Genomic DNA, 288,358 nt, shown 5'->3' on the forward strand with positions numbered 1-288,358 from the left:
GATGTCGGGGATCACAGGTCGTTGTTGCGTACAGGATCCTCAGGTTCAGATTCGTATTTGGAAGAAGATGCGCTTTACTCGTTCTAAATCCACACTATGCATCTCCATCCATTTTCTAGACTAGCAAGAATTGTTTGACATCCTCAAGTTGTCCGTAAAGCGGTGGAATTTTTAGTAATTTCTTTGCGCCTCCGTTATGGGTTGCCTCAGGGGAACTTTGAGCGAGGAGCTCGTCTGACAGTGTCTCAAGATTCAGTGAGGAGCTCGTCTGACAGTGTCTCAGGATTCCGTCACTGATAGATGGTTGCTGGTGCTTGGGCTCTAAATCCTCTGTAAATGTTCTATTTGAAAAGAACCCTGCCCTGTCTAGGTCCGTTCCTCCTACCTTGTCATCTGCGTGATGCTCTTGCTGACGGAGCTCGTCTTTGTTGACTTAACCATCGTGGTTTTCATCAGTGAGGCCAAATCAGTGAGGCCAAACACACGCTCAAGTAGTTGCCCATGAGAATCGTAGGACGTCTGTGGAGAAGTGGAAGAATCACGAAGGGAGTTTGAATGGCGGTTGAAACGGTGATGCGGTGGAAGGGAGTCCAAGGGGAGAGCAAGGGGGCAGGCTACCATTTTGAGCTCAAAACTCATTTTGAACGTCCTCCGCTTTGACAAAAGCCATGCAAGGGAGGGACTCTTGGATTGCCTTGGGCAGCAAAAGTTAACGCGCTGCCTCTTTTGCTACCCCCCTGCCCCAAGAGTTAACGCGCTGCCTCTTTTGCTACCCCCCCATGCCCCAGGCAGTTCAAGACCCTCCCCCCCATCCGAGATATCCAAGGTCCTCCCCCCCATGCCCCAGGCACTCCAAGACCCTCCCCCTATGTGAGACATCCAAGACCCAGCTATGCTCTAGGATTGCATGAGGGACCACAATAGGCAGCGCATTACCACGCTGTCTATTTTGGCCCCTCGGGCAGTCCAATAGCCCCCTCCTTGCAGGAGGATTGAGTAGATCGGTATGTTGTCAATACATAATGTCATTGGGATTGCCCTTTACCAACATGCATGAAAGTTGTATTCTATTGATGTGTTTCACCTTTTCTAATTTGTGCATCTAGTAATGGATTCCGCTATTTTTGACAATGGATTATGTCGATTCTAAGCAAGGATTTCATGCACATAAGGGGGCTTTTTGAGCTTCAGGCAGTCAAAACCTCCCCCTGATGCATAGTCCCTCTCTTGTAAAGTCTTGGACTTGTATACTTATGCTTACATTCCATCTATATACTTGTGCATCTATATACAAGGGCACATATATTCATGCTTGTTTAGTTGATTTTTTCTCGTGCATTGTATGCCGTGCTCAGTCTTGAGTCGTGAGCCCTTCCCATGTTGAAAATATACCCGAGTTGCCAAGAAGGGCAACCCGTTAACATGTCATTTTTTAGAGCTTATAGTGTCTTTTCAAGAGGATAAAGGGGAAACCTTAATAGGCATATAAATGCACAATATATCACATATACTAGAGCAAGCGCATATATATAAGTGTGTTCAAGTTCACTCTAGTGCATTTATACAAAAGCAAAGAATTGCACATATATTAGAACATAATAATAGTGGTGCATGCAAGTATGTATGAATATACAAATGCATACAAGTGCTTACAAATTGTTGCATCTAAGATCAAGTGCATGTACACTACTGCATGGCTTTGTTTTGTGTCTAGAGTCTGAACCCCTCATGAAAAGACACCTTGAGAGGTCAAAAAGGGCATCGCATTAACGCGCTGTCCTTTTTGTCCTCTTCGGTTGTCTTTTCATGAGGGTAAGGGGTAGGCATACAAGTGCATAGAAATGCATATATACCAATGCAATTCCACATATACAAGTGTATAGATAGGACTGCAAGTTGATACACTGTGTGCATTGCTTTGTCTTGTGTCTTCAGTCTTAACCCCTTGTTTCTTCAGTCTTGACAATGCATGTAATCATGTACTTGTAGATATAATTTCAAGTATATCCTTCTTATGAAATTCCTTTTTATAACATGTATTTCTATCAATGTACTTGTCTATAAGTATTTGTGTATTTGTAACATTTTATGTCAAAGACATGTAATATCTTGAAGAAATTTGTATTACAATCTTAATGTCTTGGCATTAACAATTGAATTCCTTATTCTGTTAATTCTATTTCAAGCAATTCAATCTGTGTGCATGAGAGATGAACCTTTTTCTTTTAGCAGATTAGTGGGTATATGTTCTCGAAACTGCAAATCAATTGCATTGGTAGATATATGAATTTGTTTTTTGTCTACTTATGTGTTTGTGTCTAGATATGTAAAATGATATTTATTCATAAGTGTGAGTTTACACACCTTTGCATTCATATATGTCAACAATTTGAGATATTTGTTTGAGGCTTTTCCCTCATGATTTGTACACACTTCATGATTTGTTTGAGGCTTTGCCCTCATGATATGTATGTATATTTTTGAAGATATGGGTATTTTTTAAACATTGCATATATTTTCATAAACAAAGCCTTTAGCATATATATATATGTGAATAAACTCTCATGTTTTTTAGAGCTTATGGATAGATTTGAGAAGACCTTTGAATCTGCCATACATTATATTCTATTTGTTGTTAAATGTTGTTTCTTGTATTTTGTTTTAGTTTTTATTGAAAAGGTTTTGAGAACTATGATTGGAAAATGTCTTATTTTTTTGTCTTTTCAGGATGATAGGAAAAAAAGGAAGAAAAGTTCAAGTGGCACATGCTATAAAGGCAACAAGAGGAACAAAAGAAGATCACAATTTTGAATCATCAATAGGTTGAATGGAAGAACTAGAAAGCATGGTGGGTCTAGAGGTTGAAACATCGTCAACTCAAAGAGATGAAGTTAAAAGAGTGGAGGAGGATGAGTTGGATGACAGTGAAGTTCAGGTGGAAGGAGGAGGTGATGTGATTGGCAAATGTAGGATGCTTGATTCAGATCAGTGTCCTTGCATACCGTTGTGTAGGTTGATACCCTATGCAAGAGTGAGAGGACTTCGTGATGATGTATCTTCACTCAAAAGTACATTCCAAGTGGAGGGCTATCTCCTAGAGAAAGGGTCTTTCATTGTATGTGTTTGCAAGAGTGATGGAGAGGAGATAGTTGTGACAGATGATATGAGGGAGAGTTGGTCTCCCACTTGGAGAGAGGTGAATGAAGAGTTTGAGAAAGATGTGACATCTAACACTGACTTTCATTTTATGTCACAAAAGTTGCTATTTGTTTGGGAGGGCAATCATAGGACCACTGCATGGATGAGTGTTATCAAAGACATCTTTCCTACAAACAAGAAAAGACATGTACGAGTGGTATGCACAATAATTGACCCAAGGAAAATTAGTGAGATTGCTCTCTTGGCAGGGCTACAACGAATGAATTCATAAGTATATGTACTCTTTGAAGCTTCTCGACATTTGTGTTTTGTGCTACTTTGCATTTATTGATTGGGATGTGTACTTTGCTCTTTGTTTTGTAGCATGAATGAATTTGCCATTATCAAACCCAGTTTGAGGGACAGTCATAAATGCACACAACATTTGTGAGTGTGACCCTTTGGTATTTATGAGAACATTGTCTTCGAGTGAGGTCAAATCAATAGAGAATTGGAGGGCTCAAGAGAGTAAAGGGAAGAAGCCATGGTTTCCATTGATAAGAGGTTATCTAGCAAGGCTTGTCTTCTAGGTAGAATGTCGCACTTGTATTGATGCTTATTTCTTTATCACTCCTTTTTTTTCTCTAATTGAAACTTATGGATGTAGGTGGAGTACAATACAGAGCTTAGAAAGGCAATGGACAAAATATCTACAAAGCTACCTTTAGATCAAGAGGAGAGGCAAAAGGAAAGCAGCGTACCATAATTCAAAAGAGAATTGCTAATAGGATGGGAAAAGTGTGAATTGAATTTTCTATACTTTGTTGCATTTATTTTGAAGTTAAGTGACTGACATGTCATCTTTGGATAGGTGTTGAATTATATAGATTCTGGTCTTGGAGAGGCTTGGTTGGAAAAGTTGTTGCCTTGCGCTTTGATGGTACAGACTCTTGTGTGACATTGGAGAAGCTCCAACTCATTGCAAAGTTTGATTTGAGATTAGAAAAGAAAAATGTATTCCTGTCTTTGTTAAAAGCCACTAAACCTATGCGAGACATGTACTTCATGCCCGTGGGCAACCTTAGAGTACAGAGGGTGTGTTTCTACTACCAATACAAACCAGCTTTCATGGTGTTTTTTTGTTTCTTCCCAATGGCATGACTCTTATTTTTTATTATAAAATTACATCAACTTTTACTGTTTAGGTGGATTAGTAGAGAAATATTTTTGGAGAAGGTGGAGACACAATCATTGAAAGTGCTTGAAGATTTGAGGGTGATCACAACAATGGGCACTCCTTTGGATACCCCTAAGGATTACACATTGCAACAATACATGAAGGATATAAAACTAGAGGGAAGAAAACATATGTTAGTGGTGCTAAGATCAAAGGAAACAAAGATGGAGAATAAGGGTGGAGAAAAAGGAGATGGGCTATCTGAGTTGGACATGGTTGCCCATAGGGTGGTTTATAGTTATGTTTTCAATTCTAATCCAATGTTCATTTTTTATTTCTCTATGTTTGTGCTATTGATTCGTGTAATTACACAATCATTGATGGTCGTTCCACCTGATTTCTTGACCTTTTAATGATTTGGGACATCCAATTCTTGGTTGATAGATATCTCTCCCACTTAGCAACAGAGAAAAGGATCTTTGACATTCCAAATTTGTGCAAGAGTTGGGTGGAGATTGGTCATGCTGCATGCATGTATCCACCTGGAATGCACCATCTCTCTCAATGGGAATTAGCACATTGTCCCTAGTGGATAGACTTCCCTAAAGGACAAGTACTAGTGCGGGAAAGAGACTTGTACAACACTTATGCTTCACAGAAAGCTAGTGAAGCAAGTAAGGATAAAGTGGAGGGAAGCTCAAGGAGAGATAAGAAAGAGAGAGAAACAAGAACATGCTACAAAAAAAGGTAAGGAAGATACACTATGATTGTTTGTTGTTATTTTCTTCAATTCGTTTTGACATTGTGTTAATAAGTTTATGATTATTCTCTTTCTAGATGAGGGACCATCTAGTCCTATGCAACATGAAATCGATCACATAGAGAGTGCAGGTAAGGGTGTGGTGGTGTTCTACATATGGAGTTGTTCTTTTACCACTAGTTTTGCTTGTAATTGATTTGCTTTTGCATATAGGTGTAGAATCAATCTCAAGACTTGTGAAGCAATATGTGTTCCATCAATCACAGTCACCTGACATTTCCTTGGCTCGTGGCATCATACCTTTGTTTGCTTGTACGGTTGGTGATTACATTGCCATGGGCAAAGACTTTGCTGACTCTAAAAGAAATGATAAGTATGCTATTTTGCATGAGTTTTTCATTACAGTGCTTACAGGACTACAAGAGGATGGGTAAGAAGGTGAAGTGGGCTTCAGATTTTATATTGCTCAATTTTCCATCTGGCTATCCAATTGATGAGAGAGGACCGACTCCTATTTGGAATGTCTTGCTCGAGGACCATGTGCGGCACGGACTTGCAATTGCATCGGCTTCTTTGTCTGATAGTGGTTGGTTGGCATGCATATGTCCTTTGGCAGGTAAGGTACAATACACAAGTGACATTTCACATTTTGTGTTTCCATTCTGCTAGTTTTAAATAAAAGTAATTGCTTGCAGGACAATGTATTGGTTGGATGGAACGGTTTGTATATGTCCAGGGCTTGGAGGTTGTCAAACGTGTGATCATTCATGACAAGATTCCATATGGATTTTGTAGAGAACATGGTAAAAGTGTTAAGGTAAGCTACCATTCCATGCATTCTATGTATGTCAGTTGTATTGAGTCCTTTTTTGTTTCTCCTTTGGAGTCTTTGACAAATGTCTCCTCGTGAGTCCTGTGCATACTATGTTTGGAAGGATAAGTCACCTTTTCTTTGCAGTTTGTTTATGTGTGATTGGCAAGTGCCTTCTTTCATGCTATAATGCTTGCTAGTTGAAGTCAATGTACTGTACATGTTTTTCTCCATGTGGTTCCCAGATGCAATCTTTAGTATTAGCTCTCATACGTAGAGCAAAGAAGAATCCAACAATTTTTTGGGAGAAGAGCTTTCCACTTTTTCAACAGCTATTGATTGATCCACGTGAAGATATCTGGACACACTACGTACCTCCCTCTGTAAGGACAATCATGCCGATGTCTTCTCAGCTACCACGAGGTGGACTAGAGAGGAGTAGTTTTTTTGTAGGTTGCATTATGTCTCTTCTCTGTGTTCCTGGAGGGCTAGTTCTAGAGATGGGTTGTGGTACAGCCCCTCTTATGCGTGCTTTTCAGGCCACTAGCAGGTCTTGTTTTTCATTTGATTCAGACAATGGTATTGTGGCTAGCATTGTTGAGCCACGTGTGGCAGATCATTCTGGAAAACGAATCAGCAGGTCAGAGCATGATGGAGAGGGGGAAGAAGAGAGAGTGAGCCTGTCACAAATCCATTTGATGAGTAGTATGCTACTGGCCCCTTATTTTTTGCTATATATTTTGAATGCTGAAATTGAGGACTTTGAAAATGTTATTTAGCATCTTTATAATATGGTAGATAGTGAACATTTACGGGTGCCTTTGAATCAAGAAAGTATAAATTTTGATCCTTTGGATATTGTTTGTAAGGCCTTGATCTAGCAATTTTTTTTCCTTTTTGTTGGTAGCGAATTATAAGGATGGCAAGTCCTTCTTATTGGAGATTATTTTTATTGTTCCACTTTGACTTACTTTGCTTTGAAATGTATGTTTTGTTGTAGTTTATTGCCATGCTATGCAGAAAAAATGGCAAGATTTATGTCAACCGACAGAAGATATGATGAGTCCCAATTAGATACTCCACGTGCGCGCAACTACTTTCTTGATGATGAATGTCAGGAGGATTAGAACATGGTTTAAAACATCAATTTGTTCATAGATTGATAATCATTATGGTGAACCCTAGACACATTTGGAAAGTGGTAGTGTTGGTCTGGTACATTTTGCGGGTGAAGTGGCATTTCAACAGTCATTTATGTTATGAGTTCGGTAATTAGTTTTGAATATGGTACCATTGTTCTATGTATGATGCTATCCAATGCTTTATAATGAGACTAGGATTTTCTAGACATATGGATGAAGTGATATTGTTCAATCAAAAGATATTGTTCAATGTTACCAGACTGAGTAATGTTTATGTTCTTCAATTGGAAGATAGGGTGGATTGTAAGTTTGAATATTGGTATAATTATTATGACAACATCTTCCTATAGTAAGTTCGGTTTCAAATTTGTTCTCATCAGAGGAATTGTGGAAAAACTCGCTCGCTTCATTCGGCCCGCTCGCTTTTTCTTACTCGCTCTACTGACTACCTCGTCAAAGGGTGGGTAGAGTGAATAAACAAATTTGACCTCCAATTTCCATTTTTACATTATTGGTGGTGAAAAAGTGGGGTATCAACTTTGTCAGTCAACTGTGACCACCACAAAGAATGATGTTGCACTTGTAGCCAAGTTCTCCATCGAGTGAATTGCATGCAAGTTCAAAGCACCCAAGGAGATAATCACTAACTAAAAGACTTATTTCATAAATAAGTTTTTAAAGGGATGGTAGTTTGACACTTCATTGTACATTATATTGTAAATCCCTATAATCCTAAGGACAATGGATAGGAAAAAAGTACCAAAAAGGGTTTATGATCAATTATGTGTAGAAAAGACATAAATGACCTTCCCAAAGATTGGGATCAAAGAGTACCCCAAGCTATTTGGGCTTATAACTTGATATATAAGAAAGGAAAGTTGTATACCCCTTAGTTTCTTATGTATGGATTTGAGTGCATATTACCACTCAAAACTAAAATTTAATCACTGAAGATATCCCTTGAACATATACTGGTGAGCCCAGAGTGATTGAGTAGTTGATTGTACCAACTTTCTTCTATGGATGGGTATTGTCTAAGAAGAGCAATAGAAAAAGTATCATGAAAAGAAGGCTATAAATTATGAATTTTAAGAGAATGACTTAGTTTTGTTCTTTCATTCTCACCCCATGAGTTGTTTCCCTGGAAGTTCCAATATCTATTACAAGACCTAGCCAATGTAGGTTGAAACAACATGGCCCACAACTAGCAAAACTCTCAAGGAGTACTTTTCCCACAATAGCTAATGCAAACAAGATAAAACCATATGACTCTTGACCTGGCCAATAACCAGGGGCATCGATCGACTAATTCTCTTGGTGCAAATGTTCATGAATTTCCTTTGCTAAGTGTATTTTGACTTTTGTGACTTTGCATCGAAATCAATTGTGCAACATGATGAGATAATTTTTTGTATGGAATTGTTAGGAAATAAGGACTCCTAAGATTTTCATGCCCACACTATTGTATTGATACAAAATGAGTCAATCCTATCTTTTGATGGAGCATCCAAGTGATCTAAAAACAAAGGGTCAATAAGCATAGTGCTTTTTATTAGTCAAGGAAACATCACAATGGGAGCTTGATACTTGTGTGGGACTCACGTTAGCAATCAATGTGGGCATCACTAGAAGATCAATGTTGGGAATTTGCTAGCACAAAGATGAAGTACTAGTTCTCAATTGATTTTATGAGGTAGTATTAGAAATAATCCTTGTAGCTTAGAGTATCAATAGTGCATATGTAAAGAGAGAAAAAATGTAGCAAACTCATTGGGCTCTCCCAGGCCAACTTTGGTCTTGTTGCTTGTGAGATATAGCTTCAAGTGAAGCTGCTTTGTATATCTCCAAGAGTAGACAATCAGTCCTTTGCTCATCACTAGGTGCTCTAATCTAAGATTGAAAATGGAATGAGTTCTTGGATAGCTATGGTATTTTAGAATGTTCAATTGGGTTATCATTCAATGCAACCAGGTTCAATGCAATAAATTCTATGTTTGGGAGGAGTACTCACTACTCTCTAAGTCCTAGTCTCTGTTCACACTCTCTAAGTCATAGTCTAAATTCACACACTGTAAATAAACCACAAGATTAAAGTAGTCAATAATCAAAGCATTTTGCCCACTACTAGGATTCTCTTTAGGGTGCAATTTTTTTCTACTAACTCATGGGATATATGTACAAAGACTATAGCTCTGAATGTTGTTTCAAAGATGTATTCTCATGGACTTATTTTGGCTATGAGTGTGAAAAGGATTAGGTATAATAAGGGTTGATCCTATCAAAGCAAAGGTCTTTATCCAATTAAGAGTCGCCAAATATCGAAAACATACTAGCTGATCAAAATCATTTTTTAAACTTCCTTTCCCATCAAAATATTGAAATTAAACAAATGCCACATGTCAAACCTCTTACACATGAAAGAAACATTTGGTAGGATTTTGGTGATAGCTCAATTGAGAATGCTAGCCAATTATAAAATGATAGTGCACCTTGATCTGAGACCTGTCAATAAGGGAGATCCTCAAGTATTATGGAGACACATTTTTTAACACAAATGCATATATAGGATTCAAATGAGTCGTAACAGTGGAGTGGAATCCTAAAGATATCACCACCTTAGAATCATTGCTCTAATAAGTGAATACTTATTTTTAAAAAGAATGTGTTGAATGAATTTACCATAGTTTATCAACTACTATCGAGACTCTATGATTTTCTCTAGCTCTTTACTCAAGCTTTCCTACTCTCTCTCAACTCCACCTATCACTATTTTACTCAACCTCTACGGATGGTGAAGATCAGAGTAGGCTTCTCATTGAGGAGGAATCTTTATCATTCCTATGCTTGATAGTAGCAGTAAATGGGTGATTGAGTGGCTCTAACCTCAACTACCTCCTCAAGTATGACTACCTAGAATGGGACTCAAGCAAGCTTGCCACACAATTCAGGTGGAAAGAGAAGGCAATTGTATGTTGGCAATTGAAATACAAGGAGGGAACCAATTTGTGGCATCTTCATTGCCTTTTGTTGGCAATTGAAAGGCAAGGAGGGAACCAATCTTTGGTGCCTTCATTGCTTGTATGTTGGCAATCAAAAGCCAAGGAGTCACTATGTCTTACCTTGACAAATCTTTAGGGGAAATGTCCAATGGTGTTTTGGTAGACTAGCTACAACTTGTGGATACATCAACAATTGAGAAGGGGGACAACCATGTCCAGGTAGACAAAAGGAAATAGCAGCACCAAAGAAAATCACAAAAGTAACACTTACTTCAAAAATTCCACACTAGTAATTACCACAAAGTGTTACTCATATGGAAGATGCTTAAAGAAGGTGATTCTCAAAATCAACTCTCAACAAATCTCAACCAGAAGTTTCCTTCTCCATCATATAATATAAAGGCCCAATTGTGAAACCTACTAAAAATCCTATAAATCTAAGGTAAAAACAACAAAAGCACTTTATACTCAAGGATGGGTAACTAAATCAAGTTGAGGGAGTTGTTAACCTTAAGTGCACAAATGGTCCATAAGTCAAAAAGCTGCAGTCATTGAGATTATTATGTTTTTGTTTGAGTAGCAACAAAGATACAATTGTAAAGTTCAATATGAGAGAATGATTAATAAATCTTATAGGACATGCATAGTCAAAACACTCTAAAGACAAGATTTGGACACAAATAGACAAAACACTCTCTAACAAGATTTGGACATATTTGCAATGTCATGGTTTGAACAAATGAAAATTAGTTCTAGTGAGAGAATATTTCTCACTAAGGGCTCAAAAAACAAAGGATGAGAACTCTCTAATTGGACTATATTTTCACTCTTGTCTTATGGAGGACCCATTATACATCAAAACCTTGGATGTTAAGACCAAGTATATTCTCAGGCTCGAGTGAGAAACGTTAAGTTTAGATCTCTTAAACATCCTAATCATGCATGGAGGTGATTAAACATCTTCTTATTCTGACTTCAATTTGAGTTTGTTTTGTTACATGATGACTTTGGGAACAAGAAAAGACATTTAAAATCAATGTCCTAGATCAACATAGTCCTTATGTTATCATGGCTCATGTTTAAATAGGCCATAATGCAAAGCACTCTACACTCTTTAGATAGTCTATTCCACCCTTGTGTTCTTGGGAACTCTCATTCTCAGTTTCCATACTCCCTCAACACTATCAATGTGTGACAACATGCTCTATCCTTGCAATCTCCCATATTCCTACTTTCATCCCTTGCAGTCTCCTACTATCTCTCTCCCCATTAAGTACAAGCCCCATTCTACTTTCACAACCCTTCCCTCCCACTTCTAATTTCTTTTTCAACTGTATCACTTTAATCTACAATATTTTATGAACCTTTAAACCCCAATGGCATGAAAACCTCTATCAACTCCTATGCAAAAACACTTCATATTCAATTGAGCTCATCTAAGAACCAATTTCGATTCTTTAGCTTACTTCTTCCAATGGAGTATGGCTAGAGGTCATATGCTACAATGTGAACACATAAGCTACCATGAGTGGCATAACAAGTAACTAAAGCTTTACAACACATATGAATAGAATAATTGATAAGATATAGGTGTCTAAAAAGAACGTGTTCGGGTATTCCTTGTGAAAAGCTTGGACTTTAATTGGTATCAAGGGACATTGTATTGGGGTAGGGGTATTCATTGACAAGATAGGGGTGTTTGAAAAGAATGTGTTGGGGTATTCATTGTGAAATTCTTTGACTTTAATTGGTATTAAGGGACATTGTATTGGGTGCAAGGTCATTGAGAATGAGGAATTAAAATAAAAGGTGTTGCGAGGGAGAAATGAGCACCAAGGTTGTAAGTGGGAGCTTACACAAAATGGGGCATTGAGATGTGGGGGTGGATGGTTCACCACAATTGACCCAAGGCCTTCAAAGCATAGGGTTTTAAGTAAGGCAACAATTATAGGCATAAAAATTAACTTTCGTTCCCATCTTATTGATAATGGGTGAAAAGATATGAGAGAAGGTGTTAGCTTTATGGTGGAATAAGAAAGCTATGTGTGGGAAAATGTGGAATGAAATGAGACTTAGGTTCAAGTGACTTCTTATATCTTGACATCCGTTAGTTTTTAAGGATATTGAGTATACTTAGGACTCAAGTCTTCCAACCCTATAATATTTTGATGGACATCTCATGAGGAATATGCTTGGAGATTATAGTATTAATGTCTTGCCCTATCGATAAACTTATGATGGAGATTATACAAAAGAATGACCCTATCTAAGCCCTTACAAATCCCCTTATGCTTAAACAATAGAGGGATCCAAAGGACACAACTAGAATAATAGCAAAGTTGGTCACTAAAATGGAGAGGATAAGACTCAAAGTCGAAACAATATTGATTATGGGAGATGAAGAAAAAAGTGGCTTGCACCATTAAACTTCATTGCAATCATGATGAGTTAATAAAAAAGGAGGACATGGCACCAAAGGTAAATGCACAACCCCTTCTCTATGCTTCTCTCTATCTTGATGGACATTGTTTATTAAGAGAAAATCAAGTAGACATGAATAGAGACACAAGCCATCACTAAGGACATACACAACATTTGGGCATTCATTATTCTTGCTTCCCTCTATGTTGACAACCACTAACTGAGAATAGCAAATGAAGAAGACATGAATAGAGCCACAAGTATTCATCAAGCATATACCTAATATGTGGCCATTCCTTCTCCATAAGTCTCTCTATCTTGATGCACACTGTCTGACATCAATGAAGTAGGCATGAATAGAAAGACAATCTTTCACTAAGCACTTGCATACTGTGTGGGCATTTAAAATACAATGTAATGAGTTTGACGGGTCTATGTAACAATTGAGAGAAATGACCACCTTTTTGGTGCCAAGGATTGACGTGGTAGAAGCTAGACAAAGAACTGTTTCCTTTGACCCCTTGTTATCTTTTTGTTTTTTGATATATCTCTCATTATAATTATCTCTTAAAATAAATCTATCTTTGTTGCCACTTTTCATTCCTAGGCTTTGCGCCAAGGGGCTATTGAAGCAATTCACATAAATTTATCTAATTATAATTATATTTTCTAAGTAAATAAATCTATCTAATTATGTTTCCTTTGACCCCTCATTATCTTTTTGTTTTTTGTTACATCTCTCATTATAATTATCTCTTAAAATAAATCTATCTTTGTCTCGCCACTTTTCATTCCTAGGCTTTGCGCCAAGGGGCTATTGAAGAAATTCACATAAATCTATCTTATTATAATTATATTTTCTAAGTAAATTAAAAAAATATATATTTCCACCACTTTGCTTTGTGTTTTATTCCTAGTCTTTGTGCCGAGTGAATACTGAAGATATTCACGCTAATAGATCTTTCTCATTATAATTATATTTTCTATGTAAATTTAAAAAAATCTATCTTCCACAATTTTGCTTTGTGTTTTATTCCTAGGCTTTGTGCCAAGTGACAACTGAAGATATTCACATAAGTTGCTTAACTTTTTAAAGATTTTGATAATGACAAGACATAATTAGAAGTTCTGATAGATTTTACTAAAAGGTCTGTGTATAAAGTAAATAGGAAAGGAGGAAGTTGAACAAACAAGGAATGCACTAGTCGTTTCGACCTAGCTCAATTGCGATAGCCTCCTTTAGCATTTCATTCATTTGGTGGCTGCTCTGCCCAAGTCATCTCTACCTTAGTCCACACGAGCCTTATGCTATTGGCAAAATTGTTCCCATAGTTTGAAGGAGCAGTAGCTTGTTTTGTCGATTTCCTTCACATGCATCCTTGCTCCCCAAAGCTACAGGTGCCTAGTACTATTTTGAGCGTATTTGTTGGAGGGTGGCTCTTTAGTAGCTTGTCCATCCTTTAAAAGCTTTCTACTAGTTCATGATTGTCAAATGGGGTCTTAGAGTGGTTCCTACAAGTTGTGTGCCTCTATGTTGAGCCTTTTGTAGTGTGACTGGTTTGCTCGGTAAGAGCTTTTGACGAGCCACCTTTTGGGTAGTTGGGCCTAAAGGCTTGGCTCATGGGGTTGAATAGTGCAGTTTTGTAGCTCCTTTTCTTGATTTTGGGTAGCTCATTTCTCCAAGAATTTCTCAGGTTCCCTAGTGGCCTTTTGAGAGATCTCTAGGACTATTATCCTTTGATCTATAGCCTCTCTCTTTGTTGAGTTTAGGGTCCCCTCTTAGGCCCCCTTGGTGAAGATCTTGTAGGTTGGGGCGCTTACCAATTGTGGATGACCTTTGGTGGCTTTCCCACTCCTTTCTTTTTTGGTATTTTTCTTCACTCAACCAAAGGGCTTGTGCCAATTGTCCTTAGCTTGAGCTCTTTTCATTTCCTTCCTTCTTCTCCCTCTCCTTTTTGCACAGGGTGCAACGTTTTATTTGTTCTTGAAGAAAGAGAAATTTGGTGGCAACCCCTGGTCTGGCTACAAGGGCTCTATGGTAGCACCCTTGAATCCCCTAGTGGACAATAGGTGAAGCAACCAGTGCAATCACTTTAGGACAAGGTAGTAGTGAGTAGAATAGTCAGCCTCACACCCACAAGGAGACATGTGAGAGATCTGATCCAGGATAGGTTGGCACTAGAAGGGGACCACATCTAGGAGGGGACAATGTAAAAGGGGACCACATCTAGGAAGTCACCATATATGGAAGAGGCGTTTTCCTCCTCAGTGAGCTCCCTTATGGAGTGAAGCCCCAATCTCCTGGGTCCCCACTTGGTGGATGCCATGGGTTCATGGGATATGACTCACCACATGCCTCGCTTCCTAGTGATGCTATAGCTCCTAGGGCTTGCATGAGCGTACAAGGCTATCCTTCCTTCCATTGGACAAGCATTTGCTATAGTACTGGAGTCTCCCACGAAGTCAACAGCTTAAGTAGTGGTAGATGATCGAGTCCCATGGCTCTAACTACTTGTAGAGAGCTCGGAGGCTCTACTAGAGATGATTCTCCTACAGACTCTAGAGGAGAGAATGCTTCAATAGAGATTGGAGATTTTTCAGGCTCAAAAATGGGCCCACCTAGTTTGTTACTATACGACAGGTCCAAAACAAGACCCCTCACCCTATCACAGGATAGACAAAGATAATGTAGGGATTACCAAGAGGATAGGACCCCATAGGTAGCCACATCAATGCAATAGGAGTCCCATACTCCTTGGGTGAATCCGTCTAATGGAAATTGGACCAAGGTGGGTGAAAAAAACCAAGAAAATGGGCTAGGAAGAACTATAGACAGTGCGCTAATCATAGGAGGGGAGCACAAGCATTCACCCAGTCCTAGGAGGACCAATTAGGTGACCCCCTTTTGGTGGCCCATGACTCTAGAGAGAGATCCTCTAAGACCTCTAACAAATCCACCCAGAGCTGAGGTTCCAACCTCATAGGTTACCCTACAAACAATGGTAGGCCACAAAAGATCTTGGCACTTCAATGGCCGCTCCTCCTCCTACCTGCCCCACCACCACAATTGTAAATCAAGCCCTCCTCCCACCCACCCCACCACAATTGTAAAGTAGGAGGCCCAAATGTCCCAAGAACCAGAGCAGTAGTAGCGATCCTCCTCTTTGGCATCGGTGGCATTCCTTCCCCTTGCCCCTTGCCCCCTGCCCCTGGCGGGGCCGCCCCCCCTCCTCTCTCTTCTCCCCCCCTCCTCCATTTGTCCCCCTATTGTTATCACCCTTGTCACCAACCCCCTTCCTCCTCCTCATGTCCCCCTGAGAATTCGGCTCACCTGCTTCTTCCTCCTCACATGCCTTCTTGTGCTTCGCCCATAACCCCAAGATCAATCCCTCTCTGTTGGTATCCTCCTCACTTCAGCAACCTAGTTCCTCTTAATTGTAGGACACCACCACTTTGTAGGTACCAAGGGGAGGTGGATTAGCCTCTGAGTTTCCTACTACATGCTAGGCTCCCTCTACCAAGAGATTTTTGGATACTTGAACAATGGAACTACGTAGATATCACATACTCGTATCCTATGCCTCTAGAGTTGATAGTATTGATCCTGCAATGCCAAAAAGAGGGTATTAGTGTGGTTGGCTCCCATACTCTTCCTTTAGGGTTCTAAGGTTTGCCTTCACTAGTGTGGAGAAGTGGAACCCGTCTCTGTTCTATGCCATGATGGAGCATCAGCTGTATGAGATGATGAACGAGTGGATGGGCCCATAGGGGATGGATCTATGGCTTACCTATGGTGCTTCAACTCATTTCTAGCTAGGTTTTACCTTGGAGAGATGGGCAGGCTCAAGTTGGCAGTAGGAGTGATTCGCATGCCACTCGAGATGGTGCTCACTTAGCCACATTATTGGATGCTTCATTAGTGCACCGAGTTGTTTGGATAGATGTTTCCTTCATGTTGTATTGGGCATGGAATGTATGCATTGCATTTGTTATGACCCTTGTACATCAATGCACGGATACGGATTACTCTCCCTCCAAACCCCCCTTCAAAGTTATAGAAGTCTCGCTTTCTAAAGAAGGCTCCTGTACATAGGCAAGCCTTGTCCTCTATGACCCCATCCTCTCATGAGTTGGACCTTGGTGAGCTGGAACGTGTATGGGCTCCATGACCGTGCACATAGTCAACCACAGTATCCAATACTTCGACATGAGTTACCGTGTGTACTGATAGGATGGGCAATCGACCTTCTGTTGATTCAAGAGCACATGTTCCCAGGAGTGGACATTGCACATCATCACCATCTCTCCTTGGAAGGGGCCGAGAGTTTTGATGCCGAGCCATTGGTAGGAGTGGAGGGGTTTGCATTTTGGCTTCTTAGGCAGTGGCCCCTTTGGTTTTTTATTAAGGTGAGCTCATCATAGGTCATGTAGTTTGGATGGGCTCTGTGTTGGTGCATCCAAGGTTGGGATCCTAAATGTGTATGCACCAGCTTGCAAACAACACTATTGGAGGTGGTGGCCTTCACCTCTCGGCATGGTTAATTGATGAATTGTAGAGGGGGTCTTGCGTGTTGTCAACACGTGGATATAATGGGAAATAATCCCATATGTATATGTGCCCTCTTGGGGGCCTTGAATATAAAAGGCTTATTTGAAGACTCTCTCTTATCCCTTCCATGACTGTTTTGGTGGAGAGAGAGGCATGCATGGCTAGGAGGCAGGGGATGGGGACCCCCCACACTCGGCGCTCCATCTGACATGTGGCACATGCATAGCGTGCCAACATGGTATCAGAATAGGACTGAACCTGCAGATTGTTTGACGAACTGCGTGCGGTGACAGAGACTGAATGTTCGTGGTGGTGCATTGTTCGTGACTTTATTACGGCGGCGGTCGGCACGACGACGGCTCTTGAGGGCACTGACTGTGATTCGAGTCCTATGGGCTTTGGCTATAGGCTACCCGTGTAGGCTAATCTTTGTTGGCTACGTGGACTTTGATTTGTCGCATGTGCCTTGTTTGGTTGGCCCCTCCTTGCTTTGGTTGGGGGTCCGCCTTTGGTTTGATCAGTTGTTCCTTAGGTTTGTCCACAGGGGGGTGTTGGCCTTCACCCCTTGGCATGCTTGATTGATGAATTGTAGAGGGGGTTTTGCATGTTGTCAGCATGTGGATGTAATGGGAAATAATCCCATATGCATATGTGCCCTCTTGGGGGCCTTGAATATAAAAGGATTATTTAAAGACTCTCTCTTATCTGTCCCGAGACTTTTTGGGGGGAGAGAGAGGCTTGCATGGCTAGGAGGTGGACCCCCTACACTCGGCGCTCCATCTAACACATGGCACGCATAGAGCGTGCCAACAAACAACGCCCTTCTTTTTGGAGGCAATTGACAAAGTGCCTTCTAGATGTGGACTCTTGGATCATTGGAGGTGACTTCAACAATATAGAGCCATGGAGGACAAGCAAAGCAGAGCCTCCTTCGTTGAGATGCCGGTACCAGAAAGAAGCACCTGGGAGAACTTTATTTTTGCGGTTGGTGGCAGAGATCCCTAGAGGGAGGCAGAGTTTACTAGGCTCCCTGACAACCTTCATTTTTCTTTTAGATATAGGAGGCATGATGGCTAACTGGAGAGCCTTGAAAATTTTATGTTGGGGACTGGGCACAGCATAGAGGACTATTGTAGCAGGCACCATGATGTCAAATCACTCTTTGATTGTACTCTATCTTAAGTAGACCCACCTTGGAGTATACCCTAGAAGGGGATCCACATCCTAGATGATCTCCTTTTAGGAGGCGAAGGTGCAACAAGAAGTAGTTGAGATCTAGAGGTAGCTAGAGGGGGGGACTCAGAGAGGGATGGGCTTCTTGGGTAGCAGATGCAATCCGACGGAGCATCCAAGAGCTATAGTCCCAGGCCCTAAGATGAAGACATGCTCTTTAGCACTGAGAGAGAGCACTATGTCAAGATCTAGCATCCATAGAGAAACTCAAAGAGCAAGATTTAGGTTTCTAGTAGCTCAATGACCAGTATGAGAGTGTGCGACTTGACCTACAAGTCATGAAGTCTCGTTGGGCTGACTTCTCATATCATTCATCCTAAACTAGATGGGTGCAGTAGGGCAACAAGATGACCAAACAAGTCTTTTAAACCACTGGGCCACAATTAGTTGGGTCTCAGCTTCAGAGGTTGCGAGATGCGCTGGGGCAAATATTTGGACCCGAAGGATATCCTTGAGCTGACCACAAACTTCTATTGAGAGCTGTTTCAATTGAAGGAGGAGTTGATGACAACTTTGATAGCTCAAAAAAGAGTTTGGGAGTTGGTTCTGTCTGTTGTCCCATAAAGCTTGAGCAGGTGACCAGAGGCTTTGTTGACGGGACGAGGAGCTCTCGCAGGCCCTCAAGGCTCTCCCTCCCCAAAAGTATCCAGGGGAGGATGGCTTGACCTCGAGTTTTTCCCGTTTCTTTTGGGAGAATATTTTCACTCCACTTTAGTTGGCTTACCAGGAGATTTAGACTCAGGCTCCCTTCCGACATTGGAGACAGGTTGCTTTATAGGATATGGCCTTAAAGTTCTTGGCCAAAGGTCTTGAGCTTGCAGTTGAGGTGCCACGTGCCTGATATCATTCATGACACGTAGACTAGTTTTGTTCAGAAATGCAGTATCTTGGACAACATCTTCATCGTTTGGAAGGTAGTGGATTGGGTCAGTGAGAGGAGTCGCAACCTCTTGCCATCCTTCTCTTGGATTTTAAGAAGGCATATGATAGAGTGGAGTTGTCCTTCTTGGAGGGCATCATGTAGAGATTGGGCTTCTCAACGAGGTCTCAACTGTTTACGCAGGCATGTTTATGCAGGCAGCTTCAGTCAGGTGATCATTGGGGGGCACAAGATCAAGGCTTTTTCTTTCTCGCTCGGTTCGACAGGGTTGCCCCCTTCGCTCCCTTCCTTCTCCTTTTTGTAGCGGAGGCATTGTGCTATTTTTGGCATTTTGAGGCGATCAACCTCACAGGGATGAGGCTGCCAATCTGATAAGAGGAGGAGCTGCTAGACTCAAAGTTTGTAGATGATACAACTTTGTATGTGGAGGGATCAACAACAAGCCTTGAGACAGTCAAGGGAGACTTGGCTATCTATTGTGAGGCCTCTAGGGCCCAGTCAACCAGATCAAATCTATTGGCTTCTTCATGGGTATAGAGGAGGTTTAGAAGGTCATAGATTGGGGGGCTACCTTTGGCTTTTGCTGGATTATGCAGGGGCAGACTATGTGATACCTTGGCTAGCATTGATATCTTAGTAGAGTAGCATATTGCCTCAATTCTAGAGAGCGTTCGGTGCAAGCTTCTATATTGGACCTCAACCAAACTCTCCCTAGCATGTAGTGTAGTGGTAGTCAACTAGGTTCTTCTGGCCACGGCCTGGTACATAGCCCCCTACTAGTGTTTTCACTAGGGGTGCATGGAGCAATGGAGCACTTGGTGTGCAACTTCCTTTGGGCAGGATCATATGGCACACAGAATACTAGAGATTGAGTGGCATGACAGACAGTGATCATGCCACAGGAATGATGAGGTTTGGGTATCATTGATCCAAAGATGCATAGCAAAGCCCTCTTGGGTAGGCTAGTGGTACATGGTCTCACCCCAGGTGCAAGGATCTAGAAGCTCCTCCTCCAATGGCAAAGGGGCATATGCTAGGCCAACGGACCCACCTTGGTGGGCATAGTGGCCGAGCTAGATCTTTCAAGGCCTAGAGGCAGCTCCCTAGGTATGCAGAGACCAAGGTGTAGGCACTCTCGCATTTCAAGGGGACAGGCACATGGATGGCAGAGATTGATGTAGCGATCCTTGCTTCTTGGTGGGAGGGATTACACAATCCTTGGTCCCCTCACAACAGCTGGTCTAGGCAATTCTCGGGGATACTTATGTTTCATCATTTCCTAAATTTTATAAAAAGTATGAATCTATAGCTCTTGTTTATCCTTCTTGTCATGTGGTGCAACCCCCTGCCTTAGGTGGTGTGTGTGTGTGTGTGTGTGATTGTAGTAGTAGTAGTCGTCTAATGGAGTAGCACTTTTTACCACATTGCAAATTCACTAGGTTCTTGCATTAGAAACCTCTTAGATATCTAATAACGTCGTGAAGGGACCATACCACTAGGTCAGGAGACACCCATCCTGTGTGTCAGCATCCTTGAAGGCAATTGCAACAAGGGCACTTGTAATGTCAACATGGTCAAAGCCCTAGAAGCCTGGTAGAGCAATCCACATCCCTACCTCTCCAATTGTCCACTTTTTAAAGGTTACCTCTTGTGAGGAGACATCGATATGGAGAAGTATGCTATGATGGGCTTAGTGTAAGAGTGGTCACATACCTCCTTGTGGAAGGGTTATGGTTATGCCTCTCGTACATGCGCAAGTGTACACACACATATAGAGTGGCAAAGACCTCTTTGGGAAAAGGTTATGGTCATGCCTCCCTATGCCTCTTGCAGATGCGCAAGGGCACACACACATATAGAGTGGCAAAGACCTCCTTGGGAAAAGGTTATGGTTATGCCTGATAAGAATGCACATACACACATACATGCATATAGACATAGATAAAGATTTGTGTGTGTGCACAAATATTTCCCCCCCCCCCCCCCCCCCCCCAAAAAAAAAAAAAAAAGTGTACATACTTTTTTATGTTGTTGTTGTTGAAATCCATCAAGACTTAATATTAGAGTGAACAGAAGATAAAAAATCTTATTATAAGATAAGAAAAGAGTATGATCTATCTCATGAGCACGGAGGCAATCAAAGATCATATTCTTTGATATACACACTTTTTTTGGGGGTGAGAATTCTTTGATATACGCACACACACACATATACACTAGACTCTAACAAGAGTTTGTAATAGAGAAGACAATAGCGGCGGCATTGTGCGTAGTCAATGTGAAGCTAAACAGAATTTCACTAAGAGAAAATCATTTTTGCCCTACAAGAGCTAGTATATGACAAATGCAAGACGGTGATCCGAGTTGAAGGAACGAATTCAAACCACCCAAGCTGATTGAGGAGCGTTAACATCAACGGTGAGAACTCTAATGCTTCTAATTCTGTGCACGAGTCGAATTTTGAATTCTTGAGCACCATTCGAGATGGAGTGAGCGTTTTTGGTTTTGCTAGATAGGAAGCCTGATATATTGTGGTGGTCAGCTAGTTTTGATTGAGGCTGGAAGATACGTGACAAGCCAATCATGTCAAAGCTCAAGCTGTAAACTAGGGAGAGGTTCATGGTGAGCAGTTATGCCACTATCAATCCACAGATGTTATGTGCAAGCCGGAGATAAAATTGGGTTTGCAGCTATATGCCTAGTATGAGGACAAATTAAAATACGCAGAGTAAAGTATGCATGAAACTCTTCTTGTGATAGCAGTGGACAACAACTCTTTTCTTGGGTTGAGATAATGTGTAGAAGACACCATGCATAGAGTGTCTAAAAGCAACACGAAACACAAGTTTAGACTATGTGGACACAAATTAGCTTGGCTGAGCTGCGATGAGTTTTAGAAAACGACCATTGGTTGGTCTAGAAATGATAGCAGAAGTACGTAAAACCAAGCATTCAATTCTAGCACTCTCTGTGAATGCTTAATTTCATATCTTGTAGCCTTAGTATGTATCTGCACCATTCAGATTTCCTATCACCTAGTGGCTTTGTGAAAATATCAGCAACTTGCTGTGCCAAAAATGAGATCCACATTCGGTGCTGCAAGAACTTTTTAAATGAAATGGAACTGCACTTCAATGTGCTTTGTCCCTGCATGAAAGATAGGATTTCTGGCCAAACAAATATACATACTGGCATCTCAGTAGGGGCATTTGTTGGGATAAGAGGGTCAATGCAGGCCAAGACCTGCAAGGTTATAGGGAAAAAGTGGACCGCGATGTGGACAGTGGGCAGCCCTGAGGATCTATGGGCTACCACGTGGGCTGCATGTGGGCTTCATGAAGGCAGCACCTAAGGGCTGCATGTGGGCATTAGAATAGCAGATGGAGGTTGCTTGCTGTAGCCAACAGTCCCACGGGAAGAATATGCCCAGGAATCACACAATGCGTGGATCACATCTCAATCTTAAGTGCACACATGTATTGCTGAAGTATATTTAAAGTGCCATAGAGATATACACCCAAAAGAAGATAATAGATGTTCCAAAATGGACAGAACCAAATACAAAATATGCCCTCACTCAAGTACAACGTGGACAGCACAATGCTGCCCTGCTTGTGACCTTGGAGTAGACAATCTTCTGGATCCTTCTGCTGCACTAGCTCCTCCTGCTGCTTGGCCTTCTGATAAGCTTCATTGGCTCTTGGAGTCTTGATACTGATTGCAGATCCTAGAGACCTCCCTGCTGCTCTTCTTTCTGTGTGAAGATCTGCAGCATAATGGGGGCCTATTTATAGGGCTAATGCCCCTCAGATCTTGGCGACCAGATCTCACAGACTGGCCTACCAGTTTGTCTAATACCTGGCCAGCCAGCCCTTTTGCCGACCCTGCTGTGCAGTTGAGCAGACGTTCTGTACAGCCGACCTGTACTGTTGTACCCGATTGGCCTTTTGTAAGCCCAACCTGTACCTGCAGTCTGCCGACTGGCAGATGACTCCTGCCTGCTCCTGGCCTCTGCTGACCTGCTTCAGTCCTACAAATGAGCCCTTGCAGGTACTGCTGCTGTCACCAGCTCATCCGTCATCTAGGCCTTATGCTTGTTAGAAACATGGTGAAGAGAGAGAGAGAGAAGGTTAGGGTGTGAGGAAATAATGCTCAAATGAAGATATGAAGAAGGCTTTCATTCATTCATCAAATATATCAAGATAAGTGAAGTACAAGCCTTATATAGGCTACTCACTCACATACTAGCACCTAGTGCATATGGGATAAGTCCCATGATGACACGTGGCACTCACACAAGACTCAACACACATAGACTAGTACTAGATCACCTAGTACAACACACCAACACTTCACACCAATACACTCTTTGGCTATGATATCTCCAACACCCCCCTTCAGAGCAAAGAGTGTGAGACCCAATACACAAAGAGTAGACCGATCCCCCCTCCACCGCAATATTGCAAAGAGCAAGTCCAACTATCCAATACCTCCCGTGTGATAGTGACTTCTCAGTCAGCTTGCGACCGGCAAGGGCAAACCATCACTCGTCATCCCCCCTTACTCTGAACTGGGTGGTCAATACCATCAACCAAAGTAAAAGACAATACATTCATTTTTGGGGGACAACCCAGGGCAAAGTACCTTTTATTAACTCCAAATACATTCAATTTAGAGGGACAACTCAAGGCTGAGAACCTACACAAACACACATAGCATAGGGGCCCAGAAAGACCAACCGTGGTCAAATGGATCCTCATCGTCAAGAGAGAGACCGTGAACCTCTGCTGTAGCGGCATGTATCTGCTGTGGGGGCTCTTCAGGTTCAGCTTGGCCTTCAGCCAGAAGATTGGCATGATGGTTCTCTTGTTCCTGTGCTTTCTTCTTGAAGCAATGGGCTTCAATGTGTCCTTTCCTCTTGCATAACCTGCAAATAATGTTCTTGTTGTTCTTCCATTTGCTTGTGGAAGCAATTGCGCGATTAATAGGAGAGGCAAGAGCGGCTTCCTTATTGCGATGGTCCTTCTCAATGAGGAGTGCCACCATATCATCAAACATGGTAGTGGCAAGACGAAGGATCTCAAGAGTGTGCTCAAAGCGAGAAATTCCATGCATACTTTTCATAAGGACAGCCATCTTATCTTCATCATTAGGAACACTTTTCAAACTTGAGAGTTGTTGAATAAGAGATTGAAACCGGGCTAGATGATCACTCAACTCATCACTCTCTTCTATTTTCAGATCATAAAATTTGAGCTTCAAAAAGACTTTAGAGTTGGTGATTAAGGTCTCGAGGCGATTCCAAATCTGCTTAGCTGTACTTGAAATTCACATGATGGATGAGAGAGTCAGCTAAGCAAAGACCAATGAGGGCAATGGCCTTAGCATTATGCTGCTTCCAAATCCTTTGGTGTTGTTGATCAAGTAACTCAACCTGGTCATCCTCAATATCCCAAACTCCTTCACGCATAAGGAGAAGCTGCATTTTGGTTTGCCATGTGGGAAAACTTTCCCCCTTGAACTTCTCCACGAGGAGGGAACTTGAAGACAAGGAAGTCATTATTGAAGAGGACTTCGTGAAGGTGGGCAGCAGCCTGAGAAATGCTTAAATATATGTGACTAGCAACTTGTGAATGACCTCGGAGGCTTCAAAATGCAATAGCAGCCTCCATGTGTGCAAGACAGCTGAAGAGGTGCTCTTGTAGATATTTGCAGGAGCTGGTGGAAGGCCTGAAGGACTCCAAAATACACACGTAGGTCCGAAATGTGCAGGGTGGTTGATGTAGATGGCTAGGCGATAGGTGTAGGTGCTCTAGATGCAAAGGTGGGTCTCGAAATCTGCAAAGCGGCTCAACAAGGCACTCCAAAGTGCTGCACCAGGTCACCACAGTAAAAGTCGGCTGGTATATGTATGCTGGAGTGCTGGAAATAGCTCGGCAATGCTGTGAATGCTCCGATCCTGTATCCGGTAAGTTGGCGAGACCGTGTCTATGGAGAAGGTGTGGCCCCCCTCTGTAAGCCAAGCTGCCCTACCCCACATGAAATCTCTCTGCGTGCTCTGAAGCCGTGCCACAATCCGAAGCGCTCCGAGCTAGATCCTCTGAGCTGCCGGGCAGCTCCATAAGGAGTGAGGAATAGTCTCCATAGCTCTGACTGTACATCTGTGGCAGCTGCCATCCACCCGTAGCTGCTCAAGCCACGGGCCCACTGGGAGACCACCGTGTGCGACCATCCAGAAGAAATATGATATCTTCCATGGGCGCAAGCTAGACCACAAGCGGTCCCAAAATCTGGATCTAACCTCCTCGGGCACCTCCTGCGCACTCCAGTGTCTCTCTCGCGAACGGGTCCAGGCCATTGCGCCCATCTAGATGCGATGTCCTATCCGCGTGGTGTACGAGAAGAAAGGCACCTCCTCCACTCTCTTTGAGAGACCTGCTTTGGCCGACCATAACCACTCTCCGGGGTCCCACTATATCTCGTTGAGAGGGCATCCCTTCCATAACCATAGTCTCCTGCGGGGGGCATCTAAGAAGGGTCAATCGACCACTCCTTGCCTAAATGTCCCACTACTTTGACCCTCTGCCAACCCATCTGGCCTAACACCCCGTTCATCTCCTGATCCCCTGTGATCCAAGGCTGTAGTAGTTCGCCTGGTCCCACATCATAGAACCGCGTGCTCGTGGGGGCTGGCGGCTATGGGCACAACTCAATCCTCAGAGGTAAATCCGTCCTAGAGAACTGTCCTAGCCAGTGGTCAGATGAGAAAGGACCTCCAACCATGCCTCTGCCTCTGTTGGGAGTCTAGACCATGTCCGCAGGGAGCGAGCCGGGCCGTTGTCCCACTGTGCCCAACCAATGTGTAGCCGCTGCCCTAGCATCAAACGATCCTGGTCTCTGATCACCGGGTGCCAGATAAGCGGCTGGCGTGCAAACTCCTCTGCGTACCGGGGGTTGACTCGAATCCGCTGCTAGACCCTCAAGAGACTCCTCATCAGGAGTGAGCCCTTCCCCGTGAGAGGGGCCTCCGAAAAGATCCACCTGTGGGACGGCTGCCACTGGCCACTTGTGCGGGGGGTGTTCCTCAAGAGACCGCGCTGCAGGAGAAGTTTCCAGGGCTCCATGCCTGGAGTGAGACCCCTAACTATCAACTTGCCCAATAGGGCTCTGCTCTGCATCTCTGGATCTATAATACCCAGGCCTCCCTGTGCCTGTGGTAGTATCACTGTCTACCACGCAACTCTAGCTCTGGTGTTGCGAGTGCCATCTGATCCTGCCCAAAGGAAGTTATGCTCCAAGCATCTCAACTGTCCCATGCAACCCCTGTGAAAACACTAGCAAGAGGCTATATACCAGGCTGTGGCCAACAGAACTTGGTTAGCCACCAAGGCCCTGCCTGCCAGAGAGAGTTTGGCTGAGCTCTAGTAAGAAGCTTGCGCCTCACGCTCTCAAGGACCGGGGCTCAACTTGGAAACATTATTTATTGGGAGCTAATTTTACAGTACAGATGGATCATCAGTCTTTGCGCTACTTTTTGATGCAATCTAAGCTGTCCGAGGAGCACATGAGGTGGCAAACTTCTTGTCAATGTTTCATTTTCAGATTGTACATGTGGAAGGCAAGAAGAATGTGGCTGCGGATGCTTTGTCCAAGAAGCCACATGTTTCAGCTATGACAATTGCTTATCACAATGAGTTGGATGTAATGAAGGATTACTATGCGGAGGATGAGCAATTTGCTGAAATGTTGGAGATATCATAGTCAAAGAGTGTGTTGGTGTGTAGTACTAGGTGATCTAGTACTAGTCTATGTGTGTGAGTGATGTGTGAGTGCCACGTGTCATCATGGGACTCATCCCATATGCACTAGGTGCTAGTGTGTGAGTGAGTAGCCTATATAAGGCTTGTAATTCACTTGTCTTGACACACTTGATGAATGAATGAAAGCCTTCTTCATGTCTTCAATTGAGCATTATTTCTAACTCTCTCTCCCTTCACTATGTTTCTAACATGGTGTCAGAGCCACCTTCCATAGCTGCCACGTCACCCTTGCCCTAACCCTAATTCGTCACTTTTGCCCTAACCCTAATTCTGCTTCAGCCCTTCTTCTTGCAGCCACCTCAGCCTTGCTCCATTTTGCCCCATTCTACCTCCTTTGTTACAGTCATTTGCATCCGTAACTGCCAGCCCACAGCCTGCCTCGATCGCCGCCTTATTCAAGAGCTTTTGGAGCTTTGGGTACTGCTTCATGGCCTTTATTGCTTTGCTGGTCGGCAGTTTCTGCAAGGCGCGTCTGCACGTAAGGTTCCCTAAGGCTGTTTTGCAGTTCTCCATCGTCGAATCTAGGGTTCCTAGGCCGTTGCAGCATAGCCGACCACCTATTTGAGGTTTTGTGTAGAAAAAGGGGTAGGGGCAGATTTGGAGAAAGAAGGATAGACTAGCAGAAGGGGAAGAGAGATAGGGAAAGAAGGGAGAAGAAGGGGTAGGAGAGAGAGAATGAGGTAGGAAATTGAGAGGGAGAGAATGAGAGGGAGTAGGGAAGAGAGAGAGTGAGTGAGCGTAGGCAGGAAGGAGGAAGGGAGAGTAGATAGGATTAGATGTCACATCAAAAGGTACATAGTAGGGGGTGGATGGGGACTTACATAGTGTTGGAAAGGTCACCTCCCCATCTGTAAGCCCCCAAATGAGGAGAGCGTGGGGGAGGGAGACCTAGGGCAGAAGATGCCTAGAGAAGAGAGAGAGAGGGGGCTGCCACATGGGCAGCACTTCACTAGGAAGAAGGCTGCAACGGATGGCGCGAACTACAGTGCAGATGGCAGGGTATCCAAGTGATGGAGCGGGCCTGCAAGTGGGCCGATCAGAGTGGCGCAGCAGAGGCGGGACAGACCAGCACATGGGTCGGCCAGGAGAGAGGCTGGTTGGGCTGCTTTGAGGCAGCCAACCAGGCCTTATATAGGGCTTACCTAGGGGCTGGGCCCCTGCCTAGATTGGAGGGCCAAAAGACCCTAGAAGTGTGAGGCAAAAGGCCCCGGTTTTGGAACCCTTAAAGGGCTGGTTGGGCTGAGCCAACCAGGTCGGTTGGGCCAGCCAAGCTGGTCTGTCCAGTCGGCCCTGATTGGGACAGACTGGTCGGTTATTTCAAGGGGCCCTTGGGGCCTATAAAAGCAGAGGCTCTTGGCCTCATTTTAGCATCCAGCAAGTCAGCAAACAGAGGAGCAGCAGGAGCAGCAGAAGCCTGATCTTAGGGCCTACATCTAGGAGGCAAAGCAGGGCCAGAGTTGCTGCAGACTGAGCTCACTTGGGGCTGAGCCTAGGCTGTCTACTAGGGCAGCAAGGTGCTGAGATCTTTGGACGGAAAGTTTACTTACGCTCGAGGTGGAGCACGCGGGCTCGAGTCTAGACATAGCCAGCTGATAGGAGAAGGACCTTGTGGTAAGATCAGAGGACCACACCATTGGTGGGACTCTGGATCTATCTCTCTTGTATTGTGTCCATAGTTTTGGACGGAAATATATATTTTGGTGGTTTCTCTATCTGGTTGGTTCATTGTCTATTGATGAGTCTGCACATCTATTGAATGCACATAAGTAAAGAAGTTTGGATTCCACACCCACACCGCACACTGCGTGAGCTCCTGGGCATTACTATAAGTCTTCCGCTGCGTGTACCCTCTATTGGGTATTTTCTAACACATAGTCCCTCCACATTTGCCACCTAAAGGACCTCTAACTTGGCCCCTTTTCCCCCCTTTTCCCCCTTCATTACAGCCATCTCTTCCCATAGAATTTGCCCTCAAAATTTCACAGCATGGCTGTCCAAAAGTGCAGCAAACCGAATCAATCCGGCAGGAGATAGGAGTCGTCTTGGACAATGTTTTTTGGCTGCCATGAATTTTCATCTTCAGGGAGTCCCCGCCACTTGATAAGATACTCTACGTAGACCTTGTTCCAGAGTACATGGTGTCTGAAACCCACGATGCGCTCTGGGACATAGAGGATGTGACCCTCTTCATCCATAGGTGGTAACTCTGGAAGAACATGGACATGCTGTCCAACATGTGGTTTCAGCACAGACACATGGGAAACATCATGGATCTTGGAGGTACTGGGTAGCTCCAATTGATATGCTACCTCTCCAATCTTGCGGATGATCCTGTAAGGACCGTAATACCTATGAGCAAGCTTAGTGTTGGTATTACCTTTCAGCGAGGCATAACGGTGTGGAGACACAAATGCACATAATCTCCCTCTTTGAAAGACAAATATCTCCTGTGTTCATCCACATATTGCTTCTTCTTGGCTTGGGCATCATGCATATTCCTTTTTGCCAACTACAGAAGGGCATCCATTCTCTCCAAGTCATTCCGTGCTTGCTGATTTTTCACTGCCATGTCACCAATTGAAGAAGGCATCCCGACCTTGCATCCGTACATTGCTTCAAACGGGTTCATGCCAATGGAGAGATGCTTGGTACTGTTGTAGCAAAATTCAACAAGTAACAACAATTTATCCCAATACTTCTGAGTATCATGACAAAAATGCCTCAAATATTTCTCCACCCATTTGTTCACCCTTTTTGACTGTCCATTAGTCTCAGGATGGTAAGCAGTGCTTAGGTGTGAGTAAAGTACCCACTACTGTAAATATCTCCTGCCAAAAGTGACCCATAAACTTAGCATGTCTGTCACTGACAATTTCGTGAGGGAAACCATGATGCTTAAAGACATGTTCAATGAATTGCCAAGCAACCTATGATGCTGAATACCGGGTCTTAGTGGGTATGAAATGGATCTGTTTTGTCATTCTATGCACCACAAAAAAAATGCTGTCCCATCCCTTCTCAGTAGAAGGCAATCCTGTGATGAAATCCATTGCTATGTGCGTCCATTTTCCCTCTGGAATGGGTAATGGCTGCAAGGATTTTTAGGCCTTGCTTCCTTCTACATGCGCTTTATTCGCAAATTTGCCAAGAGGGCAGCTCCTCTTACTGACCTCTTGAAGAAGGATGCTTTTGGGTGGTCAAAGGAAGTACAACGCAGCGTTGAAGACCTGAAATTTTCTCTCACTCATGCGCGTGTCTTGGTATGCCCTGATTTTTCACGACCTTTCATTGTGGAGGCAGATGCCAGTGGCAAAGGTTTGGGGGCTGTTCTGAGGCAAGAACACGGGGTAATAGCCTTTGAAAGCAGGAAGTTTGATGCCAGAGAGCTAAATTTCCATGTTTATGATCAAGAGATGTTGGCTATCTTGCATGCTTTCAAGAAATGGCACCATTATATGTACGAAAGTAAAATTAAGGTGAAAACAGATCATAGGACACTCAGATTCTTCCTCACCCAACCAAATTTGTCATATAAGCAGAAGAGGTGGTTGGTCCACTCCTATGATTTTGACATTGAGTACAGAAAAGGGAAGGAAAATGTGGTTGCAGATGCCTTGTCCAGGATGTGGGCTTGCAATTTTTCTGCTATCTCTACCATATATCAGGAGTGGATTCATGGCATTCAGGAAGAGTATATGCAGAATTCTAAGGCAGCTCCCATATTTTCAGATTTGCACACACCTTCTAGTCAGGGCATCCGGATTTCAAATTGCATAATGGGCTGTTGTGGTGCCAAGACAGGATTTATTTAGTGCCAGACTCAAAGTACGCCAGTTGGTTTTGCAAGAAATGCACTCCTCTCCCATGGCTGGACATGTGGGTATCACTAAAACATATGAAAGAATCAAGCAGAGCTTTACCTGGGAAGGCATGTGGAGAGATGTGGTTAAATATGTGGCTGAATGCTTGCCTTGCCAACAAAATAAAGTGGACAGCAAATTACCCGCTGGGATTTTGAGGCTGTGGCCAATCTTTGATGCATTTCACCTTTGTAGGATCCACCCGAATGCCACGTCTACTCACAATATGCCCCAGGTACTCAACCTCCCTTGCCATAAAAGTGCATTTGCTGGCTTTCGCATAAAGTTGATGATTCCTCAAAATTTCCAGCACTTGCTTTACATGCTTAATGTGCTCTTGTCTAACCTTGCTATAAATGAGGATATCATCAAAGAAAACCAGCGTGCATCTTAAAAGAAGTGGCCGCAATATCTTGTTCATCAGTGCTTGGAAGGTGGCCGGTGCATTAGTCAATCCAAAAGGCATCACCTTGAATTCATACAAGCCCTGTTCTGTGCGGAAGACGGTCTTGTGCTCATCTCCTTCTTTCACCCTAATTTGATGGTAACCCGACCTCAAACCTGTTCTTGATAGTGGCCTTATTTAGATCCCTGTAATCAATGCACATGCGGTGTGATCCATCCTTCTTCTTCACCAGAAGCACCGGAGAGACAAAAGGAGAAGTGCTATGGGAGATGAAGTTCTCCTCAAGCAATTCCCACACTTGTACTGCCACTTCCTCCTGCTCAACCTTAGAGAGATGGTATGGAGCTTTGTTTATGGGCTTACTGCGAGGCTCTAGAACAATGGCATGATCCACATCCCTCTTGGGAGGCAATTGGGATGGCATATCATCAATAAATCAGCAAACTCTGATAGCAACTGCTGCATATCACAATCCTCAACACAGGGAATGCTACCCCCTTGAGATACTGACACATTCAATGCATAGAGGGCATGCTCCTTCCTGAGCTCTCTGGCTAACTTCCTTGCTGAAATGACCTGCAATTCAAGAGTGGTTTCACCTATCAAGATGAGCCAGTGGAGATAGTGCAGTCCTACACATATCTGGGAGCAATCTTCATAGGACCCCGTTTCACTATGACACATGCAGCCCAGGCACGACTCACACGGGGGCAGGGTGCTTTGGCATGGTTGGAGAGACTGTGCTTCCAGGCACACTTTCAAGACCCATCAATGAAGTGCTGGCTCTTCGATACACCAGTGCGACTGACTGCCATGTATGCAACACCCTTTTGGGGTTGTGATCTATTGATAGCAGAGTGGAGGAGATATGAGCAGCTATAGGTGACCATGGGATCTAGGATAATTCGGAGCAAGCCGTTAGTCCCTCACGCCATGACACCATTGCAGATTGATGCCATCTTCCAGACAGTGACATTCATTCATAGAGTTTGGTACCTATCCCACTGGAGACTACCGAGGTTGGCCCTTGAGTCATCCAGAAGATTAGCTGAGAGCAAGGCGGACACATGGTACGCACGTGTATCCACATGGTTTGCCAGACACGGGATTTAGATGGACATGCTCCCTCCCTTTTAGTACAGTATTGATGCACCCCTTGAGTCGGATCCCACAAGATGAGATTAACTGTTTCATACAGTTAGATCTCCTCTAGCGCCACACATCTCGGACTTGGGGGGGGGATCATGATCTCCCCACCAAGACCCAGTTTTACCGCGATTATATCCTGAGCGTCTCAGAGGAGGGGTTCATCATCAGACCCCAGTATCTCGAGGATAGAGGAGTCTCACATGCACTGAGGATCGCTATTGGGCAGATGCGCGCTTCATCCCATCAGTTGAGGATTGAGACAGGGAGAGCAGTACGTTTACCCAGAGAGCAGCGGATCTGCATGCTATATGCACACTGGCAGTGATTGAGACAGAGGAGCACTTTCTCTGTGCCTTCCCCGCCTACTACGAGATCCGAGGGTGATACCACTGTCTCTACCAAGAGGCAGTCAACAAGCAGGAAAAAGCGAGCGAGCCCAAAAAAGCAAGCGAGCACGAGGTGGTGGCTCCATGCAGATGGAGACTACCACTTCTACTAGTTTATAGTCGAGATGGTCCACCAAGCTTATGGGCTCCCCCATGTCACCAAGCCTTATGCAACGCTCAGAGGAATGGATAAAAGGCTTGCGGGTATTGTTATATAATACAAATGGATTTATAAATATTTTATTATTTTGTCTCTCTCGCTTTTTTTGGCTGGCTCGCTTTTTGGCAATCCTTCTCTACCAGGATGGGAGTGGCTTCGGTCCACTATCACGATTGATCCAGTTCCATGACCAGGTCTGTGTTGGGCTCTATCTGCTTGAGATGCACCGACACAGGGAGACCCTTCTATGACAAATCAGAGAGCAGCAGGGAGTGACTAGATCACATGATATAGAGGCTGATCATACTCTCCCTCCCCCTTCTCCTCGACTCTGTTTTGGGCGTTTCTACCGTTTCTGTTTCCCCCATTTCCGTTTCGGGATACAACTATGGAGGAGACCACGTCCTTCGCCACAGCGAGTGGCAGCTCGACACAGGATATTTTTGCAGCCCACCGGAGAGCCACCACGGCACCGGGTTTGGATTCTAAGTCTCAGTCCTAAGGTTTTGAGTTTTGAGTTTGAGCTTTTCAGCTCTTTAGTTTAGTATAGCACTCACTTCCTTCCATTCTTCCTCACTGTTATGCTCAGCCTGCCTCCCACCCACCATAATTTCTCTCACTCAGCTCTCACCCCTTCCCACCATTGTTCAGCCCCAACTCTCTTCTCCCACATTGCCTTGGCTGCTGACGGACAGCCCAAAACATCTCTTCCAATCACCTGAATGATGTGGGCAACCCACAACCTAGGCTAGGGCTCACAGGCCGACCTAGGTCGCACATTCTACAACAAACACAAAAGAAGAGAGAAATATGGGGAAAGACGGAACGGGGAAAGACCAGGGCAGAACCAAGGAGGAGGCAGAAGCCATGAAGCAAACAAGGATCGAGGACTGGAACTAGCGTTCGAACTGTAGTGGGCCCTAGGTAGATAGCACTGCGGTTCACAAGGGGACCACATCCACTTTTATATCGAAATCGGCTTCACTTTTGACCATGACCTCTCCTAGTTCATCTAGTACCACAATATTGACACCAACCTCACACTGACCTTGGTAGCCTCGACTATATGGATATCTATGGGATCACCCTCAGCATCATTAGCAGCCTCGACATCGACTCAGATCTTGTCTCTCAGGGTCCCTGATCCCTTACTATCACCAGGGGGTTCTTACTCAGGGTCACAGCAGTATTCCTTGTCCTTCCCCTCACCTATTTTTCTCAGTAAGCCAACCTTTCAGCATGCATCTGGGACAACCTTCCATTCATCTCCACATCTCACTTAGCTCCAGGTGCCCACTATTCAGCCCCATCCATCCACATTTGTACCAGACCCCTTTCAGATTCAGATTCCACGAGAACCAGGTTATACCAGGGTTGACATACCCGATGCTTGGGAGTCCCTTTTGGTGGAGGTCCATAACATACGTGCTCGAGAGGTGGAGCTGAAACGCTTCGCACAGGAGCAGGCCTGCTTCGCTCAGGAGCAGGCCCATGTCATACAGGAGCAGGCCGCTCTTATCCGGGAGCTCAGACAGGATATCACACACCTGAGGGGGGAGATGACCAGCCTGAAGGGGGCCACAGGGGGTGCGCCATCAGCAACAATAAAGGCTCAGATTGCCACCATGCAGACAGCGATTGCGGAGACCTCGCGATGGGTCAATGTAGCGAAACGGGAATCTTTAAAGGCCACCATTTCAGCCACTCTCCTAGAGCAGCAGCAGAGGGCCAGTAAGGCCCTCAACATTAGAGTACGTGGGATCACTCGCACAGAGGCCGTACCAATAGAGGAGGCGATCACCTTCGTGACCTCTACTCTAGGGTCTCGGAGCATGGAGTTGAGGTGCATGGCGTGTGGGGAGAGACCCCGACTGGGAGCAGCCCCTTGTCATAAGCTTTCGGGACTCTCATGCGAGACTGACGGCACTCCAACGCAGATCGGTGCTACGTGACCACCCCACGAGCTCCATGGACGAGGACTTGACACCATTACAGATTGAGGAGAGGCGTGCCCTCTTACTGCAGTGGGATGTGGCCTGCAAGGAGGGGAAGTGGGCTGCATACTGCAATGCCTCACTAGCTCTTGACACCAATATTTTAGTTGTATGATTGTAAGCTTCAAAATATATTCTAGCTAGTAGAGAAGGCTATGAGGCATGGATTTTTGGTTTTTATGTTCTTAATATATAAAACTTTACCCTGCACCATTCTAATTATCTGCACTGTACTGTATGGGTGTGTAAGACTGCAGGGTGTTTTAGGCTCTTTGTGTGAAATGGATACGCTACGAGAGCAGATGACGTTCCTTTTGGAGCAAAACCTGTACGACTCAGCTGAAATACTGGTAGGTCTTCTTTTGCTTTTATTGGAATGGTTTGGCAATTGATGCAGATATTCTCCCATAATGCGTATGCTTATTGTGATTGTGCCCGGTGCATGCCGGATTTGACCTACTTCTATTGGAAGCAGAAGACTTGCATACATGCATGCATAACTGAAGAAAATGAGAATACATGATTAGGTTGCAACCACCGCCCCTCCCTGGAGAATCGTTAATCATTATTGCTAACATGCCTTAGGGCATGAACTAAGTGTATGGAATTGACACATCTTATGGGTCCCACACTGGCTGCTTCATGTGGCACTGCTTGAATCCTTGATTGAGAGTGTGCACTATGCTGTCCCTGTACAAACTGGGCTGTGAGCCTAATATGGCTCAGCATCACTGGCTGCTGCTCAGGGGCCTATTGCTGCTTGCTACCTGCTTAGGGATGCTCTGTGCTGCTAGAACGCTAACTGATGCTTGAGTGAGGAGGAAATGACACCCTCTTTTATACCTTGTCACCCTTCAGTCTGTAGGCTGACTTGAAGTGCAGACTGGACCAGCCTGGCTCCTGTCAGGCTGGCTGGTGCTTAGCTGCTGGGCTGCCCGACATACTGCTCTGCTGGCCCTCCTGCTGCTCTATTTAGCCGTTTCTCCTCTGCTGACACAGGCCACATACCTGCTGATTTCTTATGGCTGCCCCATGGCATTGCATAGGTTGCTGCTGCTGCTGCTGCTTGTGCTGATGCAGTCATGACGCCTGCCTATCCTGATGTTTTTTTGGGCAGGCCTAGGCCCGTTCCTGTTGAGCCTTAGCTGCTCTACTGAAGTGGCATCAGCTTGTCATGACATCATCCAGCAGATGTATGCGACAATGTTTACACTGTAAAGTGCCAAGTTCTGTGTCTAGAAAGGTAGCACTGCACCCTGCATTTAAGCTTTATTTCAGCATTTCCATGTACTACATTTGTATGTGATTACCCAGGTCATTCTCATAAACCATGAGAGACGGACATGCCAAAAAACACATTTCAACCAGAGTTAGACTTTTGATACAGGTTCTATGAAGGAGAGTAACCTTGTGCGCATATTGTTTGTGAATGATGGAAATGTATGCACACAAACGTTTCTGCTTAAGTTCAATGTGTGTGACTGAAGAATGCCAGAGATAGTAGCAAGCCCTTGTAAACTCTGTAATGCAGTTTAAGCACACCCTTTGCTACAAAGCAATGCAACACAGTTTATCTAGGCAAGATTGCAGATATCTCATTCCTAACATTTATTTACTAAGTTAGTGTACCAGCATTTAGGCACTGCTGGCAGATGTGATGTATTTCAATTTATCCAAATTCTGGTATTTCATAATATAGTGTATGTACCCTGTATCTTTGTGTCTGTGACTTGATATAGATAATGGAAGGCCTTGAGTAATATGCAAGTCCTTCAAAATCATTGATCACAATTGCCTTATCAGGATGAGCAATATTTTTTGCTTTAACTGGGTTGTTTCTGAGCTTATGTGCATTATGGATTCATTCTGGACGTAGTGATGTCACATGTGAAGTGACAGTTAATTTCCATGTCCTGGAATTCAGAGAGCTTATGTTATTCCTTGTGCTGCATGGTGTGCATGTCATGCAAGTAACGAGTTTGTTCTTGCCATCTGAAGCTCTTTCTAATCATGAAAGAGGAGGTAAATTGGATGGGACTGTTGAAATAGGGCAGCGCTGGCCTGAGCCCCATCAAAGGAGCATTAGGATGGCCTGGGGATACTTTGTAAGGGTGTTATTATGCCCTGCTTTTTGGGGCAGGCACGTGGTGCAGCATGAGTTGTAAGAGGCTGTACTACAGCATCCCCCACTGTTGTGGAAATGACCCTGCAGTCACCAGTGGGTCCTTTATATGGCCTGCAGGCCAGTCAGCCAGCCAACGAGGCTGCTCAGTTGACTGACCAGTTCCAGCCCAAATAAAAGCCTCTCCACCCTAGTCTCTCTGGTACAGTTCTTCCTTACTTGTGCCTCTTGACACTTGTTCCTGTCTCCCCTAGCCTACCTAAACCTCTCCCTGCGTGGAGCGGGAGTTCTGGTGCAGCAGAGGTTTCTTCACCTTGTTGGAACCCTACATTGACTGTTTGTTCAAGATTTCACTATTTTGGTTGCTGCAATGTATTCACAGTTCAATTTATTGTGTGTTCTTTGAGTTGTTTACAGAAGTTGAATGTGTGTAGTGCATGTTGTGTGAACTTTCTATCTTGGACAAGCCTCTCTTTGTTTTTCTACATGGTATGAGAGCCCAACTAGCACTCAATTGAGCTAGGAACAAAGAAAGCATCACCAAGTTCATGTGTAGTCTTCTCTGTCTCTTCTCGCTTTCCAGTTCTCAGTTTGTGTGTGTGCTCTCTTTTGGTCGTTGAGATCCGCTGAGCTTCTCACATGGTATCAGAGCCAAAGGTTGGCTAAAGATTTGTGCTGTGAAGTGGGCCTGGAGCCAGCGAGCTATGAAGTATTTTGGGCTGCTGTTTGGAGCTCTTCAAAGAGGAGGACAAGGAGGTGATTTTCTTCATTGTCTTTTGCCAAAAGCCCCTTGCCTCTCTTCTTCCTTCATACCGCTTTCTCTTATCCTCCCACCCAATTTTCTCCTTCTATCTACTTCCTCTGCCGTTCGACATGGCTATCCTGTCAGAGACGGCAGAGAATAAGGTGAAGATTCTGGTATTACCCACCTTCCCAGTAGATCGTCAACTGGATGGGAATAACTACAGTGTTTGGCGTGTTATGATAGAGTCCATCTTGCAGTCATATGACTTAGCATACTTCATCTTGGTGGGTGTAAAAAGGCCAGACCCCCGTGCACAATGGACTTAGGGATCCTAGACCAAAAGGAGGCCGAGAATTCGGCTCAGCTCTGGGACAAAATCAATGCAAGGGTACATTCTTTCATTTTCTGAACTGTACTCAAATTATAAATCATGTGAAGCATGTGATGGTAGCCAAAAGCATATGGGAGCACTTGGCATTCTTGTATAAAAGGACCTCTCCCATGAAGAGAGTTTCTCTAGAAGTTTAGATGAGGGTGTTAATTCCTCATCGATGCAGGAGCATATCAACAAGCTCCCAGAGCTTCAATAGGAGATTCTTTAGGTGGAGAAGGAGATATCCTCTAAAGTTGTCTTCTCAGTATTCTGCATTCTATTCGTCCTTGATTACTAGTGGTAGGATGAATACATTGACTTGGGAAGAATTGGTACCAATGGTGCTCAACCAGGAGGAGAGATTCAGAGCCCTTCCCATGATGGGAGCTCAGAGGCCTTGACAGCTCCACAAAAGGGAAAGAATCAAGGCATACAGATCTCTGACAGAGGGCAGATACAATGAATGAAACATTCAAGTCGGAGCATTCGTGCAATCATTGTGGCCAAAAGGTCACAATTGGAGGAAATGTCCTCTACGGACAGCTAGCAAGGGTACCGGTTCCTCCTTTGCAGCCGTTACTCCGTCCTTCATCCACATTGAGATTCTCGATTCTCTGCACCTCTTTTGGAGAGGGGGTTGCCAAAGATTCCAGGACCTGGATTGTCGATAGTGGTGCATCTCGCAATATGAGCCCATCTCCAGCCGGACTCAAAAGATTTTGTGGTTTTGGGGTGAGATATTTGCATCAACGACAATTCTATCATCCAAGTTCGTGGTGAAGGCAGTCTCGACATCATTCACGACGACAAAGGGGGGATGCACTTCTTGAAGGTACTGTTTGTTCTAGCCCTTGGTTTCAATTTGCTGTCAGTGTATGAGACCTGCAGGCTTGCCACGATTTTGTTCATGAAGATTTTGTGGAGGTCAGGGATAAGGCTACCGGCCAGGTAGCTCACACTAGTATGGTGGATCATGGTATATATACTTTGTCAGGTCTCTCTTTGATATGGCTACCCCTTTCGATGATTTGTGGCATTTCCACTTTGGTCACGTGAATGTTGGACTTCGCAGAGCTGTCTGAGAACAAATAGTTCTTGGTCTCCCTGATGTGGGCAGCAAGCATGGACAGTGTCGATCTTGTATGTGAGGGAAGCAACATAGAGAGGTATTTCCAAAGCAGGCATCGCGACGGGCTTCTACATCTCTGGAGATGGTTCACGTGGATTCTGTGGACCTATTACAGTTACTAGACTTGGAGGTGCGCTTTATTTCATGCTGCTAGTTGATGATTTCAGCCAGTTTATGTGGATTTATTTCCTGGCTCAAAAGGCTTTGGACTTTTCCCGACTTAAGAAATGGTGTGCTCTTGTGGAAAATGAATCAAGATTCACAGTCAAAACCCTTAGGTCTGATAAAGTAGGAGAGTTTTATTCCCACTATCTTTGAGGAATTTTGTGTGACAAAGGGCATTAAATGGTAATTTGCCAATACATGGACTGCCTCGGAAGCAGGGGTAGTTGAGTGGAGAACATAACCGTGGTGGAAATGTCTAGGCACATGTTGGCATACCGAGGCGTTTCTCGGTTCCTTTGGGTAGAGGCTATAGCTATGGCATAACATATCCTCAACCGTTCTCCGACCTCTGCTGGTGCGAAGGTAACTCCCTTTGAGTCCTACTTTGGGAGGAAACCTGATTTTTATTATTCTGTGTATTCGGATGTGACGCCTTTGTCCATATTCCCAAGAAATAGAGGGGGAAGATGGGTGTTAAATCCACGCAGATGATCTTTGTGGGCTACAACTCCCAGTCGATAGGATACCAGTTGTATGACTCTTTGAGGTGAGAGATTGTCCTTAGCAGGGATGTTTTTTATGAACAGATTCCAGCCACTATCACTATGATTGAGGCGCCACCTGTTATTATAGAGCCGGTTGATGATGATGATGATAGTATTGATGTTCTTGTGCCTGAGCCACCACAGGTACTAGCAGCTATTCGAGATGATCTACCTGAGAGTGATCCGGATAGTGACCTAGATGATGATACACCTCCTCAAGCCGCAAGGAAGAGTTCAGGGTCAGGTCATCAGAAAGTACCCCGGTGGTTGATTGAAAACCCCCGTGACTCTGGGGTAACAGATATTCCTTCTTCATGGCTCAGGGAAGAGGGCGGACCACGTAGATCCTGACATACCGAGGAGAAGGTTCTGGAGGCAACCCCACTTCATAAATATTACTCCTTGATGTCTTGTATACAAAAGACAAAGAACCCTCATCAGTATTGGAAGTGCTTCTCAGGAGCATTGAAGAAAGCAATGGACCTGGAGTTAGAATCTATAAGACCACCCGATGGGATTGTGGATAAACATAAAGCCCGTCTTGTGGCCAAAGGATACTCACAGCGGCCTAGGATCGATTATGAGGACATCTTCGCTCCAGCTGCCAAGATGGCCACTCTCAGGACAATATGCTACTTTGTGTCACAGAAGCAGTATGTTCAGGAGCTTCTAAATGCTTTTCACATGTCACAGTGGAGATCTATCTCTTATCTCCCATGGACCCCAACACCAAACTGTCTAAGTATGATCCTAGTGAGCCAGTGGATGCAGGACAATACCGTGAGCTGATCAGATCTTTGATCTGGTTTCTTAATACCAGGTTGGATCTGTGCTACTCCATTGGGCTATTGAGTTCATTTATGCAGACACCGAAGAAGACTCATTGGGATGTTGGCATTAGGGTCCTCAAGTGCATCCAGGGTACTCGTTTGAGGGCTATTATATCAATCAAGGCAGCAGTCCAGGATCCATCTACTATGTTAGAGTGATTCAAACTGGGGTGGAGAGTCATACACTCATTGTTCGACAACTGGCTATTGCTTCATGTCGGCACAACATCAATCACATGGAGCAGTAAAAGGCAACCCACTGTAGCCCTGTCTTCGACCGAGGCTGAGTACCGGGCCTCTTGTTCTGCACACTGTAAGGAAGTTTGGCTTCACTAGTTACTTCGGGAGATTGGTGTGAGAAAGAAAGGAAGCAAGAGCAAGAGTGAGCAAAATGGAGAGAGTGAACTGAACGTAGTTCACTTCCCAAAGTGTACTGAACTGAAGTGAAGTACAATGAAAGAGATGAGGGTTTTGTCTAAGTAGCAAAACCCTATCTAATCACTAACTGTAGTTAGAGATTAGACCGTGGTTAGGGGAAAAAACCTCTAAGAGGGAAAAGTGCCTTTAACCCACTTATTACATACCATGGCCACTGCCTAGAATATAATAATAATTCTAACACCCCCCTGCAGTGCCAATGTGGTGTACAAGGTAGTGATCAATCCCCAAAAGGAGATAAGTTTAGGGCAACTCCGAAATGCCTCAAACTTCTCACGTGGAAGTGCTTTGGTGAAGATGTTTGCAACATTGTCATGTGTTGACACATAGATCATATTGATCTCCCCTGCATGCAGCTTCTCTCTGACATAATGATAATGAACGTCAATGTGCTTCGTGCGAGCATGGAACATAGGACTCTTTGCCACTGCTATAGCACTTTGACTATCAATGAGAATTGGAGAAGGACCCTCCAATATGAGATGAAGATCAGCGAACAAACGTCGCAGCCAAACACACTCAACTGTTGCTGTGAAAGCTGCCCTGTACTCAGCTCCTTATGAGGAAGTAGCCACTGTAGATTGCTTCTTGCTCAGCCAAGAAATGCAAGTATTGCCTAAAAAGAAACAATTACTACTAGTGGACTGCCTGGTATCATAGTCTCCAGCCCAATTTGAATCATTGTAAGCATGCATCTGTAAGTCACCCCCCCTGGGAAACATCAAGCCAAAAGACTTTGTGCCTTGCAAATATCTGAAGATGCGTTTTACAGCCTGCCAATGTGTTGTCTTTGGGATGTGCATATATCTGCTTACCTGAGATACTTCATACTAAGTATCGGGCAATGTATTGCACAAGTAGATGAGGCATCCAACAGCTTGGCTGTAAAGTTTGACATCCACTGATTCACCTGCATCATACATAGTAAGCTTCAGCCCCGGCTCCATGGGAGTGGCAATAGGCTTACAATCATGCATGTTGAACCTATCCAAGAGTTTCAGCACATACTTGGATTGAGACATAACGATGCCACGTTTGTCTTGTATAAATTGGATCCCCGAATAAAAATTTAACATGCCCAAATCTTTAATGTCAAATTCAGCTTTCAACTCAGCTTTGAAATCTGCAATTATATCCTCATTTGACCCTGTGAGCAGAATGTCATCTACATAAAGAATGATGACCAAAATATCCTCCCCATCCTTCTTGATGTAGAGGGCGCTTTTCGTGGGACTATTGTGTAATCCCTTACTTGCTAGGAATGCATCTATCTTGGCATACCATGCACGTGGGGCTTGTGTGCCCGAAAGTTCAAATCGAGGAGGTTGCTTGACATAAATTTCTTCCTGCAAGTCCCCATCAAGGAAAGCTGTTTTTATGTCCAACGGATGGACATTCCAAACAAAATTTGCAGCCATTGCAATAACTGACCTTATGGTGGTCATCCAAGATGTATGAGCAAAAGTCTTCTCATAATCTATGCCCTTCTTTTGTGCATGGCCTTTGGCAACCAGCTTGGCCTTGTACCTATCAATAGACCCATCTGGCTTCCTTTTGACCTTGAAAACCCACTTGGTATCAATGGCATCCTTACCTGGTGGCAAATCCACATCCCAAGTCTGATTTTTTTCTATGGACTGCAACTCATTGTGCATGGCATGCATCCAATGCACATTATCCTTTGCTTCTTCAAAAGAGTCAAGCTCCTCTTCATCAAGAAGAGTCCTTGCATAAGCTGTCTCAACTAAAAGAGCTCCCCCTGCGTGCCTTGCTGCACTACGAGTCCTGCCAGGCAATGGGGCCTCAAGCCTACTCTGCCTGAGAGTCTGTAGCAACCAATTCGGGACTGTTTTGGCTGCGTGTATCTCTTGAATCTCTTGCCTAACAACTTCATCCACACCTTGTGGAGGTACAAAATCAGCCGGTGGCTGAATCGGGGCATGTGGATTAGGAGGGGGTTGTTGTAAATTCTGGTTTTCAGGGGGGGAACCAAATGCTATAGGAAGCATCCCCTTAAACACATCATTGAAGAAACTGGAATCTGAAATTCAGCATGTGTATGCGCTGAATTTTCAGAGAATATAACATCTCTCCCCACAAAAATCTTGCATGTAGTAGGATTGTAGAGACGATAGCCTTTGCTTTGTGAACTATACCCCACAAAAATGCATTTAAGTGCCTTATCTGACAACTTGTGTCGAAACTCCACAGGCACGCGGGCATATGCAACACAACCAAAAACTCTGAAATGGTCCAATGAAGGCTTTCTCCTATGCCATGCTTCATAGGGAGTGATTGTCTTTAAAGCCTTTGTGGGAGCCCGATTCAAAATATAGTTTGCTCACATGAGGCCTTCAAGCCAAAACCTGTGAGGCAACTTCTTACTTGTAAGCATGCATCTATCCATCTCCATAGTTCCTTAAAAAATGCCTCAAATTCATGAGACATATACTCTCCCCCTCGATCTGTGCGGAAGTGTCTGCACCTTGAGTCCTGTCTCATTCTCAACCATAGCCACAAAGTATTTGAAATGCATAAATACTTTTGATTTTTCCTTGAGACCATAGACCTAAGTGTAGTTGGTGAAGTCACCTATGAATGTAACAAAATAAATATAACCCCCAAAAGCATGTGTCCTCATGGGACCGCAGACATCTTTGTGAATAAGCTGTAATTTCCGTGTAGCTTTCATTGCACCATCCTTTTTGAAAGGAAGTCTATGCATCTTGCCAAGGATGCAACCTTCACATGCATGAGGAGGAGGTGACTCTAAAGGAGGCAATGCATCAACCATATCATGCCTCTGAAGTGCCATTAAGCTGCCATAGCTCATGTGCCCATACCTGGCATGCCATAACTCCACATTCTGCATCGCAGCAGTGGGAGTGCTCAATGATAATGCAAGATCGGATCTTTTTTCATATAGATCAAGCTCAAAAAGACCCCGATACAAAGTGCTAGACAACATGAAAGCATAGTCATTGTCTTTGTCTCTGACACCGCACTTATCATCATAAAAAACAACCTGAAATCTTCCTCTATTAAGAGAGGACACTGAAAGCAAATTCTTCTTTATGCCTGGCACATAGAGTACATCTGAAATTCTGAAATCTGTGCCATCAGTGGATGTGAGAATAATGTCTCCCACTCCACACACTGAATAAGAAGAATTATTTGTACAAGTCGCCTTCTTTGTGGTAGGTGGAGGATGCAGAGATACAAAAAGACTCTTCTTGGAAGTGATGTGCTTTGAAGCACCACTGTCAAAATACCAAGTATACAGTGTCTTATTGACACCGAGAGAGCATGCATCCTTTGAAGGATCATAACTACAAGTCAAAAAGGCATAAGGGTCATCATCATTAGTGGCTGTAGCATCCGAACTACCCACTGAAAAATCTGAAGTCCATCATGAGAATGTGGAGCTGATGCATTTGACACAGCCATACCTGAATCCCCTTTCTTTTCTTTAGCTATGCGCTTCTTGCATTCTCCAATATAATGACCTGGCTTCTTGCAATAGTGACAAATGCCCTTCTTTTTCAGCTTATCTGCATCACCCTTTGCCTTATAAGAGGGCTGTCCTGAATCAGCTTTATGCTGATGTGCGGGCTGATTGGCATGTTGCTTTGGTTGACCTTTCCCCTTGGGCTTGAACTTGGAAAGCATGGCATGCTCGCCAGCTCGGGTTGCCATATTTCTTCTTGTCTGCTCCTCCTGCAACAGAAGTCCTACCAACTCGTGAAAAGAGAGAGGATTGCTGCCCCCCCTCAATGACAAATTCAGCGAGGTGTGGAAACCAAGATAGGACTCGGGAAGAGAATTCAAAGTGGCGGTTATCATGTTTGAATCCGGAATGACTTCATCAATATTCAGCAATTGTTCCCTCAAGTCCTGAAGCTTTGTGAGGTGAGAATTCATGGAATCTCCCTCATCCATATGCATATGGGAAAGCTCTCGCTTCAGAAAGGAAACTCTGGCATCATTTCTTGTTGCAAACATACTCTCTAGTATCTCCCAAGTTGCCATTGATGTCTTGCTTAACCGAATGTGAGGTATAATGAACCTCTTGAGAGAGAGAGAAATCACTAAAAGAGCTTGTGCATCTCTAATCTTTTCTGCTCTGCTGTGGGAGCTCCTGGAGCGGCAGCTCCAACTACTTATGCTGCATTTGCACCTCTACCCCTTCCTCCAACTGTAGGAGTGACAGGTGTGGCCACTGTATCTGGTCTTGCTTCATCTCTATTGACATAATCCCAAAGATGTTTGCCAACTAAGATATTGCAAACCATGAAACTCCACAAGGAGTAGTTGGTGCTATCCAACTTATCCTCCTGTGTGAGAATTCCGAACACCTCATTGGGGTTGTTCTGACCCATTTTTGCCAGATAAACTCAAAAAACACAGCAAACTGACTAAGTAAAATCCGTTTCTGGGATGTCAAATGCACAAGTAGAATCTGCAAAGAAAATCTACCCACAGTGACAAATACTGTCAGAGCCTATCAAAGGCTCAAAATGCACCAAACTGCTCTACTGAATGCCCAAAAATCTGCAAAAAGTGGCAAAAGTTTGCAAATTGACTCGTACTGAGTCTAGAATTGCTTGCAAACTTCCAAAATGCTCTTTTACCTGCAAAATTGCAACCCAAATGCAAAAGCCCTAATTCTTGCGGAAATTGCATACAGAAGAGGGCAAATGATCGAAAAGCCCCAATTGTTACATAAATTGCACTCTGCTTGCAAAAGCCCCAAATTTCACTGCAAAATTGTAGTGTAATTGCAAAAGCCCCAAATTTCTCCAAAACTTGCAAATCAACTGCAATGTCTGCTAAAGCTCCAAATGTGCTCCCAAAAGCTAAGCCAAACAATGGCTGAATGCACAATTAAACCTGCAAATGAACTCTGCCAAAAAATGACAAACACCTTCAGCCTGCAACGAGCTATCAGTATGAAACTGTATGGAATCCGTACAGTGTACGGGCGACTGTACGACCGAATGTATGGAAGTAGCAGGTACGGAATGTAGGACAATACAGAATGTCAGTCTGTACCGTTGTACGAATGGCGCATGTGTACGGACGAAATCATACGTCTGTATGGTGAAACCTGTACGAGCTGTACAACTGTGTACGGACGAGAGCATGTAGTTGGTACGGAATCTGTACAGTCGTACGGACTGTACGGAATGGAGGCTGCAGGTGGCGATGAAGCTGTATGGACTTGAGGCAGGAAGCTTGGCGATGGAGCTGAAATGCGGGAGCTGGATGAGGAGAGCAAGGATTAGGGAGCAGGTCCGGGAAGGAGAGCTGCTCTGATACCAAATGTGAGAAAGAAAGGAAGCGAGAGCAAGAGTGAGCAAAATAGAGAGAGTGAGCTGAACGTAGTTCCCCCCAAAGTGTACTGAACTGAAGTGAAGTACAATGAAAGAGATGAGGGTTTTATCTAAGTGACCAAAACCCTATCTAATCACTAACCGTAGTTAGAGATCAGACCGTGGTTAGGGGGAAAAACCTCTAAGAGGGAAAAGTGCCCCTAACCCACTTATTACATTACATTGGCCACTGCCTAGAATATAATAATAATCCTAACAATTGGGTTCTCACACCCCGTTTGGGCAGGAGCGGGGGTCCTATATACAAGGGCTGCCCCCTCATTTTTTCTCACTAGTCGCAATGGGTTTTCTGCCAGCAGTAGAGGCACTTTCCCCAAGTTTGTGTGCAGTCTTCTCTCTCTCTTTCTCGCTTTCCAGTTCGCAGTTTGTGTGCTCTCCGCTGCACTTCTCACAATAGCTTGCTTTGGGTAGATTCTATGCTTTGTGTTTCTCAGGTGTTAAGAAATTGGAAGGTGTATGCCTTCCTGGAGTCAGAGGAGGAAGTTATGGTGCTTCTTTGAAGCTCGGAAGCAAGGTGCTGAAAGGTGAACATGGTGGACTTGTTGAAGCCTCAGTGGTGAAGATAGGGACATCTACAGGAGGATAGAGTGTGGGGAAGCCAGAAGAGAGTTTGCTTGAGAGCTCATTGGGAGCTCGGGTAGTATGGAGCTATGTTTTGGTTGGACCTGTGTACTAGGATGGTTCTAGTGTGTGGACTTGGAGGAGGAGCCACTGGTTGAAAGACCAAAGGACGACCAACGCCTCCAAGTCGTTCTAGAGGGATTTCTCCAAGGGGGCTGATGGAGCATCTGCATCAATGTGTTGGGATGGCCCACAATGTCTCGGTGAGACGGGGTGTTGGAGTATAGATGGTGACCTCCCATTTGTGAGCGCAAAATGAGGAGTGCAAGGGGAAGGTGGACCAGGGTTTGTTAGATGCGATGTGGGTAGCGTTTCAGCCTGCCATATGGGCTGATTTGATAGGGAAAGCTAGGCTGACTCCTGGGTAGCACATGGGCTGCCATGTGGGCAGCAAGCGCACACAGAAAACAAGATGGAAATGTACTTGGCTGCTTGGAGAGATCTGGGACAGATTCGAAGGACAGCAGGACATGAGGTCTGCCTGAAACTGCCGTGATGCCAAGTAGCATGATCTCAGCATCAGTACAACCTGATAAGTTGGCTGGAACAGACCCGCAGTGCATTTGACAGAACATAGGAGCAGGTGGAGCATGAAAAGGCTGCACGGGGGGGACCAGGAAGAGGCCGGGACAGGAGGCGCCAATGTGCAGATCTATTTGGATGCTTGGAGAGCTCTGTATAGAACTGAAACAGGTATAGCAGGGCTGGGGCAGGTCCAGCATGAAAGCGAGATGCCTAGAGTATATAGGCGACTGTTGGGCATGTAGTTCTGGACAGGCAAAGACCTGGAAAACACTCGGGGCAGGGCAGAAGTAGCCTGTGCCAGTTGCAGGCTCCCACCTGGCCAGGCGGGTCAGCAACAGGCTGACTGGGTCAGAGTTTATAGACCAGCAGGTTGGCTGGTTGGTTGGCTGACCTGGTCAGCTGGTAGGGCTGATCCAGTCGGTTATTTTGGGGCCCCTTAGGGGCCTGTAAAAGGGATTCCATTCAGGTCTCAAACCATCCGATTGATGAGTGATTTCGGAGAACAGTTCAGCCTGCTTCCAGGAGGACATTGGGGCATTAAGGGAAGTGGTTGACTGCAGGAGACAAAGAGCTCAAGGGTCTTCATCAAGGGCTGCCCTCACAGCTGCAGCCGGGATCATAGCTGCTGCCATCAATGTGGGATCCTCCTTAGCGGGTAGATCTCTTTGCTATACAGCCACGTTGGCCACCATGGGACCGAATAACCACCACCCAACAAGAGGTCAGCTCAAAGTAGCCACATGGGTTTGCAGCAGTGTTTTATTGGCTCAGATATAGTCAGTTGTCCATAGACAATTTGTTAATGCATAGTCTAGGTTGGGTCTGTGGACAGAGTGATTCAGTTTCTGGAAACGGCTGTTACATACTAGATCTAGCTTGTAAATTTCTCAGATCTGGTTGGCCAGTTCAGGATCCTTTAGGGCTCTAAAAGGAGGCCAAAGCCTTCCAGCATCGTCTAGTGCAGCATTTCAGCCACTAGCCTTGGCAGCAAGCAGCCCTTGTAGGCTCTATAGCCTTTACATACCTAGTGCTTATGTGGGAGCAGTTCTCGGCATCATCTGTAGCCAAGATCAGTCATATTCAGCCAATACTAGCCTCTTTAGTTCGTAGATCCAGCATTTCCATTGAGGATCCAGAGGTCGAATTCAGCCCCCTATATCAAGGGAAACTCAGTTGTATTTAGTGGCTCATTGGTGATCCAAGAGCAGAATAAAGATTGCCCCCTTAGTTAAGGGAAACCTTCAGTTGTATTTACATTGGCTCATTGGTGATTGCTAAGAGCAGAACAAAGATAGTACTTAGCATGCTTTCAGTCTTCCGGTGTGCAATGCTAATGTGCATGATGTGATGAAACTCTTCTATGCCATCAGTATATCTCTCTGTCTTCACTTGTAGTGTTCACACTTCCACACCCAATAGCTAGTACGGACAAAAGGATTATGTACTTGACATGGCTGCTGCTCTATCACTATTTGCTGTTGGCTAGGGTTTTCGTAGAGGAGTAATGTTGATGGTGTCAATATGAAGCCTTATCATTGGATCAAATGCGTGCCAATATTGGTTACATGGGTTATTTGTAACATATGGATATGGGAAACAGATGCACCACTTTTCATTTACAGTCTATTAACATATTTATCAAGGATTTGGAATCATGAACTTTTTGTGTTAGATTGGCATTGTTTGTGTCTAGAACTTGGTCTTATGTGGATGATTTTATGAGCATTCAAGCCATCCTTAACCTTGTTATTGTTGGAACCAGGGAGAAAGGAGAAAGAAAGAAAGAAAGAAATTTTATTAGAGTCTTCGGAAGACCGATGCGTCTATGAGACTGAAAGAAAACCTGATACAAATCACAGTAAGGGTGGAGCTACTGAAACAAGCATCATCACCCATGCTGAATCCTAAGTCTGATCATACATAATCAAATACATCTGGATGTAACAATGAAAAGAAAAGGACAATAATCACATGATGGACACAAGATTGAGGCAGAATGAACTCGATGTTGATTGATTCTTTAGCAAGTACATAGGGCCTCATTTATAGGCTGGGCAGCCTTCTCTTTTGACATCATAGGTGAGGTCACTAGGCCTCCACCTCACACACCTAGCTCACCTAACTCTAGGACTCTAGACACATTCACACCCACACAACTGTAGGACACCCTAGGACTCTAGGACACCCTACTCTCACACACTCCTACCATAGGACTCCTAGCCCTTAGGCACACACCCATGCATCAGTTTGACTCTACATACCCCCCCACAAATTGATGACCTCATCCCTCGGCAATAGTACATGGGATGCTCCTTGATGGTCCCTACCAATATCTCACTCCTCTCTCGGCAGTAGTATCTGGGATGCTCCAAGTCATGGCCCCAACCAGTACTCACTCCTAGGACTCTTGGTTTCTTATGTATCTTGGGGTTTTCTTGGTAAATTGACTAAGGGTATAGACCTAGGACCTAGACATCTTTAAAACACTCAAAACCCAATACAATCATTTTAGGAGTACTATCCATGGCAGAGTACCATTATTTGACTCAATAACACTCAACAACCCTTCATTACATTCATTTTGGGGGACAACCCGGGCAAAAGACCCAAATATCCAAAGGAAATAAAGGAATAAAAGATCTCTCGAAATGAGAGATGTCCTCTGCACAGCTGCTGCATACAGGTGTATGCACATCCAGAATCCGAGTGTCGATGAAGATCCCGGCATGAATGCCCTCAAAGAACGAGTTGATGAAGCCCATAGGAGCAGCTGCGTGAGGTAATTACAGCATGACTCTCAAAATGTCGGGCTGAGAGTGACCAGTGTTGAGTAGATGACCTCAATCTGAATTAATTTCGATAAATGGAGCAAAAATCCCCAAATAATTGGGCTAATCACATATGTTTGTACTCAAATTTTGCAAAAGCCCCAAATTTTACATCCCTAAGGCTTCAATTCTGAGTAAGGAAGTAAAATCAATGTATGTTTGTGAACAATAGATAGTGCAAACAGAAAAGCTTCATGGAAAATCAGCCAAGGTGAAATGTGACGATGCCTTTTCAGCTGAGCCTTTTGGGATAACCACACGATCACGTAGAGCCACCTCACTGGACGAAAAGAGATTAGAAATAAGAAACCCGTGTTGCAGAGGCAAGGCACCTTAATAGAAAGAGTCCCCTGCTCCAACCCGTAGTGAGAAATTCTTGAAGATCGTCACTTATGGCCTTGTTGGATACACAAATTCCAGCTCCCGTAGCTCAATCTCCCCGTGTGGCTTCTGCACTGTCTTTGCCTTCGGATTGTCCGGCGCTATCTTGGTCTTTCGATCAATAATGCTGAACACGGAAACCAGCGCATTGTTGCCCTTGATAAATTTGATGGAGGAGTAGACATCAGCGCATGAAATCGCGACCAGATAGCTGGGTATCTTTTTGCTCGTTTGCACACTCAGCAACCAGTGCCACATCTCTTTCCTGGTGTTTTTGCAGCATCAGCACAACCCTCCAGAGCAACTCGACAAGCCCCTTCATATTGAAGTCTGAGTTTTAGAAACAACGCCGTTTCTTGTAGCATGACCAAGAAGCCATTGCATAGGTTGTATAAACAACGCCATTTCTTGTAGCATGACTAGGAAGCCAGGTGCTTATGGTCGTCCTTTCCAGCATAGAAACAACATCAAGCTTTAGGCAAGAGACAGTGAACAAAATCGGGCAGATTTAGGAGGTACAGGTAGAGATTCTTGCTCATGGACACCAAGTAGAGAGAAGCTATCTCCATGCTAGCTCTGATACCACATGTTGGAACTTGGGAGAAAGGAGAGAGGTGGACAACAATCACATGATGGACACAAGATTGAGGCAAAATGATGTTGATTGATTCTTTAGCAAGTACATAGGGCCTCATTTATAGGCTGGGCAGCCTTCTCTTTTGACATCATAGGTGAGGTCACTAGACCTCCACCTCACACACCTAGCTCACCTAACTCTAGGACTCTAGACACATTCACACCCACACAACTGTAGGACACCCTAGGACTCTAGGACACCCTACTCTCACACACTCCTAGCATAGGATTCCTAGCCCTTAGGCACACACCCATAGTTATATCTTTCAAATTGTTGTAAGATTAAAGTAAATGTTTACTTGGGTTATTTTTTATTTCTAGTTTTAAAATTTTTGGGTTTAAAGTAGATGTTTACTTGGTTTGGTCTTACTTTGGGCTCTCTTGCAGGGCTGTTTCTTAATGTCTGCAACTACTTCGAATAATGATTTGGCTCCAGCTGCACGAGCAGAGAATTTGGTATGTAAAAGCTACAAGATCTCCTTGGTTTACAATGAATCGGTCAAATGATCATACTTCATAAATACATTGATTATGGAAATCAGGTTTGTGTGATTGACTAGTGATTGGGACAATTTGGTCAGATTGACTTTATTAAGACAACTTTAAAAGCAACCATGGCAAGATCTTCAGATATGCGTGATAGTAAGAGTGGGAGTGGCTTCCATTTATTCCTGCTGCTGAAACAGCCGCGACAGGTTCCTACGCCATTTCCTACTGCACCTAAACTGGCTGCTCCAACTATCCGTATAGTGCCGTGTAGTGCACGGACGCTTGGCACTTCACGGGTCACCGTTTGCATTACGTACACCTCCGCGTTGCGTAAGAATATTGTATTTTATGTACATTATATATACTTCATAAATAATACTGCATCTAGGCTTTAGCAAGGAAGGCTAGAGTAGAGGGTTTAGGAAGGGAGTAGAGTAGAGGGTTTAGCAAGGGGGTAGAGGGTTTAGGCAGCAGGCTGGAGTAGAGGCTGGAGTAGTTTGCTTAGGCTGGGTAGAGTAGAGGGCTTGGCAAGAAAATAGAGTAGAGGGCTTAGGCTGGGTAGAGTAGAGTGTTTTGCAGGTAGCAGAGCAAGCAAGGGAGGCGCGATTGAATCGCCGCAGAAAAACAGTATAAATAGTATATTTTGTACCCAGGACGTTTCACCCTAAATGCCATGTTTTGCACGTTTCTATGAAACGTTTCGGCCAAAAACGTTTCTACACATTTCGGGTGCCCGAAATGCGTTTTCTGGTCACAGGTAGATTTGGGCCATTCACTTTTGCAAGATAGATTACTTGCGAGATAGCTTTGGGTGGACAGACATTTGCACTTCTTGCAGCCTAGTACTATTGCATTTCGCTCAGTGTTTGAGAACTTCATTGGGCATTCACATTTGCAGAGCTTTTGCCATCATTTTTGGGCTGACATTTGCAGATTTTGTGTCCATCTTTGAGCTGTGTCAGCCTTTGAGCAGCTTCCACATTGTAGTGATAGCCTTGAGGCTTTGACATTTGCAAATCACTTTCTTTTTTGGGGATTCTCATTTGCAACAGCCAACATTGACTTATTGGAATGATTTTAGATGAAGACAAGCTTGATGGGAACAGCTATCCCATGTGGTTGTACTTGGTGCACCATTTCTTGGTATCTGTGGTAATGTATCTGGATTAGAGACTAGACTTGTCTTTGAGGCACATGCACCCGCTGCCACCGCATCCACTACAGGTGGTGCTACTGCAAGGGATGCCTAGGTCCATGCCTTATTGCATTTGCATGCAAGAGATTCATTATCCCTCACACCAGATTTTGTAAGACAACCAAAGATGCATGGGATACTTTTGCCCCTTTGTATCTGAGGCCAGAGGTGACTTTTTGAGGAAACGGCTTCACGGCTTACACCTGCAGGAAGGGGACACTATAGATGATTATCACCCTCATCACCGGCCCCCTGCCCTCCCCCTCCCTTGCTCCTCCCTCTATAGCAAAGCGCTCCTCCTCAAGTGCCCCTCCCGGTCCTCAGCCCTAGGGCAAGGGCAAGGGTCCGACCCCTAACCCAGACCCTCCCCCAGAGCAGTAGGTGAGAGCCCCCCTGCAGCAGAGGACCTCGGCCTCATGTCAGGAATCAAGGGGTAGCATGACCCACTCGCAGGGCTCGGACCCGAAACTGAGACGAAGACTTCGCTTGCCGCGAGAGTTCTAGCGCTAGGGGCCTTGGAACAATCTAGCTATTCTAGATTCCTATCCTTTGTCTCTTGAGTTGACAGTTTTGATTCTGCAACCTCGAAAGGGGGGTTCATTAAGTGTGATCGGATCCCACACTGGGGTATGGAGTCCGCCTCCACAGGAGAGGAGAGGTGGGCGTTGGAGATGTTTTGCTGGACCTGTGGCTTGGCTATGGCTCGTTGGCTTTCCCAGAGAGCCCAAGCTCAGGACTGGTAGTAGGAGTGATCCGGCTACCACCGGAAGCAAGGATTCATCCGACACAGCAGCACTAGATGCTACAGCAATGTGCAGAGGTGTTTGGGGCAGATTTCTCTTTCATGATGCAATAGGCTCTCAGGTGGGAGTAGAGCCGGTGGCTACTTTGGTCCGTAGGCGCACGGACATAGACTACTTTCCTTCCAAGCCCAGAAGTCCCGATTCAATAGGTGAGCTTTGTTCTCTTCGACATCTTCCTCATGAGCTTGACAGTGGTGAGTTGGAACTTGCTCTTACTCCACGATCGTGCACGTAGTTAGCCTTAGTACTTGATTCTTCGCCAGGAGTTGTAGTGAGCATTGGTAGGTCGGTTAGTTGACCTCCTGCTAATCTAGGAACATATGTTCACAACGGTTGATATTGTGCGCACCGACACTACCCTCCTGCCTGGTAGGGGGCCTGAGGTCCGGTTCCAGTAGTCGGTATGAGTATTGGGGCTTGTATCTCAGCCTCGCTTAGTGGCTTTTGAGGTTTTTGACCACGGGGAGCTGATCGAAGCCAGGGCAGTGTGGATGGGCCTTCATGCGGGAGGCCTCAGGACACCATGGATCTTGAACGTCTATGTAGACAGCATCAGCCGACTTTTTGGAAATGCCTGACAGAGTGCCTCTCAAATGTCGACTTGTGGATGGTAGGAGGCAACTTCAACAATCTAGAGTTTGTGGAGGACAAACAAGGTGGGGCCTTGTTCTCAGAGATGCCAATAGCAGCAGAGAGTAGTACCTGGGAGCAGTTTGTTTTTGCGATTAGTGGTCGAGACCCTTGGCGAGAGGCTGAGTTCACTAGGACTCTAGGCAGTGTACACTTTTCTTTTGGGATGAGGAGACATGATGGGCTGCTGGAGCACTTGGACCATTTTTATGCGGGGGACTGGGCTCTACAAAGAGGGGGATCTACTGGCATCTTAGCAGGTCCCACGATGTCGGACACTCTCCGATCATACTTCACCTAGAGCAGCCCCGTCCGGATCTACCCCAAAAGGGGATTTGCATCCCATATAGCCTGCTTCAGGAGGCAGAGGTCCAGCACTCTATTGCAGCGATCTAGCAACAGCCAGAGGGAGGACCCCCAGCGGGTTGGGCAGCTTGGATAGCAGAGGCGGTCCAGAGGAGTAGCACAGAGCTTCAGTGCCAGGCGCTTAGGAGGAGGCTTGCCATGCACTAGAGGGAGAGAGCCCTGAGGAGGGATTTGGCTTCCATATAGCGCCTCAAAGAGCAAGAGCTTGGCTCTCAGTGGCTCAGCAATAGATATGAGGCCGCACGACTAATTTTGCAAGATATGGAGGCGCGGAGGGCTGAGTTCTCATACCTCTCTTCCCGTGCCAGATGGGTGCAACAGGGGGACAGGATGACTTGGCAGCTCTTCCAGGTCACTGGGCCACGCTTAGCAGGTACGCCGCAATTGTAACGGCTGAGAGATGCACGTGGCTAGTTGCATACGGATCCACAGGAGATTCTAGAGATGACTACAAACTTCTATAGATAGTTGTTTCAGACAGAGGAGGAGACCCCTGCTTCCCTTGTGGCTAGAGAGGTAGTGTGGGACTAGGTCCAGCAATGGTCTCTCCAAGCCAGAGCAGGTGTTTAGAGGCCCCTTTCACGGGGAACGGCTTTGGGAGGCCCTCAAGGCCCTTCCCCCTCAGAGGTGCCCAAGGGAGGATGGTTTGACTCCGATGTTCTTTCGTTTCTTTTGGGACCATATCCACACTCCGCTCCTACGGACCTGCGAAGAGATTTTTGACACAGGCTCTCTCCTACAGCCCCTGAGTTCCGGCTGGATCTATTTGCTCCTGAAAGGAAGGGACAAGACGGACATTCGGCAATGGAGGCTGATTACTATACTAGACACTGCATACCAGATCTTAGCCAAGGTCTTGAGTTTGCGGTTGAGACCCCACCTTCCAGATATCATTCACAACACATAGACTTGTTTTGTCTAGGAACATAGCATGCTGGATAACATTTTTACCTTCTGGGAGGCAGTGGATTGGGCTAGAGAGGAGGCTCAGCCTCTCGCAATCCTTCTCTTGGATTTCGAGAAGGCGTATGATAGGGTGGAGTGGTTCTTCCTTGAGGGCACGATGAGGAGTTTGAGCTTTTCAGAGCATTGTATCCGAGGGATCTCAGCACTTTATGTAGGGAGTTCTAGTCAGGTGACCATCAATGGCCACACAAGAGAGGCATTCCCTTTATCCCGTTTTGTCCGACATGGTTGCCCTCTTGCCCCCTTCCTTTTCCTCTTTTTGGCAGAGGCCATGGGTTATTTTCTGCGCTCTCCGGTCGCCAACCTTTCAGGCATGCGACTCCCAATTCGACGGGAAGATGAGCTGCTGGACTCAGAGTTCGCGGATGACACAACTTTGTTTGTGGAGGGGTCTGTGGTGAGCCTTGAGACGGTCAGGGGGGACTTTGGCCATTTATTGCGAGGCCTCCAGGGCACGGATCAACTGGACCAAATCCGTAGGTTTCTTCACGGGCATGAAGGAGGTCCAGGACATCCAAAGGTCTCGGCTTCAGGTGGAGCCCACGAGGACATACAACGAGATATTCAAGGTGGTAGGTGGTGTTGGATATCACGGGAGAGCAGCAGGTTGCCTCGGTTCTAGAGAGCGTTTGGTGCAAGCTTCTATATTGGAGCTCGACCAAACTCTTCCTTGCAAGCATTGATCTTGTTGTCAACTAGGTCTTACTCTCTACATCCTGGTACATCGCATCCTGTTGGTGCTTCCACAGGGGTTGCATGGGACAGCTCATAAGACTGCTGCGCAGCTTTCTCTGATCAAGTTCTGACGGCACACGGAACATTAGTGCTAGAGTGGATTGACAGACAGTGATCCTTGCATAGTCTCGGGGTGGATTGGGTATTATAGACCTCGAGATGTAGAGCCAGGCCCTCCTAAGCAAGCTAGTGGCTCGGAGTCTCACACCTGGCACATAGCCCCGGAAGCTCCTCCTATAGAGGGGACTTCTCAGGAACACCCCCCGGGCAGGTGGGCAGTGGTAGTAGTCTTATAGGTGGATTTCCTTGGAGGCACCGCTCACAGTGAGAGGATCCCCCTTTGTGAGGAGCTTGATCAGGGTGTGGCATAGGGCTTCAGGAGGACTCATCCAGGCCAGCCCTTACTACAGGGAATAGTTCGAGAGACAGCCTATTCTCTGGCACTCGTAGGTCAGAGACGCAGATGGTTGGATGTTAGGACAGAGGATGCAAATCGGATGGGCACAGTGGGACAATGGCCCAGCGAGATCCTTTGGGTCCTGGAGATGGCTCTCCAGGGATATAGAGGCCAGAGCACAATCACTCTCTCACCTGCAAGGAGTAGGCATACGAATCGCCGAGATCGACTTAGCGATCCTTGAGTCGTGGTTGGAGGGGTTGCACAGCCCTCGGACCCCTCACTGTTGGGACGGTCGGTTTTTACGGACGGGAGTACCTCTCAGGGTCCGCTTCTTCAAAGAGCACGTGCTTTTCATCCGGGTGGGACTAGGTGGCCCAGGTTCGAGGGAGTCAAAGAGAGAGGCGGAGGAGTTGGCAGCCCTAGAGGATATAGAGTGGCAGAGGATCAGGGTTGTTGGACGCTTGGGCAAAGTGTGGCCTATTTATATAGCCACGATCCTAGCTAGGTTTGGCGACTTTGGCTGTGGGAGCGTAGGTCTTAGGGACATCCAGTGGGCCCCAGGTTAGTGGTTCTAGCTAGTGTGGTTGGGACACTCAGTCAGGATAGAGGAGGTGCCCTTCTTTTCTTATACGACCCGCATCGGTAGACACATTCAATTGGAGGCAGTGGCATGGACCCCATCGAGGGAGCGACATTGGTTGGAGCAGGAGCTTCCCAAGGAGGTGGTTAGCCGCTTTTGGCCACGAATATGGTCTAGCCTGTGACCACGAAAGATCTCTTACTTCTTCTGGATGGTGGCTCATTGGGGTCTGCCTATTGGTCCCTACCTGGAGCAGATGAGGGTTGATGGTAGATGTGTCCGCTGGATGGAGGGGGTCCCTTCCAAGTTACAGGCCAGGGACTGGATGCTCGCTGTTCTATCTGGAGACCTCGCAGGGCACTTCTCAGATGTTCGTCTGCTTAAGTGAGGTTTCTTCCAGATTGTTTTTGACTCCTCGGAGGTAGCACGTACAGTGCTTCAAGCTAGTCCGTTAGCACTGGGCTCCAGGAGGATTTTTCTGACCCCTTTTTCATTTGGGTTTGATCCTGTCGAGGAAGACAGCCGGACGACCTTACTCTTCATCAAATTTCCAGGCCTTCCTCAGGTGTACCATCGACTACTACATTCCATTGGAGCCGCCTTTGGAGTGGTTACTGAGATCCCCCCTCTCCTAGAGATGCCTACTTCAGCAGCAGAGGCAGTCAGGTCCGATGGGGTACCGCGTGTTAGGGTCATTGTCTCTGACCCTAACATCTTGGGTGACCACATTATGCTTCAGCGTCCAGATGGCTCCTTCTTCAGACAGAGAGTCAAGATTGCAGGGAGACAGGATCAGAGTAGGATTTGCAGGACCCTTGGGCACTTTGCCAGAGAGTGCCCAAGGAAAAAGAAAAGACCAAAAAGATCAACAGGTGCACCTCATAGCTTCACTCGACCTGGACCTTCTTCACGACCAATTCCTACTGCCTCATGCGCTACTAGACCTTCGACTTCACAGCCAGGACCATCAGCTTGTCGTCTTGGTACTTCTACAGCGCGGACAGGACAGCACGTCCTGCTTCGGTCGTCCCCTGTTGGGTGCCTGTCAGAGTTGGTGAGCCAGTACCTCAGGCTACCATTGACGGGGCCGCGGACCCGTCTTTTCAAGCAAGAGACATCCCTGTCTGGTTCCATGTGCAGATGAGACTGCTGCTCCTGACCCTGTTCAGATACAGGAGCGCTCATCTAGGGAGAACCTTTTTGCAGAGACCCGTGCTTTACTTGAAAACAATGACAAAATTGTGGCTGAGGTCATGCAGTTGTGGCCACATCTGTCTACACCTGCTGACAGAGGTAAGGGGGTTATTGGTTCCACTCCTCCTTCCGCAAGGCTCCTTCGCACTCCTCGCCAGAGGTACTTCGCAGGAATTCATTTTCAGTTTTGGCAGACTTGGGCTGAGTTTGAGGTAGAGAAGTTTGTACCCTCCACGCTTGGGGAGCACATCTTCCAAGACAGAGTTTCCCCCTCAGCAGGGGGGTGTGCTTTCCCTAGTTGACTTCCCTCCTCTTGATAGGAGGAATTTTTTGCAGGAGAGGGCTTTCGCTGCCACCGGGTCGAGTAGGATCTTCCATCCGTCCTCTTCCTCTCACAGATGAGGATTGTCAGTTGGAATGTTTAGGGCCTCGGGGGTGTACCTCACTGCCACCGCAAGCAGCTGATTCATAACCAACTTCATCCAAGTCTTACCGGGGGTCCCATGGACATTTTGATGATTCAGGAACACAAATTGGATGCAGGGATTGTTCCAAGTCGGGTAAGCTTCTTTGAGGCCACACTTTTTGGTCACCCGCCTTGGGCACCAGGGGAGGTACTTGCATTTCTGTTTCTTCTTCTGTACTCCCCTTGGTGATTGGACACGGGATCATAGTCCCTTCCAGAGCTCAGTGGATTATACTTTTGATTGATGGGCAAAAGGTTGGTCTCTTAAACCTTTATGCACCCAATTCTAGAGGGGATCGTGTTCTTTTTTGGAAGGAACTGCTCTCTTGGTCACATATTGCAGATGTTTGGATTATAGGGGGCGATTTCAACATGGCTGAAATGCCCTCAGACAAAAGGGGTGATAGGGAAGGTGGCATTCACTCCCTAGAGAGAGCAGCGTGGGATGCCTTCCTTTTTCAGTATAGTGGCAGGGATGCTTGGCATGATGATGCTTTTCACACTCAACCACATTCTCTTCTATTTTCTTGGTCGAACAGGAGATTGTAGATGCCTAATTGACAGGATGATTAGGCTCTTGACAATGGTGGTACTGTTTGCATTGCAGCTGGAGTGTTCACTTCGGATCATTTTCCAGTGGTTTTGATGGGTCTCAGATCCCCATGTGAGGCGCCGCTCTGCCAGTGTTAGCATTCCAGATTCTTTCTATACAGAGCAGGGCCTTACAGAGAAAGTGTTAAGGCCCTGGGTATCTCATTTGCAGGATGGGCAGCTTTCTCCTTCAGACTTAGCTGCAGCCCTCTTTGATATCGGTGACTTTTATCTTTCAGTTGCTCGTATCAAAAGGGATGAGATCCTCATGCATGAGATAGGTATCTGCCAGCAATTGGCTGCCCTCTAGAGGGAGGAGCAGAAGATTCCTACAGATGCTTGGATTCAAGAGCACCTTGGCTACAGCAAGGGCTCAGTAGCAGTCACTTTTAGATCGGAGAGCAGAGTATGCCTTTCACGCCAGAGAGTCATTTTGCACACAGAAGGGAGGTAGGGTCAACAAGCAGTTCTTCTCTACTCTTGGCCCGAGACAGGGAGAGCGTCTCATAGTTTGTTGACTCAGGCGGAGTTCTTCAGACACATCCAGATGCCATCGTGTAGGTTGCCACCGATTTCTATGCCTCCCTTCTTACATCAAATCCAGACACTCAGGCCACAGATGATGCTAGAGTGGTTATTTGGCGACACTTACCTAGGTTGGTGACAACGGATATGACTGTTTTACTTGATGCACCCTTCACCAACGTAGAGTTTAGGACTGCTCTCTCTGTCCTTCACAAGGGCAAGTGTCTTGGTTCAGATGGACTTACCCCCTTATTTTTTATTACTTTTTGGGATCAGATTGGGGATCACATTACCTCAGCCCTGCAGGGTGTATGGGACTCCGGTGAGATGCTAGACTCACTTACGGAGGGCCTCATCCATTTGATTCTGAAAGGGGGTTGCAGGAATTTAGTGTCTCAGTGGAGACCGATTACCTTGCTGGGTACCTTGTACAAAATTCTAGCGAAAGCTATCAGCCTTCGTCTGCAGCCCTTTCTACTAGATCTTATCCATGATACGTAGACGGGTTTTGTGCATGGCAGGAGCATCTTTGATAACATCTTCTCATTTTGGGAGGCTTTGGATTGGGCCATGCATAATGGCCACAGGCTGGCCATTCTACTCTTGGACTCTGAGAAAGCTTATGACATGGTAGATTGGGGCTTTCTGGAGGGCGCACTTACTCGTTTTGGCTTCTCAAATGCATGGATCAGAGGGGTGTCAGCCCTCTACAGATCAGCCCACAGCCCAGGTTCTTATTGGTGGAGTCAAGGGAGACAGGTTTGAGATTACCAGATCAGTCCGTCAGGGATGCCCCCTAGCCCCCTTTTTATTCCTTTTTGTGGCTGAGGCTATGAGCTATTACATTAGAGCTCAAGCTGGAATTGTAGGACTTAGGCTTCCTATGAGGCAGGAGGATGAGCTCTTATACAGTGAGTTGGCAGATGACACGGCTGTATTTTTGGATGCCACTCCACAGACACTGAATTCATTCAGGACCGCATTGGATTTGTTTTGCATTGCGGCAGGTGCACACATTAATTGGAACAAATCCAATGGCTTTTGGATCAGTGATGAGGACACTCCAGTCTGGGGGATTGACATATGGCTCACTTGAATTCAGATGGCACCTCAGATGTTGTAGCCAGGGTGGCTTGGGAGACCCTCATTCTCCCCACAGGAGAAGGGACTTGCAGTGTATGGCCTTGCTCTGCAAGTTTGTAGTGAGAGGATTGATGCCTGGACTGGAGCCCTGGAAGAATTTTTTCACGCAGCATTCAGTCTTGCACCCCTTCTCATGGGGGAGATTGGTTGGACAGCAGCAGATGCATATTTACTTCAGACCATTTGAAATCCCCCCCTTTCCCTCTCATGGCTGCTATTCTGAAAGCTTGGGGCTGCTTCATAGACACAGTTCGCAGAGTTCCACCCACCTCTCGTGAAGAGATTCAAAGGCAGCCAGTGATGTGGAATGACTCGATATTGGATCATCATGGCAGGCCACTTGGAGTGTCACATTATATGCAGTGGTCTAGATGGAAGAGGGGACCTGCCTCTACTGTAGGCGCTTGGCAGGCCTTTATGAGACTTCCAGAGGATCAAAGACTTTTAGCAGTTGGCCACCTCAGAGGGAGTGCACTCAAGATACTGTAGATACAGGCAGCCATTCCGCCAGAGTGGATTGACATAGATGACATGCTGCTTGCAGAGTCCACTTGGTGGGGAGCGTTCTCAGAGATGGGCATTCTGTTACAGATCATTGCATTGCAAGATGCACATGAGGATACCCTTGTCTTTGATGTTCAGTTACGGGAGGTAGACTTATCAGATCTTCTGATGATATTCTTTTGGAGGCTGCATTTCAGCCTGTTAGGATTGCAGGATTCATGGAGTGGGGCAGGGATTCACAGTGGTATCTTTACCCTGATCCTATTCTCCTTGCGCTGGGGTCTTGGAGACTCTGGCTGTATGGTGGTTTCCCTATCAGGTTCTTGCAGTGGGACCCAATGGATTGATGAGGGGCACTGAGAGAAGAGCTTTCCCTTCTGTCGCTACACAATTAGAAATGCCTGGAGGTTTCAGCTCAGCAGTAGAGGTTGGAGGCCCTCTAGAGCGCCACATTGGGTTAGTTTTCAGATTTCCGCAACTGTGCGGAAGAAATTTTGGCGTAGGCTCTGGAAATCCCTCAGGAATAGAAAGATCACTCTTTTCTTTTGGCTTTCTATTCATGGAGGGATTGCAGTGAACTTGTGGAGATTCAGGTTCGGGGCTGACCCTACTTGTCCTCGTTGTCACATGGCAGTTGAGTCAGTACAACATTGCCTTTGGGAGTGCAGACAGGTGAGGACGATCTGGAAAGGTGTTGCTAGGATTTTCAGCATCTTTCATACAACACCTTTCTATATGACCTAGGATTCAGTGGCTTGGTTATCTCTTACTGGTCCACAGGTGTTTTTCGAGGACATGATCTAGATCCAGATTTCATTGTACGGCGACACTCAGTGGAGTCTTGTTCCCTCCAGGATGTTCCCCTCACTCCTTTCAGAGCTGCTCATGCCTTAGTAGACACGTCTTGGGAGATTTTGGCTAGCATTGCATCTTAGCATATTTGGAGAGCCAGGTGTACAAAGGCGATGGAGGGTATCCAGGTTCACCCTTCCTAGACTATGGCCAGTATTTGGACTGACACAGTTTACACTCTGATGGCCATTTGGGCGAGCATGTAGGGATCCTCCAAAGCAGCCATTGCCAGGAGAGTTACTTTTTCAGAGTTTGGAGGGGATCTCCTTTCTTCTATGAGTTTCCTTCAGGGTTGAGATGGCATTTTCAGCCTCCATCTTGGTTCTTTATTAGCTCACTTTGAGCTGTTTTTTACTCATGCATTGCATGATGTACTCCCCCATTTGAGCTTGCTCTCACGGTTTTCATTCATATTTAATTAAGTAATTTTCTTGAAAAAAATAAATGTGCGCCCTTGCTAGCAACGCAGTGTCCCAGGCTCACGAGGTACTGCCAACCTTGGCTTGCAGGCATATTTTACACATATTTGCGGGAGATATCCGCTCGATGTATAGGCCTCCGTCCTAGCTGTTAGCTCTTGTTCCGGATAGTCCCTAGGCATTGAGCTGGGATTGCCGGCAGGCTGGTCTGGGACAGCCTGACTTTTTCTCCTTGTATTTACCATCATCACCCCTATTTTGGCAGCTGATTTGGTTTTTTTCAAGCATTAATAGAAGTTTCCTTTCTTTCGAAAATAAATATAAAAGGAAGAGTCCACAAAGATTGGGTCGGTTGACCTTGAGTCCATCCTCTATAGAAACCTAATCAATAGGGCAGTGGACACTTGGCTTAGTGAGCTCCCAACGGATCCAATGCACCCTTATTGCTGCATCATGGTACTAGGCTTGCTTCATGATGTCCACGAGTGCATCCCATAGAGAGATGCCAAAGGCAACAACAATAGATCTGGATTCTGTTCCAGAGGACTCAGTTAGAGAATATGCCAGAAATGCAGTTATTTTATTTTTCCGAGGTCGGATGCCACCTGCTGCAGAGGTAGGCAATTGGTTGACCCACACACTGGCTGGCTCGTTTGTTCGGAAGGTACACTATGCAGCTAGAGGTTTTTTGGAGGTCCTTCTGGTAGATGAGATTCACAGACAAATGCTTTTGGAACATTCGCCATTCTTTTTTGGGCAGCAAATGGTGCACGTTTTGCCATGGTCTCCCACAAGGGACTTTTAGGCTTTGATCCGACACAGATGTCCGGTCTTTGTTAAAGTTGTAGACTTCCCGCAATGCACGGCTTCACTCTTGCCTAAAATTGCAGCGAGTTTAGGCAAAGTGGTTTGCCCACCGCGGCCTAACGGCAACTCTAATGGATTTTGCATTCTTTGGGATACTGATAATCCCACACCAGAGTCTTATTCAGTCACAGTGAACAATGTTAGCATGGGAAGTGCATTTTACAAATTGAAATGGGGATTATTTGCAGGGGCTTGCTTTGAATGTAAAAAATTTGGGCACATGGCTTCGCAATGTCCAATGAGTCAGCATAAAATGCCTCCTGCCACTTTGCCTGTACAGATGCCCAATAAGGATGCTCCTGCCTCTATTGGGAATAAAAATAACGGTAATAGACAATTTTTTTGTGAATCAGGATAAAGGCAAAGCTCCAGTGGTTTCAAATGGGACTGCTTCTTCCCCTTCACTTCCTGCTATTCAACCCTCAACAAAAGGACCAAAAACTCCAATTAATGGATGGCAAAGTCCAAGAAAAGTTATTTCTGTTCCACGACCTCCACCCCCTCGCACTTGGAATGGTGCATCTTCTAGTGGAAACTCTCCAGAGGTCAATTCAGGAATTGGGATCACATGGGCTGCAGTGACAGCTAGCAGAACCCTCTTTCCTGAAGAAGAGGTTGCTGCTTTGCTGTCTACTCCTCAGGCGGATGTTTCTTCTCAGGGAAGAGGCCTTGACCCTGAGGTAGAAAAGCAGGGTTGACATCCTGAAGGTTGCTGCTGTACATAGCTGTTTTCTTTCCTATAAATATCTGTAAATATGACTGCTCATATCAAATGTTTTACACTTAATGTTCAGGGGACGTGTGACAGTAGGAAATGGAAATATGTATGGCTGTATATCAATAGATTTCAGCCTGATATAGTGGCATTAAAAGAACACAATTAACATGTCTATGCAGGAAAGACAGGTCATTACTGTGGCTATGATATCTTCTATGCTGGGGAGCACTCTTTCTCAGGTGTAGTCTTTCTGATTAAGCATGAGCTTCAGCCAGTTATTGCTTTAAATGACAATCAAGGCAGATGGATTATTCTTCAATGCATCATTCAAGGCGAGGTGTTTGAGTTTGCTTCTGTCTATGCACCTCAATCTTCTCGGGATAGAAGTGCAATTTGGGATGCCATGCAACGATATCCATGGAGATATCATGCCTTTATATGTGGGGATTTCAATAATGCTCTGCAACATGGTGACAATACATCAGGAAATACTCATATGTTAACCCTTGAAAGGCATGCATGGTCTCAATTACTGATGCGCATCTTGATTTGGTTGATCTTTGGAAGGAATTGCAGCCTTTGTCACCAGGATACACTTTCCAACATAATGCCCTTTCTTCTTATCAGGCACGTCTGGATCATTGGTATAGTGTAGCTCCGCAACAAAATGATGATTTTACATGCAAAATGTGGATTGACTATGCCTTTGTGCATTCAGATCATGCACCGTTATGGTTGAGGTTATCTTTTTATGATATGCCAGATGATAGACTGCCTCAAAGGCGACATCTGATTGTCAACAATAGCTATTTGCAGCATGTTGTTTTCAAGGCAATGGTTACTGAAGCATATTAATCTTTGTCTTCTCAGAGCCACTTTGATATTGATAATGCATGGGATTCTTTTCTTTCCAAAATGCAAGTTATAATTAGAGGCTATGGCAAGTCTTACATGAAGACTCTGAGGGAAACTGTTGCTCTTGCCAAATTGACTTGTCAAGACCTCACTGAACTCAATCATCTTCGTCCCTTGTTCTTGCATGAGCAAACAACACTATGCCAAGCTAAACATTGTCTTCAAATCAATGATCACATGAAACTGGCTAAATGGGAGACTAGAGCAAGACAAAGAGCTTTTACAGATAAAGGTTGCCCTTCCAAACAATTTTTTAAAAGCTTGCATCAGAAGAGATTAAAAGCAAACATTTGCAGGGTGCTTCTACCTGATGGTTCATGGACTACATCACGGTCACAGCTTGCTTCTGTTTGTGTACATCATTTCTCTCAGCAGTTTGGTTCTGCAGATCCTCTCTCACAGCAAGTTTTGTCTGCAAGAAATTTACTTTTGCAGCATGTTTCTCCTATTATTTCCACTACTCAAGCTCTAGAATTGGAGAAACCTTTTACCGAGAGGGAATTGTTAGATGCAATCCAATCCTGTGGTAGATGGAAATCTCCAGGATGGGATGGTCTTACAGTTGAGTTTTTTCTAGAATATTGGCCTCTTTCGAAGCATACATTGCTGCATATGGTGAACTCTGCTTGGCAAAATCAGAAAATGCCAGACACATGGAAGAGAGGTCTTGTTGAACTCCTTTCAAAAAAGCAAATTTGTGAATCTTTGGCTGATTGGAGACCTATCACACTTATGCTAGTCATTTACAAATTTACTACCAAAATGATTGTTGATCGGCTAAAAGACTATCTACATGATGGGTTGCATCCAGCGCAATATGGTTTTGTTTCTTGTAGGCATATCACAGATAACATTGCTAATGCTTATGTTGGAATCGAATATGCCAAATATATGCAGCAGGATGTTTTGCTATTGCAAGTTGATATTGCCAAAGCTTTTGATAGTGTTAAGTGGGACTTTATTTCATCCACTATGCAGGCTTGGGATTTGGCACAAAAATGCAGCAAGTTATCAATTGGCTATATTAAGATAGTAAAGTTGCATGCATACTTTCAGGGGATATTTCTACAACCTGGACTCTTGGTTGTTCTGTTCAGCAAGGATGTCCCCTCAGTGCTTTACTGTTTGCCATATCCACTCATCCAATGCTTCAATATATGGACCACCTTTTGGACACTGGCATGTTGCACGGATTGGAAATTCCTGGCAGCCGTAGCATGATCGCTCAAGCATATGCTGATGATTCTTTCTTTACCCCGAAAAATACTCACAGCAACCTTCTACATATGGTTTGGCTGCTGGCCTTCATGTCGATTCTCAGAAATCAAAGCTACTGCCGTTGCATGCTAAAGACTGGCATAGTCTTTTGTGGCCTGGAAAAATTGTTCCAACTTCTCAATTGGTTCAACATCTTGGCTATCCACTAGGTTGGGGGCTCACTCGTTCTCAACAAACTGATTGGGTGCTCACAAAGTTGAGGGTAATACTTGAATACTAGAAGCTTGCAACTTGGCCATTACATATTCGATTGCGAATAACACAATCCATTTTGATAGCATACATACAATTCTATCTGCCTCTCATCATGTTCACTAAGGCAGATCTGGTTTCCTTTATGTCTGCTATCGTGGAGATTTTCTGGTGTTCAAAAAATGGCAAGAAAAGTCTCAGATTACTCTCTATGCATCGTCTCTGCTCTCCAAAGATGCACGGGGGTCTGAACATACTCAATATTCAAATGCACATACTTGCTCACAGGGGGGAAATGATGTTGCAGTTTATGCAAGGGGATCAGCCTTGGGCTTTCATGATCCGCTCTTATTTGTTGCATATTGATGCTTCTGCTTTTGGGCATTGGCAGCCTACACAGTGGGATTTTCTATTTGGCTCTATTCAAGGCAAGATCAGAGGCTGCCCTTTTGTCTCTCGTTTGCTTCTTGATTGGAAGCATATTTTATCCCACTTGGAATGGCATGGCAGGGATTCTTTGTCGGGAAATTCCTTGAGGGCTGAGAATATTTATTGGTTCAAAGTATTCCACCTTCCTTTGGCTATACAAGAACCCAGGCGTTCTTATTTTATATCTTTCAAAGGCATTTCTTCTGTGGCGGATGTACCTCAGGATGACGGCACTCTTTTATCTTTTTCTATGGCTGCTAGCAAATATGGTTTGGGAGCTCATTATCGTCCTTTATTGCATAAAATTTCCGAAATGCTCCAACCTTTCTTGCCGGTACCTCGTTTGGAACTTCAGGATAGGCTTGAAGATTGGACTCTGCATTCTTTTTCCTCTTCAGCCCGTCCTTTGAAGCTCTCACATATCACAGTGCCTTCTCTATATAAAGTGTTGTTACTTCCGCCTTAGATTTCTAACAGAGCAAATTTTGTTTGGCATATGGATCGCCCACTGAAGTGGTGGAGAAAGCGGCTGTGTCTCCTTTGGCATTATAAAGTCCCTCTTTGGCAATAGCTTTTCCTTTGGCGAGTCCTACTTGGCATTTTTCCATCTGGGCAGTTACTCGCGCATAGACATATTGCTCCGGCTGTTTGCCATAGATGTCTACATTTTGCTGAATCTGTGCTTCACATCTTTTGGCACTGTCCACACACTTTTGATTTCCTCGCTCTCATTCGACAGGTGCTTCGAGCGAGATTTCCTACTGTTACTTTTGGCAGGTTCTTCTGGTTATTTGGTTTTCATCCAGCTAGACAGGGTTTTCATTTATTTTTTGTTTGGCTGCGCTTCTGGGCATTGTGGACTCTATGGATGGACAGAAATCATAGAGTGTTTGGTGATCCTACTTTTCCATCTTTTGTTTTTTTCAAACGATCTCTGCGGCAATCGTTTTATGATTGTTTTCAGATTCATTTGATTGATCATGATGTATATATAGCTTATACTGAGGTTTTCAGTTGAGTAGTAGTTACTCCGCTTTTGAAGTAACTATGAATGTAATTATTTTACAGAAATAAAATATTTCTTGTCACAAAAAAAGTGTGTGTGTGTGTGTGGAGGATATCCTGCTGGATTCCCCCCCTAGTGACTTGTAATCATTTTCACTTTTCTAGTTTTCAGTTAGCTTCCTGGCTTTTCCTAGGAGCCTATTTGTAATCTTTTTTCTTTTATACTTCATGGTGGGTTTTCACCTCTTTTGAGGTTTCCCACAGAGAAATATCAGATTTCATTAAAAAAAAAAGTGTGTGTGTGACACGCCATTCTGATTGATGACAGGGCTTCGAGCTCATTTTCCATCGACTTCCTTTGGGAAGCAGTTTTGGTTGTTTGGAAGATATACTTCTATCCCAGAGTATGATCATTTCTTCTCCTAGTGTCGATATTGGGCTCTTTGGTCATTGTATCGTGCTCGTACCATTCAACTGTATGAGCACTCTTCAGTGAATGTCTTCCCATACTTTCGAGCTTCTTTGCTTCAGTCTCTACACGATGCTCATTCCTTTGGAGAGGCACAGTTGAAGTATTTAATTAGTTTTCAGTGTTGATAGTAGCTGTCCCCCTCCGGGACAGCTACAAATGTAGATGCTTTTAAATGCAAAATTTCTTTTACAAAAAAAAAGTGTGTGTTTGTGACACGTGCATTACATGGAAGATCTTCCTGCATCCCTGCTCGAAGTGTTCTTTCACTGATTTTAGCTTTGTTGTACTAGCTCTTCTTTGCTAGAGTAGCTATCACGTGTTTTCTTTTCAGCTTCTTCTAGCTTATGAGTAGTAGCTATCACACTTTGGGACAGCTATGAATGTACATTCTTCTTAATGAAGGTTCTTTTACCCAACAAAAAAAGCGTGTGTGTGCGACACCTCTACAATTATAGGCCATCTTGGCCTTTTGCAGACATTAATAAATCTTTCTTTCTTTCTTTATTCATTTGTCTCCGTTAACGTCGTAGTTTTGAGGATGCTCAAGGCAATGAGAATTGGATGAGGGCCATGAAGTCAAAATTAGATTCTATCTTGAAAAACAATATATGGGAACTGGTGGATTTGCCCATAGGGGAGAAAGTGATTGGGACAATGTGGGTTTATAAGATCAAGGGAAAGGTGATGATATCATTGACAGGCATAAGGCTAGGTTGGTTAACGAAGGCTATTCTCAGCAAAAGGGATAGATTATGATGGAACCTTTGCCCCCACTTCTAGGATGACAACAATCAGATGAGTTCTTTCATTGATTACTCATTTTGGGTGGAAAGTACATCAGTTTGATATCAAAACAGCCTTCCTCGATGGAGACTTTCATGAAGAAGTGTTTGTGAGTCATCTTGCTGGTTTTCAGATGCTTGGTCAGTAAGACAAGGTATGCAAGATACATAAGGCATTTCACGGGCTGAAACAAGCTCCATGGGCTTGGTATGAGAAAATTTATACGTATTTTTCCAGTTAGGGTCTACAGAATAGTCCAATTGAGAGGCACAAGTGAAGATAAAATTGCAAATTTCAAGAATAATCTTGAAGGTTGATTTGAGATTTCAGATTTGAGTCTGCTACACTTGATGAAGGCATTGCGCTCAAACAGTCAAATATATTCAAGGACTGTTACACATGTTCAATTTTTAGGACTGCAAGCGTGTTGAACTCCCTGCTAGGCTTGTTGCTGTCCATGCATGATGCAAGTGAACCTTTTCGTGATCGAGTTGAGGTTTGTGTGAGTATTAACCCTAGTTTGGGTCAACCTAGGGGTTTAGAATTTTGTCATGGTGACAGCCTTTGTATTCTTACTCTTGCAACTTCATTTCAAGAGAGCTCCATGTTTTTGCTTGCTCCACCATATCTGTCACAGCTGGAGACCCTGAACATGGGAAGAAAGTAAGGCTGTGTCATCTGCATATAGGAGAATCAGGACCGAGATGTTACTTAGCGAGGTTGTCAAGGTACCAAGATGGGAGACACTCAGTGTGAGTTTTACTACAATTGATTTCATCTTTTATAGTCCAGAGTCTGTGGACAGGGTACTGTGAACCTCTATAAAATACAGATGCTATAGGGAGCTCATGTTTTAGATAGGAAGCTTCTTCATTTTGGTCAAAAGTACATTTGCATGGATCATGAATTCTGTACCATCTCTTCTATATGCTTTTATTGGTACGTGATACTAGTAACCATGTTAAAATATGCTTGGGTTCTGTAAGGTGGGAGCTAGTTATATTGGTTGTCTGTTAGTCTTGATTATGGTAACAAGGCGTGCCGATTTTATTCATTTTTCTGTTGATTATATCTTTGTCAAATGTTTAGAACCTGTAGCCCCTTTGCAGACTTATCTCATCGTTGAAGATGATAAAAACTAGCTGGGATCAGTAGTCTGTCATGGTTTTTGGTGACGTCAATCCTGATAAATGGTGGTTATGGTTTTGCAGATTTTATTTGCTGACGCATTGTATGGGAAAAAGGAATACAGAAGAGCAATGGTAAGAAATTCAGTGCCTAGTATATATCATGCTCGAATCTGTTCTATTTTAACCCCCACAAATTTTGAAAGTTTGTTGATTTGTGCATATCATGTAACCTCAATTAGTCACAGCTTCTATGTGGCTTCTTGGAGCAGAATATCTACAGGCAGGCTCTTCAACAATTTAGAGTGAGTCCCAAACAAAGTGTAAATAGTGGAGGTAGAAATGCATTACCTGTTGGAACCAGAACATCAACTTCCAGTCCAACACATGCATCTGTGGTCAACGAGCACGATGTGAGTTTCTGTTCCCCTTGTGGTGGTGTATTGGGGGTGCACGGATATGTTGATAACCTCGAGCAATGTTAATGAGATGTTTAGTATTTTTTGTTGTCTTTCTCCCTAAATTTTTTTCCAGGTCATCACTAAAGCTTTAGCCTTTGAGAGTGTTTTCCATTTTTGACAATTATTTCCCATTCAATCCCCCTCTCTCCCCCCCCCCCCCGCCCCCCAAATCCCCTTGAAAGAGACCTCTATTAAGTATTGAAAAAGCCCCAAGGGCAGAGTGCTTAAGGCAAAAGTACACCATGCACCGGGAAAGGGTCAATGTCTGCTCAACAAAAAAGCCTGGTTAAAGTCCAAGACTGAGGGGGAAAGTGCCACCTCAAATCTGTAGTGACCTCTGAGTTACAGCCTCTCCATTCCCTGAGGAAAAAATTTTCTCCTGGCAAACCCAGCCCTGGAAGACCCCTGCATACTTGACCAAATGACCATCAAAGTCTGTCCAAATACTGGCCATGGTGTGAGAAGGGTGGACCTGGGAACTATCAAGTGTTGTGTGTTACGCTCTAGCCGAGGTAACATGACCTCGGAAGAATCAGTCGACATTTCCCTTAAAGGATCTATCTTTGTAATATATTTGTTTGCGCTTCATGTAATTGATCGGGAGGGATTTAATGTCAAGGTCCTAGGTGAGGGCTGATAGCACGAGACTAGGTAGATCTAAGGCCAAGGGCCTAGTGCAAAGATTGTGCCTAGGGGCAAAGGATTTAATGCATCCCAAGAGAGGGGTGAAATGTTGCATTAGGAAGGCCCTATATGGATGACATGTGGCATCTAGATCTATCTAGGGGATTGGGGCTTGCTGAGGCTAGAGAGAGAAGAGAAGGGAATTATTCACGTTGATTTTGAGAACGAAGATCCGTGTCTGCTCGTTAGCCTCAGCCAGATATGGCTGGGAGGTGATTCATGGTGCTGCTCCCATGATCTGTAGTAGAAACTAGGAAACAGTGCTTTACAAATTGGTATCAGAGCCCAAGGCTACGATTAGGATGGAATTGACGACCAGCGTGGTGATCAACGGGCGCCGGCTTACGGACTGGCTGAAGCTTCGATCGACAATGGCCTACGCAAGCTAGATAGGGGATAAGAAGGCCTTCACGTATAGAGTGGAGTATAGGTGGCGAGGCGACAGGCTGACCGCGATGGAGCTGCCGACGATGTCCTGATCGATGGCGCTCCCGTAACTACAACGGAAAGGAGGGTGTAGCTGGAACTCGGGAATTAGGCAGGCCTTTTGACGTTGACCGTCTATGATTGATCTTAGATTAACGGAGAGCCCATGCGGGGCAATCGACGAATAGTGAAGCGGTCTACGTTGACGGAGGCTTTTGAGTTGGTATCAGATTGCGACGGGCAGTGGGGCATCGGTGTAGCTAGTCCTAACTATTGGTCAAAAACCCCACACGACGGGCAGACTGCAACAACGCAGCGGACGATAGCGTGGAGCACATGATAGGCAAGGAATTGGGTCCTTTACGTGATCGACGACAGGCCTGGAGTGGTGCTGGAACGGATAGCAGTAGTTCGTGAGCGAGGAGATCATTTGGCACGTACGCTGTGATTTGGGACGCAGAGGCTGGCTAGCCCGTGGTTTGCTGATTTGGCACACGTGTGCTTTGAGTTCTCCAGCTCCGAGCACCCTGCTCGTAACCAGTGACTGGGGCTACGGCCGAGCGACAGTCTGGGACACAGATTGGGCGCAGAAGCGCAGGACTTGACCAGGGAGTTTTCTTTGATCTCCATTAGTTTCGTGTTGTTTTTTTTTCCTTCTCGATTTAGTAGGGTGATGCGCTACTTCCATAGACAGGATAATGTGAATGATCAGCATGCATGAGGCTTCAATGTTGTAGCAGGGACAGATTATGCCTGTGTGTATGCATGTGTGCTTCGATCAGAGTCAGTTTGTAGGAAATTCCCTAGTATAGGGAAAAGCGCCATCTGAGATATATGCCTGTATTAAATGCTTGATCAGTGTGAATGTGGGATTGTAGGAATTCCCTAGTATAGGGAATTGTGTCAGACTGTCAGTACGCTGAATTGTGTCAGCTTGTAAATACAGTTTTCTAGTGGTGGTTTAAAAAAAAAAAAACCCCCAAATCAAAACAAAATAAAAACAAACCAAAACACCCATTGAACGGAATGGAAGCAGAAGAAGGGGCTTCCAGGAGGGACCCTGGTGACAAGAGTCCGGCCGACCCAGCAGGGGTCGCGCCCAGTAGCTCACACTTTATCTGGCAGGATTGCATTGTTGGAGGATGCCTTGCAACAGCTGTTAGCGCAGCAATTACAGGCCAATGCAGGGCAGTCCGAACCTAGGAGAGCGATACAGAGTATGTCTGCCAGACCTTCTCGAGAGGAGAAGGGAAAGGCTCCAATGGAACCGGAGTCTAGCGTTCATACGGTCGAGCCTAGGAAGGCTAAAGTGCCAAATATTGCCAATTACAGACCGGAAAAGTATTCTGGTCGGATGAACGACCGTAGTTCCGATGTCATTGAGACCTGGTTGCACAAATGGGACGAGGCGTTCGCCATTTGTGAAATTAGAAATGACATCAAGAAGATCCGTGAGGCCACCCACATGTTTAGTGAGGTAGCGGATCGGTGGTGGATTAAATAACAAAAAGATGGTATAGCATCCACTACCTGGGAGGGGTTTAAAAGAGAGTTCAGGAAACACTTCTTACCTCCTGACGAAGCATCCCGAGCTTGGGATCAATATAGGAACCTTCGTCAGAGAAATTTATCAGTGGCAGAATTACACTGATAAGCTTCGAGAGAGTGTAATGAAGGTTGACGAACCCCTGCCTCAATCAATCCAAGTGAAAGATTTCATATTTGGATTGAATGATTGAATAAAAATGGAAGTTCGGGCTAAGTACGCGAACACGTTAGATGATGCAATAGCTATAGCCCTGAACTATGAGGATGCCAAGGGCAGCAAGTTAAGTAGGTTTGCACAGGTCGGAACCCAGTATGGGTATCCAAAGAAATCTGGGTTTAAGAAGAAGTGGGCTAGTAGAGGGAGTGGTTCGCAGCCGAGTGGTCAAGCCAAGCAGGCGAGACCGGCTGAAACTCCTAAATCGAGTACCACCATTGGAGTGAAAAGGAAAGTAACCCCAATGGCAGCCCGGGCTTGGTCTAAGTCTCCCTTGAACCCAGAACAAAGGGAAAAAGCGAGGAGAGAAGGCTTATGTTTTGGTTGCCTTCAGCCTCACCAGTGGAAGGATTGTCCACGTAACAAAGATCGTCGGATGGCTGAGATGGTGATCTCAGAGTGCGACGTGGAGATGCAGGGAAGTCCCAGAGCGGAAAAGATGCAGATTTAGCTAGCGGGATCTTCCCAGAGGTTAGTACCTTGTTTGTTATGTGTGTCTGTTGCTAAGCTAGTGACGAGTGCACCTGATAACATCCTATCTAAGCCCGCAGCAACGGGACATACAGCCTTTAATGATACGGAGTTAATTAAAATGAAAGGGCAAGTGGCCAATCATGATGTCATTGTGTTGTTTGACTCGGCGTCAACTCACAATGTGATTAACTCCAAGCTCGTGAAGAGGCTGAAATTAAAGACAAGTCCATCTGACTATGCGTATACAATCAGGATGGCAGATGGAAGTTCAACTGAAGTATGGGACCAAAGGGTTACCCAGTTGGAGCTTCGGATTCAGGACTATACTGAGAAGCTTGATTTTGAAATGACCAAGCTTGCTCATGCAGATATAGCCCTGGGTATGGCGTGGCATTCTAAGAAGAATCCAGCCATTGATTGGAAAAAGCACGTATATCAATTCAAGATGAATGATGTGCTTTATGTCTTGCGAGGTGAAAAAGATATACCTCAGGGACCGTTGGTTTCCGTGATGGAAATCCGAAAAGCTCAGGAAGAGTTTTTATTCCTTTGCACAACATCGGTAGAGCCGGTTGATGATTCTTCGGCTAGCACTGATGTTACGCAAAGTGGTGAGATGGCCAAGCTGGCTAATCTTATAACAGAGGAGTTCTCTGACTGTTTTAGGGATGAACTACCTTATGGGTTACCTCCAGAGCGGAAAGTTCAACATAAGATTGAACTGATCCCGGGGGCAGAGCTTGTAAATAGACCTCCCTATAGAATGAGTTTTATTGAAGAGGCGGAGGTGCGTAGACAACTGGAAGAATACCTCAAGTTGGGGCAGATTCAACCAAGTTTCTCACCTTTTGCTTCACCAGTGATATTAAAGAAGAAAAAGGATGATACGTTTCGCCTCTGTATAGATTACAGAGCATTGAATAATATTACTGTTAAGCACAGGTATCCGATGGCTCGGATTGATGATTTGCTAGATGCATTACATGGAGCCGTGATTTTCAGCAAGATAGATCTTAAGTGTGGCTACCATCAGATCCGGATTAGAGCCGAGGATGTGCATAAAACCGCTTTCAGAAGCAGGTTTGGTCATTATGAGTTTTTGGTAATGCCCTTCGGACTTACCAATGCTCCAGCGACCTTCGTCATGCTGATGAACGATTTACTACATCCGTATATCGAAAAGTTCGTAGTACATTTTATTGACGATATCCTGATATTCAATAAAAGTATTACTGAGCATCGTGAACACTTAAGAGTAGTGTTCAGTACTTTGAGGAAAGCTAGTCTTTATGTAAATAAAAATAAAACTATACTGTGTATGGTTAGGCTTGAATATTTAGGATTCATAATTACTCCACAGGGGGTAGAAATGGATCTGAAGAAAGTGGCTGCGATACTAACTTGGCCAATCCCTCAGAGTCTGACCGCATTGCGATCATTCTTGGGATTTGTCCAGTTTTATAGAAGGCATATCAAAGGATATTCCGGAATAGTATCACCATTGACTGATCTGACCTCAGATAAAGTACCTTTTATTGGGGGACAGAATCAACAAGAAAGTTTTAACACCATAAAACAAGCTGTGGTCACAGGACCGGTGTTAAAAATAGTTGATCCCCAGAAATCGTTGTTCCTAGAAACCGATGCAAGTGGCATTGCGGTAGGAGCAGTTCTCCTTCAAGAGGGAAGGCCAGTGGCCTTTGAAAGCAAGAAGCTTTCTCCCTCTCAAAGGAATTGGCCAACTCATGAATTAGAGTTGTACGTTGCTATCCATGCTTTGAAAACATGGAGGCATTATTTGTATGGTTCAGAGTTTTATGTGGATGTGGATCATGATACTCTGAAACATTTTTGTAAACAGCCTGACTTGAGGGGCCGCCAAGCTAGGTGGGCAGAGCTCATGCAGGAGTTTAATCTAACGATTCGGTACCGAAGAGGAAAGGACAATAAGGTTGCTGATGCGTTGTCTGGCATTATGCACAACCTGACTTTCACGGTATTAGAGAGTGCTCTAATGACCGAGATCAGAGAAACTCAAAAGGTGGACGAGTTTGTCCAGAGCTTATGGCCTAAGGCTCATGTGTTAAAACCCGGGGAAAATGGAAAGGATGACCTGGCATCCAGAAAAGGCCAAACTTATGCAAGATATACCATTAGGGATGGTATGCTAGTTAGAAATGGCAAGGTTGTAGTACCTAGTCAGAATGATCTCAGGCAGAGAGTCATTCGACAATGCCATGATAGCCCGTGTGCGGGACATCCAGGAGTCGAGAAGACATATGATCTCGTGAAGCGAGATTTCTTTTCGCCAAAGATGAAAAAGCATATTCATGAATATGTGACACGGTGTTTCTCGTGTCAGGTAAGTAAGGCCGAGCGGGTGAAGCCACCCGGACTTTTACAACCCTTGGAAATACCACTAAGTAAGTGGGAGAGCATTTCCATGGACTTTATTGTGCCTACGACACAAGGAGGGTATGATTCTATCCTTGTGGTGGTTGATCGTCTAATCAAGATGGTTCACTTCATTCCGACTAGAGAGTCTGTTAGTGCCCCGCAAGTGGCGGATTTGTTCATTAAACATATATTTCGTCTGCATGGATTGCCTAGATCCATAGTGTTAGACCGAGATGTCATATTTACCGGTCATTTTTGGACAGCGGTATTTGAGACACTAAGGACTGAGTTGGGAATGAGTAGTGGGGATCATTCTGAGACGGATGGTCAGACGGAGAGAGTCAACCAAACTTTAGAGGATATGCTGAGAGCATATGTGTCGTTGAGGCAACATACGTGGGACAAGTGGTTGCCATTGTTGGAGTTTGCCTACAATGATAGAAAACATTCCTCTATTGGGTTCAGTCCGTTTGAGCTGAACTATGGTTATAGACCAGCCAATCCAACTATAGTTGGAGTACCTCAGAAACTAGTGCCGCGAACTTTGTAGTTCAGATGCGGGAGATGCTAGCATTTGTGAGAGCTAATATCCGCCAGGGGATGGATAGAGCCAAGGTGTATGCGGATGAAAACCGGTCTATAACAGTATTTAAGGAAGGAGAAAAAGTTTTTCTCAGAGTTCCTTCGCACTCGAAGTCGTTGACTTCAGGAGAGTGTGCTAAGTTATCACCTCGATACTGTGGGCCGTGGTTAATTCTAAAGAGAATAGGCAGTGTAGCCTATAAATTAGAATTGCCACAGGGGTGTAAGGTGCACCCGGTTTTTCATGTTTCGCGCTTAAAGAAATTTTTACATACAGATGACTCACTAATCGAAGGTGTGGTTTTGTTTCAGGAGATAGAGGATATTGCAAGGCGCAAATCAACAAGAATCCTGGACCGAGGAACAATGCAAATACAAAATCGGAAGATACCCACGGTGTTGGTTGCATGGCATGGTCAACCTCTATCCGAAGCTACCTGGGAATCCGTATATCAGTTGCGGAGAGTGTTCCCAGACTTTATCATCGAGGACGCTGATGTCTGAAGAAGGAAGGATTGTTACACTCTAGCCGAGGTAACATGACCTCGGAAGAATCAGTCGACATTTCCCTTAAAGGATCTATCTTTGTAATATATTTGTTTGCGCTTCATGTAATTGATCGGGAGGGATTTAATGTCAAGGTCCTAGGTGAGGGCTGATAGCACGAGACTAGGTAGATCTAAGGCCAAGGGCCTAGTGCAAAGATTGTGCCTAGGGGCAAAGGATTTAATGCATCCCAAGAGAGGGGTGAAATGTTGCATTAGGAAGGCCCTATATGGATGACATGTGGCATCTAGATCTATCTAGGGAATTGGGGCTTGCTGAGGCTAGAGAGAGAAGAGAAGGGAATTATTCACGTTGATTTTGAGAACGAAGATCTCTGTCTGCTCGTTAGCCTTAGCGAGATATGGCTGTGTTGTGCATCTAGATCTCTAGATGTGCTAGGTTGAAAGGCTCGCTATGATCTCCTAGCACGTCTCCACAGGCTTGTGCAAGTCTATAAGGAGAGGAGAGAACAACATCCAGAGAGCAAAACCCAACCAAATGATGCTGAAACGAAAAGCCCAAGAGAAGCTATGCATCTGATAGATCACCTGAGGTCCCAATAGAGAGTGCTAAGTCACTAAGCCCTAGGTGATGAAGAAATCAAATGTACTCACCCTTTTAGACAACCCTGGCTGTTTGCAGCAGATAGGCAACATGGGCAAGAAGAAGGCTCGAACCCTGACCTCCACTGATTCAATCGCTTCATGAATAGAAAGCCAAAAGAAAAGAGTGATTTTTCTATTCCTGAGAGCTTCGAGAGCCTTCCAAAATTCTGAAACTCCTTCCAGTGAGATGCTCTGGAGGGCTTCCATCACCTAACACTGAAACCTCTTGGCATTGCTAACAGTTTAGTGGAAGATGGGAGGCTCTTTTCATGGTTTCCTCCATCAATCCACTCCAACTTCACAAGATCCCAGTGCAAGTACTTTATGTGGACATCCCAAAATCCAAATCCTTTATGAGCCCAAAGGAATGTCCTCGGGACATGGATCTAAATACCAGCCAGAAGCCAAAAGCATCGCTACACATGGCCCACAATCTTGACTGGCTAAAAGCCCTCTGTATCTCACTGTAGATTATGAAATGAAGTGGGATGACTGTCCTCGAACCATCCATCTAAGCCAACAAATATACCTTGAACTGATTTATTATCCAGTTTTCTTTTGCTGGTATCATGAATACAAGCATAAGCGTAATGATGAAGTTGTCCCACAAGTCTGGAAGAGTGGTGAGAAGAAGATCAACTCGCTATGGATCAGGCATCTTCTCACCAAGCATTGCTAGTTGATCTATCAGGTCTTTGAGCTGATTCAAATGGTCATTTACGTTGTGACTCTCTCGCATTATTGTAAGTCTACTCAATTATCTTTCAATGATTAATGACTAAGGCTTTTTGCGTATAGCATATTCATAGGTGGTTTGTAATGTCTTCCAGGCTTCAGCTGGAGTTTGCAGGTTTCTAACTATAGGGACTATGTTATCCTTGATGCTCAGATTTGTGACTCTTCTCATCATCACTCCCGAAGTTATCTCTTGGACGTTTTTTAGTCCCATTAATTGTAACCCATAACTTTCGAGCTTTGAGAATATGCTTGAGTTTCCAGATGCGATAGTTGGTTTCATCCAACCTAGCACCTTCTGGAAGGGAACATTCAATGGCTTGACTCATTGTGCCTTAACATGCATATCACATAGGCTATGTGAGTGTGGTGTGTGCTGTAATAGGGCAGATCAAGCAAATGAAAGTAATGACACCTAAGCAAATGATTGATACTTTCTAATTGAAGCACAATCGAATGAGATACCCATGGCTTAAGCCTTTATTTCTATTGAAGGTGACTAGGAATTATGACGTTGCTCGCCCTCGAACCCGAAACCACCTCCAAGCAACTGGTGCTCTTCTCTTAGTGCGACAGGATCTCTTGGCTATTGTAAGCTCCTTGTGAGAGGATAACAAGGTATGTGATGATTACATGTGAGTAGCTTTTGATGACAAGGATCAAGTGGGTAAAAGAGGGCCCAAGTTATGCAACTGGCTGCCTTGCTCTCTGAAAATAGAGGATCTACAAATGTAAGTGGCTGGTTCTCTAAGAAAAAGCAAATACACAATGAATGCGTCTTCATAAGCCCTCAATGTGAGGCACTTGTGGATCTCAAGAAGCACAGAAAACACTTGCAAGTGGCGAGGATAGGGGGAAATATTTGATGGTGAGGCTAATGTGGCCTTATAACCACTCAAAATAGGCGGCACACTTCAACTAGGGTTTGTGGTGACCTCAGTTTTTGTTTTCCGCCAAAAAAACAGACTGCAATGGCTCAAAACAAACTTTCGTCGAGTCCGTCAGGTTTCATTGACAAAAAAAATGGGATTCTCTCGATGGAGATTTAAATGTCCGTTTTCCTTCCTTTTCCCCTTGTTTCTTTGGAGCTAGGGCAGCTTTGTCCTTTAGTGTTGTTGATGCAAGATCCCCCCCCCCAAAAAAAAAAGACTTCTATTAAGTATGGAAAAAACCTACAGAGCAAGCTCGAAGCAGAAGTACATCATGCATGGCATGAACAAAAAGACCAACCAAAATGGGTCAACAGAGAACCTTAGTACAAGCTTTAAAGAAACCAAGGTGGAGCCTGAAAGTGCCACATCAATCTTGCTATAGACGTAGAGAAGAAGGGAGAGCCCCTCCATGCCCTAAGGAAAATATCCCTCCTGGTAGAGGCCTCTCCAGAACCCTGCTTGGTTGCCCAACTGGCCATCAAAGTGTCTCTGGTATCAGTCCAAATACTGGCCAAAGTATGGGAGGGATAGACCCGATGCAGGATTTTCCTCATGGGTTTGTGCCCTCTTTTGCGTGTTTGCCTCTTTTTTTATTTGCAGGTTCAAGCATCAAGAATTTCCGCTTCTTCTTAGTATGAATCTTTGTTGCTTCTGCTTGAGACTTCGATTGTCTGATTGTTGATTCTGCTTGCAAAGCAAGTATGGACTGCAAAGCCTATGCAGGTATCACATGTTGTCTTTCAAAAATTTGGCCTGTTTCTCTTAGCTCTGGAAGCACCGCTTTCAAATCTTTGATTTGTCTCACTCAGAAAAGGACACGCTGCCTAAGTTTCTTTTCAATGTCTTTTCTGGAAAAAGTTTCTTTTTAGTATGGTTGTAAAGTGCCACCGCGATGATCAACGTATACAACAGTTTACCCCTTTGGATTGCACACTTTCACGCTCATCACTACTAGCTTGATGTGAGGCCTTGTTGTCGTTGCTTAATTTCATAGGGCTGATTGCCATTTGCAATGAGCTTATATTTGTCGAAAGACTTTGAACTTGGGACGAGGAAGTGCCTTTGTAAACATATCTGCTATGTTGTCCTCTGTGGGAAGATAGGACAACTCTATGTTTCTTGCTGACAACCGCTCCCGAACATAATGATAGTGAACTTCAATATGCTTCGTACGCGCATGAAACACTGGGTTACGCGCAATGGCCAAAGCACTCTGGCTATCAATGTAGACAATAGTGGAGGATGTCTGGCGAATACCAAGATCTGTAAGTAACTGTCGAAGCCAAACACACTCTACTGTAGCGGTGAAAGCTACCCTGTGCTCAGCCTCACAGCTAGACGTGGCAACTGTTGGTTGCTTCTTGCTGAGCCAAGAGATACATGAATTGCCAAGCAAAAAACAATTGCCAGTATGTGACACTGCGGTGTCGGAACATCCTGCCCAGTCACTATCCGTGTAAGCATGCATGGTAAGTGAACCCTGATCACCATAGAAGAGGGCTAAATCCTGAGTGCCTCTGAGATATCTGAAGACTCTCTTCACTGTCTGCCAATGCTGTGAACTGGGCATGTGCATGAATCTGCTGAGCTGAGATACTGCATACTGCAAGTCAGGTCTGGTGTGACATAAATAAATAAGGCATCCAACAGCCTGCTGATAAAGAGTGAGATCGCATGGTGGGCTCCCGATGGTGCTCATGATCTCGTCTGTCCACCCAGATCCTGCCCGAACTCTGCTAGAAACTCTCCTGTAAAGTGCCATGATAGCCCAAATGATCTCCTGGTCATAGCCCAAGTCCTGTAGGCACCGTATGAGGCAGGCTCTCGGAACCGTGTCAAATGCCTTGCAGAAATCCACAAAGCAAGAGTGAGCAAGAGTGAGAGCTGAACGTAGGTCTATTGAATAGTGGCCTGAAATGAAGTGTAGTACAAAAGAGAAGTGGGGGGTTTTGTCTAAGTGACAAAACCCTATCTTATCCACTAACCATAGTTAGGGATTAGACTGTGGTTAGGGGGCAAAACCTCTATGAGGGAAAAGTGAAGATGCAAGACATGGAAATGGAATGGAAAGGAAAAGCAAGACTAGGAAAGCATAATGGAAATTAAATAATGCGAGAAAGAAATATACAACTAAGCAAAGTACTTACATGATCAAGAAAGGCATGAGGCTTGATGAAAATGACAATGAAAGTACAATGCCTTCATAGGATAGGCACACACACTCTAAGTGTCAAATGTGTATGGGATAAGTCCCATAGTGACACATGGCACTCTAGGATATAAAGTAGTATAGTACTACTCTGGAACACACTAAAAGTCACTCAAATTGACTCCATTTCCTAACACCCCCCATGGAGGAAAGGTGAGGGACTACTGGAATGGAACCAAGAACAGAATATGACAATGATGGTCATCAAAATTGTGCATGTCGGTCTAGAACTAGACATGGCTCCCACACAATCTCAGAGGCAAGTGAGCACGGCTCAGAGTTTAGTGAGCATAACATAGAAATCTCATCTAGCATGGCTCAGAGGCTCATCATGCATGGATGCATGATCAACTCAGAGGTCTAGGAGACCAATGCACCAACAAATAGACCTATCAAAGCCAAAAATACATGGCTCCCACAGTACATCCCCACCTGGCTCCAAAGACTAATGAGGAACATGGAGCCACACACCAAAAATATAAAAGAAATATATCATTTTTGGAGGACTATCCAAGGCAGAGGACCTTTATTGACTCAACACACATGATTTATTGCATTGATTTTTGGGAAACACCCCCAGGGCAGAGTACCCAAATATATTATGCTTTAGAAAGCAAAATCATGATCTCCATCAACCTCTAGATGCGGGAGACAGACTGTAAGAGCATGATCCTGTGTCGGTGGGTCATCTTCATCTGCATCATCACCAGTGGCGGATGCCACCCAATTGGCATGATCGTTGGATTGTTGTTGAGCAAGCTTCTGGTAACACCTATCCTCCATATGATCGAGCTTGTTGCAGTAAGTGCACTTGAATGACTTGAATGTCTTTCCTCGTGCTGGTGGAGTCGATGGCCTAAGTCTCCATTTGCTGGTGGAGGCAAGTGCCTGTGTAGTATCCGCTAAATAGGATGGAGATTCTTTGTTGAGGCGATCCTTTTCAAGCAAAAGAGACCCCATATCTTCGAATGTAGTCGATGCAATGCGAAGTACTTCAAGGGCATTGTCAAAGGGAGAAATCCCTTCCATACTTGTCATCAGGACAGCCATATTGTCCTTGTCATCCGGGCAACACTTCAAATTGGAGAGTTGTTGAACTAAAGATTGAATTTTTGCTATGTGCGCACTCAAAGTATCAGACTCTTCCATTTTCAGCTTATAAAATTGCATTTTCAGAAATACCTTGGAGTTGGTGATCTTGTTACCAAATATATTCTCGAGGCGTGCCCAAATCTCCTTTGCCTTGGACTTGAAGTCGATGTGATGAATCAATGAATCATGTAGGCAAAGCCCGATGATTGCAATGGCCCTCGAATTGTGTTGCTTCCAAATCTTTCATGTTTGAAGCTCCGTTGATGCCTCAAGTGCTTCATCATCTTCAATGGCATCCCAAACATTCTCCTTCATGAGAAGGAGTTGTACTTTTGTTTGCCATGTGGGAAATCCGTCTCCCTTGAATTTGTCCACAAGGAGAGAGTTGGTGGAAAGCGAACCTATAAAGCTGGCAGCTAGGAGAGAGAAGAGTGATGGATAGAATGAAGGGCACAAGCGAGCTGAGGGAGAAGTGGAGGACTAAGGAAGAAATGGAAGAAATGGCGGGTAAAAGGAAAAAAAAAAGGCAGGCACAATGGAGATGTAGGAGAGGAAGAAATGGCGGGCATAATATAGGCACCAACTTGCGGGCAGCAGCTCCAAGAGAATATCATGCAAAAGGAGGAAATGGCGGGCTAGAACAGAGGTCAACGATGAAGAGGATGGACAGCTCCACGTTGAGCTGGCTGCATCATGCTTGGGCTGTCAAATCATTGAGCTCCAGAACAAAACTCACGTGCAGAAACAAATTTCGTCACTTCTTGCAAGGGTTGTAACTTTTCACAGAAAACTCAGATTGCAATGATGTAAAAACAAAATTTGTAGTACTCAAGGTCCTCTACAACTTTGCTGAAGACACAAAGCCGTGATTCTGCTTCTAGATCCGGATAGAAGCGTCACATCGTCCGCAGGTCACCGAAAGATGTAGTTGAAGGAAGGAGAAGAGAGGTGGCAGATCATGGCGTGGAGAAGAGAGCTCTAGATGGAATTGGAGAAGCCATTCCTCCAAGGGGAATGAGAGAGAGAGGCTTCAATGTCCTCAATCTCTTACCTCAACCTCTTGGAAGATAGTCTAGCTCTGATACCATATGAAGATGGAAAACATGGAATGGAATGGAAAGGAAAAGCAAGACTAGGAAAGCATAATGGAAATGAAATAATGCGAGAAAGAAATATACAACTAAGTAAAGTACTTACATGATCAAGAAAGGCATGAGGCTTGATGAAAATGACAATGAAAGTACAATGCCTTTATAGGATAGGCACACACACTTTAAGTGTCAAATGTGTATGGGATAAGTCCCATAGTGACACATGGCACTCTAGGATAGAAAGTAGTATAGTACTACTCTAGAACACACTAAAAGTCACTCAAATTGACTCCATTTCCTAACAAAAATTGCCCCTAACCCACTCATTACATTACATTGGCCACTGTCTAGAATATGATAATAATTCTAACATGAGTCCCATCCTTGGAAAGGAAAACGTGTGCATCTTCTTCGACAAGCATTCGTACAAATGTGCTTTGAGAGTACATGTATTTTTTGGAGGGTCTATCACCTTGTCTTGTATCTTAACCAAAATATAATAAAAACTGTTGTTCTCCAAAAATCATTTTTCATAGAAAACAATGCTGGTGGTCATGTGGTAGGAAGTCATTTGGAGTCTAGCAAACAAGCAAGGATCATTTGGAAGGGGATCACTAGACTACTCAGCACCTTTAATCATTCTCCTTTCTTCACGACCTGGGCTCGGTAGCATGGCTCTCTCCTTTCGAGGCTCCTAAAGAGGCCTTTTTGTTCATGTTAAGCCTAGAGGCGTCTGAAAGTGACTTGCAACAAAAAGGCACAAGCATTTTCCATATATGTGGTATCTTCGAGTAGTTTCACATCAATTTATATGTGTCTCACACATTTCGTGCTAACAATTTTATAGTTTTGAGCATCTAAACAGTCAGAATTGCCCTTGCAAGGTGTCCTTTCTTCTATGCGTCTCTTATTGGCATGGTGTGGCACTTGTCAGCCACAGCCTTGGTTTCTTCCAACATTTGCATATCCTCAGATATGAATCAACTGCTACCTTTTCCTCAATAACAGCCCTTCTCTCATGAGGGTCAAGATTATATAGTGTTTGGGTAAGTATTCTAGTAAGTACAATGCTGTTGTCATGCTGGAAGTCGTATATGAAACAACGATAACCATCAAATATCACTTTGTAGCCATTTACTACATCACCTGTGACTGAAATGACTTCCACTTGACCAATGCCTCTCACCAGATAAGATGCATTATTGACACATGTAACTATGGCCCTCTTACGTGTGGATGTTTTTGTCGAAGCTATACTTATAGATTAATATAAAATCCTGATGAAAGTTTATCAAGCTAGCTTTTTTAGTTTGACAAATATGATAGAACATAGTATGCTTGTATAATTTTCTTTTGAATTTTGAAGTAAGAGATGTAAATCCTGGCAAAACTTTAAAAATTTTCACATAAAAGCTTCAAATTCTAGCAAATGTTTCAAACCTTTATGCACACAAACTTTCAACACCAATATAAAGTTTTCAACACCACTATAAAGTTTCCTTAGCAAAACTAACATGAAAAATTAATCCATGATCCAAAGACAAAGAGTTTCTTGCAAGAGGTGAAGTGCTTGGAAGCACTATCAAAATACCAATCTGACATAGACTCAGCCACAAATAAAGCTGCATCATGCTTGGAAGGATTGCAATGGCATGTGAGAACAAATGCCATCATCACTAGCAATATTTTTCTGTGTCATGGCTGTGATCACCTGCAGTAGGAGCATCTAAAATTGCAAATACTTGCTACTTCTTCTCTTCTGAAGCAATGCACTTTTGGCATTTTGAAATGTCATGTCCAGGCTTTGTGCAATAATTGCATCTCTTTTTCTTCTTGCCATAACCCTTGCTAGAAGGAGATGAGGTACTAGCATTATCCTTAGGCTTGCTGAAATTGTTGCACTCCTTGCCTTTGCCTTACTAATTGTACTAACTGTCCTGATCTAGCCTATAAGGATCATACCAGGAAAAATGTTGGTTGGGAGGTGAACGCTACGCCAAGAATCTTACTCAAGGTGGTTAGTTTAAGGTTGATGGCCTTAACAGACATTTAACTAGTAGCAGAAGTGCAGTTCGAATGTGCATAGTGAGCTTTATCACGTATCATCCATCAGTGATATGAGCTTTATGCAAGCCTGGGTGGAATACCATTGGGAATCTTGGTGTTAGTGAAACCCTTTGGACTAGGCTACTATCGCCCTTGCTTTGCTCCATGGGATGGTGTGTCATGAGGTAGTTTGATGCTATGATGCTGCAACGCGTGATGTTTTTGGAGGATAGGATCATGCTTCCATGTCTTGTGGATCCAATTAGTGTGGGCATCTCTTATGTGAAGAAGAACTTTGTAACCACCTGTTGTGTCGAGGTCCGTATTACTGCATGTCTCATGATTTTGGATAGGTAATTGGTGGCCCCGAATGCCGAGAGAGTATCAGTGTGTTGGCCAAGCTGGTTAGTGATTGAATTCATATCGTTCTAATACTAATTGGGTTGGGTTGGGTTGGGTTGTGTCGTGTCGTGTCTGCGTGTGTGTGCGCGCACGCGTGGAAGTTTTTTATTACTGTTTTTTGGAAGTTTCTTGTTACTGTTTTTAGATATGAGTAGTAGCTGTCCCCTCTGGGAAGGCTATGAATGTAAACGCTTTCTTAATGCAAAATTTCTTTTACTAAAAAAAAAAACTGCGTGCGCACGTGCCCGCACACTTGCTGCTAAATGAATGAAGAAAATAGAAGAGAGTATGTATGTGTATCCTCGTACATGTGTAAGTTGTCCTATTTTATTATGTTAGCCACTTGCTAAGCAAAATCCCCTATGTGAAGTTAAACATCCTATGTTCTGTAATGGTAACTCATCTAAATTGTCCGCCATTAATTCTTAATCTTCTACGGGGTACATGTATTCTTATATCTTGCAATATTGTACTGACCACAGTCTTATAACAGGTGAAATACAAAATTGGGCTTTGCCATCTAGCAGTCAACGATGCACGCTCTGCCCTCTCAGAGGTTTGCATGATCCCTCAATAGTGTTGGCTTGTGTCAGCAGGGAATTCCCAAGGTCATTGGTCTCTATTATTCAGATTGATGTACAAGCCTGACTCAATATGCTTGAGAGTTGTTTTCCATTGGTTATTGCTGTTTTTTATGCAGATGGAAGGGATTCCATCCAAAGCAAGGACCTTACGTATAAATCTGACCCTAGCTCAGCTATATCGGATCACTGGATATGAGAGAGCTGCAATCGCACTTTATAAAGAATGCTTGAGGTTTTAGTTCGTACCATTGGTTTGTTCCTTAAAGAGGTTACTTCTTTAAAATTATTCCTCCTTGCTGAAAATTCATGAAATTAAAATGGATTCTTTTGCCATCCCCTTGTATAACCAGAGAGAGAGAGAGAGAGAGAGAGAGAGAGAGAGAGAGAGAGAGAGAGGTAGGTACCTTTGGGAGGCCTCGTGGGCCTACTATTTAAAGGCAACCATATGAGCCACTATGGGCTGAAGAAAAGGACTCGCTAAGGCCCTTGCTGAGTGCTATGCTATCAGAACTCAAAACTCAGAAACTAGTAAACTTGTACTCAAAGCTAGTACCCAAAAACTAGTACTCAAAATATAAGGTGCCATGGTGGCCCTCTTGTGGCTGCGAAGATGTCTCATATCTGTGTCTTTTGGGTTGTCTCTCGTTTTGGAGGGGTGCATGGTCTCCGTTATCTCTGTATCCGGTGGGCCAATCAGACTCCTAGGCCAGTGTCATCTCCTATTGACTAATCTGCTGCACTTAAGTCTCTTTGTGTCGCCACATCTCCATCAAATGTGGCCAACGCAAAGCTGGTCATGAAAGTGGATCAATTGGGAGAGTTGCCCAAAACCATGTCCCTCCTGAAAGAGAAAGTGGTACAATTGGTATACTGGGCAAGTGCATAGGAAGGGATCCTCTTTCTCTACTTGTGCCAGTGTGTATAGCCTACATGTCCTCTGCTCCCTAGGGGTTCTTGTGGCTCTCCCTGCCTTGATCCTCAGCTAGTAGGATGAGACCCACGTTTGTCCGATGGCAATCCTCAAGGCGTGTGAGACTTTCTATCCTCTAGATATTGAGGTCTGATAAAATACTCTCAAGAAATAGTCGTGGTAGAATTGGACCTTGGTGGGAAACTCTTGCTTGCCCCCCCCCCCCCCCCCCCCCCTCCCCGAAGTCCACGATGTGTAGAGCTAGAGTAGATCCAACTGAAACATATCGTGAGAGTACAAACCCGGCTTTGGCTAGTCGTCTAGAGTCTCTAGTGTCACCCTCGGTAGTCTCCAGCTAAGTAGGGTCCAAACCTTGTGAAGATATGTCACCTTTTGGAAGATCGTATCAATGTGGAGTGGTGTCATAGCGAACTCTGCTTGTAAGATTCGGTGAGGAACCAAGGGATGTGATTGTCAGCATAGGGACTGCTCTGGTAGTCGAAAATCAGCAAGGCGATTTGTTAGAACAGCCCTGGGGCACTTTCCTAGTCTATGAGTTGCCTGTCTCTATCTTTCTCCCCTCCAATTGAATTTCGACTTTTCTGCTTGCTTCCCAAGCCAGCTTGCCAAACATGGCCCAAGTGGAGCTATTTTTAGTAGTGGGATTTTTACCCCTTTCTTGCCCTTCCGCTCCTTGCCTTGGCCCATGGAATTAATACCCTAGATTAGCCCTTTTTACAATTCTAATCAATGAGAGGCCAAAGGTATTCACAGGTCTGGAAAATTCATGTCCCCGTGACATTGACCATGATAAATAGCACTTGATAGATTAGTATGTGGCATTATGTCGTTTTAAATCTTGAACTGGATTTGTATGAGTTTGTGAATCAGTCTGTAGCGCAATGTAAAAGAATAAGTAAAAATCCATCAAGTGGTAGGTAGCTTTCTCAAGCAAGGCTCCTTCACACTCCAGCGCCAGAGGTACTTCATAGGAATTCATTTTCAGTTCTTGTAGACTTGGCTGAGTTTGAGGCAGAGGAGCCCTCCACGCTTGGGGAGCATGTCTTCCAGGACAGAGTTTCCCCCTCAGCAGGGGGGCCAACTTCATCCAGGTGTTATTGGGGGTCCCATGGACATTCTGATGATTCAGGAACACAAATTGGATGCCAGGGATTGTTCCAAGGCGGGTAGCCTTCTTTCAGGCCATACTTTTTGGTCACTCACCTTGGGCATTAGGGGAGGTACTTGCATTTCTGTTTCTTCTTCTATACTCCCCTTGGTAATTGGACACGGGATCATAGTCTCTTCCAGAGCTCAGTGGATTATACTTTTGATTGATGGGCATAAGGTTGGTCTCTTAAACCTTTATGCACCCAATTCTAGAGGGGACTGTGTTCTTTTTTGGAAGGAACTGCTTTCTTGGTCACATATTGCAGATGCTTGGATTATAGGGGGAGACAGATTCTTTCTATGCAGAGGAGGGCCTTACAGAGACAATGTTGAGGACCTGGGTATCTCATTTGCAGGATGGACAGCTTTCTCCTTCAGATTTAGCCACAGCCCTCTCTCATATCAGTGACTTTTATCTTTCAGTTGCTCGTATCAGAAGGGGTGAGATCCTCAGGCGTGAGATAGGTATCCACCAGCAGTTGGCTGCCCTCCAGAGGGAGGAGCAAAAGATGCGTATAGATGCTTGGATTCAGGAGCGCCGCCTTGTTGCAGCAAGGGCTAGCAGCAGTCACTTTTAGATCAGAGAGCAGAGTATACCTTTCATGCCAGAGAGTCGTTTTGGACACAGAAGAGAGGTAGGGTCAACAAGCAGTTCTTCTCTACTCTTGGCCCTAGACATAGTAGGGAGAGCGTCTCACAGCTTGTTGACTCAGGCGGAGTTCTTCAGACATATCCAGAGGCCGTCTTGTTGGTTGCCACCGATTTCTATGCCTCCCTTCTTACAACAGATCCAGACACTTGGGCCACAGATGATGCTAGAGTGGTTATTTAGCGACACTTACCTGAGTTGGTGACTTGATGCACCCTTTACCAACGTAGAGTTCAGGATTGCTCTCTCTCTACCCTTCACAAGGGCAAGTGTCCTGGTTCAGATGCACTTACCCCTTATTTTTTATTACTTTTTGGGATCAGATTGGCGATCATATTATCTCAGCCCTGCAAGGTGTATGGGACTTGGGTGAGATGGCAGACTCACTTACAGAGGGCCTCATTCATTTGATTGCGAAAGGGGTTTGCAGGAGTTTAGTGTCTTAGTGGAGACCGATTACCTTGCTGGGTACCTTGTACAAAATCCTAGCTAAACCTATCAACCTTTGTCTACAGCCCTTTCTACCAGATCTTATCCATGATATGCAGTCGGGTTTTGTGCATGGCAGGAGCATCTTTGATAACATCCTCTCATTTGGGGAGGCTTCGGAGTGGGCCATGCATAATGGCCACAGGCTGGCCACTCTACTCTTGGAGTTTGAGAAAGCTTATGACAGGGTAGACTGGGGCTTTCTGGAGGGCACACTTACTCGCTTTGGCTTCTCAGATGCATGGATCAAAGGGGTGTCAGCCCTCTACTGATCAGCCCATAGCCTGGTTCTTATTGGTGGAGTCAGGGGAGACAGGCTTAAGATTACCAGATCAGTCCGTCAAGGTTGCCCCCTAGCCCCCTTTTTATTCCTCTTTGTGGCTGAGGCTATGAGCTATTACATTAGAGATCAAGCTGGAATCGTAGGGCTCAGGCTTCCTTTGAGGCAGGAGGATGAGCTCTTAGACAGTGAGTTGGCAGATGACACGGTTGTTTTTCTGGATGCCACTCCACTGACACTAAATTGATTCAGGACAGCATTGGATTTGTTTTGCATTGCAGCAGCTGCACACATTAATTGGAACAAATCCAATGGCTTTTGGATCAGTGATAAGGACACTCCAGTCCGGGGGATTGACATAGGGATCACTTGGATTTAGAGGGAAGTCTTCGTCAGATATCTGGGATGGAGGTGTCAATATTATTGACCCGAGCTTGCAGAGTATGGCCTTGTTTTGCAAGTTGGTAGTACGTGGATTGATGCCTGGGCAGGAGCCCTAGAAGGATTTTTTCTCACGCAGCATTCAATCTTGCACATTTTCTCATGGGGGAGATTGGTTGGACAGCAGTAGATGGATCTTTACTTCAGCCCACCTCAAATCCCCACCTTCCTCTCTCATGGTTGCTATATTGAAAGCTTGGGGCTGCTTCTGAAACACACTTTGGAGAGTTCTATCCACTTCTCGTGAAGAGATTCAAAGGCAGCCAGTCATGTGGAATGACTTGATTTTGGATCATCATGAAAAGCCACTAGGAGTGTCACATTATATGCAGTGGTCTAGATGGGAGAGGGGACCTGCCTCTACTGTAGGTGCTTGGCAGGCCTTTATGAGACTTCTAGAGGATCAAAGAGTTTAATCAGTTGGCCACCTCAGAGGGAGTACACTAAGGATACAGCAGATACAGGCAGCCATTCGGCCAGAATGGCTTGACACAGATGACATGCCGCTTACAGAGTCTACTTGTGGGGAGCGTTCTCAGGGACGGGCATTCCGTTATAGGTCATTGCATTGCAGGATGCACATGAGGATACCCTTGTCTTTGATATTCAGTCGGGAGGTAGGCTTATCAGATCTTCTGATGATATTCTTTTGGAGGTTGCTTTTCAGCCTGTCAGGATTGCAGGATTCATGGAGTGGGGCAGGGACTCACAGTGGTATCTTGACCCTGATCCTATTCTCCTTGCGCTGGGGTCTTGGAGACTCTGGCTGTATGGTGGTTCCCCTATTAGGTTCTTGCAGTGGGACCCAGGGAAGTGGGAATGGATTGATGAGGGGCACCGAGAGAAGAGCTTTCCCTTCTTTTGATATACAGTTAGAAATGCCCGGAGATTTCAGCTCAGTAGTAGAGGTTGGAGGCCCTCCAGAGCGCTACACTGGGATAGTTTTCAGATTTTCGCAACTGTGGGGAAGAACTTTTGGCGTAGGCTCTGGAAATCCCTCTGGAATAGAAAGATCACTCTTTTCTTTTGGCTTTCTATGCATGGAGGGATTGCAGTGAAATTGTGGAGATCTAGGTTCGGGGCTGACCCTACTTGTCCTCGTTGTCACATGGCAGTTGAGTTAGTACAACATTGCCTTTGGGAGTGCAGACATGCGAGGACGATCTGGAAAGGTGTTGCTAGGATTTTCAGCATCTTTCGTACAGCACCTTTCTATGACTTGGGGTTCAGTGGCTTGGTTTTCTCTTACTGGCCCACAGGTGTTCTTCGAGGGACATGATCCAGATCCAACTTTCATTGTACGACAACATTCAGTGCAGTCTTGTTTCCTCCAGGATGTTCCCCACACTCCTTTCAGAGCTGCTCATGCCTCAGTAGACACGTCTTGGGAGATTTGGGCTAGCATTGCAGCTTGGCATATTTGGAGAGCTAGGTGTACAGAGGCAATGGAGGTTGTCCAAGTTCACCCTTCCCAGACTATGGCCAGTATTTGGACTGACGCAGTACACACTCTGATGGCCATTTGGGCGAGCATGCAGGGATCCTCCAGAGCAGCCACTGCCAGGAGAGTTACTTTTTTCAAAGTTTGGAGGGGATCTCCTTTCTTCTCTGAGTTGCCTTCAAGGTTGAGATGGCATTTTCAGCCTCCGCCTTGGTTCTTTATTGAGCTGTTTTTTTCATGCATTGCATGTTGTACTCCTGCAGTTGAGCTTGGTCTCGCAGTTTTCATTCATACTTAATGAAGTAATTTTCTTGGGGGAAAAAAAAAGAAATATTTTTCACTACAGTTCCTTTTGGAAGAGACATTGGTGGATGTTTTAACTAATGGAAGAGAAATCTTTTTTGGGGCATTTATGTGCGCGCTCAAAATTAGTTAGGAAAGCACTATGCAGGGTTGCGGGCTCTATCTGCCATTATAGTAGTGTTAAAATTTCTCAAAACAAGGCCCATGTGCACAAGATTCGCCAAGTTGTTCAGTCACCATTTTTACTATCTGCTGATTGATGCAAACATAGAATGTAGGCAATTTTGTTTGGAGATTAAGTCGCTACACTAAGATCAACCATGATAAATAGCTTTTGATGGATTAGTATGTGGCATTATATCTTTGAACTGGATTTGTATGAGTTGTGAACCAATACCTATCCTAGTTGACAAGTGTAGTGATTTATCTCTGAAAAACTATTGATTCTGATCTTCATCTTTTACTGTAGTGGCGGGAGATGACTATAAGAAGGCTCAACAAGCCAAAAGGTCGTACCGACCATTTGAAAGCAAAGAGCACGCTCATCAAAAGAAAGGCTAGGCTCTTAACCATGATCGAAGGGATTCAAGGCTAGTATGGCCAAGTGATGAAGATACAATAAAGTTGCCAATTTTATCAATTACCAACATGAAATTGTGCTGACAGGCATTATTGGAACTATGGCTAGAAGCTTTAATATCATAGTGGTATAATTCACAATGTCCAGCTGGCACCCCAAAAGAGGTCATTTCCTCCAACAGTTCCAGATCTTGATTTGTCTTTTTGAATGCCACAAATGCTTGTCAAGCCGAGGGCTGATATTAAACTACATACTATGATCAAAAGAAAGGCTAGGCTAGGCTCTCAACCACGATCAAAGTGAACTCTGATCCAAAGAAAGGCTAGTCTCTTAACATGATCGAAGGGATTCAAGGCTAGTGCAGCCAAGTGATGAAGATACAGTAAAGTTGCCAATTTTATGGATTACCAGCATGAAATTGTACTGACAGGCATCATTGGAACCGTGGCTAGAAGCTTGACGCCATATATGCTCGTCAAGCTGAGGGCTGATATCACACTATATACTATAGGTGCAATTATCTATTTGCATTCTAAGTCCAAGGAGAATTACGATTCTGACCTAGCACTTGGTGAGCTGATGATATAGTATGCATTTATTTATATATTTACTTACATACTTACACATGTAAACACGCGCACACGCACACACATGCACGCACGCGCGCATGTATATCACAGCTTCCCACTTGCTTGGAGTACCATCAGCATTGTGCCGATACCCAAAGCAAGGGATCACATGGACATTGGAAATCACCGCCAACTTATGATTGGCTACACATTGGCCAAGGTCTATGGATCGGTGCTAGAGAGAGAGATCAGCTCTTGCACAGAGGCACATGGGCCGCCCTTTGGGACTGGCTAGTTTTCGAAGACAACATTCCACTCTTGATCACATCATCATTCTACGGATTGTCATCGAGGAGGTGAGATCGAGATCCCAGAAAGCCTGTGCTTGCTTTGTAGACTTTCGAAAGGTCTTTGATACAATCCCAAGAGCACGTATGATTAAGAGACTCCAGAAGATGCAAAGCCCAAGAGACATGATGTGAGGCAAGTATATGATTTAGTCAGAGGGAGAGCATGCGCCCATGGAGATCTGTCATATTGGATTGAGAGCACGATTGGAGTGAAGCAAGGATGCCACCTCTTACCTGACACTCTTTGAGCTCTATATTGATAAGATCACGACTTTCATTAACAGCCTAGGAGGGAGGGACCTTGCTTCGTGATCTAATGATACGCGGATGACATAGTCCTTGTCTCCTCTTCAGCAGTAGGCCTACAGAGACACCTAGAGGCCCCTAGAGGTGTTTTGCACGGAGAGAGAGCTGATAGTCAACCTTGGCATGACCAAAGGTTATGATCTTCAACGCCTCACGGGCGATAACTCATCGACACAGCTTCACCTACCAAGGAGAGCCAATTGCCAGGAGCAGCTAGGTGTGGTTGTTTTGATGGCCTTTGTCTTGCTAGGACTCCCTTGACGGGTATTCAGAGCTACCAAGATAGATTGTGTTGTTTTGCTGGCCTCTAGACTCCCTTGATGGGTATTCAGAGCTACCAAGACAGATTGGGCTGATTTCTCTTCTGCCAAGACTCCCCTAGTGGGTATCAGAGCTACCAGGTTAGAACCCTGAGCCAGATTCAAAAGAAGGGCGGCCATGGAATGTTGCACTGGACTGGGATGCCTTTTCTATGATTGCGTAGTAGGACGGAAGTGCCTGTGATAGGATTATTCAGTTGCCTGTCTGTGGGCTGATGCACCGGGTGCTATTCTTGTATTGCAAGCCTTTTGAATAAAAGATAAAGAAATACTAAAAGGGGCGCTAAGTTTAGGGCCAATCTGGTGTCCGGCGATCTAGCTATCAGGTGTTGTGGTCTAAGTTGATTTGGTTTACTGTGGAAAGTTCTAAGTGGCTGAAATTATGGTATTCGCTAGCTATATTATCTATTCACTGCCCTTTGGGGAAGGACGGTTACAGGTTGGATGGTCTAACTTGGAGTCTTTGGTGCAATTTTGGGATGCCATTTCACATGCATTATTTTATATATCCATCATGCTTGTGAATCCCAACAATTGCCATCTAGCAAGAAAAAAGGGTTATTAAATTATTCCCCAAGAAGCTTCTCCCCCCCCCTCAAAGAGAATTCCTCCCTAAGAAGCTTCTATGTGAGTCCTTTGCAGATTGGGGGCCCATCACTCCCTTTTGTGCCATCTATAAGATGATAGCTAAGATGATAGTGAGCCGCATCAAAGGTAGGGATTTCCAGAGCCTCCTCCAAGAGTTTTTTTGTACCTCTGTAGAAATCGGAAAACTATCCCAATATAGCTCTGGAGGGCGTCCAACCTCTACTGCTATGCTGAAATCTCCTAGCATTTGTGACTGTGTAACAAAAGAAGGGGATGCTCTTCTCTCGGTGCCCTTCATCAATCCATTCTCATTCCCGTGGGTCCCACTGCAAGAACTTGATGGGGGAACCACCATATAACTAGAGTCTCCAAGATGGAGGTGCCAAGAGAACAGGGTTATGATCGAGAGACCACTATGAATCCGTGCCCCACTCCATGCTACCTGCAATCCTAACAGGCTGGAAGGCAACCTCCAAAAGAATATCATCTGAAGATCTAACAAGTTTGCCTCCCGACTGAACATCAAAGACAAGGGTCTCCTCGTGCATTCGCAAGGCAATAACCTATAAAGCAATACCTGTCCCGGTGAAAGCTCCCAACCAAGTTGACTCTTTGTGATTGTCCTAAGCCATATGTGTATAAGGGCAATAGTCTTGGGGCAGCTTCAAAGGCACTCATTGGAGAGATCCAAACAAGCATCGAGTCATGTGGAATGACTCTATATTGGATGACCATGGCAGATCACTAGGAGTGTCACATTATATGCAGTGGTCTAGATGGGAGAGGGGACCTGCTTCCACAGTAGGTGCCTGGAGGGCTTTTAGGAAGCTTCGAGAGGATCAAAGACTCTTATCAGTTCGCCACTTTAGAGGGAGGGCAGTTAGGATGCAGCCATACCAGCAGAGTGGATAGATACAGATGTGGCTAAGCGAGGGAGCGTGAGCGTGAGCGAGGAGCGAGGGAGCGGGAGCGAGGGGCTGAGCATGAGCGTGGGAGTGGGGAGCGGGAGCGAGGAGCAACAGGGGACTGAGCGAGGGAGCGCTGAGCGTGAGCAACGGGAGGCTGAGCGAGGGAGCGGAGAGCGAGGGGGAGCGGGGGGTAGCAGGGGGGCTGAGCGAGGGAGCGCTGAGCGTGAGCAACGGGGGGGCTGAGCGAGGTAGCAGCGAGGGTGAGGGCTGAGACGAGGTAGCGGCGAGCGCGAGTAGCGGGGAGGCTGAGCGAGGTAGCGGCGAGGGTGAGCACTGAGCGTGAGCAGCGGGGGGGCTGGCGGGGGGGGAGGGAGCAAGGGGCTGGCGGGAGAGCAGAGGAACCTGAGGAGACAGTCACAGACAAAGATACAGAGAGTGAGACAGAGGAAGAGAGCATCTCATCAGAGGAAGAGAGTCAGTTGTCTTCACTGCTGAAGGAACCGGATGCATATAGTGTTGATGATGTAGGGGAGCTGGAAATCATTACACTTATTATGAATGGAGGCTTGTCAGTTGCTATGGAGGAGGGTGTTGCTCAACCAGATCTGTGTGAGGTGGCAGAGGAGAGCCCGAATGAAGGGGTTGATGCCATAGATGGCAAAAAGGTTGATAGCCCATTAAAGGTAGCTAAGGATAATAAGTCTGTATGTGTAGTGGTAGATGATGATCATGCTCCACTGTTGTGTGATGATGTGCATATGATGGCTGTTCATGTTGCAGCAATTATGCAGCCACTTGAAGACAAGGCTTGGAAGGAGTACATGGCTGAATGCAATCAATTCGTCGTTCACACTGTGATTGTGCATACCGAAGAGGCTGAGATTTCAGATTCAACAAGTGAGGAAGTGAGAAGTGAAACTAGCAGTGAAGATGAGAGCTCAATCATGTGTGACAATGATGAAATTGATGTGACTATTACTGATAAAGTAAAAGACCTGCAATTAAAAATCTTAGTTTGGGTGGGACCAGCAAGTGTTGATTGTGTGCATGTGGACTTTGATGTGTATGATGAGGTTAAGATTCAGTGTTTACAGGATGATGGTGATTCAGATGATGACCTGGATTGCATTCTTGATGATGCACTAGATGATATGTTAGCATTGATCTCTTCAAAAAAGAATGTAAACACCAGTATGCATGTTGAGCAAGATGGTAGTGATAGTGTGGTTGATGATGAGCTAGATGCTTTACTTGATGATACCCTCCTGGATTTTGCATGTGTGGTTAGTAATGACAAGAAAATATGTACTTCTCATGATTGTTCAGAGAGTGAAGATGTCAGTGAAGACGTGATGCATGGCAAAGAGTGTGCTGATATGTTTGAGCATTCTTCAGGTGGGAAGGATGTTTGTTTGCTCCTCGGTGATCTTGATAATTCATGTGATGGGCTAAGTTTTGCAGCTTACAAGGTTGAGGCAATAGAGTCTGTTGAGAAGTCCCTAATCACAGATTATGGGCTGGTTGTGCCCGTGAGATCTATGTGTGAGATAGTGACCTCAAAAGATGTGGCTCATGTGAAGATGAGCAAGACTCATGATACAAGTGTGATAGCTAATAGCCAATGGAGTTGTATGATATCTTGGCAGGATAAGCTATGGGATCCTGGAGGCTTAGTGAGGATGTGGGTATATGGAAGGAGCTGGTGGCTATATCGATTTGGTGTGTTGTTGATTCCTTTTGATCCAGGGGGATGATGGATTATGCATATTTGGCAGTGGAGGGTTCAAAGTTATCCTTTTGATCTGGGAAAAGAAAAGCAGATGCATAGAATACAAACTCCGCCCTCGCTCACACTCAGCCCCCTCGCTCACGCTCCGCCCCCTCGCTCCCGCTCACGCTCCCTTGCTGCCTCTACGCTCACGCTCTCCCGCTCAGCTCTCCCTCGCAGCTCTCAGCCCCTCGCTCCCCGCTAACCCCTCAACCACCCCTCGCTCCCCGCTACCCCCTGCTCAGCCCCTCGCTCCCCTCAGCCACCTCTCGCTCCCCACTACCCCCTCACTCAGCCACCTCTCTCCCTTCTTTTCCGCTCATCCACCGTCCCCGCCCCCCCCCCCCCTTCTCTGCTCTCCTCGTCACCTTTCACAAAAAGGGGGGCGGGGGGGGGGGAAGGGAAACCACAACCACCTTTATAATTATTATTTAAAAAAAAAATCCTCGCCATCCTCGCCATCTTAGCCTCTCCTCCTTCTCCACCTCTTGGCTGCCTCTCCACTTCAGGCTTCCGCCCTACCTCTCCACCACCTCGCACTGGACGTGCCTCCCATTATGGGGGGGGAACCGGTGCTCCCGCTCCCGGCTGAACACTAACACTAAGATCTGCACCCGCACCCCAAGAGAAATGGGGGACAAAGCCAAGAAAGATGAAAATAACAACAACAACAAAAAAAAGCAAACGACACAACTGAATTTGGAGGATGTGAACACACGTTACAACCGAATTGGACTCAGGGTAGACAACAAGGCAAAGGTGGGACCCGCCTCAGCTTCTTCAGCCTCTATCTCTACTTCAACCTCAACCTCAACTCACGCTACAGTGTCAGTTTCGTTTTCAGCTCCACCAACCTCAGCTCCCTCTATCTCTGTCTCTACTTCGACTTCAGTCCCCGCTTCAGGCCCAGCTCTAGTTCCAGTCTCAGCTCCATCTACATCTACGATCAATTATATATTCATGCCCATCGTGCCGGTTGTTGTCCCCTTTGCCTCTTCTCCTGTTACAGCTCTCGCATAGCTTATGACCCCTACTTCGGAGGTGTCATACACTGTGTTGTATTACGCTTCACTCTCCCCTCTCCCTCTCAGTCAGCCCACCCTCCCACACCCCGTTGCGATTGCCTCATCCATTCCACTGTCATCTCCGTTCCTCACTCAGCCACCGTCCAGTTTCTGGACTCAGTCCCACTCTTTCATGCCACAGACACCACAATTTCAGCATGGACATGGGTGGACTGATACACCAGAGGCTCGTGAGACCCTACTCACGGAGATACATAGTTTCTGTGAGCGTGAGATGGAGCTGGCTCGCTTCGCACGGGAGCAGGTCCGCTTCAACCAAGAGCAGAGCCGCATCATACAGGAGCAGGCTAGGGCCATTTGGGAGCAGGCGGGTCTTATTCAGGGACTCAGATAGGATATCATGCAACTGCGACAGGAGGTCACAGCCATACACACTGCCCTAGGGAGTACCCCGGTGGTCGAGGCACAGATTGCGAGCATGCAATCTGCTATTGAGGAGACTTCCAGATGGGTTGACGTGGCCAAACGGGAACCCGCAAGGGTCACCGTTTTGGCTACCCTCATGGAGTAGCAGCAGAGAGCCAGTAAGGCTCTCAACATCAGAGTACGCGGGATCCCACGCACTGACGCTACATCGATGGTAGATGCAACTGCGTTCGTGACCGCTACCCTGGGTGTGGCTGAGCACATGATAGAGAGGGCATGGCGGGTGGGGAGAGATCCCAACCGAGAGCAACCCCTGATCATACGATTTCATGACACTCACACTTATACAGGTTGAGGAGAGGCACTCTTTGCTGCACCAGCGGGATTAGGCTCGGAAGGAGGGAAAGTGGGCAATGGTATGAGAGGGACGACTTCTTACAGGCCCCCGTAGGACACCTGCCCCCTCCCCTACATAGGGAAGCGGGGTCTATGAGACTCAGATATTCGAGACCCTGTCCTACACCATTTGGAATTGTAATGGTACCTTATGGTCAGAACCAGGGAACTTCTCAGAATCCTATACAGGCCACGACATAGTCTTCTATACAGAGACACATCAGAGTCCAGAGCGCCCTCTTCCAATAGTCAGCGGATATACATGGGAGTGTGCCTACAGAGATGAGACGAGGGGTACAGGAGGAGTTCGAGGTTCAGGTGGAGTTGCAGTCCTTTTTAGATCCACACTTCGGGGGATCATTTCAATAGAGCAGAGAGATACACATTCCAGATTTCTTTGGATCGTGATACGACACATGGACAGCCAGGATGTGTTTGTCGCAGTTTGCTACTTCCCCTCGAAGACCTCCGACTTTGCCAGAGATATTCGAGGTGATGATGAGACATCCCCATTTGCTGCCCTTTATCAGTCCATCGTTGACTTTTCTAGCCGCGGAGAAGTCCTTCTAGTGGGGGACTTCAACGCGAGGACAAGGGCCCGTCAGGTACCACTTCTTGATTTCAGAGATGATTCCACTCTACTGGCAGATGTTGACCTTGAGGAGGCAAGTATGCTATGGGTTTCGGCTGACAGGCGAGGTCCATTCTCATCCTATGGGCAGGCCCTATTAGACCTAGGTAGGATACATGATCTCATTATCTATAATGGTCTTGACAGATTGCTCGCTTCAGGTGGTTTCACATGCTTTCCACATGGGGGGGGAATCCAGTGTTGTTGATTACATCATGGGATCCCCTGTCTTCACATCTCGCATTACTAACTTCACTGTAGCACCTCTCCCCCCAGGGGCTGATCATACATACCTTTTCTTTCACATCTCCATCTCCCTTCGCACAGCGCCTTCCATCCCACTCAGTGCTTACTCCACCTACCACGATGTACGCTTTGATCGGGATCACTCACCTTCTTACTCTAGCCATCTGTACATACTTCTCGCTTATATTGACTTCATACCCCTTTTAGAGGATCGTGCTGCCCTTGTCACCCGCTCACTACACGAGGCTGCCATTCACGCTTTTTCCCACACCACCTGCTCCACCCGCCCACCACCCCCTGGAACCGTACCTTGTAATAGTTGGTACGATGATGAGTGTAAGGCCTTATGCCGTCAACTCAGATTCGAAACCAAAAACAGTCTTCCGAGCGCACCAGATACGCTACATGAATACCGTAGACTGGTACGGAGGAAGAAACTAAACTTCGTTCGTCGAAACGAGGAGGAGCTATTGAACATTTTGTTTAGTAACAACTCTAAGGACTTCTGGCGGAGATTTCTAAAAGGACGGTCCCCTCCGCCACTCACTGACACCCAAATCTGGTTTGATTATGCATGCACACTTTATGACATCCCAAATCAGCCAGTCCCTAGCCTCTCACACATGCCTCGTCCCACATCCTGCACCCTCTTCACTAGAGGAGGGGTAAAGGATGTTGTAATGAAACTTCATAATGGCCGAGCGAAGGATCATGAGGGACTATGCACTGAGTTCATTGCATATGGGATTAACCTCCTAGCCCCGATCTTAGCAAAGCTTTTTAATGAATCGGTTTGTTTGGGATTTGCACACACTTGGACCATTAACACTATCTCACCCATCCACAAGGCAGGGGATCCCATGAGCCTGGAGAACTACAGGACCATTATGATTGGACATGTCATGTCCAAGATTTATGCATCAGTACTTGACTCCGAGGTTAGCAAACTTGCAGAGTGTCGAGGACTCAGAGCAGCAGGATAGGCCGGATTCCGGCGTGATCATGGAACCATGGACCACATTCTGACGCTCAGATGTATCATCGAGGAGGCGAGGTCACAGAAGCATAGGGTTTATTGTTGCTTTGTGGATTTTCGCAAGGCATTTGACACGGTCCCGAGAGCCCGCCTCATACAGCGCCTACAGGACTTGGGTTATGACCAGGAGATCATTTGGGCTGTCATGGCACTTTACGAGAGAGTTTCTGGCAGAGTTCGGGCAGAATCCGAGTGGACAGACGAGATCATGAGTACCATCGGGGTCAAACAAGGGTGTCCTTTGTCGCCTACCTTGTTTGGCCTCTACATTGACGAGCTTGAGACAGTGATGCAGACACAGGGGGGTGTAGGTTGCTCTCTTGCGGGCAGGCTGATCCAGATTTTGCTCTATGCAGATGACGTGGCTCTCTGGGCTTCAGAGACACCTAGACGCACTACAGTCCTTTTGTGAGTCTCATGATTTGAAGGTCAACGTGGGTAAAACCAAGGTCATGATCTTCAATACATCTCGAGCCATCATGCATAAGAAGCAGTTCACATTTGCGAGGTCATCTGTTGAGATAGTTTCATCATACACTTATCTTGGGGTTATCTTCTCCGGACCGAGCTTCACTATGAGACCCGCGATGCAGGCACGCTTGAGTAGAGGGTATGCCTCATTGGCCAGGCTAGAGAGGCAATGCTTCCGCTCACACTTTTAGGATCCACGCACCAAGGGGTTGCTTTTTGACTCCTTGGCTCGCCCAGCGGGGATGTACGGCAGCCCTTGTTGGGGGCCAGACTCGTCGGATACAAAGTGGGCCCGTGTGGAGCGGCTACAGGTTCTCATGCTATCACAGATGATTCGTGGTAAGTCATCCGTTCCTTACCAGATCATTCAGGCTGAGTTTTGGTCACCCCCTTTAGAGCTAGATGCTACATTTCAGGTCATCACATATCTGTATCAAGTTAGGGAATATGGGGATTATACCTCGGGGCGTAGCAGGCTACCATGGATAGCTCTATCCTCTTCTATGGCACTTGCAGCAGGAGGAGATCAGAGGTGCTGGTATGCACGTACAGAGAGATGGTTTGAGCGACTAGGGCTCCACATGGATAGACTACTTCCCTTCTAGTATAGCATGGATGCTCCGTTCTCTCCCCTCTTATCACACGAGGTCAACCAGGTTATCGGTGAGGATCTACTACAGCTACACACTTTTCGGACCTGGTTGGAACCGAGTGAACTCCCAGTGAAGCTTAGCTTCTACAGAGATCACTTCTTACATATCACAGCGGAGGGTTTCATTGACCCACCAGGATACACACAGATTCACCTACCCCACTCGATGAGGATCTCTCTTGGGCAGTTCCGGGTCTCTTTTCACAGACTTTGCATCGAGAGCGGCAGAGCAGAGCGACTACCTAGGGAGCAGTATGCACACTATGTGACATATAGGAGGTTGAGACAGAGGAGTATTTCATCTTCAGGTGTCCTGTGTACTATGAGATCGGAGGACGTTTCCACTGTCTCTTCAGAGATAGTTATGGGATTTTAGCCCATTTCCTCTCCTACCTAGACCAGCGGTGTTTGGCAGGTTTCATTCATGAGAGGCACTTAGACACCGCAAGAGGATACTCCAAGCACGGAGACAGGAGCAGACTTCTTCCTCAGTTGATCCCTCTCAAAGCTCTATCACGGAGTTCTTTCAGCTAGATCACATGGACCCCAACGAGACGAGGCCTTGACATGACCGTGACCCGAAGCCCGTGACCCGACAGCTCAGACAGAGGGTCAACACACAGATCACACTTGGAGACATCCCCTCCTTGTTTAGAGTCGGAGCCCGACCGACGGGGGTCACAGTAGCCCTGGTTAGACGCAGAGCTACGACCAGGAGACGTGCCAAGAGACCGCACCTCTGAGTAGTCGACAGCACTCTATTGCCGACTTCATGCCTCCACTACCTCATCCATCCTGATATCTTGCTGTTGCTGGGGATGATGATGATATTGATGATGATGCTGAGATTGATATATAGTCGACCATCGACATGACTATGTTGTACTTAGGACTTAGTACTGCCATTCTGCATTTTTGCATTTTTTGCATTTTGCATTTTGCATTGGTATGGACGCTCATTTAGTAGCTCCACTACCATAGCTCATTGTATCAGGATTTTCACAGTCTCATAGACCCATCGGTCTTCCGAAGACTTTAATAACTTTTCTTTCTTTCTTTCTTTCTTTCTTGCAATTCCAGCCTACAGCTCATATTACACTACATGGGTACAAACATAATCTCTGGCATGGTCTCCATTCTAATCAGGCTAATTGCCTTTCCTTTCCCCTTATCCTCCCATTTCACACCACTGGTAGAGAGCTGATTCAGATCTTTCACCTCCATACTATAGTGAGTTGATCTATCATTTGTTCTTTGCTGCTCAGGATAGACATCTCCCCCTGCCCTGGCTAGCTTATCACAGTGAGGGCTGATATGTCCCCACTCCCCACAATTCCAGCATTGGACATTGCTCATGTATCCCCGTCCTCTCGCTGCACCAGCTGAACTTCCTTCTCCTCCAACCATAGTTTCTCTCCTGTTATTCTGACCTTTACCTCTTCCTGTAGTCTCCATCCAATTTAGGCTGAGTGTTTTCATCAGCTCCACAGCTTCATGCAAATCCTTTTTCAGGGAATCATCCTGCACAGGAACAGACACCAGCTTTCTCTCTGCATATGCCTTCATCATTTCTGGGCTGCTGACCAGGGTTTTGGGCTCTTCATGCATGCCCAATTGCCTCAATCTCTTGACTTTCCACTCCTCTCTGGCCACTCTGACAGCATCCTCAAAACTATTGATATTCCTCAGCTCCACCTTCAAATGGAGTGAAGGCTTCAGGCCTAAAATGAAGCGGTCTCTCTTAATCATCTGAGGAGGCACCTCTGGCACAAGAGCTTCACACCAAAGACTCCATAATCTCCCAAATTGAATCAGGTACTGGTCAACCTCCTGCTCCTCCTCCTATCTCACCTTGCACAGCTCTTTCCAAACTTCATTAGGGCTCTTGGATTGTGCAAACCGTGTAAGAAAGGCTGCTCTCATCACTTAATACTCCGGATTTTGCTGCTGAGGATGAGTAGTCTTGAAGGTAGAAACTTGAGTCTGCAGCCATGCTTTTGCATCTCCCTGCAAGCAATAACTCATGATTTGAAACAAAATCTCAGGGTTTTCCCTATCTTTCATAAGTGCTGTAAATTCCATCTTTTCCAAGAACCTCACTGCATTCTCATATGGCATCCCCCAAAACTCTGGAAAGTCCAGTGCCATCTCTCTCAGCTCTTCAACACTACAACTGACTGCACAGCTTCACACTTGTAAACTGAAGTGCATAGTCCTCCTTGGAGGCACCAAAACGTGGATGGACAAAAGCAGTAGAGCCTAAACCGCCTTCACAGCCACCCTCATCCACATTTAAAGCAAGTGAACAACACTATCAGAAGGTAAAAGGCATTCATTCAACATCCTTAACACTACACCCCTTTACATTCAATTCATTCACTAGCCACATTTCCTCCCAAGCCAAACAACCTAAAAAAACCCAGTGGATTACACAGCTCAACACAAACTCTCCTACTGATTGACATTAAGCTCAGAAAATACATAGAAGACCCATGAAACATAAAACTCCAGAAAATGACAACTTCAGAACTGCATAACTGCCATGAACACTTCCTGACAACTCAAGGTACAAACAACCATGCTCGTATCTCCCCTGACAAAATCCATGAAGAACAATCCCGGATCTCTTTGACTTCAAGTCAATCATCTGCCTCGTATGCTCAAAGCCATCACCCCTCTTCTATGCCATCAAACACTTACAAAGAGTTCTTCAATTCACACATAGCCAACAAACACTACTTCCCCATAGCCTATGAGCAAAGAAATTGAACAACACGCTATGTCAGAACCCACCACAATTCTGTGAGAGAACCCACACCGAGAGCAACATAAGCAGTCAAGTACTTCACATAAGCACTCTTCTTTTATGAGATCCATGATCAAGTATGGTGACAATCACAAGAGCTCCTTCTTCGACCAACAGTATGCCATCTTCATTTTGGAATTGCACCTTTGGACTGCATGAAGCCCACTGTCTAAAACCATCTGTTGCCCATAGTTCCGTCGCCATAAACAAGGCCTTTTCCCATGATCAACAACAAGCACTGGTTCGCTATAGCCAGCCACCAAGACGTCGATCTCCTAGTTCAGTTTGCCCTTCATCATCAGCAAGTATCCTCCGTCTCCAAATCCACACGACATGTTCCTTAATCTTGTTGGCAGTCTCCCACAGCTTCTCATCATCATCATCCACGCAGCTCCGAACTTGCTTCTTCAGGTCGGCACCTCTACCACAGCCTCGTGACAGCTACTGCTCATCAAACTCTACTGCCTGGTGCTCCGCTTTTCTACATGTGTTCCCTTCTTCCACCTGTGACTCCTCTCGATTCCTCTCTATCTACCATTACTCTCTGGAACGAACTCTCCAGCAACTGCCATCAGTCCACCAGTGAGCAGCGCGCCCTGTCACCAAGCTGCTCACAGAGCTCTCGTCTCCCGCCACCTCAGGTCCTCCTCGCCTACCCAAAAAGAGATGCTTCCACAATCGATTACTTGGACTCCTCGTTCACGCGCTTATCTGCAACCCTCTCCTCACAAGAGCCACATGCCTCCCTTTCACAACGATCACAGCTTTGCATCAGAAAACTCCAGTGTTGCGGCTTCTCTCTTGGAACTAGCGCACACACTCTCCAACCAAGCTCCTACAACTTGTTGCTACAAGATCACCTGCTCCATCGCTCACTAACTCCAGCACTCCATCCCTCTCTCCAAAAGCCTCAGCCCACGCCCATATGGTGGAATACGACCTGCAGCAGCTCATGATTGCGCCATCAAAGTCTTCCACCTTCCATAATAGAGATGCCCTCCACAGTCCAGAAGCTCTCAACCTCATCATCTTCCAAAACAAGATCCCAAAGCCATCCTTCTTGTTGTCAACTCACGTACCTACCATCTCGTCCTCTAGAAGTATCCTTTCTTCATCACGTAGCCAGGTTTGCATGCATACTCCTCTTCTCCAAAAATCAGCCACGTCATCCCATGCTTTTTACCACTCTCAAAGGTTTTTCCCCAAAACTTAGACAAAGGCTTTAATGCACCACACTTAGACTTTGTGCACACTAATGCACACCACATTTGCACATAACCTTCAAGCAAGCATTTGATGTTTATTTCGACAGACTATCACATATGATGAACCCTATCTCGACCCATGGAAAATTTACAAGATGCCCTTGACAAAAAAAACTATTGCCCTTATACACATATGGCTTGGGACAATCACAATGAGCACATGTCATCCTGTAACAAAACATTGTCGTACACTGGATATCGTGCTCTGGGATGTCTGGTGCACCCACATTGAGTACATGAGTGCTCCCATGACTTCACCACAATACGGAACTCCAGTCATGACACTATGAACACTTGGTAAAGGACTACTATGACGGGCATATGTCATCCATGATCAACACCGTCACTCTGGATACCATGCAGTACTCGAAAGCTACGTATACAAAATTTGATTGAACGCCAGCAAGCACACACAAAAGTTGAACATCACACATGTACACATGTACAAGATGAGTTTGGGGTTTTCAAAAATCTTCACACACTGTACCATCTGTACGGCCATCTGTATAGTCTGTATGGTCATTCATACAAGCTCCCGAAACCTCTTTTGTGTTTTCCGCTTCCTCTGTTCCTCCTACTCGAGTTTTCATTCGACGGAAGCACGGTGCTTTGCCGCCTTCATTCTCTTTCAAATCGGCAAAGCTTGATCTCGTAGATGGCCCTTCTTCTTCCCTTCAGCTGGATCTTATGCGCCAGTTATGTTCAGCCTCTATCACAGATGTTCCTTCATCGGGTTCCCCGTTTGTTTGTTCATTGGATTCTGCCCTTCTGGTTTTAGGTCTTCGACAGGCTCAGCAGTTTGGAGTCTGTCCCTACTTTATGGGCAGGGTTCTTTTTGCCGCTCATCTTCGTCGTTGGGGTGAAGCCGCAGTGGGTCCGGATTGTATTTCCTCCTTTGTCTTTCTGGGCAAAGGGTTTTATTATGCCCAGTGTTCTTCGACTGATGTGGTGGAGCAGCTTGTCAATCGTGCTGGTGTTCCTGGGGCTAGTTTCTTTGCTTATGTGATGCCCTGGGATCCACTTTTCGATCCTTCTGCTACGCTTCTGACACATAGTCCGGTTTGGATTACTCTCAAAGCGCTGCCTGTGACTCTTCTTCAGCATCTTCCTACTCTTGCAACGCTTTTGGGGAGGCCTCTTCATGTTTCGTGATAGGAGTTCTTGCAAGCTTCCCGTGATGTTCGCCTTTGCATTTTGTGGGATATGATGCAACCTGTGCCATCTACTTTGGATCTTGATTTGGGATTTGCCCATCCAATGTGCATCAGGCTGCATTTTGCATCTTTTCCCATTGCATGTTATTTTTCATGTGATTGCCCTTCTGCATCCAGGCCCACTCCTCTTGCTCCTTCTGCAGCTGTCAAGGTTACTCTCCCTTCTCCTCTGGTTTCTGCTATGGCTTCTTTGGAGAAGCCTTCTTCTACTGCTTTGAAGCACTACTGAAGGAAGGTAGATAAATCACAGGGCAATCTTTCTCTTGCTGAAGAAGCTCAGGATCGCACCCCTGTTGAGCAGCTATCCCGATTGAAGCTGACATGATGAGTCCTGATTTATCTGATGCAGCTCTTTCATCAAATGCTCCTTGAGAGAGTACATATATTGATCTAGTTCCTATGTCTGTGAAGACTGTGCCAGAGTCTCTTTCTATTCAGGATGCAGATGTTTCTTTTTCTTTGGAGTCTTTTCATCCTATGTTGCAACCGATTTTTGACCCTGTGATTCAAAAATGCCGGCTTCCAGTTTATATTAAGAAGAATCACAAGGGCAAAAAACAGGTGGTTTTTATTGATGGTGTTGTTTCTTCACTGCATCAATTTTAACAAAGCAACAATCTGAAAGTGGAGGATGTTGTGTTTGATCCTCCTCCAATTTGATCTTGTAACTTTTTACTTGGCTGCCTCATGACTTTTGCTCTGAGGCTTTACTTGTAAATTTTTCTTTGTACTTATTGGTAGGTTTTTACCTCTTTTTGGGGTTTCCCACATAGAAATAAAAGATTTCACTTAAAAAAAAAAAAAAGTGTGTGTGTGTGTGCATGCTTGCATGTATGATGTATGCATATCTGTGTGTGTGTCCACCTACCCCCACACACCCACACCCATGGAAATCCCCCCCCCCCCCCCCCAAAGTGCGCATGTGCGTGCAAACACACATTGATGTTTGTGTAGACATATAGATGATATAACAATTGTGGGTCATGTTGCAGGCAGTGCCCTTACACATTGGAAGCTATCATAGCACTAGCGGAACTTGGTGTAGCTCAAAAAGAGATCCAGCCTCAGGTAAGAAAGTTGGAACCAGCTCTTAGTAAGGCAAGTGTAGGATTATTGATTAGACGAAGTTAGCTGATCGCTACTGAGAAATCTTTATATTCTTAATCTGCATGATAGAGAGGGAGGTGTTTCTCTTTTGCTCTTGGTTTTTAGTTTGTTAGGTGGGTCGGTGTTGCATCTGAGAGTCCAAAGTATTTTGTGGTTTTGTTGTTCTTTGAGAAGAACGAAAATGTTGTGGAAATTTTTGTCAGATATAATTACATGTGGGCATTGTGATTCCTTGTTTCCATGTAATATTAATATAGTAGAGTAAGCTGCTTATTACATGATTGTGTAGAGAAGCTATTCAATTGAGACCCCAAGGATGTCGTGAAAGCCAATAGCTGATGTTCAGGTGTGTTAAACAATATAAGGCATTTACGAGTGTTTGATGATTGAGATACCAATAGCAAGCAAGTCTCAAAAACCATGGGAATGAAAAAGCACAAGTTGGGAGGCTTGAAGAGCGCTGGAACTTTATTTGAGTAAAGATCTATAGAAGACATTGAAGCATTGGAATGATGTCAAGCAAGGGTGTGCATTTATTGCAGTTAGATTGAAGCGGTAAGGGCAATGCAATATTAAGAACAAAAGCTGAATCTTTTGGCCAACGAAGACACGTGCCATTGACCAATCAGCTATATCAGGCCGTTGCCAAACATGTTATTAAGAAACTACTTTTGATTGAAGCTCATGAAGATGTGTACATTGACCAATCAGCTATATCAGGTTTGTGTGATCTGGCTGAAAGAACTCTGTGATCATGCTTCGAGATGAGTCCGCCTGTGAGCCTTATCCCTCTCTCTAATCTAAGTTAGCACTCTCGATGCCTAACTGCCTCAATGGATGAAGGCGGCTAAGCATCTCTGCTGTGGATAAGAAAGGAAGTGGGAGAGCAGTATGAAGCTACCTCTAAAGAGACAATAGTAGCGACCTTGGATCTCATAGTACACCTACAGATGACTCGATCTCTTGTAGAGGTACAAATCCGCCTCTTCTTGTGTACTCCCTCAGCTTGCCCACTCTCAATGTGGAGTCGATGTGATGACACCGGAACTGCCCAATAGAGATCCTCAATGAATGGGGGGGATGAATCGGAGTATATCCTAGGGGTGTCACCGAGGAGGCTATGCAACGAAGACAGAGAGTCTACGTGAATTTCCACAAAGCCTTTGATAGAGTACCGAGGGCCCGGCTTTTTTAGACGGTAACAGAAGTTGGGTTAGAACCAAGAGATCATGTGGTTGTTATGGCACTCTATTAGAGGGTTTCGAGCAAACTTCAGACAAAAGCTGGATGGACAGAGGATTTCATGAGCACCATCGGGGTCCCTTTCTCACCTACCCTGTTTGGCCTCTATATCGATGAGCTCGAAACATTTATGAAGACATTAGGTAGGGCTGGATGTTCTCTCGCAGGTTCCTTGATTAAGATCTTGTTGTATGCGGATGAAGTTTGTGCTGTTGTCCTTCTCTACAGAGGGCCTCCAAAGACATTTAGATGCATTACAATCATTCTATGAGTCACATGATTTGAAGGTCCAACCTTAGTAAAACCAAGGTCATGATCTCCAACACATCAGAAGCAGCTATGCATAGAATCAGTTCACTTTCACTGGAGTGTGAGTATGTGATCCATGGTCCTATCTTCATGTCGGAAGCTAACCTTCCCCTCTACTCTGACTCCCTGCATCTCCACCAATCGATTGATCTTAGTATCGAGTACTAATGCAAATATCTTAGACATGACATGCCCGATCATGATGGTCCTATAGTTTTCCGTCGGAGCTCCAGGGGTCCCATGCCTTCTGAGTGGCTGTAATAGTGTTAAGAGTCCAGGTGTGGGGAAAGCCAAGACAAACTATTGCATTGAAGAGACTTGCTAGGATCGGGGCTAGAATGTCATTCCCAGGCAACTATGCTAGAGCCTCCCCCGTGTGGAAAACAGGTGAAACCACCTGAGGAAGACCACCGATTGAGACCTTTGTAAGTAATGAAATTATGCATCCTACCCATATCCAACAGTGTATGTCCATATGATGTGACCAGGGCGAACCTATCATCAGAGACTCGCATCATACATGCCTCATCTAGATCCATATCTGGTAGTAAAATACCATCATCTCGGAAGTCAAGGACGGATACTTGGCTTCCTCTTGTCCTTGCGTTGAAGTCCCCAACGAGAATGACTTCTCGGTGGCTTGAGAAATCTACAATGTCTAGATGAAGAGTTGCATATGGTGATGTGTCAGCCTCCTCACGAACATCTCGAGCAAAGTGAGATGTCTCAGGTGAAAAAGTAACATAGTGCAATAAACAGGTCTTGATTGTCCGTACGCCTGATTTGAATCTTGGAAGTCTAGCATATATGTCCCTCTTCTCTACCAAGAGTTCGCCTCGAAAAGATATGATATGTAAAGCACTGCTACTCCTGTTGACCCTCGTACTCTGCCTGCATCTTTGGTCTCATTTTTGTAAGCCATCTCCAAGTGTATTCGCTAACTACCGGTAGTGGGAGCTCTGGACTCTGGTGTAGAAGACTATGTCTCATCTAAATAAGACTCTGAGAAGTTCCCTGGCTTTGAGCATAAGGTGCCATTTGAGTTCCAAATGGTGCATGACCGGGTCTTGGTGTCCTGAGTCTTGGTGCCATTTGAGTTCCAAATGGTGCATGACAGGGCCTTCGTGTCCTGAGTCTCATAGACCCCTCCCTCCTATGTGGGAGGGTGGGTGGGTGCCCCACGAGGGCCGGCAAGAAGTTGTCCATTCCGTACTGCCACCCACTTTCCCTCCTTACGGGCTAGATCCTGCTGCTATATATTAGGATGCATCTCTCCTCAACCTCTAAGGCTATCAAGTCCTCATCCATGGAAATCGATGGGTGGTCTCACAAGACCGATTTGTGGCGTAATGGTGCTACTCGGGCATGAGTATCACGGAAGCATATGATAAGGGGCTGCTCCCCGTTGGGGTCTCTCCCCACCCGCCAAGCCCCCTCGATCCTGTGCTCTGCAATCAAAGTGGTCGCATCATCCATTGGTGTAGCCACTATACAAGGGATCCCACGAACCCTGATATTGAGAGCCTTACTGGCCCTCTACTCCAATAGTGGGGCTGAGATGGTTGCATTTATAGTTTCCTATTTTGCCACATCCATGTTGGAGATATCATAGCCAAAGAGTGTGTTGATGTGATGTGTTGGTGTGAAGTACTAGGTGATCTAGTAGTAGTTTGTGTATGAGTCTGGTGTGAGTGCCACGTGTCATCATGGGACTTATCCCATATGCACTAGGTGCTAGTGTGTGAATGAGTAGCCCATATAAGGCTTGTACTTCACTTATCTTGTCATACTTGATGAATGAATGAAAGCCTTCATTATGTCTTCATTTGAGTATCCCTTCTTCAATCCCTAGCCTATGTCTCTCTCTCACTCACACCATGTTTCTAACATGGTATCAGAGCAGGTTCACCCTGCCATAGCTGCCACGTCATCTCTGACCTAACCCTAACCCTAAACCCTAATTTTGCTCAAGCCCTTCTTCCTGCAGCCGCCTCAGCCCTGCTCATTTCCGCGATAGTTCAGCTTCATTTTCATCTCCTTCCAGCTGCCTTCTACCCGTTTAGCGTTTTTGCACAGGCGCCGCCTTTGCTGCCCTCATTTCACCTCTGTTTTACAGCTTCTTGTGTTCATTTCTGCCCATGTAGCCTCTCCACAGCCTGCTAGTTGACACATTTTCCAAGAGACGCCTTGCACACGAGTAGATTCGGAGCTGTTCCATTTCCGTTTTTAGGGTTTGGAGGCTGTTAAAGCAGAATTCGACCATTTGTGGGCATTTAATGCAGTTTTTTGTCACTTCTAGAGGCATTTTCGACCAGTTTTGGAGCTGCTCTTGCATTTTCGAAGTGATTTGGGATTGCTGCTGCAGAGCCACCTTCAACAGAGCCGTTTTTAGGGATGCTCCTAGCCTCTAACTCCTCTAGAATAGCCGACTTTTGGCCTGGTGACCTGCTGGTACATTTTGGTCCACCTATAGTATACCTCTACTACACTTGGTATAGCTTGGAGCTGGTTTGCTGAAGCACTTCACAAATTTCGAGCTATATCATTGCATTTGGCGCCCCTCCAACTACCTTTTAGAGGATTTTGGACCTGCTACAGCACCTAGAGTAGTCCTCACGCCCAGAAGTGCTCTTCTCTTGGTTTATTCTTGCACTCCAGGGTATCTACTTGCTATTATTAGACTTGGGTTCACTCAGTTCTCTATTTCAAAGAGTATTCTTGCTGCTTTTACATTAGGGTTTGTATTTTGGAGCCTCTGAGATCATCCACCACTAGCTGATTCACGCCTTTCTCAAGCTGCTGATTCATTTCAGAGCCCTAGATAAGCTCCTTTATTGGCTTGTTATCTATTTCAGCTTGTTGCCTTTGCTACCTCAGTTTAACACTATGGAGCCTTGTCCTTGTGGTGAAGACTCATCCACACCACTTTCAACTAGGGATGAGCAGCATGACACAACATTGGCGCTTATTGGTGTGATATTGGTCAACAAATGCTTCATCAACTTGACCTCACTACTTCAGCCAAGGAGAACCTCGACAAGCACAAGAATATTTATGCTACATCTACTGGACCTGAGCAGGACGCTTCATCTGCTATGTTACATGATCTATTCCTCTTTGAGGTGGTAGATGATGCTTAGCTCTATTTGTTTTTGTGTTGAGTCAAACAAAGGTTCTCAGCCTTGAGTTGTCGCTCTAAATTGAATGTATTTGGAGTCAATAAGAGGTACTTTGCCCTGGGTTGTCCCAAAAAATGAATGTATTGTCTTTTACTTTGGTTTGATGGTATTGATCACCCAGTTTAGAGTAAGGGGGAGTGATGAACGATGGTTTGCCCTTGCCGATCGCAAGCTTCTTGAGAAGTCATTATCACACGAGAGGTGTTGGATAGTTGGACTTGATCTTTGCAGTATTGCGGTGGAGGGGGGATCGGTCTACTCTTTGCGTGTTGGGTCTCACACTCTTTGCTCTGAAGGGGGGTGTTGGAGATATCATAGCCAAAGAGTGTGTTGATGTGATGTGCTAGTGTGAAGTACTAGGTGATCTACTACTAGTTTATGTGTGTGAGTTTGGTGTGAGTGCTACGGGACTTATCCCATATGCACTAGGTGCTAGTGTGTGAGGGAGTAGCCTATATAAGGCTTGTACTTTACTTATCTTGTCATACTTGATGAATGAATGAAAGCCTTCATTATGTCTTCATTTGAGTATCACTTCTTCACTCCCTAGCCTATCTCTCTCTCTCTCTCACTCACACCGCTTCTCGGGATGTCTCCTCCATCACCGACTGCATGGTGGCTATTTGAGCCTCTACCGCCGGTGTACTCCTGGGGGCTGTCCACAAAGCGGTTAACTCCTGCAGGAGTTGTGAGACATCCTGCCTGCGCTTCTGTATGATTCCAGCCTAGTTCTATAGAATAAGTGCCTGCTGCTTGGTGAAGCGAGTCAGCTCCACCTCACATGCTCGTATGCCATGCACATCCATCAAGAGAGACTCCCACGCATCTGAAAGATCAGCTCGTGGGATCTGAAACAAAAGACCTGGTATGAATGTAGGGAGATGGGGCTGAATAGTAGGCGGTGACCGAGTAAATGGACCGGGCTGTGGAGATGCTTGAAGCAGTGGTGAGGTAATTCCAGCTAGGGGCTTGTGTATGTTGTTGATGGCTTTGGGTATCCATGAGGCAATTAGTCTATAAGCTAGCGCTTTTATATTAGGAATGCTTAGCCCTCCTCTCTCTTTGTTTAATGTTACTGCCTCCCACTTGGCTTTGGGAATCCCCCCCCCCTCCTTGAAGATGGCTCTCACTCTGTTCATTGCTCCCTATCAGGCAGCTAGCATGAATAATAATAAACATCAAGCTTATAATATAATGTTTGAGAACCATCCTTGTGCTTGCTCGACTAAGTTGCGTACCTTGCTTTGTTGTGAGTTTCTTATTGACCCTTTCAATAACCCAAAATCAGGGTTTTATGTGCTGCTGCTGCATAGCCGCCTACATCAAAGCCAACTCTAAGCTATGTCAAGGCCTCTAGCACACCTGTACTAGCCGACTTTCACAAGAAAGTCAAGAGTTGAGTGATCATCTAGCAAGATTTCAGTCTCTTGTTCAACAACTTTATAGCTTAAAAAGCCTGCCTGATGATGAGGATAAAATGGCTGTCCTTATGAAGAGTATGCAAGGGATACCTCGTTTTGAGCAGACCCTTGAAGTTCTATGCCTTGTCACTACCATGTTTGATGATATGGTGGCTCTACTTATTGAAAAGGATTGCTGTAACAAAGATGCCATTCTTGCCTCTATTGGTGATCATGCATTTGCTTCTACAAGCAAATGGAAGACCAATAAAAATATTATTTGCAGATTTTGTAAAAGAAAAGAACATGTTGAGGCTAATTGCTTCAAGAAGAAGGAATAAGAACAAGAGAAGCACCATGCCGATCTTATTGCTGAAGACCAGGCCGAACCAGAGCCCCCTGAGGAGATACATGCAGCCACAGCTGAGGTTCACGGCCTCTCTGTTGAGGAACATCATGACTGGGATTCGGATTCTTGGGCTTTCTAGGCCCTATTGGATGTGTGTTTTTAGGTTGAGTCAATAAAGGTTCTCAGCCTTGAGTAGTCCCTCTAAAATGATTGTATTTGGAGTCAACAAGGGTATTCTGCCCTAGGTTGTCCCCCAAAAATAATTATATTGTGTTTTACTTTGATCTGATTGTATTGACCACCCAGTTCAGAGTAAAGGGGGTGACGTGCGATGGTCTACCCTTGCCAATTGCAAGCTGACTGAGAAGTCACTATCACACGGGATAGTTGGACTTGCTCTTTGCAGTATTGCGGGTGGAGGGGCGATCAGTCTACTCCTTACGTGTTCAGTCTCACACTCTTTGCTTTGAAGGGGGTGTATGAGAAATCATAGCCAAAGAGTGTGTGTTGGTGTGATTACTAGGAGTTCTAGTAGTGATTTTATTTGTGAGTGCCACGTGCCACTTTGGGATTTATCCCATATGCATTGGTACTTGTGTGTGTGTGTGTGTGTGCGCGCTTGTTCTTTAAAGGCTTGTACTTCACTTGTCACATCATTGGATGAATGAATGAAAGTCTTTTCATTATGTTTTCATTTGAGTATCATTTCCTCTCACCCTAACCTACACTCTTTCTCTCTCTCCCCCCCCCTCAACACCATGTTTCCTTCATTTTTGTAGTCCAATCTCAGCCTGGGTGTGCAGTATTTTACAGAATTTTTTGTCCCTATGATGTCTAGAGACAATGTTTATGGTCGGATTCAAGTGTTTTCCCCTTAATCTTGAGATGTTCAAGTAAGTGTCTTGTAGACTGGCTTATAATCACATAGTCAATTACACTTGATCGTTGAGGAATTTTGCATGTGCAACCTTTTGTGTCTTTGAAATCTGTGAAGTGCCATTACAGATTTGCAGCCCAAAGCATCCACACAAGGTGAGGAGTTGCCCCCCCATTACCCTGAGACAAGTGGCTGTTGTGTTTTAGGTTGGTGATTGTGGGGGTGCAAAGTAGCATGCTGCCATCCCGATGTTTCCCCCTTTTGCTTCTATCTCCAACTACTTGTATTGTTTGTGTGGGTCTTCTTTTATGATCTTGGCTGTTATTTCCAATGCCGTCCCAATGTCCCACCAAAGCCTCTTCCCCCTATGTGTGTTTTTGTGTTCTATATTGATGTTTTTAAGAATCCCTCCATTTCTGGAAATTCCCCTCATGCTCCCATTTCTCCAATACTATAAGTATATTTGCCTCTGATATTTTATCTTCAAATGTGATGGCCTTGTCTACAATCCGTCCTCCTACATTCCATATTTTGATCGTGAGGGTCTCGGGTCCCTATTTGTGCTTTTCTCCCCCTTTGCTCTTTCTATTAATCACAGTTTTCCCATCCTTTTTGTAGGTATTCTCTCATATTGCCTTCTTTTTAGATCTTTGTTTATCCATATAAAGTACCCTTTGAGATTATTCAGTACCTTGAGGCAGGATTGTGCGTCCTTGAATATTTGTGTTGGTTTTCCTCTGAATGCATTTTCCTATGTTATTGCGGATATGTGCATGAAGACATGTGTGAGTACCTTTTCATGTCTTCATTTTCACTCTCTCCTACCTACACAATTTTAATGTTGAGCGCTTTTTCTCACAGTTCTTTTTCTTCTCTCATTTTATAGTTGACTATATCATCATTGGTATTGATGATGTCTTTTGCTTTAGCGATTGAGAGAGAGAGAGAGATTTTTTCTCATTAATATTTAATGGGCTTTCTCAACGCTCGTGGATTGGATTGTCTTTTTTACAGGGACAAAGTAAAAGTAGTAGGCCTATGGGAGAGCATGCTGATCAAGTTCGATGGCTGCAAGTAATGTATTTGCAATTCTTTTTCATGAGAACGATGCTTCAAATGATTGTCCCTTCCCCTAGTATTTTCAGGAAATATTTGGAGCTTTCTCATGTTCTTGCCAAAAGAATTGTCTGAGTTTTGTGGGTGTTAGACTTTAGTCAAAGCAATTTGAAGGCATCCTTCGTTTGTAGTAAATTAAAGGGGTAAGTTATAGTCATGGTGAAATTGTGTAAACAGAGAATCTTCAAAACCAAGAGGAGTGCACAGATTCATTTAGAAATACACAAAACCTCTTAAAGGATGAGGGATAGAAGTAAGCATGTCGTGGCTCGGCTTCAGAAAGTGTGGTTATAATATTCAGCTTTTCCTTGAATCATTTAGGATTGCACAAGCTCATAGACATGGTTCATGCACATTGTTATCTATGTGAGTCTTAGCATTGTTATCTAGGCGAGCCTAGCATTGTGATTGCTGATTGGGTCTATTGCAACATATGGGCATATCCATTTCATTTGAGTGAGATTCCTTAAGGAGGGCATAATGGCATCACGATGATTGTTGTTTTAGACTAACTTTTCTTGTGTATGATTTATTATGGCTTTGTTGCCACCACACACGCTACGTTGGAAACTGTTTTCTGATCCAACCTACTTTGATTTAGTGGATGTCATGACAGCATATCTTGGACTCCTAGGCATTATCTCACATTCATAGGATAAGTCTACATGAAAAGTAAGTTGGCAGTTTTAAACAGTCTATCGAGCATGTTAGACACAAGAGTGCATCCTTCTGATGGGCACACCTTGGTGGATGACCAATGTAAGGAGGGGCCTTGAGATAGATAGTACACCCTTGACACATTAATGCTCAAAATTATGAAATAAATGTATGCATAGGGTTATGGGAGGGGATGCACATCTTGTTTTTATTGCTTCCTAGTGGCATTGTGTTACTTGTTTAGTTTTCCCTTTGCTTTTGATTTCTTCTTGCTTTCTCTTGTTGGCTGAGTTTTTTTTCGTAACTCCATCTGAGTATGTGGAAAGAGGAAACCTTCATGGAGTGCATTTAAGGTTACCCAATGAAAGGGATATTAGTCAATGAAGAATCAGTTGGGGCTCATTAGTCTATTTGAAAAGGATGTCTAACTTGAAGGCGAGTATCTAGCTGAATCTACAAGACTTTTTCAGCTCATGCCCACATGCTTGCAAGATCTGGTATGGAGGCTTGAAACTTGAATACATTGATCACAAAAGCACATGGAATCTTTGAATTCTAGATGAACAATGGCAACATTGGTCTGCGTATGAGCTCCTTTTAATACCTATAGGAAAGTGATTGTACTATTTGTGACGTTTCAATCCTAAATAAGCCATGTTTTTGAGCTGAGATTTATATCAGAATTGAAATGCTTCAGGCACAATTAAGGTCTTCTTGTAATGATCTAAAGGTTGTATAGGGAGTATGTGATTGGCCTCCAATATTTTAGCAAGTTTTTTTTCCCCTTTAAACATGAGGTTGTCAAAACTAGAGAATAAGTATTGTCCTTACCATGAAGCCCGTCTTCAAATGTGGGAACCTATAAGATTTCGAAAGTCATATATGCGAGGGGAGGACCATCACTCCCAAGGCATTTGTTTGTGGGCAACAAGAAGGGGGCTTGAGTCCACGTTGACATTTGATCCCTAATTAGCCTAGAGTCTTGTTGCTTGCGTCTCTCCCAAGGTTGCAATGCTTCCTCAATGTGAAGCATTGCTAGTTGCAAGAGTGTGTATCAAAAGGTTGGATCCTTGCAAACTTAAAGACTAAGATTGATTTGGAAACACTTTGGGTGCACATTCTAATCTCCATTTCATTGTAAATGCCTACAATATTATCGTCAATACTCATGCAATGGTGTGTTAAAAAGTGAAATATTCTGAAGCACTCTATTACCTCCTTCTCTGTAGTGGTTTCCTAGCCACCATAGGAGTGTAATTGTAGGCTTTAAGTGCAAGTAGCCTCCATTCATCATGGGGCATATCCTTGGGGGACATTGCTTCCAACAAGTATTGAATTAGAACTTCATGCTTGACATCTACAACCTCAACCTCAAATGGAGATGCATCTGGCAATTATTGCTCTCAAGATTTGGTGATGTTGTCAAGTACAAATATGTGTATAATTGAATTGTTGAGTCCATACCTTGTTGATTAACAATAGAGTTGATTTTCCAACTAAGTGGACACTAGAGCCCATGGTAGAAATGAGTGAGTGAAATTTGAAGTCCAATACTCCCATGCTAGCTAGCTAGGTAAATAGCTGTGCTTTCATGAGAGCAGGCATTCTTCTACATGTTATTGCTTTTCCTAGTGCATATGAGGATGCCTGGGTCTTTGATGTCTTTGCGAGAGGTAGGCTGTCTCGATCGACGGATGACGTTTTATTAGAGGTTGCATTTCAGCTTGTCAAGATTGTTTAGTCTTGTGGAGCATGGTTCAGACTCAGAGTGGTACATAGACCCGCACCCATGTCTTATTACCCTGGTTGCTTGGAGACTGTGGCTTTATGGGGGTATTCTCATGAAGTTCTTGCAGTGGGATCTTGGGGAGTGGGAGTGGATCGATGAAGGGCATGGAGAGAAGAGCCTCCTCTTCTTTCGTTACACCGTCAGTAATACCATGATAAGTTGTAGAGGTTGGAGGCTCTCCAAAGGTCCCCATTGGGAGGGGTTTGAGATTTCTATTGACCTGCAGAAGAACTCTTGGAAGAGACTCTAGAAATCCCTCAAGAATAGAAAAATCGATCTTTTCTTTTGGCTTTCTATTTATGGTGGGACTGCATTGAACCTGTGGAGATGAACCCTAATTGTCCTCATTGCCTTTTTGCTATGGAGGCAGTTCAACATTGCTTATGGTATTGCAGACAGGTGAGGATTATTTGAGGGGGGGAGCCATGATTTTTAGTACTTTTGTTCATTTCCCCTTCTTCATGACTTGGGGCTTAGTTGCTTGGCTCTCTCTTTTGGGGCCTCATGTCTTTTATGAGAGACATGGCTCGTCTTGGGTCTTATAATTTATTGATTCGACGCCACATAGTTGAGCCATGCTCTCTGGATGATGTTCCTGTCTCACCTTTTAGAGCTGTGCATGCCTCTCTGGACTCTTCTTGAGAGATGCTAGCGAGTATTACAGCGTGGCATATTTGAAGAGCCAGATGCATAGAGGCATTGGATGTATCCCAGGTTCACCCTTCTCATACCTTGGCCAATATATGGACAAACTTTGTAAAGATGCAAAGGAGGAAGAGATACCAACACATGAGAGGCTCATGGAAACCACTTCTGTATTACGGGGATGCCCAAAATCCACACATCAACTCTCCTCTTCAAGAGAGTTCTATAAAGAAGTCCAGTCATCCACTTATCCACACCTTGACACTACTTCTATAAAGAAGTCCAGTCATCCACTTATCCACATCTATCTATTCATATGCATAGACATAGCTATGCATCTACAATCTCCTCCTCCCCCTCCCCCTCAAGCTCAGTATGACTTGTACATCACATAGATCCAAAGTATCTCCAAAAAGACAAAACTTATCTTTACTCAAAGACTTGGTAAAGACATCCGTAACTTGGGCATCTATCCTCACATATCTCAAGTCAATTTCGCCACTTATCACTTTCTCCCTAATATAGTGATAGTGGAATTCTGTGTGTTTTGTTCTTGCATGGTAAATGGGATTTTGGGCCAGCATAATAGAACTTATGTTGTCACAGTAGATCACTACTAGACCATCAATGTATACTCCCAACTCATGAAGAAGCAATCTCAGCCAAGTTTCTTCACATGCTACTATGGCAGCCACTCTATATTCAGCTTCCGTGCTAGACAAAGCAACCGTGGTGGTTTCTTGTTGCTCCAACTAATCACACTACTCCCAAGAGAGAATGCATACCCACTAGTTGACCTTCTATCATCAATGCTGCCAACCCAATCTGCATTAGTATAACCATGCAAGCATATCCCTCCTTCCTTGGCATAACAATAAGACAACATTTATTGTGGCTTTCACATATCTCAGTATCCTTCTCACCGCATCAAGGTGACTCTTGCAAGGCTTTTGCATAAATTGACTCACCACACCCAAAACATAACTCGAATCCGGTCTAGTGATGGTAAGATAAATGAGACTCCCAACCATCTTCCGGAACATGGTCACATCCTGCAAGTAATACCCATCATCAACTAACTTAACATTTTGCTAAAGTGGTGTTTCAAGTGGTATGCAAGCTGTCATACCATATTTTTCCAGTATGTCCAAAGCATATTGCCTTTGTAGCATCCAAATACCTTATGGTAAATCAATTACTTCAATCCCAAGGAAGTATCTTAGTTGTCAAAGGTCCTTCATGTCAAATTCACATGACAATCTCTCCTTAGTTGCTGTAATTTCTACATCAAGACTCCTTGTGATGATTAAATCATCCACATAAGTGATCACAAGTACATTTTTTCTCCCTCTTTCTTCACATATAGTGAGCTATCAGCCTTAGATTGTTTGAAGCACATATTCAACAAGGTTTTGCTCATTCTCTCACACTAAGCTCTTGGGGCTTGCTTCAGCCCATACAAGGCTTTCCTTAACTTCCACACATGCATAGGATACTTGGCATGTATATACCCTTTAGACTAATGCATATAAACCTCCTCATGAATTGTACCATTCAAGAGATATAACTTCTCTTTTTTTTTTTGGGCAAAAAGAGACTTCTATTAAGTATTAAAGAAAACCGTTAGAGCAAGCTCCATACGGGAATACGGGATACGCCATGCAATGCATGAAAAGCTCAAGAGCCAAAAAGAAAGGATTGGGGCTGATAGTGCCATCTCAATCCAGTAGTAACCTCCGAGAAAAAGGGAGAACCCCTCCAAACTCGAAGAAATACAGTCCTCCTAGAAGAGGCTGCCCGTGAAGGGCCCTGCATGCTAGCCCATACGGCTATCAAAGTGTGAACCATGTCACTCCAAATACTCGTGAACACCTGTGATGAGTGTATCTGGGTGCCATCCAAGGCCTCTGTGCATCTGGCTCTCCAAATGTGCCAAGAGGAAATGCTAGCCAAAATCTCCCAACAGGTGTCCACTGAAACATGTGAAGCTTTGAATGGAGTATGTGGTACATCCTGAAGAGAGCAGGGCTCTATCATTTGTCAGAGGATCGAGAGTTCCCAAGAAGAAGGCTCACCCTCATAAAACACATGGGGCCCAGTAAGGGATAACCATGCGACCAAGCCCCAAGTCATGAAGAAAGGGGAATATGAAAAATGCTGAGTATCCGAGTCATGAGAAGTCCCCCATTGAAAAATGCCCCAAGTCATGAGGATAGTCCTCGCCTGACTGCAGTCCCAAAGGTAATGTTGCATTGACTCCTCTGCAAAATGACAGCGAGGGCAAGTGGGATCAGCCCCAAATTGTAATCTCCACAGGTTCACTGCAATCCCTCCATGAATAGAAAGCCAAAAGAAAAGAGCGATCTTTCTATTTTTGAGGGATTTCCAGAGCCGCCTCCAGAAATTCCTACGCAAATCTGTGGTGATGAAGAAGCTGTCCCAATGGGGGGCTTTGGAGGGAATCCAACCCCTACTGCTCAGCTGAAATCTCTTGGCATTACCAACTGTGAAACGAAAGAAGGGAATCCCCCTCTCTCGATGCCCATGATCTATCCACTCCCACTCTCTTGGGTCCCACTGCAAGCACCTGATAGGTCAAGAGATACAACTTCCATCTACGCATGCTTGCCAAAGCAACCACGGTCCGTATGGTGGTCATCTTTGCCACTGGGCTGAATTTTTCATCATAGTCCAACCCATATGTTTGGGCATACCCTTTTGCAACTAACCTTGCCTTATATCTCTCCACACTTCCATCCGATTTGCACTTCACTTCATCCAATAGCTTTCTTTCCTTTTGGAAGTTGACAAGTGTCCAAGTGTTGTTCTTATCCAAGGCATCCATTTCTTGATCCATGGCATCCCTCCAATCTGAGTTTTTTTTAGCCTTCTCAAAACTTGAGGGCTCAATATGTTGCACTTTGCTAACCACGTATGCATAGTGCATCCTCATAAATCCATTGTAAGTCAATCTATCAACGGAATGTCTCACCCTTTCTGCTCTTCTCAAGGGCTGTGTATTTGCCATTGAATTTCTAGCATGTGGCGGAACATACTTTGAAGCATGCTTGGTCTCTTGAGCCTTCATAAGCTGTAAATCACTCTTCGTCACTATTTGCATCCTCAACACTCTCTTCCACTTCAACTTTTGGCTTGTCTTTATCCACATGCTTGCTCCCCCTCAATCTACCACTCCATGGGCTCGCACTATCAACACTCTCCTCATGTTGTGATGGCCCTGACATCACTTTACTTGAGGGTCCAGCTTGCTGTAATTTCATCTTTTCAACCTTTGGCATGTGCTCATCCTCTGCAACAATTAGGTTGGGCTGATAATATGCTTCAAGCTCACTGAACTTCACATCCCGGCTTTCATATACTTGTCTAGTAATGGAATCGTAGCATTTATATCCCTTTCTTTCAACCGGGTATCCCAAAAATATACATTTGATAGCCCTTGGCTCCAATTTTTTCCTTATCTCACTTGGCATGTGCACATAATAAAAGCAGCCAAACACTTTCAAATAAGCCAAGTTTGGCTTGTACCTATAAAGCTTTTCAAGAGTTGTCAACCCATGTATGGCATCTGTGGATGTTCTACTCATGATATACACAGCCGTATGCACCGCTTCAGCCCAAAAACTCAATGGCATATTCATCTCATCCATCATAGCTCTAGCCATGTCACCAATCACCCTATTCTTCCTTTGAGGAGTGTATCTACAAGTGACCCATCTCTTAATGCCTTGAGCATATAGAAACTCATCAAATTTATAGGACGTATATTCTCCACCATTGTCTATATGACAGCACTGATATAACACCCAAGCTCCTTCTCTATCATTCTTTTGAATTGGCAAAACACTTGAAAGGCATCACTTTTGGCTTTCAAAAAATAGACCCATGTCATCCGGCTGTAATCATCTATAAAAGTGATGTAATATCTTGCTCCCCCGGGTGTTGTATGATCCGTTGGTCCCCAAATATCTGAGTGAACTATTTCGAAAGGGTGCTTGCTCTTTCTCCCCCTCTTTGGGAATGGCAATCTTGTTTGTTTGGCAAATTGGCACGCAGGGCATACATGACTGAAATCTAAATGACCAAATATGGGCAGCCCTCTCACCAATTCTTTTGTTTGCATTTCATTCAAACGTTTATAGTTAATATGCCCAAGTCCTTTTTGCCAAAGTTGAGCCTCTTGATCTTGTTTGGGACCATTATTGGCATACATACCTTGCTGTAAACAGGGCTTTCCTGCATCAAATGTGAACAATTTCCTCTCTTTTGTAGTTTAGCAACAATCTTGCCCACAATGCCATTATGAAACTACTTTACAAAGCATCCAAACTTGTTAAGCGCACTTGATAATCTTCATCAGCCATTTGACCAACGGAAGCAAGATTTTGGGTGATTATGGGCACATGTAAGAGATTTCCCAATGTGTTTTCCACACCATATTTATCCCTCAAGGGAATATCACCAATATGAGTCATCTTGTGCATAGTATCATCTCCCGTAGAAACAAAATCCTCACCAGTATCTCATCTTTGCGAATAAACCACTCACCATGATGCGTCATATGATTCGTGGCTCCTGAATCTATGAACCAACCATCATTAAAAGAGGGCTCTTGCATGCTGCTCATAACACGATCCATACTAAAGAGGTGAGTGCCATATCCATGCTCATATGCATGCTCTCTTCCACCAACATAATGATTGTATTGTGGTCTTCCATCACACCCTCTATATGTGGCATTACGCTTGGCATAACAATCTCTTTCAAAGTGCCCATATTTTCCACAAAAGTGACAATTTCTAGCTTGTGGAGTATGAGTGGCTCTTCCTCTACCACGGGGCATGGCTCTCCCCCTTCCTTTTGGCATGAAACCACGTCCTCTTTGAGTGAACCCATTTCTTTCCATAGTGTGCTGAGGGGCATATGAGGCTCTTCCACGGCCTCTTGGGGGTCTACTTCTTCCTTTAAAATCACCTCTTCTACCTCGGTGATAGAACAAATTGTCTCTTCCACTACTTGTGGAGGCTTTGAGCCCAAGCTTCACCTCTTCCGTCATGCATAATGCAACTAACTCCACAAAATCGGGCATATGGCCTTACACGGAAATAGAAGTATCCAACGATTTATATTGAGGCCCTAAACCATTCAAGGTGATAGACACCAAATCGTCATCTTCCATATTGCAATTTATGGAGGCTGTGTCTTTTGTAATTTGCCTTATCTCAGCCACATAGTCCGTGATGCTTCTATTTCCTCTCCACATTCCATGGGCGCTGCTTGAGCTGAATTTTCCTTGCCTCCGTGCTTGTGCCATACGATTTGTGAATAATATCCCAAGCTTCTTTAGGCATGCTAGCCATCTTGATGTGAGGAATGAGTGTATCGGAAATGCATAAGGAAACCCAATGCAACACCTTTCTTGATTTCTCAACCCATGTTTGTATTCCAATTTCAGCTCATTTGAGGGTTCATCCCAAGGCAACTCCGGGCATTCATCTTCACCCGTGATCAATCCCCTAACACCTTTTCCCATGAGGAAGTTTTCCATTTTATAAGGCCAAGTGCTATAATTATCCTTTGTCAACTTTTCACCCACAATTTGGGTTACTTGAGTGGTCTCAACCATGCTTGATTAACAATATTCACTTCCAAATGCAACTTAGCAAACCTCAAGGCAATGGCACTTTTCTGATTTTTCTGAGCACACTCACTTTAGTGAGGTAAATGGCATCAAAAACAGAGAATTCACCTTCTTTTCAAGTGTTCACACTTGCTCAAATTTTAGGCATCCAAGGACATCAAAATTGAGCACTAACAGTCCACTTTTGAGCACAAATTCAAGCATGTACCAATGCACTTGTGGCTTTTCCCACTTTCTGTAAATGAGTGTATTTTGGCATCAAACGGCCACAAATTACCTTCCAAATGTGCTCTTGCAATGGCTTATCAAACTGAAAATTTATCCCACACTTTGGGCATCATATGCATCCAATTTCGGGCATACACACCCTTATATGCATCCTCCAACTCAAATTTACTGGTGAAAGTTTACTTCATGTGCACAAAGGCATTTATGCTTCACTAACCAGGCATATAACCTCCGGTATCAACACTTTTCTGCCCAAATATGCAATTTCCTGCAAACAAGTTCTACCCCAAATGGCAATTGCTTCCACTGTGATACTCACTGGTACTATGCCAATTTTGCACACCGGAATTGAAGTAGATGCAAGAGAGTGAGCAATAAGCGCTTTCTTGGTCTCCAACAAAGGTGATAGATCTTCTCCATTTGAACAAATTTCCACACTTTCTTAGCTATGCCTCCATGGTATCCATCCTCTTAATTCTCTCAACAAGTGAAGCTTAGGAACTCTTTTAAACCAGTGCCTAATAGATGCTTCTCTTAACACCCCTCCAAATGACTTTGTGTTTAACTATTTTAGCAAAGCTTCATATCTCTCTGTTTTCGTTTAGGCCACCTGGTGCAGTTTCAACTTGTGTATCTGCAACCTGAAGGCTTCCACCCATCTCCCATCACCCTTTTTAATTGCATTGGGCACTTCTGGGTTTCATGCTGCTAACTGTGCGTCCTGAGCGTAATATGATGATAAGATCATCACACCGCCTCCGCATAGAGAGCTGCAGAGCAGAGGGGATCCCTAGGGAGCAACGCATATGCATATTGTGCGACTGTTAGGAGGTTGAGTCGGAGGAGCAATTTATTTTCAGGTGCCCAGTGTACTACGAGATCCGAGGTCGCTACCACTGTCTCTTCAGAGACGGCTCTGGGCTCCTTTCTAGATTCCTCGCCTACCTAGATTAGAGATGCCTCGCGGCCTTCATTCACGAGGGGGTCCGACACAGAGAGTACTTACTCGGGCGACGAGGCTTGGCCACATCATCAGACACCTCTCAGAGTAGGATCACATAGTTCTTCCCATCGAGTGACATTGATAGTCCAGTCTCTAGCCGCAGGCGTGACAGAGACCTCGACCCGACAACCGCAGCACGACACACGAGACATCGAGGGGACACACAGATCACTCTGGGGGACCTCCCGTCATTGTTTAGACCCGAGATATGTCCCACGGGAGTCACGGTGGCTCTGGTCTTGCGTCGAGCCTCGTCCAGGAGACCGAGACACACGGCATCCCATTTTGCAGAGAATGGAGGGGCTCCCCCTTCTTCTCTGAGTCCACTGTAGGGTTGAGATGACATTTTCAGCCTCAACCTTGGTTGTTTTCCACCTCTTCTTAAGGAACATTTTTTCTCATGCATTGAATGGCGTATTTTTGCTTTGAGCTTGCTCTCACTGGTTTTATTCATACTTAATGGAAGTCTTTTTTTGGGGGGGGTAAAAAAAGATTAGATGTTAAGGCCAAGTGGGATCAATTGTGTGAACATGAACTCAAATGTGGCCCATGCAATATTGGTTGCACATGCAAAGCTTGGCAATTTCAAATGAAGCTATTTTGGCAATATAGCTTCGTGTATATACAATATTTGAAAGAATCATGTCATGTCTACTGGTGGTTGTAAGTGGAAATGGAGGGGGTAAGGTGATCATTCCTAGCGGTGGTATCTTTAGAGCATGGATGGGGATGGGGTGGGAGTGGGCAATGTAAGACATGGTTTCTATCATTGTGTTCTTGTTCCGCCTATTTTTTGAGCAAGCCATTAAGATGAGTTTTACGATCTTTAATGCAGAGGTTCGCTGAAGCACATTGTGCAATTGCTTGTCATGACTATAAAGGTATTCTAGCTAGTGGCTCTTTCGCATATATTTAAATAATTGTTGGATGTTAAGTTTTTTGAAGTTCATGCCCCCATCTTTTGGAACTTTTTGACACCCTATTTGCTTACTTCGATATGATTGCTTTGATCTTGAGGCCTTGGTCTAGACATTGGTGGTATTACCTTACTTGTACCCTCTACCAATAGTACATTAATGGATGGCACCACAATGATCATGATTTTTGGTTCAATGTATTAGGAAGAGATCCGCCATATAACTTTTTTTGGTTCAATATGTATGTGACGGGTTGCTAGTAGTGACATGTAGGGGATGCAACAAGTTATGCTTACAAGATACTTTTTGTTATGCTATGTGACAGTTTAGAGGATTGCTAGTAGTGACATGTAGGGGAGATTTTGAGGGGTTGCTATTAATGACATGTAGGGGATGCAATAAGTTATTCCTACAAGATACTTTTGTTATGCTATGTGACAGTTTAAAGGATTGCATGCTGCATTGGGAAGATAAAATTGCTCAATTAACACACACACTCGAGCTTGCACAGTATGCCCATTCTGGTGTATATACATATATCTATACCTACAACCAATCCTTTCATCCATATACTCTCTCTCAGATCATTTGACTATCTCATGGGATCCCTTGCCTTTGCCTCCCACATCATAGACTTCTCCCCCACCCCCACTTGGAACTGACCGTACATACCTATTTTTCAGCCTTCTATCCCACTCACACCACTAAGCATGGCCCACTCCACCTACACTCTGATCACATACTAACCCTTGCTTATACCGCCCGTCTTCTCACTTTGCTTGATAACCTTGATGATATCCCCTTACTAGAGGATAGAGCTACCCTTATCACCCTTTCCCTACACTTTCCCTCACACCACCAGATCTAACCACTTACCTCCCATTGGACTGGTCGCCTACAATAGCTAGTACGATGATGGTGTGAGTGTAAGGCCTTGCACCATGAACTTAGACTCGAAACCAAGCAACATATTCTGACAGAGACAGAGACCAAACAAGAGTATCACCATCTGGTCAGTTGGAAGGAAAGAGACTTTATCCATCAAAATGAGGAAGAATTACTAAGCATTCTATTTATTAATAACTCCAAGGATTTTGGTGGAAGTTTCTCGAGTGGAGGTTTACATCCCCTCTCAAAGGCCTATTCATCTAGCACACTTATGCATGCACCCTTTATGTCATCCCCCACCATCCTACATCAAACCTCCCACATCAACCTCGTCCCATCTCATGTTCACTCTTCACCACCGTTGATATCAAACACTCAACTATCGAGCTACACAATGAAGATCATGAGGGGCTATGTACTGAGTACAATGCACATGGGATTAATGCCCTAGCCCGAATCCTAACAGAGCTATTCAATGACAGTTTGCATCGGCGTTCCTCACACTTAGACCCTTAATACTATTATCTTGATCCGTAAGGCAAGGGATCCCATGAGCTCGAAAACTAAAGGACCATCATGATTAAGCATGTTATGTCCAAGATTCATGCATCGGCACTTGACATTCAAGTCAATCGCTTTGCAGATTGTGAGGGATTTAGAGCCATGGGGTAGGCAAGTTTTTGGATATAGATCATTCTACATTGGATCACATTTTCACACTAAGAGATATCATTGAGGAGGCCCATGCACCGAAGCAATGCGTGTACTATTGCTGTATGGGTTTCCGCAAAGCCACAAGTGGGACTATTTAGATGACCATCCTTGCTAGGATACAGTTATGCCATCATTTGGGCAGTCCGGACGCTATATGAGTGGGTATTAGGCAAAGTCAAGTCTTTGACTTGGTGGTTAGAGGGGATCATGAGCACGATAGTGGTTGTCCTTTGACACCTACCCTGTATGGCCTATACATCGACGAGCTTGAGTCCTTCATCATGTCGTTGGGTGTAGGAGGTTCTTTGATTCTGATTCTACTATATGCATATGATGTGGTTCTACTCTCCCCATGTCTGCAATGGCACTCCAATTTTTCTGCGAGACATATGATTTGGAGGTCAACTTGGGTAATACCAAGCTTATGATCTTCAACACATCCCATGCTGTAGGCAGCCGCACAACAAAAGTCGTTTACCTTTGATGGAGCACTAGCGGACATTGTTGCATCCTATACATATTAGGGGTTCTCTGCTAGGGCCCAATTGTAGAGAAAGGGAAGGGGCAGATTTGGAGATGGGGAGAGAATAGCAGAAGGAAGGGAGGAGAAGAGAGGAGAAGGGGAAGGAGAGAGGAAGAGAGGGAAGGATGAGGGGATAGAGAGATAGAGAGAAGGCGGAGAGAGAGAGTGTGAGCGTAGGCAGCAGGTAGCAAGAAGGAGGAGGGAGATTAGATAGGATTAGATGTCACATCAAAAGGTACATTGTAGGGGGTGGATGGAGACTTATATAGTCCCTCCACATTTTCCACCTAAAGGGCCTCTAACTTGGCCTCTTTTGCCCCTTCATTACAGCCATCCCTTCCCATAGAATTTTGCCCTCAAAATTTCATATGCGGGCTGTTAAATAGATGCAGCAAACAGCAAATAATAGTCAGCCCGGTAGGAGATAGGGGTTGTCCTAGACAATGCTCTCTGGCTGCCATGAGTTCTCATCCTCAAGGAGTCCGTGCCACTTGATAAGATACTCGGTGTAGACTTTGTTTCGGAGAACATGATCCCTGAAACCCATGATGTGCTCCAGAACATAGAGTATGTGGCCCTCCTCATCCATAGGTGGTAGCTCAGGAAGGACTTGGACATGCTGTCCGACATGTGGATTCAGCAAGGACACATGGAAAACATTATGAATCCTGGAGGTCCTGGGTAGCTCCAACTCATACATCACCTCGCCAACTTTGCAGATGATCCTGTTGGGACCGTAATACCTATGAGCAAGCTTCGTGTTGGTGTTACCTTTCAGCGAGGCATAACGGTTCTTATGTAAGCGTAAGTGCACATAATCCCCTTCTTCAAAAGACAGATACCTCCTGTGTTCATCCACATACTTCTTCTGCTTGGCTTGGGCATCCTACATATTATTTTTAGCCAATTGCAGAAGGGCATCCATACTCTCCAAGTCATTTCTTGCTTGCTGATTTTTCACAGCCATGTCTGCAACTAAAGATGGCATACCCAATGTGCATCCATACATAGCCTCGAACGGGCTCATGCCAATAGAGATGTGCTTGGTACTGTTGTAACAAAATTCAGCAAGTGCCAACCACTTATCCCAAGACTTCTGTGTGTCATGACAGAAATTCCTCAAATACTCCTCCAGCCATTTGTTCACCCTTTCTGACTGTCCATCCGTCTCAGGGTGGTAAGCAGTTCTAGGTGTAAGAGAAGTACCCACTGCTGTAAATAACTCCTGCCAAAAGTGACCCATAAATTTTGCATCTCTGTCGCTGACAATCTCCCGAGGGAAGCCATGATGCTTAAGAGCATGCTCGATGAACTACCAAGCAACTTGTGATGCTGAATAACTGGTTTTAGTGGGTATGAAATGGGCCTGCTTTGTCATTCTGTCAACCACCACAAATCCCATCCTTGCTCTGTGGAAGGCAACCCTGTGATGAAATCCATAGCAATGTGAGTCCATTTGCCTTCTGGAATGGGTAATGGCTGCAAGAGACCCGCGGGTAACCGGCTGTCCACTTTATTATGCTGGCAGGGCAAACATTCACTGACAAATTTAACTACATCCCGCCACAAGCCATCCCAGATAAAGCTATGTTTGACTTTTTCATATGTCTTAGTAATACCCGCATGTCCTGCCATAGTGCATTTCTTGTAAGACCAGCAGTCGGTACTTTGAATTTCTAAATAAATTCTGTCCTTGCACCACAACAGCCCATTATGCAGCTTAAATTCAGCATGCCCCTGGGTCGATGGCCTCTGTAACTCCACAAATATTTGAGCTGCCTTAGAATCCTGCATGTATTCTTCTTGAATACCATGAATCCACTCTTGGTAGATGGTAGAAATGGAAGACAAACTGCAAGCCCACATACGAGATAAGGCATCTGCAACCACGTTTTCTTTCCATTTACTATACTCAATGCCGAAATCATAAGACTGAACCTTAGCCAGCCACCTCTTTTGCTTCATTGACAAGTTGGGCTGCGTAAGGAAATACCTGAGTGTCCTATGATCTATCTTAACCTTGATTTTGCTACCGTACAGGTAGTGGTGCCATTTTTCGAAAGCATGGAGGATAGCCAACAGCTCCTAATCATACACATGATAATCTAGTTCCTTGGCATCCAATTTCCTGCTTTCAAAAGCAATTACCCCGTGTTCGTGCCTTAGACAGCCCCTAAGCCTTTGCCACTGGCATCTGCCTCCACAATGAAAGTATGTGAAAAGACAGGGCATACCAACACAGGAGCATGAGTGAGGGCGAATTTCAGGTCTTCAAAGCTGCACTATGCGTCTGTAGACCACATAAAAGCATCCTTCTTCAAAAGGCTTGTTAGAGGGGCTGCCCTCTTGGCAAACTTGCGAATAAAGCGCCTGTGTAGAAGGAAGCAAGACCTAGAAATCCCCTCAACTAAGTAGGGTTGCGTGGCTGCGGCCAATCCTCAATGCATTTCACCTTTGCAAGATTGACTCGAATGCCATCCTTGCTCACAATGTGACCAAGATACTCAACTTCTTGTGCCATAAAAGTGCATTTGCTGGCTTTAGCATAAAGCTGATGCAACCTCAAAATTTTCAGCACTTGCTTGACATGTCTGATGTGCCTCTGCTTATCCTTGCTGTAAATGAGGATGTCAAGGTAGCTGGTGCATTGGTCAATCCAAAAGGCATCACCTTGAACTCATACAGTCCCCTCTCTGTGCGAAAGGTTGTCTTGTGCTCATTCCCAGCTCTATTCTAATCTGATGATAGCCGGACCTCAAATCAATCTTAGTGAAAAACTGAGCACCCTTGAGTTCATCCAACAGGTCATCTATCCTGGGGATTGGAAACCTATTCTTGATGGTGACCTTATTATTCAAGTCTCTGTAGTCAATGCACATACGGTAAGAACTATCCTTCTTCACCAGGAGCAAAGGGGATGCAAAAGGAGAAGTACTATGAGTGATCAAACTCTTCTGAAGTAAGTCCCTCGTTTGAGTTCCCACTTCCTCCCGTTCTACCTTAGAGAGTCGGTATGGGGCCTTATTGCTTGGCTTATTGCCAGGTTCCAGGTCTTATGATTTACCTCATACAATTGGTTGATAGGGCTCCATTTGGGACTAGTGGGGGCAAACCTCACTATGAATGCTTCTCTAAGCGTTTCTCAATTGATGTTCTCTTTAACACTTGGAACCCTATACCATTGGCTTGCTTTACCATCAAGGCTCAGCTCGAATGCATTGACCTTGTCCAAGCCACCTATATTCCCAAGGTCTCACAAATTTGCTCGAATCTCTCTGCATGGGACACCAGATCTCCCTCTCCTAGAAATTTAGTAATGATCTTGGAGATGGTGACTAGTCTACTCCTTGAAGCACTGGTATCCCTTCCACCAAAGGTAGCATAGAATCCTCATAGCCTCATCTATAAGTACAGTCTGCAATACTTAGCTGCACTCAATCGAGCTCCTGCGAGCTTCCCCCTCCCCCTCCGTACCTCTACCTCCCCTAGCCCCTCCTCCTTGCCTCGACCTCTCCCGCCCCTACCTCTCCACCCTCACCTCCCCTCACCCGTCGCTGCCGCCGCGCCCTCCCTCGCCACCCCCGCCTCACCTCCGCCTCACCCCTGCCCTCCGACCTCACCCCCCCCTCGCACCTCCGCTCACCTCCTCGCACCTCCGTCTCACCCCCCCCCTCACCGCAGCCTCTCCGCCCTCACCCCTCACACCCTGCCTCACCCCCGCCTCGCTCCGCCCCCCCTCGCTACGCTCACCACCCCCTCGCCGCTCCGTCCCCTCTCCCCTTGCCCTTCCGCTCCACCCCGCCCCGCTACCACTCCGCTCACCCCCCGCCTCCCGTTTCGCCCCCTCACCCCTCGCCTTCCGCCCCCGCCCCCTCTCGCCTCTCCGCCCTTCCGCTCCACCCCCGCCTTCCCCTCCCGCCCTCCGCCCCCGCCCCCCCAGCCCCTTCGCTCCACCCCGCCCATCCGTCCCACCCCTTCCCCCCGCCCCCCGTCCGTCCTCTCGCCCCACTCCGCCTCTCCCCCGCCCCCGCTTCCGTTCCCGCCTCCCCACCTCACCCACTCTCCGCCCCCACTCCTCCACCCCACGCCACCTCCGCTTCCTGTCCTCCCATCCTGCTTCCTCCGCCCTCCGCCCTCCATCCTTCCCGCCACACCCAGGCTTCACCCTCCCGCATCTACCCCCCCCCTTTTTGGGTGGCAGCCTCTTCCTCATCAGAAGCCTCGCAGTTTGTCTTGGCGGTATGGCGGCTCCCTGCCCGGAACCGGAGGCCCAGACGGACCCTCCCTCTCCAGATGCCTACCGCGTCATCCTGACAGAGCAACAATCATCTCGGGTTCAGGAGGTTGCCAATGACTTTGCCCTTACCTCTGTTTATGGCAGAGTCATTGGACATTCCCCCTCCAGATCAGCCATCAGGGACTGGCTCCAGTCCACTCTCATGCTAGAGGACGGCCATATTGAGGAGGTGGCCCTTATTAGAAGGGGCATCTTCTGGCTCAAACTCTCCAATGCGAAAGCTGCGAGCAACCTGATTGCTGGCTCCCCCACGTCAGTGGATGGAAAGATTATCATGATAGTCCCGTGGTACCGTGGATTCAACGCAGCGGATTTTGATGCTCGGTTCCGTATACCTCGCCATCCAGTGACGCTAGTTTTTCCAGGTCTTGCTGCTGAGCTGCGGCCGATTGTCAGGGACCTGGGCTCCCACTTTGGCTGGGTTATGCACGATACTTTCGCCAATGCGGTGACTACGGCAGGAGCCCCCCGAGTCCGTGTGGCTGTGGCGGATCCTGCGACTCTCCCGGCAGTGATCGAGATCGTGACAGATGCCGGTAGCATCACCCAGAGCATGGTAGTCACCGGACAGCCAGGACAGTGTCTGAGGTGTCACGGCTTTGGGCACCTAGCGGCTGTTTGTCCACACTTCGCCAGCTCTTCTCAGCCTCCCCCACCCCCTCCCTCTCCGCCCCCTCCGGGCAGCCACGCCAGGAGGAGCAGAGGCAGCCGGGACCAGAGTTAGCTGGCGGCTGGACTGAGGTTAGAAGGAAAAGAGGAAAGAACAAGAAGATTTCTGATAAAGGCAAGGAGGCAGAGGTTACCCAACCTGCAGCTGCACCTCAGAGACCCGACAGGCAGCCGTCCCAGGGACTTGGGAGAGCATCTTCTTCGACGGTAGCCCGCCCTCCACAGCCTCAGGTCCCCCTCTCTTCCTCTCCCCAGCCTCTTCCCATTCAGCCCCAGCCCATCCCCCAACTGCACCCCATATCTCCCGACCCGCAGCTTCAGCCCCCTCCTCGTCCTCCTTAGTCTTCTCCCCCTCCTTCTCAGCCCCAGTTCCAGATGCATCCCCATCCCTCCCCCCCCCCCGCCTCTTTCAGCTCTCCCGCAGAGCTAGCTGCACCGACGGTTCCTCAGCCGAGGGCTGCCCCCGCTCCCCCTCCTCCTCCTCCTCCGCTAGTCGCCCCTGAGGAGTCTGAGTTGCCTATTTCCCAGCCTCCTCCCCCTCCCCCTCCGCTGGCAGGACACCCTGAGTCTACACCACCACCGGAGCAGTCGTCTCTATCCGCTAGCCCCTCAGTGGCAGACTCTGACGGGCCTCAGCTTCAGGAGAGAGAGCTCCCCCGCGACTTTTACAGATCTGGCCCCTGGGACTACTTGGATGTGGCCGACCTCGGGACCTTCCCTGCTTGCCTCGACATCAGTATCTTCCTGCTCCGCAAAGGGGCGGATGGGAAGATAGCCGCCTTGGCCCCTAGGGATGGCCCTAGCTTTGCTTTCACGTTCCTTAGCGACGGCACCGAGACCTGGACAGACGACTCGGTCTGGGAGGCTCTCAGGGAGCAGACGCATGCTCAGGTTTGCTCCTGGATAGGCCCGTCCGGTGGGCAGCTTCTCGAGACTCAGTGGTCCGAGGGTGACGTGCGCCTGCGGTGGCGTTGCGCCGCCAAACGCTTCAGACTGATTGTGATCCTCAGGCCCCCCCTGTCTCGGCCCCTCCCCCAAGATGTCAGGAGCTTGGACTCCTCAGAAACTCCGTGCCTTCTACGGGATGTCCACCTCAGAGATCTCGAGCTGGCTCGAGAAAGCTTTCGTTCATGGTACCAAAGGCCTCTCGCCTTTGCTGAAGGTGTTGAAGGACGGGCAGGACGACCCCGCTTCCCCCTCCAAACCTTCCCATAAGCGTCAGCGCCTCCACTCCGAAATGTCAGCTTCTTCTTCGACTTCGACCGCGAGCAGACAGTTGTTCGTAGCCTCCCAGTCCTCACCATGAGCCTACACCTCGTATCCTGGAATGTGAACGGGTTTCACTCTTCTGGCACCCGTGGTCCTAGGAAGCTCATTTTGAGACAGGAACTTCAGCCAGCAGTGATTGGTCGTTTGGATGTACTTCTGCTGCAGGAGCACAAGCTTTCTGCGGCTCACTCCCGTAGATGCGGGAAGATTCTCCCTGGACGCTCTCACACTTATTGGGAGCCCTCGATCGGCGCACTGGGGAGGAGTGGTGGTGTCTGTACTTCCGTGGGCGAGCAGCTAGCCCAGGGAGTTTTCGGTCATGGCACGTTGATACCAGGCCGTGCCCTTTGGGTAGGCCTAGAACTGGAGGGCTCCAGAGTTGGAATCCTCAACATTTATGCTCCCACAGATCTCCGTTGTAGAGCCACCTTCTGGAGGACACTTACAGGGATTCTCCCAGACATGGATTCCTGGATTGTTGGAGGTGACTTCAACAATCTGGAGACCTTGGAGGACCAGCAGGGCAGAGGACCGGAGTTTACAGGTATGTCTCAGGCAGAGTAGTCCGCTTGGGACTCTTTTATCTTTGCGACAGGAGGAAGGGACAGTTGGCGAGACCCGTCCTTCCGGCGTTGGCACGGGAGCTTGGACTTCTCGTGGGGCTTCCGCAGGGAAGGAGGCAGACTCCTAGAGAGGCTGGATAGATTTTATGTTAGTGATTGGGCCATCAGCAGAGGCGGTCAGGCGGGTATAGTTCCAGGGACGACACTTTCCGACCATGCGCCTGTGCTCTTATCATTAGACTCGGCAGCTCAGGCCCTTCACCCCCGCTCATGCCGGATTCCCGACTCCATTTTCTCGAGGAAGGACGTGCGTAGCAGTATATGCAGTCTTTGGGACAGAGACTGGGGCGAGTGCGTGGATCTGGTTGATTCGGTGGCGCAGGCTTTGCAGGAGTCCAGCCAGATCTGCCAGCTCGCAGCCCTACAGGTTCGACAGGATTGGTGGGGTAGAGAGAGAGCTCTTCGGAGGGACCTCACCTCCATTCAGCGACTCCAGCAGGCATCCCCGGGCTCGGAGGAGCTTCGGATCCAGGCCCTTCGAGCCAGAGCCCTTCTTGAGGAGACACTCCAGCGTCGCTCAGAGTTTTCCTATCACGCCTCTCTCTCCTTCTGGGCTCGGAAGGGTGACCGGATGTGCAGGGAGTTCTTCAAGACGCATGGCCAGAGAGCTGCAGGTGATCAGCTTCGGAGTCTCAGGACAGCGGAGGGACACATCGTTACGGATCCGGGAGAGGTCTTGGGGTTGGCCACCGACTTCTACAGGACCCTTTTCCAGCAGGAGCCGCTTGCTCCTCGTTCTCGACGTGCCCGTGAGGAGGTGTGGAGGCACATTCCATCCCTGGTCCAGCCTAGCATGCAGGCAACGTTGTTGGCACCGTTCACCACGGATGAGATGCTGGAGGCCTTGATGGCCATCGATGGACAGAAATGCCCAGGTGAGGATGGGCTATCCCGGGCATTCTTCACCTCCTTCTGGGACCAGATCCATCAGCCCCTCCTAGCAGCTCTTCAGAGGATTTTCAGCAGCGGTTATATGCCAGAGAGCCTCTCCTCGGGACTGATTTGCCTCATCCCGAAGGGAGGAGATAGACAGGAGATCCGTCAGTGGCGCCCAATCACTCTCCTTACCACTGCCTACAAAATCCTCGCCAAGATGATCAGCGCCAGAGTTCGGCCTCTACTCCCAGACCTCATTCATGACACTCAGACAGGCTTTGTCTAGGATCGCAGTATCCTGGATAATGTCTTCACCTTTTCAGAGGCGGCGGAGTGGGCTCAGCACAGCGGATCACACCTTGCCATCCTACTTCTCGACTTTGAGAAGGCCTACGATCGAGTGGACTGGTCCTTTCTGGAGGGGACTCTGGAGCGGCTAGGTTTCCCAGCAGGTTGAATTCAGGGTATTTCAGCTTTGTACGGGACAGCTTCTAGCAGAGTCATCATTGGAGGCAGGATGGGTGAGCGTTTTAGCTTGGAGAGATCAATGCGTCAGGGCTGCCCCCTTGCTCCTTACCTGTTTCTCTTCTTCGCCGAGGCTATGACTTACTACCTTCAGGCGAGGTCTACAGGGATCAGGGGTGTTCGCCTTCCACTCCGGGAGGACACGGAGCTCTTGGACTCGGAGTACGCGGATGACACAGCCCTGTATGTCCAGGACGATGAGATGATGCTGGAGAGGGTGAGGATGGCCCTGGAGGTCTTTTGTTCGGCTGCTGGTGCGAAAATCAACTGGAACAAATCAGTTGGTTTTCTCACAGACCCCGGGGCATGTTCTCAGTGGGGGAGGTTTTTGGGTTTCAGGTGGATCCCACGGGGACAGACAGCTAGATACCTTGGTTTTCAGGTCGGCCTGGACATCACGCCAGCTCAGCAGTTTCTCCCGGTGCTAGATTCCATCCGACGGAAGCTAGCTTTTTGGAGCACTGCTAAGCTTTCCCTTGCAGGTCGTGCCCTGGTAGTCAACCAGGTCCTCCTAGCCACGGCTTGGTATGTGGTTTCCTGTTGGTGTTTCTCGAGATCTAGCGTGGCACAGCTTAGGAGGCTGGTTTGGAACTTCCTTTGGTCCGGGGAGGATGGCCTCAGAGATACCAGAGCCAGGGTTGCTTGGCAGACAGTCATTCTTCCACAGGCTGAGGGTGGCCTGGGGGTCATCGATCCAGAGCTTCAGAGTCAGGCCTTGTTAGGCAAGCTAGTCATCCGCGGTTTGACCCCGGGGGAGCAGACGTGGAAGATGCTACTTCAGCAGGGGGTCGGTTCTTGTGTCCCGCGCCGAGGTGGAGAGTGGCTCCCGTCCCTCAAGTGGATCTTCACTTCCGCCCCGCTCACTCAGCCCCGTTCCCCACTCGTTCGTAGCCTCCTCATGGTTTGGAGGCGGCTCCGCCTCAGTCTCATTCAGTCCCCTCCTAGCTGTCAGGAGGAGATCGATCGCCAGTCGCTTATCTGGAATGATCAGGTCAGAGATGCCGAGGGCCTTCAGTTGGGGGAGAGATCACATATCAGGTGGGATGGCTGGATGAGGGGGCCAGCCCGGTCCCTTCGAGTTTGGAGGGACACGTACAGACATTTGGAGACGGCTGATCTTGCAGACGCAGTTGGAGGTGCACGTGGAGCCTAGGCGAGACGCAGGGAGATCGACGGCGCGATCCCAGCTGATTGGTTGGTTCCACCTGAGCCTCAGATGCTCATGCCTAGTGACGACCGTTGGCTGGGACAATTCACCCCCCGTGGCATCCCACTGGTGGTCGCAGGACGTATGGACGACTCCTCTATTTCCTTCTTCGCGGTTATGGGGGATGGACGACTGAGGAGAGAGGATGCGCTCATCGACCCCCTACTCCCATGGCAGAGGGTTTGGGTCGTAGGCCTTTTGGGGAAGGTCTGGCATACCGATCCTAGCATTGAGCAGGATCAGATGCAACTTTGGCGACTCTGGCTCTGGGAGGGGTGGGCCTTGTCAGAGCTTGATTGTGACCCAGGAGAGTGGAGTTGGCCAGAGATTGTGACAGGACAGGGGCCGACCTCCTTCTTTGCCTACAGCACGACTTTGGGCAGGCGAGTTCTTGGGAGGATGCAGAGCCGCCCCCCCACCCAGCGGCCCAGCTGGTATGCACAGGGTATTTCCAGGTTCTTTTTGCAGGCCTTCTGGAAGGCCTTGTGGGAGAGCTGGCGGCCGCGGAAGATCTCCTACTTCCTGTGGCTTCTTGCCCACAAAGGTCTTCCAGTGGGGAGCTGGTTGCGGCAGATAGGCCAGGACGGACGCTGTCAGATCTGCCATGAGGATGAGGAGTCACCAAAACACTGCCTGTGGAGCTGCACTCGCGCCCAGGAAGTGTGGAGGTGGACTTTCGGGATTCTTACTCGCGCAGCACCGGAGCTAGGTTTGATCACTTGGGGCGCGTTCTGTTGGTGCAGCACCGCACCTGATCTTCATCACTTATTCGAGGCATGCCAACAGGACCCCACTTTCCTTATCACACAGGGGACGTGGGGGCCGCTCGAGGATATCCCGCAGCACCTAGCAGAGGCTGATACAGGAGTTCAGGAGAGGCAGCCAGTCTGGGAGATTATTAGCAGCATCGCAGGGTGGCACATTTGGACCTCGCGTTGCGCGCAGATCCTCGGTGGCACCTCCTTATCGACTGCCCAGATCATGACTGATATTTGGAGCGAGATTATTCATACCCTCAGAGGCCAGTGGGACCAGATTCTGGGAGATTCCCGGGCCGGTCGGGAGAAGCGGAGACGCTTCCTCCGGGCTTGGGACACACAGGGCCTCTTCTTCGAGCAGACTTCGTAGGGCCTTCGGTGGCGCTACTCACCACCCCGATGGCTGTTCATTCACACTCGCCTTATCCCTCTGTGAGAGAGTGATTTATTTTTTGTTACCTTTTAGGGCTGTGTCCGATTTGTGAACGCAGCCCGTCAGCTACAAGCTGACCTTTTGTATCTTGCTCCCGAAGTAATATAATTAGCACTGTTTTTTCGGCAAATAAGTACAGTCTGCAGTGTGCAGGAGGAGTTGCTAGTGGGATTGGGGCGGTGCCATAGTTGGGTGGTCCTGGGGGTGGGTTGTAAAAGGCCGTGGGTCGTGTAGGAATTGTATTATCTAGCCCTAGCCCAATAGGACTTGGAGCCGGCATTTGTGATGGGCTTAGTTGTACTGGCTACACCGGTGAGAGCCTAGGAATATGCATATTCACGTTAGTCACTAGCTTATAGGGTGCAGCCCTAGGGTAAGGAGTGCCCTCTCGGGTTCCCACCCAAGTTGTTAGGTACTGGGGTCGAAAAGCCATCATGCACACTTTGCAGAGTTCCACCCACCTCTAGTGAAGAAATTCACGGGCAGCCAGTCATGTGGAATGACCCGATTTTGGATGATCATGGGAGGCCACTTGGAGTGTCACATTATATGCAGTGGTCTAGATGGGAGAGGGGATCTGCCTCTACTGTAGGCGCTTGGTAGGCCTTTATGAGACTTCCAGAGGATCAGAGACTTTTAGCAATTGGCCACCTCAAAGGGAGTGCACCCAGGATACAACAGATACAGGCAGCCATTCCGCCAGAGTGGATTGACACATATGACATGCCACCTACAGAATCCACTTGGTGGGGAGCTTTTTCAGGACAGGGCATTCCATTACAGATTATTGCATTGCAGGATGCACATGAGGATACCCTTGTCTTTGATGTTCAGTCCGGAGGCAGACTTATCAGATCTTCTGATGAGATTCTCTTGGAGGTTGCATTTCAGCCTATCAGGATTGTAGGATTCATGGAGTGGGGTAGGGAGGGAGATTTTGGCTAGCATTGCAGCGTGGCATATTTGGAGAGCTTGGTGTACAGAGGCGATGGAGGGTATCCAGGTTCACCCTTCCCAGACTATGGCCAGTATTTGGACTGACACAGTACACACTCTGATGGCCATTTGGGCGAGCATGCAGGAATCCTCTAGAGCAGCCACTGCCAAGAGAGTTACTTTTCTTAGAGTTTGGAGAGGATCTCCTTTCTTCTTTGAGTCTCCTTCAGGGTTGAGATGGCATTTTCAGCCTCCGTCTTGGTTCTTTATTAGCTCATTTTGAGTTGTTTTGTTCCTCATGCATTGCATGATGTACTCCCGCATTTGAGCTTGCTCTCGCAGTTTTCATTCATACTTAATGAAGTAATTTTCTTGAAAAAAAAAAAAAAGCCATCGTGCATGGAAGCATGTTTCCCCCAAACTCTGTTTCTTCATTTCCTAGAGAGAGAGAGAGAGAGAGAGAGAGAGATGTATTAACGTCTGCGGAAGGCCTCACGGGCTATGGGACGAGGTACAAAGTACACCAAAAAGGATGATATCACAAAGGGCGCACTAATGCCTTTGTTGAGTGCCAAGACTGCTAAACTGAAACTGAAAAACTGAAAACCTGATAAACTGATAGACTGATAACTCTACAAAGCTCAATAGCTCGAGCAAAATCAGATATAACCCAGAGACTAGCAACTTTATATATTCATAACTATATGTATAGTATTTTACATACTTTATATACTACGTATACATAGAGCATGTTTGTAGGTGCACAACATTTCTGTTTTTAATCTGCAAAACACGTTTCTGCCAATACTGACAATGTTGCTTCTTCTTAGTTAGGAGTAGACAATGTTCTGCATTCTCTATTTGCAGCAATTCACTTGAGTGTGTGCATTAATTCTATCTGTGCATTTGCGGGAGAGCATTACAGTCTAGTGAGCCTACCAAAGTTCAAAGTATGTCTAATAAAGGTAATGATGGCATTTTTAAGTCTGAGGTCTAAGAAGTCAGGTGCTGTTTTGACATCACAAGCTCAATATGTCAAGTTCTACCATGAGATGAAATCTTGTCCTGGGAGTGGTGTATTCCACAAATTTCAATATTTACTGGTGCATGCAAAAAAGTGTCCGTTTAGCAGATTCTGGTCATAGGATTGGGAGTATATTCTGTTTGTCAGTTTGAAATTTGCCATGTTTGACTATCTTGTTCACTTTAAACATACGATATGGTTTGCATTTGGAGAAACCATAGTATGGTTTTTGCTAAGCAAAAAAAGGGGTTTATAAGTGGTTTTCATGAATGTAATACATTGTAGTAGAGCTGTAATATTATGTTTGATGTCATTGTTCGATCTGAATTTCTTTACAAAAATAGGGACTTTGCTTTGATAATAAAGTTCTAAGATGCATGGGACGAGTGTTTCTCTGGCTACCAATAATTTTGTAATGCAGTTTATTCTGGAGATTTTGAGCTTGGGATGATGTTCTTTCAAATAAGAGATTCATGAGACATGCTAAGAATAGTTCAAGACTTTCTCTTATGCTGAAACATATCGTTACAAGGATACATTGTGTAATAGGCATAGCTTGGTTAATATCACATGGAATTCTTTGGAGGCAGGTGGGCTTGAACATTTGAACCATCTTGGGCAGCGTTTCCCAAACAACTTACACATACTATTAGAGAGTGCAAAGGTATGAAAAACATTGAAAGTGTTAGGTGGATTGAGACTGATATTTCTTGCATCTCTTTGATTCTACACTTGGATGGGGTAGATTTCATTTTGGATGCCCAACATTCCTTTGCCTTTATCACGGAACTGAGTTTCTTCTTTGATTGAAAAAATGAACTTATATATTATGTATGACTGAAATGTGGAAATGCCAGAAGGGCTGGTCAGAAAGAATACAAATAACTCAAATATCCTCAAGATTTTTTTTTTGGGTAACATTGCTATGCTGCATGCTTAAGGGCCCATCACTCTTGCTCTGTTTGTTCCATAACATATATAAGCTGTAAATACATGTAACTTGCCTCATTTGTGCTCACAGGTGGAGGCAGCCTTATGCAAAACTGATGAGGCAATTCACAACTATGAAAAGGTTAGTGATAAGAAATGTCTCTGATTAATAGTTGACAGTTCTAATCTAGGTTTTTACTCTTTTCATCGAATGATCACTATATATTATTTTGAGTGGAGTTATCTATTAACATTTGAAGTATTGACAGGCCCGACAGGTTGACCAGTTTAATATTACAAGCATGGATGAATATGCTATGCTGCTGCGTGCAAAATCTGAACGCAACGAACTCAATAAACTTGTGCAAGAGTTGCTTAGTATTGACCCAGGGCGCCCTGAAGTCTGGGTTTCATCAGCCATATACTGGGAAATGCGTGAAGATAAGAACCGTGCTGCAACTTACGCAGATAAGGTTCTCTCTCTCTCTCTCTCTCTCTCTCTCTCTCTCTCTCTCTCTCTCTCTTTCTCTCTCTCTCAGCTCAGGCTACCCATGGCCGACTCATGATATTGCAGGAACAACTCCTAACATACGTAGTCTATTCAACTTTTTATAACTCCGCTTGACATCTTTATTTTGATGTGTTAATGGTGTCTTTTTGTTTGTTTTCCTCTTTGAGAACTGACATCAGAGCATTCGGGTTGATGAGAGGCACAGCCCTGCTTACATTGTAAAGGTACATCTAGGGCAGCCTTGCTAGATGAACACTCCGATTTCCGAATTGGCATTTTTTTTTAATTAGCTAATTTTCTGTTTTAAAAATGCTAAGCGGTTTGTATTATAGGGTAATCTGTCCTTGGCAATGAATAAACCAGAAGTGGCTCTAGCAGCATTTCGAAAAGCTCAAGCACTAAGACCAGACTTGCGTTCATATCAAGGTCAATACTGTTAGCACCTGTTGCATTATGCCGTCCTGATGTGGGGTGTAGGATGTTATGATATCTGCCATCTTTTGACTAAGCGTTCTAGAGATTTTCTTGAAATCACACCAGGGTTGACTTTTATATAAAAGCACTAGATGCATTCGTACATTCTTCGCAAAGGAATTACCAGTTGAATCATGAGAGGATAATAAGTTTTGATGAAGCATTTTTGGGTTTAGGTCTTGTACAAGCTTTGCTGAAGATTCCAAAGCATAAAGAGGCACTTTATGCCGCTCGGGATGCAATGAAAACAATGTCTCATTCAGCAAAAGCATTGACTCTAGTTGGTGATGTGTATGCCCATATTGCTGATGGAAGGGAAAAGGTACGTCTGCTTGTTGACTTGCACAATACTTTTGAATTTGAATTTTGGCTGCACTTTATGGTCAGTAACAGTGTACTTGTTGCCTTCTTACCTTATCCCTTGTGAGAGCTTGCTATGGTAATGGTTGGACCTGGTAAATTTCGCATAGCTATTATTGTTTTAATTTGCGTAAAAGTTTGAACATTAAGGGGAGCCATGCTGCACAAGTTCAGGGAGATGCAGGTAAAGGGTGAAAGTCAGACTTGCACACAAACTATACGGCTGCCACTTCAGCATGAATTTCAACAACTCCGTGGTTTTCGTTTTTCTCTTTGTTTGTTTTTTTTCATGAAAGAGACTTCTATTAAGTATGAAAAAAGGCCCGAGAGTAGAGTGTTCAAGTAAAAAGTACACCATGTGTAGCATTGGAAAAACCGCGTGAGGGTCAATCCCTACTCAACAAAAAAACCTGGTAAAGTTCTAGGGCTGAGGCTCTAACTGTCACCCTCCAAGAAGAGGGAGCAGCCTAGGGAATGGAGAGGCTTTCCCATGTTCTTCTGCAAAACTGCCTCTGTGAGATCCTCCTCTACAGAGAAGGCATATGGAATCTTGATACTCGCAGAGCCTTCTCTAAAATGAGGTGCAAAAATCATCCATACCACATGAAAGTGGTTTGGAGTGAAAGCCGCAGTGGCAATGCATATTGACCCACCTCTGTTCAAAGCCCAATCATCAACATAAAATCTATCAATCCGTGCACGTATAGGCATCTGCGGTCTCCTGATCGACCACGAAAATAGGAGAGACTGAGGCTGAGTGTGAAAGGCATCATCAAACCAAGCATCTCTGCCATTGAAACACGAAACAAGAAGGCATCCCAAGCTGCTCTCTCCAAGGAGTGAATGCCTCCCTCTCTACCCCCTTTTTTATCTAAAGGCAACTCAGCCATGTTGAAGCCATCTCCAACAACCCAAGAATCTGCAATTGGGGCCCAAGAGAGCAGCTCGTTCCACATAAGGACACGGTCCCCTCTATTGTTGGGGGCCTAAAGGTTGAGAAAGTGAACTTTATGTCCCCCAATCATGAGAATAATCCATTGAGATTTAGAAGTAACGATCACCCTATGTCCAATAACCAAGGGTAAAAAAGACTACAAAACTAAAATACATGTACCTCCCCTAGTGCCCAAGGTAGGTAACCAAAAGGTGTGACCTGAAAGAAGCTTTCCTGACTTGGCATAATCTCTGACATGCAATTTGTTCTCTTGAATGAAAAGAATATCAATGGGGCTCCTAGTAACACATGGATGAAGCTGATAACGAATTAGCTGTCTACGATAGCGATGTGGCACACTGCCAAGGCCCTGTATGTTCCAACTGACAATCCTCATCGGCGCAAGGAGGTCGGATGGAATACCTTACTTGACCTGGTAGCAAACCCCAGACTACTAATTGAATCCCACAATCAAAAGAAACTCCCACCCTTCATCGCATATCGATCTTTACCGAGTTTTGCAGTTGATTGTCTAAGGCTCAGCCAAGTTGGATTCAATGGGTTTGATTTTCATCTCCCTCATCATGGTTTCAGAACAAGGTAGTACTTCAAGACGGCCTAGTATGAGACGTCCTATTACACCTGATAAAGATCTCGATGAAAGAATTCATAAAGGGAAGAATCCAAAAGTTCCAATCCCTGAGAAAGATACCTCGATTTCGGCACTTGTTCGAGGAGATGATGCCTCAACACGTTCCTCCTTCCCTCAGAGAAGGAATTGGTTGTAAATCTCCTTCAGTTTCTAAAGAATCTCCAAGGCATCATCGTGTCTTAGGAACAGTGGGTTCCCGAAGTTCTCCTTCAATTCAAAGATATTCACATTCAAAAAAACGAGGAAGGAGTCCAAAGCCTCATGAAAAACGAAGTAGAAAGCAATGACGGAGATCTTCCAGCTCCAGTCCATCTTCTTCCAGTAGAAAGACCAGAACATGATTAAAGGACTTCGACGAAGGAGGCAAGTGTGTCAAATTTACTACTTTTGTCCACATCTGATAGTTCGACATAGCTTTCCGGAGAGGACACTATCAAGAGAGATCAAAATTGAAGATTGTAAGCCTCCATCTTACAAGCAATGCCAGAGCATGGTGGGAAAGTGGAAAAGTTTCAAGAATCAGTTTTTTGAGCAATTCTTGCCAAAGAATTTTTATGATGGTGTTCATACAACTTGGGAGAGTGTATTCATGATAGCCACGGATATAGTCGAGACTTACAATAAGAGGCTCTTTTCAGCGTGTCTCCAAATTAATCCCTTCAAGGAAATTTCAAAAAAATCAAAGATGCGGATGTAAACTACACTGTGCTTTTCTCACTTTAGACAATGGAGTCCTACAGCTTTATTTTATAGAAACTGTTGCAAATTGCCCCCACACATAAAATGCTGTAATTTAGAGATTGCAAAGGAGGCTGAATTCATATTTACACAGCTAAACAATTGGTGACAACAAATTTGAGATTGCAATATGGTTGAGGGGCCAAGACGCCCCTCCCCCCCCTTATCCAGGCTCACTTTATTTCTTGAAATAGGAGATACAAGACCAAGGTGCAAGAACCTTCCAAATTGAGAACTCAGTTATTGACTAGGACTCAGATAGATGATTTGGGGACAACTGTAGAGAGATATAGACAAAAGAGAGAGAAAGACTCCACGGTTGGGGCTGACAGAGAATCAACTTTTGGCCATCCCAATCCACAAGGAAGAAGCCTGCGACAATCATCACTTCCATTCCACATTAGTTGCAGGCACTAGTTATCTAGAAAGAGAAAGAAATATCAACTTGAAACTGTGCTACAAATAAGACAAACTTGAAATTACAGACTCCCCTCATGACTTGACTCCTTTGGAGATGGGGTCCTTGATGCATCTGCACCCCCTTGGGTGGGAAGAGTGAAAAATGGGGCTGGAGTAAGAAAAACTCAGAAAAATGCCCTGTAGGCTAGAGAGAGAAAGATTGAAAGGGGTTATACTTTTAGAGAGAGTGTGTTATGGCTGCCCCCAAGCTGAGAGATGAAAAGGGGATGCTGCTTCAGTTCCAAAGGTGCAGAGAGAGGCTGTTTTCTGCATGGGATAAGGCTGCAAGTGGTTGGACCTGTCACCCAAATCAAACTCTAGCCAAGTGTTCAGCCAGCCCACCAAACTGCAGCCAAGTGTCAAGATACTCCCTGTGCCCCTGCCACTTGCCCCACTGGCTGCCACATGTGTGGGACAGCTGTTCTGGCTGCCAGCTCAGCTGCCACGTGTCATCCTACCATGTGTCGCCCTCGAAAACCCTAAAACTAGTAAGTGGTCAGAATTCAATTCTGATTTCACCACTAGGTTCCTAACAGCTTGTACTATCCAATGACATACTCTAGGGTCACAATGGACCATAACTGAGCTCATTACTGTATCGTCTTATCTTGTATCTCCATGTCTCTTGGCATGCTTCCAAGCCCACACCCAAAGCTCAAGGAACATTCTCTTGAATGAGTCTTAGGTCGATATGCAATCTGTGCATTTGATTGGTCCAGTAATTGGGTACTCAGGTGGGGTGTGGTTTCCTGATGTCCCTCTTAAAGAGAGGTCATGACTAATGCCCATAACCCCAAGCCAGGGGGTCCACCCTCAAATCCTAGACCTAGTTCTTGTTAACCTAACTGACACAGTAGGAAAAACATTTCTTTTCATTCTTTTAAAAGCATGCTTATTGATATACAAAAAGAAGAATTACCAAGCAAGTGGATACATGTTGTTGAAGCAGAGTGACAATGCGGAAGTACTGGGCTGGTCTACATCGAAGTATTCGTACCCAAGTGAGCATTGAATGCAAGACAACACTTCGAGATCTTATGCACATAGCACTAGCGGTTGAAGAAACGAAGAAAGATTTGCTACGGACAATGGCTATCTCAAAAGGAAAAGATGGAGACACCTCCAGAAGAAACACGACCCCAACAGTTTAGAGACAAAGGCAGTTCCAGTTTCAGAAACTGTGGGGTCCTTTGAAATTCCCTACAAAGGAAAGTCAGTGTTTTCACCAAAGCAACTAGAAGCCTTCCGGAAGGAGGGAAAGTGTTTCCATTGTGAAAAGGAGGACATAAAAGCCTACAGGTTTGAGGGAGCACAAAACACCAAAAGAACCCTCAAAGCCTTTGGTGGGAGGAGTCCCTCATATGTTGGGAAGAGCCACTTATCCAGAAGCTCGAGAACTTTGCCTCTCATGGGGTGAAGTAAGAGACCAGAATGCTTTCATCTTATTTGATTTCGGAACTACAAACAGGTTCATCTCAGAAGACCTAGCTTTGAGGCCAGGAATCAAGATTGAAGAGTTGGGACCAGCTCTAGATGCGAGACATGTTTTTGAAGGAAACCAATTAAAGTCACTCCATTGATTGCAAAACTTAGAATTCATATCGCAAACTACGTGGACCATGAGGAGTTCTATGTTACACCCTCAAACATCATGATGTCATTTTGGGTATGCCATGGTTCCACTAAAAGGAAGTAAATCTTTATATCGAGGCAAGAACTCTTAGTTTCATACACAGAAGCAAGGAGCACAAATTTTGGCCAAAGAAAGGGGCGAGACAATCCCAGCTATATCTAATCTTTCCATTGCTAATTCAATAAAATCAGCTATTTCTATGTACCTTACTTTCATGTGAGAGAGAGAGAGAGGGAGAGAGAGAGAGAGAGAGAAAGAAAAGAAAGATATATTAACGTCCACGGGAGGCCTCACGGGCCTATGGAACAAAGTCCACAGAAAAGCGAACTCATAAGCGTCAGTGGGCTGAAGCAAAGGGTACGCTAGGACCCTTGCTGAGTATTAATCTATGCTAATAGAATCATAATGCAATCTCCATCTTTAAACGTAGGCTATCTCGATCATCGAACGTCCTTTCCTTATAGACCCTTCCGACTTGCTGAAATCACAGGAAACAAACTGCAGCAAACACTCTCTTGCTCTCTCTTCTCTCCCTCTCTCTACAAATACACTAGGGCCCAGGACAATCATCGGCCTTGACCCCCCCCAAGGTTTTTATTTATTGAGAGAAGGAGTACATAGTTCAGCGTAGAGCAGTCACACCTATTTTTCAAACGTAAATCAATCTTTACAAGAGCGGCAACATGCCACTTGTCTAAAAACTAGACTAAGTCCTATTACATACCTCTAAGGGAAATTTCTGGGGTCTTCGTAGCACTTGGTCACGTGGGTGGCTTCTGAAATACTTGCTATGCTCCAAATTGCTTGGGTCTTTAGCCCCTCATAGTACCTGCAACAATTAATTAAAGCGCACCACCATGGCACCCATTAATTGTTAGCGCTTTGCATGCAAATAATAAAATGTGGACTAATCCTAGTCACAGGTGGGCGTCCCCACTGAACAAACATGTGAACAAAACATAGAACACAATTCTTGGTCGATCGAAGTCAACCCTCTTGGTCGTAATTAAGGGGCTTTGACCAATGGTCGTGGCGTCTTAATTATAGCCAAGTCTCTCCAACCAAAGTTGGCACATCTCTCCAACCGAAGCTGGCACAACTTGGTTAAGTGTAGTTAACCCTCTTGGCGTATGCCAAGTCTCGTTGACCGAAGTCAACACTCTCTGACTGTAGTCAGCTCTGTGATTCTTTGGTTAACCGCAGTTAACCCTCTTGGTAATAAACCAAGTCTCCCCGACCAAAGTCAGGCTTACTTGACCAGAGCCAAGTATCTTTGACCGTAGTCAATTCTTTGACCATTAAAAGAACTCTTTGATCATAATTAACACATATGAAAACTCTTTAATTATGATCACATAAATAGTCAACTGTACTTTGACTTAGGATATTTGCATTGTGGTGGCATCCCCTCGGCTTCTATTCAGTTGACCTCAACTGAAAAGCTTCCTTGTAAACATCCAAAAGCTGTGGATGATCGGACAACATGTCTTCATCCATCCACTTCGCATCCAATGCCGTATATTTCTTGAATTTTACAAGATACCTATAAAACTCCTTGCCCTGAGGGCCTTTGCGTACAGTATGGTACACAATCTGCTCTGGCTGAAGGACCTCCTCCAGCTCATCCACTTCTGGTGGATCCTCTGATATTGGCTCTATAGGCTCTGGCCCCTGGAAGACTCACATGGAATGCATTGTGAATCCTCCAATGCTCTGGCAATGCCAATCTGTATGCAACCTCATTTATTCTTTCTGTAACCCTGAAAGGGCCATAGTACCTGGAAGATAACTTTGCATACACTTTCTATTTGCCTTTAAATTTGCGGAGCCTAGCTTTCTCGAACTTCAAAAGTATCCAATCCCTTTCCTTGAGATCCAACTGTCTCCTATGCTTATCTGCAGCTCTTTTATGCTTCTCTTGAGACCTTTCAATTGCTGTCCGGACTTGGCTGTAAGCTGTCTGGAGGTCTCTCACAAACTGATCAGCTGCAAATATTTCATCCTTGGTCCTCAGGATAGGTGGCAGAATCACCTTCCCATAGATAGGGGCTTTCCCTGTAGAGCTGTTTACTGTATTATTGTAAGCAAACTCTACCAATGGTAGGTACTTTTCCTAGTCTGAACCTTGGTCACCCACGTAGCATTTCAGCATATCCAATGCTTTAGAATTTGCTACTTCACTTTGACCATCTATTTGGGGTTGGATAGAAGAAGAAAATTTCAGATTCATCCCCATATTATCAAATAAAGCTCTCCAGAATAGACTGGTCATTCTAGGATCTCGATCACTAACAATGGACTTAGGCATATCATGGTGCTTAAAGATCTGTGCCATGAAAAGCTTAGCCATATGATCTGCCTTTATGGTTTTGTGAACCGGAATGAAATGAGCTTGCTTGTTGAATCTATCAATGATAGTCCAAATCCCATGATTCCCTGACTTTGATCTTGGCAAATAAAAAATGAAGTCCAATGTTCGAGGCACGGGAAGAGGCATAAGTAGGCCAGTTGCCTTTCATCTATCATACTTCACTTTCTGACATGTAAAGCATTCCAGTAACAAACTGATGTATACCTTTCCGCATCCCTGGCCAAAAGAAATACCTCTCTAGTGCTTGAGTTGTTGCTTTAATTCCTCTATGTCCAGCATAGGGAGGTGCATGGCATTCCTCGAGAATCTTTTTCCTCATCTCTTGTGTGATGCATAGGCAGTCATCTTTCATTAAATATCCATCTTTCAGGGAATAGTGACTAATGGACTGCCCCTCTTGCATTTGCTGTAAAATCTCACCAAAATCTACATCATTAGCATATTGCTCTTCATGTCTTCCAGGTCCTGATGATAAGCAATAGTCACATTGTTAACTTGGGGTCTTCAGGACAAGGCATCTGCCACTCTGTTCTGAACTCTTGGAGTATGGACAATCTGAAAATGGTACATTGACAGCATGTTTGCCCATTTCATATGCTTCTCGGAAAGCTTTGTTTGAGTCAAAAAGTATCTCATACTTTGGTGATATGTTTTAACTGTAAAATCTACAACCAAAAGATAATGCTTCCATGTATGGATGGCATGAATTACAGCCAATAACTCTTTCTCATAGATTCCCAGATATCTCTCTGCATCCCGGAGTCTCTTGCTCTCATAGGCCACTACATGACCATTTTGTAGCCCCAACACATTTCCCACAAGCATCACAATCCACATCAAATGGCTGATACAAATCTGGAACTATTAAGATTGGCTCTATGGTCAACCTCTCTTTGAGTGTGGTGAAGGCTGTCTTTTGAGGAATTTTCCATCTGAAAGCTGCATTTTTCTTAGTAAGATCGTGGAGTGGAGCAGCTATATCCGCAAAATGCCTGATAAATCTTATGTAGTAAGAACACATGCCTAGGAAACTTCGAACTTCATGCACTGTTTTCAGCTCTGGCCATTCCTGAATGGCACGGATCTTTGCTGGATCCATCCGTATCCCATCTTTGGATATTATATGCCTCAAGTAATGGATCTCTTCCTGAAAGAATTCACTTTTCTTGCTGTTTGCATAGAGCTGATAATTTCTCAGCTCTTGAAACACTATAGCAAGATGTTCCTTGTGCTCTTCTTCGGACTTAGAATAGACAATTATGTCATCGAAGAAGGTACCAGTGAATTGTCTATAGGGTCGGAAGATACGATGCATCATCCTATTGAAAGTAGTTGGGGCATTTGTCAATCCAAAAGGCATCACCAGATACTCATATAACCCAAAAGTAGCGCGGAATGCTGTCTTATGCACATCCTGAGGTTGTATCCTCACTTGGTGATATCCACTCTTTAAGTCTATCCTGTTGAAAACTGAAGCTTCATTTAACTGATCCAGCACATCATCAATGCGCGGAATAGGGAATCTATTCTGGATGGTCATTTTGTTCAGTGCACGGTAATTGATGCACATACGGAATGAGCCATCTTTCTTCTATACTAACAATACAGGGGAACAAAAAGGAGAAGAACTGGGCTAAATCAACCCCTTAGATAACAAGTCCTGTACCTGAGTCCTGCACCTGAGTCATAATCTCTTCTCGCTGAGTTGCACTACCTCTGTATGGGGGCCTATTGGGTGGCTCGCTGCCAGGAATAAGTTCTATGCCATGATCCTCAAGTCTCTCAGGGGGTAGTTCCCCTGGCAAAGCATCAAAAAAACAATCTTTAAAATTTTCAAGAAACTGAAATTTATTCTGATCTGCCTCACTTATTTCAGCATGCATTTCCACATCTCTCTCTTTTACAAAAATCATGTAAGCTGAAACTGCAGACTTTATTTCTTTTCCAACAAAACTATTTGATACTATGGGAATAGTTTCCCCTCTATTCCTAGCAACCACACGATGTACTTTGCCCCTATGTACAAACTCTAGCACTCTTTCAAGAAGAGTCAACTTCATTGCCTTGCGATGAAATCAAGGCATACCCAAGACTACATCATGATGTTTCAGTGGAGAAATGAAGAAGTCTTCCTGATCCACATAACTCTGTACATGAAGACGGAGCTGCCCTATCAAGGGAGTGAGTAGCACAGGGTTCCCACAGAAATCTGGTCGGCATCCAGAGCCCTGCCCAAGTCCTCCGTCTTTATTCCCAGCCTCAGGGCTAGATCCTCTAATATAAAGTTATCAGTAGCCCTTGGATCAAATAAAATCAGTGCTTGCTGCTCTCTAACTTTGCCCCATGATAGCAGCAATTCTCGTTCTTCTGGGTTTGAAACATGACCCAGTATGTCAAGAATTCCTCGTGCCATTGGCTTTTGCGGTCCCCATGGCTTCTCTGCCTCTTTTCCCTTCGAAGTTGAAGGCTTTTTTGGGCACTCGGCAGCCACATGCCCCTCTTTGCCGCACCTGAAGCATTTACCCTCTTTTCTGAAAGTTTCAATCTGTTTAGGGGTAAACTGTGGTCTTCCCTTATAGGGCTTTTGCACTTGGTTTCCCCTCGGCTTCTAAGGCTGAAATCCTCTCTTCTGAGCCTCGGGAAACTCTCTTGTTTCAAACTTGGGGGTCGCTGGCTTTTTATCCCCCGCCTGTAATGAAGGCACACTAGTAGGATCCTACATGTACATGAGACTAGCCACATTGGCTGAATGCATGAGATCTGATATTTCTTTAATATCTTTAGTCTTCACTTGGGCGTGTATCTTTGGAGTGAGTCCGGCCCTGTACTTCCTGAGTTGAGTCTTATCAAAAATATTCTTGAAAGGCGAAACCTGCAAGTATGCATCCCAAAATTTCTGGTTGTAAGACTCAACTGTATCTTGTGCTTCCATATGAATGCTCTCCCAACCCAGAAGGACATGATCCCGAAACTGTTTGGGAATAAACTGTTTATAGAAAGCTTTCTTGAAGTCCTTCCATTTCCTAGGGGCTACATAGTTGGTTGTTTTAGCTATCCACCATGCACTGGCTATACCAGTCAAGTGTAAACCAACCATACGAAGCTTTGAGGACTCACTGAAATTTTCCAGGCTGAAGGCAGCATCAAATTGCCTTACGAACTGCATAGCCTTTTCAGCTTCACCATACTAGCCATTGTAAGTGGCAAATCTTATTGACTTCCCACCGTCCTTGAATTCTTTAGTCTCTGCCTTCCTGCTGGACTTCTTCTTCTTCTTCTTCTTTTTCTTCTTTGACTCTGAAGATCCCGAAGAAGGAGGTGATGTCGAGGATGGGATGAACTGTGATGATGCTTCGCCTTCTTCTTGGGAAGAGGACCTGCTCTTTTTCTCTTTTTGCCCACCACTCCTTCCTGATCTGCTCCAGAGGGAGGCTTCTCTGGCTTTCCCTCAAAAAGAGGTTGTACCATCCTGCGAAACAAGGGATCGCTTGTTGCCTCTCCCAACTGAGTAATTAACTCTCTGTTGCCTCAGCCTGCTATACCTGGCTAGACTCTGCCATTCCCTCATGGGATGATTGGGCATGCTGCTGTGAAGCCATCTCTGCAACTTGTTTGAGATCTGCAACTCTCTCACACACACAGTGTATGCAACTAATGCACTCAGCCTATGCTTTTCAAAGAGAAAGTACCTCAACAAGAGGTGTCTTGCATTCACAACTTGTGCCAGTAATGGGCTGTCAACTCAAAGCATAAACCCACAAAGTTGCCAAAGCATCAACAATTTTCTGGCTGCTGCAAAAAGCACTCAGTATGCATCTGATTCCCTTTTCTGAGCACAAAGGCATGCATTCCTTTACTTGTGCAAATCTCTGATTTTACTGTGTTTCTGTTGCTTTTCTGACAGGTAGGTGAAATTTGCTGGCAGAAACAGTCTCTGCAACTGTCCTTTTTTTTTTGGACAGTAACTGGATGGGTAACCGGCTGGTTACTCTAACCAGACTAACTGGCTCTGGTCTGGTTGGCTCTCAACTGGACCTCAACCATTATCGAGCTATGGTCTGGTTAACTAAAACTAAGGTTAGTTGGTCAGACCTGGTTTGAATAACCAGTCTAGTTTGGTTAGACCAACTAACTGAACCTCTAACCAGGGTTAACTAACCAGAGTTAGTCTAGCCACTGGTTTGGCACCTTAGCCGTCCAGCTGGCTGCCACAAGTCAATGCCATGTCAGCTGTCTCTCAGGCCTGCCACATTAGCACTTGCCACGTGTCCTTCCTACGTGGACTGCCACGTGTCACGCAAGCATACACTACCACGTCAACTGCTAAGTCAGCATCCACGTATCTACCACGTGTACTCCTAGGTAACTCCTTGGCCACGTGGCGTAACACTCTGTAGCGTCAAGAGTACGTCGCTCGAAACCTTCACCCGTGAGAAAATTTACAAGGCGGAATTTTCCCAGCCAATTCCAATGTTCAGGCATCATCACCAACTTGCATTGCCTTTCCTATGTGGACTACCACGTAAACCCTTGGCTGGCACCCTAGCCCTGTCAGCGCCCACAGAAGATAAAGCAGAATCACCCCGAACAGAGAGTTGGGATTTGGTTCACGCAGATCCCGTCGCTGATTAGCTATCGCTGGCGCGTTCTCCTAATCGCAGAATTCGTGTATAAGCTACATCGAATTCCTCCTGGCGCTGTTGTACATCGGTCGTCGGCACCTAGCCATCGCCCCATCAGCCAACGCTCGACGTATGTCCTAATCAACAGGACCCGACGTCACCCATAGCCATATCTAGTCGAAATCTAGAGCCAGGTAGCAAACTTCCTTCGCTAAGTTTCATCAGACGCCTCTCCTGTTCGCCACCAGCATCCACTTCATTAAACGCTAGTTTGCTCTCCCGAGCACGTCGCCCCCATATTTGTTGCTCACAATGCCTTGTAGATGGCCCAGCTTCCCAAGACTTCTTGGATCTTCAATTCCTAGGGAGGAAATGAGACCTTACGTTCTGATACCAATGCAATCTCCATCTTCAAACATAGGCTATCTCCATCATTGAACGTCCTTTCCTTATAGACCCTTCCGACTTGCTGAATCACAGGAAACAAACTGCAGCAAACACTCTCTTGCTCTCTCTTCTCTCCCTCTCTCTACAGATACACTAGGGCCCAAGACAATCATCAGCCTGGACCCCCTTGAAGGTTTTTATTACTTGAGAGGAGTACATAGTTCAGCGTAGAGCTGTCATACCTATTTTTCAAACGTAAATCAATCTTTACAAGAGCTTCAAGCTCATTCCAAAATGGCAACATGCCACTTGTCTAAAAACTAGACTAAGTCCTATTACATGCCTCTAAGGGCAATTTTTGGGGTCTTCGTAGCACTTGGTCACGCGGGTGGCCTCCAAAATACTTGCTACGCTCCAAATTGCTTGGGTCTTTAGCCCCTCATAGTACCTGCAACAATTAATTAAAGCGCACCACCATGGCACCCATTAATTGTTAGCGCTTTGCATGCAAATAATAAATTGTGAACTAATCCTAGTCACAGGTGGGCATCCCCACTGAACAAACATGTGAACAAAACATAAAACACAATTCTTGGTTGACCGAAGTCAACCCTTTTGGTCGTAATTAAGGAGCTTTGACCAATGGTCGTGTGCCTTAATTATAGCCAAGTCTCTTCAACCAAAGCTGGCACATCTCTCCAACCGAAGCTGGCACAACTTGGTTAAGTGTAGTTAACCCTCTTGGCGTATGCCAAGTCTCGTTGACCAAAGTCAACACTCTCTGACCGTAGTCAGCTCTGTGGTTCTCTGGTTAACCGCAGTTAACCCTCTTGGTAATAAACCAAGTCTCCCCGACCGAAGTCAAGCTTACTTGACCAAAGTCAAGTATCTTTGATCATAGTCAATTCTTTGACCATTAAAAGAACTCTTTGACCATAATTAACACATATGAAAACTCTTTAATTATGATCACATAAATGGTCAACTGTACTTTGACTTGGGATATTTAAATTGTGGTGATACATAATCATAGAAAAGAAAAGAAAAAAAGTCAACTACAACTGCAGAGAGTGGGCCATATCAATCAATCTATCTATCCAGGTGCTGGAATGAAACCGAAGCCTGGTACAGTGATGGCTCTCTAGTGGGCTGCGAAGATGTCTCGTATCTACGTCTATCGAGCTGTCTCGTGTTGCGGTGGGGAACGCGGTCTCCTCGCTCTCTGGACTCTCTGGGCTATGTCTAGGGTGACCCCTCGTCTCTGTCGGTCTCCCCTGAGGAAAGTTGTGATAGGGCGGATCTCAATAGAGTGTATCTTGGGGGCTCTCTGTCGCACATGTGGCCTTTGCGCCCCTCTCTCGGTGGTACTGTGCCATCTCTCATGTCGGCTAGCTCCTCCTCCTCCACTCCGCTGTGTTTGGGGGCTGACTCAAATGTATAGAAGTATGTGACATGTCATTGTGCCCGGTCACCCTCTGTCTTGTAGTGGTCCGACCATCCCCTGCTGCTCTCTGATCTGTCGTAGAAGCGTCTCTTTGTGTCGCCGCATCCCATCAAATAAAGCCCGATACAGACCTGGGCATGGAAATGGATGAGTCGTGACAAAAGACCAAAGCCACTCCCCTCTAGGTAGAGACAGTGGTAGCGTCCCCGAATCTCATTGTAGGCTAGGCAAACACAAAGAAAATGCTCCTCTGTCTCAACGGCCCCCAACGTACATAGTGTGCAGACTCGCTGCTCTCCCTGCCTCGATCCTCAGCTGGTGGGACGAAACCCGCATCTGACCAATGGCAATCCTCAGTGCATGGGAGACTCCTCTATCCTCGAGATACTGGGGTTTGATAATGAATCCCTCCTCTGATACTCTCAGGAAGTGGTCGCGATAGAACTGGGTCTTGGTGGGGAGCTCTTGGTCCTCCCCCCAAGTTCGGGATGTGTGAAGCTGGAGGAGGTCTAACCGTATGATACGGTTGATCTCATCTCAAGGGATCGACTTAGGAGGTGCATCCATGCTGTACTGAAAGGGGGAGAGCCTGTCCATCTAGATACCATACCTAGCAAGCCATGTAGATATGCATGCATACCATGTGTCTGCCTGCTCTCTGCGAGTCGTCTGGATGACTCCAAGGCCAACCTCGGAAGTCTCCAATGGTGAGCCTCAGACTCTGTGAATGAAAGTCACTGTCTGAAAGATGGCATCAACCTGGAGAGGTGTCATGGCGAACTTTGCCTGTGCTATCTCATGTGGAACTGAGGGCTTACATCGGATCATCTTGGATCCCATCGTCACCTGTAGCCGCTCGAAGCTCCTCCTATATGTCCTCGGAAGATTGCACCCCCAGAAAGGTGTTGCATACATGACAGTCGGCCGCACTAGTGTGTCGAAAAGCCAGCCCTTCGTCAGTGGATCCTGGAAGTGCGCCTGGAAACATTGCCGCTCTAGTCTAGCCAAAGCACTACGCCCTCGTGTGAGCCGTACTTGGGCTGCATGTTTCATCGTCATGAAGATAGGTCCTGTGAAGATTGCTCCCAAATATGTGTATGACTGTACTATCTCCACTGGTTCACCACGATAGGTGAAACTAAGTCGGTGAGTCACTGCTCGTGAGGTGTTGAAGATCATAACCTTAGTTTTCCCAAGGTTGACTGTCAGATCTCTCTCTCTGCAAAACATCTCTAATGCCTCTAGATCTCTCTGTAGCCTCTCCGCTAAAGAGGATATAAGGACTATATCATCAGCATATAACAATATTTGTATGAGGAGATCCCCTAGTAATGAGTCCTCGCCACCTAGATGATCTATGAAAGATGTGATCTCATCAATGTAGAGTCCAAAGAGAGTCGGTGAGAGACCCCAATGGTGCTCTCGACCGAATCCGATAGACCGCCTGGGGCACAGACCCTGCCTCTGACTGACTCATATAAGCTCATCACACCCCAAATCAGCATCTCTGGGATCTGCATCTCCTATAGTCTCTTGATCATGCGGGATCATGGAACAGTGTCAAAGGCCTTTCGAGAGTCTACGAAGCATGTGTAGACTCTTTGATGTCTGGACCTCGCCTCCTCAATGATAGCCCTAGAGTAAAAATGTGGTCTAGAGTAGAGTGTTGCCTCCTGAATCCTGCCTGCCCTAGTGCTCGTTGCCCCCATGCCTCTGTATGACTGCTGATCTCTCTCTCTAGTACCGATCCATAGATCTTGGCCAGTGTGTGGCCAATCATGAGGGTGCAATAGTTCTCGGTGTCCATGAGGTCTCGTGCTTTATGTATCAGTAAGATAGTAATGGTATTCCACGCTGGTGGGAAGCCGTGACAAACTGCAAGGTTAAACATATGTACAAGGATGGGTGCTAGGACCTTCTGCCCATGTGCAAAGTGCTCTGTCCGAAGGCCTTTGTGATCCTGTGCTTTCCGGTTGTGGAGATGGCGAAGTGCAGCCCGCACATTCTGCGTAGTGAATAGATGAGAGGTAGTGGGCCTGGGCACAGAGGACATGTCTGGCGGTGTCTGCCTTGGGACATCATATAAGGAGCATGCATAAGTGTGCCACACACCCGGATCAATGATGGGGATGGGTGGCTTCCCCTCTGCGAGGAATCCCCACCGAGTGGTTGGGTCTCCTCCGCGAAATGATCTGATGATCTCATCCATCCTATGTGTGAGGAAGGCTCGTCTCTTGCGGCGTGTCAACCGCTGAAAGATCGTGTGTGCCTAACGTGACGTCAACTGACCCAAGGCTCCCTCCCGTGTGAGGTGGGCTCGCATCTCTCTGCACTCATCATCAAACCAGGGGTTTTGAGGCATCTTCCCATCTTGTACCCATGAAGATCAGGTCGTAGGAAAGGATCTGGTGGCAACATCCTATATCACTGTGACAAGGGTGGCTGAGGCGTGGGTGAGGTCTAAATCAGCCTCTAATAAGGCCGGAAGCTCTCTGGCTAAGTGACACGCATACACTGGATCAAGGGCATGGTCAAAGTGGATCTGGGTACGGGTAGCGGTAGGAACTCTCCCTGTGCCTGGTGTAGTAGCAAGAACATCGAAGGCCCCACTATGCTAGTCCCGCCTCCATGTGGGAAGCATGTGAATCCCTCCGATGATGGCCATCTCTGAAAGCCATTGTAGATGATGAGCTCGTGGACAGCTCCCAACTCAAGCAGGTGTCGCCCATATGCTGTCACATGTGAAGTATCTGCAGAAAGTCTCCGAATCCTGAGTTCTACTGCATCTAACTCTGGCATCATGTGGGGATCTCTCTCATATGTGAAGTCAAGTAAGCCCACTTGCCTATCCCTCGCCCTGGCATTGAAGTCCCCTAGAAGGAGGGTGTCTCCTTGTCTAGAGAACTCTATGATATCATCATGTATCGTCTCATAAGGCCTGTGCCCCTCTGTAGTGACATCATGGGCATATGATGACGTGTGTGGAGGGAAATACCATACTGCAATGAAGATCGGTCGGGCATCTAGTAGCTGCACTCGTATCCACATGTGATGTTGATAAAAGAAAAGGGGGAAAACCAGACAGCCCCTAAGCAATCTAGAATAGCTCGATGACCTTACCCACTCCCCCCAAACCAAAGGAAATGCTCCCTCACTAACAAGACTTCAGATATTTATCCAAGAGTGAATCATTTAACGGGAAAAAAACTGACAGGTTTCCAGATAAAAGACACTTGATTTATTCAAGAGAGGTTCTCTTCATTACAAGATTGAAACACTCCAAAGAACACTGCATGTACTTTAGGATGTAACTTGAGGAATAAATGTATCACACCACTTCCGAAGTACACCTTGGAATGAATGAACTGAGCCGGGAACCAAGTAGATCAGAACACCAAGTGAGGCTCTCAAGACTAGAGCGCTTACACCACTTCAGAGCAAGGTATCCGGGTACCACTACCACAAGACTCCCTCACAACAAATAATCACAAGACAACACAGATCTTGCTGTTAATTCAGGAAAACAATCCCCAGAACAGAGAGCACTCAATCCACCGATGAATCCCACTCCTACGATCAAAATTCCCAAGACGTCACTTCAGAACAAAACAGTGAATCCTTTGCAGATTTGAAGGTACTCCAGCCTGTCAACACCAAATGAGAACTCCAGCCAGAGATAGGCTGAATCAAACTATTCGATTCTGGAAACTCAGCAGCTTCACACCAACAAACAATCCTTCTCCTAACTGCCAGGAGTCACAGAACAGCAACAAGTAGATACACGATTCCAAGGCCCAAACGTCTTTTTCAACGCAACATCAACTAGAAGCGATCAGCCTAGAAGAATCGAAACGCTTTCTCTGAGCAGCATCAATCACAACTGACTCTCATACAACTTGCTCGATCAGCAGAAAGAAATGGGAATCAGCTCCTTTAGATTCTTGTTCCTTCTTTCCCGACGAACTCTTCACGCCCTCTTTGCAGCAGCAAATTGATGCAGACCAGCAAGCTACTTCATTCGTCAAAAACCCACGTACATATCAAGAGATGAATACCTTCAGGACCCAAATGATGAGCGATGTCTTTGCTTTCTTGCTGGTGTCTAGAGAATGAAGAAAAAAAGCCGCCTCCTTGGTAAGAGATGTCGATCCAGCCCACAATTCCTCCTTGCAATCTTCCACAATTAGTAACATCATTGCATGGCTTCCAGCAACCACATCAGGTGTCAATTCTTCCCCCAAGTGGAGCACTGAAATCAGCATGTCGATCATCCTTCTCCACATCGCACAAGTTTCCGGAATTCTTTTACGCACGTATCATTTTCGATTTCTTCCTTGCCTGGAGTAACCTTGGCATACATTCTCATTTTTCTCCAAAGGTTTTTTACCACTCTCCTTTGCTTACATAGAATCACCCCTTGGCCCCCTAGGCACACTTTCTACACACACTTTTCACATGCAATTTTGCCCTGTATGCAAACCCACAAGAACCAGCTAAAAGTCCCTTGACCTGGCAACAAAAAAACCCCAAAATCCCATCCCATCATGAACATGGTGACCCGGAAAAAAACCCCACAATTACACATAATTTTGGACACATGACCCTTGGATACCCTTGCTCTGATGTGATTGGTGTACCACTTGGAGATTCATGATCTCCCATTGGGGCCCTTGCAGAGTTTTATTCAACTTTAAAAAAATATTTACATCACATCATATATATATTTTTTAAAAATGTCCTTGGAACAAAAAAGCCCCATCATCTGCGAGCTAAGTGTACCTATGTGCCTACCTCTTATTATGTACAGTGCACAAGAGCTTACTACATTTTTTGACCTATCATATTTGCCCACACCCAAGACTGCAGACATTCATGTCTTGCAGCTCGGAGTCGAACATGTGCTTCAACTCAAATGAAATATTTTCATCCATAAGACTTTTTTCTTTATCTGCTACTGTCACCATTGGTCCACACGAGCTTACTTACGTGATCCTGACAACATATTTCTTCAATCTTAAACCATTAACCTAATTCTTATGCATCTTGCCATCCAAGTCTTCAAGCTGATACGAGCTATTGGAGTACCTCTGCAACACATGGTACGGTCGTTCCCACTTGGTCACAAACCTTGTCTTGAATGTGAAGTCCAGCTTACTATCATAACGCAGAACTAAATCCCCTTCCTTGATCTTTTTATCCTTGTATTTCAGATTTACCTTTTGCTGATTTTTCTCCTAAGCCATTGCATAGTGTTCTACAGCTTTCTGCCTATCCAACTGAGCTTCCTGCATGTCAACCAATCGTTTCTGATAAGCTGTACTTGGCTTTTCCCATCTTCATCAGCATCTAGACAGCTGGAATCTCTACCTCCAGTGGCAATAGTGCTTCCTTCCCATAAATTAAATGAAAAGGTGAAAACTGAGTTCCCTCTTTTACTGCAATCCTGTATGCCCACAAAGCTGAAGGTAAAGCCTGATCCCAACTCTTCTCATTAGTCCTCATCATCTTAGCCAAGATATTTGAAACTTCCCCATTAAAACGCTCATTCATAGCATTGCATTGGGGTTAATAAGGAGTAGCATATTTGTGCTTGATTTTCAGTTTTTCACAAAGTAAATCCATTAATTCACTCCTAAAGCCTTGTCCTCTGTCAGAAACCAATTCTAAGGGCATGCCGTAACGACAACAGATATCCTCATACACAAACTTGCAAACTGATTTTGCATTTACTGCTCGTACCGCTTTTGCTTCAGCCCATCGAGACAAATAATCAACAGCTGTGAGTAGGTAACAGTTCCCTCTCGCTGTCATTGGTAGTGGACCAGCAGCATCGATTCCCCACTTCTCAAAAATATAAAAAGCAATCACTACATTTCTTAATTCTGGATGCAAGATCCTCTTTCCCATTTGTTGACATTGAAAACAAGACATACACCAATGTCTTATATCTCTCTGTAAGGAAGGCCAAACATAGCCTTCTGTCAAAATCTTCCTTAACATGATCTTAAATGCAAAATGGCCACCATAGATGCCTTCATGATTTGCTTCCAGTATATGCTGGATCTCATCACACCAAGGTACTCGAGTTTCTGAATATCAGGTCAGCTCCTTTCATGTATGAAACATCACCAATCAAACAATAAGGCTGACTTGTCTTCAAGAACCTATATCTCTTTTGTTTGGGAACTTCTTCAGAAACTTTTCCAGACAACAAAAACTTTTCCACCAAAGCCAAGAATTCTCTACCCCAATAAAGAGGTTCATGTACTCTCACTGCTTGTATATGTGGCTCAGCCAACTCTTGGGCAGTATTATGAGCCTCCAAGTTTAGACTCCTCTCTACATGATGCAAGCTCCAGGCCTCAAGCTGTTTCAACTGCTTCCTAATGACATTCAGCCAACTCCTTAAATGCAAATGCTTTGTCTTCCAGACTCTCAAGATTTGCTTGACAACTATTAATGCATCACCCTTGATCATTAATCTCTTGATTCCCAAACTGATACATACCTTCAAGCCTTCATATAATGCTGCATATTCAGCTTCATTATTACTGCATGCTTTAAGCTGAATACCCAATTTATGAATCTGCCTCCCATCTGGATCATGTACAACACCACCTCCTGAAGCTTTATTCAAGCTCTTCTTAAAAGACCCATCAAAAAACAGGGTATATGCATTATCTAATGGCTGCTCTTCCTCCTTTGCAGTATGCTCCTCAACTTCCTTCACCAGAATCGGACGACTTTCTTTGTAAGTAACTCAGCCAGCGTAGCCCTGGTAGAGTCTTCAACAAGAAAAGTAAATGAAAACTCCTGCAGTTCAGTAATCCACTAAATCATGCTTCTTGAGAGGTGGGTGCTATTCAACAAATGAGGAAGTAAAGAGGAATTAGTGAGAACCACAAAAGTTTGAGACAACAGATAAGAACGAAACCTTCTACAAGCATAAACCAAGCTGGCCAGAATCAATTGAGCTGCTGTGAATTCTCTTTCAGCCTCACTTTTTACCCGGCTTGCATAATAAACTGGCCTCATATACCTTGAGCCCTCTCCTTGCTGTAAAAGTATAGCCCCAATAGCATCAGGACCCACTGAAGGATTCACATAGAAAGTTTTTTGGAAGTCTGGCACCTTCACACTTGAAATATGACCAAGCATCTCCTTCACTGCTTCAAATACTTCTTCACATTCACTTGTCCATTTCAGTGGCTCATGCTTCACCACCTGTTGAAGAGGATACAGCACCTGAGATAACATATGAACAAAATGAGACAAGTATTTCACCTTTTGCAAAAATGTGTGTAACTGTTTAGTGTTTGCGGGAGCGTCAAGCATAATCAACGCCTTGATTTTACTTGGGTCAGGTTCAATCCCCTGCTCAAAAACAATATGACCCAACACTTTCATTCTTGTCCTTGCCAGATAACCACCTTTTCTTGCATTGATTCTTGAGAATTGTTGGGCTGCATAAACTTCTCCATTACTTCACCTCTGTCCTCCCCCTCTTCACTGCTTTCAGGTATCTCATTATGTTCTTTTTGCAGATTTTCTACTCCACCAATAAAAGCCACATCAACATCATCACTTCATGATGTAAAGCTGCTTTCTTCTTCACTGCTGGAATCACTTTCACTGCCCTGTTCCTCCCCTTTTTCTGGATCAGAAATTTCTGCCCTACTAACCATATCAAATCTCATTCTCTTTTGTGAAAGAGCATGAACAGTAATCACCCCATTTTTCCAATCTTGAATTGCCCCCACCCTGCGTAACCAAGGTCTCCCAAGAATCAGAGGATAAGCCCCTAAACCAGCTGGCATCACATGGAAATCCATCTTGCAATGCACCTTAAAAGCTTCCACATCCAATTCAGCCACAATCCCCAAAGTCTTGAATTTTGCATGGTTAGCCATCCGAATCCGAAACCTTGAAGGAGAAGAGATCTTCAATCCTAATTTCTCAGCACATGCCTGAGTCATCACACATATTTGGGCTCCCCCATCAATATATGCCTCACCAAGCTCCTTCCCTTTATGCCAGGCCTCCACTGAGGGCAAAAGATATGAAAGCTCATACATAGACATCAACTTCACTGTCTTCTTTCGAGCAGCCCTATTGCCAGGATTCACTGCTCGCCTCCATTCCTTCTTCAATTTGGGACACAAGCTGATCATTTGCCCAAAAGTAATATCAGGCTTTCTCCTGGAGAGATCTCCGACAAGATCATTCTCCTTGTTCTCTTCCAATAGGATAATCAAACACCTTGTATTTTCTTTTGGGATTGTTAGCTCTTTTGCTCTTCTTCCTTTGATAAGTGACCACCTCTTCAGCATGCTCTTCCTGCCTTGCACTCGCACTAGCTTCTTCTTGACGGACTCTTTTCCCTACAGGCATAACCTCTGCATCATCATCCTCTATTCCGAGTAACCTCACAAGCTCTCCTTTGCCCTTTTCTTCAGCAGTGAATTTACCATTACCACTCGATTGACCTGCTTCCTCTACCTGCACATTATGATCATCACTCCTGTTATTCAGCGCTGGTGGCAGTGGATAAATATCTTCCCCCTCTCGAGGTGGGTTATCACCTTATGAACTAAAATGACCAATAACTCCACACTTAAAACATTGCACATTGGGAGCATAAACCCCTCGTCCTCTTCCCGCTTGCCACGGAGTTGAACCACCAGATAAAGGCAATCCACCTATACCCCTCCCTGCTGGAGCCCTACCACTCATCAAATTCAGAGAAAGATTCTTCATAAGTTTTGACATATCATGAATCTCTTCCTTCATGGATTCTTCCTTTTTGGGTTTTGACTTAAATGGCTCATCCGGCAAAGGAAATGTAGCAGTAGGATTAGCCTGCACCATAGGAAGCTCACTACTAAGGTGTATCAATCTCTTTTGTTTCCTTTCCTTTCCTTTTCCGTGGCTACTCTCAGAGCATCCTCAAAAGTGGGCATTTTCTTACATTCCACCTTAATTCGAATTTCAGACTTTAGTCCAGTTATGAACCTGTCCTTCTTTATCACCCGAGGAGGCACCTCTGGCAGCAAAGCAGTCTGCCATCTATTCCACAAGATAGTAAACCTTCCCGAGCATTCATCCATTGACTAGTGTGAGTTCTGCTGCAAAGCACACAGCTCTCTCCACAACCCATCAGCATCATGCACACATGCGAACCGTGCCAAAAAGGCAGCCCTCACCTCAGCATAACTCGGATTTCTATGAACCCTTTGCTCATAAAGGCAACCAGCTTGGAACTCTTGCAACCAATTTCGAGCCTCTCCCATTAAGCAAAAGGAAAGAAACTACAAAAGCACTTCAGGAGCATTTCTGTCTTTGATTAAAGCAATGAACTCCATACTCTCAATGAACCTCTCAGGATCTTCATTGAGCAACCCATAAAATCTGGGAAATTCATGAGCCATCTTGTACATAGGAAAACAAATCACCCCAAAACAAATAAATCTATTCCAGTAGTGCTCTGACTTGTAGCTAACTCAAATCTCTGTTTCTTCAGGGCAATCTTCTTGCGAACTTTCTTAATTATTGCTTGGAAACGAATCACTCGAAGCTTGTGATCAATGCAATTCTGCCTTCTATGCCCACACCCACTACATAACTCACAATGTATCACCGCATGCGAGGCGTTGTCTTCATAGCTCATCAAATTACACCCAAGATTAAGAAGAGAATCTTCAACCAACCCACAAAAAATAGATTAAATCTCACCCAACCCTTCCAAGCTGTCTTGTTTCAAGTGCACACTATCTCAATCCAAGACCCACAGTGTTTTTGTGAGTCTCCAGCAAGATCGCCAAAAAGGATGACAAAAGAAAAGGGGGAAAACCGGACAGCCCCTAAGCAATCTAGAATAGCTCAATGACCTTACCCACTCCTCCCAAAACAAAGGAAATGCTCCCTCACTAACAAGACTTCAGATATTTTATCCAAGAGTGAATCATTTAACGGGAAAAAAGTGACAAAAAGACACTTGATTTATTCAAGAGAGGTTCTCTTCATTACAAGATTGAAACACTCCAAAGAACACTTCATGTACTTTAGGATGTAACTCAAGGAATAAATATATCACACCACTTCCGAAGTACACCTTGGAATGAATGAACTGAGCCGGGAACCAAGTAGATTAGAACACCAAGTGAGGCTCTCAAGACTAGAGCGCTTACACCACTTCAGAGTAAGGTATCCGGGCACCACTACCACAACAAATAATCACAAGACAACATAGATCTTGCTGTTAATTTAAAAAAACAATCCCCAGAACAGAGAGCACTCAATCCACCAATGAATCTCACTCCTACAATCAAAATTCCCAAGACGTCACTTCAGAAAAAAACAGTGAATCCTTTGCAGATTTGAAGGTACACCAGCCTGTCAACACCAAATGAGAACTCCAACCAGAGGTAGGCTGAATCAAACTATTCGATTCTGGAAACTCAGCAGCTTCACACCCACAAACGATCCTTCTCCTGATTGCCAGGAGTCATAGAATAGCAACAAGTAGATACACGATCCCAAGGCCCAAACATCTTTTTCAACCCAACATCAACTAGAAGCGATCAGCCTAGAAGAATCGAAACGCTTTCTCTGAGCAGCATCAATCACAACTGACTCTCGTACAACTTGCTCGATCAACAGAAAGAAATGGGAATCAGCTCCTTTAGATTCTTGTTCCTTCTTTCCTGACGAACTCTTCACGCCCTCTTTGCAGCAGCAAATTGATGCAGACCAGCACGCTACTTCATTCGTCAAAAACCCACGTACATATCAAGAGATGAATACCTTCAGGACCGAAATGATGAGCGATGGCTTCACTTTCTTGCTGGTGTCCAGAGAATGAAGAAAAAAAGCCGCCTCCTTTGGTAAGAGATGTCGATCCAGCCCACAAATCCTCTTTGCAATCTTCCACAATCAGTAACATCATTGCATGGCCTCTAGCAACTACATTAGGTGTCGATTCTTCCCCCAGGTGGAGCACTGAAATCAGCACGTCGATCATCCTTCTCCACATCGCATAGGTTTCCGGAATTCTTTTACCCACGTATCATTTTCGATTTCTTCCTTGCCTGGAGTAACCTTGGCATACATTCTCATTTTTCTCCAAAGGTTTTTTACCACTCTCCTTTGCTTACATAGAATCACCCCATGGCCCCCTAGGCACACTTTCTACACACACTTTTCACATGCAATTTTGCCCTGTATGCAAACCCACAAGAACCAGCTAAAAGCCCCTTGACCTGGCAACAAAAAAACCTCAAAATCCCATCCCATCATGAACACGGTGACCCAGAGAAAAACCCCACAATTACACATAATTTTGGACACATGACCCTTGGATACCCTTGCTCTGATGTGATTGGTGAACCACTTGGAGATTCATCATCTCCCATTGGGGCCCTTGCAGAGTTTTATTCAACTTTAAAAAAATATTTACATCACATCATATATATTTTTTTGAAAAATGTCCTTGGAACAAAAAAGCCCCATCATCTGCTAGCTAAGTGTACCTATGTGCCTACCCCTTATTATGTATAGTGCACAAGAGCTTACTACATTTTTTGACCTATCAACATGCATGTTCCTCTCTCCGTACGACAGATATGAGTGGTCTCAAGTGTGTTTTGAACAAGATAGCTACACGTCCAGAGCCTCGTACTCCACTATCTCTCCTCATTTCTCTCCTATGAGCAGACTCCCAGATGTACCCTCACTATGGGCAGGCCTCTCTTTGGGCTCTCATGTGTCTCAGTGTAGAAGATGATGTCTCTGCCTGTGTATGTCTCCGAGAAGCCACCTGGGTCGGACCAAAGTGTACTATTACAGCTCCATACAGCCATACTCAACTTGTTTTGTGCACTCTTCTCCCGGCTCTTATACCATCATAGTTCACCCTCTTCCTTCTCCCCTTCTCCCTTGTCCCCTCTATCAACTCTTTCTCGAATAATCACTTTGCCATCGCTATAGGCAGCCCATTTCCCTGCATCTCTTGCTGCCATAACCCGCACCATCCCCTCTCTCCGATGCTCCTGCTGTAATAGCGTGAGATCGTCATCCAAATATATTCTGGTCCCTTTCAAGGTTGCCCTCATGCCCATGAGGGTGGACCTATCCATAGCTATTCGTAGTTTCATTACTAGTGGTCTTGTTGGAGCTTCAACTTTACCAACCCTCCATGCTGTCTCGCACGTAAGGTTGACTCCCATTTTAGTGAACAAGGTCTTGGCATCGGACATAGGGGTGTCTCCAACTGTTAGGCCTCTGACCAGGACATTCAAGGCCTTGTTGCTCCTCCTTTTCTCTTCCTTCAGGGCTTCAGAGATGATCTCTTTCTTGGGGGCTGCTGCACCCTTCTTAACCACATTCTTCCATTCTAGTATATTTGCATTACCTTTAGTGATGTGCTGTGTGAACTCAGCATGCTTCCCTTGTATGGTCGTCTGTAGCACTGCCATCTTCTTCTTAAGCTTCTCATTCTCGGCTCTCTCTTCCATTGCCTTGCACGTACCTTCTGGTATCCTCTACATATCCCTCAATTGCTGTAATTCTGTCCCCATGGCCTGCATTTTGTCATTGAGGTTGACCTTCTCACCTTCCCATGTCTCCTTCTCCTTTTCCCATTCGTCCTTCTTCCCTTTCTCCTTCCGCCATTCTTCTTGCATACGCCGCTCTTGCTTCTTGATTTCATTTAGGGTCTTGTCAATATGTTTCTTTAAAACGGAAACGGGGAAAAGGGTGTGGAGAGATCGATCTTGGAGGAGCTCCCGTCTCCTATTGCCCACCACCGCCTGTCGCCATCACCCAGCCCTTGGCAGCGCCCTGCCCCCTTGGCCGCGCCCTGCTGCCTTGACCGTGCAGGCTCCCTTGGCAGCGCCCTGCTCATGTCGCCCCCCTTCAGCCCTCTCGCGTCGCGCCCCCCCTTCTTCCTTACTCCAAGTGTAACAATAGAAGGAATACCTAACTTATCATCAAGGCTCTGTTTTGAGCCACTGGATTCACCATCCACATAAGAGTGACCTGCATTCACATCAACCATGGGCTGATCTACTTTCTCTTTTCCCCTTCATGATACTTGCATAGATACTTGCATACCACTATCTGCATTGCTTTGAGAAGATTCTCTTGATTTCAATCTGCATGTCCATGGCAAAGTATGTGAACCATTGCTAGAGGACACTACATGTCCACTAATATTTTGTGATTGCTGCTGTGAATTTTGGGCAGCATTACCATTTTGTGCATCTACATCATCAATCACATTTACTAGTTTATACTAGCTGCTCATCTCATCAAAAACAACATCTCTGCTCACTATAAACTTACGAGTAGAAGGGTTATAGCATCTATACCCTTTCTGCTATAGAGAATAACCAATAAAGATGCACTTCTCAGCTTTTGGATCCAACTTGGATCTCAACTCATCTGGCACTTGAACATAGGCAATGCAACCAAAAACTTTCAAATGAGAAGTATCCGGTTTCCTACCAGTATACCTCTCCTCTGGTATCTGCCTATCCGGCAGGAGCAGGAGCTTCTGGACACTGAGTTTGCTGACGACACGGCACTGACAGTCAGAGGAGATGCATATAGTCTTGCTACTGCTGCAGATTCAATTGACAAGTTCTGCCTAGCCTCAGGGGGACTTGTCAATTCCCAGAGGCACCTCCACGAGATATCTAGGCTTCTAGGTTGGCATTGAGGTGTCCCCGACGCAGCAGTTTGCCCCAGTTCTTGAGAGCATCCGGAGAAAGCTAGCCTACTGGAGTACAGCTAGACTTTCTTTGGCCGGAAGAGTGCTGGTACTCAACAGGTTCTACTAGCGACTATGTGGTACGTTGCGTCATGTTGGTGCTTTCATGCCGACTCGATCCGTCATGTGAGGAGATTGCTCCGGAACTTTCTGTGGAGTGCTGGCGACGGTTCTGAGGACACTAGGGCCAGGGTTTCATGGGATGCTATCACTTTACCCTCCTCGCAGGGAGGACTTGGGGTCGGTATCAGGGATCTTCCCCTGGTACAGAACTTAGGACTCCCTTGGCCAGATGGCATGCTCAGGGGGTTGTGACAGTCGGAGATTGGTTCAGGGGAGGTGTGGAGATGTCAGAGGAGGAGATAAGAGATAGACACGGGCCACTTGGACAAATTACTGCCACCAGATTACTGATCATGAGAGCTATTCCTCAAGAGTGGAGGGATATGCTTACAGATCCAGCCTATGTTCATCCCATCTCTAGTTGGTTAGGTTGTTTTAGTGAGACAGGGCTATGCATTGGAGTTCGTTTAGGACCGGCACCGTTTACTTATTTTGAGACGGACTCCTCTCACAGATTGTATCCCACTCAGCCCCTGGATCGACAGGAGCTCCTTTGGCAGAGAGTCAGGGTCATTGGTTGCTTGGGTAAGGAATGGGCCACAAATCCTTCCAGGTTGACCATTGCAGAGGATCCTAGATGGAGACTTTGGATTTTTCAGGGTTGACCTCTTGCGGAGCTCGACTGGGACCCAGGTGAGTGGGCGTGGCCTGCTCTGGTGGCAGGTGTTCGTCCTCTTTCCTTTTTCCAGTACTCGACGAGGGCAGGTTACAGGCTTCAGCAGAGAGATTCTCATCACCTACCATCTGCCTCACAGCATTGGCACGCATAGGGACTTACTGCAGAGCTCTTGCTGCGCTACTGGACTCACTTTTGGGGCATCAGTAGAGCCAGGAAAGTCTCCTACTTTCTTTGGCTCACTATACATAGGGGTATACCTATGGGTACTTGGCTTCAGCAGATGGGTAGACCCTCCTTGTGTATGCGTTGTCAGCTTGCAGAGGAATCTAGTAAGCATTGTTTATGGAGCTGCCCCAGCTCTAGAGTGGTATGGACAGGTATCTTCAGGTTGTTCTCATATGTTACATCCGAGTCCTTTCTAATGACATGGGGCGCTGCCCTTTGGGGGAGAGGATCTGGAGCCTTTGCTCTCTTTGAGTCAGAGCCAGGAGATCACGGTTTCTTCATGCAGCGTCGCCAAAGACGGGGTCCCACAGAGGTCAGCATCATGGAGCCGCAGGATTTACTTTTGGTACCTGTACCAGCTTAGGATTCCATGCCTACTTCACGTGCAGGGTCAGCCTGGGAGGTGATTTCCAGCATTACCCTATGGCGGATATGGTGTTCGCGATGTTCTTTTGTCCTTGGGGAGATTATCTTCACTCTTAGGAGTCAGTGGGAGCGGTGTACAGGCACCTCTTTGGCAGCTCGTGGGAAACTGTTATCCTTCATGAGGACATGGGACTGCTCATTATTTTTTCATTTGACCCCTTTTGGGATGTCGTGGCATTTTAGACCACCACCATGGTTTTTTTGCTACATTGTTGAGGCTAGGGATAGAGTACTTTCTCTCCCACCTGTTGTATGATTCGTTTTGAATGGAATATATCACTTTTTCTTTTTAAAAAAATATGTGTCTTTTCTGCCATCAATGCCACATTAGTGGTCTCAAGGCTATCGACCTTTTCGATCAAGGCCAAGAAAATTTTGCTGAGGTGGGTCAATACCTTAGAGGTATTCTTGGGGGGTGATCCTGCCATGTACACTTGCATTGCACTTTTGCCTTAACATAGCTCTGTGTCGTCATGTTCCGACAGTTGATTTGCTTATTTTTTTTGCCCTGATCTCTAAGTTTCTTTTTGCAGTTTGTTGATGGAGTGGAGGCAACAGCTCACGGGGGACCTGGGGCACCTTCTTGGTCTTCGGGTTCAGTTCGGGGGGCTTCTATGCTCTGTCATAGGCCGGGGGGCCTACGTGCCCCTGGTACAAAAATTCAAGGGCCTTATTGGCCCTGGTGCCAGCCACGACAGGCCATAGGGCCTTTGCTGAGCTGTATTGCGCAGGTAAAGCAGCCGCTAAGCTGCTGTGGTAGGCGGGAGGTAGGCTAGTGGCGGAGTAGGTAGGCGCGGGCTATAGGAGGTGGCGCAACAAGCTAGGCTAGGGAGGCGGGGCTAGGGGCTGGGTATGGTTTTATCCTTCTGGAACAAATCGCAGCAGACATGGGTCACTCTGCAGGGCTGAAAACCCAATTTGCAACAGATTCTTGGCCTCTTGGATCACTTCGCAGCAAGCCAGGAACACTTGGGTGGCCTGCGAATCCAAATCGCAGCAAGAGATGGCTCATGGTGGCTGGAAAACAGATAGCAGCAAGATTTCTCTTTCTCAAGATCTCACATGTGCAAAGGGGACAGAGTTTTAGGTGCTAGAATAATTTGCCATTCAGCCTGGAGAAGTGGGGGAGTAGTAGGAGGAATTCGCAGAACAAGGGGGAAGACTTGAAGGGAGAGAGAGGCAATACACCACACTAGGGGCCAGAAATAAGGGTGAAAGTCTTTATTGCAATAGAAAATAACTTTGTACAATTGGCTCTGAGAAAAGCATGAAGCTGAGTACAACCTTGAATGAATCTAGGGGCTCTGAGGCCCCTTCTTTTATAGACTTGGCCTAGCTAAAAGCTAGACTTGCTTTTCTAAAGGTAAACTGAGCTTTCCTGTTTTGCCGCTTTGGGGCAGCTTTTGGATCCTTTTAAGAACCCCATGGGGCCTTCTTTAATGGTACCATCTTGCCTGGTGCTTTTTGCCACTTTACTCCATCATTTTTAAACCTTTTAGCACTCTTCCAAGTCCTACACGAATACCAACACTTTAATCCATTAAAGGTTAGCGAAATGCATCCATTCCTAGTTCTTGGACTAATCCTAGTCCCTTGTGGGCATGCCCACAGTTCTCTTTTACCATTTCAAAGCAAAAGTAAAATAATAACTTATTCTTAATTAACCAAAGTCAACATTCTTTGACCAGAGTCAATTCTAATAAAGATTATACTTCATTTTTTGAGAGAAGTACGAGATGGTGACATGCACATACCATATTTATATTAGAAAAGTATTTAAAAAAACCCCCTCCCTTCTGTAAATGGCCCATCCTTTCCGTACTTTTGTTGCTCCCTTCCTTAGCATGCGCTCAATTTGAATTTGGTGCAGCCACACGGGGTGCCTCAATTGTTATTAGATGGGCTGTCATTTTCCCATGTTTTTACATCATATTTTATGATCTATTCGTATGTTACTACAAGTTGTTTTACAAGACTTCACATGCCATTAGAGATCTCTGAGCTCATTATGGCACCATATGCAATGGTTAACCACATCTAACACCCTCATGTTTTGGTGTTCAGATGAGTCACCTTTCATAGTGACAAAATCTTGGGAGCTAGTGCATGGGGTGGGCATAATGGGCATAAATGTTTCTACTCACTATCACCCTCTCATATGTCATCTCATTGCTGTCTGAACCTTTCTTGACATAGCTCCATTTTTAATTAATATGTCCCTTATGCGAACCGCATCCTAATCTGTCGGAAACTGTGTGATCCACGTGACAAGCTGTACCCTTGTATATTACAGTTGAAAATTCTCACCTTCTTCCTTGAAATTGTGGAATTTATTGGCAATGGCATCTATGATCAGTAACTGCACTGTAATCAAGTCTCTATTATGCACTATCCCTTATATGCACTGAAGTATATTTTTTCGAGTTCTTCCCTTATGGGGCAATGACTGCACTTGGAGCTGGATTGTAATATCTTTCATATCAAAGTAGATTTCAGTGTACAGGAAATGAGTGTACCTGGAGGAGTATAAATTAGTGATAAGACAGGTCCCAAAAGTAACATCCCAAAACAAATTAAGGGTCAATAGAAACTACAGGAATTAGTACGATGTGTAGTGTGAGGGAAAATATGGACATGTATTTCTACAGTGCACAAAGTGTGGGGATAACCTGTCAACAACCTGGTGCCAAATGCTCTTCATAACCTTTTTCAGCAGTATGGGGAATATCTGTTCCTTCTATATGGTAGGGTTAGATCCATCCATCCAATATTTGTCTTGCAGTGAAAGTTGAAACACAGCTTTAATATGACTGCATGTGACCTGTCATGGTGCTCTAGCCTGATAATGAACGTAAGTAGATCATTTTGTTTCATTTTTTCTTTGTAGGGTACCTAGCAGCAGGATGGTAATGATTGTCAGAGTAATTTTTATGGTGGAAACTGGTTTTTACATGCCTTCCACGACTGAATGCTACTTTGATGGCCAATTTGTTGGGCAAACAGGCTCGGAAGTTTTATGAATCCGCATTGCGTCTTGAACCTGGATATCTTGAAGCTGTGCTGGCTCTTGTAGATCTACATGTTGTAGAAGGGAGAAATGGTGATGCCATTGCACTTATACAGAGGTATCTTAAGAAATGGGCCAATGACACACTTCACACCAAGCTTGCACAAATTCTTGCTGTCACTGGCAAGATTGGGGATTCTCTTTCACATTACCAGGTTGCCTTGAGGTACATCAATGGTCCCTTTTGCTATGCAAGTTACTGCTCTCTTATTTAATTCAGAAATCAAATGAAACAGCTTCCTTAGTTGATTAATGGATCTCTTGTTGCAGCATCAATCCACAGAATGAAGCAGCAAAGAAGGGTCTAGATCGCCTTGAAAAGCAAATGAAGGTTATCTTATATCATTTTTGTATTATTTTCAATCATGTTTCTGGTACACATTTTGGAGCAGAATTCCACAAGACATTATTGTGCACCTATGGTAGCTTTTAGAACTAACGTCAGATCCTGCTACTTCCTTAGGGTGTGGATCCTGATGCCTTGGAGGAAGAAGAGCATGAAGGAGAGGATGTGGATGCTGATCAGCAAGAAGAGTTCTTGTAGGATTCAAATACAGTGCAAGATCTAAGCTTTGTATTGCATATAAAATATGAAATAGAGGAGTTCAATTCACATTGGATTCCTGAACATTGTAACATAGATGTGCCTTGGGGGCTGGTTTATATCATGGGTTTAAACGGTCATGCTTGGTAGGAATTGAGGTTGAGAGTATACATTGAATTATCCAAGTGAATTTTACTTAATTGAGGCAACAAGCAGTTTGAAAGAAGGCGGTACTTGTTCCCATTTTCCTGTTCTTTCATCTAAGGATTTTTTTTTTTTTGCAAAAAGAGACTTCTATTAAGTATTAAAGAAAAACCGTTAGAGCAAGCTCCATACGGGATACATCATGCAATGCACGAAAAGCTCCATACTGTTCTTTCATCTAAGGATTCCGTTACAACCCATAATTTGTATGTACTGAAGGAATTCATAGCTTATAATGCCGGCAAGTCTTTTCAATGAATTTCTAGAATTCAGTGTTTAGCAAGAATGTATGCCATCCACTTTAAGGCATGATCTGTCTTACATTTCTGTATAGGTAAGGCCAGTTGTGATTAAAGCAAGCTTTTGGGCAAGTGTACAGATTAGTTTCAACTTCAAGAGAGAATTGCATTCTCCAATTCTTTGTTTAGCAAGGTTTGCACCATCAACTTTTTCTATTTCCAATGTGTACATTCTTTTTCCCACTGTGTGATCTATCTTACGATTTTGTGGTGTGGAAGGGTTAGTTTTGTTTAAAGCAATTTTTTATATAGGTGCAAAAGATTGATGTGGTTAGTTTCGACTTACTGAGATGAGACAACCAAGTATAAATAAACCTACAAGAAAGGGAGAGCAAACACAGGTTGTGAGTAGGATGATGGGGTTTGTTGCTCGTTGTCTCCGCTTCTTAGCACAAAACATGCAAAGTAATTGGAAATCTTACCTAGAGGACAAAAGTCCACAAGGAGCAGAAGGTGTTGTAAATGAAGAGCAAAGTGGAAAGGCAGCGAGAATTGCAAAACTAGGCCATGTTGATACAAAGAGAGACTTGGGAGCTTGAATTGTTTGAGAGGAAACTCTCAAAGTAGTCCGCTCCTCCTTGCCCTGCTCCCCCGCTCCCTCTACTGCGCTTCCTGCTCCCTCTACCCCTCTACCCGCTCCCTCTACCCCTCTCAGCCCGCTCCTCTACCCCCCTCAGCCCGCTCCTCCTCTACCCTGCTCCCCCGCTCCCTCTTCCCTACTCCCCCGCTCCCTCTACCTCGCTCCCCTCACCCCCGCCTCTACCCTTGCCCCCGCCTCTACCTCTCCCCCGCTCCCTCTACTCCGCTTCCCTCTCCCCCGCCTCTACCCTTCCCTCCTCCTAGCGCTCCCTACCCCCGCCTCTACCCCCCGTCTCTACGTCCCTCTCCTCTACCTCCTTTCTCTCCCGCTCAGCTGCCCCCTCCCCTCTCAGCCCGCTTCCCCTTCCTCACTCCCCTGCTGACTCTACCCTGCTCCCTCCCCCTGCTTCTGCCTCAGTCCTCCTCCTACCCCGCTCCCTACCCCCACCTTTTTTCCTTCTTCCTGTCTCCCCCCTCTTCCTTCTCCTGCAGCGTTTTTTGGAGCGCTCCCTACCCCCGCCTTTTTCCTTCTTCCCGTCTCCCGCAGCATTTTCTGGAGCGGAAGGAGCCCCAAAAATGTCAGAGTCGGCCTCCTCACCTGGATGGGCGATGGATATTCCGTCAGCCTTTTTCCCTCTTCCTTCTCCCGCAGTGTTTTTTGGAGCGGAAGGAGCCCCAAAAATGTCAGAGTCGGCCTCCTCACCTCGATTGGCGATGGATATTCCGTCAGCCAATCCTACCCCACCTCCACCAGTCGTGAAAACTATTACTTTTTCTAAAGACGAGTTGCAAGAGCTCAAGAAGGACGTAGAGATTGAGTGCTTTGCCAGGTTGCTAGCACGCATCTTCGGTTCTCACCCTTCTAGATCCCAAGCCAGAGATTGGATGCTTGCGGCTCTCCCCCCAAACCTCACTCCACCATTGTTAGATGTTCGTCTTCTGGGACGAGGTTTTTTCCAGGTTGTTTTTGACACTCTAGAGTCTGCGAGCACCGTGCTCAAAGCTGAGTTTTTACACCTGGGACACAGGAAGATCTTCTTTGACGCCTTTGATATTGGTTTCGACCCAGTGGAGGCAGATAAGGAAATCTTTTCGCTCTTCATCAGATTTCCCGGGCTTCCCCAGGTTTACCATCGACTTCTTTCTGTTATTGGGGAGCATTTTGGCATGGTTGCTGAGATCCCACCGCTCCCTGGGTTTCCATTGACTATAGCAGAGGCAACCAAGGCTGATGGGGTACCTAGAGTTAGGGTCCTCTGTAAGGATCCTAACCTCACGATGGACCATGTTATGATCCAGCGTTCGGATGGTTCCTTTTTTCGCCAGAGAGTAGATATTACAGCAGGCAGGACCAGTGCAAGATATGCAAAACCATTGGGCACTTTGCCAGGGATTGCCCCAGGAAGAAGAAAAGGCCCAAGAAGCCCTCTAGTATAGCTACTGTCCCACAGCCTCGACAGGGGGGTGGTACAAGTCCAGCACCTGCTCCTCGGCCTCGATAGGGAGGTGGTACAGGTCCAGCACCTACTCCTCAACCTCCGCATGGCGGTCCTCCTCAGGATGGTGGTGGTACAGGTCCAGCACCTGCTCCTCGGCCTCGACAGGGCGATGGTACAGGTCCAACGCCTGCTCCTCGACCTTCACATGGTGGTTCTCCTCAGGATGGTGGTTTAGCTCTTACTCGCCAGAGTGCTCCTCCACTAAGCACTCCTTTGATACCGTCACCTTCTATCTCAATTGCCTCACGACCTTCTACCTCAGGGACACCCGACGCATTCCAGTGGGTTTCGGTTCGTGTGCAGATCCCTCCTGCTTCACCTCGGGTTGTCCCTCCAGTCTCACCTCGCACAGTCCGAGACGCTGAAGCTTCGACCTCCTCCCTGGTTGCAGCTTCTTCCCTAGAACCAGCGGTGCCAGACACTCTCCTTGAGGCAGTAGAGGTCTCCGCGGCTGGGCAGACACAGGATCGGGAGCAGCAGTCCTCACTTCCTCCCTTGGATAGGGGGAAGGGGATGGTTTACACTATTGATCCTCTTCCCTCAGAAGGGATCCTTTGCACTCCGGTGTCTGGCTTTATTCACAGGAACTCATTTTCAACCCTGGCAGATGCTTTAGATTTCCCAGAGGAGGAGTTTGTGCCCTCTACTTTTGGTGAGCCAGTGATTGGGTTTCTTGTTGACAGGGCTTCTTCAGGTGGCAGGGTTCTTTCCCATGTTGATTTTTCGCCACTTGGTTCCATTCCTCGCTCCTAGAGCAGGAGGTCTTCCCTTGTTGAGGAATTTGTTTCCGCCACTAGGTCGGGTAAGGTGTTCCACTCTACATCCTCTCATCGATGAGGATTATTAGTTGGAACACAGAGGATCTAGGTGGCATCCCACATCGCCGCCGTAGACAGCTGATCCAGGATCAGCTTCATTCAGGTGTTACTGGGGGTTCCATTGATATCTTATTTATTTAGGAGGACAAACAGGATTCTAGAGATTGTGCCAAGTTAGGCAAGTTGCTTTCTGGCCATACTTTTTGGTCGCTTGCCTTGGGCACCAAGGGGGACACTTCTATTTTAGTTTCGCAGTCGGTTCTCCCCTTAGTTGTTGGACATGGAGTCATTATTTCCTCTAAAGCTCAGTGGATTATTCTCTTGATTGGAGGGCGTAAGGTTGGTTTCCTTAACCTGTATGCCTCCAACATTAGATGGGAACGTGTCATTATGTGGAAGGATTTGGCCCCCATTGCGGATTCATGGGTGATTGGAGGTGACTTTAACATGGTTGAGTTACCGTCATACAAAAAAGGGGTAGAGAGGGAGGACTTTGGACATGGAATCCACACGTCGCGCTACTCTTTGGCCGTATATCAGACCACCGGTTGGTCTACTAGCTATTTGGGGAGCTCGCAATAAGATAGTCTTTGAGGGTTCCGTTCAATGTTCGGAGCCTCTCTGTGATTTTGGGTCTGCTAGAACTCTTCTTTTGGATATGAGCTCGGTCGTTAAGGCCTCAAATAATTGGTTTAGCCTACATCTTCTTGATGTAGGGAAGTCAATATCATGCATGGTAGCGTAGGCCACAAGAATTGTGCCCCTTAAGAGTGGCCAATTTTAATAATAAGGGCCTCTTTTTATTAGGTCTGACCAACCCTTAAGATAAGCCATCAGTTTTTGAAAAAAGCATTGCCTCACTTCTCGGCCACGTCTCCTAAGCTACAAGAAAAACACTTTGTGAAAAGGGGTATATTCAGGTGGAGTGTTTTGTGCATGGCTTTAAGATTTTCACAAACATGTGGATCGATTCCTTATAGCCTCAATAGCATTCAAGTTGTAATATCCATTATACATGCAATTCACAATGTATGTGCAACAAAAAGTCATGTACCAACCAATTTTGAGAACACAAATAAGTGTCCATAAAGAAACTATAGAATACTCTTAGCGTATGATTGGAAGAGTTTTATTTGACCTTCCTACAAAAGAATGGGGATGCTCTAAAAGGTCATAGCGATCCTTATTACTTTTGCTTTTTTTCTTAAATGAGTAAGTACTATTGTTTTGATATAAAATGAAAACTTGAAGCTCTTTAGATCTTTTAACTTCAATTCCAAGTAAGAAAATGCATCCAAAAGGGACTCATAGAAGAATCCACTAATATATCTTAAGTGAAATAGAACATTTGCAATCTTTTACTACATACAAAGAGGAAATGATGTTGAAATAGCTATCTTGGCAGGAAGGAAGGCAATGCAATGAAAAGACACGAATCAATATAATAAATTGACAAAATACTAAAAGATAATGATGAGGCCAAATACACTTTCTTTACACCAAATTTTTGCTAATAACTATGCCAGTATAGCAGACAGACTTTGAAATGGAATTTGAATTGTGCTACACGTCCATTTTGTAGGCTAGCATGTAGAGAAAAGAGAGAATTCATGCTCGAGCAAGTGCTTCTGATACCAATCTTCTCTCCTCGCAGTTAGATTATTGTGGGACCATGCGTGATGTCTATGAAGTTGATTTTAGAAGATTTAGTGTTTTCATTCTTAATGTCAAATGGTTTAGAACTATCTACAATGGTCCCAATGCTACAGTCAGGAGAGACAGATGTGGTGTCTTTGCCATTGACTCTACCAGACCCTGGATCGATGAAAGTGATATCTTTGTTCTTCCAGAGCATTGAGAATAGGTACACACTAGTGAATTAATTAAAAGCTAATATCTTTGTTTTCAAACAAATATTAGTAGATTGTCATATATATTTTTTTAAATACTTGAGCATAAATGAATATAATTGGCTAGCACCTATTTTGGATCTTCAACGTAGGTGGACTTTCATCCGGATCGTTTGGATCCAAGATGGTGGTGCGTGTTCCAAGTTGCTCCTCAAAGAAAACATATTTTTGAATATAGGAATGTGGATACGAAGATGCCGGCAGAAGATCCAAATAATGATGCCGATGGATCTAGGGAAGAGGATGAAGATGACGATATGGGCCACGGAGAAGGTGACAATAATGACACTGTAATGGAGGAAGGTGGAGATCATGACTTTGGGAAAGAAGAGGGAAAATAGAGGCCAGAACTAGAGGATCAAGTCTTAGGTAGACATACAATTAAGGATGATAATGTAGGTGATCAATTGTATGTAAACCTTGAGATAGACATATTTGGCACGCAAGACTTGGCTCAAAATGAAGCCGTCGATGTAAATGCTACTAATTCATAGTTTTGACATCGACAAGACTTCTTATGTATAATTTGGCCCTCACATTTTTATAGTGACATTTTGTACATTCATTTGTATGTTAATTAAGTTCACTAAATATCAATATATGAGTGTTTTGATCTCAATTTTGGTGTACATACTCTTATATTTTTTATCTTTCAAATGACCAAACTTGTGGTCCAAAATTATTTTGGGACCCTTGGAAAACGTTTTGTAAAAACATCGGTATGGAAAAATGTACCCAGGCATTGATGCAAGGGTTGGTGTTAGGTGGTATGGTAGTCAATATATATGTCGGTATAGGGGTCGGTTTATACCGATCCCTATACCAACAGACATATGGGCGACCATACCGATGGCTATTTTGATATCTACATCGACACCTTCCCCACCTGCCAACCATACTGATGATCTTTGTGCCCGCACCCATGAAGCATCAAAAGATAGCATCAAAAAGAGGCCTGTTTCTTGTAGTGTTCCACTCACCAGTGAAGGAAAATATCAAGTCATCACAGGTAACCACACTTCCATAAATCTTATGTTTTAAAATGCCTTCATGCACCTCAAATTACTTTTCTCTATTGTACTTTATAGCTCTTGAAAGCACTCCATTGTGTTGGAAAAGCACTTTTAAGTCCTCACATAACTTGGAAGTGCTTCCAACAAAATGTGTGGTATTTGATACACTTGAAAATTCTTTCCAACACATACAAAATATTTTAAGTGTCATTAGGAAAAGACAAAGCTCATTTTGGGGCCTTTTAAATTAGACAAAAAATAGAGATCTTCCAATGAGAGAGAGGCCGACGTTACGTTAAAAGTGCTTTTTTTTTCAAACAAATAGACTTTATCTCTCTAGATTTTGAAGTTCCCGCACTTGTTTTCTAGTGTGTCATAAATGCTATACCAAATCCCAAAACAGATAAACTAACATTTTGAAGTTCCCACTCAAGAAGATTTTAGTGTGTCAGAAATGTCTTCTAGGAGAGGTCAAAATGACCAAAACAGGCCCCTGACAGAAATGTGCTTAAGAAAGAGATTTGGGCACTTGGCCCAAGGCCAACTGCCCCAAATCGCTCTCTTAAGCACATTCCTGTTAGGTGACCAAAACAGGCCCCTGACAGAAATGTGCTTAAGAAAGAGATTTGGGCACTTGGCCCAAGGCCAACTGCCCCAAATCGCTCTCTTAAGCACATTCCTGTTAGGTGCCTGTTTTGATCATTCTGGCCCTTTGAGAGGCCAAATTTAGTGATTTAAATGTCATTTTGGGGGTTTTCTCTTGCTCTAGACACAATGATGATGCCAAAACCACCAAATTCCACACCAAAATAGTAAAAAACCATTTGGGTCCTTGGACATAACATTTATGATATAGTAAAAAATGCTCGAGCGAGAACTTCAAAATGTCAGTTTATCTGTTTTGCAATTCATATCTCCAATTTAATGCTCAACCGTATAAATTTGTGATTCTCACTCTAGAAATTTTTAATTTTGAGCCAAGAAAATTAAAAGATCATGAATTTCTTACAGGTCCCCAAAATGAGCTCTGATTTGTCCTAATGTGGAAATCACACTCAAGAAGGAGAAAGGGGTGGCACGCACTTGAAAGTTCTTTTAGCCACTTAAAAGTGCTTTCATGCACCTCAAAGTGCTTGGAAGGGATTCTAGTCACCTTAAAGTCCTTTCAAACATCTGAAAGTACTTTATCTTTGTTGATTTTTATAGAACTTGAAAGCACTTAAATGTGATGGTAAGCATGTTTTAAAGCTTAAAATCATTCAAATTTCTTTTGATCCACTTTTGGGCACTTGATTAATTTCCAATCACTTGAAAGTGCCTTTTCAATGTGCTAGAAGACACATTAATGCACTTAAAAGTACTTGAAAGTGCTTCAAAGTATTAGAAAGTCTTGGAATTTACTTTAATAACGTGCTTAAAAGTACTTGACTGTGCTTCAAAATACTTGAACGTGCTTCAAATTACTTGAAAGTCTTAGAAAGTACTTTAACATCCTTATAAGTTACTAAAAGTGCTTTAAAATACTTGAAAGTGCTTCAAAGTCCTAGAAAGAACTAAGTACTTGAAAGTTCTTCAATCCACTTTGAAAGAACTTCAAAGACTAGATCAAGTTTCATTAGCACTTTGCTTGATTTTCTTAGCAGCTCGTTCTCTTTGATCATTTCTTCTATCTAATATGCCCATGCAAAAAAAATATGAAGCTGCTATGACTACAGTTGTATATCTGGAGAGACAATGCCTATTTATAGAGGCATTACTACAACAACTCAAGCTTGGTGACATGTTCCATATAGAGCCCATGCCCCATACTCTGTATGGACTCAACAAAATTAGTTTTTTGTGGGGAATGTGTTGCTTGTGGCTTCAGCATTTGAGGGTGAGGATGTGGTTAGTGTCGACATGCTTGCATGAAGACACCAATACTAGTGCAAGTAAATCCACATTAACATCTGTGAAGCCTAGCTACAATCAAAGAGTCCTAGAGCTTGCTTGTAGCCCAACCATCAATTTTTTGTCACTATATTTTGGGAGACAATCCTATAGAGGAGTTTTCATTTAATGTACAAGAAGACAATGGAGTTGATGGGTAGCCGGCATAACCAAGAAGGTAGCGGAGAAGACTACTAAGGAGGAGACTAGTCATTTGGATGATGCAATAGAAGTTAGTGGGGGAGGGGAAGAGAATACAATAGAGAGTGCTACCAAGGAGGTAGAGGAGAAGATTACTAGGGAGTAGCCCCCCATTTGGATAACACAGTAGAAGCCATTGTGGAGCTGATTTGAAAATGGTTAGTGGTCAGCTCCAGCTCCTCTGAAGTAGAAGTGAAGACCCTTTAGCAATTGGCAGCCAAGTTTTCAAAGAAGAGAGCAAGAAGGAAAAAAAAACAATGGTGAAGCTAGTATGTCGTGTTATCTTGTCTTGAAACTTTGTGGACATATATGCATAAGACAAGGATTTATGAATTTTTTTTAATGCAAGTGGGCAACATAAGAAAGAAAAAGTAGATGTTACGGATCAAGGATGTCACCCACAATAGGTAGGAGCATGGAGTTCAATACATGTCAAGAAGGGAGGAAAATGTTGCCCCTTCCTTCCTAAAATTACTACTCCCATACCATTTACCAAGCCTAGAGCTTGCAAAAAGCTTTAGAAATGTAACATCCCCCAATGCACCTTCCATATTTTGAAGGGAGGATGTGAAAAGCATTCACACCACATACATCACTTTGACCATGTAAAAAATTTTAGAAATGTAGTAGATCCTCCAATGCACTTGTATCCGGCAAAGTCGCAATGTTGTAATCTTGACTTTGGAATGGCAAATTTTTGTCAACTTTGTGCATCTTCCTATGCTCTGTAATAAAATTATATTTTTTATAATAATGAAGTACATTACAAAGCATGTTTATTTGCTAATATGGTTCACTTATATATACATATGCGGATGTGTTTGTTTGGAGCACTATAAAGATTACCAATGTCGAACATAAGATGAAGGAATTATTTGCAAGTCTTAGAGAAAAAGGTTCATTTGGCTAGGTGGATGGCACAAGAAAGTGTTCTGGTTGCTAATTTCAAATTTCCATCAAGGAAACCCGTATTTTTTCAAAGTTGTACCTACATTTCAATGGCACCAACACCTTGTCGGTGGATAATTCTATGTACAAGTGTAGTGAGAATCCCCCTGGCACTGTATGTAATAGTCCCAAGGATGAAGGAACATACTCCTATAGAGCTAATGGGTTTCATGATGAATGACTTCAAGCCATGGTTGCATAAGTGGCTACTATCAAATCGATCGAGGGTAATGGGCACTAATAGGGTAATAAGCCCATTCAATGTGCCCACATGAGCTATCAGTTGGTACAGGAGTCTCTACTCCAAGGAGGAAGAATTTTACCTTTTAATCAATTGTTAAACATGAAAAAGAACATGGAAAGGTTAGTCATAGGAAAACAGGAGGTGAGAGGGAATTTATGTACCCCTCCTTATACCTTTTTGTACATGTTGCCTTGACAATGTAAAAATGGGGAAATTTATGCACCCATCCTTATACATTTTTGTATATGTTTCCTTAACAATGCAAACATGGGGAAGTTTATGCACACCTCCTTATAATGTAAATTACAAATTTTTGCTAAAATAAATGCAAGAAGTTGCTGACATTAATGTCCTTTAAGGTGTAAACTACTTGGTCACCATGTTTTCTCATGCACAGTTTGCCCCTAAGAAGTGCTTATAGATGACCCAATTGTACGTCTAAACCACTTTGAAGTACATCCAGACCATTTTGAAGTACCTATGGACTTATAAGAAGTAGTTATAAAAATAGTTTAGAATTATTTAAAGTACTTATACATGCTTCTTGAGTAATTTACCTTGGCCCGAAATCCTTCTTAAAAGATCTAACGCACATTTAGGTGGCCTTCAAAACTAAAAATTGGACAAAAGTACTTTCAAGTATTTTTAAGTGAATTTGAAGTGGTTCCAAGTATACTTTAAAGTATTTTCAAGTGACACTAAATTTTTTCCGAGTGGTACTAAAGTACTTGGAAGTACTAGAGTAGGGGGTGCACTTTTAAGAAACCCTAGATACAACATGCATTCAAGGGATATTTTAAAAACTCATATTTATAAGTTTTGCATGGATAAAAATACCCCTTTCTTTTATACAAAATTATGGACTTTTTTCAAAGTTCAATTTAAAACCCATATGTAAACTTACATTGAAAATTTGAATTACAAAACCCCTCCATTTGGACCCACGTGGTATACTTAATATTTCTAGGTGAACCCCCCGGGGAAGTACTTTAGTACCACTTTGAAATTATTGGAAGGCCTTTGTGCCATTGAAATTCCTCCTAAAAGTGCTATAAAGATATTAAGAGTACCACCTAAAAGTGCTTTAGAGCGTGCGAAGGTGCTCTAGGACTGCTGTTATTTTTCTTGAATACAAGTAAAGTACAAACCTAGGCCGGCTCATCAACCAAATGTATGGGATGCTTTACAAAAACATGTCTCCCCATCCTCTTTCAACAAAGATTGGGAGACTCAACTCTCCAATGTCCAAAATTCAAAAAAAAGATCTTTAACCTTGTGCGTGATGATGGTACTTATAGGTTGCTATCTATGGCATCTTTTTAGGGGAAACACTCCATGCCCTTCTAATTGTATATGGGCATTGGTTGCACAAAGGTTTCTCTTGTAGATACAAAGAACCTTTGCCAAGATGATAGGTCCATTGTTGCCACCTTGTCCATTGAAACCATTACCGATAACTACCACCAGCATTAGAGATTACCTCTTGAAGAAATGTTCATCTTCTGATCAAAGCAATGGGGGGGCACTTTGACTTGTGTTAAAGTGTTGCGAATGTTGGCCACCAGAGCTTGTTTGTAACCCATTTCTTCACATCAAACATCCTCGAAATTGGGATGGAGGAGTTCTAGAAATATTCAATTGCGAGTAGCTTTCTTAAGGTGCTTTGTCTTCTTGTACTAGGAGTTAGTTACAGTTTTGCAAACCTTATTTCTTTCCTTCTCATCAATAGACCTATTCTCTTTAGCATTTTGCTTCTCCTTAGCTTTTTTTTCGGTGTTCCTTTTTCTTTGCAGCCCAATACTTTTTTATAAACTCCATTCCTTCATAACCAAGAAGAATCATACCTCCATTTGCTTGCAATTTTGCACAATGCAAAAATTGATCTTCTCCCATTGCATGCCCATCTACAGTGTCTAGAAGCTGATCTTCTCCAATTGCATGACCATTCATACTCTCTCATACTCTGCAAGTTATTTAAACCTAAAAACATGCAAGGAGATAAGTGGAGGGAAACACACTTTCTGTATAGAGCTAATGAATGTGCCACAACTCTTGTTAGCCACAATAGACAAAGATGAAGAAGGAAAGCAAAGGTGTGGAAAAACAAGGGTGTCAAATGGGTAGGGTAGAAGAATAAGAATGACAACCTTAGGAAGGAACTAGAGAAGAAAAGAAAGTGCAAGATGTAGGGAAGCTAAAGGAGGCATGGAACTTGATGGAAACAAAGAGATTGATGACAGGGCAAAGGGAGGTTGACGACTAAGTTGAAAGAGGTAGGGAATCTAGAAAATAAATCTCAGGTCCTACACATGTGCAGTATGAACACAAAGAGAGAGAGAGAGAGAGAGAGAGAGAGAGAGAGAGAGAGAGACCCATGTGGCACAATATTTTGGAAAAAATGGTTTCATTTGTACATGAAATAACAATTTCCCACTCTTTTCACCATAAGCCATATTCCCTTTAACCACCATTTGTAAAAAACCACTACCCTTTCTTTCCATTAACAAACCACTACCCATTCTTTTTACTTGCACATAACTACCTTTAATGAGTACCCATTATTTCTTACTAGCACTTTCTTACCTTTACCCACTACTTGTTAACACTTGATACAGGAATGTCGATGATACTACTTTTTGAACCACCTATATATGCTTTCACCCAAGTGAAGTGGGTCATGAAGTATGCACCTTATGCACAATAAATTTAAAGCAGCTTCAGAGTCACTAGAATACATTCAACAGACTCGACAAGCCTCCATGTAGAGCTATAGTAAAAGACATCCATCACAAAAGGTATTGGATGTAGGTATTTCCTTGGTCCCACTTTTTTGGATTTTGCTTTGTTCATATTTGCAAACATACTATGTTATTTTATTGCATACTTTTCTTTATAAGATGCTCGGTTTTAAAACTGACCTTGGAAACTCCTCAGGAATTCATGTCTCATAATATGTTAATTTTGTGCAAGAGTTCCTTGACACAGTGCAAATATATTCTGGAGCAAAGTACAATAAAAAGGATGTCCATATGATTGTCACTTTAGATTAGCTCTTTGAAAGATGGATGGATATTATGCACAGATACATTAAAAATAATTTTCCTAGTTTAAAGGGCGAGGCAATTTGCTAATTTAAAGGATGAAGTAGTTTGCCTAATTTAAAGGTAATTTTCCTAATTTAAAGGGTGAAGGAATTGACACAATAGAGGGTTCCACATATGGAAAAGTGTGAGAACTTTCTCAATTGAAGGGTACAAAAAGGTTAGGGTCAACAATGTTTCGATGTTTTTTGGGTGTGGAAGGGTCCATGATCTTTGATTTGAGCATGAGATCTTGGAGAGAAAAGACTTCCTTTTGGTAGCACCCAAGTCAACGAAGCTCATGGAAATGGTTGTAAACGTGTTGGTGCATCAAATATGACAGTCGTTTAGCCAAAAGTTGTCAATTTGCTCAACTTAATGTCAAATGCCAAAGTGGTTAAGAGTTGAAAAAGATGAGGCAATAATTAAAAGAGTTTTATAATAGCACAAATGACATGTATGAAAATATCTTTGGGTATTACAATGACTGGTTAAAAGCACACTTGAATACAAGCAAGCTTGCACAACCAATATTGCCTCAGATTGCTTTGGTCAATTTAATTTGGATACATGATCCAAAGTTAGGAGCCTCCAACCAAGGTCAAAAAAAGATGCCATGGAAGACAATTGACATTGATGAGGACAACTTGGAGGGCTTCATGTGAGTGTGAATAGATCTATAGAACAACAAAGGATCAGAGTAGTTCTTCTTCAAATGGCCATTTGTCGAACATCACATCAACTCCATTTCTTGAAAAAAGTGCAAAAAATGTGCATTTTTCAAAATTATAGAGACAAAATATGCACTTCATGTCAAACATTTTTAAAATCTAGTACCTTTATGAAAAAAGAATGCATAAAATATTACTTACGTTTTATTCCAGAACCCAAAAATGTCTAGTATTATCAATTCAAAAAAAAAAAATCTCTTCTTTAATTTTAAAAACATGAGAAATTACAAAGGAGAAGAAAATGCTTTATTCAAGTACGAGAATCGTTAGAGCTTTTGCTTCAAAATACCAATGGTTTTCCGTACAAGTGCCCATATAGTTTTAACTCGAATCCATATACAAGAATTTCTACATCCTACAAAGCACATCTATGAATTCCATTTGTTTTCCTTTTGTCATGTTGTTTAATCACCTCTAGATGATATGTTCCCTTAAGTCCATTGTTTGAAAGATTTTTTATTGAATTGACTTCCACATAAGTAATAACATTGCCCTCATGGATAAGTTGTGTACCAATATACATTTATAGAATACTTGATGTACATAGCATGCTATCCACAACTTGATAGTTGGTAAAATGATATTACTTTAAGATCTAATATTATTTGGTTAAACACTTTTACATTGGGCTAGTGCATTGTCTACCAAAACAACTTTTCTTTTTAATACACAATTGATTAAATGGTTGAATTTTAATATATTGTGACATTAAGATGGGTAGGTATATATGGAGCCCACGACCATAGAAGAGCTTTATTCAAAGCAAGCATGCCTCTAGATTTAGATAGAAGCCCAATGACACAAACGGTCTAATTGTAAATAGTCGTGATTAGTACAATTTATCATTTACACTATTTCAGTCTATTGGTTCGATTGAGAGGTCTAGCCTTTGTAAAAATATAGTTTTTAGTTTAAAAAGGCTAGATTTGGAAGTGTGAATATGTTAGCAATTGTATTTTTTAGGAATTGATGAAAATTTGGATTCTGGAATCCACTATGTTGACAAGCATGAACATAACAAAAAATTTCTCTGGAAAAAGGAAAATTTTTGTCATAGAACAAAATTTTCATCCAAAAAGAGATGAATTTCGATTCATGAATGAACAAAAATATCGGGCAAAGAACTTTGTTATGTTAAAATTCCATCGATGAAAATTTCTTATCAATGAAAATTTTGAATAACGGAATTTTTTCCCATCGATGATATTTGGGATCCACTGGATTTTGGAATCCCAAATTTCATCGGCGAAAAAAAATTTTGTCGATGGATTGCAATTTCCACCAATGAAAATTTTGCATTAATGATAGTTTTACAGAATGAAACTTTTTGCCTTCTAAAGTATTGAAATTTGCATTCATTCTTGTTCAAAATTTTCCTTTTTCTGATGAAAAGTTTGTTTCATCCACTGAAATTTCTATCCGGTCCATGTTATCAACAAAGTGGATTCAAGAATCTGTATTTACATCATTTTTAAGAAGGAAAAGTGTTTTCATCTTCATGATTCATCTTTAGATCAAAATAAAGTAAACCACTAATTGTACTACTCACAATCGTCTAAAATTCGACCATTTTGATATTTGATTTTCTTTGTACATCTATTAAAATATTTTGTTTCAACGAGCCTCTTCTTTGGCCATGGACATGGCTATGGACAACACATACCTACTTATCTTGACACCAAATATATTCTCTAATTCAATGAGTAGGATGAACTTCAATGATTGGGATAATTTTTTGTAGAAGAAACACATTTTTGTAATTCTAAGTAAATAATGTATTATACTTTACTTAGACACATGAATTATTAGTAGTTTTAAAGAGGAGAAACTTTTTTGTCTTTCAATTAGCAATATGTACATTTTTTAAAAGAAGTTTGAAACTATGCTTACTTTGTAAAAGTTATTAGTTCTCATTAATGTCTCCAAAAGATTGTAAAATTGATCAATATTTAAGACTAGTTAAAAATCATAATAGCCGATTGCAAATGACAACTCGTGACTCATTGTCATTTTTCATAACTTGCTGTTAACACTCAAATATCCAAGATATGGACTAGTTGCCTTGTTTACATCGAAAAATGTTTCTTTCTTATTATAGGAAATCAAATGGTTTGACTATGAATCTAGCTACTAGGTGGGTTCATATGGCAATGAATCCTCAAAAGATGCTTTATTTGAGGATGCTCTCATTGATTTGGTTGTTTCTAGTATGGTTTATAAAATGACAAATGATGAAACATCATAACTATTGAAGTAATTGGTTGTCCACTAAAGCAGCAAGAAGGCAGAGGTAGATGGCAAGTGATCAAAGCTAATCTATGACTCCAAAGATCTTAGAATATGGGAAAACTTGGAGGAAGATACTGGAGAAAATCAAGAGGAGTTGCATAGTGTACTAATTAGGGGAGAAATGGGGTCTCAAAAGGGGCTCGAATTAGTGTTTCCTAGTTTTAAGTGATTAGAGAGAGATTTGAGTTGTACCAATGAGAGTGCTCTGAAGTGTGGGGCAATGGTATGTTGAGGTGGCCTGTCGCATTTACTCAAAGGTGGTTTTGATTTGAAAAAGATGGTTTCAATTCAAAAAAGAGGGAGGAATACCATGGATTTTGGAAGGAAAACCACCATGTTTGGGGAGGGAGCACCTTGTGTTACCATGTGTCCAAATTTGAAAAAGGGAGGGGGAGGGGTGCATTTAAGGTATCTTCAAAAGTGAAAAAAGGTGGGCACGGTGCCCATGGACTGTGTAGGCTCTGCAGACATAGTGCAAGCTGCATCGCGTGCACGCTTGCCATGTGTACATGAGAGATGTAGGCACCATGAGGGAAAGGGGGCGTGCCTACCAAAACTTAAATGCCATCTTTGTCACGTGGCAAGACTTAAACCCATGACCACTTGCCAAGGGCCCCCCCACTCTTACCACTAGGCTATTAAGCCAATAGTGACATATCCCTTTGCCACGTTTTATTTAATCTAATGTGACTTTTTGCCATTCCATCATAATTGCTTCCAAAACCATGTACAGGCTACCAAAACCACCTTAGACTCCATTATGACCCCTCCACATAGGATTGGATTATGAGAACTAATCTTTCACTATTCCATTCCATATGAGGCCCTTTTGAGACCCCAATTCTCCCCTAATTCGGATGAATCTCCTTCAAATGAGCACAAGTGAAACACACTAGTATATGAAAACATCCTTAAGGATATTGAAAGTTTTGCTAAGTTCAAGCATGCATCCTAAAGATCAAGTTAGAAGCCATAAAGTCTCAATGGTTTCTAAAGTAATTTTGTGAATATCTATTGAATTATAATGAAAAAGTGTACAAATTTCTATAGTGCATCTTCAAAATTCTTTGAGCCTTGAAGTTGCCCTATTAATGTACATTTTGGAAGTTTTAGTATTCTTAGGTAGCTAAGAAGATATTGAGGGTAAATCTCATGTTTATAAATGAGATAATCTTTCATCTTTAGTTGGCTTTTGTTTTACACTAAGATTGGTTTTTAAATTGATTTTATCCTCTCATTCTTCGAGACTAGCCACCAAGATCAGTTTTAAAACTGAGCTTGGCTTTTTAAGATTTTAAAATTGAGATTGGTAGAGGATAATGAAAGCCTTTTGGAGTCATGGAGATGCATGTAGACATGCATTTACATGTTGTATTTGGACACATAATCTAGAATTTGCACTTTAGTTATAACTGTTTTCTTTTCATATTGAAAATTATACTATGTGATCATTAAACATCTAAGAAGCTTCGAGATAGTGTCAGTTTTAACAACAAATCTTAGATGAGCATGGACAATGTGATTGAGAAAGTATATAGTAGAATTAATCTCATAGATGTAAATGTAAGCCTAGCCCACATTTGTTGAATACTAACTTCACACCTTGATGGAACTTTCATGTGACATGCCACAGATTGAAATCCATTGCATCTAGAAACACTACATAAAAACCTGATGAGTGAAAGCAACACTTGAATTATTCTCCATCTATGACAACAAAGAGATTACTTATAATTGATGTGAATTAATTTTTCTCCTTAAGTCTGATAAACTTCAAGTAGGTCACAAAACTTTACAAGGTAGAAGGACACGATGGGTTGTGTTTTGGAATGCCATGTGTTCAATTATTGGATAGATCATTTGAGCACTTTCATGTGGGCATATGGTCAACAACATTAAGTAATAATGTTTGTTATTTGATAACAATAATTGAGGATATTGCACACACAAAATTTCCATTCTACAAATATATGGGTCAAGAGAAATGCTACATACCATTCTCAAAGATGTTATATAGATCACACAAGCCACATGTTGAATGCATGTTTACAACTTGCTTGCAATTTGGGAAAATGATAAAGAGGTAATTCCTAGTAACACCTTGCCTATTAATCATTGTACATTTAAGGAGTGTGTAAATCCTAGAGAGAATTGTATATATTTAGATACTTCTGAAATAGATGAGTGTGATGACGTATTGAATATTGAGCTTCTCCTATATCTCCTTTTATTGACAAAGTGTCAGATATAAGAAATGTTATCAAGCTTGATTGTTATGGCAATGAACCAATACATAGCAAGCATCATCAATATATGTATTTCAAAGAAGTGATTTTCTACAAGTAGGAGTTTACTACTAATTACATAAAATAGTTCTTGGAGGAATCTACTAATTTGTTTACTACTAATTACATAAAAGAGTTCTTGGATGAATCTACTACAAACCTAATACTTACATTGACCAGCTAAAAGTTCACATGAATTTTCTGTCACCCAACAAAGAAATAAAAGTCGAGATGCTCATGAGTCAGACAAGGAGCAATCGAAAAAAATCAAGAATAGGAGCTTCAAACAAGACAAACTACTTTGTATTTTTATAAATGGGACCTCTTAGAGAGAATAAAGTAGCCAAATTCTTTGAGTGATGTGCAAGCTTGCTTGTATGCCCTAATGTTCATCCATATATCATTGGAACATTTGCAACAGCATACATAACAAGTCTATGAGCTTCACTAGGATTAAACATATGATAAATCTTTGAGACTGGTAATTGCTCATATTGATGTGTCATTTTCATGAATTTTGTTATTTTTCAATTTTGTCCAACTCTTGATCCTTTTTTGTTATGTGTAGGGTTTGATGAGTTGTTCGAAGAATTGAAGAATGGAGTAATTCATGAATTTTACCCTAAGGTGAATGTCTTGTGGGAGCACAATCTCCAGATATCAATTGATTCTATATTTGAGCTCATAGGTAACCAATTTGAAGTGAAGAAATCATCAGTTTCAGGAGTAGGTTATGACTTGTTTGTACATACACCTGCAGAAGCAAACAAATACTTTTTGGTATACAATGTCCCAAAGTATGATTATGATACTTGGTTTTCTCTTTCACTCAATTTCCAAGGTTTAGGAGCTATGGTCTGCTTAAAGATCCAGAGTTAAACCAAAAGAGGATAGGCAATACATCATGGGAGATGTGTTGTACAGGAATTTAGTTGGATACATCAATATCTCTATCAATTGTAATGATAGGATGAATAAGATATATGTATAGGACCCTAATGTACCAACTTGGATTGAAGACATAAGAGAACTTGATGTTTTCGACTCAGTACCAAGTACTAATATGTTTGGATACTTTGTTGTGCAATCCCTTAGGGATATCCATGCAAGAGAGGAGTTATTTTGTGAGTACAAGTTTTAAGATGTTTTATTGGCCAATAATATTGGAATTTATAATTTAACATTAAATATCAAGGGTGTTTCTAAACAACACCTAAGTTGTCTTGAGAGAATTCACAAAGTTTGGATCCACTTTGCTTGATTCACAATCATGCATGAAAATTATATGAACATATTTGGATTCATAATGCATGAAAATTATTAATTCAACCCCATTAGCCACACATCTATACCGAAAAATGGTTGGTGCCAAGAAGAAAAAGTTCTATACAAACAAGTGAGTACAAGTACTCGTGAGCACTACCTTCAAGTTGGTTCTGTCAAAGGAAAACAATTGTCAAGATGAATAAATGATTAATTTGCAACACATGTGATGGAAGCCATGTATAAGAAAGTTCGAATTTGCAAACTCCGTGTGTGTGTGTGTGTGTGTGTGTGTGTGTGTGTGTGAGAGAGAGAGAGAGAGAGAGTTCTTAAAAAAAGAAAGTGTGTGTGAGTGAGTGAGTGTGTGTGGGAGAGAGAAAGAACCAAAATAGAAAAGGGCCACCTGGCAACAAAGTGTGTGGAACACTTTTTTAACAAAAGTGTTCCTAGAGCACTGCCTTAAGGCAGTGCTAACAAAGAAAGGCGACCACTTCAACTAAGGGCCTTAGCACGTGGATGGGGCTAGCATGGGTTTAGGATGGGAATATTTTTGTCATCATTACTCCCATCCTACACCAAGTGGTCTAGGATGGATTTAGAATGGGAGTAGCCACTTTTTCTCCCATCCTGGACCATGGCCTCTAGACCCTGGCAGCCAAAATGGGTTCCCCTTTTTACTTGGCCAGCACTAGAACGTTTTTTCAAATTCTGAAATCCTGTGCTTCCACATGGCACAATATACACCCTTAGATTTAAATTCTAAAAGCCCAAAAGCTTTGCTTTGAAAGCTTTTGAAAAGCCATCTGCGTAAAAAGCCAAGCTTTGAAAGCCAAGTAAAAAGCCAAGTGCACCTTTAAATATAGGTGAAACATACCGCTTGTCCCTATTTCAAACTAAACAAAGTCTTCTTTTCCATGAGAGAAGTGAAGTAGTAGGACTTGAAACTGGTGCCAAGTAACCAAGACTTTAGCTTAAGGTTTCTCGAACGCGACAATACGCAGCGATCTGTGATCTCTTTCAAGAAACTTTGGTGAGTTGATCTTCTGCTATCACGAACTTCTTTCAATTCCATGCAGCAGGTAGGATATGCAGTTGTACATCGAACCCGTTCCTGGGGATCGTTGCGGGACTTAACCCAACACCTTACGGCACGAGCCATCTACCTTGTTGGAGCTTGACTTTCCAAATTCTTGCTTAGACTTCAAGCGATTCAGCAATTTATTCGTTCACCAAGTCATGACGTTCTCTGCACGAATTTATCGTCCTCTCTATGCTTCTCGGGTCAGCATATGGATTCTGAAATCCCAACGCACCAAGGATCACGCAACGGAATCTCTTACTGAGGATGCGGAAACTTTACAGCTTGCGTAGAAGCCTAACACGGTTTCGGCTGCACTTTGCAAATGAAGACAAAGGATCTCCAACAGACGTAAGGGGCAAAGAGGGATTGTAAAGCGACTCACTATGAAATCTGGTACTGTTGCTCCCGAATGTTTTGGTGCTGTTCGTTCGTCTCCTTTCGTTTATATAATTCTATTGGGTAGGATACATTGGGTGAGTAGCACATGCCGCCGCCTCTGTCTGTCTTATATAAATATGCTATTTATTTTCACGGAAATAACGCCAAATACTGGCATAAGAACATAGTCAAGAACTCTACATATATCTGAGGGATTAAGCTCTTTAGATAATTGCAGTTGGACTCTGCAACAACACTAGAAGCTCTTTGCAGGGACAGTGTCGTATGGTTGTTTGTTTTGCCGAATGAAAAACACAGCGGGAACCATATCGCTTTAACCATTTATGTCATAGTGTTTACAAGCGGAGCCCAAATATCATGTTTGTGAGATTATTTGCAGTACAGATAAACCAAATGGCAACAGTGACATTTTGACCATGCTTGTAAAAGCTGTGGAATTGAGTCTGAAGAAGAAGCATCATTAAAATAGCTCCAGGTAGACATTGAGGCGTTTTGCATATATAAGCTGCAATGTAGGCATTAGCCTTCTCCCGATCGACATGAACAAGAGCTATATTTGCAAATGTTGTGTGAGAGCTTAAATACTACTTAAAACCAACAGCGAAGTTGAGAAAAAAATCGAAACAGACCTGTGCTCATTCCTGGCCTGTTGAACTCTCCATCGTAGGTGGTTCTGTGGGCAGGCGACGTAGTGCTAACAACCATGGTTTCGGAGGAAGGCTAATGTTCAGCAAGTGGTGGACTGATTGCTTAGTGTAACTCTGAAGTTTGTATCGAAGATTGGTGGCCTGATTGCTTAGTGTGACTCTGCAGTTTGTATCGAAGATTTGGAAGGCAAGCTATATAATGATGCACACGGAAGTGGAAGACATGATTATGAGGACTTCCGTCAAGGGGGTAGTAGTAGGATGCCGCGGATGTTGAAGGGAGACGAAGGGCGAGCGGGAAGAAGGGGGGAAGACGGGAGTGCTAATGGGAAGGGGGGAAGGCACGCTGTAGAAGACATGTGACGCAGATTGATCATCGAGGAGTACTACTGAAGGCAATACCATCGAAACGTCTCATTCCTTTTTCTGGAGACCGTTAGCCCGCCTTTGCTTGCGGGGATCCTTAGCTAGATTGTCAAAGCAGTGCTACGTCATTAACTTATCTATAAGTCAAAGTAGTGCTATGTCGTTAGCTTTGTGGTATTGAAGGACCTGGCTCTCTCTCCTCTGTATTAGCCAGGGGAAGCCATGCAGGACATAATCTATTATGAAATCACATTGTCTTTAAAATGCGTTCGTTAAGATATTCTTCAGAATATTTTTGTCACTTGCGTCTGCCTTTGGGCTTCCTGTTCATGTTGTCTATTATATATACAAAATAGAAGGCTTATTTCGATGGGATCAGCAAGTGCCAACGCTGATTTTATTTTTCGTGGATTTTTGACCTTACTTGTCTAGTGCCCAGGTTTGAGACAGTGCTTAGTATCATATTTGTATTGCTTTAGCATTGCACTGTAGTTATATTGGAAGTTCTTGTGGCATGTATCCCACGAGGATTTCATTGTGCGGAATACACGTCTATTCTATTTCTTGATGTTGGCCATGTATAGCCGCCAAATAGGACTGTTTGCTTCTCGAGACAGACAGACGGGTAAAATAGCAGTAGTTTCCATTGTAGGTTGCGCTGGCTTGCCACAACCTTGTTTCGTTGTAGGTTGGGATGTGAACCCCCTTTTACAACTCACAATTTCCAATCAATAGTGCATATAGGTCGATAGACAAAAGTACCAAAACGCTGATGAGAAATTTTGACATTCTCTAGGTCGCTACAAGCTCGCAGCATTGACAAATAATTACTAAAGGAACTAAGCCTCTGAGAGATAGATATCAGCACACGGACGATGTCTAACGTTGGATTGTGTATAGCTTTTCTGCTTGAATTTATCATCTTTAGGAAATTGCACATATGCTAACAAACATATCCAAACATGCTGAACACGAGGAATGCATATTGACTAGTCATGATTGTTTTTCAGATTCCAACACTCCAGCAAAGAAATAGGCCACTTGTCGTCGAGCTGTGGACATCAGAAAGGATACTCCACGTAAGTACAATGTACGGTCATTTCAATTCTAAAATGTTTCTGCACCGTCTGTTGCTCTGGTCCGCATTAATGCGCTACACCTCCAACACTGGAGGTGACTATTCGAAACGGGGGGATGGCACGTTCCCCTATGATATATAATTTTTGGAGAGACATGTGCCGGCTCTCCACCATACATTATGTATGGTTTTTTTTTTTTTAACTCCTCATCTTGAGCACGCACACTTCTTCGCACATTCTGTTTCCGCAAGGGAACATTACATTTGCTTGGTTCGACCAACATACTAATCATGTCTGCAACACTTCTATTTTCGAGATGTTTGCAGCCTCCAAACGAGTGTCTTCTCCTAAAGGTACGCACAACAAAATGTATTTGCTTGATTCAAGTTATTTTATCAATTCTTTCAAGTTCTAAAGATAGAGGTTCAGTCCATTTTGTTTTCCTGTTGCGTTTAGACAAAACCACGTGAGTGAAATTGTAGCAAAGTTTCGGATGGTTTTTATTATTAATCCCTGTAGGTGTTTAAACCCGAACATAAGACATCGATTCATGTCACGATGTAGAAATGACCACCGGAAACTCCTTCGAACATGACCATTCGTCAACGCTCAGAGCAGCCAGAGGTCGAGCTATTCAACTTGATATAACATCAAGAAAGATGTCCTTGAGGCCAGCTACGTCATCGTGGTTGACCATCGCAGATAGATACAAGCAATGGGTTAGTAATTGCGCGGCTATTTTCTCTAGCCTTCAAATCTGCGGTGTCTGTGGCATAACCACGCTAGTGTCTGCAAACCAAAGGATCGTTTCTTCGCAAGGCATAGGGATCTCAAGCCACAGTGCCGCACTCGGAAACATGATACTTTTGGATGCCTGCGAGAATATGGGCATGCAAGTGACTTACTGGAAATGCCAAAGCTGCACACGAGATGCCCAGCGGAGCAAATACATTGTGCGGTTGATGCCACAGTACTCTCAGCAGTTGCTTAAAACAAACCACCTCCGCACGCAACTGCTAAGCATCATAGATGTATCCATTTCAGTTACCACGATTGCAAATGCGATTGCTCGTGGCACACTCGATCGAAGGTCACTTCTAGACAATCCTCTGATATCTTGGCGAAACATCCCACTAAGCTCGGCTCAAGAAATCGTGACGAACGAGCTATCAGGTGTGCTCGCATACAACATCGAGAACAATCCAATATTGCGCAAGTACAATTCTTTAGCAGAGCGTGTGGACATCAAGATGGGTATGTGCATCTTGAGTCCTCAAACCATTGCAGGTATCTTGGAACTACACGATGAGACAGCTCCCTTCGAGTTAATGTCAATAGCGGAATCTCAGCCTGAGCTCCTGCTTTTGCAAAACATGGTGGACCCCGCGAACCGTCGCGCCTTTGATGCAAGGGACAAGCATGAGTTTGCCTCCATACAGCTACGGGGTACAGAAATGCTTTCAGAGAGGGTCGCTTCATTCCACGTCGACGGAGTAGCAGTAGCTGGCAGTGCGTGCGTTGACATAACCATGGAGTCAGCAGTGTTCCCATTCCTGTTCCCTTTCGGACGGGGCTACTATGATGGCTGCATACAGTTCAGCAACTATGTGAAAATGAGAATATGCACCTTATTCTCTATCTACACGCTCTACAAGCCGTACCTGTTGATCATGTTCCAGTTAAAACAGGCAGTGATGATTGCCAATTCAAGCAACTCTACATGCTTGCAACGAGACATCGACCAATATAGGAAAGCCAACCCTGCCATGACCGATGAAGACGCAATGAGACACGTGCTTCGCTATAGCATGCCATCAACAATGCCGGGGTCCCCATCGTGGCATCGACGGCAACTGAAGGACCTCATAACGATGGTCGATGCTTGGGGCCTCCCAGATTTCTTTCTGACATTCACTGCAGACGAGGTCACCGATACACGGTGGCAAGAAATTAATGTGATCGAGAGCATCGCAACGCATTATAATGCGCAATTCACTTGGAAGGACTGTCCTGTTGAATGCGTGGCACTTTTCCACGCACGCTTCCACATGTTCATGCGCAAGCATTTGCTTTCATCCGACGGTCTGCTTGGCCGAATACAACACCATGTCGTTCGTTATGAGATACAAAACAGGGGCTCCCTACACGCCCATGTCATATTGTGGGTCCACCATGATGACCGTCGGCAAATTGCAAATGAGATTGCAGCTTACGTCCCCAGGGACGAGGCCCTGGATCCTCGAAACACAAGGCTGCGAGAACTAGTTCTCAGGAAGCAATTGCACATATGCAGGAAAGCGTGCTACGTCGGACCGTCACACCACAGTTGCAAGCACGGCTTCCCTTTCGCAACATAGCCAGAATATGAACCCATCCTCGACCCTCTGACGCAACGTTGGTTGTATTACCGGCCGGGACATGAGCACCGAAACGTCGTCCCCTACCACCCTTCCGTGTTACTGTTGTGGGGTGCACACATGAACATACAACGGGTGACAAACTCTTCAATCTCTCACTACCTCCTCAAGTACGTGATGAAATCTGAACCAATGGGCAAACTGAACATCCGTTCAGAAGACGCCTCACGTTTGGGGTTGCAACATCTCGATGAAGTAAAGCTGAAACTCATCGCCGCGAGCCTCCTATCAAAACCAACCTCTCCAACAGAGGCCACGCTAAACTGCATGCAGATACCAATAATCACAAGGAGCGAGACCGTTCACTATGTCGACTCCTCGCCACCATCTCTAAGACAACGCATCATCTCGCGAAACAACAACGTCACCCTGCACCCGGTCGACATATACTGCGGGAGACCGAGCGTCATCGAGGAGAGCACGTTCTACGATTACCATAGGCAATATGTGATACGAAAGCCCAAGGAAACGCAACGTGGAACGGTTGGTCTTGACCTCTTCGGCAACAGGATCGCAAAATGTGAGCGAGTAGTCAGATTCACTGACTACCACCCTGGACATCAACCAGAGGGGTACTTCTACAACGTGCTCTTGCGAAAACTCAGCTTCAGGAATGAAACGGAGCTCATATCACCTGCCAACACAGCTGGATCCTACTTTGTTGAATGCCAAATGCGCGGCCTCATATTGAGCAACGAGGACCTCGAGATGTATGTGACCGAATACACGTAAAGGAACTTGCTAGCGACTGACCACACGGACCAGTTGATCAATATGATATTGCAAAAGGTTGCGATCATCCGAGACTGCCTGATGGAAGCGCCTAACATCGACCAGCAAACCGTCGAAGGGCCAACACGCGCGAGGATGTTGCAAAAAATGGCCGAGTTTCACACCGTCGCCAATGCCGCATTGACAGTAGAACAACAAAGAGTCTTCGAAAGCCTGGCTTCAACAAGCTCGGGGCTACACGTTGTCTGTGGAACACCAGGTAGCGGCAAAAGCTTCTTGATACGATACTATGTTTCGCATCTGGTAGCGCAAAACAAAACGGCAATACTCTGTGCATCAACAGGGGCGGCTGCGACGCGACTGAGCGGGATTGCAACCACTGTACACTACCAATTCAAGATCCCTGTGCGCAGCAGTCAATACCCACTGAACATCCATGAGACGGATGAGCGACACCTCGCAATCAAGGAAGCCAACGCGATCATCATTGACGAGATGTCCATGCTAACAAGGATGACTTTTGATCTCGTGGTAAGACAAATCGTCAATGTCACGAATGGCACATTGCATGAGCCATTCAGACACAAAATGCTGATAATTTTTGGTGACCTGGCACAATTACCGCCAGTCTGCAAACACCGCGAGGATCTCTGCGAGCCGTGCCACATCACGTCCTCCGCGCACTGGCCTGCAGCGAAAATGTACCACATGCAATTCTCGGTGCGACATGCACGAGACATGCCGTTCCTGGCATTCTTGCATACCATAAGACTCAGGACGCCCACAACTGACGAGATTTCCGACTGTTTGGGGCAATGCATTGTCGACAAGGAAGGTGCATGCCACTTCATCGATGCCGAAACAACCATCATTTGCACACACAGAGTTGATGTCGCTACCTTCAACGATGAGCTTGTGGAGAAATTCAACACTGCCGAGACGATTGTGCATGTTCAAATACACAGTAACGCCGCGAGCGAACCAGCTCTCAAAGAATGGTTGGAGGACAAAAGCTTCAACAAGATAGGAAAAATTTGCGTGGGGGCGAAGGCAATGATAACGGAAAACATCGACCTCGCAATAGGTGCCGCAAATGGAGCAATGTGCAAAATCAAGAGCATCAATGCAACTAGCAGGGGGGAAATCAACGGTATCACTGTCGTCGTGGACACAACAGCGGCCGTGCTCACATTACGACGCTCGAAGCATCAGCGAAAGGCAATAAATGGAAAATGGTTCCACAAGTCCACATTTCCACTGACCCTAGCATACGCTATCACGGGACACAAATCCCAAGGCGCAACCATATCCAACAAAGCGCTGCTCATATTCCGAGGAGTGTTTGCCCCTGGCCTGGCATACGTGATGTTGTCCAGAGTGACTGAGAGAACGAGGCTGTGCATACTCCATTGCCCACATCCAGACATATTCAGACCAATTCCACGAGAGTTCTCACAGCCGACAACACAACCACGCGCATAAAGGTATTCACTACCAGAGATTGAAAAAGGCAGAGGCAAGTCATGAATATGTTGCGTCAAACATGCGTGCAAGGAAAATGGTTTAAATATCTTTTCTGTTGTCGAGAATAGGTGCAGAGAATCATAAAGCTCGGGACATTGCAGCATAAGACATGGATGCAGACAAGGTAAATTCCACCAGCGTGAAAGAATCTTTTTTTCTTGAAGATTTAAAAAGACGGCTCATTTGAAAAGACAGTGTAATAAGTCGTGCCTGCAAGCAGCTATTTGCGCTATACAAAAGCAACGCGAAGGCAACAAAACCTCCACCAGCAAAGAGGAGGTTCTTCCTAACCACAAAGCAATTCCGGCTAGCAAACAATGCAGGAGAACGTCCGGGAGCTTACATCAACGGCTTCAACACGTATGCGGAACTACGCGACTTCATTGACAACTGCAATAGGCGTTTGCCAGCTAAAAGAGAGCCGGGAGGCTTGAGATTCGCAAATGGTGCGTAATGCTTCCGAAAATTTTTTTAAAAAAAACAATTGAGAAAAAGAATTAACGAGTTGCAAGAACAACAAACTCATCATCGATTGCACTTCTCCTGCAGGACTCCTCAAAGAGATCCTTGTCGAGCTTGACATTGAGTTCGATGAGACCGATAGGATGATGGAAAGTTTGGAGGGGCAGAAGCTACTAGACACGAAGACGAAAGGGATCACAGCGTATGCGTGCGAGCTGCTGCATTACGGGTACAACGTATCCTTGGAGTTGCTGAGGGACACGACGCGCGATCAAGCAACGGCTATACTCGAACAATTCATGGAACAATTTGGAGGGACGCACGACGCGACGCACCCGGTGACGACAATGGAGAAGCTAACGTATATTTTCGACAGGGACTTATACGAGGAGCGCTTCGGTATTGGAAACGATCCTTTCACGGCAACAGAGAAAAACCAGGGCAAGTAAATAAATGCATTCTATTATGGACGTCAAACGAAAAAAAAAGACCGAAAACCTCGATGACTAACGTAATTGTCAATGTTTATGCAGGTACGACATTGAAAGACGCGAGCCTCGAGATGAAGGAGGAGCCTCCACTGAAGCGCCCGCGCAAGGGAATCGCGCGAGCCTCGTCGTCTACTGCATCACGTGCAAGCCCAACAACAGAAAGTACATAGGGAGCACGACGGACCTGTCGCCGGACCTGGAGGATCAAACAGCACAATAAAAAACCACCGGCGAAAATGAAAGAGGACTTGCAACGTTACAAGCCCTTCGAAGAAAATTTCGAAATCAAAGTTTTGGAAACAACAGACACCGTAGACAAAGCACGAACTTTAGAGCAGTACTACATAAGGAGCCACAACACAGTAGGTCCATTAGGTTACAACACGCTCGAGGGCCATCCGGCCAGAGCGCGGAAGTACTATTTCCTAAAGCGTAGGAACATAATTTGACCCAAAAAATAAACATTTGTGCCTTCGAAAAAAGGGATCCAATGAAGTTGCAAATGGTGCTGGAACTTTTGTCGTACATGCAATGCAGCTTTGGGTTTGGATTTTTCCTGTCACAGTCGCATGCTTCTGGCTCAATTTCGTTTTGATTTATTATTTAAACATTTCTGAAATACATCTCCTCGTCGTTTGCTCGAAGTGGAATGACAATAGATTTGCTTACAATGCAATTGAACATGAGGAATGAAACGGAGCTCATATCACCTGCCAACACAGCTGGATCCTACTTTGTCGAATGCCAAATGCGCGGCCTCATATTGAGCAACGAGGACCTCGAGATGTATGTGACCGAATACACGCAAAGGAACTTGCTAGCGACTGACCACACGGACCAGTTGATCAATATGATATTGCAAAAGGTTGCGATCATCCGAGACTGCCCGATGGAAGCGCCTAACATCGACCAGCAAACCGTCGAAGGGCCAACACGCGCGAGGATGTTGCAAAAAATGGCCGAGTTTTGCACCGTCGCCAATGCCGCATTGACAGTAGAACAACAAAGAGTCTTCAAAAGCCTGGCTTCAACAAGCTCTGGGCTACACGTTGTCTGTGGAACACCAGGTAGCGGCAAAAGCTTCTTGATATGGTACTATGTTTCGCATCTGGTAGCGCAAAACAAAACGGCAATACTCTGTGCATCAACAGGGGCGGCTGCGACGCGGCTGAGCGGGATTGCAACCACTGTACACTACCAATTCAAGATCCCTGTGCGCAGTAGTCAATACCCACTGAACATCCATGAGACGGATGAGCGACACCTCGCAATCAAGGAAGCCAACGCGATCATCATTGACGAGATGTCCATGCTTACAAGGATGACTTTCGATCTCGTGGTAAGACAAATCGTCAATGTCACTAATGGCACATTGCATGAGCCATTCAGACACAAAATGCTGATAATTTTTGGTGACCTGGCACAATTACCGCCAGTCTGCAAACACCGCGAGGATCTCTGCGAGCCGTGCCACATCACGTCCTCTGCGCACTGGCCTGCAGCGAAAATGTACCACATGCAATTCTCGGTGCGACATGCACGAGACATGTCGTTCCTCACATTCTTGCATACCATAAGACTCAGGACGCCCACAACTGACGAGATTTCCGACTGTTTGGGGCAGTGCATTGTCGACAAGGAAGGTGCATGCCACTTCATCGATGCCGAAACAACCATCATTTGCACACACAGAGTCGATGTCGCTACCTTCAACGATGAGCTTGTGGAGAAATTCAACACTCCCGAGACGATTGTGCATGTTCAAATACACAGTAACGCCGCGAGCGAACCAGCTCTCAAAGAATGGTTGGAGGATAAAAGCTTCAACGAGATAGGAAAAATTTGCGTGGGGGCGAAGGCAATGATAACGGAAAACATCGATCTCGCAATAGGTGCCGCAAATGGAGCAATGTGCAAAATCAAGAGCATCAATGCAACTAGCAGGGGGGAAATCAACGGTATCACTGTCGTCGTGGACACAACAGCGACCGTGCTCACATTACGACGCTCGAAGCATCAGCGAAAGGCAATAAATGGAAAATGGTTCCACAAGTCCACATTTCCACTGACCCTAGCATACGCTATCATGGGACACAAATCCCAAGGCGCAACCATATCCAACAAAGCGCTGCTCATATTCCGAGGAGTGTTTGCCCCTGGCCTGGCATACGTGATGTTGTCCAGAGTGACTGAGAGAACGAGGCTGCGCATACTACATTACCCACATCCAGACATATTCAGACCAATTCCACGAGAGTTCTCACAGCCGACAACACAACCACGCGCATAAAGGTATTCACTACCAGAGATTGAAAAAGGCAGAGGCAAGTCATGAATATGTTGCATCAAACATGCATGCAAGGAAAATGGTTTTAATATCTTGTCTGTTGTCGAGAACAGGTGCAGAGAATCATAAAGCTCGGGACATTGCAGCATAAGACATGGACGCTGATAAGGTAAATTCCACCAGCATGAAAGAATATTTTTTTCTTGAAGATTTAAAAAGACGGCTCATTTGAAAAGACAGTGTAATAAGTCGTGCCTGCAAGCAGCTATTTGCGCTATACAAAAGCAACGCGAAGGCAACAAAACCTCCACCAGCAAAGAGGAGGTTCTTCCTAACCACAAAGCAATTCCGGCTAGCAAACAATGCAGGAGAACGTCTGGGAGCTTACATCAACGGCTTCAACACGTATGCGGAACTACGCGACTTCATTGACAACTGCAATAGGCGTTTGCCAGCTAAAAGAGAGCCGAGAGGCTTGAGATTCGCAAATGGTATGTAATGCTTCCGAAAATTAAAAAAAACCGCAACAGTTGAGAAACAGAATTAACGAGTTGCAAGAACAACATACTCATCCTGGATTGCACTTCTCCTGCAGGACTCCTCAAAGAGATCCTTGTCGAGCTTGACATTGAGTTCGATGAGACCGATAGGATGATGGAAAGTTTGGAGGGGCAAAAGCTACTAGACATGAAGACGAAAGGGATCACAGCGTATGCGTGCGAGCTGCTGCATTACGGGTATAACGTATCCTTGGAGTTGCTGAGGGACACGACGCGCGATCAAGCAACGGCTATACTCGAATAATTCATGGAACAATTTGGAGAGACGCACGACGCGACGCACCCGGTGACGACAATGGAGAAGCTTACGTATATTTTCGACAGGGACTTATACGAGGAGCGCTTCGGTATTGGAAACGATCCTTTCACGGCAACAGAGAAAAACCAGGGCAAGTAAATAAATGCATTCTATTATGGACGTCAAACGAAAAAAAAAAGACCGAAAACCTCGATGACTAACGTAATTGTCAATGTTTACGCAGGTACGACATTGAAAGACGCGAGCCTCGAGATGAAGGAGGAGCCTCCACTGAAGCGCCCGCGCAAGGGAATCGCACGAGCCTCGTCGTCTACTGCATCACGTGCAAGCCCAACAACAGAAAGTACATAGGGAGCACGACGGACCTGCCGCGGAGGATCAAACAGCACAATAAAAAACCACCGGCGAAAATGAAAGAGGACTTGCAACATTACAAGCCCTTCGAAGAAAATTTCGAAATCAAAGTTTTGGAAACAACAGACACCGTAGACAAAGCACGAACTTTAGAGCGGTACTACATAAGGAGCCACAACACAGTAGGTCCATTAGGTTACAACACGCTCGAGGGCCATCCGGCCAGAGCGCGGAAGTACTATTTCCTAAAGCGTAGGAACATAATTTGACCCAAAAAATAAACATTTGTGCCTTCGAAAAAAGGGATCCAATGAAGTTGCAAATGGTGCTAGAACTTTTGTCGTACATGCAATGCAGCTTTCGGTTTGGATTTTTCCTATCACAGTTGCATGCTTCTGGCTCAATTTCGTTTTGATTTATTATTTATACATTTCTGAAATACATCTCCTCGTCGTTCGCTCGAAGTGGAATGACAATAGATTTGCTTACAATGCAAAGAATAGGAATTTGTCTTTCTCCGAAAAAAAGAAAAACTACGTTTTGCTGTCGACATGAACAACATCTCTAAAAAAGGTTGCATGCAATTGAACATCAATCTTCTGCATCATTTCTGACAACGTGACTCATGTGAACCTCAACAAGATAGCAAAAGAGAGAAGTATTCATCAAGAGTCTAGCTGGACAAGCACTCTAGTTTAGGGATTCAAAAACATGGAAGGATAACATATCCCCACAAGGTCCCCACGTCTTAAACACATGAAATGATGCCATGTGTCCTCTTCCTCCTAAACCCATACCTAGTTCTTTTTTTGTTAGCACATGGTGGGATGGGAATAGGATAGAAATATGCATGGGAACACTTGGGACCACCTTTTCCCATTCCCATTCTATTTCTTCCCATTTGCTAAGCCCCTAAGCCTAAACAAGATTCAAGAAATCATTTCATTGTATGTACCTGAACACTACCAAACGAGACGTTGCTCTAGAAGCTGTGGTCGAAACGCATTGAAAGTGAGTCGGCAGGTTGAGGAGAAGCGCTCGAGGAGCATGATGGGACCAAGAAGAGGATGAAGCAAGGTGGAGCAAGGCTCTGGATCTCTCTTATCGAGGGTGTTTATGAAGAAATATATTCGTTCAAGAGCGTCAAGATGAGGACAGATTGCGTTGACGGAGAATCAACTTCATCTTGTCAAGACAAGGTCAATCTCAGGATAAATTAGTAAAGAGACGCCTTCTCAGAGTGATTTGATCGGCTGTGTGTCGCAATACTCCGCCCAAGATCTGAACTGAGAACAAAACATACAAAAATTGGAATCGGCCTGCATGATGTAGTATCAGATCCACAAAAAATTCCTTTCTTGAACAACTGCAAATCTCGGCAGACACCATTCGCCGGCTCACCACCAGGAAGACGTGGCAATTGACTCCCCAGACATCGTAATTGGGCGAGCGAAATTACCCAAGCGTTGTCTGTTTGCAGTTTAGTATCCGTTCCTAGGTTGATCTCGCCGCTATAAATCCTCATAGTCGGAGGTCCTATACGATCAATACCACTAGCACGGACTCTCAGTATACCGCGAACCGAAGTTCTCAGCATCGTGCGCAAGATTGCCTACGTTCATTACTGCATATTGGCATTGCTCTCATACGCTCCGTCAGACGTTTCCCGCTTTCTTTGCTTTCTGTTTCTTCTCGAAGGAGCTTTAGCTGCAAACCCGGCCATCTCTGACGTCGACAATATTGATCCTATATCAAAGCGGGCCGAAATGAAGAGCTATCCCAAGCTGTTTCTGGCCGTGATGCTGATGGTAGCGACGATGGCATGTCATGCCCAATTTCGGTGCACGGACGATGGGAACGGTCCGAGCGAGGCGAGCTGCGAGGCCGCCATAAACGAGTTCCCGAGCTCGCCTAGCTACACCATAGCTCCAGCGGGTCAAGCTGAATTCATTGCAGGGACTGTTCTGCAAAAGTGCGAAACGTTGGGCCATTGACTGTAATTTGGCCGTCTGAAATCATTGTAGAAGCTCTCACCGACGTGCTTGAAGTATGCGTTGCACGCGGGGAGGAAGGACAGTTTACCGATGCTAACAACTCTATAGTCTATGAGTTGGAGAAGTCCACCTAATTAGTGCTAGGTCCGTCGGGTCTTGCTTATATCTTCTCCGCTCTGTCGTTAGTTATGGAGAAGGGGGTCTGTCGTTAGTTATGGAGAAGGGAGTCCACACCATCAAGAGTTGTCTGGTGAGTCACAGAGATTAAAGACTCACAGAGAAAAACCTGCACTCAAAACAAAACAAATCCAGCTAACTGCAAGGCATTGATTTGAAGCAAATAAACGTCGCTCAAGTCCAATAAAAGACAAGGGCAATGCAATTCTCATCTGAAGCGTTACTTGCCTTGAACTTCTACTATACCTCTTTGATGCTAGCACCTGGGATCTAGGCATATGCTCCTCATAAGCTAGGCAGTTAGCTGCAATAGCAAGCTATATTACTTGATTCCATCATTGTAGGAGTCTGTTACCTGCATTAGGCTGAGGCAGGTGCTACTTGACTGACTACTTTGTATACGCTTGTACCCATTAGAGAATATTTGCTCGATCTTGATGACTTGAGTTGTGTTTCAATCTCTTTTTTAATGTGTCATGTTTGCGCAAGAGATCTGAAGGAGCGATCTCTCTTACGGCTAACGGGTCTGCTAACCTTCCGATCCCATAGCTCCCCCAAGCTCCCTGCCACCGAGGGGCAGCCCTGCACCAACACCCATGAAAGCAAGGTCTCCGACTGGCTCTCCAGCTGCGAAGCGGGCGAAAGATGATCAAGGCTCGAGAGCTTCCGACATGCAGGAGGAGGACTCAGAAGACGACATGAGGACAATGGACACACCCTTCAAGGTTTGTCAGAGGAAAAAAAAATTTAGTTTACGAAAGGAAACACCCTTGTATGTAACAAAGGCTTCAAGAAAAGGAACAACTATGCACACAAACTAGTAGGCTTGATTACTATTATTTTATGTATAAGCCCCCCATATATCTTGTACTGCTTCAAAGCCTTACAAGGGATTGCTTGAAAGAATCACTAGTGGTATTATTTCTTTAATCAGGATCACAAAAAGTACAAGTTATTAAAACTAACATGACCATGTCCAACAGTTACTATTATTATTTATACTTATAGCTTCAAAGCCTTACAAGGGATTTCTTGAAAGCATATGTAATATTATTAAATCCTCCTATCAAATTTGTCATCTATACTTAATATTGAACACAAAAAACAAATCTGCTCACAAAACACGGTAATTGAAACAGAGAAAAAACTTTGAAGCATGCTTCTTATTCCAAAGTTTAACAAAAGCTTGTAAATATGTCTATAAGAAAATACACATCCAGCTTCTTTAATGCAAATTACTTCTCAAGAAGTTATATAACTAAAGAGGAAATTGTACATTGCCTTTCCTCGAAACATCGTGTTGTTACATAATGGATTTGAACACAAAGTTATTATAGTGATCCTTCATCCCTTCTTCATCTAGACTATCTCTTCCTATTTTCTCGTTGGTGAGGATCCTTAACAATACCTATGTATGCCCTACACAATCCTCTAGTATTTTTATGTTCTCTTCAAAAACATAACCTCATTTCTTTAAATGTCATGGCTCTTTCACATTCATCCTTACATATATCCGCTACTTTTACAACCCAAAACCTTACATTGTCACATTCATCATTTGATGGTTGAAAATTGGCAAAATCATTGACTTGTATATCTACTTCTGCTATCTTGTACAAAGTTAGCCATGACTCCATAATCATATGTGAATCTCCTTGAATTGATGCGTTTCACACAAAAATGTCGTCCATGTAACCACAATGAACTGTACTTTTTGTACTACAAAAAAGGAACATGATTAAAACAATGAGGATGCATTTTGTAGCAATTGTGATCATAAATACCCACATTAAGTAGAAAGGTTAAAAACTTACATGTGGCATACATTCGACTGCAAGCTCCCGCTCTCAATCGGTTACGTCCTCTCCAGCATGTTCGGTTTCATGAAGAGCTTCTTGTAGCCAATCACGAGACATGTGTCTAGGGAGAAAAGCAAGGTCTGATGGATATGGCACCCTCCACCTATGCATGACTCCTCTAAATCTCACCCTCTCATTTATTCCTTTTTCTTTGGACTCTTCATATCTCTCCACCCATCTTTGCATCTCGGGACTATTGTGGACACAAAACTTATTAAATTTCTCTCTCTTTCTCTTCGCTCATCTTTACTTCAACCCCTTTACCTTGGGGAACCTATGCAATGACACGATCATCATCATTGATGTTCCAAGCATGTGGCATATCGAGATCCATGGATGGAAGAAACTCTATGATGTATACTAATGAATCTTGCACAAGCCATCTCTTTGCCATGCTTGCTTCGGGTCTAGTTGTTTGCCTTACAAATCCCTTCAAGGTTTTCATAAACTGTTCAAGGAAAAACATCCAACGACTATATATGGTTCCTGTAATGGCAACCTCATCAACTACATGTACAAGCAATTGCACCTCAGTCATCATAATGCTTGAGGGTTCAAAGTGCTTCTCAAGCAGGCACACAGCTTCAATGGAGTCCACCTTATCCCTCTCAATGCTCGATATATAGAGATCTCTTTTTGTGAGATCCACCTATTCCACATGCACTTGTAAGATTCAATATTTTATATCCATGATTTAAAATTGTATGAAATATAATGAAGATGATATGATAGTAGGCATACCTGCCAATGCCACTGATCCACACTGATCTTGTAGATAGCGGTTCTAACATCTTCTAATAAGCATCCTCTCACTGTAATTGGGAGGATAAACTGCCCAAGCAATAAAGGAGGGCCAACAATGTGTCACAATCATATAAATTAATTACATGAAAGCATCAAAATCTTAGTTCTATGTACTCTTCTTTCAATCTAACATGTAGAATACATGTAAGACCTTGTGCCAATCATGGGACTTGAGGCCACTAAGCTTATTGTCCCTTGTAAATGCTCCCCTCAGGCAACGCATGTGTCCCATGGGTGTTCAAAAAGATGCAATATCTGCCTTGACCCTTGCCTCCTCTACCTTGGAAAGGATCCATGATGCCTTTGGGAGAACAATTCGTGTTGGAGGATGAACTTGGGTTCTTGAACCACCCTCTTAAGTTGTAGAGATATGCTAGTTCTATGCACATGCTCTTAGTGCCACAAATGAGGCATCCTACCCATATCGTGCAAGTCTTCTCACACTCCCCTTATGTCTTTGTCACCAACCAAGTGTCCCCAAATAGAAGCCCCCACATTCTTGAAAATATGCATGGGATCCAAGAGGTGATTGATTGTAACTCGTCCCAATATGGAAGCTCACGAAAGATAGATAGCTGGTCCATACCTAGAGGAGGATCCTCACTATTAGCTTCAATCTCCAATCCCGAATCCACTCACTTACCTTCCTATGGACCAGTGGTGGATCAAGTTGACCTTCACATGTAGGATGATCAAGCGGAAGATATTGAGCATGACCTTCATAGACCATCTTCCTCATATGTTTGGAGTGTCGCACATTCAAACTAGGGCCACAAATAGGATAAGCATGGTACCCTTGTGTTTTAAGTCCTTCATGTATGCATGGACACATAGGTCATTAGACATGCATAGATCATACCATAATAGAAACATAAAGGTATTAATAGCCATGAAAAAGCACGTACGTGTGCACTTCCCAAATCCTAGATAGTCATGCATGGTCCACATCAAAATTGCCCTGATGCACATGTTTGTGGCTCCCTCGGGGCTCTAGAAATATCAAAGACCCCCTCCATAGGGTCTGCATCTCCTCGATCAAGGGTTCCATGTACACGTTCGTATTTTTGGCCTTGTACTTCACCAGCACAAGTAGGGCAAGCATGAGGTGTCTCTTCTTTGTTAGCCATGGCGGGATATTGTAGTTCACCAAGACTATGGACCATGTTGACCAAGATGTGGAGCATAACCCGAAAGGGTTCACTCCATCCATTGTGAGCCTGAGATGTAAATTGTGTGTCTCCCTCCCAAAGTCCGGCCACATGTTGTCTATGTGCTTCCAAGTAACACAATATGCTGGGATCCTCAAAGTGTCATTCGTGGACCGGTGTGTAGCATGCCACATCATCAATTGCACAATGGAGTTGCATTTGAACATGTGTTATATTCTGGGGATGATGGGAAAATGTCTAAGGACCTTCACTAGGATTATCTCCCCCAGCAAGTCTTGTCGGTAGCACTGTGCTCCACACTTTGAGCAATTAACCAAATTGCCATACTCGCGACAAAACAAAATACAATCATTGGGGCAAGCGTGGATGGTGTCATAATCCATCCCAACCATCGTCAACATGTTCTTTCCTTCATGTCTAGAATTGGGCATGGTATTTGGGATAGGCAACATCTTTTGGAGCAATCTATTACAATTTGCATATCCAAGAAACTTGTGAATGAGATACTAACTCATTAAAACAATTAGGAATGAGATACTAAAATCAAGGCTCCAAACATCATCAAGGCTGAGACACTTGTGTCTGACCATCCATACTTTTCTTGCAAATTCAAGATCGAGAGGCGAGATCATAGTTTTGACATCCTCGCACCATCATACAATAGTGTTGATGCCAAATCTCGCATCACGGTCTCATGCTCAGACATCTCACCCCCATCTCCCGTGGTGGCTCCAAAAAAATAATCCATCATGTTCTCCATACCCTCATCCTCCTAGACTAGAGGATCATCCTCAAGATCATCTTGATCGAACTGCGGTGGTGGTGCACAAGATCCCTCCTTGCTCTCCTCATCCTGTATAATATAATGACATAAGGCTAGTGTGTGCAACAAGGACAAGCAATATAAATATTCATGAATCATTCAAATATCATTGGTTTACCGATGATGCACTAGCATATCAATGAATATTCTTCTCTGGTGGCACCTCTCCATACATCCGCAAGTGGCGCATGACAATATGGCAGTGATGACGAACCCCTCACCTACAATGCATGCAAGGACAAGGCAATCTCTCATGAAGCCACTCAAAACTCCCGAGAGGTGCCCCCCTATCCGATGAGCTATCACTACTCATCCTCTCCACCTACACCCATCCACAACCATCCCCCAAGTCAAGTCAAGCACCTAAACACCCAAATGCCCCAAATCCCCCAAATTCCCTCAAACCCCCTAATCCCCACTCTTTCACCAAACACCCCGAGGAATAAATCCCTTCAAACACCCACTCACCCCCCAAAATCTTCCAAGCCCCCCCAAAAACCCTAAACCCTAAACCTCGAGAAAACCCCTATTTTGTCAATATGGGCATTGATACATACTGACAACCATACTGATGCTCTACTTTTATATACCCACAATAATATTTATACCTGTACCGACATTCTTTGGGAACCAAAACCACACGCTGTTCATCTCGCGATGCCATTTGTTTTTTCATGCGTTCTCGTCCCTTGCTTTCTCTTTCAGCTCATGATAGCCCACAACCCTTTCCTCCTCACTCTTGCCTCCTCCTTCCCCCTCCGAACTCTCCATCCTCTCCTACATTGTCCCTTTGCACCTAGAAGACTTGCTGCAGCTCCCTCTCCATCTTAAGGTAAGAATTCCTCTCTTCCCCTTCTATTTCAAGTTTGTTTGGTTTCTTTTTCTTTCTTTCTACCTCTCCTCTTATTTCCCTTCCCCTACTTTCACTTTCCCTTCCTTTCTCTAAAGTTTCTCTCCTCCTTTCCTTTCCTTTTCTTTCTCTAAAGGAAGAAACACTACACGAAAAACAATCATGAAAGAGAAGAGTATGAAAGTACTACCTATTGTTTTCTCCTTGTTTGTAGGCTTCTCTTTGTCTCCTCATGGAATGTTGCTTCTTCAAACTCCTCCTTTCACTAATTAGTTTTCATAAAATGGTATGTTTCCTCTCTTTTATAGGGCAAGGGGCAAGGACACAAAACAACTCCTCTTCCGACACGCCATTTACAGGTAAGGACATGCTTCCTCTCTTTTCTTATTTTTCTTTTCGTGATTGCATTGACCTACAGCTAGCGCCTTAACCACTAGCGGCAATGATGGACATATGAACTCTTCTCCTCTCTTCTCCCCACTCTTTTCCACTCTCCTCCTCTCTTCTCCCAACTCTTTTCCTCTCTTATCCTCTCTTCTCCTCTCTTCTCCCCACTCTTTTCCCCTCTTCTACCCTCTCTTATGTCCTCTCTTCTCCCCTCTCTTCTCCTCTCTTCTCTTATTTCCTCTCTTCACTTCTCTCTTCTCTTTTTTCCCCTCTTTCTCCCCTCTCTTTTTCTCTTCCATCCTCTCTTTTCCTTCACTCCTCTATTCTCTTTTTTCTCCCTCTCTTCTCCCTCTCTTCTCTTTCTCTTTTCTTCTCTTCTCCCCTCTCTTATTTCCTCTCTTCTCCCCTCTCTTCTCTTTTTTCCCGTCTTTCTCCCATCTCTTTTCCTCTTCCATCCTCTCCTTTTCTTCACTCCTCTATTCTCTTTTTTCTCCATCTCTTCTCTTTCTCTTCTCCCTGTATTTCATCTCTTATATCCTCTCTTCTCCTCTCTTTCCTTCTCTCTTTTCCTCTCTTTTCCTTCTCTCTTTTCCTCTCTTTTCCTCTCCTTTCTCTCTTTTCTCCTCTCTTTTTCCTCCCTCTTTTCCCCTCTTTCCCTCCCTCTTCCTCCCCTCTCTCTCCCTCTCTTGCCCTTTGTTCTCTTATTTCCTCTCTTCCCTTTTCTCCTATCTTTTCTCTTATTTCATCTCTTCTCGTATTTCATCTCTTATTTCCTCTCTTCTCTTTCTCTTCTCCCCTCTCTTTTCTTCTCTCTTTTCCTCTCTTCTCCCCTCTCTTTTCTTCTCTCTTTTCTCTCTCTCTTTTCCTTCTCTCTTTAGCTCTCTTTTCCATCCTCTCTTTTCCTTCACTCCTCTATCTTTTTTCTACCTCTATTCTCTTTTCCTTTTCCCCTCTCTTCTCTTCTCTCTTTTCCTCTCTTCTCCTCTCTCTTATTTCATCTCTTATATCCTCTCTTTTCTTCTCTCTTTTCCTCTCTTTTCCTCTCCTTTCTCTCTTTTCTTCTCTCTTTTCCTCTCTTCTCCCCTCTCTTTTCTTCTGTTTTTTCCTTCTCTCTTTTCCTCTCTTTTCCATCCTCTCTTTTCCTTCACTCCTCTATTCTCTTTTTCTTTTCCCCTCTCTTCTCTTCTCTCTTTTCCTCTCTTCTCCCCTCTCTTATTTGATCTCTTAGATGCTCTCTTTTCTTCTCTCTTTCCCTCTCTCTTTTCCTCTCTTTTCCTCTCCTTTCTCTCTTTTATCCTCTCATTTTTCTCCCTCTTTTTCTCTCTTTCCCTCCCTCTTCCTTCCCTCTCTTTTCCTCTTTTTCGCTCTCCTCCCCCGTCTTCTCTTTTTTCATTTCTTCTCTTTTCTCCTCTTTCTCCTTTCTCTCTTTTCTCCTCTCTTTCTTTTCTCCTCTTTCTCTCCTCTCTCTTTCACTTCTCTGCTGCTCCCATCTCTTATTTCATCTCTTATATCCTCTCTGGTCTTTTCTCCTTGATGTCCCACCTAGGTGAAGCTTCAATAGCATGACATTGAGCAAGCATATGTAGACTTGTGTGATTTCACCCCTCTCTGAATCATTCTTTGAATTCCTGAGAGTCTCGGTTGTCTCAAATGCATTTCGAAATTTTGTTTTCTATGTCAAGGCAACTAGAGGCTAAGATTCGAAACCCAAGAATTCAAAGAATGATCAGAGTCTGTAAACTCTTGCTAAATCCTAGGTTGCACAAGTGCGAGGAGCCTATATTTTTTGCTATTTTGAAAAACATATAGCATAACGAATAACAAAGAGAGGGATACAACATAATCTCATCATAGATCATAACAAATATCCAAGAGGGGTTACAACAAATATCCAAGAGAGGGATCCCTCTCATACACTAGAAAGTGTAACTAACATTATCCAAATTGGAGTACTTTATAAACTATAAAGACATTCTTCATCATTTCTTCTTATCTTTCAACTCTTTTTTCTTTTCCTCCTTAGCCCAAAGAACTTCCTTGGGCATGTGGCCTTCCTCCTGGATCAAGTTTTGCATCTTTTCAATAGAATCCTTTAGGATCTCCCGATCGGCGGTCTTGTCCTAGTTAGAATGATCCTTGCCCTCGATGTGTGCATTTGGACATAGATCCGCACTAAGGAGTGATGGTACATCTACCTCCCCATCCTTTATATCATAATATTTTGTGTACAGCTCCTCCAAGTATGCTACCATAGCTTTTTCACTAGGGGCCATGGGGAGTAGCAGAGAGAGAGAGAGCGAAGAGAAGCGAGTAACTAGAAGTGAGTGACAAGAGAGTGACGAGGAGTAGCAGAGTGGAAGGAGTGGAAGGAGGGGAACGACAAGACGAGAGTGGTGTGAGAGGGATATAGCAAGTGAGTGGTGTGAGACAAAGAAGAGCAGAGGGGAGACTTTAAAGATTGAAGGAGATGAAGCGAAGAAGGGAAAGGCAAAGAATCAAATGCACAAAAGCTGAGGAGGATAAAGCAGATAGGGTGATAGGGGACATGATTGATGCAGATTGTGGAATAAAGGAGAGTGGATGCAATAAAGTTTCCTAGAATTATGTTTTAGGAATATATTGGCTTGTGCAATATATATAATTTGTTATATAGAAGTGAATGTAAATGTAGCTTGTTTGTAACCTAAATTCTTTTACATATCTTGAATGAGTGCCCTGATATGATTTGTAATGTGTTTTATATGCCCGTATTTGGTTATTTTTTTCAAACAGATTATAAATGGAACGCCCTCCTCCATGATAGTCTTCCAAAAAACCCAATGTGGTTCCCCCTGTCATTCTGGACATCCAAACTTTTCTATCATATTTAGCAAAAAAAGATTGCGCATGATGCAGATTGGGTAAAGTATAACATCGAATTCCATGCGCATGGGTGGGGTCCAGACCGATCACGCATGGAGTGGCATCATCTGAGGGAGGCACAAAACAACCTACAAGATCTCCATAAGCTTTGGAAAGACCACTTCAACTGACTACTTAGCAAGGAGGACACTATAAAAGACATAATGTCTTGTGTAGATGTCTTCTTGGACCAGGAGTACATAGTCCAAGAAGAGTATAATTATATATTAAAAGAAGTGGAAGATGAGGTCTCGAGTGACTCATCATGGTGAGGAGGAGGAAAGTACCTCGGATAGTAATGTAGAGTAGTAGACCTCCTCCTCTCTTTTGGAATTTTCAGAGAATGTCTCTTTTGGAGACAAATTGTTTAACAATACTATTTTTGCGAGAACTTTTGTATTTTGGATATAAATTTTATACTTGAACACTCTTTTGGATCCACTTTTGGTATATAAATACTCTTTTGGATACATATGGTAATGTAAATTATGGAGATATATGATAATATATGATGAAATCTTAAGTAAATTGTCTTTTCATAGTTTTAGTAAATTGAGCTTGAGTTTTAAGTAATAAATTGTCTTTTAAGTGTAAGTGTTGTCTTTTAAGTAAATTGTTTTTTTGCTTCTTACCCACTCTTATGTTTGTGTTTGTTTTTGTGTTTGTGTCTATGTTTGTCCAATCCCCCTAAAGACTTGTCAGCATGTTGCACGTCTGGAGAGTATGGAGCTTGTGATCATGGGGCCCCTCGTAGGAGGAGACGTTATGAGTTGTATTCTCCTGAGGATTTTCTTTCCAGTGAGCTGACTCCTGAGGAGCCTACCCCTAGGTGGACTCCCCATAGGCCCAGTAGCCCATGGTGGCTTCCCCAAGAGTCCCGACAAGTTTGTCGCATCAATGAGAAATGCGGAGGTAGCAAGAGTCTTCTCTCTCCTGTCCGAGAGGACCTCAGCTATTCCCTCTCGTACACCACTCAGGGGTAGATTAGGGACATCGAGGCTTTACCTACTCAACAATCGTCCCTTGTAGCCCCTTCTGAGGGGTCATCACCTAGGCGTACCCATCGTAGGTCCAGAAAGAGTAGTAAGGGTTGAGGCTACCATGGTGGCTCGAGGGATGTAGATGAGTCTGCACACTCACATCCCTACAGATCTCCACTTTCTCATGAGACATACTACTAGTAGGTCCCTTGCCCTCTTCACTCAGAGGCCCCAAGACCTTAGAGACCACTCGCTCCCTTACTCCTTGCGCCACCCCTCACTCTAGCTCTGCTACTCCATACACTGCAAATCCTTCAAACTTTGTAAGGACCTTTCCTACAGAGTGAATAGCATTGGGGAGGTTATACAAGATGAGGATGGAAAGGCAGTCACAAGATACACGAGGAGGTTGGTGAGCACCCACTTCCCCCCAATGATATATTCAGACCTTGGAACCAACAAGACAATAAAGCCAAGGAAGCTTGCATAGGATCCCTCAAGAGACAATTTCCAATTCCTAAAGGGTTTGATTTTGAAACAAATGCCATGCTTACTCGCATGGGGGAGCTCCTTAGGTCTCGTAGATACAAACTAAGGAATGCTTTAAAGGGTTTAGCACAAGCCAGGGTGGGCGGACCTAAAGGATTGGAAGAAAGCAAAGAAGTTTTATAGGGAGAATCCAGATGTGTTTGAGCCTCAACGGACGGCAGCGAGGGTACGCCTAGACCATAGATCCTTTGCACCTCGAGAGTGATGGCAGACTCGGCAACGAGGCATGGGTGGTAAGTATATATTTATCTTCTACTAAATTTTTAATATGTTCAATCATTCAAATGTCTTGTCATTCATATGTAACTAATTGAATTTGGATCGATAGGAATCTATGATTGGAAGGCTTCCAGACAACGAGGAGTACAAAAGGGCTTTCAGAATTAGAGCTAAGGCATGGTTCAAGGAGAAGGAGGGAGAAGAAGTCCACATTGATTGGGAAAGGGTGGCGGTGTGTCATGTGAGTATACCCTATTCCTCTTCCTTATCATTTGACTATCACCATTGTTTTACAATCAACGCTCTTAGTTTTTATAACTTGTTTCATTCTTAGGGAGGCACGTTCGACCCATCTAGAAATCCGGATGGAGAGATGGGATCTAAGGAAGAAGCAGTTAGGTATGCACAAGAGGAGGGCGAGCAATCGAGCACACATAGAGATACCGAGGGTGAGGAGGGCACACACAGACTAGAGATCGAGGGCGAGGAGGACAAGGAGGAGCAATAGTAGGATATGACATTTAGTGGTTCAATATTTCGGCACTTCTACCATTTTGTAGTAGATTGCTGGATGGATTTTCCATTTTGGAGCTCGGCATTATTGCCATTTTGTAGTGCATTAGTGCATTACTTCGGTGGATTTGCCATTTTTTAGCATATTTCCATTACTTTGTAGACTTTCTTTGCAGAATTATAATGTACACCTCCGCACTTTAACATTTAATCGTGATTTTAATGGGAAAAAAATTATGTGGGGCAGGATGGGACTGAAACAAGCCCCATCCTGCCCCACATAATTTTTTTTAACTTTTGTAAAAACATCAGTATATACCGACGCGTGTATCGACATTGCAGTGTTGAGATATACCAATGCCTACACCGATGCCCATACCGACACTGTCAGGCATATTTTATCGACGGTGACACTGACTCCTACACCGATGGTTTCTTTGTGATGTCCACACCGATGGAGTTTTCGACACTTTCCACTTGTTTTTATAAAAAAAATCTTTGCATTTAGCATTGGTATCGGTGTCAAAAAGTGGCCCATGTCTTGTAGTGGTAGCTCAGCCCCAAATTGAATTTGTGCCTCTAGCTTTCTAGCCACCATAAGGTTAGGCTACAGATAATGCTAATATTGCAAGCATCTATTTTTTCAAGGTTTCCAGCTCTGACAAGAACATTTTAGCTATACTAGAAGCACCTTTCAATTGAAGCAAGGTATCTCTTTTTTTTGTAGCATCATTTGCTATCTTTGAGGCTTCTTCCTTTCTATCAAAGCTGAGTTTCACACTAGAAAGCATTGCTTTTGCAAGCTCTACATGGTTTAATAAAGGTGCTTTGACCTTCTTGTGTTTGACATCCAAAGGTTTCCATTATGCATTCTATCATGAGGACATTGACCTCCTTGCACTAGAGTAAGCTTTATAGTCCCATTAGCCTTTCTCCAATTGTCTAGCTTCTTATTCAGGCCTTGGGCCATAAACATCTCCAAAATAATGGTGTTGGCTGCATTTAAGTGCCTGTCTCGATCCCATATTGTATGTCCTTGAAGAAAATTGGATTGTTGCTTGATGCAAACTCTGCTTGATGACACTATTCCTGAGCCAATATTTTAATTTCCTTGTGGCATGCAAAACCAACATGGAGAATTCTATCAACTTTAATTCTTCAGGTAGTGCTCCAAACAAAAACTTCAAACCAAGTAAGACAAAAACTTAAAAATTTGGCTATGCATTCAAGGCATATTTGTAAAATCCCTTATTTGTAAAATTTTCCTTGATAAAATTTACCCTTATTCTATACAAATCTGTAAATGTTTCCTTGAATTATTTTAAATACACCCTTATGTAATTTAATTTTTGTTAATTTTACAATTTAAAAATATCCTTTTGTTGAACTCACATGATAGGGTTAAATATGATGAGTGAGCCCCCCGAGAAATTTGGGAGCAACTTTCCTAATATATATAGCATCCCTTGGACTCTTGACAATAATGATTCATGAGGAATGCATATGGTGGGGGTGATCCTCCATGAAAGGACTCTAGATCTTCAGATCCAACACAATTGCTCTTCAATCTTCATGGAGAGGTGTTGGGACAATGCTACCAGCCCAGATGGATGTGTCTAAAGTCTCAATAAAATGCTTATTACCCGTCTATGAATTCGGTCCCATCAATTGTAGTCATCCCTCAATTGACTTGCTTGATTGGTCTCAAACCCTGTTGGTTGGGCATGAGAGGTAGTGACATCAAGTAGACCTGGTGTTTAAAATAAATCTTCATGTACATTATCAGGAGCCATACAGACATATAAAATCAGGATGAGCCACATAGATTCAAAATGAGCCATATAAAATCAAAATGAGCCGTATAAAGTCATAATGAGGCATATAAAATCAATCATATAACATCAAACAAATAAAATCTAAATGTGACATATAAACTCAAACAATAAACAATCATATTGAGCCCTAAAAAATGGAGTGTGTCATATAAAATTAGAGTGAGTCCAAGTATCTAGCATTTCTTTGAGCCTCTGTCTCAAACCATTTATCGTAGGCAAGAGAATCATAAACTAGACACATAATATCATATTTATAAATTCATACATTGAAAATATCAAAAGGAGCCATATAAAATCAACATACAGACCTATAAATATCCCTTCTATTACTTAGCCCAAACTACTTCAATACAAAATCCCTATCCCTTTGTGTCCGTGACCTCTCTCTCTCTCTCTCTCTCTCTCTCTCTCTCTCTCTCTCTCTCTCTTTCTCTCTCTCTCTTCATACATCTAACTCTATCTCATGGCCAGGTGCATTATTTGTGTCACTTATTGCACTCTCAACTTCTCTCTCTCTCTCTCTCTCTCTCTCTCTCTCTCTCTCTCTCTCTCTCTCTCTCTCTCTCTCTCTCTCTCTCTCTCTCTCTCTCTCACTCACTCACTCACTCACTCACTCACTCTCACTCTAATTGCTATCTATCTCTCTCACACACTCTCTCTCTTGCATAATACAGATATACAAATACCTACACAAATTTAAAATTACAAATATTTATCATTCATAGACCATAAAACCATAGACCATAATACTTTATCATTCATAGACCATAAAATTATCAATCTAGAGGTGCGAACTTAATTTTTAAAATCTTAATAATAAATGAAACAACACTTCGTATTATATATGATTTTTGTTCATACATGTAACAATGCCTCATTACCAAGTGCATTGTTGAAGCACTAAGGATCCAAGAAATTGGATATTATGAAATACTTGCCATCATGTCTCTACTATCTCTAGAGTATGGGGGGGCAACAATTCTTATAAAGGATACTCGTCTCATCCCTATATCTAACTTTGTGATTATCAAGTCTAAAATAATAGTCTTGGGGAGGGCTTGCTATTGCCAACTGCAATTCTTCCCTAATAAATTGCATGGTCCACTCCTCTTCCAATTACAACATTAGATCAGGATGTCATTGCCAATAAATTGATACCTTAACAACAGGACTGTGAGTCCCATCATGCAAATCATCATCCATTGCTTCCCATTGAAGGTTCTTCCATATAAATCTTCTATATGTTAAAGTCATAACACTATATTAGAGAATTTGGGAAAATCCCAATTCCCACGAAATAAAATATAGTCACTTCAAAAGTAAAATTTGATGTTTTTTATTGAAACATTAGCTCCATTGAGGACCCAAGTTTCAATTATGTTGGGGGAGACTAGACCATGCACAATACTTTCCCAATTTCTAGAAACTCAAGCAAAAATCTTCCGTATGTTGTTATGGCAAAAGGCCTTAATAGACGTGAACATGGCTCCATGGCCAAAACATTTGTTGATTTACTAGTGAAAGAAAGATGTTTGTTGTTTCGTATGCATCGAAACCACAAAGAAAAGCCAATTTATAGATGTTGCGTTAGGAAGATTCATTGGAGTAAATTAAATTGGAGTATTGATATATGCAATAGGATTGTTATAGATCTTTGACATCCATCATATAAATGTGGTCTTCAAAAACAAAATTAAACTTGCAACAACTGTCAATTTTTATTTGGTATATTAGATGTATCAAATTAATGTCAAATGCTTATGTTTCTATGTTGATAAATTGCAATATTGACATATGCAATAGGATTATGGTAGAGCTTTGACATCCATCATATAAATGTGGTGTTCAAAAACACCATTCCATCACAATAGAGCTCATGAAACTCTCCATCACAATAGAGCTCATGAAACTCAGAGACATGGTCTTGATAAAAACCTTTTTTTAAATTGCTTTCTTGTACTAAATATAATCAAAACCATTGACACATAGCCAATTTTTCACCACATTGTTTAACATAATCATTAACAATTCCATACTAGTATTCATACTCACAAAGTAGCTCATCTCCGAAGGAGATATCCTTTATGGTTTGCACAGTAATGTAGCCATGGGCACTGAAATTTCCTTGTGACTTTTGAGCCCAAGGTGGTAGTTTAGGGATGTATACAAATATAACATTTGTTCTTTCTTTATAATGCATTGAGCTATTTATATATCCAGCAATGTTTCCATACAATACATCTCCCACAATACATTTCACATCTGTCAATGGCTCAATGAATGGAACTTCAAACATTCCATAAGTCTTCATCCTTGGGAAAAACTTGAGGAGAGATCTCCAAGTATCATAATCATACTTTGGACCATTATATACCATCAAATCTTGTTTTTTCTTGATGCTCGTATGTACAAAAAGACCATATCCTGCCCCAGGTATTGTTGATTTCTTTACTTCATAATGGATGCCATTCATTTTGAACACGTGCTCAATGGGTATGGGCAATTTATGTTTCCATAAGCCATTGGATGCAGGATCAAAATTTGTAATAAGATAGCTCTTCAACTTTTCAGGACAATCTGCAACACCTATCATATGTTTAAAATCAAAGAATCATTCTTTTAGTGGAGGAATACAAACTCACATCATAAAGCACATAGCATTTTTTGGACAAGGTACTAACTCAATGTCTTTTAATTCTTTCATAAAACAAATTGAAACATAATGTTTTGAAAATCGAATCTAACCAAATAGTGTCCAAATATAAATCATAATGTAGGTACAAATGTTTTAGTTGAGCATTTGTGTTTGCAACTCTAATTAACAAGATCACTCACATTCCCTAAGGGTTGTCTATACAATAAAATCGAATCAAGTTGGCTAAGAATGCCCTTGCAGCATCGGCAGTGATTCCCCTTTCCTTGCATCCAAGAACCATAGCAAAGCGTTTTGCCTCACTATCTTTCAATGGCCCCATTTTGGCAATTTTTCCTAGCATGCATTCTTCCTCTTCATTCAATGTAACATGTTGAGCATGCACCATACTTCTTGTAGTAGGACAAGTCCCTCTCACTCTAGTTTTGGTTATAGGTGAAGTAATACCTTTCTCTGTGTCTTTTTTTGAACTACGAGTAGACATATGAGATTCGACATTCATCCTTTCAAGAACTTCTTTGTTTTTTTCTTTGAATTCAAGGATCACTGGTTGAAAATAATAGAACATATCATGCCCTTCGACAATCGGAGCTTGACCAAATCTGTTAGAAGAGATGGCACTGCGCACATCTACTGCATCATCTAGCATCTGTAGGTACGGTAATAACTCATGAAGCAAAATAGAATCACCACAATCTATATCAAATTTTGTAGGGAAAATGCAATTTTCTGCTGGATTAACACAACCCGTGTAAGGCGAAACATCAATGAACACTGTTCTTGCTGGTTTGCATTCCTCTTTAAAACAACACCACACTCTCATTAATGGTTTAAACTCCGCTTCCACATTCATCCTATTTGGTCGAATGATTCTACTCTTTGTATGCTTGTGGCATGCCATCGCACCGCAAACCATGAAGAAATGTAACTTTCTGTTAACATGATGCTCCAAAGTGTCCAGCATGTGTTGCACCATGCCCTTTTCTCCTCCAGTGGACCAAATGCCAACATGGTAGTGATCAAGCAACCATTGTAGAAACTCTAAACACCCAGGATGGAGAACAAGCCAATGCTTCCCATTGTGCAAGCTCATATGTTTATTTGACTTTGAAAAACAATGCTCGAGCAATAACCCTTTCAAATCTATTATCACTGCTAGTCTTATTTTTGTTATCACCTCTTTTGACATTATTTCTGAGCGTGACATTATGTCTTCTCCTTTACCTTCTAAGATTTCTTCCTACACCTTGGCTTCATACAATGACATTGCATCTTCTCCTTTACCTTCTAAGCTTGCATTCACATTTGTCAATGGAACATTAACTGCAGACATTGCATCCTCAACATTTTCAATCAACCATGTTGAGCTTGGAACTTGCATGCTAATGTTCAAATTAGGCACATAATGAATCATTGGATCAGGTGTCACATGTACAGGCAATGCTTCTAGCGATGTGAAATTGAGATGGCCAATATCTGTTGATAAACAAGGAAATGAAATTCATAAGTAGAAACAAACTGAAGATTGAGATGGAAAACCAAATTGTCAAACTTTAGGTTGTGTGCTCTCAATGCAATTTGTTTGTGTGAAAGCATTCATGTTTTTCTTTTTCAAAACAAAATTGGAATACTAAAAAAAAGAAAGCATTCATGTTCATATGCTTAGTATACCCCCTAAAGTTGTTGAATCTATACCCTTTCAAGTTATTTTAATCCCCAAAATTACATATCCTTACAATGCCAAAAACCTTTGCATAATAGATAGAGTGGAGTCCAACATTATCTAGCATTGCCCGAGTGTTCCCACTAAGAAAATATTTGGCCAAGCAGCCAAAACATATTTGAGCATTCATATGAAGTAAATAAGGATAGAAACAACAATTTACACTAATTCATTCATCATGATCAAGACTCAACACACTTTTTAACATTTATGAACTCATAAATAAATTTGGATGTGTATCACACTCCGAAGGTATTACAACATGCAAACACATCTTTTCATGAAATATAGAAAATTAAACATATTCAAGAATACATATGAATGTTTGAATTATGGCAATGAGATAGAAGAAATTTCCAAGAAATATTAAAAGATCTTTGGAACAAAATTAATACATCATATGGAGAATATAGCAAGATAACATATGGAAAACACGAACACCATACAAAAGGACAATTTCAAGGACCTGTTGCTTCCTCTTCTATTTCCCAAAACTTTGAAGCGTGTTTTTGTAAATGCTCACGCTGCTCTTCATTGAAGGGTTGAAGCTCTTTTTGTCCTGGTATGGTATCAATTTCTTTATCCCCTCCACCTTCAATTGTATCATCTTCTTTTGGCACCCCCTCTATTGCCAATATTGGTTCTTGCAAGCCAGCCCATTGTCGAATTTCATGATTACTGTAAGCGTACGTGCAACATATACTTTCAACCTTTGCCAACTCCTCATAAGTCTCAACAACTGAAACAACACACCTCTTACAAGAAAGAGACTCTATTGCAGCAAGCCCCTCAGAGAACAAGTCCAATACATACTCATCTTCTCGACAGAAACCCATGATCATGTCTTTCATGATACTTGAACGTTTTCTTTTCAAGGACAATTCAATGTCAAATTCATCATCATCATCCTCGTCATCATCATCCTCATCACCTGATTCTTCTGCACCACTTGATTTTTCATATTTTTCATCTGCAACATATATTGATGGCTTACATTGTGCATTGGTATAGCGCTCAATATCATTGAAATGCTTTTCCTTGCTTACCAATACATAGGCAATTAAGCCATCCATAGATCCAGTGACAAATATATCTGCAGTTTCAAAATTAAGGCAACCGAAGTGTATTTTATATTGTCCGCATGTCTTATTTAATGCATTCTTCAAACATGATACATGGTCCATGGTCAAGAACACCACAAGAAGGAATTGCACTGGGGGAGAAGCGATTGTCATCAAGCTTTTCAACAAACACTCAAAGCGATCCTCATTCCAATTTCTACTTCTGCTTGGTCCATACATTACATCCAAAAAGGCAACCCCTATTGCCATTGGCTCTTGGTACACATTATGTATAAATTCCATTCCCTCCATGTTTGAACCGACTGTGTAGAACCTCCAAGGCTGGGTGGAATTCAGTCCATGACTTGCACCTTCACTTTGTCCCATAATCCACCTCAGATACCCCTTTGCAGCATCAGGCAATGGTGGAGTTTCCTTGCCCTGTTGAGGCTTCACTTTTAACCATGAGTCAGAGCAACCACGAATCCGATGATACAATTCTGGAGTAATTTTAAATTGTAATCTACACTCATCCCAATTTTTTAACATTAAAGAAGGCCGTTCTACGGATATAAACATATAAAGTTCTTCTTGTAGTGCAGCATCTCTCTTGCAAAAGTTTTGCTTGCTTGGTTTAAGGGATGTCCAAAAAGAACCCAGGGGCTAGCAGGGTAGAAGCATGATAAGGTGGTATAGTAGATACCACATTTTGCAATGGTAGCTAACACTACTAACCTCCACAAAGAAAAAAAGGAGCATCAAGCATTCACAAAAACCCTATGATATGACTATTGGTAGAAAGAGATGATGAAGCACCTTCATATAAGCTATTAAGCACCAAATTTAGACTTTATATGATAAAATAATTGTTTGAATTGAGCATCTAGTAGCAACATATCCCAAACATAGGTATCAAGTCCACGGTATCATGCTTCTACCTAATAAGAATAGGTGTATATCTTTGAAATGGATTCTTGAGAGGTATATGTGTTTTTGTGTGTGCCAACATGCTAATCCATAGAAATAGAGAACCCTTCCATTCCAAAAGGATAGTATTTTGAAGAAATTTCTCCCTGAACACCTTGCTCCATGTTCCAAATATGAAATCCTCTTATGATGGACCTATACTTAATGGTAGAGCACCATACTATGAATTTACAACCTTCACCACTGCCAATTTTTCCATATACTTCTTTATGCTCAGATGTGTCCATTGGCATAGTGAGCATTTGTCTCACGTTATTGAGACCCTCAATGATCATATCAGAGTTAGTATTATCATCAACACAACATTGCATCCTAGTTTCTTGATTGAATCTTTTTTCCTATTAGTGTTTTTATTCACTAGGCAAAAGACGTGATAGGTGATAGACTTTCAGGCCTAGTCTAACAAAGATGGCTTCATAAACTTCCATATTAACAATACCCATTATTACTAGAGTCACTACATGTACATCTTTGAAGTTTGTCTAGAGTATTTTCCCTTATCACAAACAAATGGACCTTTTAAAATGGTCTACCATTTTCACTATATGTATCCCTCTACCAAGCCCATTGTAGATCTTTGCATCCACAATGAATAGTTGGACAGAGGGTTTAGTTTTTTTGCTGGTTGCACTTACATACCCACCAATCATACTTGGTCTCTTGCCTTTTGCACCTTTCTTGCCCAACATCCTAGTGCTCTTGCTTTCCATTATTTGATTTAAAGCACAATGTCAAAACAAGTAGAGTAGAACACAAATGTAAACCCTACATCACAACAAGAATATGTAGTGACTTTTTCCATCTTTTAGGGACAATGTTGAAAATATACATATCATAACTGATTCACAAATCCTTCAAACTTAACTTTTGTTATGAAAATTGGAATTATCCCATTGAGTTAAGTCTTTAGTATTTAGTTGAGTGAGATCTAACCTTTTTATCATGCAACTAATGCATAGGTGCTTATTGTTCATAGTGATGCATGTGTGCTCCTAACTACTTCTCAATCTTTTCTACTCTGAACTTCCTCTTGTCCATTGTTCATTCATAGAGAAATGCTTTTTTGCTTGCAAGACCATGAGCTTCCCATGCTACGGACTGATGTATCCTTTCTTTGATACCACTGCAATGGGAAATGCTTACAAAACTTGCAAATCCTTGAAAATACAACAAGCACTATACAAAAATATGCACAAACTTTCAAAACTCACAAATAGGAGAGACAAAACAAGCGTGATGGGTGCAATATCCTCTCATAGGATTGGTTCTCTTCTTCCCCCTCCTATGTGTTTGAAATTTTCATTGATTGAATAGCTTCCAAGTAAAAATTCATACAAGGTTCATGCACAACTTCCCGATGTATAAATTAGGATAAAGCTCCACAAGCCACTAATTCCAAAATAGCTTGCTTTTTTTTTTAATAAATAAGTTTTATTTTCCCATTAAGTTAATATAGTTAGGCTAAGTCTCTAATGTAAGATACAACCTGCAATGATAATATGGGTCGAGAGTCCATCCATACATCAATGCATCCTCTATGTCGAGTGTCGCGAACACCCATCATGGAGACCTCATGGCAGAAATACTGTCAGCAAGCAGCATCTCGGGTGAGACAATTGGTGCCACCAAGCGATCTCCAGATATATGAGCAGTCTGAATCAAGGAAGGGAAGGTGCTACCTTCCTCTTGAGCACCAAGCAATGCTCTAGATCTTTGCTCTGCTGAACCTGTAGGAGCCTTTACCATAGTTGGCACAAGCTGAAACGCGTCGAGGTAGAGCTACAAAATCTGAGGTGAGTCTGCCAAGTCACCCTCCTCCATCCACCTCACATCTAGTGTAGGATAATTCTTTAACTTCACCATATAGTGACGGGAAACTCTACCTTTCACTTTTCTTTCCATATGTGCCAAAATCTGTTCCGGAACCAAGATTTCATCCAACTCTTCCACCTCGGGCTGATCCTCATGCAGCAGGTCAGCAGGCACATCACCTTGGAAAGGCTTCAATAAACTCACATGAAAGGCATCGTGTATGGTCCAAGTGGCAGGTAGCTTCAGCCTGTAAGCTACATCATTAATGCTTTCAAAAACCTGAAAAGGACCATAATACCGCATCTTCAGGTTTGTGTACACTTTCATCTTGCCTTTCATCTTCCTGAGTCGTGCTTTTTGAAAATGTAGTAGCACCCAATCGCCCTCTTTCAAGAGTAACTCATGGCGATGCTTATCGGCCACCCGTTTGTGCTTCTCTTGGCTTTTCTGGAGGGCTATTTTGACCTTCTGGTAAGCAACATCCAAACTTTCCACAAATCTATCCGCTTTAAAAATCTTCTCTTTCGTATGTTGAATGGGAGGTACCTTCCGTTCTTTTGTCACAATTTCAAAGGGGGCTTTCCCCATGGATGAGTGTACAGTGTTGTTGTATGCAAACTCAACAAGTGGGAAAAATAGCTCCCATTTCGATTGCTGATCTGAAACATAGCATTTGAGAAGATCAAGGGCAGTGGAATTGGCTTCTTCAGACTGCCCATCAGACTGAGGATGGAAAGAGGATGAGAAATTCAGCGTGGTACTCATATTCTCAAAGATACCTCTCCAGAAAAGACTTGTCATCTGCAGGTCTCTATCACTGACAATTGATTGAGGCATCCCGTGATGTTTAAACACATGAGACATAAAGAGTCTCGCCATCTGGTCTACTGTAATTTTCTTTCTGATGGGAATGAAGTGGGCCCGCTTGTTGAATCTGCAAATAATGGTCCATATCCCATCATGTCCAGATGGTGTATGAGGAAGATCAAAGATAAAATCCATGGCAATGCTCTGCCAAGGTGGATCAAAAATAGGTAGAGGCTGCAGTAGTCCAGACGGCTTCTGCCTGTCATATTTCATCTTTTGGCAGTGATGCATGTCCTGACATATGCCTCGACATCTTTCCTCAATGATGGCCAAAAGAAATAGTGCTCCATAGCTTTGATGGTGGCATCAATGCCTCTTTGTCCTGCATAGGGTGGAGCATGACTCTCCGTCAACACTTTGGGCCTCAAGTGTTTCGTGACACGTTAAATATGTACATGAGAATTTGTAACATATTAGTCTACTTCATACCTGCATCATTGGATTTGCACTTACACACCAAAATATGGCAAATCATGCTCGCCAAATGCCATCGCCCAATCATATATTCTTCCCTTGAATTCACAAAATCAATAATACTGAAATATTTCAAGCATAGATTAATCTTGGAGTCAATCACCCTAATTAATCATGCATGCGTAAAATTGCACGGATGGTGTACACATGCTACATGGTGGTTCACACAATACCACACACACATGCAGTTATAGATGTATATCCATCCATGTAGGATACCACATGCATCACTACAAATAGCAAGCACACATACATTAGCTAACACAACAAAAATGATGGATCCCGCACAACTAAATACTCAAGGATTAAATTAATAGATTCCAATTCTTATAACAGCTTTTCATCTTGCAAACTAATTTTGGAATTAGAGGATGAAAGTCAAAGGCTGGGCACTTCATCCTCCACTGACATCGTTTATGAAACCAATCCTAATGGAATGTAACATTGAAGGGCTAACGTTTGATTTTCAGCCTTCACCAATATTGGTTTCAAAATTGATCTTGGTGTAGGTTGTAAAGCTAATCCTTAGGCCTTGATTCTTTGGTTCCATCATAATTGGTTTCAAAACCAATCATCTAGCATTTGCCTTTCATTCTCTGGTTCTACCAAGATTAGTTTTCAAACTGATCTGGGTGAAGGATAAAGGCTAAATATTTTGCTTTCATTCCCTAGATGTACTGAGATCTGGTCTTAAAACTGATCTAAAGGGAGTATAAGAAAGAAAGTTTATTAAAGTCTTCGGAAGACCGATGGGTCTATGAGACCATGAAAATCCTGATACAATGAGCTATGGTAGTGGAGCTACTAAACGAGAATCCATACCGATGCGAAAAATGCAAAAATGCAGAATGGGAGTACTAAGTCCTAAGTACAACATAGTCATGTTGATGGTCGACTATATATCAATCTCAGCATCATCATCAATATCATCATCATCCCCAGCAACAGCAAGATATCAGGATGGATGAGGCAGTGGAGGCATGAAGTAGGCAATAGAGTGCTGTCGGCCACTCAAATGTGCGGTCCTGGCACGTCTCTTGGTCGTAGCTCTGCATCTAACCAGGGCTACTCTGAGCCCCATCGATCGGGCTCTGACTCTCGGGCTCTGATTCTAAACAAGGAGGGGATGTCTCCAAGTGTGATCTGTGTGTCGACCCTCTGTCTGAGCTGTCGGGTCACGGGCTTCGGGTCACAGTGATTACCAACGCATCTGGGGTGGCACCTAAGATTCCATCGCAGTGGCTTGCAATCAATATGGATGGTACCCCAAGCTCCAGCCACCACGGTGGCTCAAACTTTATAATTTATAAGATTCGTGGCATTTGGCATTTTACTACATTGCTCTCATCTGCCCCTTCTCTACTACTTTGCTCCACATGCCTCCTCTAGATCTTTTGTAGACTTTCAACCAAGATAAAAATTTGGTTCCAAAAAACATGATGCAATAAGAGTCTTTTGCGGAAAAACTAGGAGCTTCTTAATATTCTTATTCTTAATTTTAAGATTGACATGGCATTCATAAGAATGACCATGTGTCCCCCTCTTTAGCATGCTCAATGGCTCCTCTTGTGTGGCCTCTCTTCCATGGTATGCTTGATTCATCCTATTGTAGATGGGTGAGGGTGCTACTCATTAAAAAAGGCAGAGATTGCGTGTTACTTGAGAGCCACGAACGAGAGAAGAGACTTTGCTCTAGAGCCTGTGGTGAAAACGCAGAGAATGCCTCCAGACCATATGGAAAGCAACTCTGTAGGTTGAGGAGAAGCGCTAGAGCAAGATGGAGAAAAGAAGAAGCTAGCCTCTGATATCAACTTCATGTCAAGAGAATGTCAAGATGAGGATAGATTGTGTTGAAGACATATTGCAATAATATTATGAGAATCAACTTCATCATGTCAAGACCCATTCATCATGGTGATGCTGATGACGGTAGCAAACACGGCATCTCATGCACAAATTTTGTGTGGCGGGGCCGATCCTATAGAGATCAACTACGAGACCGCCATAACTCAATTCAAGAGCACGCCTAACTACACCATACCCCTAGCCAAAACATTGTAAGCAACTATTATGCAATAGTGCAAAACCTTGGGCAGCAATCCGTCATTTGGCCAAATGAAATCATCATAGAAATTCACACCGACATGCTTGAAGTATGCATTCAACACCAGCAACAACGAGGGTGGTTTTTGGATGTTGGCACCAAGTTTCTTTATAAGTTGTGGAGGCCCTTTAACTCCTAGCACTCATTTGAAGCAAATAAATGCCAGTTAAAAGACATTGGCAATGGTCATATCTCTCTCTCTCTCTTTCTCTCTCTCTCTCTCTCTCTCTCTCTCTCTCTCTCTCTCTCTCTCTCTCTCTCTCTCTCTCTCTCTCTCTCTCTCTCTCTCTCTCTCTCTCTCTTTGACAATCGCCTCTTTGGACCCATCCAAGCTTCCTTTGATACTGCAAAATTTGCAAACTCTTCTGAGCCCCATTAAATTCTTGATTTTTGCAACTATGCCACTCTCGCTGACTCAGGCCTCTCATTCATGAATTTTTTGAATGTTTGGTCTTTTACACTCCCGAAGCATAATACCCAAAGACTATCAAATAATGAAAACACAGAGTCATGCTCATAGATAGAATGAATTGTGTTTATTAATTGAATGTCTGCCCATTACATAGGCTTGTAGGTGATGGTTGATTGAGGTGTGATGATTCACATCAGACGGTGTGTGTGTGTGTGTGTGTGTGTGTGTGTGTGTGTGTGTGTGTGTGTGTAACTAAGACCTTTATCAGATATTAGTTTCAATACTCCCCCTTAAGACTGATAAGGTCTTAAGAGTAATAGAGTGTGAAACTTTATTCAATTGAGATGCACCCCCCATTCGTGGTGCTTCGCATGATTAGCTATATGCTATAAAATTTACAATCATGAAATGCATCTACCTTGGCTCCAAAGTCACTTGAATTATTAACAGCATGAAGATCTTTGTTTTCCTCTTTCTTCCTCTTGCTTGATCTTTAGCATTCAGTGTTTTCTTTTCTTGAGCTTGTCCATTAATTCTCCCCCTCAAGTGAGATATAAGAAAGAAAGGGATGTCTCTGTCTTGATCTGCTTGGTGGTCCGATTGATCTATCTTTGTTCTGACTTCATCAAGATCATCATCTAAAGCATGGTCGATATGATCAACCTCGTGTGAAAAAATATTTTATTCATGTTTAAAAGGAAAAGCTAAAAATAAAATATACATGCGTGTTGCACAATCAAGGCCATGTAAACACATATAGGCATGTCGATATTTACTTCTATTCTTTTATTAGGGAAGAGCTATCATGTTGCATCCAAGGGGAGAGTGAGCCAAAATTTGAGTGTTAGTGTGTATATGTCTCCTAAGTTTTGAGTGTTTATGTGTGAATGCATGCATGCATGTGTTTGTGTGAGGGGAATAGTCATAAGAGAGAATCCATGTGTGTGTGTGAGGGGAATAGTCACAAGAGAGAATCTATTTGTGTATGAGAGAGAAAGAGTTTGTAATAAGGATGTGTGCATGCTATATGCATTTGCTAGTGTCATTTTGGGAAGACACTTAAGTGAGAGAGAGAACACATGGGTGCGTGATGAAGACATAAATAGTATATGTGCACTAAGAGAGAGAGAGAGAGAGAGAGAGGGAGAGAGAGAGAGGGGGGGGGAGGGGGGGCATGTATTGCGTGAATTATTTGCCTTTTGATCAACATCACATGGCCACTCATTTCATTGAATTGTTGAATACATTGAGCAAAGAACCAAGCGAAGCACTGCCTATGGTGGAAACTTTAAATTTTATTTCTTGAATTTAAATACATTTTAAGATCTCACCTTGAGACCTAGCAAAGCGGGTCTCTAACCCATTGTAGATGGGTCATTCTACTCGTATTAACTTAGAATAAAAAGCTTTGTCTACATTAGGTCATGTTATGCCTTGTTGTTCTTTTACTACATTGCCGGTCTCATAAGTGACTCTAGCAAGCCCAATAGCAAAGAAACCCCAATAATTGCATATGAGAGAGAATGGAAAGCCTACAACTAGATGTAAACAAAAGAGGGTATGTTGCCAATGTATTGAGGACAAAAGTGTAAGATAATCTTATGTATTTGTGTAGTGACTTTGGTTGATTAGAAAGTATATTAAGAAGAAACCAGGGTAGAAAAGTATTTCCCAAATAAGCTTCTAAAAAAGGAGCATAGGGCAAAGAATTAGAGGGTCATGGTCATGAAGAGTAAAGGGTGATGGTCGTGACCTTGAATTACTAGCTTGATGGCCTTGCTTGGCAAGTCATGTTGAAGTAGTTGTATTAGAAAAAATTTGGACACCAGATGGGGGCCATGTGTGGCCTGATGGCTGGGCGGCTTCAGATAGAGTTGGCACACTACCAACTAGGCTACATGCAAGTGCGGGAAGGCATCCCATGACTGACCGCACTGAGGGTAGATGGAGCATTTCCTGAGGTAGCCCTCTCTCGGGTTGCGGGGCTCATTTGGAGCCCCAGATGATCCCGGATGGCTCTGGGCCGAATGGTAATCGTAGGTGAGTTGCTCTATTCTATGCCACGGTTCTATCATGTGGTCGGTGGCCTATTTTGGGACCAACCTCCAGTCGGCCGTTTTGGAGGGACTGGGTTGCAGTCACCCAATTGGGTCTAACCGACTATGACTGGTGGCTATATAAGAGCAAGCCCGTGAAGCCCATTATCATCATTGGCTACAGCAACCCTCATGTTGAGCCGCAAGATCTTTTTTCAACAATGTATCGCTCTTCTCTTTGACGTAGACCAGCTTGCTGAGATTATGGCCTCCGCTGATCTCTTGGATCGACGGTGTTCGGATGGTTCCTCTTCAATGGTTGGAGGTTCTCTGCCGTCCAAAAGCTGCTTTACCCACTTCGGGAATGGCCATTGTCGTTGTGGTTCTGCAGGCTCTTCTTCCTCTTCTTTATATTGAATCCTCCCAAGCATGGTTGGGGGAGTTCGGTTTGCTGTTGCTGGTTGTACTACTGGATGGATATCCTGGTCCTGGTTGTCTGGGAAGGAAGCATCCTCCTCCAATTGATGCCGCTGTTCTGAGAAGATCACATCGCGACTTACTATTACCTTCTTGGTAATAGGATTATAGAGACGGTAACCGTTCGCCTCTTCACTATAGCCCAAGAAAATACACTTTCGGCTCTTCGGTTCCCATTTGGTCCTGTTAGCATCAGGGACATGCACAAAACAGTCACATCCAAAGACTCTGAAATGTGCAGCTGAAGGTTTCTTACCAGAAAAGGCCTATAGTGGAGTCATCCCACAGCCTTCGCGTAGCTATGATTCTGAATGTAAACTGCCGTGTTACATGCTTCAGCCCAGAAAGTCTTTGGCAAATCTTTCCCTTTCATCATACTCCTGCCCATTTCACAGATGATGCGCATCTTGCGCTCTGCTACTCCATTTTGCTATGATGTATGTGGCGGAGGTTTCTACCTCTTGATCCTGTGACTTTTGCAGTAACTAACGAATTCACTTGATGTGAACTCACCACCTTTGTCTGATCTCAACTTCTTCACCTTCCTTCCCGTTTCTTTCTCGACCATTACATGCCATTCTTTGAACTTATTAAAAGCCTCATCTTTAGTCTTCAAGAAGTATATCCATATCCTTCTACTGTAGTCGTCGATCAGCATCATGAAGTAGTAGGAACCACCCAAAGCTTCCATCTCCATCTTTCAACAGAGGTTCGTGTGAACGAGCTCTAGAGGAGCCTTTGCCCTGCTGGCCTCTTTAGGAAAGGGCTGCCGATGTTGCTTACCCTTCATTCAAGCTTCACATACATCGGGCAGATCTGTAATTTCTGGTAAGTCTACAATCATTCCACTTTTATGTATCTCCTTTAAAGAACTAAGGTTTAGATGACCAAACCTCTCATGCCACAGCTTAGTGTTGCTCACATCGGCTTGAGCACTGAAAGCTGAGAGTTCGTAGATGTTGTTGCGTCGTGTACCTTTACCAACGACCTTCCCTTGAAGATCCAAAATATGTGCGCCATTCTTATCGAAGTGAACTTTGAGGTCCCAATCCGTGATCGCAGAAATGGACAACAAGTTCCTCTTCATATCTGGCACATAAAGAACATCGGCGGACAACTGTTTTACAACTCCATCTGACTTGAGAGCAATCGTACCTTTTCCTTTTGCTGGACATTTTGCATCACTGCCGACTGCTACCAGGATGTCATTCCCTACCAGATGTAGAGAGGTATACCAATCCTTACGACTGGTCATGTGGCGCAATGCACCACCGTCAATAATCCAAGGTTCATCCGCAGGTACATGAACTACCTCCGTGCAAATCTCCTCAATTGCTACGAATAGCTCTACTGGTACTGCCTGCACGCTGTTGCTAGAAACTTTCTTTACTCCGTTCTTCTCATCTGCAATCTTCTTCCAACACTCATTCTACTTGTGCCCTGCCTTGTTGCAATAGAAGCACTTGATCTTCTTCTTTCTCTTTTTATCATCAGAAGAAGATGGGTTACCAGAGTCCTTACCCTTACCTTTCTTTGATCTAGCCGAGAAATTCGAATCTTCTCCAATCCTAGTCTTTTGACGCATCTCCTCCTCCAAAAGCATAGCGCTGAAATCCTCAAAGTTGAGGGGCGGATTTCTGTTCTACGTATTCAGCGCCATAACAAGACCTTCGTACTTTGGTGGGAGAATCTGTATGCACCTTCGTGCTAGATTCTCGCTGGTGATGGTGATGCCAATCGCAGTCATCTGATCGCGTAGATTCTTCACCCTGGTGATGAACTTCTCTACCGTTTCAGACTCAGACAGTTTCTCGTTCGCGAGTTGAGCCTCCAAATTCTGAATCCGCATCTGTGATTCGTGGTCTCGTATTGATTTTTCAAGACCGTCCATGCCTCCTCCGCTGTGGTGACATGTTGAATTAACACCATGATAGAATCACTTACACTGCAGACAATAGAACACACCGCATCTACATTTCTTCTTATCCATGCGAGAATCTCATCCGTAGTTGGTACTATCTGTTGTCCTACATTGGCTAGATTCGGTCTCGCAACCGGCTTCACATCCACCCCAGTAGCAGTATCCCAAAGCTCGTATGCGCTTAGGGTGGTCTTCATCTTGAACTTCCAGAGTGGATAGTTAGTGCCGTCCAACTTTCCGCTTTCGTCAAACGATGGGATTCGCCATCTTGCATGCCGGGCCATCTCTCACAATTTGCTCGCAAATAGAAACACACTACCAAATCTTCTTGCTAGAGCCCAAGCTCTGATACCATGTAAGAAAACAATACAACGTCTGTGCTCAACAGATAACAGCATCTCGTATTCAAGAGAGAAAAGCTGATAGTATGGAGAATCAAAAATTTGATTACTGTAAAACTGATACAATAGATGGCGCTGCCTTCCAGCCGTGCGCTCCTGTGAGAGAAGCTTCGATGGCGTGCTAGAAACAGTAGAGGACGGAGGGTGGATGCTAAGGAATCACAATTGTTGTAGCCAGTGATGATAATGGGCTTCACGAGCTTGCTCTTATATAGCCACCAGTCGTAGTCGGTTAGACCCAATTGGGTGACCGACCCAGTCCACCCAAAATAGCCAACTGGAGGTCGGTCCCGAAATAGGCCACCGACCACACGATACAACCGTGGCGTAGAATAGAGCAACTCACCTACGATTACCATTCGGCCCAAAGCCATCCGAGATCATCTGGGGCTCCAAACGGCGGGCCTCGCAACCCGAGAGTGGGCTACCCCAGGAAATGCTCCATCTACCCTCAGTGCGGTCAATCATGGGATGCCTTCCTGCACTTGCATGTAGCCTAGTTGGCAGTGTGCCAACTCTGTCTGAAGCCGTCCAGCCATCAGGCCACACATGGCCGCCATTTGGTGTCCAAACCAGGACCTATTGGATAACCGAGTTACTCAAATGCCTTGTCCTCATATGGGGGGCTTACAAGTAGAGTTAGCTGGTTCCCGCATAGTTACACGAGAGTGGAACAAACTTACTTGAGATAGAGGATCATCCCAGACCCCACTTTGTGAGGGGAATCATGAGTATTCCCCCACTTTATGTAGAGACCCACCCAAGAGGTCCCCCAAAAAAGTGGAGGGACTCTTGTCCAAGAGGTCCCACCCTAGTGGTACCTACAAACCCGGGGGATTCACAAGGGGAAACTTATGATATCACATGAGTGTACAATAGAGGGGTTTTTTTAGATGAGACTTAAGCTTATACATTAGGGGTGGAGGCCCTTTTTACTTTTTCCCAATCTTAAATTTAAGTTAGGGGGGCCTGCATGCCATTCACAAGGGGGGAGGTAGTGGGGGATATGTTTGGAGGGATCTACTAACTTTTACCTAAAAGATTAGGAAAGAGGAAAGGAACACACACATACACATTTGATTAGTTACAATTAGTCATGTACCAAGTGTATGCATAAACTAAGCTCGAACTATGGTTAGTTTTAGGCCATGGTAATTGGAAATATTTGAAGGTGGTCTTATATATATCGATGAGATATTAGATTTAAGGAGATGTTATTAGATTTAAGGAAAAGGGGGACATAGTAGACTTTTGGTGGTACCGTTATAAGATTAAATAGGGGTGTTCTATCATCCTATATAGGGGGTTTCTTGAAGTTCATGCATGCAAGTGATGTCCCCCTTTTATTAAGAGTGAATCCCCCAAGCCTACGAATTGTGTAGAGTCCAACATGTATAAATCTCTCTCAATGGAATGAATCTCCCACTCTTTGGGATTCAGTGTTAAGGCTCACCGTTATGTTAATGGTGATTGATCTCCATTTCATCCATGCATACTTACCCTATCTTGTTTTAGCATGCCCTTACCCTTGCACTCCCTACTCATGTACTCCCTCCTCCTTCCTCCTCCCCCATCCTCCTTACTCCTCCTCCTCCCTTATTCCTCCTCCTCCTCTTCCTCCTTCGACCTCCCCCCCTTGTCCTTCCTTCTCCCTTGTCCCTCCTCCTCAACCGTTTGCCCCTTGAAGTCGTGAAAGAGACTAGCTCTCCACTACTCAACCCTGGAATCCTCCTAGGCCCTACAACCTTTTCTGAACCCTTAAACTCCTAAATAGCTCTTTCAATCCTATCCCCATTCTGAACCCTGCAACTCCTATCAGTTACATCGTGATGGAAAATCAGTGCTACTTGCAAACAAATGACGTGCCATGAGCTTTTTCGTGTGCTTCTTCTAAGGTACGCAATGGTGTGGGGGGGTGCCGAGTTTTTTTGGAACTAGGATTAGGATTTGTGGAATAGTGGGTTGTTGATTAAACAACTAGAAGATGGCGATACAGTCATTCAATAGGAACCACGCAAATCTAAGCGAATTTTTGGTTTTTTAATTCATGATATTATTGAATCGGCTACCTTCATGATACTTTTTTAAGTTTTTCTACATACACGTGTAGGATGATGCAGAGTTCAACTGGTTGTGCCAACTGTAAATACTTATAAATGAGGTCAAAACATGCAATTTTCACCCTACACAAGGGGGGTTGTGCTTGAGGCTTGAGGCCCATGGAGGTTATTGGATAAGAACATCAATCATGGAAGCTATTGTGTGGGATAGACTTATCTCTAGAAATCCACCTCAAACTTGAAACATACATATAGCCTTTGTGGATGATGAAGACTCCTAGGCCACCTTATAGTGTATAGCAGTGGAAAAGTTTTCATTATGCTACTCATACCACTACACTTGTGGTTGTATGAATTATTTTTTAGGATCATTCTAGGTGAACCGTATACTTGACATGGTGGACTATTGCCCAAATGCATGGGCCAATTACATGAGAGTTTACTACAAATACATGTAGGATTATGAAAAGTAAATATAGGGCACACACACACACACACACAAAATTCTCCTTTTTCTTTTGCATCCACTTATTTTCTTAATTTTTTCTTTTCCTATTTTTTCTAATTCCTTTTCCTTCTATCTCACAAACAATCCCTAATTTTTCCAGATTCCTCCTTTTTTTTTTTCAATTTCTTTCTTAAAGCTCTAAATTTCTCTCTTTCTCTCTCGCCCCCCCCCCCTCCCCGCATCTTTAACCAAATTTCTCCTATTTTCTTCCCTATTTTGTCCTCTTCCTTTCCCATAATTTTCCCTAATTTCACTTGATTTCCTCCCAACTATTTTTATTAATTTTGTAAAACTAACTTTTTAAATCCGTTTTCCTTTTTTTCAAATTCTATCTAGGCCCCTTTTTTTACACCTTTAAAGTCTACATCGAGCTGTTTAAGTCTGTGTTTAAGCCACTATTTTATTGTGACCTTGATAACAAGGGGGGGTGGTTTATGACACTTGTCTTCCCAATTGAAGTTAAGCTGGTTCTTACCATGTTTTCGTGTTGGATGGTGGCAGGTATGCAGACTCTCCTCTTCAATAAAAGAGATGCTTATCAAGACGTCACCAAGCTCCAATTTTTTTTGCAAAAATAATATTGTCATTTCTTATCAAAGCTCTTACAAACTCTTCCTTAATTCTATATTGTTCTCTTTCTATCCTTTACCCTGACTCTTTTGTCTTTTCACTATGCAAAAGGGGTTGTTTTCTTGTCTTCACACACTTGTCCTTTCCATTGCAACTCTGGACAGTTGCGCATAGTACACTTAAGTCATTTAGGCCTTTTCTGGCTTCTTAACTCCTTTCTCTACTTGTCCTGTTCAGAATTTTTCATGGGATGTTTCGCTCTAATCAGAAGCTCTCAACAACCCTTTTCTGACTCCTTCTCCATCATCCCAAGCATCTTTGGATGGTTGTACTTGTTACATTTAAGTCATCATGGTGTTGCCTTTTGACTCACTTCATTGCTCACCAAGCAATTTTCTCTTTCTTTTGGTTTTTTCTTCTTTCTAAGAAGTCTTCCACCCCAAACAATTCCCAGATTAGCACACTCCATCCCTGTTATGGCTATCATATAAACTATTTTCCCCCCTGGTGCAAAATCAACAGCTCCCATTGCTCCAAATTGCATGTCTTACTCAAGAACTTCTCTTACTCTCTTTCCACTGCTTATTTGACACTTCTAAAACATTACTAGTCCTTTTCGGGTAGACAGTAGGTTATCACACTAGGTGATTACCTATTGTCTTACCTAGTGTGTTGTATCCTCCTGGGTATCCTCCTGGGGCAAAGGTGGGTACACACACACACACACATGCACACTTACTATTCTCCTTTTTTCCTCATCTTTAACCAATTTTCTTTTATTTTTATCCCTATTTTTTCCTCTTCCTTCCACATAATTTTCCCTAATTTCACTTGATTTCCTCCCAATTTTTTTTATTAATTTTTTAAAACTAACTTTTTAAATCCTTCTTCCTTTTTTTTCCAAATTCTCTCTAGGCCCCCTTTTTTACACCTTTAAAGTCTACATCAAGCTGTTTAAGTCTGTGTTTAAGCCACTATTTTATTGTGACCCTGATAACAAGGGAGGGGTGTTTATAACACTTGTCTTTCCAATTAAAGTTAAGCTTGTTTTCTTGTTGGATGGTGGTGGCAAGTATGCAGACTCTCCTCTTCAATAAAATAGATGCTTATGAGGACTTCACCCAGCTCCTTTTTTTTTGTGGATGTTTTTTGCAAAAACATTATTGCCATTTCTTATCAAAGCTTTTACATACTTTTTATGCAATTTTGTAGGTGCTTTATCTACATACTCAAACTCTTCCTTAATTCTATAATGTTCTCTTTCTATCCTTTGCCCTGACTCTTTTGCTTTCGACTCTGCAAAAGGGGTTGTTGTCTTCTCACACACACACACACACAGGCGTATTAACGTCTATGAAAGATCTCATGGTCTATGAGACAAAGTACAAAGTGACTTACTACATTTGCATAACTGGAGAATCGGTGAGTGCACAAAGCTCAACTCCTCTCAAATTATTATAGGGCATAGCTACATTCTAATACTATCATAAGGTGGCCTTTATAACATTGGTTAAACACGGAGAGTCTTTGGGTTTGGATTTGAGCTTGCCATCTTGATAAATGGGGGAGTGCACAAAGCTTGGCTCCTCTCGAGTTATTATAGGGCATAGCTACATTCTAATACTATCATCTTACAACTTCTATTTAATACGGAGAGTCTTTGGGTTTGGATTTGAGCTTTCCATTTGCCTGCTTTGCATGCCTTCATTAAATTTGGTGAGTTACCTATTTCTTTGTATGAGTTCAATTGGAGTGAGCTCGTTACATATCCAAATCTTTGTGCCCTTTAACTTATGTGATTGTTTGAGGATCTTAACTCTTGCTTCCTTCCCTTTGAAGTAGACCCATTCTTGTGTGCCATTTTGACTTCAGTTACATATATCATTTTCGTCCCATTCAACTTGTGGTACTTCGTCAAGGCATATTATTATGTCCTCTATGTCTTTCTCCTCAACATCATCAAGACAGCTATCTTTCAATCCCCCAATGCATACGATCATCTTATTGCGTGCTCTGGTTTCTTGCTCTTTTACTTTCATATAAAGGTCCACTCTATTGACCCTATTGCCAATCATATCCCCAATTGTGGAGACAAGTATTGGTGCCAATTGGGATGCATTACAACTGTGCATGACCTGTGCTAGAATTTCCTACTTTCCACTACTCTCCATATCCTGCACATTCTACCAAGTGTTACAAGCTAAAGCTTGAGATATCTAATTTCTTGTTGCACGTTATAGATTTGCTTTTGTTTCCACTAGCCTTGTCATGTGGGGTTCTCTACTCCAAGCCACAATCAAGTTATCGTACTTGCTACCCATGGTTGCACTTCTCGATTATTAGTTCAAGCTCCAACTCTTTAACCTCTAGATAGGTCTAAGTCTAATGTTAATTTGCCTGTGTGTGTGTGTGCGTGTGCAACAAAGAATAGACCAATAGTAAAGGCAAAAAAGTACATCTATCAAGTGAACGACATGACACAACCAAGATCCAAGGTTCATCAAGGGTGACACTTGCCATCAAGGGTGACACTTGCCAAGTTGGGATGATTGTAGAAATTAGAATGAGTTGATGTGGACGGCTAGCTTTCAACACCATTCGCACTCATCACGAATAGTCAGAAGTTAAAATAAAAATTTAGCACAAAAAAACTTCCTACGAATTTATCTAAATTTGATTAAGTGTAGGGTAGGCAAGGGAATGTGCTTGTCTGCACATGCATTTGTGTACTCCACGTGCAAGACTACAAACTTGTGAGAGTTTGAACCTTTACAAAACTTAGTGCAGAATCAGTCCTTGAGGTCTAGTTTCTTGACCAATATTAGCCATTAAAGGATGTATATCTAATAAAAACCCCCACTATGAGACGGTTCTACTCATGAAACTCGTGTCTAGCAATGGAGATCTATATGATGTGAAAGATAATGGCTCAGTATGCTCTTTACAAAGATGGCAAGCAGACATCATAACCTCACTTTTTAATTGTAGCTTTCTTCAAAAATCTTTGCTAGCTCAATGGTCCCTTCACAAGCTTAAATTCAAATTTAACCTTTCTTGACACAAAGTTCGCCTTACAAAACCTGCATGCTTCAGCAATATCCTTCTTTGTCTCGAAAGGGATTTTGACAAATCTCTTAACAAAAAATTGTAAGTGGGAAATGTTTGCATCTCATGTTCAATTCACTAAGCATCCAAAAGCCCTGCACTGTCAAGAGAGTGTATCTTATTTAAGATACAGGTCTCTGAAATCCAAAAATCCCTGGCTCGACATCAATGTCAAAAAGCAAGACAGCACTGTGAAGCTGTCAAAGAATTATCAAAAAAAGTTTAAAAACATGGGAGGGGGAGGGAGGGGGAGGGAAGAGAGGGCAGAGAGAACCAATAAACACAAGGTGGAACCTTGTAATTTTATAACAATTTCGATGGAACTAGCTTGAAAACCCGCGAGATTCAAAATTGTCTAGCATTGAAGGAAAAGCTAAAACAAGAGAAGCCCATGGAAATCTCATACTCCATTCCAAGCACAAAAGGTGTACACAGATCCGCTGAATAGCTGAAGCCAATATATGATGCCACATCAGTCCAATTGTTCAAACCCAAATGATACTATCTCTTCCTCTATGTTAAGAATGTCTTCTACTTCAACCTCTTCAGCTTCAAACTCTTCCTCCTCATCACTTGGCTCTCCATCCCTTAATTCCATGCGCAAAAACTTCTCTTCCTCGTGCAGATCCTTCCATTCAGCCACCCATGCCTTCCATTCATCTTGCACTTTCCTTCTATTCTCCATATCAGCTGCGCTTAATGCAAGCGAGGACTCCGCATCATCAATTTCATACTTCTTACTATACTTTCTCAGATTCTTTGCTATCTCTTCCTCTTTATCAGCACTAAGAAGTGATGGTGGTCTTGGACGCCACAAAAACTGCAAACAACAGCATTCAGTATCTCATCATGTAAATTTGTGACCTGCAATAGCCTTAAAAATGCAGGAAAGTATATAGCTTGTTGAATGACTTTGAGATAACTACAAACCATACCATCGACGCAGAGAGTAAACGACATTATGAAAAAGTTACCTGGAAAAATCGGTCCCTGGGAAGACGATATAATAATTTCCCATTGAAAGACCAAATGTTGAAGCCATTCTCCATCTGATGTACAGAGGTTACTGATGTTGCCACAAATCTGCAGACATTACAAAACTCTGCCTTAGGAAGCAAGCATGCATTGCCCCCCACACAGTTCAGCTGGCAGAAGAGTATTCAAAGCAGGAGATCATTCAACCCTTGGGAGACAAAATAGGAAAAAGTACAATGAGGCCAAAATGTGACGAGCATGGAGATTTCTACGCATGCAATTGTCCTGCTTCTACAGGTGGCAGAAGACTTGAAAGCCTGCTAGCTTGATACATAATTAGAATATGAAATGTCCACTATCATAAGTGGCTGCTTCTACAGGTGGCAGAAGACTTGAAAGCCTGCTAGCTTAATACATAATTAGAATATGGAATGTCCACTATCATAAGTGGCAATGACACATAATTAATAGGATCCTGATGATACCGACATTACCAACCCCCATGCAAGGTTGCGGCTATGATGCTGGTGCGATGCAGGTAAGAGGCAATGCCCCTTGTCATGGCCAAACCCACCAAAGGAGTAATATATTGATACTGTGTCTCAACTCACCAACCCCCTTGCAGAACCGCTGCTAGGGTGCTCATGCAACAAAGGTAAGGGCAATGCCTCTTGTTGTGGCCCACCTCACAGAAGGAGTAAGATGTTCCAAACATATAGCCATGGGGATGCATTTGCAATCACCCAGAGGGTCAACCTGATCCCCAAGGGTTGGATAGAGAGTAAGAGTTTAACCTGTTAGAATTCTGTTCATCTTCAGTAGGGAGTGAGGGCCTTTGTTGTGCCTACGCCAGGATAGTAGTTTCTCTCTTCATTTTCCCTGTTTGCTAGGTGTAGGGGCTGGATGTAGGTGTGCTTGAAGGATGGGCTCTGGGCCAGCCAACCAGCCGACCAACAAGGTCGGACGAGCCAACCAGGGCCAGTCCGTCTGTTTGCATAGCCAACTGGGAGGCCCTCCACCAAGCCTATAAATAGGGGCTCTAAACTTGGTGGATAAAATTAGCCATAGCTTCGTAAAATGCTTATTTTGATGTATGTAACTTTACTAAATGGTGCAACACAAATGAGAAATATCTACATCATGCCTTGCAAACAATTTGATTTGATATGCTAGATGACCAAATTTGGATTTGTCAATCAAAAGATATAGGTTTTCAACCTTCGACAGTTTTTGGCAATCAACATAAGATTTTTCCAAAATAAAATATTGATTGCCTAATTTTCTAACATTCGCCCAAAAAAGACATTGCTTTCATCATGCTTGATCTCTACACCTTTAAGCTAGTATTTCAGATTTGATATTCTGGATTCTTTATGGCAAACATCTCCTCCTAAAAGGATTATGTCAGATCATCAGAGCTCCTATCTCCGTACAGGAGTACATTCCGATTGATGCATTTTCCTAGGATAGGAAGAGACAAAGCATCCTTTGCTCCCAACTTCATGGCATCCCTACAAGCATGGAAGTCTACCATCTATTATCTCTCATTTGAATACTGTAAGATCGTAGCAAGCTAGGGTGTTTATGATTGGGGGTCTTGAATCTCCCCTCTTTCTTATGATTCACAGCATGGTTGACACCAAGACCCTGCCTTAGAACTGTCCCCAAGCATAAGTCCAAGATCTATCATGTCAAACTCTATAGATAATTCTTGTTTTAAGTTGTTGATGAAGCATTTGCCACTAGCATGTGCCTCCACAATGAATGGCCTTGTGAAATCAAGGCATACCAACACATGGATGCAAATTTCAGGTCTTCAGAACTGACCTGCGATTTTTTTACCACAAAAAGGCATCCTTCTTCACGAGGTGCCTAAGAGGAGCTGCTGTGTCCATTCCCTCGTGCATTCCACCTTTGCAAGGTCCACCCAAATCCCATCTCTATCACAATGTGCCCCAAGTATTCAATCTCTTCTCCCACGAAAGTACATTTGCTGGCTTTTGCAGCCCTAATAGGAATCAAGAAGGCCACTCAATGGCGAGGGGACAACCTGAGGAACTGGCACAATCTCACCAGAGTCAGGAGCTCAGCAGAACTGTCAAATTTCAAGCTTTTCGACTGTCAAAAAGTGCAGATGCATACGGTCATACTCACGTTTGTGCAACTATACGAACGGATTTGTGCGGACAACTGCTACAGGTGCAACCACTGTACAGACGGTGCTGGTCACTGCACGCTTCTAGAACTTGTCGCAACTGGTCGCAGTTACAGGCTAAAGTTTCCTACAGAAAATGTGGGGCTAATGGAGGCTGAATGCTCACAATTAAAAACTCCTTCAACTGGCGCATGTGGTCACCACTAGCAACCAGCACTCCAAGCATAGGTAGAGCAGCAAATGGTGACCCAGCTCTATCTCAGGAGCTGCGCCAACAGGGCATGGGACTTTGGCAGGTTGCAAGAGCTAGAGCTGTGGAAATGAAGTGAGCTGTATGTCGCGGCTGCAAAGACCAGCTGTGGAGGCGCAGAAGCATCATAGCCACTAATCCCAAGAAACAAGTTGTGGGACTGTCTGAGCTGAAAAGAGCAGTTGCAGCAAGTTGATTTGACAATCACCAGCTGAGCTGATTTGAGCTAGTGCAATGGGTAGCAGATGCAGAGGGGGAGGCAAATTGAATACAGAACAAGGTGCTCTAATACCACTATTGGATGGAGTGGAATGGAAGGAAACGTGGAATGCAATGGACCTGAGAAGCAAGGAGTGTACTTGCAAATGTATAGAATGAAAGTACAAGTGAGTGGCCATTAAGGCCCAAGTACACCCTTGGACCAAGTATCCATAATAAATGTCCTAGGTCCCAAGTGAACCAATTGTCCTAACTGCCCTACCATACCAGGGCTAAAGTGGCAACAGAAACAAGCCCCAAGAGCTTGGTATCAAAGGGTTGATCACTTCTTCACCACTATTCGACTCACTCGGAGCCAATCTCTACACATGCGTACAAGATTATTTTGTCTTGCTTGTTCTATTATATGTCGATGACCTTTCGCTCTCTGGAAATCATCAAAAAATGATAGGATATTACACAGGTCATGCTTCAGAATTTATAGATCTTAGGGAGCTTCATTCCTTTCTCAGCATCGAGATTTGAAAGACAACAGATGAAATATTCCTGAGCCAGCACAAGTATTGTCTGGAGTTTCTCAAGAGATATTGGATGGCAGACAGCAATTCAACCATTACTCATATGGATCTAGGGGGAAAGCTTTCCAAAATACGACTTTCTCCCATGGTTGAATGGCACACTATATCAACACTTGGTGGGATGTCTTCTTTATCTCACTAGCACACGCCCAAACATATTGTTTGCAATCAAGGTGTTGAGCAGGTTCTCGCAATCACCAAACCAGACACATGGCCTGCAGGTTTGAGAGTCCTCTGATATTTGAAGGGAACTCAGGACTATGGTATCTTCTACTCCCAAAGGGAAGAGCTGGAAGGATACGCCAGCTCAGATTGGGGAGGGGACGTTGCTACTCGACAGTCTACTACGGGATATTGCTTCTTGCTTGGCTTTCCTGGTCAAGTACGAAACAGTTCACGGTAGAACTCTTATCAACAGAAGCAGATTACAGAGCTGCGAGATTGGCATCATGCCAAGCTGTCTAGCTCAGACAGTTGTTATCAGAAGTGGTACACACTGGATGATCCTGCAATAATCCAGTGTGACAGAGTGAGAGTTGCATCGCTATTTGCACCCAATCCAGTGTTCCATGATTGTACAAAGCACATAGAGGTGGACTGTCATTTCATTGTAAGCTGATTGAAGATCACGTGGTGCAATTGCTCAGTGTTCGACAAAGGAGAATGTAGCTGATCTCCTGACGAAGGCATTGTCTTGGGAGCAGCTTGAATATCTTCTTCAACATGTCAGTATAGGCCTACAGCCAAGCACTGAGAAAAGGCATTGAAAGAGGGCAGCACATGCCTATGAGCCCCTTTACGGGGACATTAGCCTGCCCAGGGTTTTGGTAATAGGTATTATTATGCACTAGATTTTGGGCAAGCACCAGGTAGGAAAGAATCCTTTTTTGAGTTAGGTATTGCAGGGCCTGAAGACCTCGCTGTCTGCAGCAGCTTTCTGCAGAGTTTCGCAGCCTTAGGGGCTGCTCTGGGCTGCCAGGAGCAGTCCCAGATCCCAGTGGGCAACAAACGCCCAGCAGTAAGGCCTTTTACAGGCCAGGTATGGGAGCAGCCAGATCACATGGACCTGATCTGTTCCAGTCGACCAGTCAACCAGGCTGGTCGGCTGACAGACTGGCAAAGTCGGCCAGTACAGTCCCCATAAATAAATCCTGCCACTTTCTTTCATTTGAATTCACAGCCTCTCCTGCAAATTGTTTCCTGCATATCCTGCCTACCTAAGCCTCTCCTACAGGCTTGTGGAGCAAGTTTCTGGTGCAAGCACACATTCCTTCTGCCTGTTGGAACCCTACAGTGGATCCTTATTCACAGGTCGCTATTTTGGTGCTGCCATAAATCTACAGTGCTAGACACTGTTTATTCTGGGTTGTCTCAAGTTAAATCTGTATTTATGAGCTTAAAAGTGGGAACTGTTTACTGGGCAAGTCTTTCTTTCCTTATGGGATCAGCACCCTGGAAGTGTGACTTCATTTTGTGGTGTCCTCTGGCCGGTCTTTCCAATCTTCAAAATAAGGAAGTATAACTGATGGGAGGTGTCCACTTACTTCACAAGAAATATATGTATGTGCATTCAGCCAAATATGTGTGTCAAACTTACAAAGTAAAGCACATTGATTATCCACAGTAACCTCAACTGAATTATAAAAGGAATAGGAGACCAAGTTCAACCACAACACCCTTTCAGCTTTAACTTCTGAAAATAGCTCAAAAGACATGGTAAAAGTTCCATTTCTTGCACATAATAATTACAAGTGACTTCAAAAGCAGGCAGCAGTTGTACCTTCCCGTTGGATCCCAATCCACATCAGTGGCCATAAAGTGGTCTGCAGTTGCCATAGTCTCAAGCTCATCCACGTTGTAGAATTCTAACTGGCCATTGTAAGCCTTTAATCCAGCAAGAACAATGAAACGTCCAATTGGAGACCAATAAAGAGCATTTGCCTGCTTGCCCTTTAATGTCATCAGCTTTGTCACACGACCCACATTGTTTGGACTTCTCATTGAGTAGAAGGTGATATCAGGTCTAGGGCCATCTCCATGTATGATGGCAAATCTATGGCCTTTCGGCTCCCATGCAAATGCCACAATCTTGTCGTTCTTATTTTCCAACTCTAGCACCTCAATGGGAATATCTCTCTCCTTGATCCGAAACAGTTCAAAGCCAGTATAAGTACTCTTCTTTGTCTTCGTGTATCGATCTACCTTCACTGCAAGATAATCCCCACTGCTCTGCCAGTACATCTTGCAATCACTAACACTGAACAAATTCTTCTGCCTCAGCTCGTCCCTACTTGGTATCTGCACTAAACTTACCTGTCAAAATACACAAACTGTCAAGTCAAAAGCCCATTAGGTCCACAAAAGGCCGTCAAGCACCACATGGTATTCACAAGTGAGCTACATGTAGCATGAACACGGGAAATTAAATCAAAACCAATAACAAATGGAGCTGAGTGAGGAAAGGCAGTAATGTGACACACTTACCCTTGCAGGTTGATTTCCACCACCCCCCTCAGGAACAAATAAGGCCAAAAGAGAGTCAGTCGGAGACCAGCTGAAGTCAATGACATTATCAACTTTCAGAGATTTCTTGTCAAGAAGCCCCATCGTTTCTGTCTCATAAATACTAATAGCATTCTTTCCGATCCGTGCAAAATACTTATCATCCCTGCCTCCAGCCCATCTGCATCATTCCCAGCTTTGTTAAAACCAAACTCCAACAATTACCTACTCTCTAGAAGATACTGCCTTTTAGAATTACCTGAAAACTGGCCAAGAGACACCCGCAACGCCTCCAGTTCCCCCAGTTGCAAAATCATCTGCACTTCCCTTGAATTCCCTTAGTATTTTCCCAGTCCTTACATCGAAGATATTTAGAATCACTCTCTGCCAGTAAGAACAATAATTTACTAATAGATCAACAATTTCTATTGCCAATGTTGCCATAACTAATTCTTAAGCTTGAAACAGCATGTATCGCCCAAATATGTATAAACCTGTGTATCCCGAGGATTGCTGGGCTCATGACTGCTGTATGTCACAAGATATTTCTCACCAGGAGAAAAATCAATTAGCTTGACCTACAAAATGAGAGAAAAGCATATACATCAGAGACAGTCAAAGGGGAAGAAACGCAAGTGGATTCACTGACAGCACACAATATTGGAAGTCAATAGGATAAACGCTTCAAAAAATCAATCATACTGACAGACTACCTGAGGGTGAATAAAGCGAGTTATGCGGTTGAATGTTTGAGCACCTCCCCACGTAGCTGCTCCTTGCCTATGAATGGTGGCAAGGTATGTTCCAAGAGGAGACCACTGCACAAAGCTCTCTGTCCAAAACTGTTGCAAACAAACTATGGTGAGGTGGCAGTGAAGGAACACCTTCAAATCATAGAGCTGTAAAGTCCTATTCAGACCTTGACTTACTGAGCGGTGGTAGACCGGGTCTGGCTTTCCTTGCCTTGAATCATTCCAATATACTTCTGTCTCTGATCCAAAGCGGACAACAAACTGGTCCCGACCTCGTTCATCTGTCAGCCAAGATAAAAAGTTCTCCTGGACATTCACAACACAGCAATCAGGTTCCCAAAGTATGATTGCATAAGAGTATTAATACAAACAATATTGAAAAAAGAGTGTTTCATAGAAAAAACCCCTGCTGCGTATCTTTTTAAAAAGTTTGTCATACCCCTGGCGTGTACGCCTTTACTTCAGGTGGTGACCATTCGTCTGGCACCTTCATATACTTGTCAAAGTCATCGAACATATTTACAGCAAAAACATGAGATTTGTCCAATTTGTAGCCATTAGTTTGTTCCCTTGCCGTTTGAGCCTCCTGCAGTCAAAACAGATCGTCTGAAATTGATAACACGACAGGTGTGCACTCTATTTGGGCACAAGATTAAAAAAAGAAATGCCATCATCCCCCAAACACACTCGCTGGTCAGGTGGCCTCCATTGGACATGTTCCACCTAGGCAACAAGCGCATGCATGGACACGCAGGAGCAAGTAGAATTGTGCGGATAAAACTCAAATGCAATTTCAGCCTATACAGGAGATGATAAAACAATACATTCACTCTGCAAAAACATAACAACAATGACAGACTTTCATGTGGGCGATTAAAGCTCAATCACACAGGTACAGCGTTATACCTGAGGAGTCGTATACTCTATAAATGCATAACCTTTGGTTTTTCCAGTTTCCTCGTCCTTGGGCATCCAAAGTCCGTGATCCCTGATAGTTCCAATCTGACCAAAGATTTTTCGGACAACGCCCTCAAGTTTATCGTACTTCTCTGGAGCCACCACCGGTAAATTGTCCACTACAACAACGTTCCCAAACCCAGACTCAAATTCGTATGCCTCCTCTTCCTCTTCTTCCTCATCACTGCACCGCCCGCACAAGAACGGAGAAAGGATGTTTTATTGAGACTCAAAGGCCGACACAGACAAAATTTTGATCATCAAAAAACGGGCAACTCAGTTTGTATAGAGACGAAATTTGTACACCTACTTTACAAAAGAGTAATTAGCAACAGCATCTTCCGAAACCCTCGCAAAGGAGAGTACCATCTACCATAACATCGCAAAATCACATATACACGCAAATTAAGACAGAAATCGCTTCGCTGGCGGTGAAAAGAGGCAAAAAAAAGGAAGGAAGAAAAGGAGATGTGAGGGGTGAGAGGCAGCGAGGGCAAAGGAAAGAACCTTCTGATACCGAAATCTTCGCCAGGGGGAAGGAGGATATCATCGAGGTTGATTTGAGAAAAGTCGATGTTAAGCTGGATGCGATCTTCGGGAGGGTCAGAAGCAAGGCGATGAGGGGGGAGAGGCTGATCTGCAAGTTCCGCCATAGCTACGAGCTTGAAACACACAAAGCATCAACAACAACAAGTAAGGCAAAAAGGCATTAGGGTGAGCAAGTTTGGACAACTCAACCCATCGTGTTTTAACCTTGCTAGAGTTGAGCACGGTCAGGTGACTCAAGGTTTTCCTTGTCACCTGTTGGATATTGGCACCAAACGTAGTTATTAGCAGGGGTCGCCATCTATAGTCGGTGCTCTCCTCTCATCACCATCATCGGCCCGATTTATGTTTCCTCGACCCCATGGCAGGCCCGAATTTTACCGGCCCCATAGGAGTCACCAGCTCGTGGCTTTCATGAGAGCCTATTTTTGGCTCGAAACCTTCAGAGTCGGAGTTTTTGGGTGCCAATAGCGGGTGCCCCTAGTCGTCACCCCCGGACTGGGTGGCATTCTCTCACTCGTTGTCTCAAAGGGGGTTGGACATTTCATCCATGGCAACTCGCAAAACGATAAGGATCATCAAACGTGTGTCATCTACTATTGCATGGGGACTAGCTCTTAGGCTCCCAGATTTATGCCTTTGTAACAACCATGGTAGGAAGGCTTTAAAGTCAAGAATGGAAACAGGAATGGGAGTTTTTTTTGTCGCCCATTTTGAATACATTTTTGTGCTCTATTCTATGTTCTATCTCTCATGTTTTCTTGAGTTATAATGTCTTTTGGTGGAGACACATGGAAGTCAATCCAAATTAGCAAACAGAGAATTCGTCTCCCCAGATCACTCCAATAATCCAACCCTCCCCATATCACTCCTATATTCCAGCCGCCTTACTCTTAAAACTAAATTTATGGGTTGTAAATCTTACTACTCATTTTTCATCACGCCAATTTAGTAGCATTGGACAGGACCAAAAGGTCCGTCCAAAACCATTTATCAATTCTAAATATGATACATTTATTTATGGCTCAACCATTTTTTGAGTTTGACTATATCAGAGTAGCAAGACATGAGTATCCTCTCTCTCTCTCTCTCTCTCTCTCTCTCTCTCTCTCTCTTCCCCCCCTTTAACCTACCCCCACACACAAATAAACACATAATTATTTTGAAATACATACATTAATTTGATCCCTCTCTCTCTCTCTCTCTCTCTTTCTCTCTCTCTCTCTCTCCTCACCCATAAACAAACATAGTAGTCATTTGAACTATCCCTCGGAACTCTCTATCTATCTCTCTATCTTTTTCTCTATCCGCCCCCCCCCCCTCTCTCTCTCTCTCTCTCTCTCTCTTCTCACCCATAAACAAACATAGTAGTCATTTAAACTATCCCTCATAATTCTCTATCTATCTCTCTATCTTTTTCTCTCTCCCCCCCTCTCTCTCTCTCTCTCTTTCTCTCTTCCCCCCCCTTTAACCCACCCCCACACACAAATAAACACATAATTATTTTGAAATACATACATTAATTTGATCTCTCTCTCTCTCTCTCTCTCTCCCTTTAACCTGCCCCCACACACAAATAAACACATAAATATTTTGAAATGCATACATTAATTTGATCTCTCTCTCTCTCTCTCTCTCTCTCTCTCTCTCTCTCTCTCTCTCTCTCTCTCTCTCTCTCTCTCCTACCTTCAAGCCACCCCTTTGGTTTTGCCCCCCTACATAGTTGAGGATATGCTCTCTCTCCCTTTGGTTTTGCCCCCCTACCTCCTCACAAAGTTAGACAAAATATTATCAAGATCATATCTCTTCCCCTTTCTCTCTCAAAATTCATTGATCAATTTAGGATCTCTCTCTCTCTCTCTCTCTCTCTCTCTCTCTCTCTCTCTCTCTCTCTCTCCCCCCCTATACTAGAGAAGAAATATATGTGAAAAAATAGTCTTATGGCTATAAATATCATCTACCTTAAACTCTCCCTCCTCCCCACCTTTTGCAATGAACATGTTGTGGGACGAAAACGCATCTAGTTAATAAAGAGACAACTTTGAAAGTGAGATCACTTCATTACCTTAAAAGCATATGTTCTTTCTTATAAAGTTGATTCATTATACTCCAATAACGTAGAGAAAGAGGCAAAATTGATAGAAGACCCATTTTCTTACTCCTTCCAAGTAGAGTCAGGTCTCACCTTTGGTTTCTAAGAGAGAGAATAGCAACCAGAGAATGAATGGAAGTGATAATGGAATAAGAGAGATGAGGAACAAACAAATCTTGGGGAAAAGTTTTCGTTGAGAGATTTTTGAAGGTGTTAGAAAAATATAAAAAGAAGGAAGATGACTAATCAAGAGTGGAATAAAAATAGTTTAAAACAAGCTACTCAAAGATGGCAGGAATGCATTTTTAAAGTGCATAAAAGAGGTGAAACGTCTTGGAAGAGAGACAAAAGTAAGAGACTTGGTTTGGAAGTCAAAGTTTTGGGCCACCAGTCGTGGGGATCTTGAAGGAATGCCGATGGAGCCTCCACTCCAAGCTACTCCTTTTGAGAGCAATGCAAAGCACGAGCCATCCGCATGTCGCTCAAGCGGCTCCCGGATTGTTGCAATGTGTTTCCATGAGAGAAAGGGGGAAGGGGGAAGAAGGGAGAGGAGAGGGAGAAGGGAAGAAGAGAGGGTAGAAATGGGACAATCCGGGCATTAGGAGGTGCTCCTCCTCGAGTCCCAAATAGCACTTGTGTTAACCTCACCCATCCGAGTCCTAGGCCATTTAAGGCTCAAAACCTAGAGTGGTGTTACGCAAATTATATTTATGGTATATCTTACTTTGGACATTATTATTTTAGTCAAGTGTGACTATGGCAAAGTACTCCATAGGAGCACACCGGACGCGATGGGAGTCTTAGTGGATACTTTGTGTGGTTAGTTGGGGACGCCTGACTAGCTTGTGTTTTGCCATGCTAGATGGTCAGTATTGTAGGTGATTCCATGTTAATACTGATGTTGCTAGTGTTATTGGTGTTGTGCTTGATTATTGTACTTTGAGCGTGGTTATGTTGGGATCGGTTGATTCGGTGATTCGTTTAATCGCTCGTTAATAACTAATGTAATTGGCAGCTTGAGTACAAGTGATGAAACTCACAGCGAGGATTGGAGTCAATGCAAGGGTACTGATCGAGTTGTCGCACAGTGCATCTTTTATGGCCCTGGGCCAATTTTGTATTTAATAAATATTGCAAGTTTGAGCAATATATTTTGGAGAGGACATAATTCAATTTTGGGCCCAAAAATTATATGTAAATCAAACCCCTTTATTTTGGAAGAGAGGGATAATTTTAGCTCCTTGTGCTTTTATGAAATATAATAAATACTCTAGATGAGGAAGCGTGAGCCACTCATCTAAGGGGGGGAGATTGTACCTAGTCTGCCGTCGCTTTCGTGGTGTGATTTGTGTTCTTCTTCTCCAATTGATTAAGTGGTGAATTTTGTGTGGAAGAGTTGACTTTTTGGTTTCAGTGGTATTAGAGCTTTGGTCATGCTCTTGTGGAAGAGGAAAAGAAATTGAGTTGAAATCCCTCAGGAGAAGAAGCTATTCGGAAGGTATTTGTGGTCTACCTTGGTTCAAAGGACATCAAGAAGGTTTTCAAAGAAGTCCTATGAGAGTGCTCGCCTTTCGAGCAATAGCCCACAGGGGCCAAGGCCACATCACCACTGCGACAGTCTGTAGAGCAATGCGTGCAATTCACCCTTCAAGACCTGGTTCTTGGCCCATGCGCCAAGAAGTCCCCGTCAATATCCAGTCGGCCTTTAATTATCTCCTCAGGCGTAGCTTCCGTGGCACCAATCCCCACAATTTGTTTGTAGAGCCCTCGTCTCATCGCACGTAGTACTCTGCTTCTCCTAGCTCTTCAGCTGTCACATGCAGACTCAAGAATCGGTCCACCTCATGCCCGTAGCCCACCTTCACCATCGTGCACTATGCAATGCCTTTCTCCTCAATTTGTCTGCGCACTCAGTACAACTTGCAACAGGTAGCCATCGCGTGCACAGACTCCAAAGTACAAAGGACTCTAGTGTTTAGGGACTTGCCCCATCGAAGCAACCCAACTGTTTTTATTACTCTGAAGCCATCGATTCTCGTGCGCGAACTACTATAGCCTACCATCATACTCTCTGCATCTCAACCATGTTGCGCCATCAATGATGCATGTCAACGAGTGATGCTACCCGTGCTCGACAACTGTGACCCATCAGCAATTTTGCCCTTTTGATTTTTATATTCAAAACTCTGCTTGACTACTCCAAGCCTTGGGTTTTATAGAGTCAACCAGCTAGAGCAAAAGGATTCAAAATCAAGTGGAGGAACTAATAGAGAGAGGATTGATAAGACCCAGTAGTCCTCCTTATGGAGCACCTGTCTTATTAGTCCAAAAGAAGAACGGAACCTATCGAATGTGCATAGACTATGAAGCACTAAACAAAATCATAGTGAAGAACAAATCCCCAATCCCTAGGATTGATGATCTTTTAGACAAATTGAAAGGGGCCAAAGTCTTCAGTAAGATTGATCTCCGGCTATCATCAAGTTCGTATGGTAGAAGTGGATATATACAAGACTGCTTTTAGAACTCAAACGGGACATTATGAATTCCTAGTTATGCCTTTTGGGCTAACTAGTGCTCCAGCTACTTTAAGTAGAATGATGAATTGAATCTTTCTTAAACACCAAGATTGTGTGGTAGTATTCTTTGATGATATTTTGGTGTTTAGCAAAGACATTGATGAGCATAAGGAACATCTAAAGCTAGTCTTTTCACTCTTGAAAGAAAATCAATTGTTCATAAATTCTGAAAAGAGTAGTTTCTTTCAAGATCAAATAGAGAATTTGGGTCACATAGTATCCGTCGATGGGATTCGAGTAGATCCACAAAAGATTGAATGCATAGTCACATGGCCTAAATCCTGAGATATACACATGAATTAAGATAATTCTTGGGATTGTGTAGCTTTTATAGGAAGTTTGTCAAAAGGATTTCACATTCATTGTACATCCATTGATAAACCTTCGTAGAAAAGCTAAGCATTTCTTATGGACTGAGCGTCAAGATAAATCTTTTGCAGCTTTGAAAGAAGCTCTCATGCAAGCTCTTGTGTTGCAACTACCAGATTTCTCTATACCATTCTTTGTAGTTGTAACCAATGCTAGTGGATATGGAATTGGAGCCGTGCTTATGCAAAATGGACATCCTATAGCCTATGAGAGCCAAAAATTAAAACCATATGATAAAGAATTAGCCACTGTTGTGAATGCCTTACGAATGGGTAAACATTATTTGATGGGAGTTGAGTTTCTTATCAAAACCAATCAGTAAAGTATCAAGCATTTGTTGACTCAGCCACTAATATCTGATAGGCACATCAAGTGGGCATCATTTATACAGTTTTTTAGCCCACGATTCAGTATCAGCCTAGATAAGAAAATATAGTTGCTGATGCTCTTAGCAGAAAGCCAAGTATTAATCACATCACTGTTGTAGAGACCCAACCTTTTGAAGATATGAAGAATTCTTATCAAGAGGATCCAGACTTTTCTGATATATGGAACAAATTAGAGAATAATAATTGGAATCCTATGTTGGACTATTCATGCAATGATGGATACCTCTTTTATCATGCAATAATAATAATAATAGGAATCGTATGTTGGACTATTCATGCAATGATGGATGCCTCTTTATCTTCTAACAAGTGACTGCCACTTTACAAGTGATAGCGAGAAAATTTCACTAGCCTGTGGCTAAGTTTGTAGCCGAATGCATCACTTGTTAGAAGATAAAGAGTTATAAAGGAAAGACTCCTGGATTTCTAATGCCTTTGCCTATTCCTACGCAACCCTGGGAACAAATATCCATGGATTTCATAACAAGATTAATACTACAGCAAATCAAAATGATATGATATGGATGATAGTAGATCGCTTTAGTAAGCAAGCTTATTTCATCCCATGCAAGAAGACTTTAATAGCTCAGCAAGCTGCACATATATTCATCAAGCATATCTTTGTTCATCATGGCTTGCCAAAGATCATAGTGTCTGATCAAGATTCAAAATTTGTAGTAATTTTTGGACTGCATTATTTCATAATCTAGGCACTAAGTTAGATTTCTCATCAGCTTTTCATCTAGAATCAAATGGACAAAGTGAAGTCACAAATAGTACTATTCTGGACATTTTAAACGATTACCAAAGACTTGGGACAAATATCTTCACCTCTTACAATTTGCTTATAATAATACTCCTCATTTCGCATTGGAAGAGCACCCTTTTTTAGATCATCTATGGGAAAGTTTTACCTATTCCTATCACACAATTGACCCATAGAGTGGAGGCAGCATATGCATTTACCCATGACTATCAAAATATTCTCAAAGAGATTCGAGAAGCCATTGCAATTGCTCAAGAGAAGTACACAAAACAAGCTAATAAGAAACATAAACACATATTTTTTAAAGAAGGTGATTATGTACTTCTACAGATTGAGAAAAGAAGATTGAAGAGAGTTGAGAAATAGCGAGTAATCAAGATGTCCCCACATTTTTATGGACCTTTCAAGGTGATTCGAAAAATCAATGACCTAGCTGATAGGCTTGAATTACTTGATAATTGGAAAATTCATAATGCTTTTCATATCAACATCTTAAAGCCCTTCAAAGGACCTTTACCTATACATCTTGTTTATGAAGAGGCTCCATTGATTGTTGATGAAGAAGAAATACTCGAACCTTAATGCATTATTGATCATCAACAAACCTCGACCTGAAAAGGAAATGGCTATACTAAATATTTGCTCAAATTTAAGAATCATCCGAGAGATGATGCTCAGTGGATGCCTGAGCGGTTCTTTCAAACTTTTCTAGACCTCATCAATTCCTATAATCAAACATGCAACGGAGGTCAGTTGCAATCCAAGCAAGAGGGATGTTACGAAAATTATATTTTTGGTATATCTTGCTTTGGATATTATTATTTTAGTCAAGTGTGACTATGGCAAAGTACTCCATAGGAGCGCACTGGATGCGACGGGGGTCCTAGTGGATACTTTGTGTCGTTAGTTGGGGATGCTTGACTAGCTTGTGTTTTGCCATGCTAGATGGTCGGTATTGTGGGTGACTCCATGTTAATATTGATGTTGCTAGTGTTATTAGTGTTGTGCTTGATTATTGTACTTTGAGCATGGTTATGTTGGGATCGGTTGATTTAGTGATTCGTTCAATTGCTTGTTAATAACTAATGTAATTGGCGAACTCACAACAAGGATTGGAGTTAGTGCAAGGGTACCGATCGAGTTATCACACAGTGCATCTTTTATGGCCATGGGCCAATTTTGTATTTCTTTAATATTGTAAGTTTGAGCAATATATTTTGAAGAGGACATAATTCAATCTTGGGCCCAAAGAGGATATGTAAAGCAAATCCCTTATTTTGGAAGAGAGGGATAATTTTGGCTTCTTGTGCTTTTATGAAATATCATAAATACTCTAGATGAGGAAGCGTGAGCCACTCATCTAGGGGGGGAGATTGTACCTAGTCTATTGTCACTTTCGTAGTGTGATTTGTGTTCTTCTTCTCCAATTGATTACGTGGTGAATTTTGTGTGGAAGAGTTGACTTTTTGGTTTCAAGTGGCGAGGTTGATCTTGAGTCATTTGCAGCTCAAAATCCATAAAGCTTGTAACTGTACTCCCTCCATGGCTATGGCCGTTAAAGTAAATCAAGAAGCCTAATCACCTCTAATCACTCATTACCATTAATTCTGCGATTGTACTATGCATTCTAGGGCTATGGCTGTTAACATGCCCCCCTGGGGTAATCCGGGTGAAGTACCAATGGAACTTCAAAAAGTGGGTGGCATGAATGTCCTCGTACGTGCGAATGTGATGGCCATTGAGATTTTGAACTCGAATGTAGAGGTGGAGGTCTTGGAACTGAGAGGGGCCGAGGTCGGGGTTGAAGAAAATCTGGTTGTTGAGATTATGGAGCTTGTCATCAATCGGTCGACTATGGGTGGGGAGATCACAGAGGAGTAATAGGATGAGACAGTTGAAGTGGACTGCTACAATGACTGTTGGATCGGGGACGATGGAGCCATAGGTGTCGTTGAAGGACTGAAGGTGGAAGCAAAATCCCTCCTGTGTCATTTCCTTCAAAAATTTGTACTTCAGGAAGTTGTACAAAATCTCTCCTGTGTCATTTCCTTTGAAAAATTGTACTTTAGCAAGTTGTAACAAGATATTGGGGTCCTTCTGTTGGAGCTCGCGAAACTGGGCCTAGGTCCAGCGGCATTCCATAGGCATGTACAGGGGATGGATCTGCTGGTTGATGTGGGCATTGTGATAATAGTGCCAAAATTGCTCCTTCAAAAAAGGAATGCGCCATCAAGGCTGGAGGTCAGCATTGGCGTCGGTGAGGGGGATTGGAGCATCGCGGAGAGATGGTAGCCATTGTGTGTGCACTTCGGATGGGCCTGTAGCCAGTCTTTGAAGGATTGGGTAATAAACTATGTTAGGGGGCGAACGTCCATGATTTCGTAGAGGTGGAGGCAAGAGCCTTCGAGCTGCTTCTTCCAATAATGTAGTAGTGCACTGTCGGGTAGTTCTTGGAAGGACTACAGATCAGGTCTCCACGGAACATCTTCTGGTAGAGAGGAGGGGGGAGCTGGAGGAACATCATCATCTTCCATAGGCATAGGGTCCTCTTCAGCAATCCTTGTGGGCGATGTGTCAATGGGCGTATGTACAAAATTTACCGACTTGAGGAGCATGTTGAGGGCTTCGTTTGAGAGGTTGATCGAGGCATTGGAGGAGATGGACTAGGAGGACCTGTGTTGTGCAAAGCTGGTGTTGGAGGTATTGGAGGAATACTTGGGGAGGTTTGTGCAAGGGAGTGGGAGTGGGGCGGGCTGGGTGGCTTGCTAGGGGGTTGGGCAGTATCAACAGGAGGCGGGTGTGGGATTTCAGTGGGCGGGGCGGTAGAGTTAAAAACTGCTATGGCTTCTTGCCCCTCCTCCTCGGTGACTTCTTTGGGATATGCTACATGAATTGTCTCAAAATTGCTTACTAAGCACTAAGCGCGAGTCCTAGAGAGCTTGTAGCACCCGGTAGTACATAATAATTATGCCGAGGGGATGGTAGCTGATAGAGCGTTATGCCACGAGATGCCCTTGCGTTTGGACCACGCAGGCCTACGGCCATAGGTCTACATCGAGTTGATATTAGCTTGGAGGCCTTTGGGAGTGCAGACCCAAGGGCTGAGATCATCGGGCTTGGCTAGTTGCATCACGTCATCATCCTGAGGATAATTAGTGGACTCAGTGATGACTGAGTAGGATGGGGTGGGCAGCAAGGGTTTGAAGGTCAAAGGGACAGAGAAGAGAGAGCCTTGTAGATTGAAGATCGAGAGAAAAGTATGACATGACGAGAATGGGGTGGTAATGGTCGGGATTATGACGGAGTATGGTTTGGAGGGCATTAGGAGGAAGGGAAGTGGTGAGGTCGAGGTGGAAGATAAGGTTTTGTGCACGAAAGGCATCGAATTGCATCTGTAGGGTTTGGAGGATAGTGCGTGGGGCTAGAGTGTATGTTGCAAGTTGGGCTGATACCACCTGATACATCTGAAATTCATGTTGCTCACCGTCTTCCAGCTCAGATTCCTCTGGGTGGCCAGAGGTACATAGGCGCTCGTTGTCTTCCTGCATAGAAACAGTTAGTGCTCGTTCCTATGCCAAGAGATCTTGGAGGGTCTGAATTTGCCGGTCATATCCCTCCTGGATTATGGCTTGCTACACCTCGGCTTGCACCCTTTGTTTGTCTACGGTGAAAGGCAGGATTCTGCCTTGTCTACCTGGTCCATGAGGGTTTGGACCAAGGATTCACTAACAACGAGCTTGTCTTTGAGCTTTGTAACAGAGAGCTCCAGCTCTTCGCCCTTGTTGCTATACTCTTCCGCTCAGTCGAGGGCAGTTTGCCCTGTAGCTTGGGCGGCAACCATCAATGTGTGGCTGTCACGTGCAGAGAGTTGTGCCTGGAGGAGAGTAGAGGAGAGTTGGGAGGCCTGTTCCTGCCATCTTTGTAGAATGGTGTGTGCCACCTGCGGGAGCATCGCATCGAATAGTTGCAGCTCCATCTGATTGGCATGGGAGAGCTGCTCGACTGACGTATTGTTGTATCGCTCATTGTTTGATTCTGGGGTGCACTGCAAAATTGAAGGGCTTCGGTGAGGCTTGCCCATGGGAACGAGAATGAGATAGTGATGAAGGAGGTGGTCTCCTGAGGGTGGATAGTAGATAGCTAAGGTGGAGATTAGGGGTGCAGAGGGAGTGGCCTACGTATCTTGGGCTCCTAGGTGGAGGCCAATGTGGACACCATTTCTACTCCATCCAGGGTGGCTATTCAACGCGTCCCTTGCGAAGTGATCTCCACCACGTGGTAGGGACCCATGTCCCTATACTTGGGCTTATGTTTGGTGTTGTAGATGCTATAGAGGAGTGCGAGATTGCCTCCTAGAGGTCCTTGCTCTTGAGGTTGCGGTCAAACCATTTCTTGCACCGTGCCTTCTCCACTCGGATGGAGGTAGTAGGCTGCACACAATCTCGTCTCATCGAGCTTTTTGAGATCAATCAAGCACTCTGCCAAGGCATTCTTAGTGAGTCTCTCCTTGACTGTAATGTAGAGGCTAGGTACTAGTACATACTCCATTGGCATAACTGCCTCCACCCCAAAGGCTAGGCTGAAGGGGGTATAGTTCGTGGTCACTTTATAAGATGTTCGATAGGCCCACAAGGCTATGACGAACTTGTGCTCCTAGTCTGTATTGCAGTATGTTTTGTTCGAGCTCTCAGCCAAGCGATTTGCCCTAGGATAATATGGCATTGATTTTCTATGTATAATCATGAATTTGCTAGTCAGGATTGCTATAGTTTCATTAAGAAATTGAGTTCCTTGGTCACTGACTAGTTCTAATGGACACCCAAACCATGCAATGACTTGCTCATATAAGAACTTAGTGATGGATCTCGCATCATCATTCCATGTGGCTCTCCCTTCCCCCCATTTGGTGAAATAAACTGTGGGCAAGATCTTGTATCTGGCCCATGTTCCTTTAGCTGTTGGGCTTATCGATCCAATAAAATCTATGCCCCATTTCTCAAAGGGTTGATCAGTATCAATATTCCCTTTAGGGGTATCATGTCCGCTTTATGTGGGATTTGCACACAACGGCAAGGGTCACACCGCTTGACAAATTCAGTTGCATCTTCAAAGAGAGTCGGCTACCAAAGGCTAGCCTGTAGCACCTTATGTGCCATAACGTCAGCGGCAAAATGACTGCTTGCTATCTCGAAGTGGGCTTCTTCAAGCACATCAATGTATTTGTGCTCGCACACACATTTGTGCATGATGCCATCATTGCCCATGTGGTATAGTTGGCCTGCAATTAACTGATATGGCATTGCGTCCTTGATGAGTTTGTGGGCTCTATCTTTCTTGAGGACTTTGTCTAAAGGCAACCTGTTGGCCAGGTAGTGGCCAATTTTGGCAGCCCATTCAGGAATTATGTCTATGAGGAATAGGGGAGTATCAAGAAGATCATCTTCGACTCCCATCAGAGCTTATCCATTTGGGATCCTCGAGAGGTGGTCGGCTAGGACATGGGTCTTTCCTTTATGCATATTCAAACCCTAAGAGGATTAGCGTCCACCTGGTGATGCATCCCGTCATGCAAGACTTGTTGACCAAATACAGTAGTGCTTGATGGTCCACAAAAAAGATGAATTTGTTGGCTAACAAGTAATGCCTAAACTTTTTGACTGCATAGACCATGGCTAGGCCCTCTCTCTCTCTCTGTTGTCATGTAATTGACCTCGAAATCGTTTAATTTTTTGCTAGCAAAGTACACATGGTAGCCCAGGTTATACTCCCCTTGTTGGGCTAACACACACCCGATAGCAAAATTGGAGGCATCTATGTGACCATGGAATATTAGATTCTAGTTCGGGGATCATAATACCGGTGCTGTAGCTAGAGCTAGCTTGAGGGTTTTGAAGGATTTTTGACATTCCTCGATCCACTCAAAGACATCTAAGAGCTTGTATAGTTGGGCTATGTCTACGTAGAATAGAATGAACCTTCGATAATAACCCGTGTAGTTGGTAAACAGTTGCATGCCCTTGGCATTTGTGGGGGGTGGTCTCTAGAATGAGCTTGATCTTGTTGTAGTCTATGGAGATACCATTTTTGGACACTACGTGACCTAGAACCATGCCATGTGTGTCCCAAAATTGGCACTTGAGGGGATTCAGGAATATATGGTATAACTTGCACCTTTCCACGACCAGTTTCAACTATCTCAGGTGATCATCCCATGTCGAGCTCACACATATGTCATCCAATAAGACTTCCATGAAGTCTCTTAGGTACTCATTGAAGATGGTGATCATCAACCGTTGGAACGTGACAGGCCCATTGGTAAGCCCAAATGGCTACATACACACTCCACTCGGTTGCGAAGGCCGTTTTGTGTTGATCGTATAGAGCGATGGACACCTAATTGTATCCAGAGAATCCATCCAGAAAGCTATATGCTTCCTTTCTGGCTACCCTTTCTAGAACATGCTCCATGAATGGCAAGGGGTAGTAGTCATGCCTCATGGTGGCATTGACTTTTTTCAGATCCATGCATACTCTAATCTTTCCATTCTTCTTTAGGACTATCACGATGGGTGACACCCAGTCGGTATGCTCGATCTCATAGATGAATCTTGTGTCTATGAGTTTTTGGATCTCCTCTCTCACTATGAGCACATATTTGGGATTCATGGGGTAGGGATGGGGTGACACACTAGCCTAGCATCGTTAAGCATGGGTATCATGTGATGCACGACTTTAGCGGTGGGCACACCCTTCATATCTGTGTATTTCTAGGGCATGCAGTCCTTGTACTCTTGAAGGAGGGCTATTAAAGCATTCTCCTCATTTTGGGAGAGATCGTCTGCGACGATAAATACTGGTTGGGGGTCCTTGTGAGAGCAATGTAAAGCACGAGTCATTCGCATGTGTCACTCAAGCAGCTCCCGGATTGTTGCAATATGTTTCCACAAGAGAAAGGGGGAAGGGGGGAGAAGGGAGAGAATAGAGAGAAGGGGAGAAGAGAGGTGAGAAGGGAGGTAGAAGGAGGGATTGAAGGGGGATGGAGTAGAAAACACAAAGGCACTTCAAGGGAAACAAGAGAACACCCAACAACACTCTTGAAAGAGAAGAGGGAGCTTGTATTCCAAACTCGTGCATACAACAATGAAGACCAAAGTCAACCATTTGGCCTTTTATACAAGTCACCTTTTGAAGGGAGGGCCAACCCTTTTCCTTTTTGCACACTCTCTCTCTTTACATTTGCAAGGCTCTTGGGCCCATAGGGTGCCAAGGCATCTTCTCTATCCTTTCCTTCTCTCTTTCTATTGCAGGTCTTGTTGTTACGCTTCTCCGCATGTCAAAAATAGCACTTGTGTTAACCATATAATAGTGCTTGGGACAATCTTGGCATTAGGAGGTGCTCCTGCCCGGGTCCTAAATAGTGCTCATGTTAACCTCGCCCATCTGAGTCCTAAGCCATTTGAGGCTCAAAACTCGGATGTGAGTCTCAAAACCTGGAGTGGTGAGATCGATGTTGAGCCATTTGTGGCTCAAAACCCATAAAGCCTGTAACTGTACTCCCTCCATGGCTACGGCCATTAAAGTAAATCATGAAGCCTAATTACCTCTAACCAATCATACCATGCATTCTACGACTGTACTGTGCATTCTAGGGCTGTGGGCTGTTAACAGGATTTAACAACAAATCTTGTCAGTGTGAGCTGCAATCTAGAGAGTCCCATGTCTATTGCAACACTTTCTTGTTCTCAAAGAAATACATGTTCAATTGAAAGAGTTGTTGTAAAGATGACTATAGTACTGTGCATTCTGGGGCTGTGGGCATTCTACGACTATACTGTGCATTCTGGGGCTGTGGGCTGTTAACAGGATTTAACAACAAATCTTGTCAGTATGAGTTGCAATCTAGAGAGTCCCATGTCTATTGCAACACTTTCTTGTTCTCAAAGAAATACATCTTTAATTGAAAGAGTTGTTGTAAAGATTATTTGAGGTTGGGTCATTCATGAGTAGTTTGGTATGATGGAATACTTCAAGAAGGAAAAGTTTGAGAACTCTATTCTTAGTTTTGATTGTAAGAACTTTATAGCTTGGTAGCTCTCCATGCAATTATACCTCATGCAAAAAGTGCTATGGAGCATTATTGAAGGGACTGAGAAAAAGCCGACAGACAACAAACTTGAGAAAGTGACATTGTGGAAGCAATGCAAGGATAAGGCAATAGGAATTTTGCGTAACTGGGTTTGTACTATTTTCATCATTTAGATGTGACCAAAAGCGTTGTAGACAATTGGTCTATTGTGGATGCACTCTTTGGAACCAAGATGAAACACTCCAAGTCATTTTTGAAGCATGAGCTTTAGTTTCCAAATGGGAGAAATAGAGAGCTTGGGGACATGCCTAAATTTTTTGCAATCTCTAATGAATTAGTTCAATGCTTTAGGGTTAAAAGTGGACGAAGACATAGTTCTTTCGGCTATTGCTTCAAAGTATCCAGAGTTGGTTCAGATCCTCTAGGTCAGCTCCAATGATTTAGAATTTATTGATTTAATAGCACTCTAGAAGATGGCTGAATTCAAGCATAGGCATGGGCGAGCTTACTTATGCAATTGATAGAAAGGACAAGAACGGTTATGGCAGGAAGTATAGCAACAAGGGTAAAGAAGTATTGAGATGTGCCTATTACAAGCCTACTTAAGCACTTGATAGAATAGATAAGAAGGGTTTTGGCAAGGAGGCTAGTAACAAGGGTAAAGAAGTATTGAGGTGTACTTATTGTGGCAAGGAGGGTCATGATGACAGGTATTGCTAGAAGAAAGACAAGTGGGCATCCTAGGTGCATCCAATTGCATTACTTTTGTCTATCATACCTGGTTGGGTGAAAACATGATTTCCTACTGTGCCATGTCCTGTGTGGGTGACACCCATTTTTTCTTGGTTATGCAATGTGTTTGTGTAACATTGATCTTTTTCTAGTTGTCCCTAGGCTCTACTCTATGATAGTTTATCTACAATAGTATTTTATCTTTGTGAAAGATTTCTTCTTCATCTCCCCTATTTTTGATCAAGAGGGGGATTGTTGGTAGTGTGGACTCTATAGGTGAGTATGCATGGTATCTTGGCTGTGAAGACTTTAAAATCCTTGTACCCTGATTGGCTCATGCAATTTGGTGGTCTATTGGTCACTTGACATGGTGATGGTCTCGTGGAAGTGTGAGTAGTTGTATGGATTCCATGTGGCAAAATAGCTCCCACCAGCATGGCGATGATGTGGCTTCTACATAGCTCTGGGCAACAACTCCATGTTTGCTCTGATGAGAGTCATATACAATCTATCCTGCTCATAGTAGCACAATGTTAAGAAGTTGTTCTTGCGTCTTGTTTGTAGGTGTCCATAGTTTAGAGCAAGGTCTTGTAGCATCATGATAGGAGTCGTATACAATCTGTCCTACTCATGGTAGCACAACGCTAAGAAGTTGTTCTTGCGTCTTGTTTATAGGTGTCCATAGTTTAGAACAAGGTCTTGTAGTCGAGCAACAAAGCTTGTCAGCATGAGCTGTAGTCCATAGAGTCCCATGTCTATCACAATATTTCCTTTATGTGAAGATGATTATAGTAGAATTTTCATGATGATTTATGTAAGATTGCAATTCGGAATGAGATTGGGGTTATTCCAGAGGAACTCATCTTCTTCTTCATCATCCAACCCATCGATCATGTTGATGCCTTCAGCAAGGCATTTAGCCTAAACTGACATCTTCACCTTTCTTTTGTCTTTAAGGATAGTGATCTGATCATGGTGCCAATCTTGTATGATATGGGCTAGCTGCATAGCCATGGCTTGCCCCAACAACATGGGGTAGGCACCACTAGTACCTTCCCTTTGCAACACTACAATGAAATTACGAATTGGAGGTTGACAATTTTTATAGTAATCCCATAGATAAGGGCCATCGGTTGTACATGCCATCGATATCCTATTCTAACCACAAATGGGGGTCGCTCCCATCTAGAGAATCCATTGAATCTCACTTGATAATCTCAGTCAACCATTTGGCCAATTGATGTAAGATTATTAGTAATATTGGGAACATATCACACATCAGAATTGCTATAATAACTGCGATATTTTTATCATACACCGTTCTTTCAGTGTGTGCCTGTGGCTATAGTTTGGGCTGGATGGCACACACAAGCCGGACTTGATCCAGTTAGTCCTACATTGCGCATTGTGCAGATTGCATCCAGTAGAGTGACCTCCTTTAGAATTAGTGTAGTCAGCTCTGTTAAACCCATGAGCTGTTGGCAAAAGGTTGGCACAAGATTCAATAGTTGGACTGACATGTTGGTCTTTGCATCATTCAACACTTCCTGTAGTTCAAGTCTTGCATCCAAGGTCAAAATCACCACCTATATCAAGGTTTACCGCCATGTCATTGGGCACACTCAATCCACCTTGGGGGAGTACCTTCGTCTCTTTGAGTAAGGACCTTTTTATATCTTGTGTATGTTGATATTTCATAAGTGTGGAACCGAAGGTTATATATCTTTGACCCACTTCGATAATGTGCTGTGAACTTCTACTTGTGCCTACCACTCCATTGGCTCTTTGTATTTCTTGATGGAACACCCTTTTGATAATGCAAGATCTGACGGGATCTTCATCACCCTTGTCACAACGTTGACCATTATCGGTAGACCTTTCATCTAGCTCATCTGGAGCACAATATGGTACCATATTCATTGGAGGAGAGGAAAGAGGACTTGCGACTATCTAGGCATTAAACTAATCCATCTTTGCTTGATGATATTTGAATAATTTGCATTTGGTCTTGTGGCTACTGACAGCATTACAATAAAAACAAATAACCTACCTAGGGGAGACATTGTTGGATGCTCACTGTCAAGGGTGATAGGGTTGACTAGTGGTAATGAAAGCTGTGGCTAGGCACCGGGGAAACGGAAAGAGTTTGATATGTGACTACTATAGGCTGAGCGACTCAACAAGCATCGTAGCAGCATGCATCATTAGTGTGCATCGCTGTCTAATAGATAGCACATCAAAGTTGGTTGAGGCCACAAACTTTAGTTCTATGTCTGTTGTTGCAGCATTACTACACCAACCACCAGATTGAAGACTTGTATAGCCATTGTGCCTCCTCATCATGAAGGTGATCCTTGGTCACAAAGTCTATTAACAAAGTAGCATCGGCCTTTTTACTCGAACATTTGGATCCGAATGGGCAAGGTTGTCTTGGTTTATGCCTCTTCGCATTTTTGCTTCTTGTTTTTTGAATATATGTATGCATAGAACAAAACTATGTGGTCCTGCAAGCGTGTATATAAAAATGTTCTTGAAGATTTACTTGGGACAAATTGGGGAACTAGGTCAATTGAACAAAAGGGTGATGTGCTTCAATGTCACACATGTAACGATCATGTGGTAATTAGATAGCATATATCATGCCAAATGTTGTATTTAGCTGTTCGATATAGGTGCTAGAAGAAAACAAATGGCCAGTGGCTTCCCCTTGACTCTAATGATGAAGACAATACAGGGGTAAGTTTTTCTATTGATGTTGATTGAGGAGATGTAAAAAATGTGATTGTCACATCGTAATGGACTTTAAGAGATGTGCAAGAACACCTACTGATCCTGGAGTATGGCATGTCATATTCCTTCAACTTTACCTCAAATAATGAAAAGATTAGTCGATGTGTAGAGAAGTGCATGCATAGTGCCAATTTCATTCCTCCTTCTCTCCTCCTTCAACTTTGAAGATAGTCAACAATGTGTTTGACTACCGTAGCATCAAAATTTTGCCAAAAGTGACACTAGGTCCTACCACAACAGTGGTGTTGACAAGTGCTAAAAGGGTTTAAAGAAGTGTCACAAAGACAAGGTGCTAGCATCTTTGGATGTAATCTATTTTGTTGAATGTTTGCTTTGGATGTAATTTATTTTGTTTCAATTTCGATGTAATACTATTATCGCAAAAATTATCAGATGTAATTTCTTTTGTTTCAATTTCAATGTGATGTCATTATCGCCAAAACTATTGTTGTTGTTACTTCGGTAGTGAAAGTGGCTCTAAAAAAGCACAAATGGCATATTTCTGCCCTCATTTGCATTTTACTGCAACCATAGGGATCATTGCACAATAAACTATTGAAAAACCTATTGTTACTGTAGTGAAAATGGTTCACAAATGCCCTCATTTAGGATTTACTACAACCAGTGCAACCGGTGCGATTGTTGCACAAGCAATTGTTGCAAAAGGACTAAAATAGGACTACATTTTCCTTAGCTTGGAACTAAAATAGCTCCAAGAACTAGCAAAAATTGTCACACAAGGACTAGTAAGACTAAAATAGCTTCAAAATAGGAGTATATTTTCCGTGGTTTAGAACTATAATAACTCCAATAATTAGCATGGTGGTTTAGAACTAAAATAACTCCAATAACCAATGCGGTGGTTGCAAGAAGGAAACTATCATAAATTGCAAATGTCTACATTTTCATTAGCTTGGAAGTATAATAGCTCCAAGAACAAGTGCGGTGGTTGAGAAATTGTTGCACAAGGAGTAATACGACTAAAATATCTCCAAAATAAGACTATATTTTCCTTAGTTTAGAACTAAAATAGCTCCAACATCCAGACGATGGTTGCAGATATGGACTTTGAGGAATCCCCTTTAGAGATTGACATGCCATGGTGGTCTTCATGCCAACGTGCTGGTCTCTCCATGCAAACATCATTGCTCGAACCAGCAAGGGTGGTCAGTGCAACAAAAGATTGTGTTGCACAGCGATAGATGGCGAAGCTGCACAATGACAAGTGGCAAGGCAAAATTTTTGTGCTGTAGTCAGGGCAACATGGTTATGCTCGAACTAGCACAGTGGTCAACGCAACAAAAGATCATTGTGTTGTGCAGTGATAGATGGCAAAGCTACACAATGACAGGTGGCAAGGCAAAAGCTATGTGATGTAGCCAACAGAGCAACAATCTCTATGCTCATGAGTAAATGCATATAGTGCCATGTGTTAAGATCTGCACTATTGACAATTATAAGATTATGTATCATTATTACACGAGTGTAGCAATCATGATGCCATAAAAACTTCCAACAAGAGTGCAGGTCGGTGCAAAATTCAAAATCTCATCCACCAATGTGTCGCGTCACGGCCCCAAAATTACCCCAAAAATAGTTCTACGATTGGCTACACCCAAGCAAACATTGACCCGACACTATAGCTTAAGATAAACAATTGAGTTGCCTAAACAAATGATGGGCTATTAATCCCTTGGTGTCCAAAAAATTGACCCGTTACTCTAGCCATTGGAATGGTTAGGGGGCGTGGGGTCTAGCAAAGGTTACTAAAGGAGGGATTAATCCTAATGAGGTCACTTTTCAAGCTTAAGGGGATGAAATATTTTAAGTATGATTACTGATGAGGCGAGTGGTTGTTGAAATAATAGAATAAACCATTAGCATAGATGGATATTTTTCGGGTTACACCATTTGGACCCCTGGAGTGTTGGACAAGTTTGAGGTTAATAGGGGGACACTATGTGATCATGAAATGTATATTGGTCCATGAATGGATAGATAAGACACTTGGCCATTGCACCTTTTGGCGCATTGTGCCAGGACAAGGAATTGATATGCATGAAGATTAATTACCCTAGAAGAACAGACAAGGTCTCAAGCCATGCGAGATATAGTATTCTAGAGAAGCGCCAAAAAGGCTCTCGTGGTTTGGGAAAGAGTGCCTACAATTCTCACGTCCCTCATAATAGCTCATCTTCCAAAAGTCTTGGGATTCTTTCAAAGCTCTGCTGAGGCACCGCCTACCCCCTGAGGGATCTGACAAGCTTTGAGTGAAGGCTTGTTGGCATCTGTGTGAGCTACGATGTACCAAAAAGGACTATGTGAATCTAGACCTCTTGGAGAAACTACTCCATGGCTTCTGATCGCCATACTACTTGTCTTCTTCATTGCTCTCTTCTTTTACTATGCTTAGGTAGAGGTTTTCAACCTTTGGATAGGGGAGAGCGTGGCGTCTTCTTGGCTTGACCCCAAGCACCTTATGTGAATCATGAGCATGGACTCCCCTTAGAAGCATTGTAGGGTGAGAGGACGCATAGCAGGGCTGATTGCCTTGCTTAGACAAGAGGATGCCTAGTGTAGCCTTGGAAAAAGTAGAGAAAGGAGTCTATAGTTTGTCACTTTGCACCACACACCCTCATGGTGGGAGGAAAACTCAAAACAGACTACACTACGATGGACCACATTTGAGTGGGATCCACTTACTAACATCAATACACGAATGTTTGCTTGCATGATTTTGCGTTCAATTTCCATGGTTAGTGTGGGGAATGTCCCTAGCTACGCGTGACAAACTCCACTTGTCTGGGTTGGACATACTTTAGGACTGTATTGGACCCTCGAACGGTTCACCTCCCAAGATTTTAGTCTACCATGTGTATTCAAAAGGAGGGGTATTTTAATTCCACTTTTTGAAAACTTTTAACAGGTTTTAATTCAAATTTAGAAAAAAATCCTTTAGTTCATAAGTAAAGAGGGGTAGTTTTATTGGGGACAAAATTTTAGTTGAGGGGTTTTTTTAATACCCCTTGAATGCATGTGATACCTATGATTTCAAAGTGGTGCACCCCTCGAGATTGGATCTAGCACATGTCCGTTAAGGTGGGCTTGGTTGTCTTGTTTGTGTACGTAGGTTCTACTCCTTGTATAGTGGAGAGATGATAACATAAAGTTGTAAGCTTATATTTACTCATTACGGTTTTTAGTAGTGAAAGTCATGTAGAAATACGATGCAGCGGAGAGATCGTTTGACAACAACGATAGTACAATAACAAGAGGATAGACACAATAGAGCTAAATGAAAATTCCGTATCAGATACAACTGATGGTGCTATCCACCCTTGCGCTCTCCAATAGAGCTTCGATGGCAAACTAGATAGACTCTGGATGGAGAAGGACTGGAGGTAGGGGTATTGGCATTTGATGTTGAGGCTTGAGACGTGGCCTCCTTATATAGCCCTTCGTACTAGACCAATTCCACCACATTAGTGGGCTGGCGGTGGCACATGCATATTGACTTGAAAATAAGCCACTTGAAAAACAAATCAGACTAGGTAATGGATATGAATGCGTAGAGCTTGCAATTTTTATCATTTCACCTTTTTACAGAAGAGCAATCCGAGCTAACCATGAAAAGTTATGGCCCGAGAAGAGTTTAGGGTTTGACCCTAATGCTACACCCATTCCTATAAAAACCCCTCATTCTTCTTTTTTCACATCTAGCCTCCATCCTCTTCCCCATTCCGAGCCCTACACAAGACACTCCTCCCTCTCCATCAACCACCACCCTACTCCCATCCTCACACACTAAGTTATTTCGAGCCCTTCTCGCAGCGCTAACCTAGCCATCCACCCACCTCCATTCGCCATCAACAATCCTGTTACATTAAGAAAGACTTGGAGAGCGTTAAGGTAACCATCTCGTCCTCCCTTTGGATTTCCGTCAAAGTTTTCCATCCCTCAAGTTTTCTTCACCACCCCCCCTTTCACCCCCCCACCCCCCCCCCTCCATCCCCCCCCCCCCACCCCCTCCATCTCCCCCACTCCACCCCCCCCCTCCGCCACCACCACCACCACCCCCCCCTCCACCCCTCCCCCTCCACCCCCCACCCGCTCTCCACCCCCCCTCCACCCCCCGCTCCATTCCCCCCCCCCTCCCCCCCTCTCCATCCCCCCCCTTTCACCCCCCCCCCTCTCCGCCCCCCCTCCATTTCGCTCCCCACTCTATTTCCCCCCCCCTTCACCACCACCCCCTCCATCCCCCCACCCCCACCCCCCTCCCTCTTTGTTCCGCCCCCCTCCACTACCCCCTCCATCCCTGCCCCCGGTCCCCCTCGCCGTCCACCCTCCTCTCCCTACCCTCATTAACTAAAAGGCCTAAGCCCTTGCTTAAGGGCAAGGCAGCCCGATGGCCCATGCAGCCCACCCTGCCACATGGCAATGCTCGCCTTGCTCTCCTCCCCACCAGCCGCTCAGCGATGCCTCCTCCTACGCACCACCTGCTCGTGCTGCGCTCCCTCCTCCCCACCCATCCTCCTCCCTCCAACCTACTCCCTCCATCTTCCTTACCCCCCTCCTCTCCACACTCACCTCCTTACGTCTGCGACACCCCCCCTCGGGCTTTTTAAAGATTTTATTTATTTATTTTTAATTAAAAAAACCTAACCTAACCTTAGATAGGTTAGTCCTAACCTAGGTTAGGTTAGACTCACATTAGGTTAGTTTTAAATTCAGGTTAGTTTAGCATAGGTTAGCTTTGCTCTAGCCAACACCTTCGACACCAACGCTCGCCAAATCCACATACAACTTCACTGCAACCAACGCGTCTGACAATCCTCTACCTGAATTCCCTCCCTGAATTCAAGAAATCCCTTTGACTTCTCCATGACACATGGTCGGGCGCTGTCTCACGATGATGGGGATATTGACCTCGATATGGAGGGGAACAATCTCTTTAATCGCAACAATTTTGGCAACAATAATAACAATCAAGGTAGGTGCCCCTTGGGCAAACTCGAACTTCCCAAATATAATGGTAGGGGCAATCCAACCCAATTCCTCCAACATTTTGATGCCACATACTGAGCGAGTGGAGATTAATCCAATGAAACCAAGGTCACCTAGTTCCCCATGGCCTTAACCGATGAAGCCTCATAATGGTACCTAGACCTCCTAGTGGAAGAAAGAGCCACATGGGACCTACTACAAACTAAATTCAAGAGGCACTTTCAAATGGAGAGACTACAAGATGATCCCGCTCTCCAACTAAGCAAGCTTGAACAAGGTCACCGAGAAGATGTACGCACTTACATGGGCAAGATGAAACGATTAATTACCAAATGTGACCCATGCCCCGATGCAAAGTAGCGCACAGCCTGGTTCATTGCATGCCTAAGGAAGAAGATCCACAAAGACATGAAAAAGATTAGCAGTTTTATGAAACGTTCAGTGTTGCTCATGCGGCAGCCATTGACATTGAGGATGGCATGACCAACTCTGACACTAGTAGTGATGATGGAAGATTCAGTGCATAAGATAAGTGCTCTAAAAAGGGAAAATCCAAGTCCACTACCGAAACATCCAATGAAGATCTCCTAGAGGCCATGACCATGAAGCTAAAAGAAGAAATGATGCAGGCCATGGAACAAAAGATTCACATGTCTTAGCTGCCACCTCAGACTTATTCATAGCAAGAAAATGTATGGTGCCCACACTGCATGGCCAATCATAGAGCAAATGAATGCCTGGTCCTAAGAGCTAGGAACATTGCACAAGAAAATCCACTGCCAAGGTTGTGGTGCCATATTTGTGTAGTCGGTGGCCATGATGAAAATAGTTGCATCTTCAACATGCGCAACAACCTGCCTCGACCTCAACAATACCGACTAGCACCCATACCAATGTATAGGTAACCAGCACTTGCACAAGCACCCCCAGCTTTGAGGCTGAATCATGTTCCCATGCGGACACAAGTCTCGCAATTACTTAGGAATCCAAATCCACGACCATATCCAAGAGCGCCCAATCTAGTTCCTCAGATAGTTCCAATAGGGTGTGATTTTTTTGTGAGCTTTTTGTGACGAGCTTTTTTTCAATTTTCATGAATATTGTGAGCTTTTCATTCACTCATCTTGCTAGCATCTCTATTCCATCCAGGAGTTTAGAGGGGGTGTTAGAGGCCGACATCTACTGATGTTACCTAAAGAGAGAGGGCCTTGCTTATGGATATGAATGAACCTGACATAACTTCATAAAGTAAGGCTTATGAAGTAATGGAAGGATCCTCATGCAATACTATGCGTGTACAATAATGTGTGCATGGAATTTGGAAAAACCTTTCTTTGAAATCAAAATGAAGGTATCACGGCTTAGATTAGGAGGAGATGAGGAGAAATCGAACACCAACATGAAGAGAAGTCCCATCCACACAGTGCACTATCAACAAATAAAGAGGTCAAGGGACTTTTTTTCACTTGCATTCCACTGAACAGTTGCAGGGCTGCCTTGCCATGCCCATTCTAAGCACAACCAGCACTTATGTCACTCCAGGAGACCACATTCCACTGTGACATCTCTGTGAACACTGCCCTTGCATCATTTAGGTTCACGCACTTGCAATACATATGGACGAGGGCATTCCCCACAATAACATGTGACTCCCATCATTGCCAGCAATAGTAGCATGGGTCACACGACCCTCTTCTAGGGATGTCATACAAGCATAAGCATCCACAAACACTTAATCCAATCTAATTGCTTGAAAGTATTAACCGTACAAGTGCATGTGTACTCATAATCTCTGAAAAACCTAATGCCCTTGTGGTTTCGTAGTACTAGGGCAAATAGATTGCCAATAAAAAACCTGATGGTTAATTACATCTGTTATGCTGAGCAACTACTTCAGGTAAAAAAAAAGGGTACAAACATGTACACCAGCAACGGCTGCTCGCTGCCAACGCTACCAAAAAAGCCAAAAAATCTAATTTAAACACATAGGCTTCATATTGTTCTATAGCTCAACCAAGCTTATCTAAAATGCAAGACATTAATGAAATGAGATTAAATAGTCCTCGACAATATTGAGGCTACAGTGCTTTCAGTAGCCAGGACAATGAAACATTGGTTGTGGCACCTGTAAATCATTACATTGCCACAATGGAAAATCAACATTTCTTCCAAAAAATGTGTGATATGAAAGTAGGAACAAATACAGACTCATAGGTAGGACATTCATGAAATGAGATTAAACACTCCCTAGCAATGATTAGTGCTTTCAGTAGCCAGACAATGATTCAAAAATATATTGAGTCTATACCCAAGTTATGGATTGTTTACTCAAGCTAAAATGAAATTAAAAGAGGTTTTGACATACAGTCGGGTGGACATGTCCAGAAAGTAAAAGCTATAGTCTATACCCAAGTTATGGACTTTTTACTCAAGCTGAAATGAAGTTAGGGTAGGTTTTGACATATAGGAAGGCTGCAAAAGTTTCAAGGATGCGAAACTTGGAAAAACAATCTCTACAATAGAATCTAGCTTCATGCCACTATGTTGCATTTTCCCAAAAAGCTCGAGCAAGAACAGCATGCACATGTTCAGTGCATCCTGCAATCAAAGCACCCCATGACACTACATCCCAATAGGTCAGTTCATAAAATTCTCTGTGCACCTGAACAGTTGCAGGGATGTCTTGCCATGCCCACATTCCGAGCACAACCAGCAATCATCGCACTTAGGAGACCAGAACCCATTGTGGCATCTCTGCAAACACTGCCCTTGCATCATCTAGGTTCACGGAATGGGCATACATATTGACAAGGGCATTCCCCACACAGTAACCTCTGACTATGGATCGGCATTCCCCACACAATAACCTCTGACTATGGATCCAAAAAAGAGAAAAAAGCATAGAGCAATAAAGACACTCTTGTGCCATACAACCACCATGAGCAAGGACATAGTATGTGTTACATGATAACCTCAACAAGAACATCAAAAGTGATGATCACAAGTATTACTGTCAATACTACATAGTTTATGGAAATGCTATTCTGTACTGATTGATCGCAGACACATGTCAGCAACAACATTGTCATTCTCTATGGAAAGACAATGGCGACCTAACTCTTCGCAAAGCCTTGCCATCCCAAAGCAACCTGCAAAGACATCGATGATGCAATCACCAGGGTCTGTGAATGTTCTGAGTATCCACCTACAAGAAGCACTAAAAGGGATCAGAGGATGTTTGACAATCCATATTTGTTTTCCTTGAAAGAACTTCAATTATACCCCATAAATTCAATCTGTGCTTGTATAGGATCTTACTCGTGCAAGTAATCTGATCTTTCTGCCCCTCCTCGTAAGTAAGTTGATGCAACTTGTGTCCTTTTTGCGACATGTTTACGGTCACACTCATGTAGCACTGATGTCTTTGCTGAAAAAAGCTTATTAGAGACATTTGCACCTGCTTGTCGATCCATGTGTGGGAGGTCAGATTTTCCACGCCAGAAGATACCCATTTGTAGATTGCGAACCTAATGGATGATGGCACCTCAAGTTAGATACAAGCAAATCATGCTTATTAGACCAATATAAACAAACATTTAGGTGATTTAATGTACCTCCTCTCCATCATCACGTAAATAACCAAAGTCAAGAAGCACTATATATGATCGATGGAGCTCCTTCGCATGTGCAAATATATAGCCCCAATGTTCTGGGAGAGAGCAAGTCACGTACCACCCCTGGTCTGCTACGATGTCATTGGCAAACTTTGCCACCCTTGCAGAGAGCTTGAGGGAGAATCTATTCCACTCTGGGCATGTAGTACTACTTATGAGTTCCACTACCAAACTTGTGGGAAAATCTGCCCATACCAAGCGAACCACCTCGACACAAGAATTACCATTGTGTGACAGACCTGGTGCTTTCACTTTTCTTAAAAATTCATCAACCCTACAATGTACAATTCAATCTCCCTAGATCAATGACTTATATTCCAAAATAGATTCTTAAATGTACGCATTTCTTAAAAAAAGAAACACTTACAGCTTTGGTGCATTCGACAACTGAATGATATCCTCTGTACTTACATCCATATATGCAAACAACTTTACATCTACATCAAATCCTAGCTTGAAAGCTTCAGTTTGGCTGCAAAATCAAAAAATCATAACCAAGAAAGAGAGGAGTGATACTCACTAGATAAACTCGGTTGTTGATTAATGGAACTGGTTCTTGAAGCATGAAAATCGAGTCGTTGCTTTGTTCTCAGCTCTCGAGTCTTAGAGGACTCTATATTCTCCGATAGAACCTGCTTGTAAGAATTACAAAGGACAAGACTCTAGGTTATACTATATTTTCGTTAGTGTTAGTTGTTAACTATTACATAAGTATGAGGAGTAGAGGTCTCACAGGTCTTTTCTTGATAGCTGACTCTCCGTCCGTTGATCTAGGTCATAATGTGATATCCACATAACGGTTCTCTGCATCCAATTCATCCTCATCCATATTGTCTTCCATGTTCTTCTCAAAGACTGAGCAGCAAATGTTGCAAACTTAAGTATATGGTAGATACCCGCATATATAGACATTGGTCTAGATGCCTATGGAATAGGAACTTTGGAGTATTACCTTCACGTCTATTTTTCTCAGTGGGATGTACTTTTCCCAGTGGGTAATCCAACCACCAAGGACACACATTAATCTCCCAAATCGTTATGCCCTTATCTTTCCAAGATAAGGGATACATGCTTCCCTCTTTCTCCATGTTTGTCCATGCCATGACCTCATCTGGCATCCTTGCAGATGAATTGGTATCATGCAAAGACCGTATCCACCTATTATGTATGAAAGAATGTAGACATATGAGTAAAACAATTTATTAATCCTAAGAGAAAGGAGAGGGTTGCTATTGTACCACCTATACACCAAACGTAAGGATGACTCCTGCATTTCTGGCTGCTTATCTGCTTCAAGAGTAGACTTCATATCCTTCCAAAGCATAGGGAAGGCTTCTTGGAGGTGAAGTCATCTTTGCTCTCGAGCAAATGTCTCAAACCCATCGGGCAATTCCAAATCATGGCTTCGCAAATTGTTGATGATGGAAATCCCTCGCTCAAACAAGTATTGCCAATATGTTTCCTTTTTCACATGTAGTCGAAACTTTTGAGCATCCCCATACTTAGCAGATGCAACTGGATCATTTCCACGTGCCATCATCAATTGTTGTAGAAGCTCTTTTTTCCTATTAATATCATGGCAAAGGAAAAAAATATTAGCATCACTATGGAGTAATTGTGCAAAAACATTAATTGACATTACCTATTAGGATTGAGACGTGATGAGGCTAATATATGCACTTTGTCCTTAGTCGTGGCACCCTTTTGATTCCAATCATAACTAAATAGAAGCTCGAAGAAGCCATCACCATTTGCGGGATTGGCAACAGGTACCATCTTGTATGCTCGATCACGAAAGATGACTTCCACATTCTTAATAGCCTTACTAAATTTATTAGTATACTCCTCCAGACTCATCTTCGATTGATCAAGATTTTGAGTAGCTTTCTTGATCGCACGTGAAAAATCATCCTTCCATGAAGACAAGAAATCAAAACATTGTATGCTCGATCATGAAAGATGACTTCCACATTCTTAATAGCCTTAATAAATTTATTAGTATACTCCTCCAAACTCCATCTTCGATTGATTAAGATTTTGAGTAGCTTTCTTGATTGCACGTGAAAAATCAACCTTCCATGAAAACAAGAAATCAAAACATTATCCTTTTTGGGACACCTTTCATAGAGCAAAGGGATATTTATAGTTCGCGCAGATACCTTCCAAACAAGTTGTGCCAAGACAATAGCTGGTGCTGTGTACCATGGGTTACTATTCTTCCTTTCTATTGCCATCTCCACTTCCACCCATCTCTTATCCTCTTCACTCAATAACTCAAGAAGTGAGGATTTATCTGCCATGCCAAATTTTTGAAAGAGGAAGACCTCGTGCCCATATGAATGCTCTACATGCGCTCGAACAAGTCTGCAATACCAACATATATTCACATGGGGATTACTTTCTAAAGAGGAGAAGTTAAAGACATAAATACCAATAGACTTTGTTTCTAAAGAGAAGAAGTTAAACTAGCTATACATAAAAGTATTATAAAAAGTTATCTTACTAATTGGTTGATTTTAAGGCAAGAAGTAGCTCTCCCTCTTGAGATTTATGCACCTCTATGAATTGGCATCTCACTTGGATATGGCGAGTTGGCATTATTGAATAAGCTACAACATATCAATTCCACAAGTAAGCATGACATAATCATGTGCAATGCAAACTATAATAGAACATTTCCTTATGCATGATAGATTTATCAAAAGAGTACCGTCTTTGATCCGAGAAAACCATGCCTTCAACCTATGATTTCCATCCCAAACAAGGAACTTCTTCCCCTTCAAGTCTTGCCACTCATTACTTAGCTGGTTGTCGAAGTCCTCACTTATTTGATTCCAAATAGGCCCCCATTCTTGATGATCAAGTGCCGTAACATAGAAAAATTGATCAGTTCCTGGCCGTTGCAAGGATACTAGAAAAGGTGCACTATTTATAGCATAGCCTCTAGAATCAAAACTATCTCTCAAAACAGTAATCTCAGACGTTGATGTTCGAATAGCCTCATTAACAACCAATCTACAGAGAGGAATCAGAGGGGGTTCAATTCTTCTTTGCATCCGAAACTGATCAAGGACATCTTGCAAAAGTCCAATTTGAATCTCCTTCCCAAGTACTCTTACATGTGTTGGAGCTTTTTCTTTTGTCTTTTCTGCACTCTCTTGCTCTCCTTGGCCTCGAGGCTCTTCTTGCACCTCCTGTTGCTCAAGACTAATCACGGGATGAGACGATGACTCTTCTCGAGTGATAGTAGCCTCAGTTTCCAAGTGTCTCCATGTGTGGGTTATTTATATCATTTTGTGGAGTACGAGACGTACACTCCTCACTCACAGATCTTCTTGATGGTCCAGATCTCAATGCATAAGTTTTAGTTCCTTTGAATACATATCACAACCAACAAGGATGAGTTATATATTGCTCACGTCCATCATAGATATGCCAAGGTTATCAGTACCAAAAAGTTTTAGAATTACCTCTTGTAGTTGATTTCTTTCGCCTTGGTGCCATCTTGTCAGGATAAAAATGCTCACTACTATGAAACCTGTATATACAAAATGTTTCAAATCCTTAAGATAGTAGAATATAAAATGCATAAGCATATACAAATGATTCAAATCCTTAAGATAGTGAAATTTGTAATCCTTGATACATTGCAATGCAAACCCTTAAGACAATTGAGATACATATCAATTCCTTGAAAGAAGTTCTCGATACCAATATCTTTAAATGAA

At 43.9% G+C, this 288,358-nt stretch overlaps 4 protein-coding genes across 6 annotated transcripts; 1 reads left to right on the forward strand and 3 right to left on the reverse strand.

Annotated features, from left to right (window-relative positions):
• Window positions 1-21,223: 21,223 nt before the first annotated feature.
• APC7 (tetratricopeptide repeat (TPR)-containing protein) lies at window positions 21,224-179,302 on the forward strand. 3 transcript variants are annotated; one of them, XM_087388798.1, is made up of 20 exons: window positions 21,224-21,528; window positions 21,653-21,732; window positions 35,136-35,235; window positions 52,004-52,072; window positions 71,345-71,395; window positions 71,533-71,673; window positions 88,198-88,260; window positions 88,405-88,520; window positions 110,521-110,596; window positions 119,006-119,065; window positions 129,924-129,969; window positions 145,338-145,411; window positions 145,769-145,819; window positions 145,947-146,150; window positions 146,368-146,412; window positions 146,521-146,614; window positions 146,839-146,984; window positions 178,427-178,656; window positions 178,761-178,821; window positions 178,954-179,302. In XM_087388798.1, the coding sequence occupies exons 3-20, from the start codon at window positions 35,167-35,169 to the stop codon at window positions 179,032-179,034; spliced, it is 1,677 nt and encodes a 558-aa protein (XP_087244924.1). In that variant the 5' UTR covers window positions 21,224-21,528; window positions 21,653-21,732; window positions 35,136-35,166; the 3' UTR covers window positions 179,035-179,302. The 3 variants fall into 3 exon arrangements, with proteins under 3 accessions (XP_087244924.1, XP_087244917.1, XP_087244908.1); XM_087388791.1 differs by lacking the exon at window positions 21,653-21,732; XM_087388782.1 differs by lacking the exon at window positions 21,653-21,732 and having other exon boundaries at window positions 21,225-21,528; window positions 35,143-35,235.
• On the reverse strand, window positions 165,245-167,743 carry LOC147904862 (uncharacterized). The gene is made up of 7 exons (XM_087397953.1): window positions 167,693-167,743; window positions 167,214-167,507; window positions 166,336-166,986; window positions 165,921-166,214; window positions 165,583-165,705; window positions 165,390-165,496; window positions 165,245-165,254 (listed from the first exon to the last, which is right to left on the reverse strand). Exons 1-7 carry the CDS (start codon window positions 167,741-167,743, stop codon window positions 165,245-165,247), a joined length of 1,530 nt encoding a protein of 509 aa, XP_087254079.1.
• Window positions 179,303-234,247: 54,945 nt separating the features above from the next.
• Window positions 234,248-234,874, reverse strand: LOC147904863 (uncharacterized). The gene has a single exon (XM_087392543.1). It carries the CDS (start codon window positions 234,866-234,868, stop codon window positions 234,248-234,250), a length of 621 nt encoding a protein of 206 aa, XP_087248669.1. The 5' UTR covers window positions 234,869-234,874.
• Window positions 234,875-249,607: 14,733 nt separating this feature from the next.
• LOC147904864 (eukaryotic translation initiation factor 3 subunit B-like) lies at window positions 249,608-258,308 on the reverse strand. The gene is made up of 11 exons (XM_087388809.1): window positions 258,111-258,308; window positions 257,553-257,787; window positions 257,086-257,232; window positions 256,824-256,952; window positions 256,608-256,736; window positions 256,389-256,472; window positions 256,154-256,278; window positions 255,877-256,075; window positions 255,173-255,705; window positions 250,190-250,298; window positions 249,608-250,035 (listed from the first exon to the last, which is right to left on the reverse strand). The coding sequence occupies exons 1-11, from the start codon at window positions 258,254-258,256 to the stop codon at window positions 249,688-249,690; spliced, it is 2,184 nt and encodes a 727-aa protein (XP_087244935.1). The 5' UTR covers window positions 258,257-258,308; the 3' UTR covers window positions 249,608-249,687.
• Between the last annotated feature and the right edge of the window lie 30,050 nt (window positions 258,309-288,358).

Source organism: Dipteris shenzhenensis, chromosome 2 (assembly GCF_047967505.1).
Source record: "Dipteris shenzhenensis isolate YYH24624 ecotype China chromosome 2, Dip_SZ_1.0, whole genome shotgun sequence".
NCBI classification, from domain to species: Eukaryota; Viridiplantae; Streptophyta; class Polypodiopsida; order Gleicheniales; family Dipteridaceae; genus Dipteris; species Dipteris shenzhenensis.

What these genes read in the sequence shown, in the direction of transcription:
- APC7 (XM_087388798.1), top strand. Translation starts at nt 35,167, where the DNA reads ATGGATACGCTACGAGAGCAGATGACGTTCCTTTTGGAGCAAAACCTG. An exon ending in AAAAAGAGATCCAGCCTCAG is followed by an intron (nt 110,597 to 119,005) that starts GTAAGAAAGTTG and finishes TCTTTTTTACAG; the next exon opens with GGACAAAGTAAAAGTAGTAG. An exon ending in CATTACCAGGTTGCCTTGAG is followed by an intron (nt 178,657 to 178,760) that starts GTACATCAATGG and finishes CTCTTGTTGCAG; the next exon opens with CATCAATCCACAGAATGAAG.
- LOC147904862 (XM_087397953.1), bottom strand. Translation starts at nt 167,743, where the DNA reads ATGGAGAAGTTTATGCAGCCCAACAATTCTCAAGAATCAATGCAAGAA. An exon ending in ACGGCATGCCCTTAGAATTG is followed by an intron (nt 165,706 to 165,920) that starts GTTTCTGACAGA and finishes GTGGGCATACAG; the next exon opens with GATTGCAGTAAAAGAGGGAA. An exon ending in ATGAAGATGGGAAAAGCCAA is followed by an intron (nt 165,497 to 165,582) that starts GTACAGCTTATC and finishes GCAATGGCTTAG; the next exon opens with GAGAAAAATCAGCAAAAGGT.
- LOC147904863 (XM_087392543.1), bottom strand. Translation starts at nt 234,868, where the DNA reads ATGGGGAAAGCCCCCTTTGAAATTGTGACAAAAGAACGGAAGGTACCT.
- LOC147904864 (XM_087388809.1), bottom strand. Translation starts at nt 258,256, where the DNA reads ATGGCGGAACTTGCAGATCAGCCTCTCCCCCCTCATCGCCTTGCTTCT. An exon ending in TAAAGGCGTACACGCCAGGG is followed by an intron (nt 256,953 to 257,085) that starts GTATGACAAACT and finishes GTGAATGTCCAG; the next exon opens with GAGAACTTTTTATCTTGGCT. An exon ending in GTCTCTTGGCCAGTTTTCAG is followed by an intron (nt 256,076 to 256,153) that starts GTAATTCTAAAA and finishes GGAATGATGCAG; the next exon opens with ATGGGCTGGAGGCAGGGATG.